At 44.0% G+C, this 268,733-nt stretch overlaps 3 protein-coding genes, 1 long non-coding RNA gene, 1 other non-coding gene and 1 pseudogene across 16 annotated transcripts; 3 read left to right on the top strand and 3 right to left on the bottom strand.

Annotated features, from left to right (window-relative positions):
* Window positions 1–46,195: 46,195 nt before the first annotated feature.
* RNF8 (ring finger protein 8) lies at window positions 46,196–84,280 on the bottom strand. 5 transcript variants are annotated; one of them, XR_645950.2, is made up of 8 exons: window positions 83,982–84,280; window positions 77,729–77,857; window positions 68,884–69,621; window positions 66,514–66,576; window positions 63,335–63,456; window positions 61,050–61,157; window positions 56,977–57,181; window positions 46,196–46,693 (listed from the first exon to the last, which is right to left on the bottom strand). XR_645950.2 is itself a non-coding variant. In XM_009205043.2 (8 exons), exons 1-8 carry the CDS (start codon window positions 84,090–84,092, stop codon window positions 46,677–46,679), a joined length of 1,482 nt encoding a protein of 493 aa, XP_009203307.1. In that variant the 5' UTR covers window positions 84,093–84,280; the 3' UTR covers window positions 46,196–46,676. The 5 variants fall into 5 exon arrangements, 4 of the variants coding, with proteins under 4 accessions (XP_009203307.1, XP_003897600.1, XP_021792895.1 ...); XM_009205043.2 differs by having other exon boundaries at window positions 61,050–61,178; window positions 63,367–63,456; XM_003897551.3 differs by having other exon boundaries at window positions 63,367–63,456.
* Window positions 84,227–105,815, top strand: LOC103883644. 2 transcript variants are annotated; one of them, XR_645947.4, is made up of 4 exons: window positions 84,227–84,313; window positions 97,967–98,147; window positions 103,885–104,002; window positions 105,529–105,815. It is a non-coding gene; the product is annotated as an uncharacterized LOC103883644 (long non-coding RNA). The 2 variants fall into 2 exon arrangements; XR_001901739.3 differs by having other exon boundaries at window positions 105,520–105,815.
* LOC101007890 lies at window positions 90,587–91,198 on the bottom strand (annotated as a pseudogene). The gene has a single exon (XR_645951.3). The product of XR_645951.3 is annotated as a 40S ribosomal protein S10 pseudogene (transcript).
* TBC1D22B (TBC1 domain family member 22B) lies at window positions 105,716–179,692 on the bottom strand. Of its 2 annotated transcripts, XM_003897550.4 has the most exons (13): window positions 179,497–179,692; window positions 166,940–166,996; window positions 158,322–158,629; window positions 155,818–155,997; window positions 155,233–155,303; window positions 153,717–153,845; window positions 151,422–151,487; window positions 146,528–146,642; window positions 125,883–125,989; window positions 125,011–125,086; window positions 122,029–122,156; window positions 121,653–121,748; window positions 105,716–107,614 (listed from the first exon to the last, which is right to left on the bottom strand). In XM_003897550.4, exons 1-13 carry the CDS (start codon window positions 179,550–179,552, stop codon window positions 107,486–107,488), a joined length of 1,518 nt encoding a protein of 505 aa, XP_003897599.1. In that variant the 5' UTR covers window positions 179,553–179,692; the 3' UTR covers window positions 105,716–107,485. The 2 variants fall into 2 exon arrangements, with proteins under 2 accessions (XP_003897599.1, XP_021792894.1); XM_021937202.2 differs by lacking the exons at window positions 121,653–121,748; window positions 122,029–122,156.
* TMEM217 (transmembrane protein 217) lies at window positions 179,315–225,437 on the top strand. 5 transcript variants are annotated; one of them, XR_001901738.3, is made up of 3 exons: window positions 179,797–179,903; window positions 196,099–196,195; window positions 212,325–212,354. XR_001901738.3 is itself a non-coding variant. In XM_021937205.2 (3 exons), exon 3 carries the CDS (start codon window positions 224,658–224,660, stop codon window positions 225,168–225,170), a length of 513 nt encoding a protein of 170 aa, XP_021792897.2. In that variant the 5' UTR covers window positions 179,798–179,903; window positions 196,099–196,195; window positions 224,631–224,657; the 3' UTR covers window positions 225,171–225,437. The 5 variants fall into 5 exon arrangements, 2 of the variants coding, with proteins under 2 accessions (XP_021792898.2, XP_021792897.2); XR_004184554.1 differs by lacking the exon at window positions 212,325–212,354 and adding an exon at window positions 199,987–202,039; XR_004184555.1 differs by lacking the exon at window positions 212,325–212,354 and adding an exon at window positions 199,952–202,039.
* LOC116275593 lies at window positions 187,230–187,333 on the top strand. Its single transcript, XR_004184708.1, has one exon. It is a non-coding gene; the product is annotated as a small nucleolar RNA U13 (small nucleolar RNA).
* Window positions 225,438–268,733: the final 43,296 nt, after the last annotated feature.

Raw genomic sequence — 268,733 nt, 5'->3', positions numbered from 1 at the left:
CCTCCCAAAGTGCTGGGATTACAGGCGTGAGCCACCGCTCCAGGCCCACTTTGATTCTTACTTTATGCTAAATGCAAATTAAGTTAAGATAGATCATAGCCCTAAACATAAAATCTAAAATGATAAAGCTTATAACAGAAAACATAGGAAAATATTTTTGCAGACTTCGGATAGACAAAGATTTTTTTTATATGGGACCCAGGGAACATTAATCAGAAAGAAGAATAATGATAAAATAGAGTTCATCAAAATAAAAGGCTTCTACTCAACAAAAGACACCATTAAGACATTGAATAATCAAACCATGGAATGAGAGGAAAACATTCACAATACATAAATCTGACAAACGACTTATCTCTAATATATATATATGTACATATATCATATGTATATATATAAAATACCCAAGAATAAAAAGAAAAACAGAAATTTCCAATTCCTGTCAAAATGGAAACAGCACATTTCATTCTGTTTCTCCCACTGAATGTAATTTAAAACCTTAGAATGCATGGAACAACCATCTGAGGATTCTGAAAAGTAAATGGTAAAGCATAAAGTAAATGGCCAGAGTATGGAGAAAGGAAACCAGAAGTCAAAGAACTGTCAAATCAAGAGCGAGTTTCTCAATTTTTCTTCCCTTCGTTTTCTCCCAGCTTGTACTAAAAGGCAACCTAACATGCACATATTTTGCACAACAATGTGAATATAGTTAACACTGCTGAACTACACTCTTAAATTACATTTGGCTTACATGTGCCTCCGTACATAATGTAATCTAACAATACGTAAACAAACTCTAACCTAACTTGAGAGTATATTCTTTTTTTTTTTTTTTTTTTGAGGCGGAGTCTTGATCTGTGGTCCAGGACAGAGTGCAGTGGCACAATCTCAGCTCACTGCAACCTCCACCTCCCGGGTTCAAGTGATTCCCCTGCCTCAGCCTCCTGAGTAGCTGGGACTACAGGCACATGCCACCACGCCCAGCTAATTTATGTATTTTTAGTAGAGACGGGGGTTTCACCATATTGACCAGGCTGGTCTCGAACTCCTGACCTCGTGATCCGCCTGCCTTGGCCTCCTGAGAGTATATTCTTGTAACAAGTAGCTGAGTCTGGGCTAATCATAGCAGGTAAACTTTCAGTCAGTCATGGGGAGGCAAACTGCCAAAATATATCCAAATAAGGCAAATGCCAAACTGTAACAATCAGGTTATTTTTGTATGTCACTTCCTTTTTCTGTCTATGAATACTGTGTGCCTCCACTGGTAGGTAAAGCTGTCGGAACTTTTACTGGTTTGGGATGCTTCTCAACTCATGAATTGTTTCTTTTCTCAAATAATCTCTGCTAAACTTTACTTATGTAAAGTTTTTCTTTCAACAACACTTAAAAATGGTTAAGATGGTAAATTTTATGTTGTGTTTTTCACCATAATTTAAAGAATAGCTATTATAACCATAACCTAAAACACAGGAGTGAAGTCTCTTAAAAAATGAATAGAAGAACCAAATGGAAATTTTAGAATTAAAAAGTACAGTAACAAAAACAAAAATTTCACTAGATGGGTTCAATAGCAGAATGATGATGCTGGGGGTGGGGGGAGTCACTAACTTGAAGACAGATCAATGAAAAGTATCAAATGTGAAAAACAAATTGAAAACAAAAAAGTGAATACACCCTCAGGGACCCAGGGAACAATACCAAATGATCCAATACTTATGTTATCAGAGTGCTACAAAGAAAAGGAGGTGGAAAAAAATTTGGCACTAAAAAATATTTGAAGAAATAATGGGGCTGGGCGCAGTGACTCACGCCTGTAATCCCAGCACTTTGGGAGGCCAAGGTGGGCGGATCACCTGAGTTCAAGACCAGCCTGACCAACATGGTGAAACCCTGTCTCTATTAAAAATATGAAAAATTAGCCAGGCATGGGGGGCGTGCACCTGTAATCCCAGCTACTCGGGAGGCTGAGGCAGGAGAATCACTTGAACCCAGGAGGCGGAGGTTGCAGTGAGCCAAGATCGCGCCATTGCACTCCAGATTGGGCAACAAAAGTGAAACTCTGTCTCAAAAAAAAAAAAAAAAAAAAAAGAAATAATGGTTAAACACTTCCAAACAATGGCAAAAGGCATAAATTTTCAGACTCAAAAAGCTCAGAATTTCCCAAACAGTAAATGCCCAAAGAAATCCACTCCCAAATGCATCATAACCAAACTGCTGGAAACTAAAGCCAAATAAAATATCTTAAAAACAGTCAGAGAAAGTTGTCAGAATCAAAATGGAGTCACTAATGTTTAAAACTCTGACAGGCCAGGCGCGGTGGCTCATGCCTGTAATCCCAGCACTTTGGGAGGCTGAGGCAGGTGGATTACCTGAGGTTAGGAGCTCAAGACATGCCTGGCCAATATGGTGAAACCCCATCTCTACTAAAAATACAAAAAATTAGCCAGGTGCAGTGGCACACATCTGTAATCCCAGCTACTCAGGAGGCTGAGGCAGGAGAATCACTTGAATCCGAGAGGTGGAGGTTGGAGTAAGCTGAGATCACACCACTGCACTCCAGTCTGGGTGACGGAGTGGGACTCCATCTCAAAAAAAACAAAACAAAACAGAAAAACAAAACTCTGACAAACAGAGCCAGGGAAGCCCACGAAGGGAGGGTTCTCATGCATAAATGTCTGAAAACAAGAACTATCACAAAAGACTCTGCAAAAATCACAATCTTCCACAAAAGTCATCACAACCTAACAACAACAACAACAACATACTTCTGCAAGGACATCTCCTAGCAACTGCCTGTCCAAACTTGCAGTGACACCACCCTTGCTATTAAGGATCCTTGTAGTGAAGGATCATTGTCTCGAAACATTTATGTGATCCTCCTCATTTTTCCTCAAAAATTTTTGATCTTCCCTTACCTGTCTGAATACACACATTATTTACTGTGGCATCTGCATTCCCGTTGCAATGCTTATTCCTGAATAAACATCAGCTTCTTTTTTAGAGAGTTTTTTTCTTTCTTTCTCTCTCTCTCTCTCTGTTATTTAAGTTGACAAAACTATGTATCCCACTTAGGGGAAAAACAATTAGAATGACTATGGATCTTACGTCAGAAAGCATGGAGGCCAAAAAAGTAGTGAGACAAAAAATTTCAAGTCCAGAAAGAAAAGAACAGTCAACCTGGAATTCTATATCCAGTAGAAATATCCTTCAAGAATGAAAGCAAACTAAAGTGATTCTCAGAGGAAGAAAAACTAAGAGAATTCATCACCAGCCACACTTTGTAAAATAAAGCCTAAAGGAAGTTATTCAGGCTGAAAACAAATGATAACAGAGTAAAACTAGAAATGTCAGGAATGAAGGAAAAGCAATAAAAATGATAAATAGCTAGGTAGATCTATAATAGGCTATTTTTCTCCTTTTAAGTTCTCACAAATATACCTGATGATTAAAAGCAAAACATGGCTGGGCACGGTGGCTCACACCTGTAATCCCAGCACTTGGGGGATTAGGTGGGCGGGGGGCCAAGGTGGGCGGATCACAAGGTCAGGAGATCAAGACCATCCTGGTTAACACGGTGAAAACCCGTCTCTACTGAAAATACAAAAAATTAGCTGGGCGTGGTGGCGAGCGCCTGTAGTCCCAACTACTTGGGAGGCTGAGGCAGGAGAATGGGGTGAACCCAGAAGGTGGAGCTGACAGTAAGCCGAGATCATGCCCCTACATTCCATCCAGCCTGGGCGACAGAGCAAGACTCCGTCTCAAAAAAAAAAAAAAAAAGCAAAACATATAACGTTGTCTGATAAAGTTGCCAATGTGTGTAAATGTAACAGGTATGATAACTACCACATAAACGGGGGAGGATGAAGGGATCTATAAAGCAGTAAGGTTTCTACATTCCACTGAAAGTGGTAAAATACTAATTCTAAATACACTGTGAAAGTTATTCTGGAGTTGCCCTTTTTGGAAAGGCGAAGTAAGGACCTCTGAAATATAATCTTCCATAAAAACAAAGAGAATATCAGCAAAATTGTCAAAATTGGGAGGAGAGGATTCTGGGAAGATGGCAGAGTAGGAAGCACCGGGAATACGGTTTCTCACCTAGACAAAAATTGTGCTGGCGGAATCTGTCTGATGTAACTATTATGGGACTCCGGAGTCTAATAAGGGCTTGCAATATCCAGAGGAAGGCAAGGATGGTAAATTGTGGTTAATTTTGGTTCATTTCAGCTCTTAGCACAGCAGCAGCCGCTCATCCACGACCACTCAGTCATATGGCAGACAGCTGTGCACATGTTCCTGGCACAGCTTACAAACAGCTTGTGGGAGCCAGGGTAGGCAAAGAGGACTTTGTCCTCTGATTATGGGGGATCCATGCCCTGATCTCTCATTGCTGCTTCCTATCACAGAGGTATAAACAAAGCAGGGAAAGCTATTGTTGTTGCAACTTCCCCTATTTGTTGCAGGCCTCTTGCCCTCTGGCTGAAGTGACTTCTGGAGATTTAAAGGGCTGGTGACTTCTATTTCCCCCTTTCATTTTTGCTTTTTCTCCTTTTGGGAGCCAGACATTAAAGACTAGGACATTAAAAAATGACTACATATATGGAGCAAATTAGAAAGTGACTGAGCCTGCCCAGGGAAAGTTTCCAAAAAGATCTGAGGAAAATTGGCCAGGTGTGGTGGTGCGCGCTTGTAATCCCAGCTACTTGGAAGGCTGAGGTGGGAGGATTGCTTGAACCTGAGAGACAGAGGTTGCAGTGAGCCAAGACTGTGCTACTGCACTCCAGCCTGGGTAACAGAATGAGACTGCATCTCAGGAAAAAAAAAAAAAAAAGACCTAAGAAGACCTTAACTCTATACCTCAGGCTCATCCTTGGCACAGAGACAACCTGCACTAATCAAAAAATAAAAATTGAAAAATAAAAACAAATACAAAAAAACAGCAAGTCCTGGGGAAGGTGAGGAACTGGCTTTCCGGAGTTACCATCTTATTAGATGCATATGTCCAATTTTCAACAAAAATTCACAAGGCATACAAAGAAAACAAAAAAGTGTGTCACATTCAAAAGAAAAAATAAATCAACAGAAAATGTCCCTGTGAAAGACCTGATGGCAGATCTACTAGACAAAGACTTTAAAAAAAAGTCTTAAGATGCTCAAAGAACTAAAGGAAGATGTGGAGAAAGTCAAGAAAACAATGTATAAGCAAATTGGAAATATCAACAAAGAAATGAAAACCCTAAAAAGAAACAAGAAAAATTTCTGGAACTGAAAAGTACAATAATCAAAATAAAATATACTCACTAGAAGGATTCAAAGTCAGATTTGAGCAGGTAGAAGAAAGAAGTAGTGGGCCGGGCGTGGTGGCTCATGCCTGTAATCCCAGCACTTTAGGAGGCCGAGGCAGGTGGATCACCTGAGGTCAGGAGTTCGAGACCAACCTGACCAACAAGGTAAAACTCCCGTTCTACTAAAAATACAAAAAATTATCTGGGCATGGTGGCAGGTGCCTGTATTCCCAGCTAGTTGGGAGGCTGAGACAGGAGAATTGCTTGAACCCAGGAGGCGGAGGTTGCGGTGAGCTGAGATCGTGCCACACTGCACTCCAGCCTGGGCGAAGGAGCGAGACTCCGTCTCGGAAAAAAAAAAGAAAAAAGAAAAAAAAAAAGAAAGAAGTAGTGAACCTGAAGATAGGACAATGTTAATTATTGAGTCTAAGGAACAAAAATAAAAAAGACAACAAAACAAACAGAGTCTAAGGGGCCTCTGGGACACCATGGAGCAGACCAACATATATGCATTGTGGAGTGTCAGAGGGGCAGAGAGAATATTTGAAGAAATAATGACTGAAGACTTCCCAAAATTGATGAATATAAAGATTCAAATTTGATGAATATATTCAAGAAGCTTAACAAACTCCAAATAAAATAAACTCAAAGATACGCATATTGAGACACATTACAATCAAGTTTAGAAAGACAAAGAGAGAATCTTGAAAGCAGCAAGGAAGAAGCAACTCTTCACATACAAATGATCACCAATAAATTAACAGCAGAGTTTTCATCAAAAACTCTGGAGGCCAGAAAGCAGTGGGCCAATATATTCAAGAATATATTGCTAAAACGTGGTGGCTCACACCTGTAATCCCAGCACTTTGGGAACCCAAGGCGGATCATGAAGTCAGGAGTTCAAGAACAGTCTGGCCAACATGGTACAACCCCGTCTCTACTAAAAATACAAAAAAATTAGCCAGGCGTGGTGGCACACGCCTATAATCCCAGCTACTCAGGAGGCTGAGGCACAAGAATTGCTTGAACTCGGGAGGTGGAGGTTACAGTGGGCTGAGATCGTACCACTGCACTCCAGCCTAGGTGACAGAGCAAAACTTGCTAAAAGAAAAAAAAAAATCAAGAATTCTATATCCAGAAAAACTGTCCCTCAAAAGTGAGGGAAAAATTTCCCAGCACTTTGGGAGGCCAAGGCGGGCGGATCACGAAGTCAGGAGTTCAAGACCAGCCTGGCCAACATGGTGAAACCCCATCTCTACTAAAAATACAAAAATTAGCTGGGCAGTTGGTGCCTGTAATCCCAGCTACTCTGGAAGCTGAGGCAGGATAATTGCTTGAACCTGGGAGGCAGAGGTTGCAGTGAGCTGAGATTGCACCACTGCACTCCAGCCTGGGCGACAAGAGCAAAACTCCATCTCAAAAAAAAAAAAAAAAAAAAAGTGAGGGAAAAATTAAGACATTCCTAGATAAACAAAAGCTGAGGGAGTTTTTGTTACCATTGAATCTGCCCTTCAAGAAATGCTCAAGGAAGTCCTACGGGGTGAAATGAAAGGACACCAGACAATAACTTGAAGCCATATGAAAAAAATAAAGATAACAATACAGGTAAATACATGGGTGATTATGAAAGCTAGCATTATTGCAACAAAGGTTTGTAATCCACTTTTTATTTTTTATATGATGTGAGAGATGAATACATTAAAAAACAGTTATTAGCCTAAAACCGAGTATTATTTTAACTTTGGTTTGCAACTCTATATTTTGTTTTCTGTATAATTTAGGAGACTAATGCATTTTTAAAATGTTAGTGATACAGGAAGAAAAAGGTACTTAGGCAGATACTGAGGGTAAGGGAGTCCTCAGTAAGGTTTTCCTTTTAATTAAAAGCAGCCCCCAAATCATTTTCTTTTCTAACAAAGAGTAGCCTGTAAAATCGAGCTGCAGACATAGACAACCAGGCTAGAAGCTTGCACGGGTGAATGCTGGCAGTTGTGCCAATTAAAAAAAGGCTACCTGTGACTAGGCATGATCAAAATGGTGGGTCCATCTTCTTTTCTCTTTGCCAGCAATGTAAGAACAGTGTACAGTAAGGAACAGACAAGATGGCACTGTCCAAGTGGAAAGTTCATTTACATAATAAGATTAGGGTGGGGCAACCAGCCTTCCCCATGTGCTATATAAATGTCACACTGGTTGAACCAATCTGTGAGCCCTATGTAAATCAGACACTGCCTCCTCAAGCGTGCCTATGAAATCTGCTGTAGTCTGCCGCAGGCCACCTTTTACCTTTTGGACACCTCTCTCTCACAAAAGACAGACCTGCTCTCCTTTCTCCTTTCTTCTGCCTATTAAACTTTCCACTCCTTAACCCACTCCATGAGTGTGTGACAGTGTTGTTAATCTTCTCAGCATAAGACGACGAACCCTACCCAGGTATTTACCCCAGACTACGAGGCCGTTTCGTTAGTCTATGTTTAGGGACACACAATGTATAAAGATACGTAATTTGGTGACATCTACATTGAAAAGAGGTGAATTCAGTGTTGTATGTAATGAAGCAGTTTTTGTATGTTATTGAAGTTACGCTGGTGTAAATTCAAATTACAGTACTAACACAGGATTATCATGTTAAATGTAATCCTAATGGTAACCATAAAGAAAATAGCTAGAGAATATACACAGAAAGAAATGAGAAAGGAATTTAAACATTTTACTACCCCAAAATCCATAAAGCATAAAAAAGGACAGTAATGCAAGAATGAGGGACAGAAAAGCTATAAGGCATATAAAAACATATAATGGGCTGGGCATGGTGGCTCATGCCTGTAATCCCGACATTTTGGGAGGCTGAAGTGAGTGGGTCACTTAAGATCAGGAGTTTGAGACCAGCTTGGCCAACATGGTGAAACTCTGTCTCTACTAAAAATATAAAAATTAGCCAGGCATGGTGGCATGTGCCTGTGGTCCCAGCTACTCAGGAGGCTGAGGTGGGAGGATTGCTTGAACCCAGGAGGTGGAAGTTGCAGTGAGCCCAGAGCATGCCACTGCATTCCAGCCTGCGTGACAGAGCAAGACTCTGTCTCAAAAAAAAAATTAATTAATTGAATTCAATTGAATAAAAATGAAAACATATAACAAAACAACAGAAGTAAGTCCCTCCTTATCAATAATTACTTTAAGTGTAAAGAAATTAAATTTCTCAATAAAAAGGTGAAGATTGGCAGAATGAAAAAAAAAAAAAACCACATGATCCTTTATATGCTGTCTACAAGCCACCCATTTTAGATCCAAAAACACAAATAGATTGAAAGTGAAAAGATGGAAAAAGATATTCCATGCAAATAATAACCAAAAAAGAGTAGAGTGGCTAGACTAATATCAGACAAAATAGATTTTAAATCAAAAAGGGTTATAAGAGACAAAGAATGATATTACATATTGAAGGTTCAATACAGCAAGAAGATAAAAGAATAGTAAACACTTACATGCCTAATGACAGGTCATCAAAATACATGATGCAGGCCAAGCACAGTGGCTCACACCTATAATCCCAGCACTTTGGGAGGCGGAGGTGGGCGGATCACCTGAGGTCAGGAGTTCAAGACCAGACTGGCCAACATGGTGAAACCCCATCTCCACTAAAAATACAATAGCTGGGTGTGGTGGCATGCGCCTGTAGTCCCAGCTACTCAGGAGGCTGAGGCAGGAGAATCACTTGAACGCATTGAACCCAGAAGGCAGAGGTTGCAAATGAACCAAGATTGCACCACTGCACTCCAGCCTGGGTGACAGAGCAAGACTCCATCTCAAAAAAATATATATACATATATAATATATATATGTATATACATATATATGATGCAAAAACGGACAGAATTGAAGGGAGAAATAGGCAGTTCTACAACTATAGTTGGAGGTCTCAATACCCCCACTTGCAATGATGGATGTAACAACCAGATGAAAGGTAAGAAAATGCAGGAATTAAACAGTATAATAAACCAATCAGGTCAAATAGACATGTTCAGAACACTGTACTCAACAATGACATAATGCACATTCTTCTCAAATGCACATGAAACTTTCTCCAGGATAGACCATATGTTAGGCCACAAATTAAGTACCAATAGATTTTAAAAGATAGAGATCACACAAAGTATCTTTTCCAGTCACAGTGGGATGGAGTCAGAAATCAATAACAGAAGTAAAACTGGAAATTTCACAAATTTGTGGATATTAAACAACAGACTCTTAAACAACTAATGGACGAAGAAGAAAACATAAATGAAATTAGAAAATACTTAGAAGTAAGGCCGGGCGCGGTGGCTCAAGCCTGTAATCCCAGCACTTTGGGAGGCCAAGACGGGCGGATCACGAGGTCAGCAGATCGAGACCATCCTGGCTGACACGGTGAAACCCCATCTCTATTAAAAAATACAAAAAATTAGCCGGGCGAGGTGGCGGGCGCCTGTAGTCCCAGCTACTCGGGAGGCTGAGCCAGGAGAATGGCGTGAACCCGGGAGACGGAGCTTGCAGTGAGCTGAGATCCGGTCACTGCACTACAGCCTGGGCGGCAGAGCCACACTCCGTCTCAAAACAAAACAAAACAAAACAAAACAAAAAAGAAAATACTTAGAAGTAAATGAAAATAAAAAACACAATACACCAAAACTTATGAGATGCAGCAAAAGCAGCGCTAAGGGAGAAGTTTATAGCTATAAAGGCTTATATTAAAACAATGAAAAAGATCTAAAACCAGCAACCTAACTTTACAGTTCAAGAAACTACAGGCCGAGCATGGTGGCTCACACCTGTAATCCTAGAACTTTTGGGAAGCCAAGGCAGGCGGATCACTTGAGGTCAGGAGTTTGCGACCAGCCTGGCCAACATGGTGAAACCCCATCTTTAATAAAATACAAAAATCAGCTGGGTGTGGTGGCATGTGCCTGTAATTCCAGCTACTCAGGAGGCTGAGGCAGAAGAATTGTTTGAAACTGGGAGGCGGAGGTTGCAGTGAGCCGAGGTCCCGCCACTGCACTCCAGCTTGGGGGAACGTGAAATTCGGTCTCTTAAAAAAAAAAAAAAAAAAGAAAAGAAAAAGAAAAAAAGAGAGAGAGAGAAAGAAGCTAAGGGAAAAAGAACAAACTAAACCCAAAGCTGGCCTAAGGGAGTAAACAATGAGATTAGAGCAGAGATAAGGGAGATAAGGAAAATACAGACCAGAAAAACAATAGAGAAAAATTGCCGAGCGAGTTGGTGCGAGCCTGTAATCCCAGCTACTTGGGAGGCTGAAGCAAGAGAATCACTTGATCCCAGGAGACAAAGGTTGCAGTGAGCCAGAATCGCGCCACTGCACTCTCACCTGGGTAACAGAGCAAAACTCTGTCTCAAAAGAAAAAAAAAAAAAGAAAGAAAGAAGGAGAAAAGAAAAAGAAAAACTATAGAGAAAATCAATGAAGTCAAAAGTTAGTTCTTTTAAAAGATTGACAAATCCTAGCACTTTGGGAGGCTGAGGTGGGTGGATTGCCTGAGCTCAGGAGTTTGAGACCAGCCTGGGCAACACGGTGAAACCCCATCTCTACTAAAATACAAAAAATTAGCCAGGCTTGGTGGCATGTGCCTGTAGTTTCAGCTATCTGGGAGGCTGAGGCAGAAGAATCACTTGAATCTGGGAGGCGGAGGTTGCAATGAGCCGACATCGCACCACTGCACTCTAGCCTGGACGACAGAGCAAGAATCCGTCTCCAAAAAAAAAAAAAATTGACAAAATTTATAAACCTTAAGCTAGATGAATGAAGAAAAAAACTAAAATTATTAAAATCAGAAATGAAAATGCAGACATTACTACCAATTCTAGAAAAATAAGGATTAGGCCGGGCGCGGTGGCTCAAGCCTGTAATCCCAGCACTTTGGGAGGCCGAGACGGGCGGATCACAAGGTCAGGAGATCGAGACCATCCTGGCGAACACGGTGAAACCCCGTCTCTACTAAAAATACATAAAAAACTAGCTGGGCGAGGTGGCGGGCTCCTATAGTCCCAGCTACTCGGGAGGCTGAGGCAAGAGAATGGCGTGAACCCAGGAGGCGGAGCTTGCAGTGAGCTGAGATCCGGCCACTGCACTCCAGCCTGGGCTACAGAGCGAGACTCCGTCTCAAAAAAAAAAAAAGAAAGAAAGAAAAAAGAAAAATAAGGATTATAAGAGAATATTATGAACAATTGTGTGCCAAGGAATTGGATAACCCAGATGAAATGAATAAATTTACGCCGGGCGCGATGGCTCACGCCTGTAATCCCAGCACTTTGGAAGGCCGAGGCGGGCGAATCACGAGGTCAGGAGATCGAGACCATCCTGGCTAACATGGTGAAACCCCGTCTCTACTAAAAATACAAAAATTAGCCGAGCTTGGTGGCGGGCGATTGTAGTCCCAGCTACTTGGGAGGCTGAGGCAGGAGAAGGGTGTGAACCCAGGAGGCAGAGGTTGTAGTGAGCTGAGATCCTGCCAGGCCACTGCACTCCAGCCTGGGCGACGGAGAGAGACTCAGTCTCAAAAAAAAAAAAAAAAAGAAAGAAAGAAAGAAAAGAAAAGAAAACCCATAGAATAGAAAAAAATTTCAAATTATAAATCTGACATGGGTTTAATAGCCAGAACATACAGATACTCTTAAAACTCAACAACAGAAAGACAGAATACCTGATTAACAAATGGGCAAAAGACCTGAATAGACATTTCTCCAAAGTGGATATACAGATAGCCAATAAGCACATGAAAAGATGTTCAGCATGGTTAAAGAAATTCAAATCAAAACTACAATGAGATACCACCTCACACCCAAAAGGATGACTACTATTAGAAAAAAAGAAAAAGTGTTAGCAAAGATGTGGAGAAATTGGAACCCTCATTTATGGCTGGTGGTAATGTAAAATGGCACAGCTGCTGTGGAAAACAGTATGGCAATTTCTCAAATACTTAAACATAGAATTGCCATATGATCCAGCAATTTCACTTCAGGGTATATACCCGAAAGAATTGAAAGTAGGGTCTTGAAGAGATATTTGTATATCCATGTTCAAAACAGCATTATTCACAATAGCTAAAATGTGGAAGCAACTAAATTATCTATTGGCAGATAAATGGATAAGCAAAATGTGATATAAAAATACATACAATAGAATTCATTCAGCCATAAAAAGGAAGGAAATTCTGCAATATGCTATAACATGGAGGAACCTTGAGGACATTATGCCAAGTGAAATAGACCAATCACAAAAAGATAAGTACTATATGATTCCACTTACATAAGATACTTGGAATAGTCAAAATCATAGAGACAGAAAGCATAATGGTGATTGCCAGAGGCTGCAGGGAGGAGAAATGGGGAGTTAGTGTTCAATGGGTGTAGAGTTTCAGTTTTACAAGATGAAAAGAGTTGTGAATGGCTGGGCGTGATGGCTCACACCTGTAATCCCAGCACTTTGGGAGGTCAAGGTGGGAGGATTGCTTGAGGCCAGGAGTTAAACACAGCGTAGGAGACCTCATCTCTACAAAAAATAAAAAATCAGGCCGGGCGCGGTGGCTCAAGCCTGTAATCCCAGCACTTTGGGAGGCCAAGACGGGCGGATCACGAGGCCAGGAGATCGAGACCATCCTGGCTAACACGGTGAAACCCCGTCTCTACTAAAAAATACAAAAAACTAGCCGGGCGTGGTGGCGGGCGCCTGTAGTCCCAGCTACTCGGGAGGCTGAGGCAGGAGAACTGCGTGAACCCGGGAGGCGGAGCTTGCAGTGAGCTGAGATCCAGCCACTGCACTCCAGCCTGGGCGACAGAGCCAGACTCCGTCTCAAAAAAAAAAATAATAATAATAAATAAAAAATCAGAGATTTGGTAATGCACACCTGTAGTCCTAGTCACGCAGGAGGCTGAAGTGGGAGAATCACTTGAACCTAGGAGGCCAAGACTGCAGTGAGCTATGATTACATCACTACCCTCCAGCTTGGGCAACAGAGTGAGAACCTGTCTCAAAAAAAAAAAAAAAAAAAGGCCGGGCACAGTGGCTCATGCCTCTAATCCCAGCACGTTGGGAGGCTGAGGCGGCAGGCAGATTGCCTGAGGTCAGGAGTTCCAGACCAGCCTGGCCAACATGGTGAAATCTCATCTCTACTGAAAATACAAAAATTAGCTGGGCATGGTGGTGTGTGCCTGTAGTCCCAGCTACTCCGGAGGCTAAGGGAGAAGAATTGCTCGAACTCGAGAGGTCAAGGTTGCAGTGAGCCGAGATCCCACCATTGTACTCCAGGCTGGGCGACTCTGTCTCAAAAAATAATAATAAAAAAATAAAATAAAGAAAGAAAAAAGAAAAGAGTTGCAGAGATGGATGGTGGTGATGTCCACCCAACATTATGAATGTATTTCATAACATTGAACTGTACACTTAAAAATGGTTAAGAGGACAGTTTCATGTTATGTGATTTTTGTTTTGCTTTGTTTTATTTTGTTTTTTTAAGACACATTTATCTATTGGCAGATAAATAGATAAGCAAAATGTGATATAAAAATACATACAATAGAATTCATTAAGCCATAAAAAGGAAGGAAATTCTGCAATATGCTATAACATGGAGGAACCTTGAGGACATTATGCCAAGTGAAATAGACCAATCACAAAAAGAAAACTGGCAACTCACTCTGTTGCCCAGGCTGGAGTGCAGTGACACAATCATGGCTCACTGCAGCCTTAACTTAATAGGCTCAAGAAATATTCCTGCCTTGGCCTCTCAAAGTGCTGGGATCACAGGCATGAGCCACCATATCTGGCCATGTTATGTGTATTTTACAGCAATAAAAAAAAAATGGAAAAAAAAATCTAGCCTCAAGCAATAATATCTGTGAAAAAAAAAAAAACTGTCAAAATCAACATTTTTTTTTTTTTTTTTTTTTTTTTTGAGATGGAGTTTTGCTCTTGTTGCCCAGGCTAGAGTGCAATGGCAAAATCTCGGCTCACCACAACCTCCACCTCCTGGGTTCAAGTGATTCTCCTGCCTCAGCCTCCTGAGTAGCCAGGATTACAGGTATGCACCACTACACCCCAGTTAATTTTGTATTTTTAGTAGAGATGGGGTTTCTCCATGTTGGTCAGGTTGGTCTCGAACTCCCGACCTCAGGTGATCCGCCCACCTCGGCCTCCCATAGTGCTGGGATTACAGGCACGAGCCACTGCACCCAGACCAAAATCAACTTTTTCAGAACTCTGGAAAATATCAAAAGCTTGCAAAATTCGAAGAGTGTTTATTCAACAATAATGGCTTAATCTCAGTAATACAGAGCTTTGTGGTATTTCAACTTGTTAGAGTTCCAACCCTTTTTGGCAGCGCCATGCTCACCTTCAAAAACAACAGCCTTGCAACTATGATAACTGTGAAAACCAGCAATGAAGCCACCACTAGAGAGGACAAAAATGGGTTTTAACTTCCCAAAAGCCCCACTCCCAGAGAAATTGTCAGTATTGCACCTGTCTGAAAACTCTCTGAGAAGCTCTATTCTTAGAGTTTGTCTTATTTTACCTAACTCAGGGCTCACTCTGTGCAAACAGTCCTGTCTGCAGAGCATTGTCAAAAATAATTAGCAGCAATTGTTTAACAGTGCAGTTGCCTGAGGCAGCATTACCAATTGGTGCTAACAAAAATATTCAAAAGAAAAACCTGGGGAATGAGATGCCCATAGAAGGCTCAGAAAAGCCCTGAATATTCCAAGAGAGCTAGAAGGCTGCATGCATGTGCAGGGCTACACAAATGCCCAGGAGAGATCTGAGAAGGCCCTAACCTCTCACCTTTGACTTTGAGGCTCTATACAATAAAAGCATAAAGTGAAGGTTAAGACACAGTTGTATACCGCCTGCCAGAGCATTGAAGCCATATACCAACACACACAGAGAGACCTTCAAAAAGGCTGGGAGATTTATTGGTTCATGGAATTTATGGAAATCTGTCCAGTCGTTAGGCAACCACTAAGCTTACCAAGTAGAGATTCAGTAGACAAGCATGAAAAAGTACATAGACTGCAGAATTAGTCCAGGAAAGTGATTTAAAAAAAAACAAAAACAAAAACCAGCAACAAAACAAACCTGGGTGATCTGATTTCCACAGGTGCCGCTTTATTTTAAATGTTGGGCTTTCAACAAAAACTTAAGAGACACACAAAGAAATGGTAAAGTCTGACCCATAGACGGGGGGAAAAGCAGTTAATAGAAAGTGTACCTGAAGAAGCACAGACATTGAACATATTAGACAAAGACTTTAAGTCAGCTATTATAATATGTTAAAAGAATTAAAGGAAACTATGTCTAAAGAATTAAAAGAAAGAATGAGGACAATGTCCCACTAAATAGAGAAAATAAAGAGATAAAAATTACTTTTTTTTTTTTTTGAGATGGAGTGTTGCTCTGTTGCCCAGGCTAGAGTGCAGTGGCACAATCTTGGCTCACTGCAAGCTCCACCTCCTGGGTTCATGCCATTCTCCTGCCTCAGCCTCCCAAGTAGCTGGGACTACAGGTGCCCACCACCACATCTGGCTAATTTTTTGTATTTTTTAGTAGAGACGGGGTTTCACCGTGTTAGCCAGGATGGTCTCGATCTCCTGACCTTGTGATCCACCCTCCTCGGCCTCCCAAAGTGCTGGGATTATAGGTGTGAGCCACCGTGCCTGGCCAAAAATTACTTTTTAAAAAAGAACCAAATAAGACTAAATTGTCTTCTCCAAAAATTTTTATGTTGAAGCCCTAACCTATATCATGACCATATTTGGAGATGGGGTTTTAGGAAGTATTTAAAGTTAAATGAGGTCCTAAGGATGGGCTCCTAATTTGATAGAATTGATCTACTTATGAGAAGAGGAAGATCACTCACTATCTCTCACTCCCCTTCCCATTCCTCCATCCCCTTCTTCCTCCATGTGTACACAACGAAGAAAGACCATAGCACACAGAGAGAAGGTAACCGTCTGTAAGCCAGGAAGAAAACTCCCACCAGAATCTGATCATGCTGGCTGCAGAACTGTGAGAAAATACATTTATTTTGTTTAAGCCACCCGGTCTATGGTATTTTGTTAGGACAGCCCTGACTGACTAAGACAGCACTCAACAGCAGAGTTGAATTGTCAAAAGAAAGGATCATAAAACTTGAAGTCAAATGAGATTATCCAGGCTAAGGCACAGAAAAAAACAATAGTAATGAAGAAAAATGAACAAAGTCTCAGACACCTATGGGATACCAGCAAGTGTACCAACAAACACATAATGGGAGCCTCAGACATAGAGGATAGAGGAGCAGAAATAATATTTGAAGAAATAATGGCCAAAAACTTCCCAAATTCACTGAGAAACATTAATCTGCACAACCAAGAAGTTCAATGACCTCCAAGTAGGATAAACTCAGAGATGCACACTACATTGTCAAAGTGGCAAAAAACAATGAGAGAATCTTGAAAGCAGCAAAAGAAGCAACTCATTACATATAAGGGATCCTCAATAAGATTAACAGCTGATTTCTCATTAGAAACCGTGGATGCCAGAAGGCATATTCAAAATGTTGAAAGAAAAAGACGCTCAACCAGGAATTTTTAAAATCACTCTCACTAAATTTGTCTAGCTTATTAATATTTTCAAAGAATTACTTTTTTTTTTTTTTTTTTTTTTGAGATGACATCTCACTGTTGTCAGGCTGAAGTGCAGTAGTGTGATCTTGGCTCACTGCAACCTCCACCTCTTGGGTTCAAGTGATTCTCCTTCCGCAGCCTCCCAAGTAGCTGGGACTACAGGCGCCTGCCACCATGCCCAGCTAATGTTTGTATTTTTAGTAGAGATGAGGTTTCACCATGTTGGCAAGGATGGTCTAGATCTCTTGACCTCATGATCCTCCTGCCTCAGCATCCCAAAGTGCTGGGATTACAGGTGTGAGCCACTGCGCCTGGCCACAGCTACCTATTTTTAAAGAGATGGTGTCTCACTGTGTTACTCAGGCTGGCCTTCATCTCCTGGGTTCAAGTGATCCTCCCACCTGAGCCTCCCAAGTAGCTGGGATTACAGGCATATGCCACTATGCCCAGGTTCAGCCAAGAATTCCATACCCAGCAAAACTATCTTGCAAATGTGACAGAGAGGCCAGGCGCCGTGGCTCATGCCTGTAATCCCAGCATCTTGGGAGGCCAAGGTGGGCGGATCATGAGATCAGGAGTTCAAGACCAGCCTGGATAACATGGTGAAACTCCATCTCTACTAAAAATACAAAAATTAGCCAGGTGTGATGGCTCATGCCTGTAGTCCCAGCTACTTAGGAGGCTAAGGCAGGAGAATCGCTTGAACCTGGAAGGCAGAGGTTGCAATGAGCTGAGATCATGCCATTGCACTCCAGCCTGGATAACAAGAGTGAAACTCCATCTCAAAAACAAAAACCAGAAAAAAGTGACAGATAAATGAAGACATTTCCAGATAAACAAAAACAAAAAAGAGAATTTGCTGTTAGCAGACCTGCCTTACAAAAAATATAGAAAAGAGTCCTTCATGCTAAAATGAAAGAATACCAGACAGTATATTGAATACATACACACACACACACACAAACAAACAGATGTTCCTCAACTCAATATGGGGTTAGACCCCAATAAACCCATCATAAGTTTAATTATCATAAGTCAAAAATGCATTTAATACCCCAATAAACCCATTGCAAAGTCAAAAAATTGTCCATCAAACCATTGTATGTTGTCAACTGGCTGCCTCAAATCTATTTTGGGAATAGGAACTGGAAAGAAATTATACTCAGAGTTCTCTGTTTCATATTCTCTTCCATTTTCACCCTTTCCTCCTAAGCAGAAAATCAAGTGAGAAGCAACTTGAGAAGTTGGATTTTTTTCTTCTTTTAAAAATAAATAAAATGAATAACAAAAATAGTCAAAATTCACTACAGCAATTAAAATTGAGTATTTAAAATTTTCAAATAATCCAAAAGAAGGCAAGAAAGGGAAAACAGATGTACAAAAAAACAGAAAACAAACAGTAAAATGGTAGACCTAAGTCCAAATATATCAATAGCTGCATTACACGTTGTTATGCCCAGACCGTTTATTCCCCGAAGAAGACCACCAGAGTCCAGAGTCAAAGCTAAGCAGCAAGGATCTTTATTACAGGTTCGAACCTGGAACTCTCCTTCGCTCGCGAAACGAGACGGGCAGGAGAGCTCCCCCACTGAGCTCCGAGCAGTGTTATATAGTCTAAGAAAAGTGGGCATAGAGTTATTATACAAATCAGATGTATGATTGGCTAGTGTTTGAACAAGGCGATTTGGCTAACTATGATTGGTTCCCGCCATTTCTGATATTTCGGTTCAACCTTTGAGGCGGGAGAGCAGGTTTATGGCAGCAAGAGTTTATCTTACTTAAACACGTCTTGTGACCTTGCCTCAGAACTTACAAAATCTCTGGTATGTGCAAAACAAAATCTCTGGTACGTGCAGAAAAACAGGTGCTCACAGAACTTACGAAATCTCTGGTATGTGCAAAGATTAGAGAGCAGAACAAAGGTGTAGCGGGGGGGCGGGTACACATCTATCTTTGTGTCCTTTCAACGTCAATAATCTTTTTAAAAAAACAATTAAAAGATATATTATAGAAGGACTTTTTAAAAATCAAGAGCCAATTTCATGCTGTGTACAAGAAACTCACTTTAAATATAAGGGTATAAGCTGGGTCTGGTGGCTCACCCCTGTAATCCTACCACTTTGGGAGGCCAAGGCAGGCAGATTGAGCTGAGTTTGAGAACAGCCTGGGCAAAATGGCGAAAACCCATCTCTACTAAAAATACAAAAAATTAGCCAAGCATGGTGATATGTGCCTGTAGTCCCAGCTATCTGGGAGGCTGAGGCATGAGAATCACTTGAACCCTGAAGACAGAGATTGCAGCGAGCCACGATCATGCCACTGCACTCCAGCCTAGGAGACAGAGAGAGACTCTATCTCAAAAAACAAACAAACAAACTATATATATATACACACATACACACACACGCGTGCACACACACACACACATACACATACATATATAATATTTATTTATATTATATATTATATATATGGGTATAGGTAGATAAAAGTTAGAAGGATATCAAATAATACAACATGCAAACACTGACCAAAAGAAAGCTAGGCTGGTCTTGGTGACTGAAACCTATAATCCCAGCACTTTGGGAGGTTGAGGCAGGCGGATCACCTAAGGTCAGGAGTTCAAGACCAGCCTGGCTAACATGGTGAAACCCCCATCTCTACTAAAAATACAAAAATTAGCCAGGCGTGGTGGCAGCTGCCTGTTATCCCAGCTACTCGAGAGGCTGAGGCAGGAAAATCACTTGAACCTGGGAGGCAGAGGTTGCAGTGAGCCAAGATCGTGCCACTGCACCCTAGTCTGGGTGACAGAGCAAGACTCGGCTTCAAAAAAAAAAAAAAAAAAGAAAGCTGACATGGTTATAATAATATTAATCAAAGTAGACTTCAGAGTGAGAAAAATTACCAGACATTAAAGAGAGGCATTGTATAATGATAAAAGTAAAATCATCAAGAAGGCATAACAATCCTAAATATGTATGCACATAACAATAGAGCTTCAAAATAAATGAAGCAGTCTGGGTGTGGTGGCTCACACCTATAATCCCAGAACTTTGTGAGGCCGAGGCAGGCGGATAGCTTGAGCTCAGGAGTTCAAGACCAGCCTGAGCAATATGGTGAAACCCTGTCTGAAGGGGTGGCCTGCCCCTCCACACCTGTAGGTGTTTCTCGTTAGGTGGAACGAGAGACTTGAGAAAAGAAATGAGACACAGAGACAAAATATAGAGAAAGAAAAAGTGAGCCCAGGGGACCGGCGCTCAGCATACCAAGGACCCATGCCGGCACGGGTCTCTGAGTTCCCTCAGTATTTATTGATAATTATCTTTACCATCTTAAAGAAAAGGAAGTGGCAGGATAATAGGATCATTGTAGGGAGAAAGTCAGCAGTAAGACATATGAATAAAGATCTCTGTGACGGCCGGGTGGGGTGGCTCAAGCCTGTAATCCCAGCACTTTGGGAGGCTGAGATGGGCGGATCATGAGGTCAGGAAATCGAGACCATCCTGGCTAACACGGTGAAACCCCGTCGAGGTGGCAGGTGCCTGTAGTCCCAGCTACTCGGGAGGCTGAGGCAGGAGAATGGCGTGAACCCAGGAGGTGGAGCTTGCAGTGAGCTGAGATCTGGCCACTGCACTCTAGCCTGGGCGACAGAACGAGACTCCGTCTCAAAAAAAAAAAAAAAATATCTCTGTGACGTGAATAAGTTTAAGGAAAAGTGCTGTGCCTTGATATGCATATGTGAACATTTCCATAAACATTTTCAGTGCATAAAGAGCAGCATTGCGCTAGCAAGTCCCGCCTTTCACCCGAAGGCGTTTTTCTCCTTTCTCAGTAAACAGAACATACAATGGGGTTTTATACCGAGATGTTCCATTGCCCAGGGATGGGCAGGACACAGATGCTTTTCTCTGTCTCAACTGCCAACAACCGCCAAGAGGCCTTCTTTTCTCTTGTACTAGTCCTCCTCAGCACAGACCCTTCACGGGTGACAGGCTAGGGGACGATCAGGTCTTTCCCTTCCCACGAGGCCATATTTCAGACCATCACATGGGGGAGAAACCTTGGACAATACAATATCTAGCTTTCCTAGGCAGAGGTCCCTGTGACCTTTGGCAATGTGTGTATCCCTAGGTACTTGAGATTAAGAGAATGGTGATGACTTTAACCAGCAAGCTGCCTTCAGGCACTTGTTTAAAAAGCACACCCTGCACAGCTCAAAATCCTTTAAACCTTGAGTCACCATAGCACATGTCTCTTGCAAGGACAAGATTGGGGGTAGGGTCACAGATTAACAGCATCTCAAATACAGAACAAAATGGAGTCTCTTATGTCTACTTCTTTCTATATAGACACAGTAACAGGCTGATCTTTCTTTCTTTTCCCCATACCTGTCTCTACAAAAGCTGGATGTGGTGGCATGTGTCCGTATTCCCAGCTACTTGGGAGGCTGAGATGGGAAGATCACTTGAGCCTGGGAAGTCAAGGATGCAGTGAGCCAAGATTGTGCCACTGCACTCCAGTGTGGGCAACAGAGCAGGACATTGTCTCAAAAATAAATAAATAAATAAATAAATAAATAAATAAAATTAATGAAGCAAAGACTGATAGAAATGAAAGGAAAAATTAACAATGTCTTAATTTAATTTAATTTGGGAGAGCTAAATAGTTAAACATGAGGCCAAAGTACATAAGAAAGCGGCAGCCTTTTATTGCAAATATGCACACACTCTCGGGCCAGGTTGTCCGGTCCTCAGGTATGGGGCCAGGGAAGTCGCGCCAGCGCTCTAGGTGAGGTTCTCCAGTCCACAAGTAGGAGGGGCCGAAGAAGTCACACTGGGTCCTGCCAGCGGCGGACTTTTATGCATTGGTACTGGAAGGGGGAGGGCAGTGGGCGGGATAGGGGCGTGATAGGGGCGTCTCCATAGGCGTGGCCGGGTAAGTTTTGATCTCTTTGGATTGAGGTCATCTGGCGCATGCTCAGTTGTCCTGCACTTTCCCAGGTGCGGGAAAGTTGGTGATGAAGAACCTGGAAGCAATCGGGACTGTGCCATCTTGTTCACCTTCCTCCATTTTGGTCCCTTCTCCCTCACCCAAACAACCAACTCCACAAATATTGTTGGAGAGTTCAATATTCATCTCTCAGTACTCAGTGGAATATTAGAGATAAATCAGCAAGGATTTATAAAAACTGAACAAAATCATCAACCAGCTGGATCTAATTGAGATTTATAGAACAATCCATCCAATAACAGCCACAGAATACACATTCTTTTCAAGTATGTGTGTGTACCGAGATAGACCATATCCTGATTCATAAAACAAATGTGAATAGATTTACAAGAACTGAAATCATACAAAGTAAGTTATCTGACTATAATGGCATTAAAGGAGAAATTAATGACACAAAGATAATGAAAAAATCTTCAAATACTTGGAAATTAAGTGATTTAATTTCATAATTAACTTAAATAGTTATTTAAAATACTTCATAGGTCATAAAGATATCTCAAGAAAAATCAGAAAATTAGAAAATGTTTTGGTCTGGGTGCGGTGGCTCACACCTGTAATTCCAGCACTTTGGGAGGCTGAGGTGGGCGGATCACCTGAGGTCAGGAGTTTGAGACCAGCCTGGCCAACATGAAGAAACCCTGTCTCTAATAAAAATACAAAAATTAGCTGGGCATGGTGGCACATGCCTGTAGTCCCAGCTACTCGGGAGGCTGAGGCATGAGAATCACTTGAACCTGGGAGGCGGAGGTTGCAGTGAGCTGCGATCAGGTCATTATTCCCGCCTGGGCAACAAAGTGAGACTCCTTCTTAAAAAAAGAAGAAAGTGTTTTGAAAAAAATGAAGGCCGGGCGTGGTGGCTCACGCCTGTAATCCCAGCACTTTGGGAGGCCGAGACGGGCGGATCACGAGGTCAGGAGATTGAGACCAGCCCGGCTAACATGGTGAAACCCCGTCTCTACTAAAAAAATGCAAAAAACTAGCCAGGCGAGGTGGCAGGCGCCTGTAGTCCCAGCTACTCGGGAGGCTGAGGCAGGAGAATGGCATAGACCCAGGAGGCGGAGCTTGCAGGGGGCGGAGATACGCCCACACGATCCACCCGCGGGGGCAAAAAAAGAAAACTTTTTCAAAAAAAAAAAAAAAAAAAGAAAAACAAAAAGAAAAAAACGAAAATAAAAAAACAACATATCAAAATTTGCAGGATGCAGCTAAATAATGCTTAGAGGAAAATTTTATAGTATTTAATTGTATTAAAGAAAAGAAGAGCCAGGCATGGTGGCTCATGCCTGTAATTCCAGCACTTTGGGAAGCTGAGGCAGGTGGATCACCTGAGATCAGGAGTTTGAGACCAGCCTGGCCAGCATGGTGAAATTCCATCTCTATTAAAAACACAAAAATTAGCTGGGTGGGTAATCTCCCCATCAGCTCCCCAGCTAATGGGGAGACTGAGGCAGGAGAACTGATTGAATCTGGGAGGTGGAGGTTGCAGTGAGCCGAGATCGTGCCACTGCACTCCAGCCTGGGCGACAGAGCAAGATTCCATCTCAAAAAAAAAAAAAATTAATTAAGAAAAGAAGAAAGGTCCCAATTCAACAATCAAAGTGTCTACCTTTAGAAATTAGAAAAACAAGAGCTAACAAGCCCAAAGCAAGGAGAGGAAGGAAATAACAAAAAGATAAAGATAAATTAATAAAATTCGAAACGGTAAAATGAGGGAAAAATAAACCAAAAATCTGGTTATTTGAAAAGATTAATAAGATTAATAAACTTCTTGTCAGACTGACAGAGGAGAATAAAAGAGGATACATATTGCCCGTATCAGGAATGAAAGAGGGGAATATCTCTACAGACATTACAGTCATTAGCAAGTTTGGCCGGGTGTGGTGGCTCATGCCTGTAATCCCAGAACTTTGGGAGGCCAAGGCGGGCAGATCACCTGAGGTCGGGAGTTCAAGACCAGCCTGACTAACATGGAGAAACCCCATTGTACTAAAAATACAGAATTAGCTGGGTGTGGTGGTACATGCCAGTAATCCCAGCTACTCGGGAGGCTGAGGCAGGAAAATCGCTTGAACCCAGGAGGCGGAGGTTGCGGTGAGCTGAGATCGTGCCACTGCACTCCAGCCTGGGCAACAAAAGCAAAACTCAAAGTAAAAAAAAATAAAATTAATGAGGAATACTGTGAACGTTTTTACACACATAAGTGGACCCATTGATAAGGGCCAACTTCTTAAAAACTGCAAACTACTAAAACTCATCCGAGAAGAAATAGATAACTTGAACAATCCTATATCTATTAAAGAAATTGAATTCATAATTTTTAATACTATCTTCAAAAACTGAGGTCCAGATAGCTTTGCTGGTGGAGTCCACCAAACATATAAAGAAGAAATAATACCAATTCTACACAATCTCTTCCAGAAAATAAATTAAGAAGGAACACTGTGGCCAGGCATGGTGGCTCATGCCTATAATTACAGCACTTTGGGAGGCTGAGGTAGGCGAATCACGAAGTCAGGAGTTCGAGGACAGCCTGGCCAACATAGTGTAACCCCGTCTCTGCTAAAAATACAAAAATTAGCCAGGCATGGTGGCACGTGCCTGTAGTCCCAGCTATTTGGGAGGCTGAGGCAGGAGAATTGCTTGAACCTTGAACCCGGGAGGTGGAGGTTGCACTGAGCCAAGAGAGCGCACCACTGCACTCTAGCCTGGGCAACAGAGTGAGACTTCGCCTCAAAAATAAAAAGAAAGAAAGAAAGAAACATTTTCCAACATCTCTTATGAGGCTCAGCATCACCTTGATACAAAAAGCAGATAAAGACAGTAGAGTGAAAGAAAATCACAGACCAATATCCTTCATGAATAAAACACAAATATCCTAAACAAAATACTAACAAATCAAACCCAGCAATATATAAAAATAATTACACACCATGGCCCACTTGCAAGACTGGTTAAATATTCAAAGATCAATCCATATAATCTATCATATTAACATACTTAAGTATCAAAACTTCATATTAATTGCTGCAGAAAAAGCACTTAACAAAATTCAACATCCACTAATTATTAAAAATTAGTAATAAAAGGGAACTTTTATAACCTGATACTGAAAGGTGTATGTGTATATTCATATTGGAGTGCATATATGTATATAGAGCTAACATCCTATTCAAATCCTCATGGATGTCCTAGACAGTGAAACAAAGGCAGGGGAAAAGGATATACAATTGGCAAGGAAAAAAGAGAAGTGCCCTGTTCAACACATTACATGATGAATTCACAGAAAAATGACAAAGAATCTACCAAAAAATCTCCTAGAATTAATGAGTGAGTTTTCAAAATTTGCAGAATCCAAAGTCAATAGATAAAGATAAATATTTCTATACGCGGCTGGGCGCGGTGGCTCACGCCTGTAATCCCAGCACTTTGGGAGACCGAGGCGGGCGGCTCACCTGAGGTCAGGAGCTTGAGACCAGCCTGGCCAACATGGTGAAAGCCTATCTCTACTAAAAATACAAAAATTTGCTGGGCATGGTGACGTACACCTGTAACCCCAGCTACTCAGAAGGGTGAGAAAGGAGAATCGCTTGAACCCAGGAGTCAGAGATTACAGTGAGCCAAGATGGCCCCACTGCACTCCAGCCTGGGTGACATAGCAAGACTACATCTCAAAAAATAAAATAATGTATATGTATATTATATATTATATATATTTATTATATATATTTATATATTTATGTATTTTAAATATACTTATATAATATATATGTTTCTATATGCTTGCAATTAACAATTGGAAATTAAACAAAATTTTAAATGATTTATAATAGCTTAAAGAAAATGAAATATTGTAACAGAACTTGAGCAGGATATGTCTGCTAAACAATATAAAATACCAATGAACTAAATCAAGGAAGACCTATAGAGAGAGATACAAAACATTCATGGATTAAAAGACTCAATATAGTTAAGATGTCAATTATCTCTAAGTGATCTATTGATTTAGTACAACTCTAGTAAAAATTCCAGCTGGAATTTTTGTAGAAATAGACACACGGATTTTAAAATTTATGTGGAAGGGCAAAGGAACGTGGATAGCCAGCAACAATTTTGAAAAAGAAGAATAAAGTTGGAGGATTCATACTACCCAATTTTAAGACTTGCTATAAAGCTACAGTAATCAAGGCAGTGTAGTGCTATAGAGTAATAGAAACACAATCAGTAGGACAGAGAACAGAGTTCAGAAATTGGCCACAAAAATACTGCCAGTTGCTTTTCCCACCCTGAGACACAAAAATACAAACCAATTGCTTTTTTAAAAACTTTTTACCAAAAATGGGTACATTTCTAATCAAACTAATTGCTTTTTGACAAAAGAGCAAAGGAATAGAATATTATTCAGCTGTAAAAAGAATGAAAGCCTCTCATTTGCAGTAACATGGATGAAACTGGAGGCCACTGTTCCAGGTTACTCTTTTTTTTTTTTTTTTTTTTTGAGATGCAGTCTTGCTCTGTTGCCCAGGCTGGAGTCTGGAGGGCAGTGGCGCGATCTCAGCTCACTGCAACCTCGGCCTCCCAAAGTTCTGGGATTACAGGCGTGAGCCACTGCTCCCTGTCACAAATAGAAGTCTTGTACATTACATAGGAATACAGAATGGTGCTGGCAGTCTGGCTAACAGTTTGGCAGTTTTTTATAATAAAACTTAAACACAGGCTTACGAAATGACTCAGCAGTTCCACTGAATTGTTTAATAGCTAGAATCTTATGCTTATAGATAAATGAAGCTTATGCTCACAGAACAACCACAAACAAAAGTTTTTAGCAGCTCTTTTCATAGTTGTCAAAATCTGGAAACCAAATGTTGTTCAACAGGAGAATAAATAAACTGTATATAACTATACAATGGAATACTATGCAAGCAATAAAAATGAACAAACTGTTGACATAAGCAATGACGTGAAAGAGTTTAAAATGCTGACTGGAAGAAGCCAGGCTCCAATTGTTATATACCGTATGATCCTATCTACATGACCCTCTGGAGAAAGCAAAACTACAGGACAAAGAATACGTCAGCGGTTGCTAGGGGTTAGAGATGCGGAGGGGGGGAATTAGACCACAAAACAAAGGGGAATCTATGAGGGATTTTTTAGGGTGATGAAACTGTTTTATATCTTGATTGTGGTGGTGGTTACACAGTTCTACATATGTATTAAAACTTATAGAACTGTTTACCAAAAAGCCAATTTAATTGTATTCTATTAGTTATCAAGAAAATGCAAATTAAAACCACCACAATGAAATACCACTTCCCACTCACTTGAATAGCTAAAATTAAACATACAGACAAAACCAAATGCTGACAGGGTATGGAGCAACCATAATTCTCACACATTACTGTGGGAGTGTAAAATGGCACAACTATTTTGGAAATCAGTGTGGCAGTTTCTCCTGAAGTTAAATATACACCTACTCTATGACCCAGCAATTTCACCTCTAGGTATTTACAATAGAATGAAAACACACAAAAAGGCTTGCACATGAATATTCACAGCAGTTTTATTCATAATCACCTCAAAAATAAAACACTATGCAAAAACACCATGCACAGAAGAGTATATATGCTATGATTTTATTTATATGAAGTTCAAGAAGAGTCAGAACAAATCTGTGGTGATATTTGAGCAGTAGTTGGCTCTGGGACAGAGGAATTAACTGAAAAGAAGTATGAGGGAACTTGGTGGGCTGCTGGAAATATTTTATACTTTTGATTGATGTGGTGGTTACACAGGTACATACATTGCCAACACTTATGGAACTGTTCACTTAAGATCTGTGAATTTGGGCGCAGTGGCTCACACCTGTAACCCCAGCACTTTGGGAGGCCGAGGCAGGTGGATCACGAGGTCAGAAGTTCGAGACCAGCCTGGTCAATATGGTGAAACCTCCTCTCTACTAAAAATACAAAAATTAGCCCAGTGTGGTGGCACATGCCTGTAGTCCCAGTTACTCAGGAGGCTGAAGCAGAAGAATCGCTTGAACCTGGGAGGCGGAGGTTGCAGTGAGCCAAGATCATGCCACTGTACTCCAGCCTGGGCGACAAAGTGAGACTCCATCTCAAAACAAACAAACAAACAAACAAAAACTGTGACTTCACAGTATGTAAAATTTAACTCAATAAAAACACTTAACATATGTATGTGTGTATGTATGTATGTATGGTAAAATTTATAAAGGAAAGAGCTTTAATCAACTCAGTTCCACGTTGCTGTGGAGGCCTCAGGGAACTTACAATCATGGCAGAAGGCAAAGGAGAAGCAGGCACCTTCTTCACAGGGTCACAAAACAGAGTGAGTACAAGCAAGGGAAACACCAGATGCTTAGAAAACCATCAGATCTCACGAGACTCGTTCATTTATCACGAGAACAGCATGGAGGAAACTGCTCCCATGATTCAATCACTTCCACCTGGTCTGGCCCTTGACATAAGGGGATTATGGGGATCATTATATGATTCAAAGTGAAATTTGAATAGAGACACAGAGCCAAACCATATCAGTATGTATGTGAGAAGGCTGTTACTTAGCTTAAGTAAGAAAATTTAAATTGTAAGATGATGTTTGACAATGAATGTTTTGTTACACATTAAATCAATCTTCAATGGTCATAAGTGTTGCAAAATCCCCATTTGTGGATTCAAAAACTATTGTTGCAAACAGAATGAAAGTTTCTGGACCTTGGTAAAAATCAAGGCAAAAATAATCCTTTATTAAGGAATTCAGTAATTTTTCAAGGATTTTTAAGTTAAACTTCAACTGTATTTTTTATCCTAAGGTATTAAATTAATTCATCTTCAGTTAGGTCAACATCTTAACATCTTTGATTCAGTTTGTGTAAGAAATAAATAGATTGCATGTCTCTGGGTCAACTTAGAAGCCATCAAGATAGAAATAGCCTTTGGAAGATTTCTGAAGTGCTCAAGAAATTTACAGATTTCTCTTTTCAAAGAAAACGACAGAGAATTGTGTGTTACAACTCCATCTTAGAACAGCATATCCTCCAGCTTCTTTCTTATTGGCCACTTAGCCAAGAATATTTTTAATTTTTTCAGTAGCATCTATAACGTTGATTTCATAACATTGAACTGAAGGTTCAGCTCATTCATATGGTTTAAAGTATCTGCCAAGTAAGCCAACACATTGATAAAATTCCTTTTCTCATAATGTCCCAAGAGTGGGTTTTCTTTTCTTTTGCTCCTGTTTTATTTCAGTTAAAGTAAAACTTCAGTCCTTAGTTTGAAAAAGTGCTTCAAGGCATATTCTCATAAGGGCAGCAAACTTCTGTGTGGAGAGAAGCAATTCATATTTTGCTCTCACCTCTTTTTTTTTTTTTTTTTTTTTGAGACAGAGTCTTGCTCTGCCGCCCAGGCTGGAGTGCAGTGGCGTGATCTTGGCTCACTGCAAGCTCCGCCTCCCGGGTTCATGCCATTCTCCTGCCTCAGCCTCCCGAGTAGCTGGGACTACAGGCGCCCGCCACCTCGCCCGGCTAGTTTTTTTGTATTTTTTAGTAGAGACGGGGTTTCACCGTGTCAGCCAGGATGGTCTCGATCTCCTGACCTCGTGATCCGCCCGTCTCGGCCTCCCAAAGTGCTGGGATTACAGGCTTGAGCCACCGCGCCCGGCCTGCTTTCACCTCTTAATGGAAAATTTTTAACGTGTTTGACTCAGAGACCTGCCTCTGATAAAGTCAATGACGTTTATGGCTGTTGACACACCTTATTTTTCAGGATTGTTGAAGGAATCTTTCTTGTCAGTACATGTCTCTGTAAAAAAAAAAAAAAAGATGATGTCTATGTGAAGAGTTTGCTTTCTCATTAAAGTAGGAAAACTAGATGCAATATCAGGCATTGCAGGAGCTCCATCTGTGCAGAGCATGAAAGTCTTCGTTCCAAAGTTTTATTTGGCAAAAGATCCTTTCACCATTTCCAAAATGAACAGGTTTTGTAGTTTCCAAAAGGACTCACAAAACAAGAATTCTCTTTGATGGTATCAGCATGCATACTGCATACAGAAACAAAAAGAGGGAGCTGGCTACATTGACAGACGTCTGCCAGGACACATGTCTTACTTAGATGCCCTTTCCAGCTGGGCAGATGTGATACACTCTTTCCATTTTTCTGATGTCATACTTCAATTCACATTAATTGTTATAGACACACACACCACTCTGCCCTTTGTGTCCCATAACGTTCAATAATAGAAGTTAAAAAATATAACATATGATTTTCATCATTTGTCATTTTCTGTGGCATTTCATTTTAAATTGGGTTTGTAAAAAATATGCAAAGTAGGCCAGGCGTGCTGGCTCACGCCTGTAATCCTGGCATTTTGGGAGGCCAAGGAGGGTGGATTGCTTGAACTCAGGAGTTTGAGACCAGCCTGGGCAACATGGTGAAGCCCCGTCTCTATCAAAATTTCAAAAAATTAGCCAGGGGCCAGGCACGGTGGCTCATGCCTGTAATCCTAGCACTTTGGGAGGCCAAGGCGGGTGGATCACCTGAGGTCAGGAGTTCAAGACCAGCCTCGTCAACATAGTGAAACCCCATCTCTACTAAAAATACAAAAATTAGCTGGGCATGGTGGCATATGCCTGTCATCTCAGCTACTTGAGAGGCTCAGGGAGGATAATCGCTTGAACGCGGAAAGTGGTGGTTGCAGTAAGCCAAGATTGTGCCACTGCACTCCAGACTGGACAACAGAGTGAGACTCTGTCTCAAAAAAAAAAAAAAAATTAGCCAGGCTTGGTGGCATGTGCTTGTGGTCCCAACTACTAGGGAGGCTGAGGCCAAAGGATCACTTGAACCTAGGAGACAGAGGTTGCAGTGAGCCAAGATCATACCACTGCACTCCAGCCTGGGCAAGCAGAGTTAGACTCTGTGAAAGAAAAGAAAAGAGAAAGAGAAAGAGAAAGAGAGAAAGAGAAACAGAAAGAGAAAGAGAACAGAAAGAGAAAGAGAAAGAGAAACAGAAAGAAAAGAGAAAGAGAGAAAGAGAAAAGAACAGAAGAGAAGACGAGAGGAGAAGAGAAGAGAAAAAGAGAGGGTGGGCAGGCAGGCAAACTAAAATAAAAATTTTGATCCAATTTACTTGTTTTAACTTTTTTATTTTGAAATAATTCCAGACTTACAGAAAATTTGCAAGAATAATACAAGGAATTTCCATATACCCTTGACTTAGATTCTCCAGTTGCTAACATTTTACCACATTTACTCTCATGTTCTCTCATATACATCTCTTTATGTATACATGGTTTTCTGTATTATTATTTTACATACACACATACTTATCTCTTTATATAAGTAAATATTGTTTTTGTGAACCACTGAAAGTAAATTGCAGGCATAATGCCTCATTATCCCTAAATGCTTCAGCGTTCATGTCATAGAAACAAGGATAGTCTGTTACTTAACTACAGTATAATTATAAAAATCAGGAGGTTAACACTGATATGACACTTGAGTCTATATTCATATTTCACCAGTCATCCCATAGTGTCCTTTGTAGTAAACAATAAATTTGGTTTTTTTGAGACAGAGTTTGGCTCTTGTTGCCCAGACTGGAGTGCAGTGGCATGACTCAGCTCACTGCAACCTCCGCCTCCCAGGTTCAAATGATTCTCCTGCTTCAGCCTCCCGAGTAGCTGGGATTACAGGAGCAAGCCACCACGCCTGGCTAAGTTTGTATTTTTAGTATAGATGGGGTTTCACCATGTTGGCCAGGCTGGTCTGGAACTCCCGACCTCAAGTGATCCGCCCGCCTCAGCCTCCCAAAGAGCTGAGATTACAGGTGTGAGCCACTGTGCCCAGCCGTAAATAAGATTTTTTTTTTTCCCAAGGACTGTTTCAGGATTATATATCAAATTATATGTAATGCCTCTTTAGTCCCCTTTAATCTGGAACAGTCCCTAAATTTATCTTTGTCTTTCATAATTTTGACATTTTAAAAAAGTTATCTAGTCAAAAGTCTCCACCAGGTGCAGTGGTTCATGCCTGTAATCCCAACACTGAGAGGCTGAGGTGGGAAGATTGCTTGAGACCAGGAGTCTGAGACCAGCCTAGGCAACATGGCAAGACTCCATCTCCACAAAAGAAAATAAAAAATTACCCAGGCATGGTGGCATGTGCCTGTAATCCCAGGTACTTGGGATGAGGCAGAAGGGTCGCTTGAGCCTGGGAGGCGGAGGCTGCAGTGAGCCTTGATTGCGCCACTACACTCCACCCTGGGTGACAGAGCAAGACCCTGTCACAACAACAACAACAACAACCATAAAAGGAAAGTCTCTCAACTGTATTTGTCTGAGTTTCCTCATGATTAAGTTGGAGTCATGCACTTTTGGCAATAATACATTGAAATGATAGTGTCCCTTCCATCAGGAAGGACATGATGTCAGTTTGCACCATTACTAGTGAAGTTAACTTTGATCACCTTGGCTAGGCGCAGTGGCTCACGCCTGTAATCCCAGCACTTTGGGAAGCCTAGGTGGGCGGATCATCTGAGATCAGGTGTGCGAGACCAGCTTGGCCGACACGGTGAAACCTCGTCTCTACTGAAAATACAAAACAATTAGCCAGGCATGGTGGCTTGCACCTGTAATCCCAGCTACTTGGGAGGCTGAGGCATGAGAATCGCTTGAACCCGGGAGGCGGAGGATGCAGTGAGCCGAGATCGCACCACTGCACTCCAGCCTGGGTGACAGAACAAGACTCCATCTTAAAAAACAACAACAACAGGCCGGGCGCAGTGGCTCAAGCCTGTAATCCCAGCACTTTGGGAGGCCGAGACGGGTGGATCACGAGGTCAGGAGATCGAGACCATCCTGGCTAACACGGTGAAACCCCGTCTCTACTAAAAAATACAAAAAGAAAAAACTAGCCAGGTGAGTTGGCGGGCACCTGTAGTCCCAGCTACTAGGGAGGCTGAGGCAGGAGAATGGCGTGAACCCGGGAGGCGGAGCTTGCAGTGAGCTGAGATCCGGCCACTGCACTCCAGCCTAGGTGACAGAGCGAGACTCCGTCTCAAAAACAACAACAAAAACAACAACAACAACAACAACAACAATCCTGCACTCATATGTTTATCACAGCACTATTTACAACAGCAAAGTTATAGAATCAATCTGAGTGTCCAACAGTGGATGATTGGATCAGGAAAATGTGGTATATACACACAATGGAATACTACTTAGTCATAAAAAATATCAAATCATGTCTTTTGTAGCAACGTGGATGGAACTGGAGGCCCTTATCTTAAGTGAAACAACTCAGAAGCAGAAAGTAAAATATTGCATGTTCTCACTTATAAGTGGAAGCTAAATAGTATGTGTACGTGGACATAGAGTGTGAAGGGACAGGCATTTAAGACTTGGAAGGGTAGGGAGCAGAAGGGGGATGGTGATGAGAAATTACCTAATGAGTACAAGGTACATTATTTGGGTGATGGATACTAAAAGTCAAGACTTCACCACTAGGCAATGCATCGTATAACAAAATTGCACTTGTGCCCCTTAAATTTATACAAGAGAAATTAGTTTAGGTGCTGTGCTGGGGGCCAAAAAGGACAAATATAGGTGAGATAGTTGCAGGAAAAGGGCAGAAATCAAAGAAGATTTTTGCAACATTTCATGACAATGTGAGGCGGGAAGTTAAAGAAAAATAAAATTAAAAAGAAAGAGAAATAAGCTTTCCTGTATTAGGCTGACCTGACCCAGAGGCAGCAACAAGCACAGGCCAGACCGAGGAAAAGTCTTAATAATATTATCTGATGTGCTCTGGAACTCTCCCAGCACTCCCTCAACATAGGGAGAAGAAAAACAAATTTTCTTTTGTTTTGTGGTATGAGTTTATAGATTCTTGTTCTCTGTAACTAGTAACTTCAAGTATCCTGTTTTATCTAATAAGTACAATGAAGGTCATGAGAAGCCGGAGCAGGCCTGAACTACAGCTGCCTGGGCACCGTAGTGAAGGTTATGAGATAAATCAGTGCGAGGCTCTTTAGCACAAAACCTAGATAACAGACATCTGGGTTGCATAGCAATGGTCACGTGCAATCCTCAGTTATGAACCTGTTACAACTTAATTAACTGTCTTTGTCCTGCCCCTGTATCCTTCTTTTACGCCACTGTAAGCTTGCCCACTCCCTTTTGTGAAGTGTGTATAGAAGTCAAGTGCTGTCTTTGTTCTGCGCCCAGTCTTTGGACGTTAAGTCTGCTGGGTCTGATCTCACTCAATAATAAAGATATCCTCCTGTATACACTCCAAGGTCTCTCTCTGGTCCTCCTAATTCCACAACAAATGCATAATTTGTTCCTGCTGTTGCAGCTGAAAATTAAAGAGAAAAGAGAGTGGGAAATTAAGAGATACAAGAAGAATACATTATTGAAAATGAAGAGTTCCTATGGACATTTTGTTTAATACTTATTCTTATTTTTAATATCTATAAGACAAAGATAGCCACAAGAGCAGTATATTGATGTATATACATATATATGTATGTGTCCACACACACACACACACACACACACACACACACACACAGTTGGTCCTCCATATCCATGGGTTCTGCATCCACAGATGCAACTGAGTGAGGAACAAAAATATTCAGGAAAAAAATTCTACAAAGTTCCAAAAAGTAAAACTTGAATATGCCATGTGCCAAGTACGATGTTGAATCCACACAAACGAAGTGATGTGTAGGCCTTGTTTAGGTATTATAAGTACTCTAGAGATTATTTAAAGTCTATAGGAGGATGTGCATAGGTCATATACAAACAGTATGTCACTTTATATCACGGACTTGAGCATCTGTGGATTCTGGAACCCATGGGGAGTCCTGAAACCAGCAATCCCCCACAGATACCAAAATATGACTCTGTGTGTGTGTGTGTGTGTGTGTGTGTGTGTGTTTACACCGTTCTTTGACCCTGCAGGAAGCTTCCCCAGACCCTGGACCTCGACCTGGATAGGTACTTTCTACTTATCAACTCCCTCCTGTTTTCATTTTCCACCTTAACCAGCCCTGAATCCAAGTTCCATCACTTCATTAACCTCTATTCATCTCCATAGTACCCCGTTACCAAAATCCCAACCCTGGGTCCATCCAGCTGCCTTTTCTCCAGATGTAGGGTCTGCCGGGGAAAAACCACACAAAAGTGCCTACTGGTGTCATAGACACCCATGGCCCCCTCATCACCATGCCCCCACACAGCCCAGCAATCCTTCTGTTTCCCTAGTGAGCACTCCCCTGTTCTCTGCAGTAGCTATTTTAGACCGTCTCCTCCTTCTTCCAACCTTCCATCCAAACACCTCTCTCCCTTCACACTTGTCAGAAGATCCCTTTTCAACAGCACAGCATAAATAGAAACCATCAGTAAGAAAATTCCTCAACTTCCCTCTTCCATATTTTCAGACTTTTCTCTCCATCTCTATTCTATTTTTTCTCTTCTCCTCCTGAAATATAGTAAGTGCTTATTTTTCACTCATTCCCTAATGCAGGGAAAATGGTTGTTTTGCCTCTACTATGCCACTAAAACTGCTCTTCCAACAGCCTCCTGGTTTCTAAACCTGTTGCTATGTTTTTAAGATCTTATCTTACTTGACCAAACAGCAACCTTTGACCCATTCGACCATTCTCTACTTCTGGAAACACTGCTTTGCTATATTGGTCAGGGTTCTCCAGAAAAACAGAACCAACAGGAGAAACAAGGAAGGCAGGCAGGCAGGCAGGAAGGAAGGAAGGAACGAAAGAAGGAAGGAAGGAAGGAAGGGGAGGAAGGGGAGGAAGGGGAGGAAGGAAGGAAGGAAGGGGAGGAAGGAAGGAAGGGGAGGAAGGAAGGAAGGAAGGAAAGGGAGGAAGGAAGGAACGGGAGGAAGGAAGGGGAGGAAGGAAGGAACGGGAGGAAGGAAGGGGAGGAAGGAAGGAAGGGGAGGAAGGAAGGAAAGGGAGGAAGGAAAGAAGGGGAGGAAGGAAGGAAGGGGAGGAAGGAAGGAAAGGGAGGAAAGAAAGAAGGTGAGGAAGGAAAGAAGGAAGGAAGGAAGGAAGGAAGGGATAATGAGGGAAGGAGGGAGGGAGGGAGGAAGGAAGATCCATTATATGGAATGAGCTCACACAATTATGGAGGCTGACAAATCCGAAGATCTTCAGTCAGCAAACTAGAGACCAGGAGAACTGACGGTGTATGTAGATCTAGTCCAAAGACCTGAGGCTTCAGACCCAGACAGAACTGATGTTTCAGTTCAAGTCAAAAGGCAGGAAAAAAACTGATGTCCCAGCTCAAGGCAGTCCGGCAGGAAGCAATTCTGTCTCACTTTCCAGAGGGCCAGCCATTTGGTTCTGCTCAGGCCTTCAGCTGTGGATGGGGCCCATCCACATTAGGGAGGGCAATCTGCTTTATTCGGTATAGATTCAAATATTAGTCCTATCCAGAAATACCCTCACATACCTAGAATAATGTTTGACCAAATGCCTGGACACTCCATGGCCCAATCATGTCTACACAGAAAGTTAATTATCACATTTGCCCTCTCAGCTATATCACCATTTTTATCTCCTACCTCTTGCCTCCTACCCTTTATCGGTTTCTGCAAGCTGCTCCCTTGAATATCTGTTATCCTCAATGTTCTGTCTTGGGTAGTTTTTCCCTTGCCCAGTCTCCCTAGGGATTTCACCCTCTCTCAGGACCGCAATGACCATCTATACATTTGTATGACCAGGCCAGCTCTCACCTCTGCACTCTCAACTCTTTTGAGAAGCCACAGAATCCTTATGATTGACACCTTCTCCTCTGCCCAAGGGCAGCAGCTGCTTTATGTCCTGATATGGGCAGTGATTTCATATGTTCACTTATTGGGGCATTTCTTTTTGTCAGCGTCAACCACAAGGGTTACTTGAGTACATTTCACATGTGAATTTTCCCACAACTGTGAGAGGAAGGTATTGAAGCAACAGCTCTCCTGCCCCAGCACTTATGCTCTCCCAGTTAGTGGATACTTATCTTGACAACCAATTACGTGGATGCTGGAATGGGTGTGGGTGTAATAGCATATGGCACACTTAACAACATGTGACGATTTTCTTTTGGGCGTTGTGAAAGAGTAAATTCTCAAATCTACACAACCTAGGACAGTTTTAATCATTTCCAGCCATGGCTATGAAAGTTGATGTCCAGAAGACTATGAGGAAAAATCTAAATTTGTGCGAATAGCAGAGGGGAGCATACAAGTCAGCATACATAGGGACTCTGTAGACATTCCACGAAATTTTCTCTTTTTTTGAGATGGAGTCTCGTTCTGTCACCCAGGCTGGAGTGCAGTAGCACAATCTCGGCTCACTGCAACCTCCACCTCCTGGGTTCAAGCGATTCTCCTGCCTCAGCCTCCCAAGTAGCTGGCACTACGGGCATGTGCCACCATGCCTGGCTAATTTTTTGTATTTTTAGTAGAGATGGGGCTTCACCATGTTGGCCAGGCTGGTCTCGAACTCCTGACTGTAAGTGATCTGCCTGCCTCAACCTCCCAAAGTGCTGGGATTACAGGCATGGGCCACTGTGCTGGGTGAAATTTTCTTTTTGACATCCCAAAACAGAACTCATGCTTGCTCACCATCTCCAGTGTCTTCCCCAGACGTGTTCCTCTCCCTGAGTTACTTCAGTGAACACTATTACTGAGATTATTGTCCAAGGCAGAAACCCATGGTCATCTTTCCCTCCAGGCTCTCCCTCACCCCCACATTCAATCAATCATAAATCTTGATCTCTCATTGCCTTCATTTCTCACCTATAAGATGTGAGACCCTGTCTCTACTTAAAAAAAAAAAGAGTTCCTCATCTAAAGTGATGGTAACAATGCTCAACCAAAGTTATTGTGCTGCTACTAGCTAACATGATTATTTATCTCCTCAAAGTCTGCAATCCAGTCACACAGAATGCCTTTCACTTCAAGGGGCCAGGCTGTCTCTCACCTCCACACCCTCCCACTTCCTTGCCTGCTCCCCAGCCCTATCCTCTCCCCACCCTTACTCTGCTGACTCCTAGTCATCCTTCAAGTCTTTACTAAGATGCCATATGCTCCCGGAAGCCTTCCATGTGCCTCAGTCTGGGTTAGTTGTCCCCTCTCAGTGCTTTCTTGGCTCCAAGACTATGCCTACAAACACTTGTTACTCTGTGTGTTCTCCACAGGACAAGCTCCAGAAGGTCACATATTGTGCCTGTCTTTTTTCAGGGTTGTAACCCTAGTAGCTAACACAGTGTCTGGCACGTTAGGTATTTGGTAACTATTTGTGCAACGAATGAATGTGAACACTTCTTCCCCAGGGGTTCAGGAGCTAAGTTCTCCTTAGAAGGGACTGGGCAACTCCAGAAGAGCAGGGAAAAGTGAGTAGTCTGGCCGGGCGCGGTCGCTCACGCCTGTAATCCCAGCACTTTGGGAGGTCTAGACGGGCGGATCACGAGGTCAGGAGAACGAGACCATCCTGGCTAACACAGTGAAACCCCGTCCCTACTAAAAATACAAAAAATTAGCCGGGCGTGGTGGCGGGTACCTGCAGTCCCAGCTACTCGAGAGGCTGAGGCAGGAGAATGACATGAACCCGGGAGGCGGAGCTTGTAGTGAGCTGAGATCGTGCCACTGCACTCCAGCCTGGGCAACAGAGCGAGACTCCATCTCAAAAAAAAGAAAGGAAGAAAAGAGAGTGAGTAGTCCTACCCTTCATATTCAGGTATGGGAAGAGAAGGTAGGGGAGACTCCTTTCGTCCCTTGAATTTCAGGACCTGACCTGTGGCAGAAGGGTAAGGAGATTTTCCAAATGGGAGGAGGATAGCCACAGCTGCTCTGTGAGGACTGCACACTTAGAAACAAATTACATGACCAGAGGCATTCACTGGGAAACTGGCCTGCTCTCCAGGTTAACCCTCAAGCCCCATACTATGATCTTTGAGTCAAGGGCAGCTGCCAGCTCCCAGGTCATAGCATGCTTGGGAGGGATTTTCCCAAAAATCAGGAAAGACGCTACCCATGACAGCCTGTGCCTTTGCTGGAAGAAGTCAGAGCTGCCTTGTGTGGCGGGAACCTCCTGGGTAGAAACCATGTATCCCAGGGGAGGAAGGGCTAATATCCAGACTCACATGGCTCAGGGTGAAATGTAGTTCACATCATTCAGCACTGTCTGCAGCCCTGGAGAAATGCCCAGTGCCCCAGCCACAATGCCTTTTTTCTTTGTTAAAAGAATTCTTGTAGGAGGTTGGAGGTGGTAGTTCATGCCTGTAATCCCAGCACTATGGGAGCTCAAAGTGGGAGGACTGCTTGAGGTCAGGAGTTCAAGACCAGCCTGGGCAGCATAGCAAGATTCTGTCTCCACAAAATATTTTTAAAATTAGCTGGACATGTTGACATGTGCATGTAGTCCTAGCTACTTGGAACGCTGAGGTGGGAGGCTCACTTGAGGCCCGGAGTTCAAGACCAGCTTGGGCAACGTAGTGAGATCTTGTCTCTACAAAAAATTTTAAAAATTAGCTGGGTGTGGTGGCACATGCCTTTTGTCCTAGCTGTTCAGGAAGCTGAGACGGGAGGATTGCGTGAGCCCAGGAGTTCGAGGCTGCAATAAGCCATGATAGTGCCACTATACTCCAGCCTGGGTCAGAGTGAGACTCTTGTCTCTTAAAGTAAAAAAGCTTGAGGCCGGGCACGGTGGCTCACGCCTGTAATCCCATCACTTTGGGAGGCTGAGGCAGGCGGATCATGAGGTCAGGAGTTCAAGACCAGCCTGGCCAATATTGTGAGACCTCATCTCTACTAAAAATACAAAAATCAGCCAGGTGTGGTGGCATGTGCCTGTAGTCCCAGCTACTCAGGAGGCTGAGGCAGAAGAATTGCTTGAACCCAGGAGGCAAAGGTTGCAGTGAGCTGAGATCGCGCCACTGCACTCCAGCCTGGGTGACAGAGCGAGACTCCGTCTCAAAAAAATAAATAAAATAAATAAATAAAATAAAAAAGCTTGTAGAAGGCAGGCTTGAGGAAGTACAATGGAGCACACTGATTGACTGGCTGTGCTGAGGACTGAGGCTACGCTGGTGGCAATGACATCCCTTGCCTCCACTCCTTCCACCAAGTGTCTATCTTATCTACACTGACAGCTATGAGGAAGGAAATGGGGGCTATTTACAGGGGGCGCCATGACATCTACTTTCTCCCTGGCCTCTGGGATAAGTTCTGGGTTCCAGTGGTTATGGTACTGATGGTCAGCGGCAACTTGGTTGAGAAACTGAGAATTCTAAAGGTGTTGGTGATACCAAAGGTGCCAAAATGTGGCCTCAAGTTTTGGGAAGAGCTGTTCTCCTGCCTCTGTAGTGACACTGCTACCATGCTGGGCAATTCCAGAGCACCAGGAAGGAGAAGCATTCTTAGACTGAATGGTGGCTTTCTCACAAGAACACGAAGACCTGGGGTGAGCAGGCTTCAGGAGTCAACCATGTGGGGAGACGCCAGCGATGCTCTGGTGAATGTTTAACCGCCTATCCAGGGGTGGGGAAAGCTCCAACTTACAGCATTTGCCAATTTCCATGGTGTGAATCCTCCCACCATGGCTCATTTCAAACTACCAACATGACGTCACTGAATGTAGAGTTGGGCACACCATTAGCTGCAGAGCCAGGGCGGCACTGGGAGAGGCCCAGGGAAGACGGGGAGGAATTGAGATTAGGAGAGCACTCTCACAGCCAGGCTGAAACTCACAAAGGCTCATGGTCCTGAAAACTTGTCCAGCCCTATCCACCACTAGGTTAAGTTTGGTGTCAATATTCGCATCAGAAACATTCAGCTGTGCTTACCTTGGCTGAAGTATCTGAGGCTTCCACAGAGCTCTTCTGGGTGCCTGCCTATACAGGACAGTGGTGTGTGGTGCTTCAGGGCCTATTCTCCATGCTAAGAGGCCAAACTTGCCCTGAAACCTGCCACGGATATACCCTTGAAGGCCCCTGGGTAGAGCTGGGTAGAGGACCAGGAGAGCTTGATCTCTAAGGAGCTGGTCCCTACATCCTGAGGGCCGGTGGGTCGTGGTAAAAGCAGCAGACTGCAAACGTTTGGGGCTACCCAGGTCCTAGAGATGTGACATGCCAGCTCTGGGTCTCAGGGTGGGCCAGCGTAGCCTGCTGGCTCTCCTGCGTGGAGGTTGAGGAATGTGAGGAAACACCCACTATTGCTAGCTCAGTAGGTAGCAGTGCGTAAACCCCTCTCACAGCATCTGATAAACCTTTGAAACGCTTTTGACACCTTACTAGAACATCAGCTCACAATGGTTGTGTTTTGCTCATTGCCATACCAAACACCTACAGCAGTACCTAGTAAGAAAATGGGCATTTGATAACTATTAATGAATTGAATTTATTGGATACATGCAGAGTATAAATAGCCCCAAATCACAGCAGGTTGAAGTATTCACAGAGCCTGAAGGAAAGTGGATGGCAGAGATAGTGGCTCTGGAAACTGAATGAGGTGGGCATCTGGAACGCAGTAAAGCAGCAGCAGGCAGGAGATACTGCTTGGCGACTAAATGAGCTCAGGCAGCCCATCACTGGTACATTGCTTGGGGATGCTGTAGACAAAGGAATGACGGCATTGGAGTATTTATTGAATACCTATCGCAGGCTCAGCCCTTTCCTGGGATTCATATACTTCTCTAAATGGAAGAATCAAGAAAATAGTTCATTATTTCTCCTTACTACAAGGCCCCATCGTCTTCCCAGGAACCCCACACTCCCACTGCCTCAACTCCCATTTGTGGGAGAAGCTGAAAAAGCTGACCAGGCAGGAAGTTTTTTTCTCTGAATGAGGCTAAGTAGGGTTCAGAACAAGCCCTTGGCCTATTGTGACCAATGGCAGATCCTGTTCCAATCAGACCCCACATTTATGAACAAGTCTGCGTCTTAGAGCAAGAGACAGATTCCAGGATTCTCCTCATCTTAGATTAGGACCACAATACAAAGTAGACATTCCTTCTCTTAATTTCTATGTCAAATTTAGCTAATCATTGGATTCATCAGAAGCCTAGGGGGTTGAATGTCGAGATAAACATACCTAGAGCACCCCACGTTTCTGGGTTATCCTTAGATACGATGAGGTGGAGAGATTGCAGCCATGGAGAAAGGCTGTAAAGAGCAAGCAGGCAGTTGGAGAGAGCTACCAATCCCAGACACTCCAGCAGTTACGGTGACTGCCTGGATGGTCACTCACAGAGGAGGAAAAAGTAGTGAGAGAACTGGAGATAAGGGGGAAATCCAGGTCTTTCTATACAACAGCAGCTTCCAATCAGAGAAAAAGATGATGGGTATCCAGCTATCCAATCCACAAAGCACAAAGTCCCCTGCTTTGGCACAGTCTGATTGTTGGGATGAAGCATGCCTAGAGGTAGAGTGAGCCCTTTCTAGGTTAACACAACCAGATATGGGACACCTGCCATTCACTGCAAAGTGCTTCACATAGCTGGCCGCATTCATCTGCTTAATAAAACCAGATAATGAAACAAACCCCCTTTTCCAGTTCCCCAGAGTACTGCTGTAAAGAATGTGCCTTTAATTAGAGCCAGACTGCACAGCACTGGGGCTCAGCTATACTATAGTTTGATGCTGCAAGGCAGAAAAGTTACCATGTATTTTCTAGGCAAGCAAAATGCAGATGATGTTTAATATCAGGTATCTCTCCAAGGAAAGAACATTCTGTAGCTGAGACAAATAATGCAAGTTTGTGTTAATTTTTGCTTTGTCTTTTAAACATAGTACATTCAGGCCTTTGTTTGTGATCAGTGCAATAATGACAGATAAAATTATTTAGAGATGAAGAAACCAAAACTAAGATACAAGGAGGTTGTGTAACTTGCCCGAGGCCCACACAGTTACTAACAGCAGGGCCAAGATTCAAATTCTGCTAGTCTGGCTTTTAATGTTGTTGTATTGATTTATTATTCTTTTTAGTCTATCTTTAAGAGCTCACTTTCCTAGATGTTGTGGAACATTTGAGAGGGATGTGGTATTCTGAAAGGAGGGGCTGCAAATCACTCTATGTCCAACAGCTGTGGGATGGAACGGTGGTCAGTCTGTGAGGTCAGTCTGTACATAGTCTTCAGGCTCAAGTCAAGATGATTCTTTGTGCAGTGGCTCATGCCTGTAATCTCAGCACTTTAGGAGGCCGACGTGGTAGGATTGCTTTAGCCCAGAATTTCAAGACCAGCCTAGGCAACATAGTCTCTATTAAAACATAATAAAATAATTTTTAAAAAGATATTTTCTTTTTAAAATATCTTTTCTCTAAAGATGTATGTACAAGGGTGTTATGCAGCATTGTTTTAAGAGTAAAAAGGTTTGAACCAACCTAGATTTCTATCAAAAATAAGCCGGAAAAGTAAATGATAGTGCAAATACACAATGAAATAACAGGCAGCTGTAACAAAGAAAGGAAACTACTGACATGGAACTGTTGACAACATATATCTGAAAATAGCAAGGTACAGAACAGTGTACAGTTTACCATTTGTGCAAAACAAGGAAAAAGACCACATGTGTATTTGCTTGTGTGGACAGGGAAGATCTCTGGAAGAATACACAAGGAACTGTAATACTTGTTGCCTCTGAGTGGGAAGTAGTCACTGTGGGGAGAGGGTGAGAGGCATTTCATTCTACGCCATTTTGTACCTTTTATTTCAAACTATGTGAACATATTGTCTACTCAAAAAGTGTACGTCTGTACTCTCCTAAAAACGAATTACAACATGTAAACTAAAGACAGAACATACAAAAATTGACATATACCCATGCAATCTATAAACAAAACACATGTATGGGAAACAAGAAGTTATTAAATCAAGGTGGTAACCATCTTTTCCTTTTGTTCTCTATTTTTCCAGAATTGTTATGATGTGGTTATAGTAAGTACTTTTAAAGCAATTTTTCCATGTTTAACTTGACTTCCTCCATGATTCTACCAGTATTTCGATCAGTAATCATGGGCAGAAGAATGGAAATGAAGACTAAGGACTCCAGAATCCTCAAATTCACAGTATATTCAACAAAGAAAAAATCCCTGCCATCCTTAAAAAGTTGGCAAGTCAATAGTTTCCAACCTTTTATGAAAATACATGGGGTATAGGCTGGGAGTGGTGGCTCACAGCTGTAATCCCAGCATTTTAGAGGCCGAGGCAGGTGGATCACCTGAGGTCAGGAGTTTGAGACCAGTCTGGCCAACATGGTGAAACCCCATCTCTACTAAAAATACAAAAATTAGCTGTGTTTGGTGGCACTTGCCTGTAATCCCAGCTACTCAGGAGGCTGAGTATTTCAATGTAATCACTTGATCCTGGGAGGCAGAGGTTGCAGTGAGCCAAGATCACACTACTGCACTCCAGCCTGGGAAACAAAGCGAGACTTCATCTCAAAAAAAAAAAAAAGAAAATACATGGAGTATAAAGAACTACAAAAGAACAGTTCTTGGCTGAGCATGGTAGCTCCTGCATGTAATCCCAGCATCTTGGGAGGCTGAGGCAGGAAGGTTGCTTGAGGTCAGGAGTTTGAGACCAGCATGGTCAACATAGCAAGATTCCATCTCTACAAAAAAAAAAAAAAAAAAAAGAAGTGGAAAAAGGAATGGTTCTCTAGATAGGCAGTAAGAAGGCAGAGGGAAGCAAATCATTAAATTATGTAATGCACAGTTTCACAACCCGAGTAGAGGGCTCCTAGTTTCAAATAACCATTCTTTAATTTCTCATTATTTTTTTCTCATTCTCATCACAGGAAACCAAGGAAGCCATAGGTTATCCCTAACCTTCTATCTCCTAAACATCAAAACTAGTTTCCTTTCTGTTTAAAAAGGGGAGGTTGGCCAGGCATAGTGGCTCACGCCTGTAATCCCAGCACTTTGAGAGGCTGAGGCAGACAGATCATTTGATGTCAGGAGTTTGAGACCAGCCTGGCCAACATGGTGAAACCCCTTCTCTACAAAAAATACAAAAATTGGCCGGGCGCGGTGGCTCAAGCCTGTAATCCCAGCACTTTGGGAGGCCGAGACGGGCGGATCACGAGGTCAGGAGATCGAGACCATCCTGGCTAACACGGTGAAACCCCGTCTCTATTAAGAAATACAAAAAACTAGCCGGGCGAGGTGGCAGGCGCCTGTAGTCCCAGCTACTCGGGAGGCTGAGGCCAGAGAATGGCATGAACCCGGGAGGCGGAGCTTGCAGTGAGCTGAGATCCGGCCACTGCACTCCAGCCTGGGCGACAGAGCGAGACTCCGTCGCAAAAAAAAAAAAAAAAAAAAATACAAAAATTAGCTGGGTGTGATGGCATATGCCTGTAGTCCCAGTTACACGGAAGGTTGAGGTGGGAGGATGGTTTGAGTCTGGGAGGTGGAGGTTGCAGTGAGCTGAGATTACACCACTGTACTCCAGCTTGGGCAACAGAGTCAGATCTTGTCTCAAAAATAAAAATAAAAATAAAAAATAAAGGAGAGGTAGAGCAAAGAGAGACTTTTAATTTAAAAGAAAAATAAAGAAAAAAGCACATCAAGGGCCGGGCGCGGTGGCTCAAGCCTGTAATCCCAGCACTTTGGGAGGCCGAGACGGGCGGATCACGAGGTCAGGAGATCGAGACCATCCTGGCTAACACGGTGAAACCCCGTCTCTACTAAAAATACAAAAACTTAGCCGGGCGTGGCGGCGGGCGCCTGTAGTCCCAGCTACTCGGGAGGCTGAGGCAGGAGAATGGCGTGAACCCGGGAGGCGGAGCTTGCAGTGAGCTGAGATCCGGCCACTGCACTCCAGCCTGGGTGACAGAGCGAGACTCCGTCTCAAAAAAAAAAAAAAAAAAAAAAAAAAAAAGCACATCAAGTTGTCATAAAATCATTGCCTGTGTGTTTATGACGCAGGATAAAATAGATTTGGAAACATTCAAATGCCAGCTGAAGGAAAGGAGTTCTTCCCACCCCGAAACAAGGTAAACAGTGACCCACCTCTGTAATAAAAAGGAAACACGACAATCAGGGGGTTAACAGAGCTCGTCTGGTGTGGCCATGATCTGCGGCTTGGCCTCTTAGGCTGACATTCACTTGAAGTCTATCATCTGATATAGTCACTTTCTTGGTTGTAATCTATGAGCTGCCAGTGTTTACTTGTGAGACTGTCTGGGAGCAGGAAGGGAAGGAAGGTAAATACACCAAAGCCCAGCTGAGCAACTGACAGGTTTTACATTTTATTTCCAGGAAATGAGATAGTATTTTCACAAAGAAGAGGTAAGCCATCCTCTCAAAATAGACACCGCCTTCAGAGGCAGCCACGGGGTACATCCAACCTATCCAAAACAATTGTCAACGGAGGTGTTTCTGAGGTATCAAAACAGTAACAACAACAACAAACTAAAAAAACAAAAGAGAACTCAAATAACTCATTCGACATGTAGTGAGGCAGAGTCTATGAAGTACCCTAAAGCAGTTGGGTGCCGGGAATCCTGGTGGTGCTTCAGCCAATGATGGCAGCAGGGCTGGCCACCGTGGAAGGCAAGTGACTGAGGGCTTCCTAACTCAGTCTCTGTCCCATAAGACTTCTCAGTTGACCTTCAGAGCAGCGGAGTCACGGCTAGAGAGAATGCTCCAGACCATCTCAGGCTCCCATTGCCTGGCAGTCTTTCAAAGGCCCTTAGAGCATGGTCTTCAGAACAATCTCTTTGCTTTGGAGAAAAAGAAGAGAAATAAATAAATGAGGAGCTGGCATTTCCCTTCCCTGGACTCCCTGCTTCCAGCCTTGCCACTCTGTCTCTTCCTCACACAGCAGCCATAGCAAACTGAGAAAACAGAAGTCAGATCATGTTACTCTCGCTCAAAGCCTGTTCCTCATTCCTCTCATAGTAACAGTTAAAGTCAAAGTCCTTTCAAAGGCCTACAAGGCCCTACACAATCTGCATCTTGCCCAAGCTTCCTCTCCTCATCTCCTACCCACTCCCCAGCGCTCACTCCACTCCCCAGCACTGGCCTCTTTGCTCCCCCTTACCATTCCCTCTTTCCCTACATGGCAGCATGGCCGCCTCCTTCAGAGCTTCCCTCCATAGTTCCTGCTCAGAAGTGCCTTCCTTGATTACCCTATTAAGCATTGCCAAGGCTTTCACCATCACCTCTTCTCCCCTTCTTGCTTGATTTTTCTCCATAGCATGAATCACATCTAACTTAGATTTTCACTTTTTACATCCTCAGCATCTAGAACAGTGCCTAGCACAAACCTGGCCCTCAATAAATCTGCTAAAGGATATTAAAGGAGGGAATGAGTTATATACAGGAATAGACAGGGAGAGGCGGGAGTTCTTCCTGTGTCCAAAGAGGAAGGGGACAAGAAAGGCTATTTACTTACTAGCCTCCAGGCTTTTCCAATAGCTTCTGCTTCCTTGATCCCAGAAAGGTGGGGATCCTGGCCTATGCCAAAGGCACAATAAAGTCACCGAGCACATTTTCCCCTTTCTCTGGGACTGAATTCTGGAATGCTTTGGTAGGGGATTGAAAGGACTGGCCGGGCGCGGTGGCTCAAGCCTGTAATCCCAGCACTTTGGGAGGCCGAGACGGGCGGATCACGAGGTCAGGAGATCGAGACCATCCTGGCTAATGCGGTGAAACCCCGTCTCTACTAAAAAATACAAAAAAACTAGCCGGGCGAGGTGGCGGGCGCCTGTAGTCCCAGCTACTTGGGAGGCTGAGGCAGGAGAATGGCGTAAACCCGGGAGGCGGAGCTTGCAGTGAGCTGAGATCCGGCCACTGCACTCTAGCCTGGGCGACAGAGCGAGACTCCGTCTCAAAAAAAAAAAAAAAAAAAAGAAAGGACTACAGAAGTTATTTGTCTCCCACTTCTGGGTAGCCTTTGAGGTGGTGGGCCTTGGGGCTGGGCATGCCTTCAGCCTTGGAGAGAGAGAACCAAGAGGGGTTCCCTCCCTCTTAGCTAATGGTCTCAACTATTAGCTCACAGAAGAATACAGAAGCCACAAGAAAGAAATTATCTCGACGCCCCCAAGCAAACTTCCTTGCCCCAGCTCCCACATGAAACTCTTCCTTCTGTAAAACAAAGAATGTACCCTTCTACTCTTTTTTTTTTTTTGAGACTGAGTCTGGCTCTGTCGCCCAGGCTGGAGTGCAATGGCCGGATCTCAGCTCACTGCAAGCTCCGCCTCCCGGGTTTACGCCATTCTCCTGCCTCAGCCTCCTGAGTAGCTGGGACTACAGGCGCCCGCCACCTCGCCCGGCTAGTTTTTTGTATTTTTTAGTAGAGACAGGGTTTCACCGTGTTAGCCAGGATGGTCTCGATCTCCTGACCTTGTGATCTGCCCGTCTCAGCCTCCCAAAGTGCTGGGATTACAGGCTTGAGCCACCACGCCCGGCTACCCTTCTACTCTTAAAGACTAATTCCTTTCTGAGCTCTGCACTCCCTGTCTTCCTCTGCCTTCCAAAGAATCATACCCTATCCGCTATCTTGGTTTTCCAGCATGCCCTTCTCTACAGGCTCCTTTCAATCAGCAATTGAACATGCTTGAATCACGTCTTTAAAAAACAACAAAAACTCCGTTTCACCCTACTTCCTCCTCCAAATACAGCCTTCTTTTGGTGGTGGTCCTCACCATCTTAGTCACAGCCAAATGTTGTGAAGAAGTTGTGTATTCTTTCTGTACTCCCTCATCTCATACTCACTCCCCAATCACTGTAAACTGACTTCTGACTCCACCATCCCCCACGACTTATGCTAGATAAAGTCACTGATATCCCACATGCCTGCATACTCAATGGGCAATTTTTCTTCCTTATCTTGTTTAATGTCTCGGCAGCATTTCATATATGGACTTCTCACTTTATAACTCTTCATAAACACGTATTTACTGAAGAGCTACCATGTGCCAAACACTCTTCAATGCCCTGAGAATACTACAAGGAGTAAGATAAAATTCCTGCCCTCAAGGAGTTTAGAAATCTAGAGGCAAGAGTACATTAACAAATATTATTTCAATCTGGTAAATGCTTCCAAAGAAATAATAGGGCAATGTCTAGAATGTAATGACGGGGGTCTACCATAGACAACAGTGTGGCCAGGAAGGCTCAAAGGACACCATGTAATGTCTTTTTTTTTTTTTAAAGAGATGGGGTCTGGCTCTTTTGCCCAGGCTGGAGTACAATGGCACAGTCGCAGCTTACTGGAGACTTAAACTCCTGGGTTCAAGGGATGCTCCAGCCTCAGCCTCCTGAGTAGGCAGGACCACAGGCATGTGCCACCATGCCTAATTTTTTTTTTTTTTTTTTTGAGATGGGGGTTGCCCAGGCTGGTCTTGAACTCCTGGCATCAAGTGATCCTCTCACCTCCGTCTCCCAAGTAGCTGTGAGGACAGCCGTGTACCAGCTCTAGTGTCATTTGTTGCCTGCCCCACATACCTCTTTTTCCATCTCTCTCTTTTTGACCATTCATCAGACTGTCCTGTAGGCCCCTCTTCTACTACTCATCCCCTAATGTTGGTGTTTCTCATGGCTAAGAACTTGCCTTTTGGCTCTTAATACCACAGAGAGGGTAACAGTGGTTCATCCACTTCCATGGCTCATGAACCCCAAACCTAGGATCTCAACTTGGCCTGTCCTTCAGGCTCCAGATCCACACATTCATATACCCACTGAACAGCTCCATTGATGTCCTCAGGTGCCTTAAACTTTTCAGTTGAGAACTAAATTTGTCTGCCCCAACTGCTCCTATTTTAGTAAATGCATCATCATCAACTCAGGTGCCCCTAATAGAAAGAAACCTGGACATGATCTGAGCTCCCCTGTACTCCCCACAGCACATCAGTCCCACAGACCTGTGAATTCTTTTTTTTTTTTTTTTTTGAGACGGAGTCTCGCTCTGTCGCCTAGGCTGGAGTGCAGTGGCCGGATCTCAGCTCACTGCAAGCTCCGCCTCCCGGGTTCACGCCATTCTCCTGCCTCAGCCTCCCAAGTAGCTGGGACTACAGGCGCCCGTCACCTCGCCCGGCTAGTTTTTTGTATTTTTTAGTAGAGAAGGGGTTTCACCGTGTTAGCCAGGATGGTCTCGATCTCCTGACCTCGTGATCTGCCCATCTCGGCCTCCCAAAGTGCTGGGATTACAGGCTTGAGCCACCGCGCCTGGCCGAGACCTATGGATTCTACCTCCTTAACTACCTCTTGAATCTATCCACTCTGGCCATCCCTGCTGCTACTTCTCTAGCCTAGCCACCATCATCGCTGGCCATGATTACTGCCTTTATTCTTGTTTCCAGAACCATGTAGTCTCTTCACTACAGCCAGACTAACCTATCCAGAAAAACACAAACATCAACAGTCAGATCTCCACTTAATATCTTCTGATAGTTTCCCCCTGCCCCTAGACTAACTCTGCAACATGTCTGTAACACCCTTCATGACCCAGTCCTGCCTACTTTTCCAGGCTGAATGCTCAATATTCTCTCCAGCACTCTGTACTTCTCTCAGCCCCTAAAAACCCCTTGCTTTTGCTTCTTGTCCTTCCACCTAAAAGATACACTCCATGTCCTTCACTGACTCAGGGAAGACTTTCCTTGACTCAGCACCCTTTATTTCTCATATTGTAGGATTTTACTATAAGGAGCCTAGGGCCTGCACTTAGAGCAAAAGTTCCATGAGGGGAGAGGTTGCACATGCCCTCTTTGCTTTTATCCCCAAGCACTTAGCATTTAGTAGGAGCTAAGAAAAAGGAAAGACCCAGGACTGGGCATGGTGGCTCATGCCTATAACCCCAGCACTGTGGGAAGCTGAGGGCTGATTCAATGAGCGCAGGAGTTCCAGACCAGCCCAGGCGACATAGTGAAACCCCATCTCTACAGAAAATACAAAAAAATTAGCCAGGCATGGTAGTGCACATCTGTAGTCCCAGCTACTAGGGAGGCTGAGGTAGGAGGATGCTTGAGCCCAGGAGGTGGAGGTTTGCAGTAAGTAAGCTGAGATCATGCCACTGCACTCAGCCTGAGCGACAGGAAAAAAAAGGAAAGACCCAGAAGAAAGGAAGCAAGGAAGAGATTTTCTTTGGGGTTGGTTCTGGTTCAAGTTTAATGAGACAAAGGTAAAAGCAGTCCAAACTCTCCAGGGTACAGAAAGTAATTGAAGTAGAAGCCCTAGCCAGGAAAAGGAGCATGTCTGGTTATATCAAGAACCATAGCAGTAGGCAGTTGGACAGAATATATATCCAGCTGATGAGGTATAATCAGACACTCTCTATGATTAGTTCATAGAATATCAACTTATTTGAGGTTGCTGTAAAAATACTCAGTGTTCATCTAGGGTTAACCAAGAAACTCAAAGAAAAGTTGCTTTGGTTAATGATGCTACTCTATATTTGCACAGGTAGTCTCCTACAATAGACATTCCTGGAAGTAGGTATGAAAAATCATAAAATTACATGTTAGGAGGGAAAGAGGATCCATTTTTTAGAGGGCCAAAATAACTGTATTATCACTAAAAATCAAAGAAGGGCAGGAGAAAATTTTACTGTGGGAAATAGCAATGAACAATCTGAAGTGTCTCCTGCTAAACACCAGAGATGGCCAGAACTGCTCATGTTCCATCTCCAGGCCCTTTTCCCAGCCCTAGGCTGGTGGGCTGACAGCTGGGCTGCAGCCTCCAGCAGCAATGGGATCCCACCATGGCCAGCAAGCACTGATTTTCACTTTCAGTACAACATGGTGCAGGGCTCACTGGAGTCACTGACTCTCCTGCACTGGACTCTTCAGGGTGTATTTAAAGCTATCATAGCCCAGCAGTCAAAGTCAGCCCTGGATCTCTCAACCGGGGCATGCATGGTTCCCTCAAACTCAATCTTCCATACATTTAGGGTGCACTGAAAGATGATTAATAGCATCTAGGAAGGCCACTCTCCTAAACTGTGAAAACTTTTCTGGGTGCTCGCAAGACAGTAGTAGCTTTTGGTGAAAGGGAGAAGACACTCTACCACAGAGCACGAAGTCAGAGAACAGCCTTCTGACCTCCAGATGGAAGGACCATTTGGCAATCACAAGGATTACAGAGAAAAATAAGAATTCAAGGTTCTAGGACTTCCTGGGTTGCTACTCCATAAGGTCCAATTAATCCCACAGCAGACCTCTACTAAGTTTCATTAGGTGAATAGTTCCTATGATGCCCTTGTCATTTCAAACTGTGTATTCTGAGGTGTCAATAAGAGTGACAGGGGGAAAAAAAATTAGACCAGGCGCAGTGGCTCACACCTGTAATCCTGGCACTTTGGGAGGCTGAGGCAGGTGGATTGCTCGAGCTCAGGAGTTCGAGATCAGTCTGGGCAACATGGTGAAACCCTATCTCTACAAAAAATACAAAAAATTAGCTGGGTGTGGTGGCACGCACCTGTGGTCCCAGCTACTTGGGAGGCTGAGGTAAGAGGATTACCTGAGCCCGAAGGCCAAGGCTACAGTGAGCTGTGATCATGCCACTGCACGCCAGCCTTTTTCAAGAAAAACAAAACAAAAGGATGACAAAGGAAAGAAATTCAACAGAGGAAAAACCACACCTTGATGACAAGGAAGGATACTAGGACACAAAAGAAGAAGAGAAGGAAAAAAGAAGGGGGATGAATAGGGAAGTGGTGAGAGAGAAATTAAAAAGCTTATAGTATCAAGTCTGATAATGTTCCATCCCATTACAATTTTGCAAAGCATACTTTTTCTTTTTTTTTTTTTTTTTTTTTTGAGATGAAGTCTCACTCTGTTGCCCAGGCTGGAGTGCAGTAGCGTGATTTTGGCTCACTGCAACCTCCGCCTCCCAGGTTCAAGCAATTCTCCTGCCTCAGCCTCCTGAGTAGCTGGGATTACAGGTGTGGACCACCACGCCCAGCTAATTTTTGTATTTTTAGTAGAGATGGGGTTTCACCATATTGGTCAGGCTGGTCTCAAACTCCTGACCTTGTGATCTGGCTCCCTTCAGCCTCCCAAAGTGCTGGGATTACAGCCGTGAGCCACAGTGCCCAGCCTGCATACATTGTTTAAAGTAAAAAAATCTTAAGAGCCGGACGCGGTGGCTCACGCCTGTAATCCCAGCACTTTGAGAGGCAGAGGTGGGCGGATCACCTGAGGTCGGGAGTTCGAGACCAGCCTGACTAACATGGAGAAGCCCTATCTCTACTAAAAATACAAAATTAGCCAGGCGTGGTGGCGCATGTTTGTAATCCCAGCTACTTGGGAGGCTAAGGCAGAAGAACCACTTGAACCCGGAAGGCGGAGGTTGTGGTGAGCTGAGATCGCGCCATTGCACTCCAGCCTGGGCAACAAGAGCGAAACTCCATCTCAAAAAAGAAAAAAAAAATCTTAAGAATACAGTGTTATATACTATTTGAGTACAAGCATGTGGACACTTCTGCCTCATCCTGACCTTGCCACAATCCATTTTCTCTTAGACAAACACTGTCTTATACAAGGCAGGCAGAAATGCTGACTTCATGCAAATGACCCTGATTCTCCAGGGACAGAACAGGTTACAACTACCTGCTAACAAGTACTCTCTCTGCAAGAGAGAGGATTACTGCTGCCACTCCCTCAAAAATCCCTTTAAAAGGCTGTCTTTCAGCAAAGGAGGATGGGCAATATCAGGGAAAGCCTTACAGGTGGGCTGACAGATACTCTTCAGAGCCTGGGTTTTGCCAGTTTCTCCTGTCCTATGTTGGGACCACCCCCTACTTAGCCTACAGGAAGCTGGCAAGAGATACAGACACCCCCAACCTCTGGAGGGGACTTTGTGTCACAGATTTACACAATAGTTCACAAACGACTCTCCCCACCTCAGCACATGTGAAGGCCATGGCACACTCTCACTAGTAGCCGCAATTCACTATTATAGTAGCAAGGGGCCAGGCGCAGTGGCTCACGCCTGTAATCCCAGCACTTTGAGAGGATGAGTGGGGCACATCACCTGAGGTCAGGAGTTGGAGACCAGCCTGACCAACATAGTAAAACCCCGTCTCTACCAAAAATGCAAAAATTAGCTGGCTATGGTGGTGTGCACCTGTAATCCCAGCTACCCAGGAGGCTGAGGGAGGAGAATCACTTAAACCCGGAAGGGGGAGGTTGCAGTAAGCCAAAATCGTGCCATTAAACTTCAGCCTTTCAGCCTGGGCAACAAGGCAAGACTCCATCTCAAAAAAAAAAAAAAAAAAAAGAATAGTAGCAAGGCAGCTAAGGAATGTAGTTTGAAAAAGCCCCTTGGTTGAAAATCACTGTTCTAAAGCACCAAGGAGATTTTATTTCTACATCGCTTGTTATTTTCTGAGTACAACCCAAAGAAACTGCTAGGAAAAGCAAAACATAAGAGTTTTAACACTCTTGTCAACCAACTAACATTGAATGAGAACGAAAGAAACGGGAGGGGAGCAGCTGACATAAGACTGCTCTCTCACCTCACCAGCTCCAGAGGGAGATCATCTATAGGGGATTTCAAAAAAACTTTTCCATTCAGAAAAAGTCTCATGTCAATATCCCAGAGAGCCACAGTGACTCATGATACAGGACAGTCTGTTATCTGTCCTAGCTCCAGAGCATCCACCTCCAACTCAGGATCCAGCATCCTAACATTCCCATCCTCTTCCTCTCCTCTGGTCTCACACAAGAGATCAATGGCTAATCAGTCATGAGACGCTACTCCTCCCACTGACATATGAAACTTCAATAACCAGCCCAGGAGGCCTAGAAGTGAGGCTGCTCTTGGTGAAATCAGAATACAGGCATGTCTGCATGGGCAACCCTCTGCTGCCACAGGCAGGCAGGTCTCCTCTGAATTGATAAGAGCAATTCCTGCTCCAGGGCCTGCAGTGTTAGGACTCTGACAATTATAAGCTTACCAATCCTAGTTCCCAGATCCTAAATTTGGTCCTTTTTAAAAATTCCCATGCAACAGGGATTAAACCAGCTTTCAATTGGCCCTGGAATATGGAAGGAAGGTTGGTATTTAAACCGAGAATTTTCTCTAAACCCAGTGAAGCTGTTGATAGCTCTGGCATGTCTTTCCCCAAATCAGGTCTCAGAAAACCTGTCTGTCTCTAGAGAAAACTTCAAAGCTGCATTCGGTGCGATAACTACAGAAACCAAGATGGGTGCCAGAACTGCTCCCAGCCAATGCATTTAACAGGGAAGCTGACTCATTTTACTGTGTAGCCCCCTAGTGTTACCAAAAAAAGTGAGAGACACCCTCTTTAGCCTTTGGAGAGAAAAAGGGTATCTGTTATTACTCTGCAGAATTAACTCTGTTTAACAGAAGTCAGACGTAAACTTAGGACACAGGGCCCAAGGCCCTTCTTTCCTTTTTTTTTTTTTTTTGAGATAGAATCTTGCTCTGTCATCCAGGCTGGAGTGCAGTGGTGCAATCTCGGCTCACTGCAACCTCTGCCTCCCAGGTTCAAACGATTCTCTTGCCTCAGCCTCCCACGTAGCTGCGACTACTGGTGTGTGCCACCACACCCAGCTACTTTTTGTATTTTTAGTGGAGATGCGCTTCCACCATGTTGACCAGGCTGGTCTCGAACTCCTGATCTCATGATTCGCCCACCTTGGCCGCCCAAAGTGCTGGGATTAGAGGTGTGAGCCACCGTGCCCAGCCTTTTCTTTCCCTGATGTTTTGTGAAGCCATTTACCATGCTTAGATTGCAGGGAAGGAACTCAGGTGGTAGACTGTGCGAAGAAAGCCCACGGATGTCCCTAGGTCTGCCTCCAACCCCATCCCCCGACTCAGCAGACTTCAGTTCCAAGGCCACAACCTGATCTTGGCCAGATCTGGGTTCCCAGATCACTGCTCCTCTCAAAAAGGGAAAGAGGGAAGAAAAAACATTCGCAAAGCCTCCATAGATACTTTCTAAGCCTTGGCATGTGAATATTATGTCTCGTATGGGCCACACTGGGAACTGGGGCAGGGCAGGTCACTGCTTCTCATGCCTCTGTGTTTTGCTTGTGCTACTGTCTCCGCTTAGAAAGCTAACTGCCTAGGGAACCTTTAAGGCTCATTCAAATGTCATTTCCTTGATGAAGCTTTCTCCCATACCTGCACCTCCCCAGGCCAAATCAGATGTGTCTCCTCCTTTGAAGTTTCATAGAACCCTGATAAGGAACTCATCACACTATCTATTTGCCTTTCTATCTCCTCCGCCAGACTGTTCATGCTGTAAGGGATGAGATAATGTCTTATTTATCTTTTTCTCTTGAGGCCTAGTGTAGTATTCCTATAAATGCTTATGGAGTGATGGGAGGTGAAAAGGAAGAACAATGGGATTCTGCCAGAATCAAGTAGCTCTTGGAGGTGAAATTCTGTGGGGGCTTACATTTAGGCACAAAATCCAGTAGCATACAGCTGTTAGTAAAGTGGTAAAACTTCAGTTCCAAAGAGCCAACTTTCAAAGGCCGCTCTGCCCTCCCACAGGTCAGAATGTATTCCTTGGGCATTACAGGCACAGACACATGTCCTGCTCCGTCTCTGTGACAAGCCTGCGGCCTCCATTCTGGCTGACGAACCGAGGGCCAGTTTCAAACCACAGCTGCTTGCAAGTCAGCATCAGATTCCTGGCCCTACTATCCTATTTATAACTCACTGTATACTCAAGGTTTTTTCAACACCTGGACAGCAACGGAAGTGTCTTGACAACAGCACCATCTAGTGATTGGTACAGCAAAACGTCTGACTGTGTGTGTTTTTTAAAATCACATCTTTATTTTACCCCCACAACCAAGGCACACATGCTTAGCCTCCCACTTCCCTGCTGCTCAAATAACAGTTGAGGTTAATTCTATCTCAACTCTTCCTCTCACACATTCTCTTTAACTCCTTTTACTCCTCCCCATTTATTCCACCTCTTCCCTAGTTCAAGAATTGTTTATCTGACTCTTTCCAAAAAAATTTGTTGAAGTTTGGAAGTAAATAAGTCCTTTCTTGAGGGGTAGGGATTCTCACACCCACTCACCTTTTCGTTCCCTAATGAGAACAATTCGTCGTTCTTTCACTTCTGAGCTCAGATTATTTACCATCTTATTAATGCAATTGTCCAGAACCAAAGAGTACGTTTTGGACTCAATGTCCTTCCGACAAATGGGGCATTCTATCTTCCGCTTCATCCATTCATTGATACAGTAGGAGCAGAAACTGTGGGCACAGTTCAAGGTGACAGCCTACAACAGGAATGTGAACACACATATCAGAACTTTCATGCTTACTTTCTCAGGATGCTTCTGATCTCAAAGTTAGGTCAGGAGTGAATTTCAAAGGCCAAATGGAAAATCAACCAGAATCCCATCTTGAGGGCTTACAAAGAGTATCAGAATCTTGGGGTTGGGCCAGGCGTGATGGCTCATGCCTATAATCCTGGCACTCTGCAAGGCCGAGGTGGTTGGGTCACCTGAGGTCAGGAGTTCGAGACCAGCCTGGACAACATGGTAAAACCTCGTCTCTACTAAAAATATGAAAATTAGCCAGTCATGGTGGTACACACCTCTAATTCCAGCTACTCGGGTGGCTGAGGCACGAGAATTTCTTGAACCCAGGAGGTGGAGGTTGCAGTGAGACAAAAATCACGCCACTGCAGTATGGCCTGAGTGACAGAGGGAGACTCTGTCTTTAAAAAAAAAAAAAAATCGTTCTTAGGGTTGGGAAATTTTAAGCTTTATGTTAGACAATTCTTTTATTTTCTCAAAGTTAAGGGATTTGTCTGTTTCAGTCCACCAACTCAGACCACGCTCCCAGTGTGGGCTGGCCACCTTGCAAACAAAATGTTACTGGATATGAGTAGGACTAATAAGTGTGTGAATGCTTACACCTGTAATCCTAGCACTTGGGGAGCTGAAGAAGGTGGACTGCTTGAGCCAGGAATTCAAGACCAGCCTGAGACATGGTGAAATCCCATCTCTACCAAAAAAAAAAAAAAAAATAGCCGGGCATGGTGGCACAGTCTGTAGCCCCAGCTACTCAGGAGGCTGGGGTGGGAGGATCACTTCAGCCCGGGAGCTAGAAACTGCAGTGAGCCATGACGGCATCATTGCACTCTAGCGTGGGCGACAGAGTGAGACACTGCCTGGAAAAAACTAACAAACAAACAAAAACAAACAATAAATATTATTAGTTTCCACCAATCTGATGCTTTTGTAAAACAAATTTTTCAAAAAGAAAAACAAATTTATGTCTTGCTAATTAACATATGAAAGGGAACATATACTAAATTTTAAGTATAGAGAATTATATGACATCATCTCTAAAACTGAAAAAGTAAAATAATATAGAAGGCAACTAAAAATGCTGGGCAAAAAAAAGAAACTAAAAAAGTAAAAATATAATGGGTTTATTGACAATGCCTGAATATCTAAGTAAATGTGCCAATGAAGAGAGAAAGCAAAAGGAAGCCTGTATTTGTGGGGCTCCTCTGAGTAATTCCTCTGGTCAATTTCTGCCAGAGCCCTTTTCACTCTGGAGAATACAAACCTTTCTCTTTGTTACTTTTGTTTATGTACATCTCCTAAGATACAAGGCTCTTGTATCTTATGCTCAAAAGTGCTCATTCCTGCTCTTAGGATAACAGTGCAAAATAACACTGATTGAGCACAGAAGCTAGGAAACATTGTGTTTATTACATAAGACAAGCTCTCATAAACAGTACTGAAAACCTATGTGATAAAAATGAAACATCTGAGGCTTACTGTATCCCAGCACTTTGGGAGGCTGAGGTGGGCAGATCACCTGAGGTCAGAGTTCGAGACCAGCCTGGCCAACATGATGAAATCCCATCTCTACTAAAAATATAAAAAAATTAGCCGGGCATGGTGGTGGGTGCCTGTAGTCCCAGCTACTCGGGAGGCTGAGGCAGGATCACTTGAATCCAGGAGATGGAGGTTGCAGTGAGCCAAGATCACACCACTGCAACCCAGCCTGGGTGACACAGTGAGACTCTGTCTCAAAAATAAACAAATAAATTAAATAAAACATATTTCTGAGACTGATTTTAAGAGGTAACCAGTAAAGTAGATAAGAAGGCATTCTGTAAACAAAACACAGGTCAAGTTGTTTATGTCTTATATGTCTCTGCGGATGCTCCAGGTTGGCTAACTCATCATTTATTTCAACCCGTTTCTTGTCTTCCTCTTCTAGAGTCCATAAGCCTTGTCAAAACAACACAGAGCTTCTCCAAAGTAGAGAATCAGATGACTAGAAATTATGGGGGAAGTTACGATCTGAAGTCTAAGTGGACCCACAGCAAAAGAAAAAGGTCTGCCTAGGAGAGATTTTTCAAGAGGCTAACAGACCCAACCTCCCTAAAGATCACCTGAGTAAAGAAAGCTGTGCATATATGCGCTATCCCTTTTTTTTTTTTTTTTTTTTTGAGACGGAGTCTCACTCTGTCACCCAGGCTAGAGTGCAGTGGTGCGATATCACTTCACTGCAACCTCCGCCCCCTGGGTTCAAGCAATTCTCCTGCCTCAGCCTCCTGAGTAGCTGGGATTACAGGTACACATCACCATGCCCAGCTAATTTTTCTATTATTAATAGAGATGGGGTTTTGCCATGTTGATCAGGCTGATCTTGAATTCTTGACCTCAGGTGATCCGCCCACCTTGGCCTCCCAAAGTGCTCGGATTATAGGCATGAGCCATTGCAACTGGCCTACATTTTTTTTTTTCTTTTTTGAGACGGAGTCTCGCTCTGTCGCCCAGGCTGGAGTGCAGAGGCGCGATCTCGGCTCACTGCAAGCTCCACTTCCCAGGTTCATGCCATTCTCCTGCCTCAGCCTTCTTTTTCTTCTGCCTTGCTCTGTTGCCCAGACTGGAGTACAATGGTGTGATCTTGGCTCACTGTAGCCTCCGCCTCCCAAATTGAAGTGATTCTCCTGCCTCAGCCTCCCGACTAGCTGGGACTACATGCACACACCACCACCCCTGGCTGATTTTTATATTTTTAGTAGAGATGGGGTTTCACCATGTTGGCCAGTCTGGTCTCGAACTCCTTACCTCAAGTAATCCTCCTGCACTCGGCCTCCCAAAATGCTGGGATTACAGGTATGAGCCACTGCGCCTGGCCTTCTTTTTAAAGGAGTCTGAAAAGCACTGTCATTTAGTAACTTGAGTTTAACACTTGTGGTCTAAGGTGAACTGGTCACAAATGGCAGAATTTGTTAAATAAATAAATAAGCCAGGGCAAAAATATGATAGGCTAACAAATGGTAGAGGTTTCAAGTTTCCATAAGGAGCCTCAGAGTCCCTGAAATATACTCAGCGTGGGCCCTGAATTCCCAAAGTGACCACATTTTAATGGCGTTTACCCCCTCGTTTAAAAGGCTGCACTATAAGCATATTCTCAGCATTGGGCCCATTCAGAGTAAAGAAAGAATAGCTTTTACTGAGCAGCTTTATTCTGATACTTCCAAAATCTAATTTGGCCCTATTTTCCCCTCAACAACAAAGAGATAAAGGCTTCACTGCAGCTAAAAATGTTAATCATACCAAATAAACATTTAAGAACAGATGAAATGCCAAAAAAGGACAGTGAAGGGAAAGAAGATTATAAAAACAAATGAGAAATGGTCATCTCTAGGGGTCACTTTGAAATCAAATAGTTGTAAGTTCCTGGAAGAAAATCTCTTCAGAATGTTCCCCTATAGTAGAAGCAGCCTATATAGCCCAGCCTCCATTCAGGGTTGGGAGAATAAGAAGGGGTCGGCCAGGTGCAGTGACTCACACCTGTAATCCCAGCACTTTGGGAGGCCGAGGTGGGCAGATCACCTGAGGTCAGGAATTCGAGACCAGCCTGGCCAACATGGCAAAACCCCATGTCTACTAAAAATACTAAAACTTAGCCAGGCGTGGTGGCATGTGCCTGTAATCCCAGCTACTCAGGAGGCTGAGGCACAAGAACTGCTTGAGCCCGGGAAGTGGGGGTTGCAGTGAGCCAAGATCACAGCACTGCACTCCAGCCTGGGTGACAGAGTGAGACTCTCTCAAAAAAAAAAAAAAAAAAGAAGGGGTGAGCAAAAGAAGGGGTGAGCAACTTCATTACCTCAATGAAGTATTCTGAACAAATAATACATTGGAGCTCATTCTCTAGTACATCATTCATGTGGCTGAGAACTTCTTCCTTCTGTGCTTGCACCTTCTCCTTCTCTTCCTGCAAGACACACAATCCTACCTGTCATTCAGAGAACCAACAAAAATGCAAAAGGGGACAGGGAGCAGGGTTAATTATTTAGAAGAGGATTCAGTCTTAGTGAATGATTCATTCTGGTGTAGCAACATTAAGAATAGAACACTTTCCCTAAGGGTTATTGTTAATAATTGTTTTCTAATACAGAGCACTAACCTCCTTTCTTTCCTCTCCCTACTTGCTATGGTGTGAATGTTTGTGCTTCCTCCCAAATTCCCATGTTGACACTTATTTTCAAATGTGATGGTATTAAGAGGTGGGGCCTTTGGGAGGTGACTAGGTCATGAGGGCTCCATGCTCATAAATCGGGTTAGTGGCCTTTATAAAAGGGGCCCAAGGAGAGCTCGTGTGCCCCTTCCACCATGTAGGGACACAGCAAGACTCTATCTATGAAACAGAAGATAGCCCTCACCAGACACCAAATATGCCAGTATCTTGATCTTGGATTTCCCAACCTCCAGTACTGTGAGAAATAAATTTCTGTTGTTTGTAAGCTACGCAGTTTATGGGTCTTTTTTGTAGTAGCCTGAATGGACTAAAACACCACTTTTTCAGTATTTGCATTGCAGTTTCTGTCTCCTTCCCCAAAATTAGTCAAATGAGAAAAATGCAGGTGGTATACTAACCACACCAACCACCCAAGACCAGATGGGACATTAAGTAGTTTATAGCAAGCCGTAGTTCAGACGTTACATAAGATCATCCCAAATAATTAAAAACTCACTGGACAAGAAAAGAGGCATGAATAGTCCAGAGAGGCAGGAAACTTGAATTAGTTATAAAGTTAAAGTGTTCTTTGCAGCTGCCTTTTCTATAAAGTAAGGCACACCTCTGGAGGCAGAAGGCTGGAGAAAGGCCTCTTGAATTACCTTCAGGCTCCATGCTCTATGATACCTGCCACTTCCCACTCCTGCAGAGGCCTGCAGTACCATCTCCCCGGCTTTCCCCAAGAGGTCAGACTGTGGGTGAACACACTTTTTAAGGAGGATCCTAGGTATGCTCTCTTGAAGCAGACATTTATTTTAGCACTTCACCCCTAAAACAGAAAGCATTAAGAGCCCCTGAGGGGGACAGGATAGGCCATTTGAGGTGTATTTGAGTGGCTGGCTAATTTTTCATCTTTTTGTTTTCTTTTCCACTCAAAGCAAAGACTGGCAGACTGCTCAGGGCAGTGAAGAAAGTCTGGACCCCCTTAACTATAGTCAAATTCCGAGAACTTATGAATCACTGGGTTTAAAAAGATGTGGTAGTTTCTTGGAGGTTGGAGAGGAAGGTATTATGTGATTTAAACAGGAAATCAAACTAACTAAAGTCCCTCCTTCAGCTCTAGGTCTGTACATGGAGGGGGTGGGATGAGAGATGCAGTCAGACTCAGGTATTAATTTCAGGTCAGAGGTTGCAAATTGGTGGCCTGTGGACTGGATCCACCCTGCAGACTTGTTTAATTTGGCCTTCACATTAAAGAAAACACACACAAAAAGCTGAAGTTGTTGCCATATTTTAAATTTGGGATATTTCACTTAAACATTTGGACTTTCATCTGCTGTGGAAAAATCAGAAGATCTGACAACACTGGGCCTGCACTTCTGGATGGCAACAATTGGCTGAGCAGAGAAGAGTTGCCTCTTGGGATGGGGGTGTGGGCAAATACCCCATCCAATGAACCATAGCCCACACAGCTCCCTACTGTGTTCTCACATTCAGGCCACTTCACTCACTTGGATTACCAGTCTGGCCCTGGTGGGCATTTAAGTTTATAACCCCTAATTCAAGAGTTCTCCTGATTTGACATAGGAAGGAATTGCATTAAGTAATTCACTTTACTTTATGTAATTCAAATTACCTAGTTCAGGAGGAACTATTTCTTGACTACAATATTCCTCAGTCTGTATCAGTGACACACCCTGAAGGAGTACCCACCATAGACAAAGGACTAGAATGCAGGATGCAAGTGCCTTATTCCCAGCATTTTGCTTCTGAACAAGGGAAGGAAATAGATGTTGTCTGACAGGCAGAATCTTCTATAGACCTCTTTAATCTTATAGATTATTTCCCCAGAGGCAAGGAGCAGCCATGATTTCTCTCTTCATTCTCCATAGCAACCCTTACACTGTTGAAAATGCTGAGTTGCATGCACTAACCAAATTCTAAACTTCCATCTTCTTTCCAGTACCTTGGTCTGCTCTAATTCTTTGTTCTTGGCTTGAATGATTGCTTCAAAGTCCTTCTTGCTGCGATTTAGCTCTTCCATTAGAGCCCAATGCTGCAAAAACATAGCAGATACATACTCAGGATGAACTACAATGCATCCTTCCTTTTAGCCACAAACATGCCTGTTCTCTCCCTCTAGTTAGTGACTTTGGTTCAGGGATCGATAAAATGGCAATTTCAAAATAATACCTTTATTCCACTGGGCTATGTTACCCACCTGCTGCTTTTTTCAGGGGAGAGGGCAGTTAGGGAAGGAGGCCACCGAATGTACTGGGGCCTCTAAAACTAACCCATCATTGGTGGACATCCATGTCAACTGAAGAACTTTCACTGCGTCCCAGAGTCTGCTTCTATAGGTTTGGCTTAGAGCCCAGAAATGTGCTTTTTTTTTTTTTTTTTTTAGCCACCCAAGTGATTCTGGGAACAGTATTTAAGAACTAGTAAGTAATTACAAGCTATTCAGAACTGGAAGCTGCTTTTATGAAATAATCAGGAGGAAATGGGAATCAGCGGAATTAAATAGTCATTTTTATTGAAATAAAAAAGATCTTTAACCTATTTATTCTACAAATCACACACTACATGCTCATAAGATAATGCTGCCTGAACCCTGCCAGTGTCTTCTGGAAGAAGGCACACCCAGGAACTAACAGCTCATTCACTGTGACTAAATGCCTATGCTGAATGTCAAGAGGTTCCACATACATGAAACATAATTTATGAGCACTCTCATGCTTAAGTATAGCTTATACTTTAGAATCTCACCTCAAATCCTCAAATTCTTTTTAAAAAGAAGGTGGAGTAAAGGTAAGTATTTTTGAAAAGATATTATTCAAGAACCAAATTTTAAAATGTGTGATCTCCTGACAAAAAAAAAAAGCAGTTATATCAGAAGCCCTGGGTCTTCAACTTGACTCACTAATTCGAGATGTGCATTTTAACCTTCTCATCTATAAAATGGGAAAATACGGCCGGGCGTGGTGGCTCATAATACCTGTAATCCCAGCACTTTGGGAGGCTATGCTGAGTGGATCACTTGAGCTCAGGAGTTTGAGACCAGCCTGGGCAATATTGTGAAACCCCATGTCTACCAAAAACACAAAAAATTTGTTGGGAATGCTGGCACGTGCCTATGGTTCCAGTTACTCAGGAGGCTGCAGTGGGAGGATCACTTGAGCCCAGGAGGTGGAGACTGTAGTGAGCTGAGATTGCACTGCTGCACTCCAGCCTGGGTGACAGAACAAGACACTGTCTCAAAATAAAAATAAAAATAAAAGGAAATGGGAAAATAGGTGCTCCCTCCTACCTCAGTGTTAAGAAAATAAAATAATAGGTATGAAAAGCAGTCAGAGAAGTTTTTTGAGCTGTATATAAATGCATCTTTTTATTTTCTTTTCCACTCAAAGCAAAGACTGGCAGACTGCTTAGGGCAGTGAAGAAGGTCTGGACCCATTTCTAACTATAGTCAAATTCCCTGAGAACTTATGAATCACTGGGTTTAAAAAGATGTGGTCGTTTTTTGGAGATTGGAGAGGAAGGTATTATGTGATTTAAATAGGAAATCAGTTATAAAACACCATTATAAAAGCAGTTTTTAAATAAACTATAAAGAACAGCTTTCAAAAGGATCACCATGGTGGAACAAAAAACTGCCACTGCATGAGTGGCATGTCCCCCAGGCATGATGGTGTAGAACCATGACCTAAAAGTATCGCTTTTTTTTTTTTATTGAGATGGAGTCTTGTTGCCCAGGCTGGAGTGCAATGGCACCATCTCGGCTCACTACAACCTCCACCTCCTGGGTTCAAGCGATTCTCCTGCCTCAGCCTCCTGAGTAGCTGGGATTACAGACATGCATCACCACGCCCGGCTAATTTTGTATTTTTAGTAGAGACAGGGTTTCTCCATGTTGGTCAGGCTGGTCTTCAACTCCCTACCTCTGGTGATCCACCCGCCTTGGCCTCCCAAAGTGCTAGGATTACAGGCTTGAGCCACCGCGCCTGGTCGAAAAGTATCACATTTTAAGCTAATAAATGTATGGCCAAGTATCCCACGCAAAATGATAGTGTGCTTTCCTGTCTCAGGAGAGGGTGCAGGGTACTCAGTGATCCCTCAGGGATTTCCAACTAGCAGAACCACATTCTTTTTCAATTTCAAAACAATGTCTGAATATTAACTTAATAATGCTCCAAATGGGAAACATGCCTACTCTCCCACCCTAGAAAATAAACAAGCTCAAAAAATAAAATTCTAAAAAGATTGAATTAATTTTCATCTAATTCTTTCCAAAGCTGTTTGTGAAACCCTCAACGAGATCAAGGTAGGCACCCTGTCGTGCTTACAATACAATATGACTGTTAGCACTGTAAGGTTGGGCAGTAGGTTTATGATAAAAGGATAAATTCCCCTGAACAAATTCCTATGCGATTTGCTCACTCTCTCCAATGAGATCTGAACCATCCTGACTAAATGGAACTACTAATCATAATACATAAAAGGTAGAAGACAAAGTAGGTTTTAAAGATGCAAAGGAGCACACACAAAAAATAAATAAGAGTAGTTAGGTTAAATTAAATAAATTACAGGTAATCTTTTAGGAGAATTTTAGTCCTGTTGAGCTTTACTTTTTCAATAAATTGATATGTTTTGTTGATTGTTAAACTGCACATTCTCAACCTGGCCTAAAATGCTTAACTGGAACATTCTTGAATTGTTTCTGGTTGGCTACAGCTCAGGGACATTGTGGTAACAGAGGCCTTCACGGGCCTGGTGGCCAAGTCATATCTCACATTTTCCCTCTGCTGCCCTCACCTTTCTGGAAGTGGAGCCACTTCCCCAGAGAGCCTCTTAACTGCTAACGCTCCATTCCATCTTCACCAGAGCAACTTCAGATCAGATGAAAATCTAAGTTTCCATGCTGAGGTCTGGCATGTTTGTAAGGCTCCAAATCTCTGATCTGATGGTGTGAGCAGCTGCAACCTGCTCTGTTTACAGACTGGAGATACCACAGAGGTATGCACTAAGCAGCAGAGGCAGTCAATGGTCATGTGATACCTGGTTGCTCCCCACTCCACAGCCCACTATAATCTTAGTACTATGGCAAAGTTACCTCCTGCAGAGCCTGGGCCAGCTGTTGCTTCAGGTCCTCTTCTCCTTGTGCTGTCTCCAAACCCTGCAAAGCCAAAACAAAATGGAAGGTTTCTCTGCAGGGAAAAGAAAAAAGGAACACAATCCAGCAACAAGCAGAGCAGACCAGCTAGTGTGAGCATCTGGAAACAACAGGAGTGAGGGAGCAGGTGGAAAATCTCCTGTTTTACTTCAAGCTGTTGGCAGTAAAGAATTTGAGCAGAGTTATCTGCTCAAATACTGCACACTTCAGGACTGTAAGCTTTAAGACACCAATTGGATTGTTCTGGAAATACTATGGCCTAACAGTCCAAGCCTCCTTCACGGACTAATGCCATGATTCCCAAAAGGATGTAAACTGAGAACTTCTGAGCCCCCAAATAACTATAAACTCAGATGTAATACCCAATGCTGGCACTCACGACATCTAGCATGCTTCTTTTCCCTCTACTCTGGCCACCTTGTCTCTCATTCTGAGTCTTGACCACTTCAGTTTATATACTGCTCTTCCTCTCTCCTTGCCTGAGCTTGTATTTCCTCATCGGCCCCCTCCAATGTGGAAGCTTTCCAGGTTATCATTAACCTATTTTATCCAGCACCTTCCAAAAGAACTTCTGGGCCCTTCTGTCCTTAAGAATTACCTACCCATTTAATATGCCAACTGAAAATTGTTCTCTAATTTACTATATTGATTGAAAACTATTCTCTGATTATATCATGTGTATGATACATCTTGCCTCCTTAACAAGATAAATTCCTTAATGGTAAAAACCATTTGTTAAGCATCTTTATAACTGCCAGAATTCCCTAGTACCAGGCAATTTGAGTACTTAAAAAAAAAAAAAAAAAAAAAAAAAAAAGGTGTGAAGCAGCAAGGGTTTAATGAGCCTCTAAAAAAAGGGGGGGGGGCGGGGGGGTAGGATAAATCCCTAGGGCTTGGTGGGCAGAGGGAGATGCAGCTGATAAACAAGGGACTAGATACACTTTACTATGAGCAATATGTACACGACCTACTCATACCCAGAAAAATTATCCAAACTGATCCTTTTGCCTTTAACATTTTGGTTCAAAAAAAAGATTTTGCAGCTATACCTTGAGGCATGTCCGGAGCAGCCACAAATATTAATCAACAGTAACCTGTTCGTGAACATATTAGCCTTTACAGAGAGTTCTGTCCTAGTGAAGGTGTGATATACTAAACACGTAGACATAAACCACCCTCTACTAATTTCAAGAACTAGTCTAGGCTGGATAAGGGAAGCAAAAAGGTACATGTAAGGAAGCAGTGTATACTCTCAAAAGACCTATTTAATCCATGGCTTTTGCTAATACTACCAGTTCAAGGGGATGGCAGAGATCAGAATGAAATTTATAAATTGCTCAGAAATAAGCCAACACTACCTCTGGTTGTTCCTTACCCTGGGCAACCCAAACAAAAAAGTTTATTCACTTTAGTTGTGACTGGCCGTGTGAGTTCTAAGTCAACAATAGGGAATTCTTGACATTCAATATTATCTGAGCAACTGGGTGGGAGTAAAATGTGTGGTTCCTGCCAGATAGGAAATGACATTTTGAGCAAGGACAGGATCTGCTCTAGCCTAAAGCTTTGTGCAAGAGTTTGTCATTGAAGCAAATGACTCAGGGATGGAAACACATTTGGTCTTACCTTTACAAAGCTAAGATAGTCATTATTTTACCTTCCTACTATAAGCACTGTGGAAGGTGGTTTATCATTCAACCCAACAATGCAGTCATGGTGCATCTGTCCCATCACATGCTGGCTGCTCAAAACAGAAACAAAAACATTTTCTGCCTTTTTAGCCTCTCACCTCCTGGGTTAGCTACAGAGTTAACTAACCTTTATAGCTAACAAACTGTCAGGTACAAGGGCAGAGGAACCAGCTGACCTGTACCTGCCCTGGGACTAAGTGATTTGGCCTTGGCCACAGAGCAAAGATACGTAAGTCTTGAAGACAACTAATGATTTAATTGGACTATACTGTGGTTTTGCGGCATCTTGACCTTCACCTAACTTCCCCCTGAATTCATGTTGGTTGTGAGTTGCCTCAGCTTTGCATCCTGAGATGAGTTGTGTCCTGGCTGGCTCTGCTGGTCACTTTACCCTATCTTGGCACCCCATCTCTGGCTCTTGATCTCATCAGCATGCTGAAGCCTTAACCCTCTACTCAGTCCCCTTCCCTGATCTCAAAAGTTTACTGTTCCCATTCCATTTCTTGTCTTTGGTGCTCAGAATTTGGTACCTGGCCCAGAAACTGAGAACTCTGGCCAGAGGCCCATGAAGTGCCTGCCCCACTCCTGAAGACCAGTCTTGCCCTTCCCTTCTGTGTGGTACCTGAAGATGCTGTTCCTCTTCCTGGAAAGTCTTCTCTAGTTGCTCCACTCTTGCCTGCTGCTGCGCCTGCTCTGCACACAGCTGGGACTGTAAGTCCTGCAGTTCCTGCTCCATTCGCACAATTTTCTTTGAGTTCCCCTTTTGGGTCTGCTTTTTCACATTCATAACGGCTTCATGTTTTTCTTGCATCTGTATTTTCAGCCTCAGAATCCTGGACATGGTCACCTTAAACATCTGTAAGCTTCTCTGAGATGCTGAAGAGTTTGAGGCTTTCTGCTCATGATGAACCTCTGTGACTATGGGGAAGCCAGGGTAAATGGGAGCCCCTGTGGTCTTCTTACTTGGCTCAAGGGCAGTCAACTTAGGATCCAAATTTTCAGAGGGTGTACTGGCCACTTCACCTTTCCCCTGTGATTTCACTGACTGACTAGATTCACAAGACACTTTATTTATTTTGGATTTCAAATTTGAGGGGCCTTCAGCTCCAGGACCTCCTAATTGATCCAAACTGAATTTCCTTTTAGTTCTCAATTCCTTATTTTTTTCTATCATCTGGTCATTCTTTGGGGAAAGACAAGGATATATTGTCTCCCAGTCTTCTTCAGTAACTTCATATTCATACTCTGCATTCTCCTTATTTTCCAGAGGCACTCCAAGTTGGATGTAGTCTCCCTGATGAATGGAATAGACCCTTAAAGGTTCCAGACGTGCTCTGTTCAGCCAAACACCATTTAGACTCTGGGGAAAGTGAAAGACAGAAGAAATAAGCTTCGTGATTTTCGTCTTCTTAATGGAATCTCTCTCCTGCTGCTGTAAAACCTTCTGCCTTTTCAGAAGGAAAACTCTTGATAACAAATAGAAAAGAAAGATTCATAAACTACCATCCCTAGAAACAGCATTCGTTAAGCAGTGCTTTGGCTTTTTACCTATATTTCACATTCATGCGTCCACAGAGAACTGCCATATTAACAGGCAGGAATCACCTTATTATTGGTGGATAATTTACTCAAACACATGGAATAGCATTAAAGGAAACTGAAATTGGCTAGCTCCTATTGACCTAAACTGGAGCAATGTCCCAAAACTAGAAAAAATATTATTAGTGAAGAAAGCAGTAGTTAAGGATGAGGTCCATGAAGTAGGTTCAAATGCTATCTCTGGATGTGGTTCGTTAACACACTGGTAAACAAGCACGCACACATAAATAAAAAAAAAAGAGAGTACTAAATCCGGTACTGGGGTCAAATGGCAGATAGGATCTGAGCCAATTAATGCCAACAGGGATATATGGGCAATACAGGATAATGGTTAAGAGCTGGAGCTCTGGACTCAGATGCGGGTTCATAGTCCGCATGGCATTTGACAATTCACTTAACCTCTCCATGCCTGTTTTGTCTGCAGAATAGGGATAGTACAGTACCTACCTCATACTGTTTCCGTGAGGAATGAATAAGATAATGCATGTGAATCACTTAGCACAATGACTCACACAGAATAAATGCTTAATAAATATTATACTGTCTGGGAGTGGTGGCTTACATCTGTAATCTCAGCACTTTGAGAGGCCGAGGTGTGTGGATTACTTGAGGCCAGGAGTTCAAGACCACCCTGGCCAACACAGTGAAACCCCCTCTCCACTAAAAATACAAAAATTAGCCAGGTATGGTGGTGGGTGCCCGTAATCCCAGCTACTTGGGAGGCCAAGGCATTAGAATTGCTAGAACCCAGGAGGCGGAGGTTGCTGTGAGCCGAGATTGTGTCACTGCACTCCAGTCTGGGTGACAGAGCGAGACTCTGTCTCCAAAATAAATAAAATAAAATAAACTTTTATGGTTTTAAAGAAGTCATAGTATCGAGGTTAAGAGCACAGATCCTGGAGTGAGACTGCCTGGGTTTGTAATGTGGCTCTATCACTTAGCAGCTGGGTGATTTTGGCCGGGTTTCTTGACCTCTTTATGGTCTAGTTACTGCATCAATAAAATGGAGGAAAATAAGTCTCCCCTTATGGTGTCTGTGCGGATTTAATGAGATAACATATGGCAATTATTTAGACAGTGCCTGGGCATCGTGTTACATAAGTGTTCACTACTATTACTATGCCTTGGTTCAACTGATTCATCAACAATCATTTCAATTCTATGCTCAACGTCATGCAAGGTAAATATATTGAGTGGAAAAGACATGAAAACTTTCAGCAGCTGACTGTGGAAAAGACAACACAAAGGCACAAATAAGTAAATGTGGGATTAAATGGCATAGCCTATAAATGCAAAGGAATATCATGTGCAGCTGGGATAGCTAAGGGATGCTAAATGGAGATGACAAGTCCTAAAATAGACTTGAAACAAAGGCAAGATTCAGAGTTGAAATATACTGGCGAGCATTTTAACCCATATCAAGGACTTAAGTTCAGGGGATAGGCCAGAGATGATGCTCACTTCTGAATTGGGACCAAGATTTATGTTTACACTGGCAACTATAGCTACCTACTTTCAGCTAGAAAAAATCCCCAGTCAACATAAATATGAGGGACAGGGGGCTTGACCACAAGGCACAGAGGGTAAAGGGCAAGTAGAGATCAGATCTCAGCTCTGGTTTGGCATTAGGCTCTTGTTTCCAGTTTTATCTTCTATTACTTGGTTTACACAGAAAGAAAAGACTGGCATAGATACATACAGAAAGATTAGTCTTAACCCACTGTGCATCGGGTCTAACCTGGTTCATCTAGGAAACCTCCTCACACCCTTTCTATACAGCCTGAGAAACTATGGGGAGTGATAAGTTTTACTGAATTTTGAAACAACATATGAGAAATAACAAATGAGAGGGATGGAGCCAGAACAATCTATCTGAGAACAATTTTAGAGCAGGACAGTCAATTTTAGATTATATGCAGGAAAAAGGTATCAGAAAAAGTAATAAGACACAGAAGGCCACCTAATGCCAAAGTACAGAAATTTAAGGAAAGTCTCCAAAGCTAAGATAAGGTAAAATAAATAAATAAGATTACAGAGGCAGCCCACAGCTAAAGAGAATAAGAATCCCTCAGAAGCTGGGGCAAATTTTCACAATATGTTGCAGCCCTCCATTAGATCCTCTACATTAACCCATTGCCTTCAGAGCCCTTTTAAAAGCTGGAAAGTAAACTCAAAATTCTTCCATCACGTTTTGTCCTTGAATCCTTGTATATTTACCCATTCATCACTTCTTGGTGACATCTAGTGGTATAATTTAAACCAAAGCCCTGAGTCAGCTCTGTTCATGTAAGGCGACTAGAAAAGGACAAACATCCCATGGCTGTACAAGAACAATCAAGTACTGCTAGAGATGATCTCAAATACAATGGTTTAAATAATCATGCTCTGTTCAAGGCTTTCTTGATGTTGGTTTTCATAACTACCCACTTGAACAATGCTAGCAGCAGAAAACGATACCTGGGTCTGCCTGATGTCTCTTAGCCACCAATGGGAAAAAGGTGGGATAATGCACATCCGCTTAGACAGGAATTACTTCACTAGATGCTCAATCTCTGCCCAGCTGCTTTTAAACAGTTTATTGAGGAAAGTGGAAACTCAAAACCAAAAGGCAATGTTTTCTTGGAGTGCTTTAGATAATTTATGTAGCTCAGTGGTTCTCAACCCTGGCTATACAGTAAAACCACCCGGGAAGGTTTAAAACAAAGAGCAGTGCCTGGGTTTCACCCTCAGAGTGAGTTAACTGGTCTGAGATAGGAACTAAGTATCAGTATTTTAAAAGTTAGTTATATACCAACACATACAGTTGTGTAACTATATCAAGATACAGTGCCCCTTGGTAGTCAACCTTTCCCACATTCCCAGGCAACTACTTATCTGTTCTCTTCCCTTTCCCAGAATGTAATACAAATGGAATCTTATTATCTACACTTTCGAGTCTTGCTTCTTTCACTTAGTGTAATGCCTCTGAGATTCATCTACCCTGTTGCATTATCAGCAGTTATATTTTATTGCTGAGTAATATTGAAGGTAGTATGGGTGGAGCACAGTTTATCCATTCCCTAGTTGTTTTTTTCCAGTTTTTGATGAATATTAATAAAGCCACTACAGGCAGGGCGTGGTGGCTCACGCCTGTAATCCTAGCACTTTGGGAAGCTGAGGCGGGTGGATCACCTAAGGTCAGGAGTTCAAGACCAGCCTGGTCAACATGGCGAAACCCCAACTCTACTAAAAATACAAAAATTAGCTGGGCGTGGTGCTGCACACCTGTAATCCAGCTACTCGGGAGGCTGAGGCAGGAGAATCGCTTGAACCCGGGAGGTGGAGGTTTTGGGGAGCCGAGATCGCGCCATTGCACTCCAGCCTGAGCGAAAAGAGCGAAACTCCATCTCAAAAAAATAAGTTAAAAAAAGAAAGCCACTAGAAACATTCACATACAAGTTTCTGTGAGAACATAAGCTTTCATTAATCTTGGGTAAATACCTAGAAATAGGATCATTGGACAAGTATATATTTGACTCTTAGAAACCACCAGTTTTTCAAAGTGGAGGTACCATTTTATATTCACACTTGAACGTTGAGGAGTTCCAGTTATTCTGCATGCTTGCCAGCACTTGATATCATCAAGTCTTATTTCAGCAATTGTATTATGCATCCTCAATATATTTTTTAAACTCTTTACTAAAGTAGAACATGCAAACATAAAAGTGCACGAACCATAAATGTACCAACTAGATGAACAGTCACAAAATGAACATCATAGCGTAACTACCACGAGGTCAAAAACAAAACAAACCCCACATTATCAGCATCCCAGAAACCCTGTGTGCCTCCTAGTCAGTAGCCACCCTGGCAATAAGGTGACTACTATCCAGATTTAATAGCACATGGTAATTTTGCCTGGTTTTAAACATTGTATAAATGGCATCATATAATATGTGTTCTTTGGGTCTGTCTTCTTTCACTCAATATTATGTGAGATTTATCCATGTTATTAGATATAGTAGTTCATTCATATACACTATAGTGTTTCAATATAAGATTATTCCACAATTTATCCATTCTACTGTTGATGGACATTTGGGCTGTTTCCCTGGGAGTGAAAATACTGTGTCAAAAGCTATATGTATGCTCAACTTTAATGAATAATGCCAAATAATCTCCCAAAGTAGCTGTACCAATTTACACTTCCAACAGAAGGGTAAGAGCATTCTATCGTTCCATATCCTTACCAATACCTGGCATCACTGGTCTTCAATTTTAGCCACTCTGGTGAATGTGTAGAGGTATTCCATTATGGTTTTATTTACTTTTTTTTGAGACGGAGTCTCGCTCTGTCCCCCAGGCTGGAGTGCAGTGGCCGGATCTCAGCTCACTGCAAACTCCACCTCCCGGGTTCACGCCATTCTCCTGCCTCAGCCTCCCGAGTAGCTGGGACTACAGGCGCCCGCCACCGCTCCCGGCTAATTTTTGTATTTTTTTAGTAGAGACGGGGTTTCACGTGTTAGCCAGGATGGTCTCGATCTCCTGACCTCGTGATCCGCCCGTCTCAGCCTCCCAAAGTGCTGGGATTACAGGCTTGAGCCACAGCGCCCGGCCTATGGTTTTAATTTAAATTCCTCAAATTATTAATGAGGTTGAACAACTTTTCATTGGATACAACCTTCTGTGAAGCGCTTGTCTCTTGCTCATTTTTAAATAGGGCATATCTGTCTTTTTCTTATTGGAGTTCTGCATATAACTCAGGATAAGCCCTTCATTGACTATAATATGTAGCAAACATCTTCCTCTGAGTGTGCCTTTTACTCTCTTAATGGTGTCTTCTGACGAATGAACGTTTTTATTGAACGATCATCAGTATTTTTAAAAAGTACCCCAGGTGAGAGCAAAAACTGGAAATGGGGTTGATAACCACTGCTCTAGTTGCTGAGGACCAGAAGCTGGACTGTCCCAAGCAGCAAAGATTGTTCACATAAGAGTACACTCACCAGAGACTTGAAATGCCAGATTCTGCAGAAGAACAATAGTAGGAATCACCAGGCAGCAGGTGAAAAGCAACAGGAGAGGAGGGTAAGAATGGGAAAGGCTCAAGTAAGACGTGACCGAACCTCTAAGGCATTTCATACTGTGACTTTAAAACAACCAATTTTCTGAAAGAGCTGGATACCAATACAAAGATGGCCATCTGAAGAGCTTACGAATTGACCAAAACCTACACAACTAGAACCATCCTCATACTGTGTGCAGAGTTAGCTGTCTTCCAAGGGTTTTTTTCCTATATTTTAAGCCAATTTTAAACCAAAATAACATTTCTTGCAATTTTTGTATCCATACTTAAGCTCTCACTTTCTGGCCATTCCAGCAGATAAGAGAATGCAGCTCTGAGTTTTAACTTATTAGAAACACCTATCTCTTGAAAGAGACTTGGCAAATGACTTCAAACACAACCACAGCAATAATATCCTACAGCTGAAATTCAGGTCCCTTATCAGCAGAAGAGGGTTGCCATGGCATCATGCCAGGAGGAAGCCAGAAAGGGGGCAACTGTAATCAAAAGAAAAGTGCAGAGGGGAGGGGGGATTTACTTGTAAGAATTGTTCCATCAAAACACCCCAGTCCTAGCTTCTCTTAAAAATCAGTTATCTCACAATCACAGCTAAAAAGTTTAAACAGGTTGTTAAGAAACCTTTCCTTTCTATTGCCTGACTGAGACCTCAGAAGAATCACATGATAACAGCAACTCTAGAAGGAAGGGTACAAAGCAAACATTGGAGAGCGAGCCCGGAGCACAGTCATGATCTGATCTTGCACAGGCTGCCTATGTATCCCTGTGGTTGACATTTAAATAACACTACAGTTGATCAGCTGTTGGCCTCCCAACCTATGAAAATCTGCTAATCCCATAAGTGGATCACACCTACACTGCACATAATTAAGAAAAGCAGCAGCAGAAAACTCACCTCTATAATACTGTAATCCCAACTCTCATACAGCCTACTCTGATGAGGAAAACATCTTTTCCTAAGCTGTTTTGATATACACTATTACAGAGGCTTTAAAACCTTGCAGCTATATTTTAAATATGCATAATTAATTGTTTGATGTCATAAAGCCAGTATAGCAAATTGCTTACGTACTTTACTGGTATTTGCACAGGGCATAGCAGAGAAACTTAAGTCCTGGCTCATTATAGAGAAGGCCTTGGGCAAGGCAGTTTATCTCTCTGGGCCTCAGATTCATCTGTCTACATAAGGGGTTAAAGTAGATAATGCCAGTGCCAATTTTTACCCTGCTCATGGTGCATTGCTGAAAGTGTTGAACTTATTTACTTAGCATTTGTGTACTGTCTCCTTCAATACAGTGCCAACTCAACTTAATTCTAGAGCAGGAAGATACTTTACAACAGCTTAAATCTAGCAGTTTTATGCATGCAAAATGAGGCTGCTGGGCAGACCTGTGGGATATCCTCCCTTCTAATGGTACTGTTAAAATCCTAACTGGGGCAGTGAAGCAATATGAAATGGTACTTAAAGACATGTTATACTTCCTAAACATGAACTGTTTATGTTAGAATTTCTCTCACCTCATAGTCTGTATTTTCATCATATATCCTGGGTGCTTGTATATCTGCATGTTAGGTATTTTCTTTTCTTTTTTTTTTTTTTGAGATGGAGTCTTGCTCTGTCGCCCAGGCTGGAGTGCAGTGGCTGGATCTCAGCTCACTGCAAGCTCCGCCTCCTGGGTTTATGCCATTCTCCTGCCTCAGCCTCCCAAGTAGCTGGGACTACAGGCGCCCGCCACCTCGCCCGGCTAGTTTTTTGCATTTTTTTTTAGTAGAGACGGGGTTTCACCGTGTTAGCCAGGATAGTCTCGATCTTCTGACCTCGTGATCCGCCCGTCTCGGCCTCCCAAAGTGCTGGGATTACAGGCTTGAGCCACCGCGCCCGGCCTTTTCTTTTTGATAGAGACAGGGCTTCACCATGTCAACCACACGGGAGTGCAGTGGCTACTCGCAGGTGCAATCCCATTGTTGATCAGCACAGCAGTTTTGACCTGCCCTTCTTCCAACCTGGGTCAGTTCACCTTCCTTAGACAAACAGGTGGACCCCTGCTCCCAGGAGGACACCATATTGATGCCGAACTTAATGCAGACACCAGAACAGCGTAGCACACTATAACCCAGAACTCATGGGCTCAAACAATCCTCTTGCCTCAGCTTCCCCAGTAGCTGGGACTACAGGCATGCACCACCACACTCAGCACATTAGGTACTTTCTAATTGCTGGGCTTTATATACTATTGCACCTCCCTCAACACATTTACCACTAAACTAGTGGTTTTCAAATGTGTCTAAAGGAGAAAAACCCATTATCCAAAGGAAATCTTCAGAACACCAACATTTAAAACATGTTTTAAAAGCCAGGGGAGGTTGCTCAGATTGAAAGGAATGAGGAAGGCAAGGAGCTAAGTGCAGTCAGATCAGTTTCTCCCTCCTCCCCCTGTTCACTGAGCCACAAGCGTACTCCAGAAGCGTTAGCGGATTCTGCAGATTCCCAGGGTCTCTGGGAGCTTCACCTCAAACAGGTTGATTTGCCCAGTAACTTAGTCTAGTTTCTGGAAGAGGACCTACTACCCCAATTCAGGTATTCTCTTTAAGGTAACAAACTTCGACCCAAATCAAGAGAAATTATTTTAGCATAATCTAATCTCTGGCAGCATATGGAAGTGGCTGCGCCTCTGGAAAAGGAAACTGGATGGCTAGGAAAGAAGTTATACTTTTGAATTTTATACCATGAATTACTTATGCAAAAAAAAAAAAAAAGTAATTTAAAAACAAATAAAAGTCATTAGGATTCTGTGAATTCCTGTACCTTGTTGTCCATAATTGTCCACTGGCCCTCAGGATTCTGCTTCAAAACACAGTGGTTTCGAGAAATCATCAGGGGGCAGATTTTTGATACCAATTGGTATGTGACACCAAATCCTCGTCCTACAGTCACCTGGGAAGACAACAACAATGTAAGAAATACAATCAGTCATTGTGCTGAAAAGGGAGGTCCTTTACAAATCTCGTCAACCAGCAGCATATGCAGGTCCTGACTTATGAAACCAGACACCTGTGGAACCAAAACAGTGCATCAGCTATCTCCCCTTCAGCTGCCATGAAAACCACCAAATAGAAAAAGGCAAATAGTTGTGACAAGAAGAGAAAGCTGAAAAAGAGTTATCCATGTATCTCAGGGTTGGCAAGATCTTGAAAGGTCATCTGGTTCAGTGACCATGAGATGGAGGAATTCTTTCTACACATCCCATCAACTCATAAATACTGCCAGTAACTTTATGTAAGGCAGGCCCTCCAATTTTTAAAATGTCTCTGACTTGGCATCTTTCTCCCTGTAAATTCCATCCATTGGCACTGGCTTTGCCCTGGCACCATCAGGAAATCTCCAATCCCCTTTCAATGTCACAGCTATAAAGTGAACCCTGAGTTTTCTTTTCCTGGCTCTGTATTCCCAGTTACTTCAACTTAACTCCCAGGGGATGGGCTTGAGTCTCTTTGCCATTCTAATGAGTCTGTGAAAGGACTGCTGGCTTATCTTTATTCTTGGAAGGCATATTAAGAAAAATAAACTTAATTTCTATTACACAGTCAAACACAAGTGTTACTTTCCCAGTTCTAGAAATTATCACTGGAGCATATAAATTGCATTAGCTTTCACAGCAGATCTAGTACACTGCCAGTGTATCCTCGAACTTAGGAATGATTAAATTTCTTGGTCTCCCCCTCCTCTAAGAAATGCTATGCTAAGTCATGTCTCTTCCGTTCTATACTTGATCGGATGGAAAACCTTGGATTCAAGCGCAGGACCTTAGATTGATTCCTACTAAATTTCATCTTGCTAGTTCAGCCTATCAAACCAACTTGTCAAGACCTTTCTGAATTTTTAATCTGCCATGAGATGAGACATACTTAATATCCCTTCCACCAAATTTATATGATATGATGCCTTCTATACCTTCTTTCAAGACACAGAATGGGATGCAGTCAAAGACAAAGTTTTCAGGAAAGCCTAGTAAACACTAATCCACACAGCCTGGATATACCTTTGGCCAGTTGTAATTCAACCAAAAGTCTTTGCATTGGAGTACATATTCTCTGTCTTATCCACAAGAACAGCTTGAGAGCTTCTGGAAAAGGTTGAAAAGAAGCACCAATTCACATCTATCATACTTTCCTGTTGGACCAGTCTAGTTCATAACAACCCTGTGAAGGAAGGAAATGAAATTCTTCTGAGATCCAGATCACAGAATTCCCTGCTTATTCTTCTTCTTTTTTTTTTTTTTGAGACGGAGTCTTGCTCTGTCACCCAGGCTGGAGTGCAGTGGTGCGATCTTGGCTCACTGTAACCTCCGCCTCCCGGATTCAAGCAATTCTCCTGCCTCAGACTCCCACGTAGCTGACATTACAGGCATGTACCACCACGCCTGGCTAATTTTTGTATTTTTAGTAGAGATGGGGTTTCACCATGTTGGTCAGGCATGTCTCCAACTCCTGACCTCAAGTGATCCGCCTGCCTCAGCCTCCCAAAGTGCTGGGATTACAGGTGTGAGCCACCACGCCCGGCTCCCTGTTTATTCTTTTTAGTGCACAAATGACCTCTTTAATGACCCATACCACAACCTTAACTGGGAACTTTAAAACAACATTAGCTAAAAACTGCCCTCTTCTCTTCGTCTGAAAATCTTTCAGAATCATGCGTGTCCTCCTCAGTCCCTCAAAGACCACCACGACTCACTGACCTAATCTATTCCTCCCCACAAACTCTCATCTCAGTATTGACAATACCATCCAACCAACTATTCAACCCACAACCCAGAAGTCATTTTTGATTCATCTCTGTCCCTCATCCCCACACTGAAATCACTGGTAAATTTAATGGGCTATAATTCAAATATGTCCTAAGTCTGTTCATTTCTATCTCTACAGCCACAACCTTAGTCCAAAACACCTGGCATCCTACTGTTTCTGTTCCCACTCTAGCCCCCATAAACTTTATATAGTAACTGGAATAGAAATGTAAACATTTTAAATCAGATCATTTTTCGTCTTTCCTTAAAACTGTCCAATCATTCAAACTTCCTTCCATGGCCTATAAGACCCTGAAAGTCCTGAGCCCCTCTACTCTTTAGTCTTAACTCATATCACGGTGCCAACACTAGCTGCTCCAGTCCCTCAAACATTTTTGTTGTTGTTCCTTAAGCCCCTCTCCCTGAAGTGCCAGCCTACCTGAGGGTCTTTTCACTTAGCCCCTCTGCTAAGAACACTCTTCTCTCAGATCTTGCATGGGCTCCTTATCTTTCATGTTTCAGCTACTCATAAGCCTACTCTGATCACCACTGTCTAAAGTTGGTTGTCTGCTTCCCATCATATTTCTTCAGTTATTAGGATGCTCTTATCACAAACCAAAATTATCTTGCTTATTTTACTTTTCCCCTCCGTGCCCTTAACAGAATATAAATTAGATAAGCAGGGACTTTATCTGCCTTGTTTACCACTGTGTCTCTATAGCCGGCATAGTGTTCAGTTAAGTATTTGAGAATGAATGAAAAAATAACGAGGTCTTGCATATGAGTCCTCAAGATTTTAGGGTGGGTGTTTTTATGTCAGAAGTTAGAGACTGTATTACCATTGGAAAATATGGAGCAGCAGTTGGAACTCATACGGTCTCCCTTGTTTCTCTTTAAAATGTTGTGGTGACCACTCCACCAATACTGAGCACAAAGTTTTTCAGTTCTTTCACACTCTGCCAGAATTATATTAATTATAGAAGTTCCTCTGAATACACATATCTGTTAAAATTGGAATGGTTAGGGATTTATCTGTCATCCATATTCAGTAAAATTTCTATTTAGGTAGCTTTATCTCTAAGAGAGGAAGCATCTCATATTACATGCTAACATTGGAGGGGAGACAGCCAGACTGCCATTGTGAGTAGCCTGGGGAAAACAGTACCAAAAAAGTGGAAGAGTGCCTTTTTCTGCAACTGCCTCCAACAGACTCTGAATCCAGAAAAAGGAATCATTATTTTATATCCTTTCCTGCACTGCCTGGTCTTAGAATTTACCTTAGTACTACTGATATTTCTCCTATACTATAGTTAAAGAGTGCAGTGAGGTTAACTGGAAATCTCAGGACCACTCAATGGAACACTAAATTTCCCATGGGAACTGACTGCTGACCCATATGTGAGGGGCTGTTTTCATTTACAATAGTTTTGCAAGCATTTGAGCTTACACACATTATTGATCTAAAAGATCATCTTGTCTTTGCCCACCTTCACAAGACTATCTCTTTCCTCCTGGGCACAATTCCTACTGTTTCTCAAATAACAAGTAAATATGGCCAGGTATGGTGGCTCACACCTGTAAGCCCAGGCAGGCGGATCACATGAGGCCAGAAGTTCGAGACCAGCCTGGCTAACATGGCGAAACCCTGTCTCTACTGAAAATACAAAAATTAACTGGGCATAGTGGTGCACATCTGTAATCCCAGCTACTTCGGAGGCTGAGGCAGAAGAACCCCTTGAACCGGGGAGGTGGAGGTGTGATCATACCACTGCACTCCAGCCTGGGTGACAGAGGGAGTACTCTGTCTCAAAACAAAACAAAACAAAACACCCCACAACAAAAGCCCCCAAACCAGTAAATATAACCAACCTTTCCCTTTTTTCCCTTGGGGCAGAAAATTTAATGAAAACTAAATACAAGAGAAGAAAAGGGAAGAGAAGATTCTGTTGTTTTCCCCAAAGGCCTAGATACTTTATAGTACCTGAGAACTAGCTAATTTGCAATAAATCTCTACTTGTTTTTCCACCAAACTCTACGCATTGCTTTAACAAGCTTAAAGCCACTTATTTAGACAATTTACTACAGTATTCCCATCAATGAAATGAAAGGAACTCTGTTTTATTATTTTATCCACAACATCTGAGACTAAGAACGGGAAAGGCAGGGAGCTGACCTACCTTTGCTGTTATAATATTAGCATACCTCTTAAAATCTTATGCAAAACAGCTTGTGCTACGATGTGGGGACCATTAAAATAAGTACAACTTCTTCTCTTGCCTTCGATTCAGACTTCTTTTCAGGCTATGCTACGACCTGACCTTGCAGGCAGCCAAGCCTGGCAGGCTTCTCCTACACACAGGTCCCTGAGGCCAGCCACAGTCTTACCACTGTGTCTTTACCATTCACTCGGTTTGTACAGGTCCCTCCCCATAGAAGTGGCCCCACAAAGAACTATCAAATGGTTTAGAATATGTCTAAGAGTGCTTTGGAGTCTTCTTGCCCTTCCTATAAGTGCTTTAATTCTTCCTCCCCAACCCACCTACCCAAGACTGCAGTACTACCAAGCTGTTCAGAAGAGTCATAAATTAATCCACAACAATCGAATCTAAAGGAATAACACTTGCCCACTAAGTTACCTTAGAAAGTTGTGTGTATGCAGGGATCACACTAAGTAATGTATGTGAAATTAACTAATAGTTATGCACAAAAATAATTTATTTTTGTGTGTAGTATTCAGGTTATTATTCAGGTGTTCGTGTTTTAATTTGTTAAACTTCTCACAAACATATGCTGTTGGAAAGGGCCAGGCAGGGAAAGTTCAGTGCTCAAGCTAAAAGACTGAATGCTTAACGTGGACTTTTAGGCACTAATACCTGGATAGAAGAGGTATTTGGGGGCAGAGATGCTTTCTTGGTGTTCCTCAAATCACAGCACACAAGTAACCCTTTATAACACCCCCTAATCGAGCAAAATTTGAGCCTGGACATGAATTCCTCCTCTAACTTGAAGAACTACTGCTCTGGGATGGAATTAAATAATCCACATCTTGGCACTTGATCATACAGCCCATATGGATGTTCTTAGACTGCTTCATTGTATAAATCCCCTCTCTCCACTCAAGCCTTAAACTCTTCGAGCGCAGAAATTTTATTTGTCCTCATTGTACACCAAACAATGTTAAATACTCAGTAAATACCTGGCAGACTGAATTGAGGCGGTACGGCTTATAGGAAAAATCTACCCGAACATACATTAAGACTTAAAAGACTTACTGAATTTACAACATCATGACCAACCATCCACTTTTACTGCAAAGAGAACTTTTCATACAGATTATTTCCAAAACCCAGGTGGTTCCCAGTCATGACAAGCTTGTCCCTGACCCAGTTCTCCTCCTCAACCTGATTGCAATCTAACTCCCTCCTCCCCTCCCTCGCCCTTTCAAGATGCACGCTGGTGCATCTTTCCCCTTAAAAATGTTTTCATTTGCAACTGCATTAGTAAAGACGAGAGGCAGCCTCTGGAGAGAACTCTGAATCCCTGCCCGACCCACCTCAGGGAGTGCCACTCGGCCGTACCGAGCCTCACGGGAGAAATGTGGCCCAGCCCAAGTCGCCCATGTTCCTCAGAGTTGGGAAGGAGGAAGACATTTCTACGTGAAAGTTTGTTTTAAGGGACAAAGCCCAGAACTTGAATCGTTTTCAAAACAAACTCGAGAAAGTTCACGCGCCGGGCCCCGCCTCGGCTTCCCTGCGGCTCGCGGCCCCCGCCACCGTTCCCCGACCTGGGCACCGCGGGGCTCCGTGCGCCCTAAACGAGATCTGGCCAGCCCCCGCCCTCCCCTCCTCGACACCCCCGCGTCTCCTCACATTCTCTGCGCGTCCCTCTCCTTCCCGGCCCCGCTACCCGCTGGCCCAGGCCTCTCTGGACGGGGCCAGCTTCTCGCCCCACAGGCCGCGGGCCAGGGCCTCCGTCCTCACCCCAGCCCTTGTGGCCCCCCAGGGCTCCCCAGAGCCGAACTCTCTTTTCTTTCTCTCATTCGGCCCCCATTTCTCCCCCAAACACCTCCCACCGCAGACCCTTCAGTCGCTCGCGCCAGAACCGCTTTCTCCCTTCTCTCCCCAGGAATCCACCCCCCACAGACACTTCGCTCCTCTTCCTGGTGCCCGCCTCCTCTCTGCCATTCATTCAGCGCAGCAAGACACCTTCCTCCCTCCCAGAGCCCCGCTCCCTCCAGCCCCTGCCCTCCGCCCCACAGGACCCCTCCCCCCGTACCTCGCGCCCATCTTCCAGCAGCAGCCACCCGGCGCTCATCCCCACCCGCCGCAGGCACCAGCTCCGGCCACCGGCGCGGTCTCCTGTGACGAAGAAGCCGGGCTCCCCCATCGCCTACTCGACCCCGGGGGCGGTCAGCACTGAGCGAGACCCCGACCCAGGCTCCGGCTGCCTTTGTGCATCCTCTCAGCTTCCATATCTAAACAACAGACAGAAGCAATCACCACACGCTAGCGATCGCTGCGAATGCAGGCTCCGCTCGCCCGCCCTCGGCCAGGAAGCAGGAGCACTGCGCCTGCGCAAGAGACGGCGGCCGCCCTGGGGCAAAGAGGGTGAGTCAGGAGCCAATCCGGCCCTGGGCTGGGCGGGCGTGACGCGCGGGCTCTCCTCCGCTCACAACTTCGCTCGCCTCCTCCAGAATCATCACCTCAGTCCTAGTCGCCCCAAAGTGGAACCTCTCCTCACCTTTCCTCTTTTTAAAAAAATCATGTAAAACTATAGCCCACTTTTAAACAACTTTAAACTTTCCATCAGATTTAAGTCTGCCTAGTCTGTTTCTAAATAGTCTCTATTTTGCACGACCTCCTTATATTACCGAAGTAAAAAATAGATTACACTAGGCAAATCTACAAAGACACAGAGCACAGTTACCTGGGGCGAGGTGTGGGAGCGGGGATTGAATGCAGGTGGGCTTGAAAAAATTGGAGGAAAGTAGAAATGTTCTAAAAGTGGATTGTGGTGACAATTGCACAACTGTGTAAGTTTATTAAAAAGTCATGGAAGTATGGCTGGACGCAGTGGCTCACGCCTGTAATCCCAGCATTTTGGGAGGTCGAGGCGGGCAGATAGCTTGAGTTCAGGAGTTGTGACCAACCTGGCCACAAGGGGAGACACCGTCTCTACAAAAAAAAAAAAAAGAAAGAAAAATTAGCTGAGTGTGGTGGTGCACACCTGTAGGCTCGCTACTCGGGAGGCTGAGGTGGGAGGATCTCCTGACCCCGGGAGGCAGAGGTTGCAGTGAGCTAATATGGCGCCACTGCATCGCAGCCTGGGCAACAGAGTGAGACCCTGTAAGGTGAAGTGAAGGAAGTGTACACTTTCAGTGGGTGAATTTTATGGCATGTAAATTATACTCAATAAAACTGTTAATTTTATTATTATTATTATTGATTAGAGACTGGGTCTCGCCTTGTCACCCAGGCTGGAGTGCAGTGGCGCGATCTCGGCTCACTGCAACCTCCGCCTCTGTGTTCAAGTGATTCTCCTGCCTCAGCCTCCAGAGTAGCTGGGATTACAGGCATGTGCCACCAAGCCCAGCTAATTTTGGTATTTTTTGGTAGATATCGGGTTTTGCCATGTCTTCTGGATTCAAACGATCCAACCGCCTCTACCTTCCAAAGTGCTGAGATTACAAGCATGAGCCACCAAGCCCGGCCAACTAAAAAACTGTTTTTAAACTCAGCCTCTCATTTGGATTTTCCATACAGTGTGATAGCTGCTGCCTGTAGTGAGTACCTCCAATGGTTGAGCCCCTTTTGTCTTTTCAGTTTTCCAACACCTAGTTAACAATTTCTCTTTTTCCTTCTTCCTTCCTTTCTTTCTTTCTTTCTTCTTTCTTTCTCTTTCTTTCTTTTTTTTCTTTTTTTTTTTTGAGACGGGGTCTCGCGCTGTGTCACCCAGGCTGGAGTGCAGTGGCGCGATCTCGGCTCACTGCAAGCTCCGCCTCCCAGGTTCACGTCATTCTCCTGCCTCAGCCTCCGAGTAGCTGGGACTACAGGCGCCCGCCACCACGCCCGGCTAGTTTTTTGTATTTTTAGTAGAGACGGGGTTTCACCATGTTAGCCAGGATGGTCTCGATCTCCTGACCTCGTGATCCACCCGCCTCGGCTTCCCAAAGTGCTGGGATTACAGGCTTGAGCCACCGCGCCCGGCCCTCTTTCTTTCTTTCTTTCTTTCTTTCTTTCTTTCTTTCTTTCTTTCTTTCTTTCTTTCTTTCCTTTCTTTCCTTTCTTTCCTTTCTTTCCTTTCTTTCCTTTCTTTCCTTTCTTTCCTTTCTTTCTTTCTCTCTTTCTCTCTTTCTCTCTTTCTCTCTTTCTTTCTCTCTTTCTCTCTTTCTCTTTCTTTCTTGCTCTTTCTTTCTTTCTCTCTTTCTTTTTCTTTTTTTCTCTTTCTTTTCTTTCTCTTTTCCTTTCTTCCTTCCTTCTTTCTTCCTCTTTCTTTTTCTTTTTCTTTTGCACCAGGGGAATGAAGGAAAACAATTTTCCTAAATAAAATTCTGTCAAAAAAACAGCCAGGTCTGGGCATGGTGGCTCATGCCTGTAATCCCAGCACTTTGAGAGGCCGAGGTGGGCGGATCACCTGAGGTTGGGAGTTCAAGACCAGCCTGACCAACATGGAGAAACCCTGTCTGTACTAAATATACAAAGTTAGCCCAGCGTGGTGGCACATGCCTGTAATCCCAGCTACTTGGGAGGCTGAGCCAGGAGACTTGCTTGAACCCAGGAGGCGGAGGTTGCGGTGAGCTGAGATCTTGCCATTGCACTCCAGCCTGGGCAACAAGAGTGAAACTCCATCAAAAACAACAACAACAACAACGATAACAACAACAACACAGCCAGGCATGGTGGCTCACGCCTGTAATCCCAGCACTTCGAGAGGCCGAGGCAGGTGGATCACCTGAGGTCAGGAGTTCCAGACCAGCCTGGCCAACGTGGTGAAACCCTGTCTCTAGTAAAAATACAAAAATGATCCAGACATGGTGGTGAGCACCTGTTATCCCAGCTACTGGGGAGGCTGAGGTGGGAGGATCCCTTGAGCCTGGGAGGCAGAAGTTGCAGTGATCTGAGATTACACCACTGCACTCTAGCCTGGGCGACTGAGCAAGACTCTGTCTCAAAAACAAATACACAAACAAAAGAAAACAACAAGAAAAGAAAATACATACACTAAATGAATTACACAGTGTACAATAGTAAATGGCTAACATTTACTGAGTGCTAAGTGCCAGGTACTAGGCCAAGCACCCTACATACTTTATTTGTCCTTTACAAACAAAAAGAAAAAAGAAAAATTAGCCATTTATTAGTGGTTACAATTATAATCCCTACGTTAGAGATGATGAGAAAAGAGGCACAGAGAGGTTTTGGTAATCCTCCCAAAGTAACAAATGAAATGGCAGAGTAGGATGTCAATTCAAGTCTGTTTCAAAAGTCTAGTTTCCTAACCATGGGTGCAATCCCAACCTGGAACGTTTTATCTGTGTTGCGCAGTCAGATCAAGAAATGCAGGCCCTGACATCACAGAGGGCCAGGAACATTGGTGAGAGTCATAGCTGCACTCATGGAGATGCTTCCCTAAGTTGTGCATAGGTATCTGTTGGTGCCCCCACCCCACCTTAGCATTCTATCCCAGGAACAGCAAGCACACCTAGAAGCCGCCCTGACATTTAGTCTGTGTGTCTCCTTAGGCTTCTCTTGGCTGTGATAGATTCTCAGAGTTTCCTTGTTTTTGACGACCTCAACAATTTGAGGAGTACCAGACAGATATTTTGTAGAATGTCCCTCAATTGGGATTTGTCTGATGTTTTTCTCATGATTAGACTCAGGTTATGGATTTGGGGAAGGAAGACCACAGAGGTAAAGTGTCATTCTCATGGAATCATATCAAGGGTACATGTTATCAACTTGAGCTATCCCTGTTGGTGTTCATCTTGTTCACCTGGCGTTTCTTATTTCTTGATCTGACAGTGCCACACAGGTAAAACTTTCCACGTTGGGATTGCAACCATGGTTAGGAAATCAGGCTTTGGAAATCTAGGTAGTTTTTGTCAGGTTTCTCCATTGTAAACTTACTTTTTTTTTTTTTTGAGACAGAGTCTCGCTCAGCGGCCCAGGCTAGAGTGCAGTGGCGTGATCTCGGCTCACTGCAAGCTCTGCCTCCCGGGTTCACGCCATTTTCCTGCCTCAGCCTCCCGAGTAGCTGGGACTACAGGCGCCTGCCACTACGCCCGGCTAATTTTTTTTTTTTGTATTTTTAGTAGAGACGGGGTTTCACCATGTTAGCCAGGATGGTCTCGATCTCCTGACCTCGTGATCCGCCTGTCTCGGCCTCCCAAAGTGTTGGGATTACAGGCGTGAGCCACCGCACCTGGCTTTTTTTTTTTTTTGAGATAGAATTTCACTCTTGTTGTCCAGGTGGAGTGCAATGGCGCTATCTCGACTCACTGCAATCTCTGCCTCCCGGGTTCAAGCGATTCTTCTGCCTCAACCTCCCAAGTAGCTGGGATTACAGGCACACGCTACCACACCCGGCTAATTTTGTATTTTTAGTAGATATGGGGTTTCACCATGTTGGCCAGGTTGGTCTTGAACTCTTGACCTCAGATGATCCACCCTCCTCAGCCTCCCAAAGTGCTGAGATTACAGGCGTGAGCCACCACACCCAGCCTAAACTTACTCTTTTTTTCTCTCTCTTTCCACACTGTACTCTTTGGGATGAAGTCACTATTCCTAGGCCAAATTTAAGGAGTGAGGAATTCTGCTGCACTTCCTTGACTGCAGGGTCTCTACAGAAACTGTCTGGAATTCTGCACGGGAGTTTGCCTCCCCTCCCCTGTTATTTATTCAATCACTTATTTGTGTCAGGCCGGGTACGGTGGCTTATGTCTATAGTTCCAGCACAGCACTTTGGGAGGCCAAGATGAATGGATCACTTGAGCCCAGGAGTTCAAGATGGGCCTGGGCAACACAGCAGGACCCTCTATCTACAAATAATAAATTAAAAATTTAGCTGGGTGATGGTGGCGTGCACCTGTGGTCCCAGGTACTTGGGAGGCTGAGGCAGGAGGATTGCTTGAGCCCAAGAAGTCAAGGCTGCAGTGAGCCACTGCACCCCAGCCTGGGTGACAGAGCGAGACCTGTCTGAAAAACAAATAAATAAAATGAAAAATATGTCAGTGTGAACCCATGGATATTTATTTTATACTTTGGGTTATAATCTCATACTGCTTTGTTTCTCAGATTGTTCCTACTTCGGCCATTGAGAGCTCTTTTGGGTGGCTATAGTGTCCTTTTGACATACTCCCATTGCTGTGTTTTGCTAAGTACTTCCTTACTTTCTGTCACAAGATGCCCTAGACCTAGAATCAGCTATTTCTCCAAGGATCTCTGGTTCCTTTTTTGGAAAATGGTATTAGAAACCAAGAAACTCTCGGCACTAGGTGCAGTCATTGCTAGTGGGATGTCATCGTTTCTAGGCCTTCTCAGCTGACAGAGCAAATAAACATATGGGTGAATACTAACCTTCTATATACACATATTTATAAATGTTTAGTTTATGCATATATACACATTTGTGTTGTGTGTGTGTGTGTATCTGTAAGCTATGCATGAGTTCATTCTGATGTCTTACCACTCTCATCCATTCCCAGAATCATCCTAGTTATCTCCCCTTGTTTATCTGTAACCTTCTACTTCAAAAGTGAGAACCCAGAATCCCACCATCTGCCATCCCGTGACTTAATCTTCCATTTCCAGTATACATGTATAGTGATTTCAGAATTGTTAAGCCATACACTTGTGGAGACTACTTTTTTTTTTTTTTTTTTTTTTTTTTTGTGAGACGGAGTCTCGCTCTGTCGCCCGGGCTGGAGTGCAGTGGCCGGATCTCAGCTCACTGCAAGCTCCGCCTCCCGGGTTCACGCCATTTTCCTGCTTCAGGCTCCCAAGTAGCTGGGACTACAGGCACCCACCCCCACGCCTGGCTAATTTTTTTATTTTTAGTAGAGATGGGGTTTCACCATGTTAGCCAGGATAGTCTCGATCTCCTGATCCCGTGATCCGCCTGCCTAGGCTTCCCAAAATACTGGGATTACAGGTGTGAGCCACCATGCCCGGCCAGGTTGTTTTGTCATAGTCTATTCTATGTGGGATCCTCTGACCTGCTAAATGATTGCTTAGAATTTGTATACATTTTACATTAATGATTGACTTAGGTATACATTAAGGTTAATATATACGTTAAGGTTCACTCTTACTGCAAAGTTCTATGGGTTTTTTTTTTTTTTTTTTCTTCTATGGGTTTTTATAGATGCATAGTGTCATGTATCCACCATTATAACATCAGAGAAAATAGTTTATCGCCCAAAAAAAAATCCTTCGGGCTTCACCCATTCAGTCCCACTCCCACCCACTGTACCTCACCTCACTTGTTTTAACTAAGTATCCTGGAGATTACTCCATAACAATATATACATATATTCCTCCTTTCTCTCTCTCTCTCTTTTTTCTTTTTTTTTTTTTGAGATGGAGTCTCGCTCTGTCACCAGGCTGGAGTGCAGTGGCATGATCTCAGCTCACTGCAACCTCCGCCTCCCAGGTTCAAGCGATTCTCCTGCCTCAGCCTCCTGAGTAGCTGGGATTACAGGCACACGCCACCATGTCCAGCTAAATTTAGTGTTTTTAGTAGAGACAGGGTTTCACTGTGTTGGCCAGACTTGTTTCAAACTCCTGACCTCATGATCCACCTGCCTCGGGCTCCCAAAGTGCTAGGATTACAAGTGTGAGCCACCACGCCCAGCCTCTCTTTTTTATTTTATTTTATTTTATTTTTTTTGGCTGTAAATTTATTCAATGCAAAATAATCCTCTTCAATTTTACTGAGGTGGCTGACCACGTACACGACCAAATCCGCCTCTAAACTGGAATTCGGTTGCTGACCCAGCCCCAGCCTCGGCTTTCTTGTCGGCACCAGGTGGCACAGCACTCCGTCTGTAGGTATCTCTGTCAGCTTCCCCTCTTGTGAGTCTCGCAGGTTGCTCACCCTCCAGACCTTTAGGCCGAGGCCTGCCAGTCTCTGGGCGGCTACAGCATAGGGTGGCAGGCACAGTCTCCGGGGGCAGATGAAGGTAATCACGGAGATACCCTCATTGGTAAGGTACCAGTAGAAATGGCTCCAGCAAACTGTTGCTTCACATAGCCTCGGGACTTGAGAGACTGCATGGCTTTCATGACATGAAGATGAAGGTTGGGCACATCTTGTCTGCCAGCTCCAGGTGCTTAGGCATGTGGACATCCTTCTTGGCCACCATGACTCCCTCCTTAAAAAGGAGTTCGTAAATGGCAATCCGGTTCTTCTTAGGCATCAACATCTCGGCGGCTGCAGGGTCCGGGGCCGGGGCTGGAAAGGAAGCTCTCTTTTTTAAATTTAATAATAATTAAAAGAAAAAATCCCTCAGCCTCCCAAAGTGTTGGTGTGAACCACCGTGCCCAGTCCCTTCTTCTTCTTGACAGCTGTATATTGCTCTATTGTGTAGATGCTGATGGCTGTTGTGAGACCTTAGTTCTTGTCTTCTTAGTTTAAAAGAATTTAAACAAGAGACACACAGCAGGAGATGCAACATAGAACAATTTATTGCAAAGGAAAAAGAATATTTTGAAAGTTAAGTGCAGAAGAGGCAGTCCACCCTGAGAGAGGATTCAGGGTGGGGCAGCCAAGACTGGCACTAGGGAGACTCCCTTTACAGGAGACTTACATCCTTCTTAAAGGATTGGGAAGAGGTGTTACTAGGAAGCATGCTCCGGGCGGTCCTCTGGGTGCACATGCGCAGTAGCTGTGCCTGCCTATTCATTCCCCACATGTCTCATTAGCACCTTACATCTCTACCCAAGGGTGTGGTTTTTACTATTATGATGAGCAAAGGGTCAGTCTGAGGACAGGTAAAATCAAAATATGCATGCTCTCTATGGGGGAAATTCTCTACTAGAGACAACTTTGCTTGAATGAGCTTGACTACAATGTGAATGCTGGGGTTATGGTGTTGACTGTACAGTCACCACGGTCACCATGGTTGTTGCATCCTGAGGACATGGTTACTTCCTTGAGTACCTATCCTGCTTCATAGATATACCATTGTTTATTCAACCAGTCCTTTGTTGATATGCAGTAGGGCTCTTTCCCGTCTTTTGCTGTCACAAATAGCCCTGCCATGAATTCACAGGCACCACTTTTGAGTGCCTATTATATGCTTATCGTATATTGTCTTATTAATCCTCACTACCATCCTACAAGTTATCCTCATTTTGCCTATGAGGAGTTTCTTGAAGGTTCTTGTTTTCCATTGCATTCCTGACATTTTATTGAATGAATAAATGTAACTCAACTAGTAAATGGCAGTGCAGGAAACAGAAACCAGTGCTGTAAGCCTAGATCTGTCTAGCCCTAGAGGTTGCATTCATTATGGCCTAGCACTAGAAATGGCCATCCACAGGGAGTGACCAAGATGATTGTATCAGGATATCTAATTAGTTTTTTTTTTTGTCTTTTTTTTTTTTTTTTTTTTTTTTTTGAGACAGAGTCTTCCTCTGTTGCCCAGGCCTGAGTGCAGTGGCATGATCTCAGCTCACTGCAACCTCCGCCTCCCAGGTTCAAGCAATTTCTGGCTAATTTTTGTATTTTTAGTAGAGACGGGGTTTCACTATGTTGGTCAGGCTGGTCTTGAACTCCTAACCTCAAGTGATCTGCCTGCCTTGGCCTCCCAAAGTGCTAGGATTACAGGCATAAGCCACAGTGCCGGACAGTTTTGTTTGTTTGTTTGTTTTGTTTTTTTTCTTCTTCTTCTTCCTTTCTTCCTTTCTTCCTTGTTTTTTTTTTTTTGGTGGAGTCTCACTGTGTTGCCCAAGCTGGTACTGAACTCCCAGGTTAAAGTAATCCTACCTTGGCCTCCCAAAGTGCTGGGATTACAGGGGTAAGTTACCACACCTGGCCTCTAATTAGGTTTTTATCTAATCCTTTTAAAAATGCCTACTTTTGTGATTATTTTATAATTACAAAAAAGAACAACATAGAAGATATGTATAGACTTTATATGAATACAGAAACATGCACATATTGGGTTGTAGTCTCAGACACTGTTTTGTTTCTAAGGGTGCATGACCAAAACAGTTTGAAGACCACTGACTTCTGTCTATGGCCATACCACCCTGAACGTGCCCGATCTCGTCGAGACCACTGACTTCTAAGATTTGGGGATTTTATCAACTCTACCTCCCCTATATATTCCCTTTTAACAGCGGCTCTTAACTGGGGGTGATTTTGCAATGTCTGGGGACATTTTTGGTTGTCATGATGTGAGGAGAGGTGCCACTGGCATTTAATGACTAGAGGCCAGGGATGCTGCTGAACATCCTACAAATCACAAGATAGTCCCCACAATAAGAGTTATCCCATACAAAATGTCAACAATGCTGAGGCTGAGAAACCCTGTCTCATACCCACCTCAAGAGGGAAAACTGAAGTGGGAAAAGACAGCAGGATGTGGAAAAGTAAGTAGGGGGTTATCTACGTGAAACTGACAACTGTCACATTATATATGCTCAGTTAATGTCAATTAAACAGAACTGAGGAATGTTAGAGCTGACTGTGGACAGGCTTGGGGAGTGGGGAAGGAACATGACAAGAAGGAGAGAAAGTACAGGGCAAGAAGAAGAAAGGGAAAGGGATGAGAAAAGTATGGAAAAGCTGGGCACAGTGGCTCACACCTATAATCCCAGCACTTTGGGAGGCCGTGGTGAGAAGATTACTTGAGCCTAGGAGCTCAAGACCAGCCTGGGCAACATAGGAAGATTCTAGCTCTACAAAAAAAAAAAAAAAAAAAATAGTGTGCACCTGTGGTCCCAGCTACTTGGGAGACTGAGGTGGGAGGATCGCCTGAGCCTGGAAGGTCAAGACTGCATGATTGTGCCACTGCACTCCAGCCTTGGTAACACAGTGAAACCCCAAAACCCTGTCTCAAAAAAAGAAAAAGAGAAGAGAAAGAAGAGAAGAGAAGAGGAAGAAGAAGAAGAAGAGGAGAAGGAAGAGGAAGAGGAAGAAGAAGAAGAAAAGGAAGGAAGGAAAGAAGGAAGGAAGGAAGGAAAAATAAAAGAATTATGAAAAGGAAGTGTGGCATCTTTTAAAAGATGATTACAAGATCTCCCATCCCTCTTGCTCTTACCATGTGACACTGACATTCCTCACATTGCAAGGTGGAGTTTATATTTCCTCCTCTTGAATCTAGATGGGCATGGGACTCCAGCAGAAGTAATGCTATGTCATAAAAGGTGATATAGCTTCCACCTGGTCTTTTTGGGATGCTCACTGCTGGAAACTAGTCTACATAAGGAAGTGGAGAGATCACATGAAGAGGCCACATGTAGATGTCCTGCCTGACAACCCCAACTGAGGTCCCAATTGACATCCAGCATCAATGGCCAGTCATGGGAATGAAGGTTCCCCTGGATAACATCAGCCTGACCCTGAATCATCCCCAGTCCTCTGTGTCTTCCAGCTGAGGCTCCAGACATTGTGGAGGAGATCCAAGCTCTGTTGTACCCCACCTGAATTCCTGACCCACAGAGTCGGTGAGCATAATACGATGGTTGGGTTAAGACACTTAGTTTTGATGTGGTTATGCAGCAGTAAGGAACTAGAACAGAAAGGGCGCAGGGACATGCTGGGGGCTCTTTGACAGTCATTGGTTGTGTGCTTTATATATTAAGGTAATGCTAGCTGCGGTAACATACAAACCCCAAGTTTCAGTGGTTTAACACAACAGAAGGTTATTTCTTAGTCACGTATTTGTTCAGTGTCCCTAGACAGTGGACAGCCTTCCATTAAGTCATTCAAGTACTCAGACTACTTTCTTCCTGTAGCTTCTCTGTTCCCTAGGGCTTGGAGTCCTCTGCATCGAGAAGGCAAAACAGGGGAAGAGAGAATGGAGAAGGTACACTTGCTTCTTCATTGTCTTGTCCCCAAAGTGACATACACTCCTTTGGCTCACATTTTACTGGAGAGAACTGGTCCATGACCCCACCTAGATCTGAGGGAGGCTGGGAAATTCAGGCCCTGGTTGATTAGTCCTTCCCAGAAACAACTCTAAATTGTGGGAAGAGGAGCATGAATTCTGCCAGACTTTAGAACTCAAGTTAACAAATTAAAATGATGATAATAACATTATCTCTCCCATTTCCTTTGTTTTTATCTCTCTGGAATAGAAGTAAAAGGATGGAATTTTTGCTCACTCCATGGCTTTTGTGTAAGACCAGCTTTTAATTCAGTGGTAAACTAGAGGCTACTGTAGCATAGTAGTTACGCCCATGGACTCTGGAGCCCCACTGTTCAAATCCTAGCTCGGCTAGTTGCTACATGAGACCTTGGGCAAGCTTCTTGACCATTCCAAGCCTCAGTTTCCCCATTTGTAAGATGAAGGTGATGCTAAGTATAGCACCTAACTTATAGGATTGTTTTGTGGGTCAATTCTTGTAAGATACAGAGTAAGTACCAATAATGGTCAGCTACCGTTGTGGAAGAAGGGAGCGTTGGCTTCTGCAGATACAAACACTATCTCCCCATGCCTTTTCTACACTCTTTCATCCAAGACACATAAAAATAAAAGCTTCCTCCTCTTTAAATTGTTGATGTTATAAAGTAGAAATCTCTTCAATCAATGTTATACTTTTTAAAAACAACCCATGTCCAAGCAAGATGGGTTTTTAAAATGTCTAAAACACATAGTTCCCACTGTGAGCAAGGGTCGGTCCACTTTGGGGGCATAGCTCTGCCAGCTGAGGTGTGGTTTCCCTGTGTGTTTCAATAAAGGTGAGATGGAATTTTTCATTATGTTTTCAAAAGATTGAGCGGAGAAGAAAAGGGTCTTGATGTAGCATCTCAAGGAAAGTCCTGTGTTTCTCCGAGTACTTTCTATCTTGAGACCACAGGCCAACTTTTCAATAGATTGCTGCATGTAACCATCTTTGGGGTGGGGTGGGCAGTGAGTGCTCAGATTGGTACCATAGACTTGGAGGAATTCAGGGTGACTAGGGGAGATGAAATCACAGATGGGATGATGCAGCCTGAGTGTGTGGTAGGGAGAAGTAGGGAGGTGGGACTTAGGGCACTACATTCTTATTCATTCTACCTTTTCTCTCACTCCTTTATTCTACCACCTTCTCGTCTCCACCCATCCCCAAAATGTAAGACTCCACACTGAAGGAATCAGGAAAAGATGTCTTTCATCTTGGAAAAGGAAATGTTTTAGAAAACCAGAAGACGACGAGAAGGGGAAAAGTAACCACTTGCTTTGGTCGGCTTGTGTGTTCAGTGCTATTTTATGTAAACATAGGGTTTCAAGTATAGAGCTGTAAGATATTTCTGATACCTTCGATCAAGTTTATTATATTTCAGAAGTACTTGTAACAGGTAATCAAATTTACGATATTCTGGAGGTGTCTTTTTTTTTTTTGAGATGGAGTCTCGCTCTGTCGCCCAGGCTGGAGTGCAGTGGCGCAATCTTGGCTCACTGCAAGCTCCGCCTCCCAGGTTCAAGCAGTTCTCCTGCCTCAGCCTCCCGAGTAGCCGGGATTACAGGCGCCTGCCACCACACCCGGCTAATTTTTGTATTTTTAGTAGAGACAGTGTTTCACCATGTTAGCCAGGATGGTCTCGATCTCCTGACCTCCTAATCCACCCACTTCGACCTCCCAAAGTGCTGGGATTACAGGCGTGAGCCACTGCGCCCAGCCTGGAGGTGTCTTTAATCAGTAATTAAGGTGGATATTTTGGAGGTACTTAAAATTAGTAACCACCTTTTCGGTGGGGGCCCTGACTGTTTAAGCATCTACGTCCTTTAACTTGCCAAGGATCAGTATCCAGATAGAATATTTATTACCAGCCAGGCTGGTGGCTCATGCCTGTAATCCCAGCACTTTGAGAGGCAGAGGTGAGCAGATCACCTGAGGTCAGGAGTTCAAAACCAGCCTGGCCAACATGGCGAAATCCCGTCTCTACTAAAAATACAAAATTAGCCGGGCGTAGTGGTGGGCGCCTGTAATCCCAGCTACTCTGGAGGCTGAGGCAGGAGAATTGCTTGAATTCGGGAGGCAGAGGTTGCAGTGAGCCGAGATTGCGCCACTGCACTCCAGCCTGGGTGACAGAGAGAAACTCCATCTCGGAAAGAAAAAAAAAATTCATTACCCAGCTGATTTTATTCAGGAAGAGGGGAGGAAGGAAAGAAGGGAGGGGAGCTAAAGGGGGCAGCAGCAGCAGAAGGCAGTGAGAATCAGGCATCAATAATGACCACTTTGTTTTCCTCTGAGTTGGCTTCAGGCTGTTTATTTTGCAAGTAACATGTGTATCAGGCACCTAATATAAAATTTAGATTTTGGATGACTTACAGTTGCGTCATATCACTTTGAGTTGGCTATTTTTGGACTACAAAAGATTACAAAGATCCCTAACTCCGTTCACCTTTGTCAAGGGTTGAGGAAGGGGAGCAGAGAGTCAGGTGTTTCTCACATGGAGAACCTGGAGTTCTACAATTAAAGGTTATTATGCAATTCTCATCACATTTTTTGACTCGCAAGTTTATTGTATCATCAGTTGTGGTATATATTATTCAGGACTTGTTTAAATGTGCTTATTTCAGCTAGTAGAAGCCTTGCCTCTCCTGTTTCAGTGACAGTGTTTAGAGCTCTGTTTTTCAAACTTAGGTTAACGCCGAGTAATGAGTCTTAGCACTATTTATTTATTGACAAGGTCTCACTCTCTCACTACGGCTGGAGTGCAATGGCAGGATCATAGCTCACTGTAACCTCAAACCTCTGGGCTCAAGCAATGATCCTCTCGCCTCAGCAGCATCTCAGGTAGCTAGGACTACAAATGCGTGCCACCGTGCTGGGCTAATTTTGGCTTTTGTATAGATGAGGTCTCACTATGTTGCCCAGGCTGGTCTCAAACTCCTGGCCTCAAGCGATCCTCCCACATGAGCCATCACACTGGTCTCTTAGCACCATTAAGACACAGTAACAACAAAACCGAAAAGGAATACAATAGAATAAGTAAGAGGCCATCACACACAGCATTGTTTGTGAAACACTGATCTTCTGTGTGTGTGTGTGTGTGTGTGTGTGTGTGTACTGAGTCTCAATGTAAAATGTGTTTTTTCACTATAGGTCGTGGTCACAAAGAAGTTGGGAGGTTTCCAGTACCAGACAAAATGGAGTAAGGCACTGCAGTCTCTGCCACTGATCACAACTAAAAATTCTGGACAAAATGCAACTAAGGACTCTGAAAAGTAAACAAGCAGCCAAATTACAGAAAGGAATCAAAGCTTGAGGAAACTATCTGTATGGGGTGAGTTTCCCCCAATTTTCTTCTTTTCTATCACAGCTTTGAGATGAGAATAGGTCCAGTTGGGGAGCTGCATGGTAGCAGAGACAGCAGAAACTCTGAGAGAAACCCCATCTCTCTGACCAGAAGACTTAGGAGAAGGGTCCCTGAGAGCCAGAGAGTATAGAGTGAAATCCCCATTAAAACTATTTCATTTTCTCTCTCCTAGATCTGTCCCCAAGATGATGAGACAGAATTTGCAGTTTGAACCTCATTAGATTGATTGCCTGTGAAAACAAACAAAACAAAAACAAAGTCAACACTTTCTTTTTTTTTTTTTTAGATGGAGTCTTCACTCTGTCCCCCAGGCTGGAGTGCAGTGGCACAATCTCAGCTCACTGAAACCTGTGCCTCCCGGGTCCACGCCGTTCTCCTGCCTCAGCCTCCCGAGTAGCTGGGACTACAGGTGCCCACCACCACACCCAGTTAATTTTTTGTATTTTTAGTAGAGACGGGGTTTCACTGTGTTGGCCAGGATGATCTCGATCTCCTGACCTCATGATCCGCCTGCCTTGGCCTCCCACAGTGCTGGGATTACAGGCGTGAGCCACCACGCCTGACCCTACACTTTCTAAAGCTGAGGTGAGCAAACTTTTTCCACAAAAGGCCAGATAATAAATATTTTAAGCTTTGTGCCATACAGTCTTCCATCACAACTACTCAACTCTGCTATTGTAGTGCCAAAGCAGCACAGTATTTAAATGAATCAGCCAGGCTGTGTTCCAGTACAACTTTACGTATAAAAACAGGGGGAAGGCTAGATTTGGCCTGCAGGTCATAGTTTGCTGACTCTTGCTGTAGAAGAATTTTAACAAGATTCAGAGTCTCACAACATATTAATACTATTCAAAATATCCAGGATACAATCCAAAATTGCTCAACAAAGCTCTAGAAAATGTTACCAATTTTTATGGGAAAAGATGATCAAAAGATGCCAGCACCAGAGAGGATGTGGAGAAATAGGAATGCTTTTATACTGTTGGTGGGACTGTAAACTAGTTCAACCATTGTGGAAGATAGTGTGGCGATTCCTCAAGGATCTAGAACTAGAAATACCATTTGACCCGGCCATCCCATTACTGGGTATATATCCAAAGGATTATAAATCATGCTACTATAAAAACACATGCACACATATGTTTACTGCGGCACTATTCACAATAGCAAAGACTTGGAACCAACCCAAATGTCCATTAATGATAGACTGGATTAAGAAAATGTGGCACATATACACCATGGAATACTATGCAGCCATAAAAAAGGATGAGTTCATGTCCTTTGCAGGGACATGGATGCAGCTAGAAACCATCATTCTGAGCAAACTATCACAAGGACAGAAAACCAACCACCACATGTTCTCACTCATAGGTGGGAACTGAACAATGAGAATGAGAACACTTGGACACAGGGTGGGGAACATCACACTCCAGGGCCTGTCGTTGGGTGGGGAGTGGGAGAGGGATAGCATTAGGATAAATACCTAATGTAAATGATGCGTTAATGGGTGCAGCAAACCAACATGACACATGTATACCTATGTAACAAACCTGCACGTTGTGCACATGTACCCTAGAACTTAAAGTATAATAATAAAAAAAGCAAAAAAAAAAAAAAGATGCCAGCACCAATATGACCAAGAGGTTAGAATTATCAGATAAAGACTTAAAACATCTATTATAAGTATGCTGGATGAAATAATGGTAAACACAGTTGTAATAAAGGGAAAGACAGAAGCTTTCAGCAGAAAAATAGAAACTATAAAAAGAACCAAATGGGGATTTTAGAACCAAAAAACACAGTATCTGAAATAAAAATTAACTAGGTGGGCTTAATAGCAGAATGGAGACCACAGAAGAGGAAGTTAATGAACTTGAAGATAAATGAAGAGGAATTATCTATTCTGAAGAACAGAAAGAAAAAAAGATTGGAAAAATAATGAACAGTCTCAGGGTCTAATGTTCATATCACTGGAGTCCCAGGGGAGGAATAAAAGATTGGTGCAGAGGAACTACTTGAAGAAATATGCTCAAATTTGATGAAAGATATAAAATTACAGATTCAAGAAAATTAGTGAACCCCAAACAGGATGAATGCAAAAAATGAACAAACACCAGAAAACAAACACAAACAACTTATACTCAGACACATAATCAAACTCCAGAAACTTAAAAAAAAAAAAAAATCTCAAAAGCAGTCTGAGAAACAATACAGAAGTTCCTGAGAAAATTAAAAAAATAGAATTATCAGCAATTCCACTTCTGAGTATATACCCAAATAATTGGAAGCTGGGTCTTGAAAAGATGTTTGCACACCCATGTTCATAGCAGCATTATTCACAAGTCAAAAGATGGAAGCAACACAAGTGCCCGTCAACAGATGAATGGATAAACAAAATGTGGTATATACACACAATCAAAATTTAACCTTAGAAAAGGAGGGAAATTCTGATGCATGCTAAAACGTGGATGAACCTTGAGGACATTGTGCTTAGTGAAAGAAGCCAGTCACAAAAAGACAAATACTATATGCTTCCACTTCTATGAGGTACCTAGAAAATTCAAATTCAAAAAGACAGAAAGTAGAGTGGTGGTTGCCAGGGGCTGGGGGCAGAAGAGAATGGGAGCTGTTGTTTAATGAGTATAGAGTGTCAATTTTGCAAGGTGAGAATTTTGGAGATTGACTGCACACAATGTGAATGTGCCTAACACTACTGTACACTTATAAATGATTAAGATGGCAAGTTTTCTGATATGTACATTTTACCAGTTATTTGTTTTAAAAAAAAGTCAAAGAGGAAAATAATGAATTAAACACAGAAAATTATTCAATGACTGTGGATTTCTTTTTTTGTTTTTTGAGACGGAGTCTCGCTCTGTCACCCAGGCTGGAGTGCAGTGGTGCAATCTCAGCTCACTGCAACCTCCACTTCTTGGGTTCAAGTGATTCTGCTGCCTCAGTCTCCTGAGTAGCTGGGATTACAGGCATGGACCACCATGCCTGGCTAATTTTTGGTAGAGACAGGTTTCACCATATTGGCCAGGCTGGTCTTGAACTCCTGACCTTGTGATCCCCCCACCTCGGCCTCCGAAAGTGCTGCAATTACAGGCATGACTGCAGATTTCTTATCAGAAGCCATGGAAAAAAAGATGATGGAACGACGTGGGTAAAGTGCCAGAAAGTTTAAAAAAAAAAAAAAATCCATATCAAGAGAAAATAGATTCAGGATGAAGGCAAAATAAAGGCATTCTCAGATGAAAGACAACTAAGAGAACTGTTGGCAGATCTGTTCTAAGTGCTAAAGAAAGTTATTTAGGCTGAAGGCAAACAACTATACCAGAAAGAAACCTGGAACTTAAGGACTGAAGGAAAAACATGACAGGTAAAGTATCCTGTTCAGTTCCTTCAAATATGTATGACTGTTGAGAACAAAATGATAATAGTATCTGGTAAGGTTTTCAATGGATGTATATGTAATTCATGTAACAATTATAAAGGAAGGAGAGATTAAGGACCTAAATTGTTGTAATACTTCTGAATTTTAATTGAAGAGATAAAATATAAACTGTAAACAGACTGTGAACAACTTTAGGTATGTATACTGTAATCTTCAGAGCAATCTCTTAAAAATATATATATAGTCAAAAGCCAACAAATATGTTATTCAAATAATTCAAAAGGTGACAGGAAAGGGTGGGGGGAAGAAAGGGAACAAACAGAAAAAGAAATAAAATGGTAGACTAAATCCAACCATATTAATAATATTAATTGCAAATGGTTTAAATACACCAATTAAAAACAAGAGCTTGTCAGACTGGACTGGAGAACAAGACCCAACTACCTTGTCTTTAAGAAATCCACATTGAGGCTGGGCACAGTGGCTCATGCCTGTAATCCTAGCACTTTAAGAGGCTGAGGCGGGTGGATCACCTGAGGTCAGGAGTTGGAGACCAGCCTGGTTAACATGGTGAAACCCCATCTCTATTAAAAATACAAAAATTAGCAGAGTGTGGTGGCGGGCACCTGTAGTCCTAACTACTCAGGACGCTGAGGGAGGAGAATCGCTTGAACCCAGGGGGCAGAGGTTGCAGTGAGCTGAGATTGACCCACTGCACTCCAGCCTGGGCAGCAAAGCAAGACTCCATCTCAAAAAAATAAAAAATAAAATAAGAAATCCACATTGGACATAAACACACAGATAGGTTAAAAGTAAAGGCAGGAAATTAAGTTTGGAGACCAGTGGTTTGAAGAGGTTTGGGCTTTCCTTTCAGATAGCTGGGTTGGGTGGGGCAGGTTTAGTGGGGTCACTATTGAGACAAGCTTAGTATCCATACAAGCAAAAGTAGCCCAGGGTCTGGCTCCCAGATTCCCCACAATGGCTCTCACTTCAGGCAGGGACTGTCACACTCACCCTGCAGAAGCCACACCACCTGCAGAACCAAACTGAACAGGGATTCTCCTTGCTTCCAAGAATTCTAATTCAGCCTTTGCCAAAGCAAGTGGATGCCTTTCCTTGGGAGATGCCTTGGTTGGCCATAGTTGTGGGCATGTGGCACCTATCCTGGCAAGCTGGCACAGGCTCAGAAGACCCTGGTCTTGTGGTACTGCACTTTAGGCTGATTCTGTGGGAAGCTCATCCTTTTCATCAAGAATCTAAAATCATCACCTTGGCATCTATGGCAGCTTCCAAAACTGTCTCCAATGAGGAAATGAGTGTTGGACGTCCTGAGAGAGGTATGAAAGGCTCGGTTACAGGCGCTTAGTTTTTGCCTCCAATCCTCAAAGCTTTACATAACTGTTTTGAAATGCAAAGTCCAGTTCAAGGCAAGCCAAATGCTGTCAACAAGAGGCTCTTGCCTCTAGAAGCAAATAAAGTCACTGTTTGAGGAATCTGTGCCACTATCCCTTTGCAGATCAATACAAACAGAGGCAGGGCCTGTTTTAAGTAGAATCTTGTAGAGATTTAAATTGTAGAACTATTGGATAAACTGTAGGTTAGAGTATGCCAGGATTGGTTCGGAAGATTTCATCAATTTTCTAGTCATGATCAAACAAACCTGTCTTAGAAAATGCTTGACTTCCTGCATAAATGAAAAGCAGATGTTTGAATGAAGACTAGTTCAGGTTATTTTTAGCCTCAGGAACAATTAATAGCTTCAGTTCAAATAATATCAAGTAGAAAGTATTTGTGTTTTATGACAAAGGTTAAATTCCAAAGTTAATTGTGAAGAGTGACTTAGATTTTGAACACACATTCCCTTTCTGCATGCTTATGGGAAAGTCTGTCTCTATTGTCAACTTATTTTTATAAGTTCTTTTTTTTTTTTTTTTTTTTTTTTTTTTGTTTTTTTTTTGAGGCGGAGTCTTCACTCTGTCGCCCAGGCTGGAGTGCAGTGGCACCATCTCGGCTCACTGCAAGCTCCGTCTCCCGGGTTCGCGCCATTCTCCTGCCTCAGCCTCCCGAGTAGCTGGGACTACAGGCGCCCACCACCGCGCCCGGCTAATTTTTTTTTTTTGTATTTTAGTAGAGACGGGGTTTCACCGTGTTAGCCAGGATGGTCTCGATCTCCTGACCTCGTGATCCGCCCGCCTCGGCCTCCCAAAGTGCAGGGATTACAGGCGTGAGCCACCACGCCCGGCCATAAGTTCTTATTGTAGAGACTGTTACCTGAATCCTAACGTCTGTGTTCCCCTTCCTCCACAGTACCAGCATCCTTTTAGCCAGGCATATGGTTGCCTGCAATGGACTCATCCTCCCAACCTCTCCTGCAACTAGGTGCAACCTACCACGGACTAAGTTCTGCTGTGAGTTGGAGGAGGAGGTACGATGGGGCACCTTCCTGGAACCTTCCTTACAACACTGCTGGCACATTTCCTTTTTCTTCTTTGTCACCTCTTTAATTCATCCTGTGGCTTGGAAAGTTGGTGTAAAAATAGTTGGAGTGCTGGTTACCATCCTGACCATGAAGACATAGGGAGGGAGTCCAGGTTCCTAAGCACTTTGTGAAACAGTCATCTTACTAGCCCTGGATTGCCTACTTTTGGACATTTATGTGAGGGAGAAGTGAATTCTCATCCTGTACAAGTCACTGTTATTTATTTATTTATTTATTTATTTATTTATCTATCTATCTATCTATCTATCTATCTATAGATGGTGTCTACCGTTCTTATTTGCCCAGTCTATCTATAGATGGTGTCTCGTTCTTGTTGCCCAGTCAGGCTGGAGTGCAGTGGTGTGATCTCGGCTCACTGCAACCTCCACCTTCCCGGGTTCAAGCAATTCTCCTGCCTCATCCTCCTGAGTAGCTGGGATTACAGATGCCCACCACCACGCCTGGCTAATTTTTCTTGTATTTTTAGTAGAGACGGGGTTTCACTACGTTGGCTAGGCTGGTCTCAAACTCCTGACCTTGTGATCCGCCTGCCTCGGCCTCCCAAAGTGCTGGGATTACAGGCATGAGCCACCGCGCCTGCCCTATTTTTGTTTTTTGTTACACATAGCTGAATTTAATTTTTATATGGTTCCTAATGACTGAAACCAAGAAATACTCTCAAATAAATCCTAGGAAGGAATTCTGGGTGGGGAAACCATTCCAACCTGTCCTTTGTAGATGAAACGTAATCAGCTACCTTTCTTGAGATATTTTTTTTTTTTTTTTTTTTGAGACGGAGTCTCGCGCTGTTGCCCAGGCTGGAGTGCAGTGGCGCGATCTTGGCTCACTGCAAGCTCCGCCTCCCGGGTTCACGCCATTCTCCTGCCTCAGCCTCCCGAGTAGCTGGGACTACAGGCGCCTGCCACCGTGCCCGGCTAATTTTTTTTGTATTTTTAGTAGAGACGGGGTTTCACTGTGGTCTTGATCTCCTGACCTTGTGATCCGCCCGCCTCGGCCTCCCAAAGTGCTGGGATTACAGGCGTGAGCCACCGCGCCCGGCCTCTTGAGATATTTCACAGTAAGGTTACCAAGAAAAAAATCAACAGCTGACGACCAAAATGAGACTTAAAGACAACCTTACATGGCGGCCGTCTTAGTTCTTTCTGCTTTGGTGGAAACGCACTGAACAGGCAAGCCAGGACACCGGTCCTCTGGTTCTTACTCTGATGACTCTGATGCTGTCTTCCTTGGCCTTGGCTTGGATTTTCCTCTGTGAATGAGGGGGTTAAACTAGATATCTCCAGGTTTTCATCCAGCACAGAAATTCTAGTCTGTTTTCTACCCTCCATCAGATAACATACTCCTTTTGGATGAATCAAATAATCCATGTAAAGTGCTTATCAAAGTGGTTGGCAAGTAACTCCTTTTAGTAGTTTCATTTACCAAGTTACTCATTTGTGTAGTTTCCACAGTACCTTTCACAGATGGATGCCGGGTAAGTGTTTGCTGGCTGTCCTCTAAGAATGCTTTTTGATCCTCCGCTGATCCCCTGCTCACCTCACAGAAGGCCTGACCGCACACCTACTAGTATCAGCAAGAAAAACTCAGGAAGAGGAGACTCTTTAGGTTCCATGAACACACAGGAGAAAAACCAGCAGATGGAGGAGGAAATACACCATTTATTTACAATTCTTTTCACTTTATCCACAATTTCCCATACAAACATAAAAACTAAAAAAATAAAACCACCACTTGGGAACACAAGTGTCTTTCTTTAATTAGTCCGGTTGAGGGGACCACTGAGGCACACCGAAGGGGAAAAGGAAGAGGGTCGGGAAGAATGCCTGAGAAACAGCTCCAGATGAGAAACCTAACTCACACTGGTGTGGTGGGCCTCACTGGCAAAGAGACTCAAGGGTGTTACCCACCAGGGATGCTGCTCGGCTTCCCAGGAGGATGACAGCTGCTGGCCCCCATCCCCCCACCCTCCACTACCAAATACCAAAACTCAAACAAGGGGTCACACATCTCATGAGCTGTGTGGGGAGTGAAGGTGACAGTAAGGGACAAGGAGTGCTGCTCTCTGAGAAGAGCCCCAAACCCGAGGGACACACAGGAAGCCCCTTTCCTTGGCACAGTCTTCAGTCACAGCTTCTGTCCTGAATACAACGCTGAACTTGAAAATGTGAAAACAAAAGCCCTCCCCAGATTCCGGGGAAGGTGGGAATAAAAACACATAGAGAGGGCTTGCCCGCCTCTGCAGTCCCTTCTTGGGGAGGCTGCTAGGAGCAAAGCAAAGATGCTCCAGGAAAGTCTGGGGGTTGGAAGGCAGGGTGAAGAAAGGGGCAAGGAGGACTCTGAGACACTGATGCTTGAGATGGCTCCACCTGCTCAGCCACTCACTCCAGCAGCCTCCCGTTCTACCCCTCACAGCAGGACACCCAGAACCAACCTGGAGGCGCTGAAGCCACCTTCCTGGCAACTTCCTCTGTGCTAGTGACCTAGATTGCTTTCACATGTTGATGCACATTATAAATATAAAATCATATCTGCTACAAAGAGGACATATATTTGTACATCTTTACCCATATACATAATAACACAATTTACACATAATATCTTGGAGTGGGTCATCATGGAAAAGGAGTTTGGAGAGGTAAACAGCCCCTTCTGCCTCCCCTGCCCTGATCCCTCTTCAAGGGATGCTTATACACTTGGTCACTGGGGCCCTTCCCAACTAGTCTGATGGGGCTCATCTGGACACAGAAATTCAGACATGTGACTAAATGCTGATGGGTGTGTATACACATTCACACCCACACACACATGCAGACACCTGGTGAGAAAAGGAAAAATAAAATTCCTAGCTCTTGGGTGTAGGCCTCTTCCCAGAGTTACAAGCATCAGTGCCTCCTCCATCTAGAATAATGGTTTTAAAAAGCTACCCCTCACTGGCTCAGACTAGGGCAGACGGGGAAAGGCTAGGAAACCAGGGAGAGGGAAGAGGAGCCGGGAGTCTTTTGAAAATATAAGGCGTTTTTGACCTGTGATCAAATCAAACTATGTTCACACAAAAAAGCAACAGTTTTCAGTTGGGGCCTGTCCCTGTAGGGACAATGTGAGTTGAGACCCTGAGCCTTCCCCTTCTTTGTCCAGTTTCTTTTAAAGGGGCAGACAACCCTGTACCACCTTTTCTGTCCTCTCCCAGAACTGGGCCCATCCACGTGGCATGGAATACTGACAGTGGTCCAAGTGACACATCCAGAGACATGGAGTGGTGGACGCCAGAAAGTTAAGACCTGGGCGGCGGGTGTGAGCTTTGTACAACAGGAGTGGTTCCTGGCCGGGGTCCACGGCTCGCACAGTGGCCACAGTGATCAGACTGCCATCAGAGATGAGGGCAGTCTGGGTCCCCGGAGGAGACAGCACCTATCGGCGGTAGTGATTCGGGGCATCGGCAAACATGTACTTGAGTCTGTATGCCTCGGCGAGAAGCAGCCCAATCTCTTCGTTGCCCCAGTGTATTGTAGGTAGGTTCTGCAGCAGCATGAGGAGACCCTGGAATGCAAGAAAGGGCTTTTTTATCATACCAGACTATAGACCAGCGGACCAGCAACCCCATTCTTAGAGACCAAGGCCTAGAATGGGGCCCCTTCCTCCTGGCTCACACATCCCAAAGAGTCCAGCCGCCTTCCTCCCAACAGCACACAGCTTTCAGTCCTAGTTCACCTCAGGAAGCCTTGCAAGCCTCTGCTGATTCTCTAGTCCGCTAACATCTGCCTCTTTAAAAACATAAAAACATAAATAGGGAATGACAACAATAAAGATTTTTAAGAGAGAAAAATAATCACATCCAAATATACCTCTCTTAATCTTAAAGTATTCATTTTCGGTCTTTTTTTCACATGCATATTTCTTTAAATAGTTGTAACAATAATTATGACCTTTTTTTTGAGACAGGTTCTTGCTCTGTCACCCAAGCTGGAGTGCAGTGGTGCAATCATAGCTCACTGCAGCCTCGAACTCCTGGGCTCAAGTGATCCTTTGACAAAGTTAAAATATAGCCCAGGCGCGGTGGCTCACGCCTGGAATCCCACACTTTGGGAAGCCGAGGAGGGCGGATCGCAAGGTCAGGAGATCGAGACCAGCCTGGCTAACACAGTGAGACCCCGTCTCTACCAAACATACAAAAAATTAGCCAGGCAAGGTGGCACATGCCTTTAGTCTCAGCTATTCGGGAAGCCGAGGCAGGAAAATCGCTTGAACCCGGGAGGCGGAGGTTGCAGTGAGCCCAGATAGCACCACTGCACTCCAGCCTGGGGACAGAGCGAGACTCCATCTCAAACAAACAAACAAAAAAGAAACGGACAAAATATTTATAACATTTATAGAAGATAAAAGGTTAATATATGCAATCTATAAGGAATGCCTACAAATCAGTAAGAAAGAAGGCGAACAGCCAAATGGGAAAACAGACTATCCATGTGAATAGCTAACCCACTAATGCCAGTGGCCACTCACACTGTGATGACTTACAAACCCTGCTCCTAGCTGATCTGAATACTCCAGCAGCGTCCTGCAGTGCTCAGTGGAAAGGTCTTGTGCATCCTTTACGAGATTTCCTCCTTTAGTACTAGAAGTGTAGCTGGGCATAAAGCTGCCCAAGGCACATCACTGCTATGTGTGGCCAACACAATTAGGTTCTGGCCAGTTCTGGATATGAACAAAAATGATAGGTGTAACTTCCAGGTTTTGCTCTAAACTTCTCTCCTTCCTAAAAAATGGATATGAATGGAGGAGTAGAAGTGATCATCTTAGACCATAAAATTAAAGCATGTGTTGAAGATGGCAGAGTAATAAGACAAAAGAAATCAGAGTCCCTAACACTCCAAAACCATAATGTTAGCCCTGGACTGCTTACACTTAGACTGTTAGTTGAAGGGAAATAAACAACCATCTTGTTTTAAGTCACTGTTATTTTGAGGTCGTGGTTACAGTAGACAAGTTTATATCATCTTAAATACATACCATATCTATCAAAATAAGAAATGCACACGGTCTTTGATCCAGCAACTCTCCTTCTAACTCTCTATCCTAGGGAAATAGTCACACTATTGTGTGTACAAAGGTATTCACTGCATCATTGCTTCAAAAAGTGAAAAAGGATACTAGAAAAGCGTCTGCCAGTGTGGAATGGTGAGATAAACCATGGATTATCCACATCATGAGATGCAAGACAGCACTTGAAACAAGTGAAGCCGGTCTACATGTATCAATATGGGAAGATATAGAAGACATTTTGGAAAGGATAAAAAAGGCAGTTGCAGAAAAATATTTACAGTATGATCCCACTTAGGTAAAAGAAAAAACACAACAATATATTTGTATAGGTACATGTACATATAAACATTTTAGAGAAGTGGGAAACCGTTCACAGTGTTACCCTTTGGGATGGAAGCCTTTCACTTTTCTCTCATTACACTTATGCATCTTATGAAATAAAATCTTTGTATATTATTGTGTTATAAAATAACTTTCTTTTGAGTCATAACTACTCTGGGCTGGGCGCAGTGGCTCATGCCTGTAATTCCAGCACTTTGGGAGGCCAAAGTGGGCCAATCACTTGAGGTCAGGAGTTTGAGACCAGGCTGGCCAACATGGTGAAACCCCATCTCTACTAAAAATACAAAAATTAGCCAGGCATTGTGGTGGCCGCCTATAATCCCAGCTACTTGGGAGGCTGAGGCAGGAGAACTGCTTCAATCTGGGAGGCAGAGGTTACAGTGAGCCGAGATCGCACCATTGCACTCCAGCCTGGGCAAAGCTACTCTGTGGAAATTTTGTTTACTGAAAAGTAAAAAAAACAGAAAATAAATTACCCATAACTTCACAATCAAGAGGAAGTCATTTTAAGACATTTTGGCATATTTCCTTCCAGTCCTTTTCCTACACATTTTACATGCTTGAAATAGTTTCTCTATATAATTTTGAATTTATTCAGCATTTACCATAAGCATTTCCTCTAATATTAAAAATTCCTCGTAGATATTTTCTATAACCAAAGAATTTTCCATGAGGTAAGATGTACCATAATTTACATCCTCCTCTTTTGAGCATTTAATTATTTCTGGTTTTTCACTATAAAAAATTATAATGAACATCTTTATGCACAAAGTCTTATCTTGGATTATTTCCCTAAGCCAAATTCCTAGAAATGAAATTACTATTTCAAAGGGCATAAACTTTATTTATTTATTTATTTATTTATTTATTTATTTAGAGTCAGAGTGTTGCTCTGTTGCCCAGGCTGGAACGCAGTGGCACGATCTCAGTTCACTGTAACCTCTCCCTCACAGGTTCAAGCGATTCTCCTGCCTCAGCCTCCCGAGTAACTGGGATTACAGGTGTGTGCTACCACACCTGGTTAATTTTTCTATTTTTAGTAGAGACGGGGTTTCACCATGTTGGCCAGGCTGGTCTCAAACTCCTGACCTCAGGTGATCCACCCACCTTGGCCTCCCAAAGTGCTGGGATTACAGGCATGAGCTACTGCGCCTGGCCTGCCACAAACATTTTAAAGGTCTTTAACATTCAACCAGAAAATACATTCCAGAAAAATGCCCATTTCCCTAGATCTCTACCAGCACTAAATACTCTCATTAAAAACCGCAAACTTTGCTAATGCTAATGTCTTCCCTTTGGTCTCCAAGCCAGAGAACAGTACTCAAAGCCATAAGTCACGATGGTAGTGAACCACCAGAAGACTGCACATCCTAAGGTCCCCACTCTCCCCTCCATGGTTGTTGGCATCTGCTTTCTCCAACCCTCCAGGCAAACCCCTCCAGTCACATGGTTACAGAAATTCACTCAACCAGACCAGTTATTCAACCAGTTACTGATATTCACTCAACCCAGCAGATGCTCTGCTTTTAAAAACTCTGCCTTCAGCTGATCGGAACATCTTTGGAATACTCCCTCTCACAGGAGTCATTCTCTCTTGGTTCTATCCTGGCCTCAGTCCGGTCTGCCTCAAAGCTTTTTTTGTTTGTTTTCTTTGAAAGAGAACCATCATTTCTATCTCAACTTATTTTTTAAAATGTTGACCTTGGACTATAATACATATCCCCACCCCCATGCCACCATGAATTCCCTGGCCTGTGGTCCCTTTGACTCATCTCTCCTGCTTCCTACCTCCTTCCTGCAACGTGCCCCTATCCCACAACAACTGGAAAAGGCGTTGCCTCTTTTTGCTAACATTCTCCTCAGGCAGGCAACTTCTAGCCTAAGTTAGGCAGACTCTCTTTGTAATAGTCTCAATCTTTTCTGTACCTTAGACTCTTGGGCTGTCTGGTAAACCCCATCCATCTCCTCAGAATAATGGTTTTAAATATTAATACATAAAATAAAATGCATATTAATCAAAAATTTTTTAAAGATTTGTGATATTCACCTCTGTGTGGTAAGATTTCTTTTTCTTATTTTTTGAGATGTAGTCTCGCTCTGTGGCCCAGGCTGGAGTGCAGTGGCACGATCTTGGCTCACCACCACCTCTGCCTCCCGGATTCAAGCAATTCTACTGCCTCAGCCTCCTGAGTAGCTGGGACTACAGGCACAAGCCACCACGCCCGGCTAATTTTTTTTTTAATTTTTAGTAGAGACAGGGTTTCACCGTGTTAGCCAGAATGGTCTCAATCTCCTGACCTCTTGATCTGCCCGCCTCGGCCTCCCAAAGTGCTAGGATTACAGGCGTGAGCCACTGTGACCAGCCTAAGATTTCTTACTGGAATTTTCTAAATTTTTCTATGATGGTTACATACACTTGCATAACTGATAACAAACAAGAACAGCCAACAAAGGACATAGCTCTCTAGAAGAGAATACTTTTTTTTTTTCTCTCTCTGAGGCAGAGTCTCGCTCTGTTGCCATGCTGGAGTGCAGTGGCAATCTTGGCTCACTGCAACCTCCAACTCCCAGGTTCAAGCGATTCTCCTGCCTCAGCCTCCCGAGTAGCTGAGATTACAGGTACGCACCACCGCATCTTGCTAATTTTTGCATTTTTAGTGAAGACGGAGTTTCACCGTGTTGGTCAGGATGGTCTCGATCTCCTGACCTCGTGATCTGCCCGCCTCAGCCTCCCAAAGTGCTGGGATTACAAGCGTGAGCCACCGTGCCCAGCCGAGAATATTCTTTGTTGAGATGAGATCTACCTATAATTTCCAATTCTTCCAGTCTTAACAGAAACCTCTCAAAAGCTTCCAAATAATTCCACCCCTGGACAAGTGAACGTCCCCACTTCCCCCAAGGGAAGTGACGCTTAGCCGTAAGGAACCACTCTACCACCTGGTGGCCATACCTAAAACTGCAACATCCCCACCTCTAGCCCCTACCCTAGTCTACCACCTGCTGCCCTCATGCTGCAACAATGGGAAATCCTGCCCAATGGATTAAAAAGTAGAAACTCACTTTGGGAGGCCGATTGCCTGAGCTTAGGAGTTCACGACCAGCCCGGGCAACACGGTGAAACCCTGTCTCTACTAAAATACACAAAATCAGCCAGGCGTCATGGCGTGCACCTGTAGTCCCAGCTACATGGGAGGCTGAGGCAGGAGAATTGCTTGAACCTGGGAGGCGGAGGTGGCAATAAGCCAAGATCGCGCCACTGCACTCCAGCCTAGGCGACACAGCGAGGCTCTGTCTCAAAAAAAAAAAAAAAAAAAAAGTATAAACAATAATTATGGCTGGGGGATGAAGGTGCTAATCACAAATCAGGAGCTTTTATCTAGGGGCAGAGAAGAGACACTACCAGGGCAGGGAACAACTGAAGATTTGTTACAACGCCAGTTAATGGAAGCACTTAAGTATGACATGCACTCAGATGAGATACTACAGTCAGCAGGAGAAGAAAGCTTGTAGGGCAAGCATCAGAAAGAGATTCCCAATTAATAGAAAGGGAGCAAACACCTTTTGTAGAAAACAGCTGGAAATGGCAGAAAAGGGCCAAGCATAGTTATCTGCTGAAAATCTACACAGGAAAAGGCAATATGGCAGAGAAGGACTTTGAGTCATATGTGACCGGTGGAAAAAAAACAATTAGATAAGAGGCCAAAGGTAAAGGGATAGTGGGTAATAAGCAGAGACTCTGAAAAGGGAAAGGTATAGGAAAAGTATAGGAAAATTCCACTAAAGACTGTCCAATAAAGGTGGGAGAATAATTGAGGAGGAAGAGGAAGAACACCAAAGATAATCCGTATAATGGCATTTATTGAGCACTTATTACATAACAGATGGGGCTCTAAATGTTTCACATGTACTTTGTACTAGTTTGTTTAATCCTATGAGATTAATCTCATAGGATTAATCTCATATGTATCTCTCTATGAGATACATATTATTACCTCCATTTTACAGATGAGGAAATTGAGGCACAGGGTTAAGGAACTTGCCTGGGGTCACAGGGTAGTGCTGGCCAGGCATTTGAGTCCAGACAATCTGGGCATGTGCTCACTATCACTAGACTATATACTGCCTGCCCTGGCATGAGAAGTAAGGCATAAAGTAGAAGGAACAAAAAGAAGAGAAGTCATAAAAGAGGCTGTTTGAAGGAAATCTAGAAGCATTCACTTTTTTTGTTGTTGTTCATTTTTACTTTTATTTAGTCATTAAGTCCTTGGACTCATAGTAAGGCTTGATGCCATATTGGTGTCACACTGCCAAGCAATCCAAAGCATATGTTAGCCTTCTATTTCAACTTCTTTGTTTACTAATGTATCACTGGACCCAGCAGGCAGCTCACCCAGACAATCTTAGTAAGGGATTTTGGTGCATAATAGGCCACAGTCCTTACAAAGTATCCAGTTTGTCTTACAGCTGAGAGGTGTGAACCGGCTGCAGATGTGTTACAGCTAAATTCTTGAATGGATTTTTATTATCAGTGCCACTTCTTCCTCTGCCTCTTCTTGGTCTTTCCCAGCCACCAGTGTGACCCAGCTGGTGACTAAGAGTTGACTAATTTTACTCTGCAATAAGGGCTGGCACAACCAAAGACAGGATGTATAATGATGAGCAACAAAAGAACATTAAATATGTGCTACTAAATAAGATACTGTATATAGAATCACTTTGCTGTACTGGAACATTCTTTGCAAATGTAAAGTGTATTCAAGCATGTAAAAATACCTTTCTAGTCAAATACTTTAAAACAAACCTCTTCTATTTTGAGAATCAGTGAGGAGGCAAAACATTTCCTCTGGTCCCAAGACAACTTTTCAAAAACACGTCCCTGCCATACAAGCTTGTTGAGAGTCAAACTTTTATTCAGTGGCTCTTCCTGAATCTAGGCATTTGACAAAGTTTCCTCTCAAAGAAAGCTGTGTAGTTTCCCTCAATGGCTTGTTTTTGTTCATCTGTCTAGGAATTGTGCCCTTTCTCACACCAGCTTATTTTGGGCAGAAGATCTTCAGTTCCCAGGGTTCCCTCCGAACCCTTGTGTGCAGGATTCAAACTGGCAATTCACCAAATGTCTGTAAAGACAGGGCCCCCATTTGGGCAATGTTCCACAATCGTACCCTTGAGTTCTTGCAGAAGTGGTGGGTGGATGCCATCTGGTTCAAGGGATTTATTTACATTTAGTTTATTATTGAGGTCTGGAACATCCTACGGGCTTAGCACTATTTAATAACCCTGACCTGTCTCCTACAAAAGAAACCTTCAGAGTGGGAATCTCTCCAATGGTTTCTTCCAGCTGACTCCCTTGTCATTTCACTCACTCACTCACTCAGTCACTCACTCACTTGAGATTCACTCTGTTGTCCACTGATGGCTCATTGCACCCTTGACCTCCCTGGCTCAGATGATCCTCCCACCCAACCTTCCTAAGTAGCTGGGACTACAGGTGTGTGCCACCATGCCTGACTAATTTTTAAATATTTTTTTGGAGACTGGGTCTCCCTATGCCCAGGGTGGTCTTGAACTCCTAGGCTCAAGTTATCCTCCTGCCTCAGTCTCCCAAAGTGCTGGGATTACAGGCATGAGCCACTGCACCTGGCCTCTTTTTATGTATTTAAAGAAATGTTGATTATTAGTCCTTAGAGTGCCCTGCATGGTGCTTCTCAAATTCCGTCCTGAGCCCTCTGAGGCCTTGCTGGCGCTGGCCGACATATTCCTGGGCTTCCATGTTCTGGGCTTTGCTGCTGCTGCTTTCCCGAGATGACTTTTTAGAATAGAGTGACCAGGTATTTGCTCAGGCACCTGTCCCCTCTGACTCAGGCAGACACTCTTCATAGAACTATTATCCTAGAGTTGGTTTTCAGGCCTCCTATGGGTCGCTTAATGCTGTACAGATTTTCTGCCTGCTGCTCATCTAAGTGCCCACAACTGGGCACAGCTTATGCTCGTCTACACGTGCAGTGAATTTTTGACTTTTGGAGGTGTTCCCCTGCTCCCTGTTGTAACCCCTTGGTTTTGGGTTGTAATTATGTGTGCTGCAGTGACCACAGGGGGCTTGTCATGCCTTTCCTCATCACGAACTCGCTCAACCAGTTCCTGTCCTGAGGTCTGACATTCATCTGCTTTGGGAAGTCTTCCCCAAGTCTGACATCTGCAACCTGCCTTGATGGCATATTCTGCCAATGGCTGTTGGGAATAAAAACATGTTTTTATTACAAACACCTGTGGGGATAGCAGGCCTCTCAGCACTCACAGGCTCCAGCTGTATTCCCTCAAAAGTTCCCTTTGCTTACTTCCTTTTTCTTTTTCTTTTTTTGAGACAGAGTCTCACTTTGCTGCCCTGGCTGGAGTGCACTGGTGCGATCTTGGCTCACTGCAATCTCCGCCTCCCAGGTTAAAGCGATTCTCCTGCCTCAGCCTCCCAAGTAGCTGGGATTACAGGTGTGTGCCATCATGCCTGGCTAATTTCGTATTTTTAGTAGAGATGGAGTTTCACCATGTTGGCCAGGCTGGTCTTGAACTCCTGACCTCAGGTGATCTGTCTGCCGTGGCCTCCCAAAGTGCTGGGATTACAGGCATGAGCCACCATGCCTGGCCTCTTACTTCCTTTTTCTAGGATCAGAGTGGAAACAGGAGGCCCTGACAGGTCTCTTATTGCTGGCCCAGATGGCCCTGTCCTCTGGGCAGATACAGTCCTCGTCAGGCTCCCCGTTGGGTAACAGAAGCTCCATTCACTTCCGTAGTAGTACATAACTTACATAACTGTACACTGTGGTAATGAATTGTGATTATGTAAAAACGACCCGCATCAAAATGGGTAGAAAACATCTATTTGTCTATTTGGTAGGTAGATTTGAGCACTCTTACATTGTCTCCACCATTTACTTTCCTTCCAACCTTTTGAGGGTGGACTCATGACATAAATCTTAAGCGTGCAGGTTGATGACTTTTTACATAAGTACACACCCAATTAACCACCACCCAGATGAAAACAGAGAACACTTCCTGTGTCTCAGAGACTCTTGCTCCTCCCCAGTCAACACGGCCTCCCCAGCCACTGATCTAACTGAAGCCTGAGAGCTCCACTAGGGCCCAGGCAGGGCTCTATGGCTCCACAGATAGGCCCAGAGCTGCTCTTCACCCATAACCTGCACCAGCCCTGTGGACTCCCTGCTGCAGTCCGCCCTGGAGCATTAGAGCCTCTGCTTCCCCCAGGGATGCGTGCGAGGTGATTTCAGGCCACTTGGAGGGAGAGCATGAAATGGCAGCAGGAGATCACGGATCTTTCTGGCAGTGGAAGGAGAAAAACCCAGGAGCCAGAATAGGAGGAGGTCACAAGGAAGACCCTGGGAGGAATTCTTTTTCAGTTTTTTTTTTTTTTTTTTTTTTTTTGAGACGGAGTCTCGCTCTGTCGCCCAGGCTGGAGTGCAGTGGCCGGATCTCAGCTCACTGCAAGCTCCGCCTCCCGGGTTCATGCCATTCTCCGGCCTCAGCCGGGCGAGGTGGCTGGGACGCACTGTGCGTCCCAGCTACCTCGGGAGGCTAGTTTTTTGTATTTCTTAATAGAGACGGGGTTTCACCGTGTTAGCCAGGATGGTCTCGATCTCCTGACCTCGTGATCCGCCCGTCTCGGCCTCCCAAAGTGCTGGGATTACAGGCTTGAGCCACCGCGCCCGGCCTTCTTTTTCAGTTTTAAAACAAGTTTTTGTTGTTGTTGCTAAATGTTTCTTTGTGAGGAGAAAGCCTGCTAGCAATCTCCAATGTAGGGGGATACATGGGGAAGAAGAAATCTTGAGGTGGAAACATAAGCAGATCCTTGCCTGGGAACAGCCACCATGTTAGTTTAGCTCAAGAGCTCCAGGAAGCACCTGGCAGGCCTGGGACTGACAGGCAGCAAAGCATAGTGGTTCAGAGAGTGGATTCCAGGCCTCTACCACTCACTCGGGTGACCTCGGCCTAGTTACTTTAAAAAAAAAAAAAAAAAAAAAAAGGCCGGGCGCGGTGGCTCAGGCCTGTAATCCCAGCACTTTGGGAGGCCGAGACAGGCGGATCACGAGGTCAGGAGATCAAGACCATCCTGGCTAACCCAGTGAAACCCCGTCTCTACTAAAAAATACAAAAAACTAGCCGGGCGAGGTGGCGGGCGCCTGTAGTCCCAGCTCCTCGGGAGGCTGAGGCAGGAGAATGGCGTAAACCCGGGAGGCGGAGCTTGCAGTGAGCCGAGATCACACCACTGCACTCCAGCCTGGGCGACAGAGCGAGACTCCATCTCAAAAAAAGAAAAAAAGAAAAAAAAAAAAAGCGCTAAGATTTAGCTGCTATTAGATTGAGCCTCACAAAACTGCTAATATTCAATCATTCTGATCTACAAAAACAATTGCATATGATTCAACCTAACATTATTACTACGATTCTATTACACTAGCCCAGGCTGAGGGCAGGAATTGTCGAGAGTCCCCTCCTACCACGAGAGGCTTTGACCCAGCTCTGCTGACAGCTCTCATTTCAAGCCGCCCATGGGCCCCGGAGGATCCAGCCATTCTGCTCCCAGAGTCCTGTGTGCAAATGTGCCTCAGGCTTCTTTGTCCAGCGGTCTCAGGAAGGAAACCTCTCAGTGTGATCTCCTTTGTCAGTTTTTGGTCCCTCTGCCAGGCAGTGGCCCCAGACAACTGCTTGGCCAGGGAGAAGCACGCACCCTTGCTGCTGGGGGGTTTTGCCGCAGCTGGGACCCAGCCCTTTGCCCCTGTGTTCTCTGATGCCTCATCCCAGTTTCCTCATCCAGGTCAGCAGTTTCCCCCAGTATGAACCTTGTATGGTTTACTCATTATGTTAAAAACCACTTAATTAGAAAAGTGGGTTTTTAAAGCTTGCCTCATTGCTTCCAGGACTCATGAATACACTAAAGGTAGTATTAATATCAATGATAATAAAGCGCACTGTTTTGAGGACTATGTATCAAGTACACTATTCTTAAACTGCCTCACATGTATTTGTTACTTTAATCTCATCATAGCCCAAGGAGGTAGGTCCTATTGCCCCATTTATAGATAAGAAAATGGAGGCACAGAGAAACAAGTTACTTACTTACAGCTGCATGTTTAGGAAAGTGGGAGAGCTGGGATCTGACCCCAGGCAGTCTGGCTCCAAAGACCATGGTTTAACCACTGTACTATTGTGTACAGTCCCCAACCTTGACAGGAAGCTATCTGCTTCCTCTCTGGACCCCTTACTGGCTTCCCTTATATCTGGCTCTTTTTCCCTGTTCTTTAAGTGTAACCAGTTTGCTGGTCTGCTAAAACTGCTGCAACTACCACTTTTATTTCTGTAACCACTTCACCTGGTTTTTCTTTGAGTCACTTAAGGTGGCTTTTAGCCCTAAAACTTCTCTTCCAGGCTGGGCACGTTTGGTTTTTTACAATACCTGTATTCATCTACAGAGCTTCCTTCACAGTGATTTCACCACAAGCAGCCCTTCAGCAGTTAGGATACACCTGCCTACTTTCTCTGCGAAAGTCACACCCAACAGTTCAACCTTACACAATGCTCTGTGCCCTTGTTCCTCACAACTCTGCCATGATTCTGTCTCCTAAAGGGCACTGCCTGTCTAGCCTAACACCCAGGCACATTTTCTTATCATTCATAGAATTTTAGAACTATGGAGGTGGGAGGAACTTTTCACCTTATCCAGTTTAATCGCCCATTCTATTTTGTCTGAAAGAAAGACTTGAGACTCCTCCACAAACAGGATTAATCGAGGTGTTAATAGTGCAGCAGACAATAGTCCCAATGCTGTTCTGCTGGGTATTGCCAAAAGACCGCAGACCTACCAGATAATTGAAAATGCTACCCAGTAAAGAACATCTCCAGGATTAACATAGCTGTAAAGTCACAGAGTATTGTCCTCTGTTCTGCCGATATTGTGAACTGCTAAAGGCCGTTCCAGGAATCATCTGCACCTCCCTGAGCTGATCTGGGAAGCACTTTTATCACATACGGCAAAGCTCTGAGCCTCGCTCATGATAACTAAATTAAACTTCATGCTCTTATTATCCGGCTCCACCTCAACCACATTATCAAAATGGATAGCTCATCCCGGCATACAGCCATTCCAGCCCCTTGTCCTCATTTATCCTAGAATGCCACACATGCTGCTCACTGGCAGAAGCCATGGTTCTTAATCAGTAGCCTGAAGCCTCGGCACCATGGCTAGCATCTACTCAGAAATCAACGCATCCGCTCTCCTTTTTCTTCCACAGCCCTTACTTGGGCAAGCTGGGTCCTGTCTTTCCATCTATCTACTAAACAGTCTTCTGTTCTTTTGCCGCCTAACACCAATCACAGAGTGGTAATGCTCAGGGATCACATGAGACACTGCTGATCTTCAGAACATCTACGTTATAGTTAGAACTTATAAAAGCATTCAACTTTCTCTGGCTTTTCCCCCTGCTTTTAAAATAAGTATATACCTATTAAAAACAAACAAACCAAAAAAACTCTCAGTTCAGAAATGTGCAAAGCATAAAAGCAATACACTCCCCACCCCTAACCCCAATGATTCTCTCTGGAGAGCCTGACAATCTCTCTCCTCAATCCTTATTTCCCTGACCCTGGAACAGCTCCTAGCCCACCCACCACCTAACACAGGCCCTTCTTGAGTTTTCTACATAGGGACTCTGAAGTACCCCCACCCCAGGGATTCCTGGAGGCTGTACTCTCGCTGGTCATCCCCTCTCAGCCTCCTCTGCTCCCTGACCTCTTCATGTAGTCACATAAGAGTGTGTCAGGGCTGGGGCCCTGGTCCCCTTCTCTGCCCATCCTTCCTTCCTTAGGGATCTCATCCAGTGTGTTGGCTTTAAGTAGCGTCTAGGCAAAGGCTCCTAAATTTATAGGTCCAGTCCAGATCTCTCTTTCAAACTCCAAACTCAAGATATATTTGCCTAGTCTGCATCTCTATTTAGACGTCTAATGGTACTTCAAATCCAATATGCCCGAAGCTGGACTCTTGCTGTCCCCACTGTAGCCTTCTCCATAAACTATAAAGCCATCCAGACTCACCCCTTTCTGTTGTACTCTACACCCAATTCATCAGGAAATGTTGTTGGCTCTATTTACTAAATAGATCCAAAATCTGGCCACTTCTCACACCTCCACTGTCACCATCCAAGTCCCACCACCTTCATGTCTCATCTGGAGGACTACAGTAGCATCCTGGGTGGTCTCTATTTCCACTCTTGCCCACACCTACAGTCTACATAGAAGCCAGCGTGGCCCTATTGAAACATAAGTCAGATTGTGCCACTCTCTTCTGCTCATGGCTCTCTTAGAGCTCCTCTTCCACTCAGAGTAAAAGTCAAAGTTCTTACAGTGGCTACAAAGTCCTCTGTGATCTGGGTCCCTGTGACTCTTCTGACCTCACCTCTTCCTACTCTTCGCTTGGATCACTCGGCTCCAGGCCGCACCAGTGACCGCCATGATTCCTTCCATGGCTCAGGCATGCTGCTGCCTGAGGCCCTTGCACTGGCTGTTTCCTCTGCCTAGACACTCTTCCTGCAGATGTCCAGGTGGCTCGCTCCTTCACCTTCCCCAGGTCTTTCCTCAGACGTCACCTTCTCAGTGAACCTATCGAGACTTTATTTGAAATTGCAACCTGTCTCTTCTCTATCACCTAATAAAACCTTTACCCTGCTCTACTTTTTAAAAAAATATTATTTCTTAGCACCTTTACATTCTTTTTAATTTACCATTTACTATGATGTTTACTGTATGTCTCCCCACAACTATCAGAATATGTAAGCTTTATGAGAACAGTTTCTCTCTCTGTTTCACTTCCTAATATAGCCTTTGTCTTTGATAGTGCTGGCATGTGGCAAGCATTCAATAAATGCTTGTCAATGAATGACTGAAAGATCTCTCAGGCCTGCCCAGTCACTCTGCAGCCATTCTGGCACAAAGACCATTCTCACACTGAAGAACCCTGGGCTCCAGTGACTTCCTGCCAACTAAGAGGGATGACCCCTTCAGAGCACCCCTTCTCCCTTCCTACTCCCAGCCAGGTACCTGCTGTGGCACCTTCGGTCTGCGCTGCCCACTGAGGGGCTAACTCCCATTCTAATGTTCACTCCCTGACCACGCTAAGCTCTTGGCCACTCACCTGAAAGTCCTCCTCATCCAAGATCTCTTTCCTCCACTTGATCAAGAAGGCTGCACACACATAGAGATGAAAGTGGGAGAACCCTTCTGGTTCAGACTGGGAAGCAAAAAAATAGAGTTAGGTCTCCCAGCCCTGACAAGGATTCAGCTCTGGTCCTCTCAGTTCCATTCCTACTGGGAGGAGGGAAACTCTTTCACGGTTGGGGAGATGGAGTTGTGAAGAGACTTAGCAAAGGCCCTGCCCTGAAGCTAAAGCAGACATGGAAGTAGAAAAGGGGAGAAGGGGAAACTTCTAAGCAGCTACACTCCACAACTTGGCAGGGAGCTGGACACCTCAGGGACAGCCTGGCACAGAGAGGCCAGGGAATCCCTCCTACCTGATATGTGTCCCACAGGCGGATGGTGCAGCGAAGAGGAAGCTCCCGCATAAGCAGGTTGTTCATCCAGCGGAAGGCAAACTGCAGGTATTCTACCTCGTACCTCCTGAAGTGATTATGTACCTGCTCTGAAACAGGAAGCATCATTGGGGATCATCATCCTAGGGGACTGGACCCTGAAAGGGCCACAGGAACCAAAACAGCGGCCCCCACTTCTTACTGCCCCTCTCATGGGTAAGCAGACACAGAGGGGCAGACAGGCGTCTGACTGTCCTTTATGTTTGACTCCATCATCTCACGGCAACACTGCATGGTTAACTCAGCCCAGCAGACACAACTATTTTAACATCCCACAGCGATGTTCTAGGAGCCCCACTTCCTTCGCGGGGCCGCTCTGGCCACAAAGCAGAGGATGTGAAGTTCACTTGGCTGCTCCACCTTAGTACTCATCAGAGAAGGAGCCAGAATGGAAAAGAACCATGGAGGTCACCTTGGCCACCCTCCTACTGGCAAGGAACTCCTCTTCAGCATCCCCGCCAGATGGCTAGCCAGCAGGGATGTGAACACTGCCAGCGAAAGGGGCTCACAAACTCCACTCAAGGGCAGCCTCTTCCACTGACGTATGAAGTGATTCACCAGAAAGCGCTTCACCATACTCAACAAAACCAGCTGCCTCCTGACTACCAGCCCTTGGTGTTCGTGTGGTGTTCTCAGGTAAGCCCAAATAAACCTGACTGCTGTTCTACATGACAGCTCTCCAAATAATGCTTAGTGGGATTGTTTTCTAAATTACTGTCCTCAGTCTCCTAACCTATAAAACGGGAATAATCACTCACACCTCAGAGGGTTTCAGGGAAGATAAACGAGAAAACACAAGTAAAGTGTTTACAGTGGCACCTGGCACATGGTAAATATTTCAAACAATTCTTGAAAGAAGAACTATTAACAATGGCCAGGTGCCATGGCTCACGCCTGTAATCCCAGCACTTTGGGAGGCCAAGGTGGGCGGATTGCTGAGCCCAGGAGCTCAAGACCAGGTTGGGCAACGTGGCAAAAGCCTGTCTCTACTAAAAATACAAAAATTAGCCAGGCATCATGGTGCACACCTATAGTTCCAGCAACTCAGGAGGCTGAGGTGGGAAGATCCTTTGAGCCAGGAGGTCCAGGCTGTAACGAGCCAAGATTGCACCGCTGCACTCCAGCCTGGGCGACAGAGCAAGACTCCATCTCAAAAAACAACAGTTATTTCTGGGGAGAAGAATTTAAGGGGAAGAAGGATTCCTACCTTATCACCCTGGCTGGAGTACAGTGGTGCAACCTTGGCTCACTGTAGCCTCGACCTCCTGGGCTCGAGAGATCCTTCCATCTCAGCCTCCTGAGTAGCTGGGACTACAGTCGTGTGCCACCATGCCCAGCTACTTTTTAAATTTTTTGTAGAGATGTGGTCTCACCATGTTGCCCAGGCTGATCTTGAACTCCTGGGCTCAAGTGATCCTCCTGCCTCGGCCTCCCAAAGTGCTGGGATTACAGGTGTGAGTCACTGTCCCCAGCCTGTTTAAATTTTTTTAAATGAGGAAGTATTACTTCTACAATGCAAAGAAACATCCAAGATATATATACACTTAAAAATCCACTATTCCAAAGTACTATGCCTTTATGTATCATGTATTTGTAAGGGCGGAAAAAATAAAGATAGGGCAGACAGTGGCAGAAACCACAGCATCTGCTTGTTGGAACCTGATTATGACCAGCCTCTGGCAGCCAGCTTATCCCCCAGAAGAGGGCAGCATACACCCTGTGCTAGGATAGGCTCCAGTTGAGGGATGTCAGAGACCTGCCCGCGGGGGCCCCACCGTGAGGGCTAACAGCTGGGCCAGAGTGATAAGACACAGCGGAAAAAAACATTCCACATGCGGCATATGGGAAGTAACTGTGAATAAACAAATGGGTTCAGAAGATTGAAATGCTGAGTCATAAAACAGAGTGAGTGGAACAACTCAAGGAAGGTTTTCATGAAAAGAGAACCTGGGAAAGAAGAGAGAAAGATACACAATGCTGGGGGTGGGGGTGGGCAGCAGGTTAATGAAGAAAGGCTTTGCTTGGGTGAAGCAGAAAATCCAATGAGTAGGAAAGTCTGGGAATAACATTTGTTATTTATAAATGTTATAAACAAATAACATTTGTGTCAGGACAGGCAGAGTCCTACGGGAGCTACTACAACTTAACTAGTGTTAGAGATCCCACCGACTTCTCTCCCGGGGCCTCAGTTTCTTCATCAGTCAACAGCAGAGCTTCCTGAGTTGTCCTTTCGTTCTAACATTCTACAACTCTAGGCTAAAGCTGAGGAATTCCTGTAAGGCTGTTCCTCAAAGACATGTGCCTTAGGAAGAGCCACATCTCAATTTCCCCACTCCACACAAGTCCTGGGAAGCTGTGTAAAGTCCTGCTCGGGTATCAGCCAGGCCCGAAGACTCCATGTCAAGCCCAGGAGTTCTGAGTTACATCACAACATGAAGGACAAGGCCGGACGACAGGCTGGATGCTGAAGGCAATGGAGAGTCATGGGAGGCTTCAGAGCAGAAGAGGGATGTGGCCAGAACAGAGCTGCAGAAAGATGCAGTTGTGTGACAGATAGTTTGGAAGAGAAGAGTATGGAGGAGGCAAGTCCTCTGAGAAGGAAGCTGGACCAGAGCTGTGGCTGGGGAAATGGGGAAGGGGTGTACTGAGGAGAGCTGCTGAAGGAGAACCGATAGAGACTGGTGATAGGAAACCAAGGGGAAAGAAGAACTTGAGATAACAGCACAGTTCTCACTTTGCCTTCCTGCTGAGATATGGAAGGATACTGGTGCTGCCAGCAGCACTGAGTGCACTGGAAAGGGTCATGGCTAGGAAGACAGCTGAGGAGAGGACCCACAAGTACAACCGGCTCATATCAGAATCAACTGTGCTATTGCTAGAGAACTCTTCTCCCTCTGAACCTACCATCAATCCGGCTGACAAGCTCTTCCAGTGCCTTCACCTTCTTCTGGATCCCTGGTTGTGCAAAGGTGTAGTTATCCTGCAAATGACATAGAGCCCAGGATGAACATGGACTCTAACTTGTGCTATCACCTGACATTCACTGAAACACGTTTAAAAGTTCAGGCTGTTTTCCAAAGCTAGTACCAATGGCCAGTGACAGTGTTCTGGGAAACAAAGAAATCTACAGAACAACAGTGTAGGGGGAAAGCCCAATGGAGTCCTGCAGCGTGGAAGAAACCAACATGCTTGGGGTGCAGGGCAGAAAGGAGCAGTCTACTTCAATGACAAAGCCAAGGCAACATGGAGATTTCTGCAGACTCCAAGGGACATGACACCATCACTGTTTTGTTTTTGTTTTTGTTTTGAGATAGGGTCTCACTCTATCGCCCAGGCTGGAGTGCAGTGGTGTGATCATGGCTCACTACAGCTTTGACCTCCTAGGCTCAAGCGATCCTCCCACCTTAGCACACTGAGGACCTGGTACTACAGGCACATGCCACCACGCCTGGCTAATTTTAAAATATTTTGTAGAGATGGAGTCTCTCTATGTTGCCTAGGCTGGTCTTGAACTCCTGAGCTCAAGCGATCCTCCAGTCTTGGCCTCCCAAAGTGGTGGGATTATAGGCGTGAGCCACCGTGCCCAACCCACCATTGCTGTTTGAAAGCTGTAAAGCTAATGAAGAAGGACAGAGAGGGACCAAAAGGAGGAGGAGCCATAGTGGGTGGGTGGGTGGGGGGGTGGTCCTGCCTGATACAGAAGAGCAAGAATGAAACCAAAGGCCTGCTGGGAGCCCCTGGACCTAGATGCTCCCACAAGGGCAGAAGCAGCTCACCTGGATTCCATCCAACAGCTTGCTCATGCACCAAAAGCTGTCAGCCTCAATGCTTCGCAGCATGTCTTGGGACAAGTTGGTCACATCAAAGTTCTCCACATCCTCTTCTGTAAAACAAAAGGTGAAGAAAGTCCAGAGGTCTTATCTAAAAATAGAGAGAGAAAGATAGATTCGAGTGTCTTCAACGGGGTCTTTAGCGCCAAGTGAGGACCAGGCTAACCTGATGTTAAGAAACGAGGGCCTGCCCCTCAACTCTCTGTGTCAGGTGGACAAATGTGTCCCAGGGAAGTTCTTGAAGATCTCATTACAACACTGGACAGGCCATTTCTCACACTAGTCCCCATCAGGTTCAACATATCTTTCTCTTCCTTGGTATTTGTTCACTCAGTTTTAGAAAATGATACTTCAGGTCTCATGTTCAATGAATTATACTCAGCTCCCTGAAGATGGCCTGGAAAATGTCTTTGATTTCAGCTCAGTGAGCTGTCTAGCACACTCACACTCATATGTAGGGAGAACAGCTAGGATCAGAAAGCCCCCACAGTTTAAAGGTGGAATTCCCAAGTTCTGGCAAGGCAGACCCACAGTCTTGCCACTCAGAGGAGAAGGTATGCATGTGAAGGAAGGTGAGTCAAGCCTGTGAGTGCTTCTAGGACTTAATTCCAACAAGACGGTATTTCTCAAGATGGGTTCTGCAAAACATCAATCCTACAGGACACTCAAAAAAAGGGTGGGGGGTTGGGTTCCACAGACAAATATGGTTGGGAAATGATGCATCAGATATCCCCATCTTGGAGATTAGCGAAGATCACAGAACACAAAAGGGTTTGAGAAGTTAACAGAAATTCTGCATTAAGTAAGTCTGCTTAACTTTGTTTATCCAGCATTTCCCAAGTTTATCTAGCCGCGAGACCTCTTTGGAGAGGACTATCTGTTAGCTTCTCATGGAAACCTCCCACTGAGTAACAGGAATGAGAATCTGTCTCGTCTGAGATGCAAGTGAGGAAAACATAAGCAGCCTTCCAGAAACCCGAAGAAGGAAAAGGCTATGTGATGTGTCCTTCCTAGCCGGTGTTTAACTCCCCCTTCCTGTCACAGAGAGGTGAAGTAGTAAGAAGTGCTGTGTTTGCCCAACAAGAAAGGCCTCTGTGTATGTCTGCCAGAGGCCGCACACAGAAACAGTCAAGCCCTTGAGTTCTCCACCAGACAGCTTTTCTCCTCAGACCTACAACCCCTTTTCTGGAAAGAGATGTTCACTGCAATCCCTTGCGCTACAGAGACGCAGGCATCAGAAAAAATGTATTCAGAATCTAGCTTTTTTTTTTTCTTTCTTTTTTTTGAGACAGGATCTCACTCTGATGCCCAGGCTGGAGTGCAGTGGCATGATCTCGGCTCACTGCAGCCTTGACTTCCCAGGCTCAGATGATCCTCCCACTTCAGCCTCCCAAGTAGCTGGGGCTACAGGTGCACACAACCACGCCCAGCTAATTTTTTGTATTTTTTGTAGAGATGAGTTTTTGCCATGTTTCCCAGGCTGGTCTCAAACTCCTGGACTCAAGTGATCCTCACACCTCAGCCTCACAAAGTGCTAGGATTACAGGAGTGAGCCACTGTGCCTGACCCCAGCCTTTTCATTTCTAAGAATTGTTACTAAGACCTATAACTGAACCTCCTCAAGATAACAACTCTTGGATTCTCATCCTGTTTGAAGAGCCATTTTTAACATGAACATCGAGGCTGGGGCAAAAAAAAAACCCTCTTGAGAAGGGTGGGGTGCTTTATCAGAAAAGCCATGACTCTACGAATGACCTGAAAAAAAAAAAAAAAATCCAACTTGAAGGCCAACTGCAGTTAATATACATAAAGTGCTAAATACAGTGCCTGGCACACAGTAGGCACAATATAGCTATCTTAAATGAAATTTATTAGGAATTTGTAATGACATAAAAAAGCATGTCACAGTATTAAGGAGAAAAGGGGGGAAAAAGTATTTATGGCATACTTTCGTACTGTGCATACAATATTTATGTGTTTATATCAGCACAGAGGAAAGACAAAACATCACAAGGTTTACAGTATTTATTCCCCAGGTGGTACGAATGAAGGATTTTATTTCCTTAAAGCTTTATTGGACTTTTCAAAATTTCTATAATAAGCATAATTTTTATAGTCATTTTACATGCACAGTATCTTAGAAAAAAAAAGAGCCACAATTGACTACATCTGCCATTTATCACCAAAAAAGAATAAAGAAGATTTTGTAAAACAACACTAAACTTGCAGAAACTAAAAATCTAGATAGCATATAAAGATCAATTTGAGAAATCACATTTTATTTTTATTTTTGAGACAGAGTTTTGTTCTTGTCACCCAGGCTGGAGTGCAATGGCACGATCTCAGCTCACTGCAGCCTCTACCTTCCAGGTTCAAGCAATTCTCCTGCCTCAGCCTCCCAAGTAGCTGGGATCACAGGCATGAGCCACTATGCCTGGCTAATTTTGTATTTTCAGTAGAGACGGGGTTTCACCATGTTGGCCAGGCTGGTCTCAAACTCCTGACCTCAGGTGATCTGCCTGCCTCTGCCTCCCAAAGTGGTAGGATTACAGGTGTGAGCCACCATGCCCAACTGAGAAATCATATTAAAAAAAACTCTTCCAGGAAATATTTTTCTTTTATTCCTATTATTCCTTTTATTATTTTTCTTGCATTCCTATTATTCCTTTTATTCTTTTATTGTATCCTAACTTAAACATTTACTATGTAGTGGTTTTTTTTTAATGTATGTAAGTATATATACATATTTGTTTTCTTATATATGGAAGTATATATACACATTTTAAAATATATGTAAGTAAATTTTATATATAGATCTATGGATCTAGATAGCTATATACAGATATAGATTATATATCTATAGCAATCTATAGATCTCTGTAGATACCTATAGAGATATACTTACATCTATATAGACAAAGCTATATTAAAATATAATTATATTTTATATTTATATAATATTATCTATTATATAATAATATAAATATATAATATATATTTATATTTCATATATATGAAATATAATTAAAAATTATATTAAAATAATTACATATTTTATATATTTTATAATATATATTTACATATTACATTTAAGTTGTTTTATCTAATATTTTACATTATGTTTTATATTATATTTTAATATTATATAATTAATTAATTTAGTTAAATTATATTGGGCTGTAAAACCCAGCTCAGGATCTTCCTTTGACTTTCTGCTTCATGTTACATTTCTAAGGTCTGTGTTCCTGTACATGCCTCTAGTTCATTGCTGCATAGTGTGCTTCCATCACACTTTATCCATTCCCTCAGGGATGGATATACCCAGGTTGCCTCCAACTCTTATGACCATAAACAGTGCTCCAAGGAACTGTCTCCTTTGAGAACTGCTCTGGATCACAGGCTCAGGCAGACTCTTCTCCAGGACTAACCTCACAACAATGCACAAAGGAGGAGAGCCCTTTCCCTATTCATGAGCATGACTTCTAATCCATCCTAGGCAGCAGCTCCCTCTTTATGAGAATAGGGTTGTTGGAAAAAAGTGAAACCCACAAGGAAGGATCGAGACAAAAACAACCCCCACTCCTCATACACATTTCCCAAAGGAAGATCCAGAGCTCCAAAATAAATTGAAGGGTCTCTTCCAACTTGGGCATTTTAGGATTCCAGAACATTGCAATGTAAATACAAGCAGAATTGGAAACCGCACATAGCAGGGTAAAAAAAGAGCAAGAGCCCCAGTTCCTGGGGGCAACAGGATCATCGCTGTCACATCAGCCCTAGTGACCTGTGGCTTTTTTGTCAGACAAATAGCAAGCACGTGGCTAAGAGAAGACTCTGGAGCCAGACTGCAGACCTCAAGTCCTGGCTCTGTCACTCAGTAGCTATGTGACTTTGCACAAATGACTTTACTTTCTGTGTCTCAATCCTCATGTGTTAAAGTGGTAATATCGGTACCAATGTCATAGGATATCTTATGGATTAAATAAGTTAGTTAACATATGAAAAGTGCTAACAACAGTGCCTGGCATAAAATAAGCATTACATAAATGTTAGCTGGCATAATTATTATTGTTACCAAAGGAACAAATACACTTCTATCTTAGTTAAGCCACTTTTTTTTTTTTTTGAGATGGAGTCTTGCACTGTCGCCCAGGCTATAGTGCAGTGGCGCAATCTCGGCTCACTGGAAGCTCCGCCTCCCAGGTTCACGCCATTCTCCTGCCTCAGCCTCCTGAGTAACTGGGACTACAGGCGCCCGCCACCATGCCCGGCTAATTTTTTGTATTTTTAGTAGAGATGGGGTTTCACCATGTTAGCCGGGATGGTCTTGATCTCCTGACCTCGTGATCTGCCTGCCTCGGCCTCCCAAGTGCTAGGATTACAGGCGTGAGCCACCGCGCCTGGCACTTTTTTTTTTTTTTTAATTAAGAGACAGGATCTTACATTATTGCCCAGGCTGGTCTTGAACTCCTGGGCTTAAGTGATCCTCCCACCTCAGCCTCCCAAAGTGCTGAGATTACAGGTGTGAGCCATCATGCCCAGCCAGCACTGATATTCTGGATCTATATTATTCATAGCCAAACTTAATCCTGATATACCTGCCATCCCAAAACATACTTTAAAAATAAGTCAATTTTAAAAGTTCTCTACTTCTGCGTTTCATCTTAAGGAGGAAAACCTGACTAACAACATGAGGTCATAAGTTGGTAAGGTGCCATGCTCGGTAACTGTACCCACTCCAAACCTTTAGCCATCTAGGGAGCAAAGGGAATAACAGACAAGGCACTGAACCCTATTTTGGGGCCCTGAATTGGGGGCTGTTGTTTGCCCATTAGCCCTTTGTTTTCACAGCCAGTGAGATAGCTCCCCAGCACTTCAAGAGAGTGGGAGGGAGGGTTTAGTTCTATTTTTCTGCCTGCTGGGAGGATAAAATTCAAACATTTAGTCAAAAACTGTGAGCCGAGTACACCAGCAAAAAGCAACGGAGAAAAGGAGGAGCAAATGCTCTCTGAAGGGCTTCATTCAGCATAAACAATCTGTTCAGAAGGATCATTAAGCGTCCACTTGAGGAAATTCAACATATAATTGAAGCTGAAATGGGAAACCATGCCAGCAGTGTAGTCTCGAGTGAGGGCAGCGTCTTTGGTTGTCATGACAGAGCATACAGCAGCAGGACTCAGATGGGAGGAAACGAGATTTGAAGGGATATTTTATGGCTATTTTAAGAGGCAAGGCATCCAAAAGGAGGAAACCCAAAAGCTCTTCATAAAAATCAAATTGGCCACTCTGGGCCTGACAAAGAACATGCCCATTTATTAGCTGATGAAATATACTTGAGTGATGGCTCCAGTCAACTGTTTAGTTTTCTAAGAACTCTGAGCCCCAGTCCTAAAAAATCAGCTTAATATATGCCTGAAAAATTCCCTGACAGCTTTGGGAAGAACTGGTTTTGCCTATACTGACAAGAGTAACTTGTCTATTCACTGCTCTAGGCATTTCCCAGGAACCATCTGTGATCTCAGGGCAATTTTCTAGATGTGATCTGGTGGGCCAGCATGATTCAACCTGACCAGCCGGACCAAGAGGCTCCAGCGTCTCAGCTGCAGATAGCCTTTCTATTTTCCAAAGCCTCTGGTTTACCTGATCCGGGTCCTTGTTGTTGTTGTTGTTGAACTGGACTCATAAGAATACCTTGTGTAACATTTTCTGATAATAGGCCAGGTGCTATGACTCACGCCTGTAATCCCAGCACTTTGGGAGGTCCAGGCGGGTGGATCACAAGATCAGGAGTTCGAGACTAGCCTGGCCAATATGGTGAAACCCCGTCTCTACCAAAAATATAAAAATTAGCTGGGCATGGTGGCAGGCACCTGTAGTCCCAGTTTCTCAGGAGGCTGAGGCAGGAGAATTGCTTGAACCCGGAAGGCAGAGGTTGCAGTGAGCCGAGACTGCGCCACTGCACTCCAGCCTGGGCGACAGAGAGAGAAGACTCCGTCTCAAAAAAAAAAAAAAGAAAAAAAAATGTCTGATAACAAAAGTAAATTGAGAAAAATAGAAAATCCTTTTCAACCATACATCTAAAGAACCCCTTAAAACAGGAACAAATATTTCATCCAGAAAAAAATAGTTTTAAGAAAACCATCAAGAATTCATCTTATTCTATGTAATAATTTTAAACTGGTTCAAGCGCTATATATAAACGTATTGTTGGGTGTTATGCATCTGGCATTTTCAGGCAAGTACCTCATGGGAGCAGCTGAGACAATAACAGCACTGCAAACCTGTAAGTGTGGAGAGGGTGGAGAGGCCCCTCACTAAACCTGGGAAAGCCAAACCACCTGACAAAGACAGGGGAAGCTGGTCTCTGAGAGAGATGGCCACTCCAATGAGATGGTTGGAGGAAAGACTTATTCTGAGATTCCCACGGAGAAGAGACCCACTGGGAGGTAGTTCTGTTTCGCGAGGCCCATGTTTCTGACTGTCGGAGGAGATGTGCTATTTTGAAGATGCTGCTTAGCTGACCATATAGCATTCTGACACTGTGCCTGTCAATCAGGGTGGTGACTATTAACTTGGAATAATACATGAACTCTGGCTGCTCAGTATGAGATAGCACAGGTATACATGTATCATGATGCTCTGGTTAAAATTAATTTTAAAAACCAACGTACCACCAAGTTTTCACTGTTTTCCTTAAGTTGCTGTATTACTTTTACTTTCATTTGCAAACATTAGTTGCTGCTGGTTAAGTCAGCCTCCTGACATTGGCTATAGGATCCCAGATTATATGAGCCCAAACTCTGAGTATTCGGGCTATGGGGTAAAGGAAGAGGAAGCAAAGGAAAGGCAAGGTCCAGCACATACTTAACCTTCCAGGACCTGCCCAAAGACCATTCCCAGAGATGGGCAGCCTGTTACTAAGACGCTGTGGATGTGAACAGGCTCTGGGAGGCTCAGGACCCCCAGTGCCAATGTCAGCTATTCATACCTCAACTTCTCCTGTTACGATTTCTCACTTATCCCTGGGGTCAGATAAGGGACAGAGAGCAAATGCGTACCACACCCTGCTCAGCTCACTGCCAGGGTAGAGGACCAGGCTAAGTCTTATAGTCTCAGAAATGATAAGCCACAACTTGCCCTTGGAGAGCTCACCTCCTGCAATGATAGGAAATCCAGCACTGGACACCCCACCAAACGCACACACTGTCCTCAAATGTCACTAAAAGCAGCTCAGCATCCTGGCTGGGCTATCTCCACACACTGCTGGGAAGACCCTCAATATTTCTCAGCTGCCTATCACACAGGAGACTACTTCATCTATGAAGATGGGGCCAGGAGGCAGCTTGAGTCCCAAATAGGGTGGCTGCTAAAAATTCAGCATCAAGCCCACTCCCCACCAATTCCCTCCAAACCAACATTAAAGTGGAAAGTTCTTACTGTATGATTCAATTCAGATAAAGCTTAGAAATAGGCAAAACTAATCTAGGTGTTAGAAATCAGTAAAGTAGTTACCCTTGCAGGGGCAGGGGAGGAGAGGACGGGGTAGGGACTAGGAGGGAACACAAGGGGACTTCTGAAGTCCTAGAAACGTTCCATGTCTTGCTATGGGTGCTGGTTATTTTGGGGAAGTTCATCGAACTGGGCATGTATGATAGATGCACTTTTCTAAATGTACAATTTAATATAAAGTTCACATTTTAAAAAGCAGAAAAGGAATATCCTCTTGAGACAATAATAAAGTTTGTCCAGTTTCATCTTTGGCCTAGCCAGACAGGGAAGAACAGACTGGATGAGCTGATGTCATGTGCAAAGAGTCAGATGTAAGATGGAGGATGCCGCCTCCCAGGACTACAGCAGTGCCCTGCACGTGTGGGTGCTCATCAAAGACTTGTTGACTAAGTGGTGGTGCTCCACCTCCATCTCTTAGGGGAGAGAGAACTTCGGCTAATTTGGCACAGAATCAGAAAAGTGTAACTCACTGCCCTCCAGTGGCCAAGCCTGGTGAAGCTGTACTCATTTCTGAGTATTCTGCAGTTATCATGGAATTTTCATTCTCTCATTCATCTGGACATGTGTGGAATGCCTATTTTGGACGCCAAAATGAAGGTACTGGGGATATGAAGATGTTTAAAATACTCTTTGGTCTCAAAAGTGCCATGGGAGAAATCTACAGAGTGACAGAAATAGCAATACTGGATGCCGGGGGTCAGGGGGACCCCAGGGAAGGCTTCTAAGAGGAAGGGGAGTCTTAAAGGGTACACAAAAATTAGCTCAGGAGATAAAGAGGTGGTGCAGGACAAGGCTTTACATTTACAATGTCCATTTTGGATTGCTGAGTTTGAGGGGTGAAGCAGAGAGCAGGTCACAGGGCCTTTGCATGCCAAGTTAGAAAACCTGGACATTTAACCTATAGGTGATGGAAGGATTTTTGTCAGAGGAGTTGTATGGGTGAGTCTGTGTTTGAATGGTGTGGAAGATTGGTGTGAAGGAGATAAAACCGGGGGTGAGAAAACATGCTTGGCTGGTTCAGCAATCCAGGCCTGACCTGGGGCATGCATAGTGGGAATGAAGAAGCAGCATATCAAGAAACATTTAGGACGTAAAATCATCAGAGCTTTGTAAATGATTGGATATCAAAGAGCAAGGAAACAGAATCATGAAGAATTCTTAGCATTTCTGACTTAGGTGACAGGAAATGCTGCCAACTAAGAGAAAAGGGTGCCTGGGTAAGGGAAGGAGAAGAGCCAAATACAGAGTCTGAGGAGCCTAGGAATAGCAAAGATTGCCTAAAAATAACTGTTCCCTTCTTCCTCCTCGGTAACAGGACCCCTAAGGGTATTGGCCACCTAAGACAGACTGTTTCTCAGCCACACTTGCTGCTAGGTGTGTCCACAAGATTAAGTGCAGACAAAAGAGAATCAAGCCCCAGAGTCATGCACCGCTTTCAGAAATGTTCTTAAACAGAACAAGTATGCCTTGCTTCCTTTCCTTCTCTATACTGGTTGGAATATAGATGTGATGGCTGGAGCACAAACAGCTCTTGGATCATGAGAAAGAAACCACATGCTGAAGATTGCAGAATGAGAGAGAGGAACCTGGATCTCTGATATTTTGGAGCAGCAGATAAGCCCCAGATTACTTACCTCTGGACTTTTAATGTGAGAGAAATAAGCTTTTCCATCTTACTTAAGGAACTGTTACTTGGGTTCCCTGTTATGTGTAGCCTAGCTAATCCTAAGTGATCATCTATGACATAATCACGTGGAATGTCATGCAGGGAACTGGACACAAGTCAGAGGTCTGCGGAGGACTTCCTTTCTGAGAGTTCCACTGCCATCATGCTTCCAGGCAAAATCTACGGTGAAAATCCTATTGTGCTGTTTCATGCAGAGGAAAAGAGAAAAGGTTACTTGATAACTGGTGTTGCATTTTGTACCTAAAAATATCATCAGATATCACTCTTCTTTTGAAATAGGAAACATCATGAGTCCTGCTCTTCTACATGACTTCCTTATATGAATCACTTCTGTTGTTCCTGTTAAGCAGTTTATTTTGATGACGGCAACATGGTCAATTGGACCTTAGTAGTTCAGAGCTAGGCTAATATTGCCTAAGCCTAAAAGCTCTTGGAGGAAAGAGTTTAGAATTATACCAGTCTCAGAGATAAGATTCCAGAGACTTTATCTCCCCAGGGGTGACTCCGCACACCTGCAGCACTGTCACCACTAGACCCAGACACAGCTGGCTTATCTGCAGAGGACCCACTTTTACAGGAGCAGCTGGCTTCAGCAGATAAAGAAGCTGCTTGGCGGCAAGGCTAGAGCTATAGACAACTTCTCTATCAACTCACAGGGGAATCACTGGAACTCACTGTTTCCAACTACTTTACAACAAACATGGCATAAAGCATGAAGCAGGCTCAGGTACTAATTTTTAAAAGTGATAGAGGTGGTAGAGAATAGGTAGGGGAAGAGATATGACAGAAGCCAAATAACGTCCCAGTGGCGTGTGGACCCCATGACTCTACTAGGGCAGATCCCCCATGCTATGATTCAGTGAGATGGGGCAGTGGGGTAAGGCTGCCTGGAGAGACCTGCCCAGGACAATGAGGGCAACTGCTGGCCTGTTCCATGAGAAAGACACTTGAGGCTTCCTACAGTAGGGAGAGTCACACCAGGAGAACCATAGAAAAAACATTTGACAGCAGCTGCCTCATCCAGATATGCCACCATGAGAGAAGTACAGAGGAGAAGCATTATGGCCCAGACAAAAAAATGATGCTTGATGGCCACAATGTTGTATCTACGTCTGTTCAAGAAACGCGTGAGGGTGAGAAGTCTGTATTTCTCTGAAATTTAATTTATATCCAGCAAGTGACAGGTAAATAAGATGAAGTACATCCATATAATAGAATATTTGGCCATAGAAAAGAATGAAGTACTGACACGTGCTACAACATGAATGAATTTTGAAGATATTACGCTAAATAAAAGAAGCCAGACACAAAAGACTCCATATTGTGTGGTTCCATTTATATAAAATGTCCAGAATAGGGAAATCCCTAGATACAGATTAGTGGTTGCCCAGGGATACAGGGGCTGGGAGGCTTAGGGGTGATGGCTAAAGAGTACGAGTGTTCTTTTTGGGGTGATAAAAAATGTTTTAAAATTGATTGTGGTGATATACAACTCTGTAAATATACTAAAAATTATTCACTGTACCCTTTAAATGAGTAAACTGTTTGGCATATGAAGTCCATCCCAATAAAGCTGTTACCAAAACCCCCACAAAAATGGTAACTTATAAATTTATTGCAACTCCAATAAAAACTGTATTAATAAAAGGTTCCCCACTCCTAAATTTGATAAAAGTTGATTCTCAAGCTCAACTGGATGAACCTGGAAGACATTATGCAAAGTAAAAGTTGGTTTACAAAAGGACACATGCTGTACGAATCCACTTACATGAGGTATCTAAAATAGTCACAAACATAGAAACAGACAGAGTGGTGGCTGCCAGGGGCTGGGGGAAGGGGAAATAGAGGGCTGATGTTCAGAGGGTACAAATTTGATAACTGTGTGCAAAATGAGTATGTTCTAGAGATCTGCTGTACAACAATGTGCCCATAGCTAGTGATACTGTATTGTGCACTTCAAAATTTGTTAAGAGGGTAGACCTCGTGTTAAGTGCTCTTATCACTGTAAGAAAAAGATAAAAAATAAACAAAACTGAAAAATAAAGAAGTTCATCTGGAAGAACAACCAAGACAGTATTTTTTGAAAGGATAATGAAAGAGACTGGCACTGGGGTGGGCAGGGGGGCGGAATTAAAAGAAAAAAGCCACTAATAAAAAATAATTGGCCAGGTGCAGTGGCTCATACCTGTAATCCCAGCGCTTTGGGAGGTCGAGGTGGGTGAATCACTTGAGGCCGGGAGTTCCAGACCAGCCTGGCCAACAGGGTAAAACCCCGTCTCTACTCAAAAACACAAAAATTAGCCAGGCATAGTGGCGCATGCCTATAGTCCCAGCTACTAGGGAGGCTGAGGTGCGAGGATAGCCTGAATCCAGGAGATGAAAGTTGCAGTGAGCCGGGATTGCGCCATTGCACTTTAGTCTGGGCAACAGAGTAAGACTCCATCTCAAAATAAATAAATAAATAAAATATATAATAATAATAATTTAACAACTTTATAAACTCAAAAAATCTAAGCTGTGTGGTACTGGATAGAAATGGAGACAAATGAAATTAAACCAACAAAGCAGCAGAACCATGTAATTAAATGTATGTAATATTATGAAGAGAGATTTCACATCAGTGAAAAGATGGTGTATGATTTATAAATGGTGTCGAAATATTAGCTATGCAACTGGAATAGTAACTATAAATCTCAGTTCTCACCATACAAGAAAATAAATTAGTAATGGAATTTAGAAAGTTAAATGTTAAAACCACCAGAATATTAGAAGAAAACATGGGAGAGTATTTTTGTAATTTTTTTTTTTTTTTTTTTGACAGAGTCTCACTCTGTCACCCAGGTTAGAGTGCAGTGGCGTGATCTCGGCTCACTGCAACCTCTGCCTCCTGGATTCAAGCGATTTTCCTGCCTCAGCCTCCCGAGTAGCTGGGAAAACAGGCAGCCACCACCATGCCCAGCTAATTCGTGTATTTTTGGTAGAGACGGGGTTTTGCCATGTTGACCAGATTGGTCTCGAACTCCTGGTCTCAGGTAATCCACCTGCCTCAGCCTCCCAAAGTGCTGGGATTACAGGCGTGAGCCACCGCGCCCAGCCAGTATTTTTGTAATCTTGAGGTGGGGAAGGAAAGAGTTCCTAAGCAAGATACCAAATCCAAAAATCCTAAAGGAGAAGCTGCTTCCTTCAGAGGCTTCATCACAGTTTGCAATTATCTGGTGACTTGTTTGTGAGCCTCCCTACCAGACAGGAGTTGCCACAAGGGCAGGCCATGTCTATCTCCTTGTCTATCTCCTACACATAGTGACAGCTCAATAAATACTTGTTGGACAGATCTGACTGCATAAAAATTAGTAAGTTCTACATAAAGAGACATAATTAGCAAAGTTAAGAGATAAATAATGGTCTGGGGAAAATATTACGTTGGACTATATAAAATCCCCATGTTGGGGGGTAAAAAATGGTTGAGTATTGGCCGGGCGCGGTGGCTCAAGCCTGTAATCCCAGCACTTTGGGAGGCCGAGACGGGCGGATCACGAGTTCAGGAGATCGAGACCATCCTGGCTAACACGGTGAAACCCCGTCTCTACTAAAATACAAAAAAAATTAGCCGGGCGAGGTGGCGGGCACCTGTAGTCCCAGCTACTCGGGAGGCTGAGGCAGGAGAATGGCGTGAACCCGGGAGGCGGGGCTTGCAGTGAGCTGAGATCCGGCCACTGCACTCCAGCCTGGGCAACAGAGCCAGACTCCGTCTCAAAAAAAAAAAAAAAAAATGGTTGAGTATTAACAATGTATATGATTCAACCTAATATTTTTAACACATAGCAGATGAAGGACGAATTTATCTAATATACAAAAAGCTCTTACAAAACAAGACACGTCAATAATCCATTAGAAAAAACAGGTAAACGATTAAAGCAGCAGACCACAAAAGAAAATGATAATACAGATGAGAAAAGATACATAGTATCACTGACCAGAAAGTAGGAACAAAAACTGAAAGAAACCATGATTTATCTGCTAGACAGGTAAAATATACTAGACTTCATCCACACACAGGTTTTGCTAAGGAGGTGAGGAAAAGTGCATCCACACATTCGTGGCTGGAGTACAAACTGGTATAAACATTTTTGGATTATAATTTAGTAGTACCTATTTGGCATGCTTTTAGGATTAGTCATTTCACTTCTAGGACTCTTTCAGAGAAATACGTATTTTAACAAGTGCACAAGAAAATATGTACAAGGATATTCACTGGGATGTTACTTACAACAGCTAAAAAGTGTAGGCAACTTAGGCCGGGCACAGTGGCTCACGCCTGTAATCCCAGCACTTTGTGAGGCTGAGACGGGCAGATCACAAGGTCAGGAGATCGAGACCATCCAGGCTAACATGGTGAAATCCAATCTCTACTAAAAAATACAAAAAATTAGCTGTGCGTGGTGGTGGGCACCTGTAGTACCAGCTACTCGGGAGGCTGAGGCAGAATGGTGTGAACCTGGGAGGCAGAGCTTGCAGTGAGCCGAGATCGCGCCACTGCACTCCAGCCTGGCCAACAGAGCAAGACTCCATCTCAAAAAAAAAAAAAAACAAACTGTAGGCAACTTAAATGTCCTTCTAGAGAAGAAAACTTAAATAAACTGGTTAAGCCTTATTACAGAAATAATGGAATTGATGAAAATAATGAAGTGGATCTGTATGTTCAGGCTTGGAAAGCTTGCTGTATGACATTTTTAAATGAACACAAGCAAAATATAGAAAAGTGTGAATAGCTTGATTTCATTTTTCTGAACCCAGTAAAGAAAAACAATGCATGCAGCTCCATCCATACATAGGAAACGGTCTGGAAGAACACATAACAATAGGTTAGCAACTGTAGTTATCTTGGGGGTGTGTGCGTGTGTGTTGTAACACTTCTATATATATATTTTATTATACTTTAAGTTCTGGAATACATGTGTAGGACATGCAGGTTTGTTACACAGGTACACACATGCCATGGTGGTCTGCTGTACCCATAAACCTGTCATCTACATTATGTATTTCCCCTAATGCTATCTCTCCCCTAGGCCCCCAACCCCCAACAGGCCCCGATATGTTATGTTCCCCTCCCTGTGTCCATGTGTTCTCATTGTTCAACTCCCACCTATGAGTGAGAACATGCGGTGTTTAGTTTTCTGTTCCTGTGTTAGTTTGTTGAGAATGATGGTTTCCAGCTTCATCCATGTCCCTGCAAAGGACATGAACTCACTCTTTTTTATGGCTGCATAGTATTCCATGGTCTAAATGTGTCACATTTTCTTTATCCAGTCTATCATTGATGGGCATTTCGGTTGGTTCCAAGTCTTTGCTATTGTGAACAGTGTTGCAATAAACATACACGGGCATGTATCTTTATAGTAGAATGTTGTTTTGATATTTTAAATAAGCATACTTCTACTACAATTTTTTTTTTTAAAAAAGATGAGCAATAAGAAAGGTGCTGCCTGCTTTAGAGCATTGAATATAATCGGTGAAGCCATTAGAAGTCCAAGGACAAGGATTGAAGTTGAGATTCCACCAAGTCATATAAAGAGCACAGGTATTAAGACCAAAATACCTAGGTTTGAGTTTGAGAAGCTCATTAGACCCCTGAGTCTTGGATTTTTCACCTTATAAAATGGCTTGATACATCTACCTTAAACAGACATTGGGCCCTAGTAAAGGAAATCAGGTATGTCCAAGATCTTTGCAAATAGTGAAGTACTTTAAAAACCAGGGTAATGTTGCTTGTTGGCCAGAAAAACAAGGGCTACAACTACAAACTCCTAGGGAAAGAGAGATGGATGGGAGCTGGAGGATTAGGAGAGACAGCCAACTATAATATGCAGCTCTGATTTGGACCCTGATTCAAACTGTTAAATAGATTTATGAATACGACTGTATAGTAGATTACATAAAGGAGCTATTACTACTTTTTAGATGGGATAACTGCATTATGGCTTTGTGTTTTAAAAAATGTCTTTGGCCAGGTGCAGCGGCTCACACCTGTAATCCCAGCACTTTGGGAGGCTGAGGCGGACAAATGGCTTGAGTCCAGGAGTTCAGGACCAGCCTGGGCAACATGGCGAAACCCTGTCTCTACAAAAAATACAAAAATTAGTCAGGCATGGTGGTGCGAGCCTGTAGTCCCAGCTACTCCGGAGGCTGAAGTGGGAGGATTGTTTGAGCCCAGGAGACGGAGGTTGCAGTGAGCTGAGATTGTGTCACTGCACTCCAGTCTGGGCGACAGAGTGAGACTGTCTCAAAAAACAAACAAAAAATTATGTGTGTATGTGTGTGTACATACATATATACCTTTCAGAGATACATATAGAAACATTTATGCATAAAATGATATGATGTTTGACATTGAGATTTGCCTCAAAATAATTCACAATGGTGAGGGAGTAGAGAATGGATACAGGTTTAGATAAAACAAGACTGGGATCAGGCATGGTGGCTCACGCCTGTAATCCCAACACTTTGGGAGGCTGAGGCAGGAGGACACTTGAGCTCAGGGGTTCAAGACAAGCCTGGGCAACGTGGCAAAAACTTATCTCTACAAAAAATACAAAAAATTGGCCAAATGTGATGGCACTCCCCTGTAGTCCCAATTATTTGGGATGCTGAGGTGAAAGGATCACTTGAACCAGCAGGTTGAGGCTACAGTGAGCCATGATCATGCCACTGCACTCCAGCCTGGGTGACAGAGTAAGACCCTGTCTCAATCAATTAATCAACAAATAAATAATACTTTATTATTTATTATTATTTTTTGAGATGGAGTCTCCCTCTGTTGCTCAGGCAGGAGGACAATGGCGCGATCTCAGCTCACTGTGACCTCTGCCTCCTGGGTTCAAGCAATTCTCCCGCATCAGCCTCTCCAGTAGCTAGGATTACAGGTGCATGCCACCACACCCCGCTAATTAGTAAATAATACTTTATTATTAAAAAATGCTATTTACTGAATCATCTGAGCCTTCAGCAAGTCATAATCTTTTTGCTACTGGAGGATCTTGCCTCAATGTTGATGGCTGCTGACTGTCAGGGTGGTGGTTGCTAAAGGCTGGGCTGGCTGTGACAATTTCTTAAGACAGTAATGAAGTTGGCCACATTGATTGACTTTTCCTTTCACAAAAGATTTCTCTGTAGCATGTGATTCTGTTTGACAGCATTTTACCCACAGTAGAACTTCTTTCAAAATTAAATCAGTCTCTTGCCTGCCACCATGTAAGACATGACTCTGCTCCTCATTTGTCTTCTGCTATGATTGTGAGGCCTCCCCAGCCATGTGGAACTTTGGCTGGGGAACAGACCAGGGAATCAATGGCTTTGGAGAGGAGCCAAGAATTAAATCTCAGCTAACGAACCTTATTCAGTCTGTAAGAATTTCGATGAGAGTGCCATTAATAATAGTAAATTCAACTGCAATTGTGTTTCTCTTATTATTTGGATGAGTATCAGTGGAGGAAATGGCGACTCAGAAGACATGCCAGCAGAAGTTATTACCTCAGTCATTACTGGAAATCTTAGCTGGCTGACCTTGCACTTGACAAGAATGTAACGGTGAAAATAAAACCAGACTTTCTATTTATCTGAAAAAACAAAAAAAATTAAAAAATGAAGTCAATCTGGCCAGGTGTGGTAGCTCACTCCTATACTCTCAGGACTTTGGGAGGTCAAGGCAGGACTGCTTGAGGTCAGGAATTCAAGACCAGCCTGGGCAACACAATGAGAACCTCATCTCTACAAAAAATTTAAAAATTAGCTGGGTGTGGTGGTGCACAGCCGTAGTCCCAGCTACTCAGGAGGCTGAGGCAGGAGGATCACTTGAGCCCAGGAGTTTGAGATTGCAGTTTGAGCTATGATTACACCACTGCACTCCAGCCTGGGCAAAAGAGTGGGACCCTGTCTCCAAATAAATAAATAAATAAATAACATTTTTAAAAAAATTGGAGTCAACCCTCTCAAATCCTGCCACTGCTTTACTAATTGAGTTTACGTAATATTCTAAATCCTTTGTTGTCATTTCAAATGTTCATAGCATCTTCACCAGGAGTAGATTCCATCTCAAGAAAGTATGTCAGCTATAGCTTTACTAAATTACTAAATATAGCTCTTAAATAATAAGACTCAGAAGTTGAAATGACTCCTTGATCCACAGGCTGCAGAACAGACATTGTGTTAGCAGGTATGAAAACATTAATCTCCTTGTACATCTCCATCAGAGCTCTCAGGTGTCTAGGTTCATTGTCAATGGACAGTGCTATTTTGAAAGAAATCTTTTTTTGTGAGCAAGAGGTCTCAACAGTGGCCTTAAAATATTCAATAAACCATGCTATAAACAGATGTGCTGTCATCCAAGCTTTATTGTTCCACTTATAAAGCACAGGTAGAGTATATTTTGCATAATTCTTAAGGGCTCTAGGGTTTTTGGAATGGTAAGTGAGCACGGGCTTCAACTTAAAGTCACCAGCTGCCTTAGCCCCTAACAAGAGAGCCAGCCTGTCCTTCGAAGCCAGACTCTGACTACTCCTCTCTAGCTATGAAAGTCCTAGATAGCAGGCTGGTCATAGTGGTTACTACATACTTGTAATCCCAACTACTCAGGAGGCCAAGACGGGAGGATCACTTGAACCAGGAATTCAAGACCAGCCTGGGCAACATACTAAGACCCCCTCTCTACAAAAATTGTTTTTATAAAGTTAGCCAGGTGTGGTGGGTGTGCATCTGCAGTTCTAGCTACTCAGGGGGCAGGAGGATTGCTTTAGTCAGAGTATAACGTTACAGTGTGCTATGATCATGCTACTGTCTCTTAAAAAAATAATTAAATTTAAAAAAGAAAGTCCTGGATGGCATCTTTTTCCAATAGAAGGCTGTTTTGTCTATACTGAAAATCTGCTGTTTAGTGTACCGCCTTCATCAATGATCTTAGCTAGATCTTCCAGATAATTTGCTACAGCTTCTCCATCAGCACTTGTTGCTTCACCCTGCACTTTTTGTTATGGAGATGGCTTCTTTCCTTAAACTTCATGAAAACCAACTTTGCTAGCTTCAAACTTTTCTTCTGCAGCTTCCTCAGCTCTCTTAGCCTCTATGGAAGTGAAGAGAGTTAAGGCCTTGCTCTGGGTTAAGCTCAGGATTTAGGGAATGTTGTGGCTGGTTTGATCTTCTATCCAGAACACTAAAACTTTCTCCATATCAGCAATAAGGCTATTTTGCTCTCATATTATTTGTGTGTTCACTGGAGTAGCACTTTTAATTCCTTCAAGAACTTTTCCTTTGTTCACAATTTGGCATACTGGCACAAGAGGCATAGCTTTCAGCCTGGCTCAGCTTTTGACCTGCCTTCTTCATTAAGCTTAATCACTTATAGCTTTTGATTTAAAGCGAGAGACATGTAACTTCCTTTCCCTTGAACACTTACAAGCCATTGAAGAGTTATTAATTGACCTAATTTGAATATTGTTGTGTCTCAGGGAATAGGTAGGCCCAAGGAGAGGGAGATGAGGAAGGATCAGCTGGTGGAGCAAGCAATCAGAACACACACAACATTTATAAATTAAGTTCACTGTCTTATATGGAGGCAGTTCATGGCACCCTGAAATAATTACAACAATAACATCAAAGTTCACTGATCACAGATGACCATGACAGATATAATAATAATGAAAAGTTAAAAATACTGTGAGAATTACCAGAATGTGACACAGAGACACAAAGTGAACACATGCTTTTGAAAAGTGGCACTGATAGACTTGCTCAATGCAGGGTTGCCACAAATCTTCAATTTATAAAAATGCAATATCTACAAAGCTCAATAAAACAAGATATGCCTGTACCAAGATTAGAAAGCAGTCATATCTATCACAGAAAGGTACACTGCTTGATGGGGTTGAGGTAGTAATGGGATGGGCACCTAAAGAAAGTGAAGACAGGCTTGGAACAAAATATAAATACAAAAAACAAAGCTAACAAGATAATTAAATATCTAATCAGAACTACAGCTGCTGAGGATTATTTTTAACTGGCACAACACCGTTAGCAAGATTTCATGACAGCATTTAGACTTCAAATGTAAATTAATGAATGGGTTAATACCATCTTAGGCTCATTCTTCAATACTATTTTAGAAAATTATTACTGCAAGAAGCAACTAAAAAATTCCAACAGATCAGCTAAACTGCTCTCTTGATAAAATTATACAACACAGTAGAATTATGCTGCTTCCAAAAGTTGGTCTATTAAGGCGGGGGGGTGGGGGGAAGATGTAAAAAGTCCTCTAGAAAAAGCCTTCTTAGTCAGTTGCCTTAGTTTTCCAAGATTGCCTCATGAAAGACCTCATCATCCTTTTGAGCCCCATTGGAAAACCTGGATGGGATAGACCAAGTGAGACATTTCTTATGCTGTCCTCTTCAAAGGGCTCCACTCTCACCCATTTCTCATCACCCAACCCTCTAACCCCTCCAAATGGCTTCCTCCAAAAACCACAATCATCCACCACCCTCAGAGTCTAAAGAAAATGATTTTAGTCCTAGCTCTGCCTCTAATAAGGAGACAGAGAATCTCAAAACTTCTCAGTGAAATGAGGGATTACGTGAATGGCTTTCTAAGATCCCTTTCGATGTTCTTATTCCTACATGAGGTTCTCCTTACCTAAGGAAACAAAGCATCAGGCCGTGGCAGATGGGTTTTCCTGTGACTCTCTCAGCAGAAGTGATTAAGGAAACCAAAACAGAGACACAGGATCCTCAACTCCTTTAAGACTCTGCTTAACTTAGGCTGGCCGGCAGAGGCTGGGACTACAAGAAAACCTAACTGCTGCCATGAAATCAAATCTCTTTCTAAAGTGACAAGAACCCAGTGGGGTGAGAGGTGAAGAAGGAGTGGGGAGAAATCAAGGTCTGGGAGTTCTCCTTGGCCCATTCCATCACTTCCTGTATGTGCTGGGTTCTGGTGCCACAACCTTTTGTCCTCTGCATGTCCACATCCTGCTCCTAAGATATAGCAAGTGAACTGGAGTGTGCAGGCCTGATGTCCAATCTAAAATTCCAGTTTACATGGATGAGAGCCTGAGTCGGAAACAAGTTCAAAATAATCCTAAAATAATCTCAAATAAACCATAAAACTACAAAACATATCAATGTGGTCATTCTTGTGACAAAGCAGATCTTTTTAGGTGAGATCTGTGACCATCTTAAGAGATAAATTCCAGGCAGCAATTGCTGTTAAAAGTAGTTTTAGCTGTGTATTCCAAAGGCACTATCTATTTTCTAGCAAGACATACCCACTGGCTGGACTCTTGGGAAAAACAAACAGACAGACGGCAGATAAGAAAGAGCAATAGCTTGTTCAACTTGGTACTAATGCTTCTTACCCACATATTCTGAGAGGAAGACGACAAAGAATGGAGTGACCAGGTCATTAATTCCCTGGACATACCCACTGGCAGGGTGGCGGATGGCCCAAATAAATAGAATTCTTTCAAAGATCTAGGAAAATGAGAAAGAAAGACACGAGTGTTAAATCATGGGGACACACTCCCTCCCTCCGTTTACCTACTTCACTATTTACCTCTGGGTTAGTGTAGAATGTTTAGGAAAATTTTAAAATACTGTGGGATAAAGAAGTATATAAATGCAAAAAAGTTTCTAATACACTAATTGTTTTCAAGTAAGGGTAGATACTTCTTGCCCTTTATTCATTTTTTCATTATCTGGTCACCATAATACAAAATTGGGAAAAGGAAAGAATTGCAACCCAAATGACTTAGAAAACATTTGGGATGAATGCTGTTAATTCAGGCCACCACATTCTCATCTGTAGATACTGTTTTCTATTTCCAAGAGCAAGATATCAGAACATCCTAGTTCTGATGCTTTTTTCTAAATTTTTTTTTTTGTTAGGAAATACCTTCTCACTACCCTCCACTATCCCTGCTGAGAAGAAAGGAGGTCTAGATTTAATTCTAACCCAGGCTGACTAGGACCAAGCGACAGACTGCACATTGCAGGAAGTCACTTCACATATCAGGATACAACTCAGACATCTGCTAAGGATAGGAAGTTAAACAAAATCCTATGGACTCCTACAGCTGGGTATTTGAGAACAGAGAAACCAGCCAGGGCCCCCATGGGAAAGACCCTGGGGTTTAGCATATTAGCCACAAGAAGCCAGAGGCCTAGGCTGGGGACAAAGGAAAGATCTCTATGGTCCCTTTACAGAATCATGCCCTGTACCACTCAACTATACTCTCCTTGCTTTCATTAGGCCCTCTGAGTTTCTCCCCACCTTCTCTCAACCTGATGATACCCATTGCCTGGTTTCATTCTGTTGACCACAACTCCTGAGTCTGACACATTCTTGAGACTGGTTTTGACTGGGCTGCCTCATGTCTCTGTGAACCACACCAGAGAGATGACAGAGGTGATGGTGAATACATGCAGATGATAGGGTAGGAGATTAGAAAGCACGTGGACTCCGGAGAATCTCAGCCAATCACCTCAGCATCAGAATGAAGAGGCCCTCTCAAGCAGGTGCAAGGGAGAAAAACCTCCCAGGGAGACCAATAAACAGGAAATGGTTATATGGTTTTTGGAGATGGTTATCTAGTGTAGGAGGGACATAGAGAATCTAGAGACATATAAAGGATGCTTCCCAGCCCCTCTGTCATAGATAGTTGTGTCTACAGCTGGCAAACAGAGCTGAGAAACAGTTTCCTTCACTGTCAACACTGCTGCCTTCACAGGCAGTGAGAACAAAGCCCTCCCTCGAAGGGAGCTGGCCTCTCTGCCTTCACTAGACCTACCCATTTGCTTTGTGCGGTTGAGGAAAAGGCACAGCAACCTCAATTGCATTCAGCCCAACACTCTAATGGGAGCATTCTTTTTTTTTTTTTTTTTTTGAGACAGAGTCTTGCTCTGTCGCCCAGGCTGGAGTGCAGTGGCCGGATCTCAGCTCACTGCAAGCTCCACCTCCCGGGTTTACGCCATTCTCCTGCCTCAGCCTCCCGAGTAGCTGGGACTACAGGCGCCCGCCACCTCGCCGGGCTAAGTTTTCGTATTTTTTAGTAGAGACGGGGTTTCACCGTGTCAGCCAGGATGGTCTCGATATCCTGACCTCGTGATCCGCCCGTCTCGGCCTCCCAAAGTGCTGGGATTACAGGCTTGAGCCACCGCGCCCGGCCGGGAGCATTCTTATACTCTATTTCCTCTCTGTTGCTAAATGACCCCTCTATCTTGAAAACACAGCCAAAGCTAGAACCATCATTTTCAGGAAAATCTCAAGAATTCCCTGGCTCACTCTCTTTCTTTGTATTTCTTGTGACCTGGGTCTGTCTAGATGCCTCTGTTAAAAAGCTCCTCCAGGCCGGGCGCGGTGGCTCAAGCCTGTAATCCCAGCACTTTGGGAGGCCGAGACGGGCGGATCACGAGGTCAGAAGATCGAGACCATCCTGGCTAACACGGTGAAACCCCGTCTCTACTAAAAAATACAAAAAACTAGCCGGGCGAAGTGGCGGTTGCCTGTAGTCCCAGCTACTCGGGAGGCTGAGGCAGGAGAATGGCGTGAACCCGAGAGGAGGAGCTTGCAGTGAGCTGAGATCTGGCCACTGCACTCCAGCCTGGGTGACAGAGCGAGACTCCGTCTCAAAAAAAAAAAAAAAAAAAAAAAAAAAAGCTCCTCCAGGTTGGTCTTTCCAAAGGACTTAGAAGGGCTTCTACTCCATAGGATCAGCTCCTTGTAAATACTCATATCCTTGGTGCCTGGCTGTAACAATGGCCAAGTACATGGAAGCTAGCTGTTCAGAATCAGGAGACCTGCAATCATCCTCTCTAGTAAGGGTGGGACAACACAGACACACTCACACGGTCAAAGTGAAGTGGTCAAAGAGATGGAAACTGAAGAGCACCAAGCCTGGTAATCAGGGGAGACCATGGGATGCTCACTGTAGAAAAAGTCTGGGATAATCCTGCCTTATAGACAGGAGTGGATAGGAGAACCCCTGGAGGTTTTCCTATGTCTCTTCTACTAGTGTGGGTAATTTTTACATACTATAGTCAATTCTCAGGTATCTTTCAGGTTTTCAAAGCAAGCCTTTCCGTATTCAGTGTTACTTAGTTCTTTACTTCTTGGTTGGCATTTTTACTAGACTGGATGGTGGCTCACGCCTTGTAATTCCAGCATTTTGAGAGGAAAAGCAGTAAGAGTGCTTGAGGCCAGGGGTTCAAGACCAGTCCTGGGCAACAAAGCAAGACTCCATCTTTACAAAAAATTATGAGAAAAAAATTAGCCAGGTGTGGTGGTGCATGATTGTAGCCCCAGCTACTTGGGAGGCTGAGGCAGGAGGACTGCTTGAGCCCAGGAGGTAGAGGCTGCAGTGAGCTATGATCACACCATTGCACTCTAACCTGGGTGATAGAGTGAGACCCTGTCTCTTAAAAAGTTAAAATAAAAAAAAAATTAAAAAGATGACTGTAGCCTGCTAGATGAAATGGTAATTCAGGAAAAATTGGAAAGAATAAAGTTTGAGTTCCCATATTGTATTCAGGATGCACTACTAAGAGAAGCCACCAGCCCCCAACCTTTTTTTTTTTTTTTGAGATAGGATCTTGCTCTGTCACTCAGGCTAGAGTGCAGTGGCACGATCATGGCTTATTGCAGCTTTGACCACCTGGGCTCAAGAGATCCTCCCTCCTCAACCTCCCAAATAGCACAGGCACAGTAGCACAGGCACATACCACCATGCCTGGCTAATTCTGTAACTTTTTTGAGACAGAGTCTCGCTATGTTACCCAGACTGGTCTCAAACTCCTGGGCTCAGGCTGGTCTCAAACTCGTGGGCTCAAGCAATCCCTCTGGCCTTGGCCTCCCAAAGTGCTGGGATTATAGGAGTGAGTCACCATGCCTGGCTGAGAAGCCTTTTAAACTGACTACTTTCCCCATCTCCAAATTTAGAGTAAGCATGCACAGGTAAAAGAAAAGTCTCTGAACATCTCCAAGTTAAAATGAGGAATAAGCAGTGCTGAGCCATGGAAAACTGTATGGGAGGATAAAGGGATCGTGAATGGGTTTTTAGCTTCCTATGAGCTGAATCTTATAGTTAAAATAATGGTGTCACCTTCAAAATCTTATTTATGCTATGGGTAAGACATGAGGGACCCCACCAGTGGAGACATCTATATTTAAACAAAATTATAAATACAACCCAAAGTCAAATAGAAATTATTTTCAGCATTTTAACCACCATCCCTCTCTATTATGAGAATGGCAAGTTCTGTTAAAAGAGCACTAACACTTAGTGTCCTGGCTACTGTAAAGTTGCAAAGGAAATCCCTAATCTTAAGAAGTTTACAGTTACTGCTTGAGTCAAAACATAATAGTCCCACTGACACCTTCCATGTACTTCATTAACTTGTTAGGTCTCAAAACATAACTACTAATCCCACTTCTAAATATATACCCAAAAGAATTTAAAACAGAGACTCAAACAGATAGTCACATACCCATACTAGCAGTAGCATTACTCACAATAGCCAAAATGTGAAAGCAACCCATGTGTCCACTGACAGATGAAGAGCTCAACAGTATGTGTTACATATGCACAACGGAATATTATTCAGCCTTTAAAAAGGAAGGAAATTCACACATGCAACAACAGGCATGAATCTTGAAGATATTATGCTAAGTGAAATAAGCCAGTCACAAAAGGACAAATATTTTATGATTCCACTTATTTGAGCTACCTGGAGTAGTCAAATTCTTAGAGACAAATAGAATGGAGGCTGCTGGGGAAGGGAGTTAATATTTAAAGGGTACAGAGTTTCAGTTTGGGAAGATGAAAAATGTTCTGGAAGTGGATGGTGATGGTCACACAACAATGTGACTGTACTTAATGCCACCGAGCTGTACACTAAAAAATGGTTAACATAGCAAATTTTATATTATGTATATTTTACCACAATTTAAAAAATCACTACTTCCAGCTTGATAAAGTAGAGCAAATACAGGAATAGGAATTCTAAGATGTGGGTTCTTCATTCTGCCACCAGGTAGACTCGAAATTCTGAGCAGGTTCCTTAGCCTTTCAAAGTGTTATTCCGCTCACAGATTTGTTATGAAGATGAAATCAGAATGCATGAAACCGTGCTCTAAAGGAACCAAAGCTGCATATATGAACGTAAGGTACTATTATGATTAGCCGCAAACCTGTAAACAGGTGCCACAGAACTATGCAGGGAGAAGCGCCAAAGAACATTAAGTAATTCCCTCACCTCCTGTACAAGTGGTTGCTGGAACAACGGAATGAGAGGATTCGTCCTTGGAATGTCAATGTGAATCTGAAAAAGAGAAGGCATGTCCAAAAACACAAATGCCAGTTTGTTCTTTTTTTTTTTGTTGAGATGAAGTCTCACTCTTGTCCCCCAGGCTAGAGTGTAATTGGCACTATCTCGGCTCACCGCAACCTCCGCTTCCAGGGTTCAAGCGATTCTCCTGTCTCAGCCTCCCAAGTAGCTGGGATTACAGGTATCTGTCCCTATGCCTGGCTAATTTTTGTATTTTTAGTAGAGACGGGGTTTCACCATGTTGGCGTAGCTGGTCTCGAACTCCTGACCTCAGATGACCCACTCGCCTCGGCCTCCCAAAGTGCTGGGATTACACGTGTGAGCCACTGTGCTTGGTCCAGTTTGTTCTTTTGACAAGTTTTTTTTTTTTTTTTTTTAAAGAAATGGGAATCAAAGTAGTAAGAAAACACAGTTTATCTTCAGAAAGAAGTGACTGACACAGAAAAAAAATCTAGTTATACCTACCTGCCCATATGGAACATGTTTCCATGATAACAGTAGTTTATTAGGAAACCACCCAAAAGAAACCACTTAAGTCAAATGGCAATAGGCTTCACAGCCTGAGGGTTTTTTCTTATTGCTCTGAAGTCTGTTTCACTCTGGGCTGGCATGTATGTAGCAGGTATGATCCAAGTAGGTACCCCTCTTTCAGAATCTTACTCATCGACAGTTCCTAAGAACTAGAAGAGCTCAGAAAGCTGCATAAATGTCCTAAAATAGGGAACCAGAGATGAACTTGTTTATGAAGTCATGACGTGTAAGAAGTGGGGAAGGGCCAGGGGCAATGGCTCACGTCTGTAATCCCAGCACTTTGGGAGGCCGAGGCGGGTGGATCACTTGAGGTCAGGAGTTTGAGACCAGCCTGGCCAACATGATGAAACCCCATCTGCACTAAAAATACACAAATTAGGGCTGGGTGCGGTGGCTCACACCTGTAATCCCAGCACTTTGGGAGGCTGAGGTGGGTGGATCACCTGAGGTCAGGAGTTCGAGACCAGCCTGGCCAACATGGCAAAACCCTGTCTCTACTAAAATTACAAAAATTAGCTGGGTATGGTGGTGTGCGCCTGTAATCCCAGCTACCCAGGAGGCTGAGGCAGGAGAACTGGTGGAACCTGGGTGACAGAGACTGGTGTGAGCCGAGATTGCACCACTGCACTCCAGCCTAGGTGACAAAACAAGACTCCGTCTCAAAAAAAATAAACAAAATATTAGCCGGGCCTGGTGGCGCATGCCTATAATCCTAGCTACTCGGGAAGCTGAGAGGCAGGAGAATCACTTGAACCCAGGAGGCGGAGGCTGCAGTAAGCCAAGATCACGCCACTGCACTCCAGCCCGGACCACAGAGCAAGACTCCATCTCAAAAAAAAAAAAGTGGAGAAGGACCAAAAGCAGTTGGCCTTCAGTAACTGAAGCTGAAAGTTCTTACTTCTGTTACCTAAGACATCACTATGTCCATTTCAATTCGGGGATTTCCCAACGCCCAGTCTAGCTATGCAAAAGACTGTGTCAGCAGCAGCAGGAGAGGCTACTTCAGTTCTTGAGGCTTGTTGTAGATAGCTGCCCACCTTTCACTTTCTGCAACCCCTGGCCTACTCTTCTCCTCCCTCCATGTGTGATGTTGGGAGCAGACCTTTCTGCAGACCATGAGGACCATTATGGGCAGACGGAAGACTCCCTGACAAGACTACTGATAGCTACAGCTCCTACAGACAGTCACAGAGGCCGAAACAGCACTGCAGCTGCCAGGAAGACATACTGATGTCATAGTCCAGAGGGACTGGACCACTGCTAAGTGAGCTTGTCTTTCCGCTCCATACTCGGTAACTCTTACTACTCATAGCGTGGTTGGTGGACCAGCAGCAGCAGCATTGCAAGGAAGCACATTAGAACTTCAGGTTTTACCCGAGACCCGCTAAATCAGAATCTGCATTTTCTCATAATCTCTAGGTGAGATCGTATCAAAATCCTAGGTGATTTGTATGTACATTAAAGTTTGAGAAGCACCGCACTGACTAGTGCCAAAAAAGTCTGTCTATTTAAAATGGCTAAAATCAGAGCTGCTGAATGAAAAGAGGGGAAACAGTTTTGAGGATAAACTTAACTCCCAACCAATATACCACAGCCTGAGGACTTGGAAAGCCTGTACCCTGAGAGCACTATCATGAGACACACCTAAAGTGTATGACTGGTAAGCAAAGAGGCAGCAGGTGATGACTATACCTGTCTGTAGGTATCCTGGTGATGTTCCTCATTTCGAGAGTCATAATACTGTTCAATGAAGCCAAAATATTCCTCCCGCTTCCGCTGCAGGGTCAACTTCCTCCTCTCAGTGTTTGCTGGGAGATAGCCCTATAGACAAGACTGCTGGTCAGATAGGGAAAGACAATGGTTGGATAAATCCTTAATTTTTATTTTAGTCTATGCAGTGGTTTGGAAACTATCAAGAAGGAAAACTGCCAAGGGTAAATCCCTTCTTGGTTCTGGCCACCCATTTTTTGCCCTCTTCTCATTGAATGAGATCCACATGTGAGCAGATGAAGCAAGGCCAGCTTTCCCAGGATTATTTACTCCCTTGGCCCTGTACTGTGCTGAAGCTTGAGCCACTGGTGAGCACTCCTCAGCTCCCAGAGCTGGCACAGTACAGGAGTGAATATAGGTCAGTGGGAGGGAGCCGGACCCAAGTCATGGCCTTGGAGGGCTGCGTGTGTCCAGGGCCATACTTCTGAGAAATGCAGGGATATAGCAACCTCTACAGCACATCTCAGCAGTGTGCCAAGTAAGTTGGTGCCAGTTACATTCTTTTCCAGTGTAACTTTCAGAATTACCAGCTTAGGAAGCAGCTGAATGGAATCCGTGACATAACAGCTACAACACTCAGACAGAACTTCTGGCAGCAGCCCCCAGCCTAGCCAAAGCTCCAGGCCAACTTTCATTCTTATCCTTGGTCTAGATCCCACTCTCATTCTTATATTTTCTGTTCCCCTTCCGTTCTCACCAAATCTACTCTGAATAGCATTCAAACTGATTAGAAGTGGCAGAGGCAATGATTACATGGTTGCAAGAGTAGAGGTGGGGCGAGCAGTCAGGAGACAGACCCTTCTTCTTGAAAACATTTATGTAATGCATTCCACAGTGAGTGCCTGGAGAGCAGGGACTGTGGTTTATTCATTTTTGTATCTGCTCAGAGCATCTGGCACTATGCCTGGCAAACAGCAGGCCCTCAATCAATCCTCACTAGATGAATGAATGAATTTTACAGGCTCAGGAAACCCAAGTGTTCCTATCGTAGCGGCTGGCACAGTGCTCTGTACTTGGTGAAAGCAGGACTAGTAAGGCTTCCAAGGGAGGCCCATTTATCAACTCTTTACAGATCAAAGTGGGTTTCAACTTTTGGTTACTCCAACTGAAACAGGAGTAAAGCACAGGGAATGTTTGAGCTTGCTCAAAGCAAGTGCTGGGGTCACCCTATCTCACTCACTCTATTCTTCTTCCTCGCTGTTAATAACGTGAGACCATGACTATTGGTACAAGTCTGTGTACCTCTACATGTGTGTGAATAAACTCTCAAGAATGTGTTTCTTTATGCACAGAAACAGGACTACAGTCCCATAGTTCTGTCATATCCAGTAGGACTAGAGAAGTCTATGGAGTTAAGACCAATGTGTCCAGACTAACCTCATCAGGCAAGAAGGGCTGTGTGAGGCTCACACTTCTCTACACAGTAGGTAGAACTCACCGACAGGAGTCTCCAGGTTACAGGTCGAACCTCCCTGGGAACCCCTGGCCAGCTACACTTCCTCAGTTCATCTGTAAACAGAAAACAGCCTTGTTAGGTGAACTCTCCACAAATGCTCTAAAGCAAACCGCAACCAGCACTGCCTGATGTCTCCTTCCATTCATGTAAGACCACCACCACCACTTGCTACCCATAAGCACAGGGAAAAGCCCAAAACAGCCCTGAGCAGCCAAGTGCCAAGGACATGGCCTTGCAGTAGCAGTCCTGTCAGCTCAGAGATGAAAGTTAGAGGGGAAGAGAAAGACCAGTGGGTGTAGATTTCAGCAAGAGTCACCATGAGATAGAGATCAAAGTCAGAATAGTTGCACTAGGGTCTACAGGCCACAGAAACCAGTCCCACCTAATTTGGTCCATAATCTCTAGTAACATATGTCTGACTTAATACCTGCATGTCACTGCAATGGGCACCAGGTCAGGAGAAGCTAGAAAAGTAAAAGAAGGAAGAATAAAGAGCAGTAGCTTCCAGGTCTCTGAGAATTCCAGTCACCAAAAGCTCCTACCTTGCCTGGGCTCACAGGGACTCACCTAAGTCAGTGTTGTGGCTGGAGAGAAGCTGACGGAATTTTTCTAGGCGGGTTTTCTCCCGGACAGTCATTGGGGGGGCCCCAGAGGCGTTCTGATCCGAGATCCGGGCAACGAGGGGGATGATGGGCCGGAGAGGGAGTGACTGCTGTTTGTGGAGTGGGTTCCTCAGGCATGTATCACCTGAGATCATTTGAAAAAGAAACAGAACGGGCTGTGTGAGGAGCATGGATTCTGAGAAGCCTTAAACCTAATCGTTCAGCATCGTGTCTCCTCCCCAAGGCCGTGGCTGCCTGTGTGCACTGCCTGAGGTGCCCAGCTGAGGGGCAGCGAGGGGCCAGAACCCAGCCACGCTCCATTCACTGCCCAGAGAAAGGGCTGCATTTATATCAAACACACCAAGGCACCTTAGGTGCTAACAGAGACTCCAGAAGCTGCAGCAACTTTTGAGAACTTTTTTGGTGACTCTAAAGGAAAATCAAATGTTTTCTTTCTACCCCAACTTGGAACTTTTCTTGATGCCAAATAGTGAGTTTAGTTTAGTCTAAGGCAGAGTTTTCCTTCCCATTCCACATCCCAGAGCACATAAGGAATGATGACAAGGCAGATGACACCACAAAGCACAAGGCTGCAATAAATGAAGGTGGTTGCTCTCCACAAGCCCCGGAACCCCCGGCTGCTCCATGGACTAAGAGGATCAATATCTCCACACATCCTGTACCTGGTTCTTGGCCCATCAGTGTGCCCTGGTGAGAAGCTCTGGCCTAAGGCAATCCTGCCTTTGGTGGCTGCAGTTCCTTTGTGCGCCTACATTTCCCACCAAAATGAACCAGTTCTTAATTCTGCCAGGATATGACTGAAATAACAAAGACTCAAACTGAACTCTGTCTTGTTCTCGACATTTCTAGACTGGATGGTGGGTAGGGTGAATAAGCACTACAGGACTCACATATATTGAGTGTTTCCTATGTATAAGGCATATAGGTCACTTTTACATATGACCTCTCATTTGATCCTTAGAACACATGGTAGGAATGTATAACTATTTTACAGACAAGAAACTGCAGCTCAGGGAGGTTAAATTATTTGCAAGTGAGAGGTGAAAAACCACCTTAGGTAAGCCTGACTCTGAAACTCTTGTATTATCACAAGCAAAACTCAGTTTTTAATTCTAGTTGTGCTTACATGACTGCCTCATACTCTTTACACGGCTGGGCCTTAAAAAGTAGTAGTCATAACAAAAATTAAACAGTGAATATCAGCCAACCAGTACTACTAGAAGGCTTACAAAAACAACTTCCACGAGGCAGTTGGCTGGGATGCCTAGTGTAACGAGAGGACTAGAAAATGCAGACACACTGCAGAGCTGAGACAGATGTAAATCTCCGCTATTACCTATTTACAGACAGATGCCCGCAGGAGAAAACCTCCTCAGGGAGAATGCTCTGGGCTGGGCTGGGCTGGGGAGGTCCTGGCTGCACAGGGCAGCTCATTATGGATCACAGTAGGGGCCTTCCTCACACTGGGAATCTCTGGAGACCCTCCATCACCGTGTGTAGACACCTTCCACAGCCTGCAGCTGTGGCCACCTGGTCAGTAACACTGAATGCCTATCTGTGCATGGCACTTAAGGTTCACGCTAGAGCCCAAATCAGTGATGGAAAATAACTGTGGAATGATTGCAAAGACCTTACAGCCATGAAAAAAGTTCCCTCAGAACATGAGCCAGGGCTCTGATGTTCTTCTACTTCCTTTTCATCCTTTACCCGCTCACCGCTTTAACTCTCACTGCAATGACAAAGCTTCCCTCTCCAGTTCCCAACACACTTTCATAAAACCCATTAGGGCAACATTAAACACAACCATGAATATTTAAAGGAATACACTGAGAGTCCCCAAAGGTCTAATAAAACCACCATCGCATCAACCGTTACTCTGGCCAGTTTCCCGAAAAGAAACAGAGAGGCCTCTACTTCCATCCCACCCAACCTGATGGGACCTGCCTGATGGTCAGGAAGCCGAGACCTGGGGCCTTTAGGCACATTTGCTCCCTCCCTCAGGAACAGGAAGAGACAATTTTATGCTAGTAGCTGTTCCCCAGGGCTGAGAAAGTCAAACCACAGTGGCCAAACAATTGTGAAATTCAGCCGCTAACAGCTTTAAATTAGTTAATATTTCTAAACCTGACCAGGCCTAAAGCAATGTGAAGCAATCAAACCAGAAGTTTTGGACTCCACCACAGGGAAAGGAAGAAGAGAAGAGGAGAATGGCAAACAACACCTGGGTGTTAGAAAGTGAAGGCCCAGGTTACCAGACTGGGCAGCCACCACTGTGGGAGGGGTAAGTATAGCTTGTGACCACTCAGGCTTAATGATGCCATATCTCAGGCTTGAGTTTACCACCCCACTGAATATCTATCTGAGTGAGGCCACAAAGAAAAATCGCTTTTATTTAAAATGCACGCTGCTGAGAAGCCTGAGGCTATGAAGGGAGCAGGAAGGACTTACTAGAGTTTCTGGACAGCTGGGCATCACTGCTGGACTTTATGACCTTGTAGTTGGCAGGAACATCCGATGTCGTTGACTGTGACCGTTCTGGTTTTACCCTCAGCTTGCTGTGGTTTTCTAGAACTTGGGCTGCAGTTGCCAAAGCAACTTTTGAGTTCAGAGTTTGGAAAGAAGGTGAGGAAAAGTCCTCTTCCTCATCATCGCCAATGTCCCAAGCATCACTGGTATTCCGTGCAAACTCATGAAAACTGGAGGCCTTCTTATTCTTCAGAGGAACTGTGCTGACTTTTGATCGTTCTTTAATGAAACTTCAAGAAAGGAGACACAATTACCAAGGAATGGCCTGACACATCTGACCACCTGCATTTGCTTATTATTATAATGTTAATAAATTACAAACTACTCCATACATAATCATTAGTTTCTTCAAACAAAAACTGCCCACATCCATTCTTCATCTAGATACATCCAGACCAGCCTGAGATCGCAGAGACAGATGTAGCAGAGACAGCAATGGTCACCAAACATCCCATGTGCTCTTGTATACTTCCTGGCCCCCATGCACTTAGGTGAGGCCATATGACCAGTTCTGGCCAATGGACTAAGAAGAGAAATAAGGCGATTACTTCCAGGCAAAGTAGAGAATAGGTGTCAGTTCTGTATAACCTCTTTTTTTTTTTTTTTTTTTTTTTTTTGAGACAGAGTTTCTGTCACCCAGGCTGGAGTGCAGTGGTATGATCATGGCTCACTGCAGTCTTGACCTCCTGGGCTCAAGTGATCCTCCCACCACAGCCTCTTGAGTAGCTGGGACTACAGGTGTGCACCACCATGCCTGGCTAATTTTATTATTATTTTCTGTAGACACAAGGTTTCACTATGTTGCCCAGGCTGGTCTTGAACTCCTGGGCTCAAGTGATCCTCCCACCTCGGCCTCCCAAATTGTTGGGATTACAGGTGTGAGCAACCATGCCTGACCTATAGCTTCTCTTCTATCATGATGACTGGCAAGATGGTAGAGACTCCCTCAGCCTAGGTAACGGAGTGACTATGTGAAGCAGCAGTAACTATGTCGAGGAGCCTGCCCTCTGCCCTTACCCACCCCCATTTTAGACATGTAGCATGAGCAGGAAATAGACCTTTACTATGCTAATCCACTGAGATTTGAGAGTTGATCTGCTATCACTTAGAGTAGCACATAAACTACTGGCAGAAAACGAGATAATTTTAGGTAGTCCACATATGTAGCATTAAACCTTAAGTCCCAAAATAAAAAAGTTGTTCCACTTTTTGGTCTTCCACTAGCCTTGAGAAGAAAGTTGAAGTTTGGTGCTACTCTGTCTTTAAGACCATTTTCTAAGTAGGTGCCAAAGTGAGAGCAGCCTCAGAATCAATATATTTTCTAGCACAAGATCTGGCTCCAAATTTAATAAGACTGTTTGGTTTTTCACTGGATATTTATACGGTTCTTTTCTTTTAAGAGTCAGGGCCTTGCTCTGTCACCCAGGGTGGAGTGATGGAGTGCAGTAGAGAAATCTTGGCTCACTGCAGTCTTGAACTCCTGTGCTCAAGCAATCCTTCCACCTCAGCCTCCTGAGTAGCTGGACTACAGGCGCACACCACCATGCTTAGATTTTTTTTTTTTTTTTTTGAAGAAATAAGGGTCTCATTATGTTGCTCTCGCTAATCTCAAACTCCTGGCCTCAAGTGATCCTCTCACCTTAGCCTCCCAAATTGCTGGGATCACAAGTATGAGCCACCGCGCCCGGCCGGTTTTCATTACATTTTTGAAGCAGATGATGATTCAATATATTTGAACTAGATTAAGGATTGGAATTTATTCAAATGAAGACTTGCCAATAGAAACTGGGAGGACACTTTCCAACACAATGAAGAAGAAAGAAGGGAGAAAAGACTGTCATTCCCCATGACATAAAGACATGAGACTCAAGGCAGACCATTCTGAGGTTGCCAGAAATGATTTTAAGGACACCAGCCCACAAAACCCAAAATTCAACCAACCAATTTAAAAGGCAGCTCTACCCTAAGGAAAGAAGCTTTCCTGGAGGAAGGGGTTGGTTTCACCTAGAAAAGGGGAAGAGTCTGAGGACAAAACAAGGTTGGTGAGAACCACCCACAAGAATGAAAGAGAAGGCCGGGCACAGTGGCTCACACCTGTAATCCCAGAACTTTGGGAGGCCGAGGCAGGCAGATCACCTGAGGTCAGGAGTTCGAGACCAACCTGACCAACATGGTGAAACCTCGTCTCCACTAAAAATACAAAAATCAGCCAGGTGCAGTGGTGCACACCTGTAATCCCAGCTACTCGGGAGGCTGAGGCAGGAGAATCGCTTGAACCCAGGAGGCAGAGGTTACAGTGAGTCATAATTGTGCCACTGCACTCCAGTCTGGGTGACAGAGCAAGACTCCATCTCCAAAAAAGAGAGAAAAAAAAAGAACGAAACAGCAAAGCAAGAAGTGAAAGGTACTTTGGTTTACCACTGACAGAAGGCAGAGAATCCACAGACCAGGAACAATAAACAATAATGGGTAAATTTAAGGCTCTGAAGCTTTTCCATGTTTACTAGTTATACTCTCTCCAGAGGAGATACATAAATTCACACATAAATATTGGCTACTCACTGGCTACCAGACCCTATGCTAAATTTTATATATACCCATTTTCTCATCTAATGCCCATTAACAATCCTATGAGGTGGGTATTGAGCAGGCAGTGAGGTCTGGGCTCAAATCCAGGTCTACCTGACTCCTGAGCCAGCGTGTGCTGCTAACTACTTACTCTACCTAGAAAAAAGCAGCTAAAAAGAAGAAGGCCAGGGCCTAGAAGGATCTGTAGCCTAGGAAGAGAAGTCGCCAAGTAAACTGAGCCACACACCACCACAGCTGTAATTCTCCCCAACTATACACAGCCAATAAGCCCGACTCTCACACCCCGTAGGAAAAAAAAAAAATCTCACCTTGTAGGAAAAGACTTAGGTCTGACACACACAGCCTATTCTGAGTAGACAGGAAAGAAGCCACATCTAGGCATGGGCTCCTTGTACGAGAAATGTGGCCCCTTTCTGTTGACCCCAGTAGTTGCAGCAAAAAGTTAATCCAGGTAACTCCAGCTAGGGATGCCTTTGGTTTATACATTCCATTTAAACACAGTTCAAAGTAGTTTATACTTAACTCAAGGTAAAAGAATGCCACAGTGTGGCTTGAAGTCTAACCAAGATTATTTATTATAATTATTATGATTGAGATGGATTCTCGCTCTGTTGCCCAGGTTGGAGTGCAGTGGCGCAATCTTGGCTCACTGCAACCTCCGCCTCCCGGGTTCAAGTAATTCTCTTGCCTCAGAATCCCCAGTAGCTGACTAGGGACTACAGGCGCATGACACTAAGCCCGGCTAATTTTTGTATTTTTAGTAGAGACGGGGTTTCACCATGTTGACCAGGCTGGTCTCGAACTCCTGTCCTCAGGTGATCTGCCCACCTTGGCCTCCCAAAGCGTTGGGATTACAGGCATGAGCCACCATGCCCCACCTTAACCAAGATTATTGAAACACAACTCTATCAAAGTCACAATCAAACTGGCCTCTGATGAACACCTTCACCATACCTCCTTACAACTGTATGGCAAATCACAGTTTAGAAAGCACCTTTGCAGATACTTCACGCAATCCTCACAAATCTGTGAGGTAAGTCTTACTATCTACTTTATGAATGAAGAAACTAAGGCTCAGAAAGTTTCAGTAATTTGCCCAAGGTCATGGAGATGGTAAGTGGCAAAGAAAAAGGGATTCAAGAAGTGTAGGGAATCCTAAAAATTTCAAAAACCTAATAAATGGCACATTTGACTTGGTAAAGTACTTGGTGATGAGTACCTTAGTAACACAAACACCTAAGGGTATGTTGAAAAAGAGTGGCCACAGGTTACACTGGTTAGGAGTATAAAAGATCAAGCATTCTGTCATTTGATCATACTACACTGTCTTACTGACACAGATGTTCTACTTAACAGAATTTTCTAGAAAAATGTTTGACACTGGCAAGTGATATGAAGTAAGTGGAGAAATTTAGTAACAATAAAATAAATTCAGGTATCTTAGTAACTAGTGTGGCTTCATATGAACTAGTTTTATAACTCAGAATTAGGACCTAGCATACTTAAGCATCAATTCAGAAAACAATAAACTCAGAAGCTTGTTATACCATCAAGTGGCCAATGGAGCTGCTCAGCAATGAGACTAGTTTTATCTGAGCTATAAAAATTATTGCAGGCAATAGTATCACTAATAGTAATCATTTGGCAAATTAAAGTCAATATACATGGACAGGGAATGACTTCCTGTGCTTGTGCAGTTTAGATGATTGAAGACCCAATGTAAAGGCTTCTGCTGTGATGTGTATTAACCACAAAGTAATTAATGATGGGCTGAAGTGGAACGATAATCATGTAGCAGAGAAAGTCATAAAAATGTCCTAACAAAGGTACTAAAATAGAGGCGATAAATGTTTTATGGCAACAATCTGAAATTGTAAAATGGTCTGGTGCAGAGGTAGACGTGGTCCCATGTTGTCAAATATCAGTATCAAACCACCACATACATGAAAAAGGGAACCAATTAATCCAGTGACAATTAAATCCCTCCCAAACTGTAAAGCTAAATAATTACTCCTATTGAAAACATGACTGAAACTCTGCTGAGGGATCAGTGAAAATATTCATGATTTTATATCATTAACAGGTGAGAAAATAATAGTATATAAAGTTTGCCTTGGCAGTTTGAGATATGGAAATATTCCTGAAGATCTGTCCTAAATACAAAATTAGGAAAACCTCAGTTGATAACAGGTGCAGACAAGGTATGGTGATCTTGATCAAAACATAAAATGGACAGTACACTCAATGCCTTATATATGAATGGATGAACGGATTTATAGGTTAGCCACATGTTTGTCAAAGGTTGTGCTAGAACAGATCTATTAACAATCAATAACTCCTGACTGTGACCAAAATGGCTGTGGTTACATGTAACATAATACTCAACTATGATCCTTAAATCATAAGACCACAATGTAGGTCTAGGCCGTTGTCTTTGCTATTTTCGTTGTTTTTTTTTTTTTTTTGCCTCGGTGTTACAAGTTGGCTGCTATAGCTTTCAGAATCACACTCACACTACCACGTTCAAAAGCATGAAATGTGAGTGGCAGCCAAAAGAGGGTTTCTTCACAGAACTGTCTCCCATTCTGACCAAAAAAGAAAATCTTTCCAAGAACCCTCCCCCAGGAGACTTTCTTTGGCCAGAACCAATGAGATGAGACCACTCTATGCCAGTCACTGGGATTACTAAAGAATTATCATGAAAGGCTTAAACCAATCTTAATACCTCCCCTAAGTGCATTGTTGCTTACTCAATATCTGAACAAAATTATGGTTCTTGAGCATGAAAGAAGCAGGCACAGGGAAGACTATCAGGTAGGTAACCAGTAGTGCCTGCCTCACTGGCCAACAGACCAGAAAGTCAATTCTTGATAAAACCGAAGAATAGTAGAATTCATTCTATTTAATGTGACGATCACACAGATATCACAGAAAACATGCTCCCCTTAAGAGCTAACAGCCAGATACGGTGGCTCACCCCTGTAATCCCAGCACGCTGGGAGGCCAAAGCAGGCTGATCACTTGAGTCCAGGAGTTTGAGACCATCATGGGCAACATGGTGAAACCCCATCTACACTAAAAATACAAAAATTAGCCAGGCATGGTAGCCCACGCCTGTAGTCCCAGTTACTGTGGGTGGGGTTGGGGGTGAGGCATGTGGGAGCTGAGGCAGGAGGATGGCTTGAGTTCCGGAGGTCAAGGCTGCAGTGAGCCCTGATCGTGCCAGTGCACTCTAGCCTGGGCAACAGAGCAAGACTCTGTGGGAAAAAAAAAAAAAAAGGCCGGGCACAGTGGCTCATGCCTGTAATCCCAGCACTTTGGGAGGCCGAGGCAGGTGGATTACTTCAGTTCAGGGGTTCGAGACCAGCCTGGGCAACATGGCGAAACTGTGTCTCTACAAAAAATACAAAAATTAGCCAGTTGTGGTGGTGCACACCTGTAGTCCCAGCTACTAGGGAGGCTGAGATGGGAGGACTGCTTGAGCCCAGGAGGCGGAGACTGCAGTGAGCCAAGATGACACCACTGCACTCCAGCCAATAGAGTGACCCTATCTCAAAAGAAAAAAAAAGAAGACATAACGAAAGGTGCAAACCAAGGAACATTAAAGAAAAGCCTGCTGTTTAAGTAAATGAGATAGTTTCATTCCTTCATTCAATAAATATGTACTCAGTGCCTACTCTGTGCCACATGCTGTTCTAGAGGCTATGAGTGCAGTAATGAACAAAACAAAGTCCCTGCTCTCAAGAAATCTATACAATAGTGGTTTCTGATTTGAAAAAAAAAAAGTGTGCACCTTGCAGACAAGAACAGCAGTCATGCTTCCTCAGTAATTCAGAAGACTGTGCCTTATACATACACCAAATCGCAAAAAAAAAACAAGTTGGAAGAATTATAGAAAGTGCACCACATACTCAGCTAGGTTATTTTTAAAATTTTTAAATACTGATAATGCATATTTGATAGAGCATTCTTCTAGGTATTCAAAATACTTTAATGTATATAATCCTTTTTTTCTTTTCTTATTTTAAAAACCACTTTATTTATATATTTAGAACAGTTTTAGGTTCACAGCAAAATCCAGAGGCAGGTACAGAGATTTCCTATATACTCCCTTCTCCCACATAGGCACAGCCTCTCCATTATGAACATCCGCCACCACAGTGGTACATTTGTTACAACTGATGAACCTACACAGATACGTTGTAATCACTCGAAGTCAGTAGTTTGAATTAGGGTTCACTCTTGGTGTTGTACATTCTGTGGGTTTGAACAAATGCATAATGACATGTATCCACTGTTTTTTGTTTTGTTTTGCTTTGTTTTTTGAGACAGAGTCTTGCTCTGTCGCCCAGGGTGGAGTGCAGTGGCTTGATTTCAGCCCACTGCAACCCTCGGCTCCCAGGGTCAAGCAATTCTCCTGCCTCAGCCTCTGGGGTAGCTGAAATTACAGGCGCCCGCCACAAAGCCCGGCTAATTTTTGTATTTTTATTAGAGATGGGTTTTCACCATGTTGGCCAGGCTGGTTTCAAACTCCTGACCTCAGGTGATCCGCCCACCTCAGCCTCCCAAAGTGCTGGGATTACAGGGATGAGCCACTGCGCCCGGCAGTATCCGCCGTTTTTATACTATCATACAGAGTAGCTGCACTGCCCTAAAAATCCTCAGTGCTCCACTTATTCATATCTCCCCTCAACCCCACCCCTTGGCAACTGATCTTCTCACTGTCTCCCTGTTTTGCCTTTTCCAGAATGTCATATAGTTGGAACCATAATTGTACATTATCTTGACTTCCCTATTAAGACACAGGCCCCAGGAAAGTGAGAACCTACGTCTGTATCTCCCAAACCATTCAACTTTCATTACAAACAACAACTTTCCCAGAAACTAGTCTCTAAAATTAAGCATGCCCCCAAATAGAGGCCAAAGTTCTTAGAAAATCTCACAAGGTGACCTACCCCCTCATTTAAGTTCACTGTGGCTCAGTGATGGTGCATGAGAGACAGATGGGATAAAGGGATAACTGGGGGTATGGATACATAGCCACACATCTTGGATTTAACTAAAGTCTCTGTTGCATTTGAAAATAATTTATTAGAGTTCTAGAGATATAGCCTCCTAAATAGCTTTTATTTATTTATTTTTATTTTTTTGAGATGGCATCTCACTTTGTTGCCCAGGCTAGAGTGCAATGGCATGATCTCAGCTCACTGCAACCTCTGCCTCCTGGGTTCAAGTGATTCTCATGCTTCAGCCTCCCAAGTAGCTGGGATTACAGGTGCCTGCCACCACACCCAGCTAATTTTTGTATTTTTAGCAGAGACAGGGTTTCACCGTGTTGGCCAGGCTAGTCTTGAACTTCTGACCTCAAGTGATCCACTTGCCTCGGCCTCCCAAAGTGCTGGGATTACAGACATGAGCCACCATGCCCCGCCCTAAATAGCTTTTAACTCTTCTGTACATATGCCTAGGTCTCTTTGAGTGTGTCAAAGGGAAAGAGGAACTAAAGAATGTCAGCCTAAAGTTATACTCTGTTGCCCTAGTTCTCATAGTAAAAGTGAGGAAAAGGTGGCAGACCTACCTATATTCAGAAGCAGTGAGTCTCGGAAACCAGATCTCCTGCTAAAAGATCTGGAGGTCATCAATCTTCTGGTTTCAGGGACAGCATTTAATCAATAAAGACGTTTTGACCATTCTCTTTTGACCAAAGAATCGGATACCAAACCCTACATATACCAGTTCCCAATATAGGAAAACACAAAATCTCTAATGGATGTTAATTTCCCATTTAGCAACGGACCATTTGGAAGTAAGAAGATTGCTCATCTCCCGGTACAAAATAGGGCAGAAGAGAAGCTAAAAAAGGTCAAAGTGGAAACTGTCATTTCAACAAAATAGGGGAGCGCATAGGGGTGACAGAAGTAGATAGATAAAAGGAAAATGTCTTGACTTACTTTTTGGTGAGCCGAGGGTCAAGAGGAGGATGCTGTGCTCCATATACAGGCTGGATGCTAAAAGCAGAAAAAAGAAAAGGAAGAAATAAACTGTTAGTTTAGCTGGGAAACTAAATACGTTGGCTGAGTACCATCTGCATCACAAAATTGGATGGGACTTTGAGAAATAGGTTATCTCTAATAACTGTACTCAAGTCATCCCCCAAAGAGAGCAATCTTCCCTTTAAAAAATATATTTGATAATGTTCATTTTCCCTGGTGAAGTTTCAGTGCCTTACACACCTATGTGTAAAGAAGGCAAGATGGAAAGGTAACGGGCTTTAGAGCTGGAGAGAGCAGAATTCAAATGCCAGTGCTGGCACTCAGTACCACTATGAACTTCAGCAAGCTTTTTGACTCCTTTGAACCTGCTTTGCCATCTAAAGTGGGAATACTGCCTACTTGAAAGGCTCATCGGGCTAAAAGACAGTGAAGGGTGACCTAAGGAACTCACACACTGCAGGAGGGGTATAAAGTGACATAACCACTTCAAAAAACAGTTTGGCCATATCTAGGAAGAATGAAATATGCATACCCTAAGACCCAGTATTTTCACTCCCAAATAGGTACCTTAAGCTAAATACACACCTATATGTATTAGGAGACATATATAAGACTATTCAAACCACCATGGCTCCTCTTAGCCCCAAACTAGAAATAACCCAAATGTCCATCAGTAATAACAAGAGAAATCAATTTGCAACACATTTATACAGTACAACATTATACAGCAATGACAATATATGTGAAGTAGGGCTTCGAGTAACAATGTGGATGGATCTTACAAATGTCATGTTGAACAAATGAAGTATAAGAGAATAAATACTGTATGATTCTACTTATATAGACTTCAAAAACTGACAAAAGTAGTTTCTACTGTTTAGGGATGCATGCAGAGTAATATTATAAAGAAAGAAAGGGGCCGGGCGCGGTAGCTCACGCCTGTAATCCCAGCACCTTGGGAGACTGAAGCGGGCGGATCACGAGGTCAGGAGATCGAGACCATCCTGGCTAACACAGTGAAATCCAGTCTCTACTGAAAAAAAAAAAAAAAAAAAAAAAAAAAAAAAGAAAGCAGTAAATGACATAGTTCCCTCTGGGGGAAAGAAAGGAGGAGAGAGCAAATAGACACAGAAGTTTCTGGGGGTGTTCACTTTGTGATTATTCATTAAGCCATCATACCACACATTTGTGCTTCATGTACTTTTCTGTAACATATCACAATTAAAAGAAAATGAGCTGGATGGGGTGGCCCACACCTATAATCCCGGCACTTTGGGAGGCTGGGGCAAAAAGACTGCTTGAGCCCAGGAGTTCGAAACCAGCCTGGGCAACAAAGTGAGACCCTGTTTCTACAAGAAAATAAAAAATTAGCTGGGCATGGTGGTGCATGTCTGTAGTCTCAGCTACTCAGGAGGCTAAGACAGGGGGATCGCTTGACCCCAGGAGTGTCCAGACTGCAGTGAGCACACCACTGCACTCCAGCCTGGACCCTGTTGGAAAGGAAAGGGAAAGGGAAGGAAGAGAAGAAAGAAAATGAGAATAAATGACTTGAGAATAACTATATATCAAGCCAAACTATTGTTTAAGTATAAATGTAAAACAAAAACAAAACAAAACAAAACAAAAAAACAAAAAAAAACTACTTTCAATATATAAGAACTCAGGGAAAATGTGTTCCTTAACTCCTGCCTGAAGAAGCTGTGAGAGAACAAACTTTAATCATGAGATAGGGAAACCACGGCAAAAGGATTGGTGGAGAGCCCTGAATGAATCCAACCTTACAACTAGGTCTTACATTTGAGGCAAAGAGAATGTAAAAGTAATATAATTGACAAATGTTAAAAGGAGGAAAAAATGGACAAATGAAGTCCATTGACTTCTTCATCTTTTACTGACAGGGCTCAGAAGATATTTAAAGCAGATAGCTCAATGTGCAAATCTATGTCACTACCTGCTTAACATTAAATCCTAATGTAGATTTGCAAATGTGAATAGAGGAATATGTATGTTTTACGACAGAAAATAAAACCAAGAAAAATAATATAATCAACTAGAAGGAGGTGGAAAGAGAGGGGTGAGGAATATACTTACTAATTTCATCATTGCTCATGGTAGGGAGTCAACGGGTACTGTCTGAAGAAATATCGTATAAAGTTACACTTACAAACATAATCACTAGAATAAAAAGATAAATCTTCCAAATTATCAGAATATATATATATATATATGCCCTCCCCTCAAAAGCAAGCATAGTCCACATAGTGAAAGATTTTTTTAAGAAGAAAATATTTTTAAAAGGTCAAGCATGGTAGCTCACATCTGTAATCCCAGCACTTTGGGACGCTGAGGTGGGAGAACCGCTTGAGGCTAGAAGTTTGACGAGCCTGAGCAACACAGCAAGACCTTGTACCTACAAAAAATTTAAAAATTAGCCAACTGTGGTGGTGCATGCTTGTAGTTCTAGCTACTTGGGAAGCTGAGGTGGGAGGATTACTTGAGCCCAAGAGTTTGAGACTACAGTGACCTATCATGTCACTGTACTATAGCCTGGGCAACAGAGTAAGTCCTTATCTCAAAAAAAAAAAAAAAAAAAAAAAAAAGGCAAGGCACGGTGGCTCACACCTGTAATCCCAGCACTTTGGGTGGCCGAGGCAGGTGGATCACGAGGTCAGGAGATCGAGACCATCCTGGCTAACACGGTGAAACCCTGTCTCTACTAAAAATACAAAAAAAAAAATAAAAATTAGCCGGGCATGGTGGCAGGTGCCTGCAGTCCCAGTTACTCCGGAGGCTGAGGCAGGAGAATGGCATGAACCCGGGAGGTGGAGCTTGCAGTGAGCCAAGATCGCTCCACTGCACTCCAGCCTGGGCGACAGAGCGAGACTCCGTCTCAAAAACAAACAAACAAACAAACAAAAAAGATGAAGAAAATATTAAAAATTGAACTAAAACTAAATAAATATATCAGTTATTCCAATAAATATAAAGGAGCTAACTTACCTATTAAAAGAGAAAGGATAATTACCAACAGGAAAGTAGTTAAATAAATTACAGTACAACTTTTAAAAAGAATGGGGCAGTTCTGACCAGGTGCAGTGGCTTGCGTCTGTAATCCCAGCACTTTGGGAGGCCAAGGAGGGCAGATCACCTAAGGTCAGGAGTTCAAGACTAGCCTGGCCAACATGGCGAAACCCCATCTCTACTAAAAAATATAAAAATTAGCCGGGCATGGTGGCAGGCGCCTGTAATCCCAACTACTCAGGAGGCTGAGGCAGGAGAATCGCTTGAGCCCGGGTGGCGGAGGTTGCGATGAGCAGAGATCATGCCGCGGCACTCCAGCGTGGGTGACAGAGCAAGACTCCGTCCCAAAAAAAAAAAAAAAAAAAAAAAAGAATGAGGCAGTTCTATATTCACTGACATGAAATAAACTCAGACATTAACTGAAAAAAGATGCAGAACTATATGTATGACACCATTTTTGTAAAAATCTTTAAAATAGATATACGCATTTTATGTATGATTAGGTCTATGTATTCACAGAGTATCTGAAAAAATACAAAAGACACTGGTAGCAGCAGTTTGGAATAGGAACCAGATGACTGGAAGATGATGGGACACCAAAGAGACTCAGTTTTCACTGCAAACCCTTTCTGATTTAGTATCATGTACAAGTATCACCTTTATAAGAAATAAGCAATCTTGAGAAGGTTAGAAGGTTCAAGTGGGATGATATGTCAAAAGCCCTTCAGCACAATTCCTGGTGGGTGGTAATGCTCATTTAATGTTAAGCAAGAAGTGACGTAGATTTGCGAACGTTAGAACACTACCCAGCACACACTCAGTGCCCAAGAAACGTTGATTTTCTTCCTGCCTCCCATTTTTATAATTTAATCCATACCCAACATTTAGAAATTGAAACAAACTTACCAAATACTTGTTTCACATAACAGAGGTGATCCTAAAGGATGCTTTTAAATAAAAATATAGCCAATTCAATCACTTTCACATTAATTTCTATTAAGATTTCGGAGGAAATCTTATATATAATCTTTAATTTATGAATACAGTCCCTACCTCTTTAGCTATAAGAATCTTTACTCCCTAAACCTCTCTGGAAGATTAATATGTGTAAGCGAACTATTACCTATATTACTACAGAAATACAAACTCTGAAAACAATACTAATTGATGTGTTTAAAGGGTTTCCTAGGCAGAGAGAAAAAAAGAGGAATCAAAGAGTAAAGGGAAAGTTCTGCTGAGAGAGGAAAGGGGTATTAGACACGGACACCCCCACCTACTGCAAAAAAAAATCCCAAAGGGCTACTGATATGCACATTAACAGCTGCAAATAACCTAAGAGTATACCTGAATTATTCAAGTCCACAAGCCCTCCCCACAGTAAAATATAAAATCAGAGGATAAACTGCATGAAGATCTCAACAGGCTGGTTAGGTAAGGTGACTGGGTAGAAAAATAAGAGAGGGTCCTTAGATCCTCTCCTTAAAGGAGTATTACCATCTGCGAGTAACCCAGGTAGAAAAAAAGCAAACCTAATTTGTGTAGGCTGAAGGGCCAGAAGCCATCAGTTACCATCTAGGAAAGGAATCTTACAATCACAGTAGACTATTTTTTTAAAGCTGTCAGCCCAAGGTGCTGGCATAGCCAGCAAGGCTAAGATAAATGATGGACTTTATCAGCAAAGGCATCAGAGCCCAAATTGAATTTGTTAACATATTCTTGAACTAAACCATTATGTATCTAAACCTGGAACACTTTGTATAATAAATCAGTTTACTGCAGCTTAAAAAAGACAGGCAAGAAGTTAGAAAAGAAAAACCAAGATGATCACAGAGACTAAATGGAGATAGACCAGAAGAGCCCAATGATCAAGGTGCTCAATTTCCTGACATTTATAATTCACCTATCACTGTCTGTATCATCCCTACTCCTTCCAAACCCAAACTCAGCTCTAAGAAAGGCTGATCTCCACTCCACCTTCCAAACTTATTAAACCCATTATTAAATAAGGCTCTTTTCCCTACTTGGAATGCTTTTCTATTTTCTACATCTCTTTTCAAAACTGTATCCATCCTGCAACATTCTCTTCAAATTCTACACCCCTCATGAAACTTTCCATATCCCTACCCCCAGCATCTACTAACTCATGTCTTCTCTAGTTCCCTAACATACATAAATCAGGGCTGATATTACTTTTTTAAAACAAACTAGATTTAGGTCATAATATAAGACACAATCAGGGCTGGGCGTGGTGGCTCACACCTGTAATCCCTATACTTTGGGAGGCCGAGGCAGGCAGATCACTTGAGTTCAGCAGTTCGAGACTGGCCTGGCTAACATAGCGAAACCCCGTCTCTACTAAAAATAGAAAAATTAGCTGGGCTTGGTGGCACACACCTGTAATCCCAGCTACTCAGGACACTGAGGCACAAGAATTGCCTGACTCTGGGAGGCAGAGGTTGCAATGAGCTGAGATCATGCCACTGCACTCCAGCCTGGGCGACACAGTGAGACTGTCTCCAAAAAAAAAAGAAAAAAAAGAAAAAAAAAAAAGACACAATCAGATAAGCACTCAACATTCAGCCTAAGCAATAAGACATTATACAGTCAAAATCCCAGCCGGGCACGGTGGCTCACACCTGTAATCCTAGCACTTTGGGAAGCCGAGGTAGGGGAATCACCTGAGGTCAGTAATTTGAGACCAGCCTGACCAACATGGAGAAACCCTGTCTCTACTAAAAACACAAAATTAGCTGGGCGTGGTGGTACATGCCTGTAATCCCAGTTACACGGGAGGCTGAGGCAAGAGAATCGCTTGAACGTGAGAGGCAGAGGTTGCGGTGAGCCGAGATAGTGCCATTGCACTCCAGCCGGGGCAACAAGAGTGAAACCCCGTCTCAAACAAACAACAACAACAACAAAAAACACTCTGGCATACCCCTCCCTCCCTTCCTAGGAAGTTGCTCTATTGGATCTGGCATTTTTCACACTCATTTTTATATTTTCATTTTCTGTGTATGTATCCCTAAATAATGTATGATTTTGCATGTTTTTTAAACTTTATATAAATAATATCACACTGTAAATATGACTTATTTTGGCTCTAAATCATGTTACTTTAAATTTTACTTAATTCCATGGCTAACTGGCTGATTTCTCCAACACAAGTTAAAAAAATACAAAACATTAACTCTAACACAAGTGAAAAAGCATTTAATTGACATTTTCAAACACAAAGAAAAGTACAGAAAATGACATAATAAACATCCATGAACCCATCACTCTGATTTATAAATGTTAACATTTGTCACATTTCATTTAAGAAAAAAGGTGTTAGGCCGGTCATAGTAGCTCACGCCTGTAATCCCAGCACTTTGGGAGGCCGAGGCAGGTGGATCACAAGGTCAGGAGATCCAGACCATCCTGGCCAAAATGGTGAAACCCCATCTCTACTAAAAATACAAAAAAATTAGCTGGGCATGGTGGCGTGCACCTGTAGTTCCAGCTACTCAGGAGGCCAAGGCACGAGAATCGCTTGAACCTGGGAGGCGGAAGTTGCAGTGAGCGGAGAACAGGCCACTGCACTCCAGCCTGGCAACAGAGTGAGACTCTGTCTCAAAAAAAAAAAAAAAGAAAAGAAAAGAAAAAACAAAGTGTTAGACTACTGAAGCCCCAGATGCAGTCCCTAGTCCTGTTCCTTCACTTCCCAAGAGATAACAATTACTCTGAAATTGGAGGGAATTCCTCCCATCTGTTTTTATACCTCTACAGATATTCATACATCCATAAACAATACACAGTATTTTTTATGTTTTCAAACTTCACATAAAACACAGCACATTGTACATATCATTCGACATCTTGCTCTTTGCATTCAACAATGTGTTTTCACCCAATTCCACATTTAAGTTTGTCTGATTACAAATGTAACATATGTTTAGTGGAAAAACCAGAAAGTCAATCATACACAGCCTCTTCTCCAGCCATGATGCCAAGCAGATTTTTTAGTGGTGCCATATCTTTTTCTGTAGCCCCCTTGCCACCTGGCAGAGCATGACACATATCAGGAGGCACTTAACAATATTTAGTAAGTGAAGATTAGATCTCTACAAAACCTAGGCCTCTGCTTATGCTAGACCTAAAAACCAGAGGTTAACACACTGCATCTTGAAGAAAACACACCACATACGCAGAGAAAAGAATGCCATGGAATATGCTGCCACACAGACAAAATGGAACAAAAGTTCTGATTAACCTCCGTCACTCTCTTTAATAAAACCAACACCATACAATGTACTGACATAGCTGTTTTGACTAGTTGGAACAGTGCAAACATCTTGGTAGGAAAAATCAACAGGTGTCTGTTTAGCACTGATAAAACAGCTAGCACAAATATGGGAAAAAGACCTATCAAATTTAAATGCCAAATGTGTTGGCAACTGATCTAGGTTCACATACTCAATCCACATTAGTCTTCCAGAACAGGTGATCTATGCTGTTTCAATGATAATTTGGTATCTTCTAGTCACTCACTCTACCAGTAAAACATCTCTAAGCCAAGAACAGGTTGTAATGTACCTGCCCAGACAGGCTATGACTTTTACACTAAGTCTCCTGTCAGATTCATTATTACTTTAGGATTGGGTTCAAGTCCTTAACTTGGCCTCTCCTTCCAACAATGAAGGGCCTGGAAGACTCAGGTAATTTGGATTTTGGCCAGACGCAGAGGCTCACGCCTATAATCCCAACACTTTGGGAAGATGACGTGGGCAGATTGCTTGAGCCCAGGAGTTCATGACCAGCCTGGGCAACATGGCAAAACCTGGCTCTACGAAAAATACAAAAATTAGCCAGAGCTGGGCACGGTGGCTCACACCTGTAATCTCAGAACTTTGGGAGGCTGAGTAGGGGGCGGATCACTTGAGGTCAAGAGTTTAAGACCAGCCTGGCCAACATGGCAAAACCCCCTTCTCTAGTAAAAATACAAAAATTAGCTGGGCATGGTGGCATGTGCCTGTCATCCCAGCTACTTAGGAGGCTGAGGCAGGAGAATTGTCTAAACCTGGGAGGCAGAGGCTGCAGTGAGCCAAGACCATGCCACTGCACTCCAGCCAGGGCAACAGATGGAGACCCTGTCTCAAAAAAAAATAAATAAATAAAGTGATTTTTTTTTTCTCCTGTGCCCAGATTCTAGACACACACACACACACACACACACACACACACACCCCGATCAAAGCTTTTTTTCCCCCCACAGGTTTACGCCACCACGCTCAGCTAATTTTTTTGTGTGTTTTTAGTAGACACAGAGTTTCACCATGTTGGCCAGGCTGGTCTCGAACTCCTGACCTCAAATGATTTGCCCGTCTCAGCCTCCCAAAGTGCTGGGATTACAGGTATGAGCCACCACACTCAGCCAGATCAAAGCTTTTCAATTTCAGTTTCAAAAACTAAAACAAGGAGAGAAAACAAAAATGATAGCTACTATCATTGTAACTATCATTATTGTAATAGCTAATATTATTGTGTACCTCCTAACCAATTATTATGTATTATCTCATTTAATCCTCATAACAGCCCCATGGCGCAGATACTCTGTCCCTATTTTAGAGATGAGGAGACTGATGCACTGAGAAGTTAATTAAATCCCATAAGATCACATAGCTAGAAAGTAGAGCTGGGATTTGAACCTAGGCAGTTGGATTTCAGAGCCCGCATTTTTTTTTTTTTTTGAGACGGACCCTCGCTCTGTTGCCCAGGGCTGGAGCGTAGTGAGGCAATCTCAGTTCACTGCAACCTCCGCCTCCCAGGTTCAAGAGATTCTTGGGCATCAGTCTCCTGAGTAGCTGGGACTACAGGGGCACACCACCATGCCCAGCTAACTTGTATTTTCAGTAGAGATGGGAGTTTCACCACGTTGGCCAGGCTGGTCTTGAACTCCTGGCCTCAAGTGATCTACCCTCCTCAGCCTTCCAAAATTCTGGGATTACAGACCACCACACCCGCCAAAGCCTGCATTCTTAACAACAATGGTACAGATTGCCTCTTATCTTCTAGGCATCAACACAATGACCATTTGATGTGCTAAGTACACAGGGCTCATGTGAATAACTCAGAGAACTTAAAAAGATGTTTAGTTCCACCAAGTTACCACATGACCCAGCAATTCCACTCCTATTTATCATCAGAAGAATAGAAAATATATATCCAAACAAAAACCTGTGCATAAATGTTCATAAAAGCATTATTCACAATAGCCCAAAAGTGAAAACAATTCAAATGTCCATCAACCGATGAATGAACAAAATGTGATATATCTACACCATAGAACACTATTCAGCTATCAAATAAAATGAAGTACTGATACATACTACAGCGTGGACAAGCCTGAAATCACTGTGCTTAATAAAAGAAGCCACTCACAAAAGGCCTCATATCATATTACTCCATATATATAAAATGTCCAAAAGAGGTAAATCCACAGAAACAGAAAGTACATTAGTAGTTACCAGGGTCTGGAGTGGGGTGGATGGGGAGTGACTGTAAACAGGTATGTAGTTTCTTTTCGGGATGATGAAAATGTTTTGAAATTAGTGGCGATAGTTGCACAAAACCATCTGTACTACAAATGAATATACTAAATACCACTGAAATGTACACTTTAAAAGAATGAATTTCATGGTATATTAATATCTCAATAAAGCTGTTATTTTTAAAAAGAATGTTTCATTCATTTGTAACTTGTTATTTTATGTAATAAAATTTTTATTTGTTGTCACTAATGTTGTTGGATCATGATCAGACAGAAAGAATCTTGTCATCGCTTTGATTTTTCACCTTTCAATTTGCAATGAAGAGTAAAGCAGTTTCATTTCCAAGTTGCCATGCGTCTAGTACAGTCATTTGTGTCATTTCCCCACCCAGGAGAAAGTTTTTCTTCCCTAAGACCGAAAGAGTACAGATGCAAAAGTTCTATTCTTGAGAAAATGCTCTAATATTTTCTTTAAATCAAAGTACCTTTCTATCTAAAAGAACCTTAGTTTTCTCCCACGACCAGAGGCTTGTGGGCTTTACTGCTAAAAGCACACAGCTGAAAAATATTTCTCTTTACCAAGTAAGGTACTAAAAATTATTATTATTATCATTATTTTTTTTTTTTTTTTTTGAGACGGAGTCTCGCTCTGTCGCCCGGGCTGGAGTGCAGTGGCCGGATCTCAGCTCACTGCAAGCTCCGCCTCCCGGGTTTACGCCATTCTCCTGCCTCAGCCTCCCAAGTAACTGGGACTACAGGCGCCCGCCATCTCGCCCGGCTAGTTTTTTGTATTTTTTAGTAGAGACGGGGTTTCACCATGTTCGCCAGGATGGTCTCGATCTTCTGACCTCGTGATCCACCCGTCTCGGCCTCCCAAAGTGCTGGGATTACAGGCTTGAGCCACCGCGCCCGGCCTAAAAATTATTATGAATTGTGACAATATTTGAATACCTTAAAACAAACAAGGAAGACAATGAGCTGGGGTAAGGATCTGAGTAACATTCTTTTAAATGTTTACTTGCTCTAATAATGACAGTAATATTAATAACTACTGTCTTCTGAGCAACTATAATGTGCTAAATAAACACTGTCCTAGGTTCTTTACAAATAGGGTATTTCACTTAGTCCCCACAGTAACTCTGAGGAAGGTATTTTTATTTCTCATTTTCATAGATAAGGAAACTGAGGCCTAGATAGATTATTTGTCTTGGTCACACACACAGGAGAGCCCAAATAGTAACCCAAGTCTTTCTGAACTCAAGTCCTCTATTTCTCTATATTCTTCGAAATGAAAAGGGAATCCAGAAGCTTGAAGAAACTGAAAAGACTTCTCTTCCTATCTCAGAAAAGTAGTGCTTTAAAAAAGTTGACTGTTCTTATAGTCAAATACAGGAAATACAGGAAAAAAAGATTGTTAATAGCAACCACCAGTCAGAAGGCACAGAAGCCCATGCCATGTCCCACATCTCTTGCACTGCTTCCTGATACAACTGTCTTCCTATTGATTCTGATTATAATATTAGGATGTCAAAATTTAATGATCTCACTATGGAAAACCCCGGAGAATAGCAGTTAGCACAACTAGAGAGCTCACTAAACCAGGAAGGAAAAGGAATCAGTTGGCAGGAAGTGGTGCTTACCTAAAAACACAGAACATCTTTAACAGTTATATCAACACCGCAAGTCCGCACACTTTAATCTGAAGTTACCTTTCTATTATTTAATAAGTATTACTAAAAGCTGATTTCTACCTATTTTCCATATGTCTACTAGGATCCTTAATAAAACAAGGCTCTTGGTGGGGCATGGTGGCTAACGCCCACAATCCCAACACTTTGGGAGGCCAAGGCAAGAGGATCACTTGAGGCGAGGAGTTACAGACCAGCCCAAACATAGTCAGACCTTATTTCTATTTCATTGGGGGGAAAAAAAAAAAAGTAAGGCTCTAACTTAGCCACTATTGACCCTCATCTCCCTCTTGCTTAAAAAAAAAAAAAAAAAAAGTCACGAGTTCAAAAGATCATCCCAGAAAGAAAAAACCTGAATCCATTAGAAAAGGTAGCACGTGGGGCACAACCAAACATGAATTTCATCACCAAGTAGACTGTGGCTGGCAGAAATCTTAGATTCACGACTGAAATACACACTCTTCCTTATACTTCTCAGGACTTTGCCCAAAATAAACTGAAACAGTAAACCAACAGTAGACTGATGAATGGATAATTTGCCAAAAGTCTCAACATACACCACAAAGAGGGTGGGAGTAGTCTTAGGAGGTCTGCTCTCCAGCTAAACAACTGAAGAATGAAAGAATTTAGTGCATTTGCACAAGAAGTGCATTACAATACAGGGGAGGAAGAAGTCACTTGGGGTTAGAAAATGCCAAAGGAATAACCTGATTCTGTGGTCGCCTTGTAATAATTCCCAGTGGGAAAGGCCAACTCAAGATAAAGTAAGGTCGGAGTTGAGAATTGTCCTCACTTTTCCTGCCTAACCCTCTCGGCAGGCGACCCCAAACTCCCACAAGAACCCTTCGGGTAAGTGCCGAGCTGGAGGAGCAAGCCATCCTCGAGCGACCAACCACCTGTGCGTGGTGGAGACCCCTGAGAGGGAGTCCTAATTAGAGTGGGAAGCAGCTCTGGGGAGGAACCCCCGAGACCAGGGCCGACACTGACTACTCACCCAACTCCACTCCCCTTTACGCCCAATCTTCGGCCACCTTCTCGCTGAGGTCACCCCTCCAGAAACCTCCGCCCCCAGACCCCGGTCTACACCCACATCCAGCCGTCCCCAAAGCTCGCTGTTCGCTCCTCTGCCTGACAGCTGCCCTGCCGCCACCAGGCAGCCCCAGCTTCCCCAAACCAGTCTTCCGGCCTCGGCAGCGCCCCAGGGCCGCTGGATTTAGGGATTAGGATCTGGAAGGGTTTGGTCCAATCCCCTCTCCCTCTCAGCGTCCTGGGCTCACCTCCCCGGCAGCTTAGCGCTCCTCTTCCAAAACTGCTTGCTGTTCTCAGCGGCCATTGCTCTGGCAGGGGGAAGGCCTTGTAGGCGGGCCAAGGGGTTGCCTGGCGAGATGCCCCCAGACCCCGCAATCTGAGGGCCAACCCAGGCCGCTTCCCCGCCGCCGGTCACCCGCTCCCAGCTCCTGGGGACGCCATCTTGGATGTGGGCACCCCTCCACCCAGCACCGCTGCCATTGGTGAGCTGCGCAAGCCGTGGACGGGCCGACCAATCGGGAGCCGGAATCCTGCAGGCCGCTGAAGCCAACGGGTAACGTCAGGGTCTGGGCACACAGGTGGACGGGGAAGGCGGAGCTTGGACGAGCAGAGAGGCGGGGCTCAAAGTTCCTAACCCGCAAGAGGGAAGAAGCAGGTAAAGTAAGGGACCTATGGGAAGGAAGAGAGGGGATTATCTTCTTCGTGAGGAATGAAGTTCCTGAGTCTAATATTTTTTGGCAAGAGAGAGCATACTATGTATTTATATATAGGAATCTTTGACCTAAAAGTAAAGGCCCATGTGTTTGTTGTGGCCCATTTTTAACATCTCTCAACTCAATGACACTCTGGTTATTACCCTCCCTTCCTCGTTCCGTTTAGATGTCCATTCGTTTTTCTGAAGGTCAGCAGGGACCCGATAGCCCGGGATTGCTAACTGCTCAACACGTGAGCAACGGTTCATCAGAGTCTCCCTCTCCCTCTGTTTATTGAAAACCATTGAAGGACTTGTGCTGTGGGTGAAAAATTCAAATGATCTAATCCCTATGTCAATCCATAACTCTCACTTTCTGACTATGCTAACGGTGTATAGGAAATGGTTTATCATAGCTGTCCAACTCAGATTACCAAATATGATTTCTTTGAAGGACACAGTATAGCTCCATCGTGTGAATCACAAAGTTAAGGATGTATCTCCTCCCGGCCCCACCAACATCCTTAATTTCCCTTGTTAATCTGTTATAAATCTTGCACCCTTGAATTTATTTTCAATCTAATTTTCCCAGACAATGAGATTTAATATTAGCATTTTGAATCCTTTGAATGTCTTGTCGGTGTTTTTTGCTGTTTTTGAGTTTCTGTGGTTGTATTCCGTGGTGATTTGGGGAGAGAGGGAAAGCGGGCACCAGTCCAGAGTGGTTTTTGTCCCATCGAAGGACTGTTGAGGTGGGCTGCGTGTCCCCCACTCCCCCCCCCACCCTCCATTTACAGCTACCACATGTACTTCCACATATTGGAGAATACATAAAGACCCGACCCCCGACGGGTATGTCCTCCAACGACGGTTTCTACATTACTCCCATTTTCAAGCTTCTTTTGTCCCCTAATTTTAGAATTATAGGATTGGATGACAAGGGCTATTTTTACTTCTTCTGAATCTTTCATGCTTTTATACACTTTCATCTTATTTTCTTCATGGGCATTTAACCCAGGAAAAAAAGAAAGAAAAAGTCCCTGTATTCTTTTAATCATTTTACCTGCCATTCTCTGGCACTTCTTTTTCTTAGGATGCAGTGACCAGCACTGCACACTAAGCCCAAAGAGGGATGTACTGAGGCTTTGTTAAGGTTGATGTTTTGTCTTTATTCTGAACAGCCAGAACTTTTGCTGGCTGTTTGGGCTTTAGAAGAGTTGATGTCTTGAAGGAGTAATCTAAAACAACTTCTAGATTCCTTACCTGGGTGGCAACCAGCAGTTCAGAGTTCACTGTCTTAAAGGTATCCTCTGGATTGTCTTCCCCTATGTGAGCTGCCATACACTCATCCATGTGACAAGATACCTGCCACTTTCCAGCTTACACACATGGTTTTAGAGATGTTCCAGAAACTGTTCCCTATTGATTTGACATTTTACTATGTAGAAAGCAAAGTATAATTTGTGTACCTAGAAATATCTCAAAATACTCCTTTTTCTTAATATTTTATGAAATGTTAAATAACACTGATTCCCAGGGGATGTTGTTAACAGTGCTCAACCCAGAGAAGCCCTATTATCTCTACACTTTGTTTTCTATATCAGTTTCCCCTCCAAGAGTTTTTAAAAATTCACACCAGTTACCTGGTGATGACTTTTTAAATAGTATTTGGTAGGGAAATTGAGATCATTGGAACCTTTTTCACCACTACCAGTTGGTCACCCTAATCTTCACCAACCACACACCCGCTTACAGCAGACTGCTATTCAGCTCCCTGCTTCCACTCTTACCCCGTTACAGTACATTCCCCATATAGCAGCCAGAGAGACCTTTTTTTTTTTGAGACCAGGTCTTGCCCTGTCACGCAAGCTACAGTCCAGTGACATGATCTCAGCACACTACAACCTCCACCTCCCAGGCTCAACCAATCCTCCCACATCAGCCTCCTGAGTAACTGGGACTACAGGCACATACCACCATGGCCAGCAAATTTTTTGTATTTTTGTAAAGATTGAGGTTTCACCATGTTGCCCAGGCTGGTCTCGTACCCCTGAACTCAAGCAATCCATCAGCTTTGGCCTCCCAGAGTGCTAGTATTACAGGTGGGAGTCATCACACCCAGCCCAGAGACACTCTGTTAAAATGTAGACCATATCATGTCACTCCTCTGCTCAAAACCTTGCAATGGCCCCCACTGTACTTGGCATAAAATCCAAGCTCCTTAAAGACCCTACATGACTTGGCTCCACTCACCTCTCCAGCCTCATCTCATTACACTTTCTGTCTTGCTTAATCTGCTCCAACCATGCCCATTGGTCTTATTGCTGTTCCTTGAACACTCTAAACATGTTCCTACTTCAAGGCCTTTGCATTAGCCATTTCCTCTGCTTGGACTTCTCTTCCCCTAAATGCCTTGCTTCCTCATTTCATGCAGGTATATACCCAACTGTCTTTACCTTGTAGAGACCCTCCCTAACCACCCATCTTAAATACTGGCTACACTGGTCTATTTTTCTTTTTCTTTCTTTCTTTAGTTTTTTGACACAAGGTCTCACTCTGTTGCCCAGGAGTGCAGTGGCATGACCACAGCTCACTGAAGCCTTGACCTCCTGAGCTCAAGCAGTCCTCCTATGTCAGCCTCCCAAGTAGCTGGGACCACAGTGCATGCTACCACACCCAGCTAATCTTTTTATTATTTGTAGAGACAGTCTCCCTATATTGCCCAGGCTGGTCCCAAACTCCTGGGTTCAAATGATTCTTCCTCTTCAGTCTCCCAAAATGCTGGGATTACAGGCATGGGCCACTGTGCCTGGCTCTATTTTTCTTTGAAGCGCTATCACTACAGGCCATATTATGTACTTGTTTGCTGTCCATCTCTATGCGCTAGAATAGAGGCCCCCTGTCTGTGTCCTGTTAGGAACCAGGCCACATAGCAGGAGGTGAGCGGCGGGTGGCATGCAATCATTACCGCCAGAGCTCCGCCTCCTGTCAGATCAGCAGCAGCATCAGGTTCTCATAGGAGTGTGAACCCTATTGTGAACTGCTCATACAAGGGATCTAGGTTGCACATTCCTTATGAGAATCTAATGCCTTGTGATTTGAAGTGGAAAAGTTTCATCCTGAAACCCCCCTCCCGCAAAATTTTGGTGGAAAAGTTGGCTTCCATGAAACTGGTCCCGGATGCCAAAAAGCTTGGGGACTGCTGCCCTAGAATGTGAACCCCACTAAGACTGGGACTTTGTTTTGTTTCCTGCTGTATCCCCAGCACCTAGAATAGTGTTTGGCACATAGCGAGTGCTTAGTAAACGTTTACTGAGTGAAAGAAGGAAGAATATAAATATTTCTTGTCTTTGAATTCTATGTTGTTCACATATTTTTTTGTTAGGAAAGATGATAGAAACAGTGTTTCCTAACCCCTAGTAGGATATGTCCACTTCACCAATGATTCTACATCCTTGCCTACACTCTTGGTTGAGGAACAGTCTTCTCTGAGAAAGATTGTATTCTTCAAACTCTTTTGCAGCTTTAAAGGAATGTGCCTGTACCTGGAATGATGAGGGAGGGAGCCACCCACCTGGTCAGGAGATCAGTTGGTAGCTGTCATCAAAGGGCTGATAGCTATGATAGCCACTCTTGTCCAGCAAGAGGTGTAAACCATTGGTTTGAAGTTCCCGAGAGGTCCTTAGAGGCCTTCTGATGGAGATCCTTCTTGGCAGACATTCACTGGTCCACTAGACCAGTGCTTCCTATACAATATTGCACATGTGAATCACTGAGGATTATATTAAAAACCTAGATTCTGATTCAGCAGGTCTGAGGTGAAGCCTACAACTCAGAATTTCTTTCTTTTTTTTTTTTTTTTTGAGACGGAGTCTGGCTCTGCCACCCAGGCTGGAGTGCAGTGGCCTGATCTCAGCTCACTGCAAGCTCCGCCTCCCAGGTTTACACCATTCTCCTGCCTCAGCCTCCCGAGTAGCTGGGACTGCACGCACCCGCCACCACTCCCGGCTAGTTTTTTGTATTTTTTAGTAGAGACGGGGTTTCACCATGTTAGCCAGGATGGTCTCGATCTCCTGACCTAGTGATCCGCCCGTCTCGGCCTCCCAAAGTGCTGGGATTACAGGCTTGAGCCACCACGCCCGGCCACAACTCAGAATTTCTAACAAGCTCCCAGGTGACACTGATGCTGCTGATCTATGGACCTCACTTTGTAGCTCTTCTGTTACTAATATAGTATGGCCTGTGATTGTTGAATTTATCTCAAGAGTTTATTCTGAAACTATAAGTAGAGGCTTCTCAATATTGTTTACCTGCAACTTTTTACTTTTCCCCCTTCAAATTCATCTTCATTCAAAAGAGGGTTAAACAACTTAAAATGGGGCAAACTATAGTTAAGGGATGAGATATGCCTGGGTTGACTGTGGACTCAAAAGAGGTAGACATATCCCAACCCTTAGAGAAAGTTTTATGAGAGATAATCCTTGAGTAGGGACAGAAAAGGAAGGAGAAAGGCCTGAAGAAAGTGACTATAGGAGGAAAGTCACTTCAGGACAGGAGCTCCAATGGGAAGATAAAAATAGAGAAAAAAACCTTTGGACTTACAGAGAGATCACTGGCAGACTTTAACCTTAGCAAAGGAGTGAAGTGGAATGAAGGAAGTGGACACTGTGATGAGGGGAAGGGTTAAGAAATGAGAGCAAGAAGCAGCCCTCACAATGCACTGTGCAATGTTGGGCCACCTAAGAGATAGTGAGGTCAAGCTGGGATTTAACAGCAAGAGAGCTTTACAGTATCTTAACGACCACTGTAAGAGCCAATGCAGAGATCAGTTATATTAGAGAAGGCAAGGGGATAAGCAAAAAGACTGAAAAAGCAAGAGGTTATAGGAATAAAGAGAGGAAGAGAGAGTTTTCAGAATTTGGGGGTGAAGGGAAAAGTAGGTATTTCATTCCTAAGAATTTATTCTAAGAAAAGAAGTTGGCCGGGCGCGGTGGCTCACGCCTGTAATGCCAGCACTTTGGAAGGCCGAGACAGGCGAATCACGAGGTCAGGAGATGGAGACCATCCTGGCTAACACAGTGAAACCCCTTCTCTACTAAAAATACAAACAAATTAGCCAGGCGTGGTGGCGGGCGCCTGTAGTCCTAGCTACTCGGGAGGCTGAGGCAGGAGAATGGCGTAAACCCGGGAGGCGGAGCTTGCAGTGAGCCGAGATTGCGCCACTGCACTCCAGCCTGTGCGACAGAGAGAAACTCCGTCTTAAAAAAAAAAAGAAAAAGAAAGAAAAGAAGTTACCGTACCTGGCAAGAAGAAAGGGGAAAATCTCTGTGTACAAATATATTATTTGCCTTGCAACCAATAATAAACAGGGAAAAATGAAAAGAATATGAAGATTTAAACATGAAAAGGCAGTTACGTAAATTATGGTGTGCAGTTTATAAACTTGAACCATGTTGTACCATTAAAGAGGGCGAATTTGAATGCTACATAGCACATCAAAAAGGTGTATGAAATGATGTACGGCAGGGAAAAGGTAGAATATAAAATATCTTCGCATGCTTTCAGTAAGAATATATGGGTTTTGCCAAAGATTAGAAGCAAACGTGGAAAAAATAAGCAAATTTTGGTAGAGGGTAGAATTATACATCTTGGTACTTCTGGAACTTTTCTTTAATGTTACCATTTCATTTATTTATTTATTTATTTATTTAGAGATGAGATGTTTTTGAGATGGAGCTCTGTTGCCCAGGCTGGAGTGCAGTTGTGCGATCTTGGCTCACTGCAAGCTCCGCCTCCCGGGTTCGCGCCATTCTCCTGCCTCAGCCTCCCTGTAGCTGGGACTACAGGCGCCCGCCACCGCGCCTGGCTAATTTTTTTTGTATTTTTGGTAGAGACGGGGTTTCACCGTGTTAGCCAGGATGGTCTCGGCCTCCTGACCTAGTAATCCGCCCGCCTCGGCCTCTCAAAGTGCTGGGATTACAGGCGTGAGTCACCGCGGCCGGCCACCATATTTTAATATTATAAAATATACATCGCCTGGGTACAGTGGCTCACACCTGCAATCCCAGCACTTTGGGAGGCTGAGGCAGGTGGATCACTTGAGCTCAGGAGTTCGAGACCAGCCTGGGCAACATGACAAAACCCCGTCTCTATCAAAAATACAAAAAAATTAGAGAAGTGTAGTGGCACACACCTGTGGTCCCAGCTACTCAGAGGCTGAGGGGGAGGATCACTTGAGCCCAGGAGGCGGGGGTTGCAGTGAGCCGAGATCGTGCCATTGCACTTCAGCCTGAGTGAGACCGTATCAAAAAATACACATATATATATATATACACACACACACACACACACCCCTCACGCCCCTCACTACATATACATGTTGACATATCTGTGTGTATGCATATATATGTGCATACAGGTATATGTATGTTATGTATGTATACATATATGTATATATGTCAACCAGGGGTTGACAAACTTCTTATAGCAAGGGCTGAATTGTAGATATTTTTAGACTTTGCCAGCTATATGGTCTCTGTTGCAGCTATTCATCTCTGCCATTGTCGTGTGAAAGCAACCATAGACAATAAATCAGCTCTCGGAGCTGTGTTCTAATAAAACTTATTTTATCCACATAGAAATTTGCACTTTGTTACATGTCATGAAATATTCTTCTTCTTTCAAGTTTTTCAACAATTAAAAAATGTAAAATCCATTTTTATCTCCTAGATCATATAAAAATAGCTTACCAGATTTGGCCCATCATTGGTAATTTGCCATCTCCTGCAATAAATAATAAAGAACAAATAAGAAAAAGATTAATAAACAAAAAATCTCAAAATATAATTAAAGTTCCATTTTGTTCCTCTCTGATCTCATTCCCCTCCCTCTCTCCAGTGGAAACCACGATCCTGAGTTACAAGTTCAGCATTCCCATGCGTGTTTTAGAGTTTTATTACATATGTGTGTATCCATAAACAACATGTTTTTCATGTTTTGAAACTTTATAAATAACATCATACTGTACATATGCTTCAGCAACTGGCTTTTTCACTCAACATTCTGTTAATACGTTGAGCTCTAGTTTACTCATCTTAACTGCAATATATCATTCCATTATGTGAATATTCCTCAATTCTCATTTCCAGTTATTTTTATTTTGAGCATTGCTCATTCAACACTTTTATACATTATCTCATGGAAATTTTTCTCTAGTGCAGTTTTTTTCAAATTATGGTTTCTCAACTGTCTTAGTCCATTCAGGCTGCTATAACAAAATATCATAGATCAGTCTTTTTGCAGTTCATAAGCAAGATGAGTGGGTGTTCATGCCCGTGTGTGAGATGTGCCTCCCTCAAACCTTGTTAAGATGTCAGCACATTAGCTGTCTGACATGAAAAAATAAAAAACAAAATATCATAGATTGGGTAGCTTGTAAACAGCAGAAATTTATTTCTCACAGTTCTGGAGGCTAGGAAATACAAGATCAAGATGCCAGCAGATTTGGTGTCTGGTGAGGGCCCATTTCCTGGTTCATAGGTAACACCTGCTGGCTGTGTCCCCACATGGTGGAAAGGGCCAGGCAGCTCTTTGGAGCCCCTCTTAAAAGGGCAGTAATCTACCTTCATCACCTCCCAAATACCCCACCACCTAATGCCATCATATTGGTGATTAGTTTCAACATATGCATCTAAATCCAATTTTGAGGGGACACAAACATTCCATAGCATCAACTACTAGTGAGTTAAAGTGAACTTAAAGGTTAGGACCTTTAATGAAATAGAATAGACAGAAATAGAAAAGATCAGAATGTGTTGCATGTAATATGGGCATTGTTTTGCAAAATTTTTTCCCAGCTTTTTTACGCTTACACATACATACGTGTGTGTGTGTGCATGCACGCCTGAGAGCGAGAGATACTTGGTTTGATGTAAAATGTACTTCTCAGTAAGAGGCTGTGATCAGCATGTTTGAAAAGCAGTGCTTTAAGGTACAGTACTAGGAATATCTAGGAAAGGCACTGCTGGATCACAGAACATGTACAACTTCCACTTTACTAGATGGTGCCAAATGTTCTCCAAAATGGCTTTTCCAGCTTATCCTCACAGCAATGAGTGTGAGTTTCCATTGCTCCACGTCCTCACCTGTAGTAGAATTTTTTCATGGGATGTTAAATATATCATACACACAAAAGAATTTATAAAACTGATGTGCACAGTTTGATTAATAACATTTGCATTCATGTACCCACTCCCCATGCTATACAACAGGATATCACCAATACCTTAGAAGCCTCTTAGGGGTCCCTTCCTATGGGCATTCCTCTTTTCTCTCTCTTTCAGATGTAACCACTCTGCAGAATTTTATATTAATAATTCCCTTGTTTTCATATTTTCTACCTATGTTTGTAACCTTAAGTAACATACTGTTAATATTGTATATATCTATTCTTCTGTTGCCTGCTTCTTTTAGACAATAGTATGATTTTGATATATACCTATGTTGATGAGTGCAGCTATAGTCCACTCATTTTCACTGTTGTAGTAGACCATTTTATAATATCATTTTATCTATGCTGCTACTGATGGACATTTGGTTGTTTCACATTCTGTGCCACTATGAACTCTGCTGCTACAAACTTTCTTATATGTGTCTTCTGGATAAGTGAACAACTAGAAAGATTTCTCTAGGATGTTGACGTGGAAGTGGAATTGGTGGTCTGGAGTGTATGCATAAGTTCACCTTTGCAAAATACAACCCAACTGTTTTTCAAAGTGGTCATTCTACTTTACACTTCCAACCACATGGGATGAGAGTTCCATTTTTATTTCCTGTAACATGGTTTCAACAGTAAATAAAATTTGGAGGGAAAAGGTAGTTCAAAGTCAGATCCTGAGGGAAGGACAAAATGTAGTTGAACAGGAAGCAGAAAAGTAGAAATCTTAGTCTCTGTACCGTCACATAGAAATCTTCCTTCCACTGGGTGTGGTGGCTCATGCCTGTAATCCCAACACTTTGGGAGGCTGAGGCAGGTGGATCACTTGAGGTCAGGAGTTCGAGACCATCCTGGCCAACATGGTGAAACCCTGTCCTCACTGAAATACAAAAAAATTAGCTGGGCATGGTGGCACGTATCTGTAGTCCCAGCTACTTGGGAGGCTAAGGCAGGAGAATTGCTTGAACCTGGGAAGTGGAGGTTGTAGTGAGCCAAGATAGCACCACTGCACTCCAACCTAGGGGACAGAGTGAGACTCTGTCTCCAAAAAAGAAAAAAAAAAAAAAACAGGAGAAGAAGAAGAAGAGGAAGAAGAGGAAGAGGAAGAGAAAGAGGAAGAGGAAGAGGAAGAAGAAGAAGAAGAAGAAGAAGAAGAAGAAATTCCTTTCTTCCTTTCTATTATCATAAATTTCTACATGGCACAAATTCAAAATCTAAAAATGGATATGCTTAATTGTGGCCACAAAAAAGGTATGTCTACATTAAAATCCCTGGAACCTGTGGATGTTATGTTATTCAGAAAAAGGGTCTTTAACAGATATTAAGTTAAAGATTTTGAGATGAGATCATCTTGGACTGCTTGGCTAGGTCTCAAATCCAATGACAAGTGTTCTTTTATGAGAGAAGATACAGACAGAAGAGAGGGAGGCAGTATGACGGCAGAAGCAGATTGGCATGATGCAGCCACAAGCCAAGGAATACATGAAGCCACCAGAATCCAGAAGGGGCAGGATTCTCTGCTAGAGCCTTTGAAGCATAAGTTTACTTGATTTGGGACTTCCAGCCTCCAGAACCTTAAGATAACAAATTTCTATTGTTTTATGCCACTATGTTTGTTGTGTTTGTTGCAGAGAAGTCCTAGGAAGCTCACGCCGGATATAAAGAAAAACTTGATCTCCCTCACAACTTTTTGCCCATTGCCACCTATTTCTGCTCCCCAGAAGCAACCACTGTTACCAGTTCCTTGTACACCATCCTTATAGAGATATTCTTAAAGAGACCCCTAGTAATTGGCAGGAACATTGAAAATCATTTTACAGATGAGAAGACTGAAGCTCAAAGAGAGGAAGAGGCTTGCCCAAGGACCCTAGGGCTAGCCAGCGGCAGATGAATAGCAACCCAGGTTTCCTATTTCTTGTGCTCCTTTAATGTAAGAGAAGTATCTAGAAGCAGATTTTGATATTAGGCCAGAGAGAAAGACGAGCAACGTATTGGGTGAGTGAAGGGAAGGGAATGCTGTGAAGGTGAGAATGGGGGAAAAAATTATGATTTTACCTTAGGTTGACCTCAATTCAATGCAGCACTGCACCAAATCATTGCCACACACTGTAGATAGAAATCAGTTCTTCTAACTAACTTTTATTGAGCATCTACTATATTCCTGGCACTAAACTATATTAAGAACTATAAACATACAGCTCCTGTCCTCAACAAGTGTATAATCTAGTAGAGGAGTCTGGTTAGTAAGTAAAGCAGCATGACAAGTGATAAAAATGGAGGTGTATACTATAATATGTCCTAAGAAAACACAGAGTGGAGCATGGTCCTCTCTGATTGGGAAGCTAAGGAAGGCCTTGAAAGATGAGTGTGATTTTACTAGGTAGAGAGGGAGGGAAAAGCATCCTAGGCAGAAGGATGAAACATACATGGAACTATGGATGTCTACAAGGAGAAATTACGTATGAGAAACTGTAGGAGATGCTGTCAGTACCTCACCCACATCCCTCATCCTCTTCGTGTGCTAAGTGCATCTCTTTGCCTGAAGGCTCTTCCCCCAGCTCCCAAGAACTATAGAAAACCATGCTGTTCACACTCATGACATACTGGAAATGTCTAAGAGTTAACTCCTGGGAGCAGCCCTCAACTAGTGACTGACTCTCAGGAGTTTGTAGATAAACACCCAAGTTCCTTCAACACTTAGAGGGGATAATTCTGAGGTGTGTGTTTCTCACAGTTTCTTTACAGAATTAAGCTCCTGTTGTCCATCGTGGTAGATGGCTTAATAGTTTGTTCTTGCCGGGTTCACACCTGTAATCCCAGCACTTTGGGAGGCCGAGGTGGGTGGATCACGAGGTCAGGAGATTGAGACCATCCTGGCCAACATGGTGAAACCCTGCCTCTACTAAAAATACAAAAATTAGCTGGTTGTGGTGGCACGTGCCTGTAGTCCCAGCTGCTTGGGAGGCTGAGGCAGTAGAATTGCTTGAACCCGAGAGGCGGAGGTTGCAGTGAGCCGAGATTGCACCACTGCACTCCAGCCTGGCGACAGAGCGAGACTCCATCTCAAAAAGAAAAAAAAAACAAACAAACTTCGCCCTTTATTGACTGCCTTCCTTCCCCTATATCACTCCTACCTCTTTCCCCACTCATGTTTCTGTCACCTCCGAATAAACTACTTGCTCTCAAATCCTTGTCTCAGGATCAGCTTCTTGGAGAATCCAAACTAAAATTAACCATAAGTAACTCTACATGGTAAGACCAAAGAGTACAAGGAATGGTGTGCAGGGACAAAAGACACTGCAGCAGGGGTCTATCATAGTAGACTTCTAAGGCCATGTAAGTCTTATGTTACCTTTTCCTCTAGGCAATGGGACATTCGTTGCCAGTTTAAGCAGGGACATGACATGAACAGATCTGCATTGTAGAAGGACCACTCTAGTCACATAGTTAACTATTGAATGGCTTCTGCTACACTTAGAATGAAATCCAAACTCCTAACCATGCCTGATAGGTACTGCATGACCCGGCACCTGGCTGTTTCCCCATCTTCTGATAATTTTTTTTTTTTTTTGAGACAGAGTCTTGCTCTGTTGCCCAGGCTAGAGTGCAGTGGCACAATCATGGCTCACTGCAGCCTCGACCTCCCATGATCAAGTGATCCTTCCACCTGAACCTCCTGAATAGCTGGGATCACAGCATGTGCCACCACATCGGCTAATTTTTAAAATTATTTTGTGGAGATAGGGTCTCACTATGTTGCCCAGGCTAGTCTCAAACTCCTGATCTCAAGTGATCCTCCCACCTCAGCCTCCCAAAGTGCCGGGGTTACAGATGTGAACCACCACGCCCAGCCTGAGAAATGTCTATTCATTTGGCACTTGTGGGTTGACCCTAATGGCACAGCAGTGTCAGAAGCCAGATGAAAAGTAGAAGTAGACTAGATTATTGTTCTCAGTTTCACTCCCTCTTGCAGTGCATAAGAGTAGATGGAGTATATTTCCCTGCAAGACTTCTGGCCGAAGGAATGTGAGCAAAAGTAACAGTTTGCCTCAAGAAGTATTACGTGTTTCCACTCCCATGCCTGCAGTATGAGACAAGCATGCCCTGGGGAGCTACTGGCCCAAGGAAGATAACAGACATGTGGGAGCAGTCAAAAATCCAGACTGAAGCCTGGAACCTACTCCAGGCAACCTTCAGCCTGAAGCTTGAATAAGAAAAAGAGATGCTTGTGGTTTTAAGCCACTGAATTTTGCATCATTATTGTGGCAAGAGCTAATTACTACAGGAGAGAATTAGAGGAGAAGTAGAAGAGAAAAGTGAGCTAATAATACGCTTTCAAGAAGCTTAGCTGTCAAGAAAATGAGAGCCTGTTGGCCGGGCGCAGTGGCTCACACCTGTAATCCCAGCACTTTGGGAGGCCGAGGCGGGTGGATCACCTGAGGTCAGGAGTTCGAGACCAGCCTGACCAACATGAAGAAACCCCTTCTCTACTAAAAAAAATAACAAAATTAGCCGGGCTTGGTGGTGCATGCCTGTGATTACAGCTACTCGGGAGGCTGAGGCAGGAGAGTCGCTTGAACCCGGGAGGCGGAGGTTGTGGTGAGCCGAGATCATGCCACTGCACTCCAGCCGGGGCAACAAGAGCAAAACTCTGTCTCATAAAAAAAAAAAAAGAAAAAAAAGTAAAGAAAAGAAAATGAGAGGCTAGTCGATATCTTCCTCCTCCTCCTTATGCTCCTCCTCTTCCTTATTGTCATTATTGTTCTGTTTTGGTGTTTTTGCTGCCCATGATATAAATCCCTTTCCCACATATGGAGAATTTCCCACTCTATGAAACTGTGGGAAGCAGAGCCCACCTCCTAGTATTATAGCTGAAAACGCCAGCTACTTATTTTCCCAACCTTCCTGTGCTCTAAGTCATGGCACATGTTGTAGGCTCTGCTAATAAAATGCACCCACTCTAGACTTTGAATCAGGAGGAGTTTGTGATGCAAAGAAGCAGAAGTAGCACAGAATCCATTCCACTGATGGGCAATGCCAGCATGGCAGCAACCCCCAGTTTGGGAGAATAGCTGGGGCAGCAGCAACATTCAGGATCTGGTGCTGGGCCTCTCAGTGTAACTATGGAGTCAAATACTCATTAGCAGCAGTGGCAGTGTCTTCAGTGACCCAGCTCTGTGGTGTGATGTTGGGGCTATCTACCACCCTGTAAGGAAAAACCTCTGAACATAGTGTGGTAGATTTGTTACATTAACGATCTTAATTCTTCACTGGAGGATCTCATCTTGTTGGACTTCCTCATTCTCACTAGGCTTACCCTTTTGACTTACTATGGTCAATGGGATGTTAGTAAACACTACCCAAGCCAAGGCTTGCAAAGCACTTGTGTGGCTGGCTTGCTCTCACTGTTTCTCTCTGCCATTGCCATGAGAACATGTCTAGGCTAGCCTGCTAGATGATGAAAAACATGTGGAACTAGGCCAAGTCTCCCTAAGTTATCCCAGCTGAGGCCATCCTAGTTCAGCCAACAGCCAGTTGAGCCTCAGACATAGGAATCAGCTGAGCCAAAATCAACAGAATTGCCTGGCCAGCCAACAGTTGACCCCAGACACTTGAGTGAGTCCAGCTGAGATCAGCTCAGCTCAGCTCAGCCCAGCCCCAGATAAACTGAACCTCACAAACTTGTGTACTAAATACATGTCCATTGTTACATGCCACTGTGGTTTTATGGTTGTTTATGTGATGTTATTTTGACAATATACAGCCAACACACATAGGATTCTCCAGATTTCTCCACAAGTCTATGAGCTATGGTTTTTCTGCTTAAATCAGCCAAGAGATGGCACTTGTTGCTTGCTCTGACTTACACAGAGAAAGACTGAAAGTAAATTAGAGAGAAACATGGGGTCAAGAGAAAAGTTGAAGTAGGCGAGACTTCAGCATGTTTATGGGCCAAAGATTGGAGGCAGTTGTATTTGTTAGGCTATAAGTGTAGCTGGAAAATAATAGTGCTTTAGACACGATAGAAGTTTACAGTTTTTCTCCCTCATGTGAAAGAAGTTTACAGTTTTTCTCCCAAAGGGGTTTCAGCCTCTGGTGAAACCACCTTTGCAAAATTATGACAGTAAGAGAAATCTGACACAGTTGACTCCTTCTTACTTCTAACCTCCAAGTTCTCCTTGTTCATTCCTGTGCATAAGCCAGACTTTGGAAAGAATTTAGTTTACAGTTTAACCTTAAAGCAAGGATGAAAATAGCCCTTTCCAAAACTAAACCACCTTTGTAAAACTAATAAAAGGCCACAAGTTTAGGATTATGAGAGGGCCTGAGTAGGTGGAGTTAAATGATAACCAGCCATTGTTCCAGAGGTCACAAAATTTGTAACTTCCACAGTTCCCCTGTAGATAACATCACTACTGTAGAACCTAAAATTGGCCTTTTGAGATGCCTTTTCAGACTTGCATTTCTGAGGACTGGCTGACTCCATCTGGGCTCCTGACTCCTGACTGAACCGGTCCTGTGCACCCCCCACCCAGAGGCAGACTCAGCACACAAGGACGGTTTTCCGCATCCCTATGATGGCATCCCCCACCAGTCAGCACCACCCATTCCCTAGTCCTCTGCCCACCAAACTATCCTTGAAAAACCCTAGCCAGGCATGGTGGCGCATGCCTGTAATCCCAGCTACTTGGGAGGCTGAGGCAGGAGAATCGCTTGAAACCAGGAGGCGGAGGTTGCGGTGAGCCAAGATCACACCATTGCACTCCAGCCTGAGCAACAAGAGCGAAACTCTGTCTTAAAAAAAAAAACAAAAAAAAAACCCAAAAAACCAACCCTACCCTCTGAGCCTTTGGGGAGATTGATTTGAGTAATAACTCCATATCCTGTGTGATATAGCCAGCCTCCTGTCAATTAAACTCTTTCTTTACTGCAATGCCATGGTCTCAACGAATTGGTTTTGTCTGTGTAGCAGGCAGGAAAAACTCCGTCTCATAAAAAAAAGAAAAGAAAAGAAAAGAAATTGCCACCGGGCAATTACACTGGGATGAAGGACAGGGAGAACATGACCTTTCTCTTCAATACCTGGTGGTTTCCTCCATTTTTCCCCCTTTCAACCCATTCTCAGAACTTGGTCACATGACCACACTCAGCTGCACAGAAGGCTGGAAAATGTAAACCTTATTCTGGCCAACCGAATTTATAACTAAACGCTCTGTTTCAGAGTGGAAGAAGGGGCAAACAGAGAGTAGTAGCCCTTGCCAAAGTAAAGAAGATGGAATAATTAATGGGACAACAGCTCTACGGTAGACTTTATTAGTTATTTCCTTCCATATTCTTTGTTAAGGGGGCTCTTTTTTGTGTAGGAGGCAGGGCGACTGTGTTCACAGTGTGGGTATAAATCATAATTTGCCTAAACGAGTTATGGCAATCCCATTCAACTTTGCCAGGAACTTGCTTTCCCAGACTCTCCTGCAGCTACATGTGCCATGTGACCCAGTTCTGACCAATAAGCCATAAAAAGAAGACTGCTAGGGGTTTTCTGGAAAATGTTTTACTTCCTATGAGAGAGACAAACATGGAGGAGAGCTTACTGGCACACTCCTGCCTAGGATACTGGGGCAGTCAGCTTATGACCACAAAAGTAAGGCCAAAAGAATTACAGATGCCAACCTAGAGCCCTGACACCTTTTTGAGGATCTGAATACCTTGAGAGATGAGCAGGTGGAGAAGGAGAGACAGAATATTTGAGAAAGTAGGAGTATTCGATGCATGAGAAGGAATGCTTAGCAATACCCCTGGAAAGTTGGGTCCCAGTCAGATCTTGAGGGCTTTGTATGAAGTAGTGTGATTTATTGTCAGAATTACCTCTTTCCAAGCTGGGACTGGTTTCCCTGTTTGTCCGCTGATTCACCACCAAAGCATGACAGGCTTTTCTCTTTGTAGGTTTAAGAGGACTGCCCATCTCTCCCCGCTCAGAGAATTGAAGAACTTTTGTTTTGGAAAATCTAGGCTCTTGAAGGCAAAGATCTAGATGATATGGGTGAGTAGGGAGTGCTGATTTGAAAAGTTGAGGGTGAGTAGAATGGTTCCCAACTTCCTACAGCAAGTGGAATTTCCTTCCCATGGGGGGTATAGAGAGGTACAGGTTCTGCCCACCGTGGGGGCCTGTGTTTGACTCCCTCCCAGACCCCATAGTGTCTGATGGGTTAGCTGAGTGAACACTTGCCTGGGGACCGAGCCCTAAGCCATTGTCTCCAGGGCTATGAGCAGTGGGACCACTGAAGTGTGGACATCAAGCCCTTCACAGTGACCACACTGTCTTGAAGTCTAGAACTTTTCCCTCAGATTCCAAGATTGGGTGAACTCAGGGGGTTCTGTGTGACTCCATCAAGGGGCAGGGAAAGAGCAGGCAAAAAAAAAAGAAAAATTGAGATCAAATTTTTCCCTAACTCCTTGAGGAAGCAGGCCAAAACAGACTTCATATTACTTTTTGAAAATAAAGACAACATGATAAAGCCATCTTTTGTATTAGCGTTCAGTTACAGTGCAAATGTACACTGTTACATACAAAGCCAAGGGAAATCACTGAGAAGAGGTCATAAATTATCTCAATGACTTTTTTAAAAAGTTGATGAAGTTTTAAGTAAGAAAATATAGAATGTATGCCTGTAAGAATTCAAGCTTATATATACACAAAGTGTCCGTTTGTTTTTTAAAAAATATAATTTAATTGGCCTGGATATTACCAGACTAGAAAAAAAATTCAATCTCTCTTATCACCGGGGATCCCTCTTGCTCCCAGGGATGCCCCAGAATCCAGATGTAGAACCTGGAACAGAAAACCTGTAGCATCATTGGGGGTGCTGACAGCTGCCTCATGCCAGCCCAAGAATGGGGACCTTGGAGCCCGCCAGCACCTGCTTCTAGCGCCACATGAGTTGTAGGAATCCTTACTGAGGTTGGAGGATGGAAGTTGGAATCCCTAGTACTCAGGGTCCATTCCCCTCTCCAGGTAAAATGCTGAGGTGTCCCTTTTGAGGTCCTGCTCCCTCCTTGGAGCTCTGAAGCTAAGGAGTGAAGGGTCTCCATATTCCCCACCACGTAGACAGCCACCTTTTTTTTTCTTTGACAAAGAGTAATACCTTTAGCCTGGGCAACATAGTGAGACCCCATTTCTAAAAAAAAAAAAAAAAAATTAACCAGGCATGGTGGCATACAGCTGTAGTTCCAACTACTTGGGAGACTGAGGCAGGAGGATCAGTGGGGCCCAGGAGGTCAAAGGTGCAGTGAGCCAAGATTGTGCCACTACACTTCAGCCTGGGAGATAGAGCAAGACCCTGCCTCAAAAAAAAAAAAAAAAAAAAAAAAAAAAAAAGTAATACTTTTATTATATATAGAACTCATGAACATTGAAAAAATGCTAATATCCTCATACATTAATATATTAAGTAAAGACATAACTTGCGAAAAGGTCAATAAAACTGGTTAACTCGTCATAAATGTTCAACCTTAGGAATAATCAATAAGATACAAAAATTAAAATATTACTTTTCACCTACTACTAGGTTAAATGAAGAGAATAAATCAAAATAGAATCTTAAAATAGTAATACCAAATGATAGCAAATATATGCTAAGACAGATATGCACATATATTTTTGATGGAAGAGTGAATTAGTAACAACCATGTGGTGTTTTGTTTTAATGTCTTTTTTAAAATTTATTTTTCTGTTTTACATTAATCATGTTTCTCAAATACACACACATACATGTATACATACATAGAGGTGTGATAGCCGGCCTCAAGCTTGCCTCAATAATCCCTGCCTCCTGGAATTTACACCCCTATGTTGTCCTCTCCCCATAGTCCCCTGCAGAGTCAGTGAGTGTGACCCATTAAATACAGCTGAAGTGATGGATATCACTTCTGAGATTACTAAGACAGTGCAGCTTCCATTTTGCTCTCTCTCTCTCTCTCTCTCTCTCTCTCTTTCTCATCACTTACTCTGGGGGAAGCCAGTGGCCACGTTATGAGGAAATTCAAGTGGCCTATAGAAAGGCCCAGGAGGTGAGGAACTGAATTCTCCGGCCAACAGCCAAGAAAGAACCCAGGCTTCTTGCCAACAGTCAGAGAGAGAGAGAGCTTGAATGAAGCTTCCCTCCCACAAGTAGAGCCTTTAGATAGCCCCCCGCCCCGGCCAACAGCTTGACAGCAGCCCTGTGAGGGACCTTGAGCCAGAACCACCTACCTATGCTACTCGTGGATTCCTGACTCATGGAAACTATGAGATAGTAAATGTTTTATATCAGAAGTGTCTAAGGTTTGAGGTAATTTGTTACAGAGCAATAATGACTAATACAAGAGTTCAGAGGGCAAAATAGTCACACATACTTAAAGGCTTTAAAAAGTCCCAGCAGTTTTCTGTCTCACCTCTTCTTAGCCACCCAGACACACTCCCCAGAGGCTACTGCCCAAGTGCTAGGCTGCCACTGCCAGATTTCCTGTTAGGAGAAGAAAATAAATCCCTAGTTGTTTAAACTACTATTGTTTGAATCTCTGTTCCTTGCAGCCAAACGCTTTTTTTTTTTTTTTTTTTTTTTTTTTTTTTATGAGCTAGGGTCTCACCATGTTGCCCTGGCTGGTCTCAAACCCCTGGGCTTAAGTGATCCTCCCACCTTGGCTTCTCATAGTGTTGAGGTTACAGGTGTGATCCCACAGTGCCCAGCCCCAAATGCATTCTCAACCAATGTAAATGAATCAGGCTCTAAAGCATTATAATGTGTTCGTCGTCATTGTTATTTTCCTCCCTAACCCAGTGTTGCAAGAGATCCATCTGAAATGAGCTGGCAGCAACATATTCTACTGAGATCACAAGTCAACTTGTGAGAGCAATTTAAAATGTAAAGTTCTTACCATGATTGAGTAAATCTAAGATGCCAGCAACTGCAAAATGCATCATTATCTTAGGTACCACTGAAATACAAGTATCATTAATTACATTATGCTTCAATGCTTTCGCATATCTTAGAATTTTATTTATTTATTTATTTATTTATTTTTGAGACAGAGTCTTGCTCTGTCACCCAGACTGGAGTTCAGTGGCAAGATCATGACTCACTGCAGCCTCAGCCTCCTGGGCTCAAGCAGTCCTCCCAAGTAGCTGGGACTACAGGCATGGCCACAAAGCCCAGCTAATTTTTGTATGTTTTGTAGAGATGGGTTTTTGCCATGTTGCCCAGGCTAGTCTCAAACTCCTGGGCTCAAGTGATATGCCCACCTTGGCCTCCCAAAATGCTGGAATTACAGGCATGAGCCACTATGCCCAGCCCATGACTGAATTTTTATTGTATGCCTATCAAAATAATTTTTAATACTTATTTAGACATAGGGCTTTTGTTTTTGTTTTGGAGACAGAGTCTCTGTCAACCAGGCTGGAGTGCAGTGGTATGATCTCGGCTCACTGCAACCTCCACCTCTTGGGTTCAAGTGATTCTCATGCCTCAGCCTCTCTAGTAGCTGGGATTACAGGCGTGCACCACCATGCCTGGCTAATTTTTGTATTTTTAGTAGAGACAGGGTTTCACCCTGTTGGCCGACTGGTCTTGAACTCCTGATCTCAGGTGATCTGCCTGCCTTGGCCTCCTAAACTGCTGGGATTACAGGCATGAGCCACCATACCCAGCCTAGACCTAGATTTTTTAAAATCACGTATCAATACTTAGAAGAATACTCAACCTCAAGAGTAATCAATAAAATGTAAAAATTAAGTCTCCCCCTTTCATGTTGGCATCCATAGCCTACTTGTTTTTGTCTTCATGCTTGTTACTTCAGTAACAAAATAGCTGCTGAGGCTCCAGGCATCACACCACGTTCAAGGCAAGAAAAAGGAAGAAGTGAGAATGGTGCCAGCCACATCATCTTCTCTTACCGGGAAAGGCAAAAGTCTTCCTAGATCTCCCAGCAGGTTTCTGCTTATATGTCATTTGCTAGAACTGTGTGCCATGAACACCCTGGATACAAGCAAAAACCTGGAAAAGCACATATTTTGCCTGGGTCTGGGCTCATTGCCATCCTGAAAAAAAGCAGACTTGTGGTAGCAAAGAAGGTAGAAATAGGTATTGGGAAGGAAGCTAACGTTGTCTGCTACAACACAGCTTAATAAATAGTAGTTTTATATGCATAATAAATAGTAGCTACTCCTTGGCATAAAGTAAGAATAATGATAACAAAAATACTTACATAATTATATTGTGTAAGTGCTTACTATGTGCCAAGAACTGTTCTGAATGTTTTAAATATGTTAACTCATTTAATCTTCACAGCAATTTTGTGAGGTAAATGTTACTATCCTTGGTTTTTGGGGGTTTTTTTTAGTATTTTTAATTCTACTTTATATACATACAATTAGATTGATCATAATCCCTGGTTCATGACATACCCTCATTGATCCATGCTTGGCTCTCTTTTGTTTACTTTTTAAATATTAGTTATTTTAAATAATATATAGGTACCTTCAAATTCCCTATCCCAAATAAAATTAGGGTCTGGTCAGCAATTTGCATCTGGCTGTATGGTACCCCCAACATATTTTACTTTCTCCCCTGGACAAGGTGATCATCATCCAGAATTCTGAGCTCATTATCCTTCACTTTGCTTTTCATACAGTTTTATGGTTTTCTTGTGTCTATATAAAGTCCTAAAAATATGTGTGTGTAGTGTGTGTATATATATATATAGAGAGAGAGGATTGTTTTTAACTGTATGTCTTTAGTACTTTTTTCACTTTATATTACATTGTTAAGAGTGTACCATATTGTTGTATGTTGCTACAGTTGTTCCTTTTGACACCTGTTTAACACTCCCATTGTGCAAATATGTAGCAGTTTATTCATCCTGAAACCATTCTTTATTGAAGTGCCTATAACATTCTTATTGATTTTCTCTTTTCTGGTTATTAACTGGTCTAATTCTGTTACATTCAAGCTTTGCCATTTGATTCTAACAGTTTTCCAACATCCTTTTTCATGGCTGCATGAGGTCCTGAATCTTCTGCAAGACTTGCGATAATTTCTTGCAAATGACTTGCCTTGTGTTGTGTGTTGTCAGATATTTACGTCGGGCTACTAGGGAGAGGCTGACCAATAAAGATTTTGACTTGATGGGGCTTAGTGCACACAGAGAGCCCTCCGTTTCAGCAAGGGGAACATTGGGGGCCTGAGAGAGGCAGGCAATGTCAATTCACTTGTGAATATTTTCTTGTCATGATGACTTGTTTCCCTGGGCAACCTGGCAAATGTGGGAGAACTTTGATTATGAACACTCAGATACACAGAAGTCCCTACATCGTGGCAAATTCTTTAACACTTCTCCCACAAAAGGTAGAATCTGATTCCTCTCCCCTTGAATATGGCCTTGGTGACTCACTTCTAAAGAATAGCGTCCAGGAAAAGTGTTGCTATGGGACTTCTGAGGCTAGAATAAGAAAAGGTGATACAGCTTCCATCTGGCTTGCTCTTTTTGGGACACTCATTCTGGAGAAGCCAGTCATCAGACTGTGAAGGTGCCCAAAGGAGCCCACACAGAGAGGTCATGGAGAAGCCCACGTGGATGGGAACTGAGGCCTCCAACTGACAGCCAGCAGCAATCGCCAGGCATGTGAATGGGTCTTCTAGGAGAGGCTACAAAGTTTGAGGAGCAGTAGCAAGTCATCCTGGACATGCCCTGTCTAAATTCCCCACAATGTACAGAATTAAGCTAACTGTGCTCTGTCTAAAGTCCTCACCCATCAAATCAATGGTTATCTTATGCTACTAAGTTTTGGGGTAATTTGTTATACAAACTAATAAAATTAGTTAAAAAAAAAAAAAGTAACTGGCACATCCAATTTAAAGATGAGCAAGCTGAATCTTGGAGAGAATAAATTCAGATTACATTTACTGTGAAGCCAAGATTGAAGCCTGGCCATTTGACTTGAAAATTTGCTGATCTCAACCTTGACTCCCTTCCTATAATGGTCTATTATTCCCTTTCATTTTCAGGATATCCTTGGTTACTCAGAACACAACTAATTAGCTTACTCTCCCACCCCAGGACTGAACCTAGGAGGTCAATGCTACCACCAAAAAAATACACATGCTCATACTCTAAAAATAACCCACTCAGAAAGGGTTAAACTGAGCTGCAGATTGGCCAATGATAAATGCTTAGTTCTGGGCCTAAAAAACAAAGAGTAATTAAAAATAAATGGCCGGGCACAGTGGCTCATGCCTGTAATCCTAGCACTTTGGGAGGCAGAGGTGGAAGAATCACTTGAGCCCGGGAGTTCAAGACCAGCCTGGGCAACATAGTGAGACCCTGTCTCTGGTTTTTATTAATTGTTTTTAAATTAAAAATAAAATAAACATTACACACTTTTTTGAGTTCAAACATGATGTTAAAGTGGGATGAAAGGATAAAAATCAGTTTTCTTTTACAATGTTTTGTTATGTTAAACATTTTTTATCTATTTAGCTTTATTTTTCTAGTATGAATATTTTTTTAAACTCTACACAAAGATATTGCTATGGTTTGAATGTGTTTGATCCCTCCAAAATTCATGTGTTGAAACTTAATCCCCATAGTGGTGGTATTAAGAGATAGGGACTTTGGGGCAGGGATTAAGTCACATGAGGGTTCCTTCAAAAATGGGTTAGTGCTTTATAAAAGGACTAGAGGGAGCTAGTTTAGGTCCCCTTGCCCTTCTACTTTCCTCCCTGTGAGGACACAGCAACAAGGCATCATCTTGAAAGCAGAGAGCAGTCCTGACTAGACACAAATGCCAGTGCCTTGATCTTGGACTTCCCAGCCTCCAGAACCATGAGAAATACATTTGCGTTCTTTATATATTACCCAGTCTGTGGTCTTCTGTTACAGCAGCATAAATGGTCTAAGACAGATATCTTTAATTTAAAATAATTTAAAATGTTGCCAGCATTCCAAGATGGAATTGGAATCACTTCCAATTGTGTAGTATTTGAAGTAATATATCGTTTCCAGAAATTTTCACAAATAAAAAAAGCTTTGTTCTATCCCCAGCTACTTCTCATGATAATATTTTTAGCTCTTGGTTTAGACTATGATAGAGTTATCCAGCTGTCCTTCCACATTGCCAGCTTTAACCATTTTTGCAGTTAAGAAGATACTGTATTTTTTTAAAAAGCCCACACCAGCATAAGGGTAGACAGTGGGATTTATTTAATGATCTGGGTTTATTAGGAATTCATGAAATAATTATATTTTCATAAATTCATTTTTATTAAGATTGTGCATGTGTGCATAATATTAATATGTAAACCTTATAATAAAACCAGCATTTCTCTTTTCTTTCTACCCTATCCCTATTCATAGTTTTCATAGGTAACCACTTTCAATTCTTCTATTTCCCCTCCTATTTACCTCTTTATCTCAAAATTATATGTGTATACCGATATTTCTTTTCTTTTCTTTTTTTTGAGATGGAGTCTCACTCTGTCGCCTAGGCTGGAGTGCAGTGGCACCATCTCGGCTCACTGCAACCTCTCCCTCCTGGGTTCAAGTAATTCTCCTGCCTCAGACTCCTGAGTAGCTGGGACTACAGGCACAAGCCACTACATCCAGCCAGATGTGGACTTCTTATCCTCTACACACACACTCACTGCCTTTCCTCCCAAACTCTTAACTGTATCATCACTAGTGGCTATCTCAAGATTACAACTTCATAAGCACAGGTACTCCTCAACTTACGATGAGGTTATGTCCCAAGAAACCCATCATAAGTTGAAAATATTGTTAAGTCAAAAATGCATTTCAGTGGCCAGGCGCGGTGGCTCACGCCTGTAATTTCAGCACTTTGGGAGGCCAAAGTAGGCGGGCCATCTGAGGTCAGGAGTTTGAGACCAGCCTGGCCAACATGGAGAAACCCCACCTCTATTAAAAATACAAAAAATAGCTAGGTGGTGCATGCCTGTAATCCCAGCTACTGGGGAAGCTGAGGCAGGAGAATCGCTCAAATCTGGGAGGCAGAGGTTGCAGTGATCCAAGATCACGCCACTGCACTCCGTCCTGGGTGACAGAGTGAGACTATCTCAAAAAAAAAAAAAAAAAAAGAAAGAAAGAAAAGAAAAAAATGCATTTAATACACCTAACCTATCAAACATCATCACTTAGCCTAGCCTACCTTAAATGTACTAAGAACACTTACATTAGCCTACTCTTGGGCAAAATCATCTAATACAGAGACTATTTTATAATAAAGTGTTGAATATCTCATGTAATTTGTTGAATTACTATACTGAAAGTGAAAATCAGAATGGCGGTATGGGTACTCCAAGTATTGTTTTTACTGAATGCGTATCACTTTTGCACCATTGTAAAGTAGAAAAGTTTTAAGTCAAACCATTGTAAGTCAGGGACCATCTGTATTGTTTATTGTCCAAAGGAAATCTGATGGTTTTTGGACTATGATGAGAGCAGTGGAGATGGTGCTACGGTTTGAACGTATATGGCCCTCCAAAATTCATATGTTGGAACTTAAATCCCAGTGTGATGGTAGTAAGAGGTGGAGCCTTTGGGAAAATGATTAAGTCATGAGGGGCATACTTTGTAGAGATGATAAAGTTAATGCCCATAGGTAGAGGTTCAGAGAGCTGCCTCTTGCCCTTCCACCTTCTCCCATGTGAGCATGCAGCAGCAAGATGCCACCTGAAAGCAGGGAAAGCCAGCCCTGCCGGTGCCTTAATCTTGGACTTCTCAGCCTCCAAAACTGAGAAATAAATTTCCGTTGTTTATAAATTACAGTCCTGTAGTATGCTGTCATATTTGGAATGGGGACTAAGATGAGTCAGAAGAAAAATAATGATTCAAGAGATTGGTGGGAAGGAGAGTTGATGGAACTTGGTGAGTTCTTTTTTTTTGAGACTAGGAGTCTGGCTCTGGCCCAGGCTGGAGTGCAGTGGCGGATCTCAGCTCACTGCAAGCTCCGCCTCCCGAGGTTTCGCCATTCTCCTGCCTCAGCCTCGGAGTAGCTGGGACCACAGGCGCCCTTCCACCTCGCCAGCCTAGTTTTTGTATTTTTAGTAGAGGCAGGGGTTTCACCCGTGTTAGCCAGGATGGTCCTGATCTTCTGACCTTGTGATCCATGCGTCCTCCAGCCTCCCAAAGTGCTGGGATTACAGGCTTGAGCCACCGCGCCCGGCCAACTTGGTGAGTTCTTTGGAATGTTGAGGATAGGCAAAGGAAGGTACAGCCACGATGGTGGACATATGTTTGTAAAGAAAGACCAGAGAAACAGCAGGTGGGGGCGGGAGTTTGGCACATGCTAAGTTTGAGCAGCCCCAAAAGAGTTCCCAAATGGAGGCATTCTAGTTGAATATGTCAACTGAAGCTCCAAACTGAAGACCAGATTGGATTGGGAGTCACCAGTGCAGTGGACATCGCATTTGTTCTCGGTGTAGATGTCAGCCGAACCACAGTGAGGTTACCAAAGAAGAGAGCATAAAGTGAGAACAGTGTCTTGGTTTGTGCACTGAGGGAGACTAGCCTTTAGGAATAAACAGAAGGAAGCTAATAAAGGAGGCTGAGAAAGAGTTGCCAGACAGGTGAGAGAAAAACAAGGTGAGTTTGGTGTCAGAAGTCAAGAGAAGATGTTTGAAGAGATAAGGAGTGGTCAACTGAAATGATAAATGGAAGGTTCCGGGGAGGGCAGGAGCATGGGCTCTGGAACAGAGATAACAACATGGTAGAGGAGGAAAGAGACTTCCTCTTTGTAACAAAGGAAGGGAGTGTGTATGTGGAAATGGGGTTTGTGGATTCTGAGACCAAAGGTTCGGACTAGCTGTTGCAGAGAACAGGAGAGGAAGTTAAACAGAGAAGGGTAGTAGGATTTCCCAGCAGTGTTTAGGGCCAGTTAAACTGGTGACCATTAATAGGGTATAAAACTATTGTCAGGAGGCTGAGACAGGAGAATGGCGTGAACCCAGGAGGCAGAGCTTGCAGTGAGCTGAGATTGCGCCACTGCACTGCAGCGTGGACGACAGAGCGAGACTCCGTCTCAAAAAACAAAACAAAACTGTTACATAGGACCCTTAGTCTAGATTATCCTTGAAAGTTTGGAAAAAGTATATAGAAAATCCATTATGGGCAGGAGCCTTGTGGTAGAAAGTTCTCCTGACTTTCACTATTTCAGCATGTTATTCTGTTTGTGATCTCTAATTCTATTTGCATCAACTTGGGAAAATTATATTTTTTGGAACGAGGCATCCTTTTGTGCCCATTAATCAAATCTATTAGCCCAGATTTAAGAATAAATTCCATTTCACCCCTCTCCCCCCGCCCCCACGAAAGACTTACACAAGCAAAAAAGAAAATACCTCATAAGGTGACTTATCCTTCAGCTGCCCAGTTTCAGGGAAGGAGAAAGCAGATAATTCGGTTCATGCAAGCTTGAGATTTTTGCCTGGGTCCCACCTCCAGAGATTCTGATTTCAGTAAGTGTGGGCTAGGGACTGAGATTCTGTAATTTTTTTTTTTTTAGACATACGGTAAGAAAGACCTAGGAAGCAGGGGTCTGAGGAAGAATAATGGTCTGAAAGTGGGGAGAAAATCCAGAAGCAGAGTAGCCCCATTTCCTGAAAGAAAAAAAAAATTGTAAATTTCTCTCCGCATTGAAAATATAAATATGTATATATATTATATATAAAAGATAAAAGAGGCAGCATGAGCTTTCTGGTGATTTTTTTTTTTGAGACAGAGTCTCGCTCTGTTGTTTAAGTTAGGCTGTGGGATTAAACCAAATCAATTCAAGAACCTAGTTAAATCACTGTCACTAAATTCCATTTAATTTAGTTTAACTTAATTTTTATTTATTTGCTTTTTGAGATGGAGTCTCACTCCATCTCGTCACCCAGGCCGGAGTACAGTGGCATCATCTCGGCTCACCGCAACCCCACCTCCCAGGTTCATGCCATTCTCTTGCCTCAGCCTCCTGAGTAGCTGGGACTATAGGCACACGTTACCACGCCTGGCTAATTTTTGTATTTTTAGTAAAGATGAGTTTTCACCATGTTGGCCAGGATAGTCTCGATCTCCTGACCTCATTATCCTCCTGCCTCGGCCTGCCAAAGTGCTGGGATTAGAGGCGTGAGCCACCGTGCCCAGCCTGATTTCTCAAAAATTAAATGGAGGCCAGGTGTGATCGCTCACGCCTGTAATCCCAGCACTTTGGGAGGCTGAGGCAGGTGGATCACATGAGGTCAGGAGTTCAAGACCAGACTGGCCAACATGGTGAAAGCCCATCTCTACAAAAAAAAAAAAAAAAAAAAAAAAAGAGCTGGGCATGGTTGCTTGCACCTGTCATCCCAGCTACTTGCAAGGCTGAGGCAGGAGAATCACTTGAACCCAGGAGGTGGAGGTTGCAGTGAGCAGAGATCATGCCACTGCACACTTCAGCCTGGGTGATGAGATGGAGTGAGACTCCATCTCAAAAAGAAAATAAATAAAAATTAAGTTAAACTAAATTAGATGGAATTTAGTGACAGTGATTTAACTAGGTTCTTGAATTGATTTGGTTTACTCCCACAGCCTAACTTAAACAACAACGACAAAAAAAAAAAAAAAAACCTTTGTGTTGTTATTTGGTTTCACTGAAAAGAAAACTCATCATTAAAACCCTTTTCAAAAAAATTAACTTAATTTTTACAAGACAACTGCCCAGCTGTAGAGAGGCAATTTACCCAGGTCCAAAGAAAAATTCAAAGGCTGTTCTGCTTAACTGTGTTAAGCAGAATTTTGGCCCCTTTATTGGTTTGCTAGGGCTGCTATAACTACATATCATAGAGTGGCTTAAACAACATAAATTAATTTTCTCACAATTCTTGAATTCTGCGATCAAGGTGTCAGTAGGGTTGGGTTTTTTTGAGGCTTTTCTCCTTAGTTTGTAGATAGCCACCCTCACCACCCCCGCGCCATGTTTTCACATGGTCATCCCTCTCTGTGTGTCTGTGTCCTAATCTTCTCTTCTTGTAAGAAATGTCAGATTAGGTCTGACACTAATGATGTAATTTTAACTTAATTACCTCTTTAAAGACCCTACTTCTAAATTCAGTCACATTCTGCAGTGCTGGGGGTTAGGATTTCAACATAGAATTGAAATCCCTGGTGAGGAGGGGCACAATTCAGCCCATAACAGCCCTTATGGCCTTTGCCCCCTCGTATCACACCTGTGAGTATGCAAAATGGACTTTGCAGATGCAATTAAGGTTAAGGACCTGAAGGTAAAGAGATTATCTTGGATTATACAAGTGGGTCCAGTCTAACCACACAAACCGGTACATGGAGAGAATTTCTCCAGTTAGAGTTTCTTTTGTGACAGAAGAAGTCAGAGAGATTCCAAGCGTGAGAAGGACTTGCTGTACCACTGCTGGCTCCGAGAGTCCAGGAGCAAGGCCTGGAAGGAGGCCTCTAAAAGTCAGGGGTGGCCCTCAGCTAACAGCCAGTAAGGAAATAGGGATCTTCATTCTACAAATGCAAGGAACTGAATTCAGCCAATAAACTGAAGGAGGCTGGAAGGGGATTCTTCCCTAGAATTTCCCAAGAAGCATCCCGCTAGCCCAGGATACCTCCATTTCTACCTTGTAAAACCTGCAGCAGAGAAACCACCAGTTGAGTATTGAGGCAACTGGGACTAGTGACCCGCAGAACTGAGATACTATTATAACTTTGTGTTGTTTTAAGCCACTCAGTTTGTGGTAATTTGTTATGGCAGCAATAGAAAGCAAATCAACAACCAACTGCTGCAGAGTCAGCACATTAAGGAGAAGTACTAGAAATTAAATCTATAGATGACTGTAACTTAGAATGAGCCAAATAATAAAATGAATCTAATGAAGTTACTAGTAAAACTGAAAGTTGCTAGGGATCCACTCACCTTGGTCTCCCAAAGTGCTGAGATTACAAATGTGAGCCACTGGCCTTATTATTATTTTTTGAGATGGAGTTTCACTCTTGTGAAAATTGCAACATGGCCCTCAAATATGTTTTGTCTGAACAGCACAATCTATTAAGGAAATTTGAATTCAAATACTTTCAGGCAGGTGGACACTGTCCTAATTGCTACAATCTCTACCACTCCCTAGTAACTTTTTCTTTCTTTGTTTTTTCTTTTTTGAAATGGAGTCTTGCTATGTTGCCCAGGCTGGCCTCAAACTCCTGGGTTCAAGTGATGCTCCTGCCTTAGCCTCTCAAGTAGCTGGGACTATAGGTGCAAGCCACCACACTCAGCCCTAGTATCTTCACACCCCTCAACCTCACCCATTTATTTGACTTGCCTAGCTCTGGAAGGCCTTAGAGTTTGAGACTCTTGCTTTAGAAGTCTCTTTATCTCACTTGATAGAGCAAATGTGAAATTTTCCATAACATGGAAACATTAACTTTTTTTTCTATGTTCCTATTTGTGACTTTTTAAATCTCAGTATTGGATCATTTTTTTCCCTACAAACTTTTTTCCTATATATATATCTCAAGATACATACAAAGTCAATATTAAATTATGTTTTAATTTTGCAAATTAAAATATTTACTTCATATAAGCATATCAGTCAAATGAGATTGTGTAATAATGATAAAGATAATGATAATAATAAACATTTAGGCTGAGCGCAATGGCTCACGCCTGTAATCCCAGCAGCATTTTGGGAGGTCGAGCCAGGTGGATCATGAAGTCAGGAGTTTGAGACCAGCCTGGCCAGCATGGTGAAACCCCATCACTACTAAAAATACAAAATTAGCCGGGCATGGTGGTATGCGCCTGTAGTCCCAGCTACTTGGGAGGCTGAGGCAGGAGAATTGCTTGAACCTGGGAGGCAGAGGTTGCAGTGAACTGAGATCGCGCCACTACACTCCAGCCTTGGTGACAGAGCGAGACTCTGTCTAAAAAAAAAAAATTGTCTTAGCTTAGAGCAATCAAGAGTACACACTTAGAAGTTCTGCAGTATAGATGGGAAAAAGAATGGGAGGGAAGGGAAGGAAGGAGAACTAAGAAAGAGAGAAAGAAGTAGGCCGGGCGCGGTGGCTCAAGCCTGTAATCCCAGCACTTTGGGAGGCCGAGACGGGCGGATCACGAGGTCAGGAGATCGAGACCATCCTGGCGAACACGGTGAAACCCCTTCTCTACTAAAAAATACAAAAAACTAGCCGGGCGAGGTGACGGGCGCCTGTAGTCCCAGCTGCATGGGAGGCTGAGGCAGGAGAATGGCGTAAACCTGGGAGGCGGAGCTTGCAGTGAGCTGAGATCCGGCCACTGCACTCCAGCCCGGGCGACAGAGCAAGACTCCGTCTCAAAAAAGAAAAAAAAAAAAAAAAAAAGAGAGAGAAAGAAGAAAGGAGAAAGGAACATAATGGCCCTGAGAGTTAGTGAGGAAGATGACTCAGATGAGAGACAACGGAGGAAGAATTGCCAACATTGACCAAAGGCCTACTCTAATCAAGGCCTTACTCTAGCCAAGGCCCTCCTTAGGAGCTAGGGGATGGATGGAGTCTCTGGGTTCAGTGAATTCAAAAAATACCTGAAACACACAAAGCACAAGTAGGTTGAGTATGAAGGCAAGTGATTTGGTTTGGAGGCAGAAAGTTGTGAATTCAAATCCTAATTTTGCTGCTGAGCAGATATACAGACCTGGACAAAATTAATTAGCTTCTGTAACACTCAATATCCTTACTGGTAGCCATGAAAATGATTATTATAAGTATAAAATATTTAAATAACACTTTAAGACAATATATAATAAAATATATCATAAGACAATACATGAGTTATTACCAAGTTAATTGTAAGGAAATGGTGATCTTGGGCCGGTGCCGTTGCTCACGCCTGTAATCCCAGCACTTTGGGAGGCCGAGGTGGGTGGATCACGAGGTCAGGAGTTCGAGCAGCCTGACCAACATGGTGAAACCCATCTCTACTAAAAATACAAAAAAATTAGCCGGGTGTGGTTGCCTGCTCCTGTAATCTCAGCCACTCAGGAGGCTGAGGCAAGAGAATCGATTGAACTCGGGAGGCGAGATCGTGCCACTGCACTCCAGCCTGGGCGACAGAGCAAGACTCTGTCTCAAAAAAAAAAAAAGAGAATGGTGATCTTGAGATAAAGGGGAGATATCTCTTTATGAGGAGATGGTGAAGAAGCATAGACTCAGTGAAATAAGCATGTAGACAGGAGGAATCTGCTGGATTCTTCAAAAGAGCAAAGTCAAGGGAGGTGCTAGATCCCAGTGGATCACTAGTTCTCGTTACACTTCTTCAATAAAGAAGTTTAGGAAGTATAACATGGTACAAGCTACGCCACTGCAACAAAGAAACCCCAAAAGACAATGGCTTATTTATGATGGGAGTTTATTTCTCTCTCAAGTAGCAATGACCCACGGCTGATAGGGTAGGTCATAGATCAGTTCCAATCATGGCTAAAAAACAGGAAGGGAGAAAGGGAGAGGGTGAGAGCACTCCTAATTCTTTTATGAGCAAGACTGTAAAGTGGCACACATCACTTCCATTAGCATCCCATTGGTCACGGGGCCACATACATCAGCAAGCGAAGCTGGGAAATGTAGTCATTAGCTGGGTGGCCATGTGTCTAGCTAAAGGTAAAAGTGAAAAGGGAGAAATGAATGTTGGGAGACAATTATCAGTCTTTGCTAGAGATAGACCAATGGGAACCCAAAATTTTAATGAGATTTTTAAGAAGTACAAAGAGGACGTTTGCTGTATGTGTTAGTTGGATGGGAGCCAATGAACAACACAGGAAGGCCAATTACGCCACAGTATGCCACAGGTATGAGATTAGATTACATGTCTTTTTCCACTCTTTTTATTTTTTCCTTAGGGAACTCAGGTATACAGAATTGAATTATTCATAATCCTAGGTCATAGAAAACAGTCATCATTAGTACATGCACTTTTGTTCTTTTATTTACTAATTTGTTTTTTAAACTATGATGAACGCTTGTGAATTTCTCATTCAATCCAAGAAACAGAATAATACCTCACAATGATCTATGTGCCCCTGCCCCTGTCCCTGCCCTTTGCACTTCAGAAATAACCACAATCCCAAATTTTGTATCTATTATTCCCTTACTTTTGGTAATCTTTTTTTTCTTTTTTTTAGTCAGAGTCTTGCTCTGTCACTGAGGCTGGAGTGCAGTGGCACAGTCTTGGCTCACTGCAACCTCCGCCTCTCAGGCTCAAGTGATTCTCATGCCTCAGCCTCCTGAGTAGCTGGAATTACAGGGATGTGCCACCACCACACCTAGGTAATTTTTGGATTTTGTTTTTGTTTTTGTTTTTGTTTTTTTTTGTAGAGATGGGCCATGTTGGGCAGGTTGGTCTTGAACTCCTGTACTCAAGCGATTCACCTGCCTCAGCCTCCCAAAGTGCTGGGATTACAGGCGTGAGCCACCATGCCTGGTCTTCCCTTACTTTTATATTAAAGTTTTATTCACATATATATGTATGGCCAAAAAATATATTCTTAAATTTTACTTAGTTTTGATTTTTATGAAAATGTTATCATCATACTATGTGCTCTCAATCTTGAAAAATATTTTAGAAAAATATTTACAGTGGTTCATGCTTGTAATCCCAACTGCTCAGAAGGCTGAGGTGGGAGGATGACTTCAGGCCAGGAATTTGAGACCAGCCTGGGCAACATGGCGAGATGCTGTCACCCAGGCTGGAGTGCAGTGGCGTGATCTCGGCTCACTGCAAGCTCTGCCTCCTGGGTTCATGCCATTCTCCTGCCTCAGCCTCCAGAGTAGCTGGGACCACAGGCACCTGCCACCACATCTGGCTAATTTTTTATATTTTTAGTAGAGACAGGGTTTCACTGTGTTAGCCAGGGTGGTCTCAATCTCCTGACCTCGTGATCCACCCGCCTCGGCCTCCCAAAGTGCTGGAATTACAGGCATGAATTACAGGCATGAACCACCGCACCTAGCCAAAAAAAAATTTGTTTTTAATGAGCTGCATGTGGTAGTGTGCACCTGTGGTCCCAGCTAGTTAAAAGGCTGAGGCAGGAGGCTCTGCTGAGATCAGGAGTTTGAGGCTGCAGTGAGCTATGATTGCATTACTCCACTCTGGCCTGGGCAACACAGCAAGACTCCATTTCTATAAATATCTATATCTATCTATCTATCTATCTATCTATCTATCTATCTATCTATCTATATATGAAAAATAGGCTAGGCGCAGTGGCTCACACCTGTAATCCCAGCACTTTGGGAGGCTGAGGCGGCAGATCACCTGAGGTCAGGAGTTTGAGACCAGCCTGACCAACATGGTGAAACCCCGTCTCTACTAAAAATGCAAAAATTAGCTGGGCATGGTAGCACACGCCTGTAATCCCAGCTACTTGAGAGGCTGAGGCAGGATAATTGCTTGAACCCGGGAGGCAGAGGTTGTGGTGAGCCAAGATCACGCCACTGTACTGCAACCTGGGCAAAATTCTGTCTCAAAAAAAAAGAAAAATATTTTAGTTGAGTATAGAATCCTAGGTTGGCAGGGTTTTTTGTTTGTTTGTTTTGCTTTGTTTAGCACAATTAAAATATTATTCCATGGGACTTTTGTTTCTTGTAGAAGTCTGTAACTGTTGGTCTTTTAAATAAAAAGTCCATTGGCTGCTTTTGAGATTTTCTTTTTGTGTGTGGTGTTCGATAGTTTGAGTACCATATGTTTTGTGTAGATTTTCTTTCATTTATCCTTCTAGCAATCAGGTTTCTTGAATCTGTGCATTGGTGTTTTTTTTTTTCAGTTGTGCAAATCCTCAGCTATTTTCTCTGTAAATAGCTACCCCCATTTTGTCTCATCTCTCTTTATCAGAACATCTTATTATATCTTTCATGTTTCTTAACTTCTCATTCATATTTTACATCTTTTTGTCTCCCTGTGCTACATTCTGGATAATTTCTCGTGATTTATCTTCTGTTTCCTGGTTAACTAATTATTCCTTAATCTGTGTCCAACCTGCTACCATTTATGTCCACTGAATTTTTAATTTCAGATACTGAGTTTTTCTTCTCTAGAAATTCTATTTGGTTGTTTTTCAAATCAGCTAGTGATGGCAGAGGCTGCTTCCACCACTCCGGCTGTCACTCCAACTGCAGCAAAGAGGCGCGGCTGGGGCTGCACACTCCATAGACCCGGTGGAAGCCCGGCCCCTTCTGAGTTAAGGCGGGAGCTCTTCGGGTGCTACTGCAGCCGCCCACACCACAGCCGTAGACCCCGCCTCCGGCTGTACGCAGCAGGCAGGAGCCCCGCCCTCTTTGGCGGGCCGCAGCTGCCCAAACTGTGGCTGTGGATCCAAGCTTCCCTGTGCTCTTGGAGGAGGGCCGGGAATAGGCAGGATCTACCCTCCCAGGTGCAGCTGCAGCTGCCAGGACCCACGGCTGCAGACCTGGGCCTCCCACTTCACTGAGCAGGCAGGAGCCGAGGACTAATAGGAGCTCCCAGGTGCAGCTGCGGCTGCCCTCCCAGGTGCAAGACCCGGGCGTCTCTGCAGCCTGCACCCTCGGGGGCCCCAGAAGGACCCGCTCCCCGGCCTCCTCCCATCCCTGCAGGCTCCGGAATGTCTGCTCCCGCTGCCTGGTCTCTCTCCAATCCCGGCACCTGTTCAAATCTCGGAGCCGGATTGGGGCAGACCCTTGAGGGGCCACGAATGGCAGCGGAAGGCATACTGATTCCTGGGTGGAAGAGGGCGGGTCCTTAGTAAGGCCCCACTGCAGGCCAGGGAGAGCCTGAAGGCTGGGGCCAGGCCGCCAGTCCTGCAGACCTGAGTGGGAACTCGTGGTGCCTCTTCCAGCCTGCCCATGGCTGCCCATGGACCAATCTGCATGCACTTCCTCCCCTCTGAGATCCATGAAAGACCTGGGCTTAGCCAGAGCAGGGCAGAGGATGGCTAGAGGATGAAGAGGGCAGAGAGATGATAGGACGACCAGCTGCAAAGAGGAGCTATCCTCTCTGCTGATAGCAGGAGACAATGGGAGGACCAGCTACAGAGAGGAACTACCCTCTCTTCTGAGAGCATCAGAGACCTGCAGAGACGTCAGGACTATCAGCTGCATAGAGGAGCAGCCCTCTCCAGGGCCTTCTCCCTGCTGAGAGCAGCAGATAGTGGCATGACTTGCCTACAGAGAGGAGCTACCCACTGCGAGTCTTCTTTGAGCTGATGAGCACTTAAAGCTCATCTTCATCTTGTTTACCCTTCTCTTGTCTGTGTACCTCATCTTGGACACAGAACAAGAACTCAGGCAAAGGTGCCTCTGGCCACAGAGGTTTCTAGCCTTTTTGAGGGACTTCTCAAAAAAAAAAAAAAAATTCCACTTACATGATATAACCAGAGTAGTCAAATTAATAGAAACAGAAAGTAGAATGATAGTTTCCAGGAGCTGGGGCAGGGGGAAATGGGAATTTGTTGCTTAATGGGTGTACAGTTTCAGTTTTGCAAGATGAAAGAGTTCTAGAGATTGTTTGTACAACAAAATGAATATACTTAACACTACTAAACTGTCTACTTAAAAATGGTTAAGACATAAAATTTTATCTTGTGTATATTATATATCTGTGTATTATATGTGCATGAATTACACTACAATAAAAGTAAAACAAAAATTTTAAATAATGCAAAAAATAGTAACCATAGTTGTTTTATGATCAGATACTACTGCAGTTCCGTTTTGCTATCTGTTGTTTCAGCTGGTTCTCACAATGCCTTGTTCCTTACGTGCTTGGTTATTTTTCACTATATACTTGTCCTTGTCCCTGAAAAACTGCTGATGAAAATTCATGGAGAATGAAGACCAGCATAAAAGTACAATCCTCCAGAGACGGTTTGAATTTGCTTCTGCCAGACACTTAGACACACTTTCAGTTTAGGACTACTTTAAACTAGATTTATAACTTAAAGTTAAAAAAAAAATACTTCATGTAATATGGACTATAAATCTACCAAAAAAAAAAAAAGGCCAGTTATGATTACAATGTCTCAAGGAGAGTTTTCTCCCTACCTGCTCAGTGTAGTTAACAAGCCAACTTTTCTTGGAGTTTCCTGGCAGAAAGATGTAGGGGAGGTTTACTTCTGATTCACCTTTCCCCAAATCGTAGGCCTCTGGGGATGCTCACAACTAATACAGGAAAGACTCCTCACCTTGGTGGACCCTGAGCTTTGATTTCATTCTTCTTTACCCTGCATTGCTGTCATAATGAAATCCAAGTTTGCCTAGATTGGCAAATAACCTCAGAGCAAAATTTACTTCCTTCCACTTGGGCAGCACTTCTATACTTTATATTTTTAAACTATTTTATGCAGCATTTTAAGTTGCTTTTTAGCAACATGTCAGCCCAAATAACCTAACCAGTCAGAAGTCCCTCTACTTTATTTCCTGTTTCATTGACTTATGCTTTTCTATTTATTTTCTTCCTCCTACTTTTGTATTGTTGTTATTTTCCCTCTAACTTCTTGAGTTGAATACTTAGCTCATTATTGCCTTTTCTTTTCTATTATAAGGCTAGTCTACCTTAAGGCTCTAAATTTCCTTTACAGTATACATCTTTCATTGTAATCCATATTTTGATATGTAGTAGAGAAGCGATTGCCCGAAGCCAGTTGGCGTCCACCTGTTTTTATCATCTCCACCCAACAGGGTTCTTGTGCTGCCCTGGTTATATTCTGAAACATCTGCACTCAGGTCTGAACGAGTACAGGCAATTTTCACCATCTGGGCAGCAATGGTAGCCCAAGGCAATGCTAGGAGAATTAACAGCATAATTTTTTTTCTTTTTTCTTTTTTTTATTTTTTTTTGAGACGGAGTCTCGCTCTGTGGCCCAGGCTGAAGTGCAGTGGCGCGATTTCAGCTCACTGCAAGCTCCGCCTCCTGGGTTCATGCCATTCTCCTGCCTCAGCCTCCGAGTAACTGGGACTACAGGCGCGCACCACCACGCCCAGCTAATTTTTTGCATTTTTAGTAGAGATGGGGTTTCACTGTGTTAGCCAGGATGGTCTCAATCTCCTGACCTCGTGATCTGCCCCCCTCGGCCTCCCAAAGTGCTGGGATTACAGGCGTAAGCCACCACACCCGGCTTCTTTTTTTGATACAGGGTCTTGCTCTGTCACCCAGGCTGGAGTGCAGTGGCACGATCTCAGCTCACTGCAGCCTTGACTTCCTGGGCTCAAGTGATCCTCCTACCTCAGCCTCCCAAGTAGCTAAAACTATAGGCATGCACCATCACACCTGACTAATTTTTGTAGAGATGGGGTTTTACCATGCTTCTCAGGCTGGTCTTGAACTGCTGGACTCAAGCAGTCTTCACACCTCAGCCTCCCAAAGTGCTGGGATTACAGGCATGAGCCACCGTGCCCAGCTAAGAGCATAATTTAAGCCATCTTTTTCTAACTCAGCTTTTTCCAACACTGGCTACCTATGAAAATTAGTAGGAAGTTTTGAAAAATACTGCTGCCTGGGTCCCAACCAGAGAATGTTGTGATTGGTCTGGGGTGGGGCCTGGACTTGAGTACTTTTGGTGATTCTAAGGTGAATCCAGGGTTGAGAACCACTGCTGTAATTTTTTTTTTTTTTTTTTTTTTTTTTGAGACAGAGTCTTGCTCTGTCGCCCAAGCTGGAGTGCAGTGGCGCGATCTCGGCTCACTGCAAGTCCGCCTCCCTGGTTCACGCCATTCTCTTGCCTCAGCCTCCTGAGTAGCTGGAACTACAGGCGCCCGCCACCGCGCCCAGCTAATTTTTTGTATTTTTAGTAGAGACGGGGTTTCATCGTGTTAGCCAGCATGGTCTCGATCTCCTGACCTCGTGACCCGCCCGTCTCGGCCTCCCAAAGTGCTGGGATTACAGGCGTGAGCCACCGCGCCCGGCCCCACTGCTGTAATTTCATTTGGTCATTGCCACCGACTTGACTGAATCCTCTCTCTTCCCCACCCCCAATCCATTTTAAACAGCCTCTGTCTTCCCAAGACTATAGTTTCTTGGTTTTCATATTGCTGTCTATGTTTCTCCAAGGTGGACTGGGAAAGGAGGCAGAACCCTGGTAATTTACCATGTTGGCAGGAACTAGAATTCCCCCTCATGTTGTCTGTCTTCACAGGAGGTCTCGGCGTGAAACAGCAGCAGTGGTGTGGGATGACTGCCAAAATGGGCACCGTGTTGGCAGGGGTCTTCACCATCATGGCCGTACACATGTATCTCATCTTTGAACATAATCACCTAGGGCATGGCAATTGCAGTGAGATCGCACTAAAGTACGAGAGTGCAAGTGGCATCATAAATGACTTCATCATCTGCTGGAGTTTTAAAATCGTCCTCTTCCTCTCTTTCATCACCATCGTCATCAGCTGCTTCCTCCTGTACTCAGTGTATGCCCAGATCTTCAGGGGCCTGGTCATCTACGTTGCCTGGATTCTTTTCTATGAAACCGTAAACGTCGTAATACAAATCCTCACCAATGACGACTTCAGCGTTACAGAGGTCAGAATCATGCGCTGGTTTGGCTTGGTGTCTCGTACCATCATGCACTGTTTCTGGATGTTCTTTGTCATCACCTATGCCCACATAACCTACAAAAACCAGAGCCAGGGCAATATAATTTCCTACAAGAGACGAATTTCTACAGCGGAGGCTCTCCACAGCAGAAATAAAGATTACTCTAGCTGTGGGTGGGCCCAGTGGCCTGCCATACCCGAACTCCAAAGCCTGGAAGGCAGAAAGAGGCAGTGTGGATCACTGAGGTCAGGAGTTCAAGACCAACCACCCACAGGCAAAACCCCGCCTCTACTTTAAAAGTAGAAAATCATCCAGGTGGGAAGAGACATCACTGTAATCCCAGCTACTTGGGAGGTGTGCTGAGACTGGAGAATCACTTCTGACCTGGGAGTGGAGGCCAGGAAGTGAGCCGAGATCACACCACTGCACTTTCAGCCTGCGATGAGCAAGACTCTGTCTTAAAAAGGCCGGCTGCTGGGTGGCTCAAGCCTGTAGTCCACTTTTGGGAGGCTTCATCATGGGATCACGCAGGTCAGGAGATCGAGACCATCCCATGCACGGTGAAACCTCAGCTCTACTAAAATACGGTAGTAAGAGGCGTAAGGGCGCTTCGTAGTCCCAGCTACCGAGGCTGGAGGTGGGTGAGAGTGGCGAGACTCGGGGCGAGCTATGGGTGAGCTGAGATCCGCCACTGCACTTCCAGTCCGGCGCACAGAGCCGACTGCCTCAAAAATTAGTAGCTTTATTCACCACCATAAGCAATCATGTTGGCCCTTTTCTTTTCTTTCCCTGACATAGCATTCAAATCATGGTTCTATTCTTTCTTCCTACTTTTGGAAAGCCAAGCGTTGTTCTGTCGCCGGGTGAAAACCCTACTAATTTTTCTAGGAGAACATGGAGAGAAAATGTGATTATAATCACAACTGGAACATCCTGCTCATTGAGGGTATTTAGTTAAAGGATATTGTGATTTATCAAACCTTCTGTGAACTCCACCTTTCTACCACCTGATGGGTCAAAATGAACGGAGTAAGATGAAGCTGAATTGCAGTATGGCAATCCTTTTTTCTTGGCATCTTCATTAGCCTTCAACCCACAGCTCTTTAACCCTGGGATAAGCAAATCTGTATTTATACCTCAGATTTTTGTAGCACAAAGGATGTTGTTGGTCCTGGGGTGGGTTTGTGCTATGATTTCCCCACTATTCTTCTGTTTTTTTCCAGATAAGAAAAATAATAAAAATAGAGAAAATTCGTCTGTCTTGAATTTCCCCACCCTTCCCAAATTTGTCAAGGAGTGTGAAAGGCACTTCCTTAATCAAAAGATATATGTTAAACATATTTCTGTATCTGTCGCTGTGCTGTACTCTGTAGTGTGAACACTGTACTGAACATTGTGTATACACCATATACAAAAATGTATAAGATATGAATGACTATGAGAATTTTGTAGTTTAGTGGAAGAAAGTAAATTATTGTTTATGAATCAATTAGCCAATCATATAAGACAGTATATGATTACATACTATCACAAATAAACAGATATCACTTTGCATTCAGGTTCAGAGACTGTCCAAAGCACGTTTTTTATTTTTGAGACCGAGTCTCGCTCTGTAGCCCAGGCTGGAGTGCAATGGTGCGACCTCGGCTCAGTGCAACCCCTGCCTCCTGGGTTTAAGCGATTCTCCAGCTTCAGCCTCCCGAGTAGCTGGGATTACTGGCACAGGCCACTACGCCCAGCTAATTTTTGTATTTTTAGTAGAGGCGGGGTTTCACCATGTTGGTCAGGCTGGTCTTGAACTCCTGACCTTAGATGATCCACCTGCCTCAGCCTCCCAAAGTGCTGGGAGTACAGGCGTGAGTCACCCACTGCTGCTATAGTAACTGAGTAATTTATAAAGAGCTGAGATTTATTTTCTCACACTTTTGGAGGCTAGAAGTTCAATACCAAGGTGCCAATAGGTTTGGTGTCTGGTAAGGGCCTGCTCTCTCTGCTTCCAAATGGTGCCTTGTTTCTGTGTCCTCCAGAGGGCACAAACACTGTCCTTACATGGCAGAAGGGATGGAGAGGCAAAATAAACTAGCTAGTTCCCTCCTGCCCCTTTATAAGGTCACTTATTCCATTCATGAGAGCTCTGCCCTTATGATTTAATCATCTCCTAAAGGCCCCATCTTTTAATGCTGTTGCATTAGGGAATAAGTTTCAACATGAATTGTGGAAGGCACAAACAGTCAAACCATAGTACTCACCATTTGCCAAGCTGTACTCATCATTGTCTTCCCCGCTCCCATCCTAAGTGCTCTCCTGCCCCTGTGCTCCTCATCTCAGAGGATGGGCTGTCCTCCATCCAGGTGCTCATCCCAGACTCCTTTTCCCAGCCCCAGGCCCCAAATCTGTGCCCCAACATCCATCTGCTGCCTTACTTCACCTTATTTCCTTCCATGGCCTCTCAACTACTCTGTCTACCTCCACCTTTGATCCCTTTCTGACCCATGGCCCTCATAGCACCAAGAAAGGTTTTTCTGAAATGCAAATAGGGCCAGGCGCAGGGGCTCACGTCTGTAATCCCAATACTTTTGGAGGCCAAAGCGGGTGGATCTCTTGAGGTCAGGACTTCAAGACCAAGCTGGCCAACATGATGAGACTCCTTCTCTACTAAAACTACCAAAATTAGGCGGGTACGGTGACGGGCACCTGTAATCCCAGCTACTCGGGAGGCTGAGGCAGGAGAATCGCTTGAACTTGGGAGATGGAGGTTGCAGTGAGCCATAATTGTGCCACTACACTCCAGCCTGGGCAACAGAGTGAGACTTTGTTTCAAAAATAAATAAATAAATAAAATGCAAATCTGATTATGTCTGTCTGTCTCTCTCTCTCTCTCTCTCACACACACACACACACCCCCATACCCACACGCCTACACACCCTGAAGAACCTCTCCTTTACCTTTCAGAGAAACATCCACACGGCTGGTAGCAGGTAAGGATCATTCCTGATCTGGCCCCTGCCAACCTACACAGCCTTCCCCTCTGCTCAAGCTAAGCCAAACTTGCTGTTTCCAAAATGGCTTTTGCCCGTCCCTGTGCCTACCCCTTTGTGTTGTCCCCTTTGCTTGGGGTGAAGTCCCTCCTTTTTCTGCCTAGTTAATGCCCGTGTCTTTTAAGACCCAAGCTCAGCTATTGCCTACTCCAGAAAGCCTCCCCGATTTTCATCCAATGATTTTCATCTCTCTCATTGTTACATCTTGACAACACTGAGCCATCTCTTCCTCTATCACATTTATCACATTGCACTATAAGTTTTCTTTTTTCTTTTTTCTTTTTTTAGATGGAGTCTCGCTCTGTAGCTCAGGCTGGAGTGCAGTGGTGTGATATCAGCTCCCTGCAACTTCTGCCTCCCGGGTCCTGGTTAAGGAATTATTCTGCCTCAGCTTCCCAAGTAGTTGGCGCGTGCCACCATGCCCAGCTAATTTTGGTATTTTTAGTACAGATGAGGTTTCACCATGTTGGCTAGGCTGGTCTTGAACTCCTGACCTCGTGATCCGCCTGCCTCATGTTTTCTTTTTTATTAATTAAAAGCAATTTTTAGTCATTTGTTTTTTTATTTGTCTAACTTCCACACTAGCATATTTACCTGCTTATCTCCAGTGCCAAGCTCATCCCCCAGCACCTAGTAGATACACAATAGATGTTTGCTGAGTGAGTGTTGAATGAATAGAAGGTACCAGAAGACCTTGGCCAGTGGCAGAAAGAGAAGTTAGGCCATTATTATAGTGACTCAGGAGAGAGGTGCCAAGGGTGGAGACCAAGGCTGGGACAGCAGAGCTGTGGAACCAGTGGGGTTTATATAGACATTTCCTTGAAACTTGCAACATAGACATAAAGCAAACGAGTAAAACTGTGTGGTTCAGGGCCGTATTTTTAGATGATTCAGGTGAGTACCCCATGGGTAGTGGCTGCTCTGAAGGCTGCCCTGTGAACTGAGCAGAGGTGAGGTTTCATTGGTGCAGACGGGGAAGTATGAGTGCAGCCATCCACCAGACAACACATTGCCTCCCTCCTGGACCCTCCAGCCAGGTTCTAGGGTGCACTGAGAGTTTTGTGTATCAGGAGTCACACAGGGTTGGGAGAATGGTGGGGAATAAAATATAAGGATATTTGGGATGAATCTGGAAAACCTGATGCTAAGTGAAGTAAGCCAGATACCAAAGGACAAATGCTGTATGATTCCGTTTATATGAGACACCTAGAGCAGGCATATTCATAGAGACAGCAAGAAAAATGGTTAGTAGGGACTGGGGGAAGAGGGGAACGGGGAGTTGATGTTTATAATGGGTACATAGTTTTTGGTGGGGATGATGAAAAAGTTCTGGAGATGGCCGGGCATGGTGGCTCATGCCTGCAATCCCAGCACTTTGGGAGGCTGAGGCAGGAGGATCACTTGTGGTCAGGGGTTCAAGACCAGCCTGGCCAACATGGTGAAACCCTGTCTCTACTAAAAATACAAAAATTAGCTGGGCATGCTGGTGCATGCTTGTAATCCCAGCTACTTGGGAGGCTAAGGCAGGAGAATCGCTTGATCCTGGGAGGCAGAGGTTGCAGTGATCCAAGATCGTGCCACTGCACTCCAGCCTGGGGGACAGAGCAAGACTCTGTCGAGAGAGGGAGAGAGAGAGAGAGAGAGAAAGGAAGTTCTGGAGATGAATAGCGATATGCTTGCACGACAACGTAGTGAATGTACTTAATGTCACTGAATTGCACCTTCAAAAAGGGCTAAAGTGGTGAATTTCACATTCTGTATGTTTTACTGTATTTGGAGTTGATCCAGTGAGTGAAGAGGAGAGGACAGGAGAGAGGCCAGTGGCAGTCTGTCTGTGCTCTGCCTGGCTGGACAGGACCCGTTCTGGTCACCTCAGAGAGAGGCCAGGTCAGGCTTCCAACAAGTTATCCCCCATTGGACATTCATCGGCCAGAGGACAGCCCTGTGTTCTCCTCATGTGTGACTGTGCCCCTTCCTTTGCCCCACAACAGAGGTAGCTAGCCAGTGTAGTGAATGAACAGGAGAGAGGTTTGCTCAGGAGTCCTCTGAATTGGGCGCCAGTAAGAAGGAGATACAGGCTGTGGAGGAACATTTGCACTGGGGCCCAGCCTACCCCAGCCTTGGGTCCTCCATTATCAACATGCCCTCAAGGGATCAGCTTGGGCACCAGCTTCCTGCTGCCTGCCATGAGTTGACCTCTAGAGCTCAGGTGTAACCTAGGTTGCAGCTGGAGGTCTGCCCACTGGACCTTCACCTGCACAATGGTCGCTTATTATTAAGGCATTTTGGCCTTGGGCAGAGAAGACAGTAAGTCTTGCCTGGCTCCATAAACCTCTACCCATTCCATGCCTGCTGGCCAAACCCTGTGACTTGGGACAAGGCTAGGCCATACCTAGGGAGCAAATCAGGGAAATTTCTAAGGGCTTGGAAGGAAAGAGTCGGGGGGCAGGGGATGTCAGGGTTGATTCCAAGCCCTTGAGGAGCCATGAGAGTTTTCTGACTTCAGAGAAGCAGATTCCCCAGATGGGAGCCTCATTCACACCATCATTATTCCCAATACATACAGGAGCCTCTGAATTCCCACAAACTTACATCAACAGGAGCACTCTTTTTGCCACTTTAAAACAAAGCTGAAACTGGAATAGCAGAATTGGAAGCTACTGAGGAGAGTCCCAGGCCAGTGATACATTCATTTCCCAATGAGGTGGTCATGTCTAGCTAGTTAGGTCAGAGCAGGGACTAGACCCCATGTCTCTTAACTTCCAGCCTATTGCCTGTCCACACACCATCATTGCTCTTAACTCTCCTATTTATATATAGTGGCTTGGGGGATCTGTCTAAGGCTACCTCTGCCATCTTGTCATGTGTCTTCATGATTTTCTTCCTGCAGGAGGTGCTCTGGTAAAACAAGTATAAAATGAACGTCAGGATGTTGTCCTTCATGGTGGGCATCTTCTCTGTCCTCAATACCATCCAGTTCTTCATCTTTGACGTGAACCACATGACACACATTGGCTATGAGGCCAAGTTCCACATCTACATAGACTCAAAGTCAGAGCTAGTCACTTGGATCCTGTCCAACAGGGCTAACATCAGCACTGGCCTCTCCTTCACCACCATCATCATCAGCTGCTTCCTCCTTTATAGTATCCACAAGAATATCTACACGGGGCTGCTGATCTATGCCATGTGGATCATCACTTACGAGTGCATCAAATTCTCCATAGTCCTGGTCCTCAACAGGATCATTGAAGATTCCTTCAAGGAGCTGAGTTACTTGCACTGGATCTTCCAGATCTCGCACATGCTCCTGCACTTTTTCTGTCTGCCCTTCATCGTCAAGCATGCATACAACCTTTACAAGGAATCCCAGACTGTGAGCAGGAAACGCCGCCACATGCTCTCCTCCACCACTGCAGTGAACTCATGACCACCTGTCTGTCTGGGAATGTTGTACCGGAAATTAAACTGAACCATGCCAGGAAAGGTGGGAGGGAATGGTGCTCCTCAACAATGGAATCTCCCCACCCTGCCTGGCTTCTGTTGATGCTGCTTGGTTTGTCAGGGCTTTTGAGTTTTATGCACTGAGGAATGATTCTCGGGAGAGGGCAGGTTGTGCGGATCAATTATTTTACAGATGTGTTGTGTGACTTGTTTTAGCAGTTAATGATATGTGGCCTTGTGCTTACTTAACCATCTCACTGGTGTCTGTTTTTGCCTCTCACAGTCTCCTCTGCTCTGCATATCCTTAGTTTCTAGTTCTTCCTTTATGGATTGGCCCACAGATGCCGGTTCTGCTGAGTCCTTTGGAGCAGTGTTGTCCAATAGAGCTTCCTGTGCTGATGGGAATGTTCTCTATCTGTGCTGGCCACTAGCCATGTGTGGCAACTGAGCACTTGGAATGTGGCTATTACAACCCAGTAACCAAATTTTAAATTTTATTCTTTTTTAGCTAATTTCCATTTCAATAACTATGTATGGATGGCTCAAGACTAGCCTATCCTCCCAGCATGGTGGGTCACGCCTGTAATCCCAGCACTTTGGGAGGCCAAGGCAGGTGGATCACTTGAGGTCAGGAGTTCAAGACCAGACTGGCCAGCACGGTGAAACCCCGTCTCTACCAAAAATATAAAAATTAGCCGGGCGTGGTGGTGGGTGCCGGAAATCCCAGCTACTCAGGAGGCTGAGGCAGGAGAATCACTTGAACACAGGAGGCAGAGGTTGCAGTGAGCTGAGGCCACGCCATTGCAGTCCAGCCTGGGTAAGAAGAACGAAACTCCGTCTCAAAAGAGAAAAAAAAAAAAAAAAAAAAGGCTACCCTATTGGACAGCACAGCCTCTGGAGATTCACTTTACTCCTGCAGTAACCATAGAAAAGACCCCTTTCTAGAATCATGTCTTACCCTGCTTCCCTCATACTTTTCAGAAAGCGATTTCTCATGTTGGTTCATAATAACATGGCAAGAAGGATCCCCATTTAAGATAGTGCCAGGATTTTTCAACTGAAGCACTACTGACATTCTGGACTGGATAATTCTGTCCTGCAGGGGCTGTCCTTTGCACTGTAGAATGTTTAGCAGCATCCTTGGCCTCTACCCACTATTTTCCAGTAGCATCCACCTGTTCCTCATGCTGTCATGACCAAAAATATCTCCAAGGGATTGAGCCCACCCATCCCCTCCTGGGCTGGTGGATTATGTAGTTTTCAAGTCAGATAATAAAACAGGATCGGTTGGGCAAGGTGGCTCATGCCTATAATCCCAGCACTTTGGAGGCCGAGGTGGGTGGATCATTTGAGGTCAGGAGTTCAAGACTAGCCTGGACAACATGGTAAAACCCCGTCTCTACTAAAAATACAAAAATTAGCTGGATTTGGTAGTGCTTATAATCCCAGCTACTCGGGAGGCTGAGGCAGGAGAATGGCTTGAACCCAGGAGGCGGAGGTTGCAGTGAGCTGAGATGGCGCCACTGTACTCCAGCCTGGGTGACAGAGTGAGACTCTATCTCAAAAAACAAAAAACAAAAACAGGGTCGGGCGCGGTGGCTCACGCCTGTAATCCCAGCACTTTGGGAGGCCAAGGCGGGCAGATCACGAAGTCAGGAGATCAAGACTATCCTGGCTAACATGGTGAAATCCCATCTCTATTAAAAATACAAAAAAAGGCCGGGCGCGGTGGCTCACGCCTGTAGTCCCTGCACTTTGGGAGGCCGAGGCGGGCGGATCACGAGGTCAGGAGATCCAGACCATCCTGGCTAACACGGTGAAACCCCGTCTCTACTAAAATACAAAAAATTAGCCGGGCGCGGTGGCGGGCGCCTGTAGTCCCAGCTACTCGGGAGGCTGAGGCAGGAGAATGGCGCGAACCCGGGAGGCGGAGCTTGCAGTGAGCCAAGATGGTGCCACTGCACTCCAGCCTGGGGGACAGAGTGAAGACTCTGCCTCTAAAAAAAAAAAAAATACAAAAAAAAAATTAGCCAGGCGTGGTTGCGGGCACCTGTAGCCCCAGCTACTTGGGAGGCTGAGGGAGGAGAATCGTTTGAACCCAGGAGGTGGAGGCTGCAGTGAGCTGAGATGGTGCCACTGCACTCCAGCCTGGGCATCAGAGTGAGACTCCATCTCAAAAAACAAACAAACCAAAAAAACAGGGCTGGGCGCGGCAGCTCATGCCTGTAATCCCAGCACTTTGAGAGGCCAAGGTGGGCGGATCACGAGGTCAGGAGATCGAGATCATCCTGGCTAACACGATGAAACCCCGTTTCTACTAAAAATACAAAAAAATTAGCTGGGCGTGGTGGCAGGCGCCTGTAGTCCCAGCTTGTTGGGAGGTTGGGGCAGGAGAATGGCGTGAACCTGGGAGGCGGAGCTTGCAGTGAGTGAAGATCACACCACTGCACTCCAGCCTGGGCAACAGAGCGAGACTCCTTGTCAAAAACAAACAAACAAAACAAAAACACAGGACCAACCCTTTGAAAAACAAAAAGAACCCCCAAAAACATCTCCAGGCATTGTCAAACATCCCCTGGGGTGAGGGGGGTCAAAGCTACCCCTAGTTGAGAGACACTATTGTAAAGCAACAGGCCCCCCGTGTTGAGAGCTGGCCGGCCCCCACCTTGAACTAGGAGCGCCGCTTTTCCTGAGAGCTCTTCACATTCACCAGTTGTGTAGTCTTCATCCTAAAGCTCCTGTTTTATGGTTTGACGAAACTGAAGCTCACTGGGCTTCAGTGATGAGATCAAGGTCATATGGTAGCAAAAGCAGGACTTGCATCTCATCATCTGACTTCATACAGGAAAGTTGGCTCCCTGATTCATTCTTACTTTTACCAAGATAAAAAGGAAGCACCTCCTTTTAGGGTAGTTCCTTTTCCCTTGAAAAATGTTGGGAGTAAAGTCAAGAGACATGTTTGTTTTGGCCATACTATTCCAAATCATGAGCATAAGAGTGACAGTAGCTGGCTTTTACTGAACACTCAGAGCCAGGTACCATCCTATAACCTATAATTCACTGAACTCTTCCCAACATCAGTTTGAACCTGGGCCAGTTCCCCAAATGACCACAAGATGGCAGTCAGTAATAAGCTTTTGCTTAGAGCTGTTGGCCCCTAAACCAAATCCTCTAAGGGTGGCTGTTCAGGATTTAGGGAGCTTCCAGCTGATGACTGGGAGCTAATGTGTGTGTCTCTGCCCCAGTCTCACAAGGCATGCCTTGTCTGATTGTGACTTGCTAGTACCAGAAACACAAAATATAAAACATGGGCCAACTTCTTCTGGATTCTGATTCCCCATCCTGGTTGAGGTCGCTAGGGTGGGAGGTGAACCTGGGCAACATTGGGGAACTGGAGACCTGTGTGTTGAAGAAGCGTAGGGAGAAGCAGAGTTCCAGGAATCAGCTCAACTGAGAGTTACTTTAGTTAAGAAAGTTTAAGACACTCAAACGCAAGGTTGTGCTATCCTCTATACCAAGACTCCTCAAAAGCATGGTTGCCTCTGCCTTCACTTCCTGGTCTCCTGTGCTTTCTAGAACCCATCCAGTTAGATTTCTCCCCCACCGCCCCACTGGGACTGCTCTTTTCAAGGCGATATCCTCACTGCTCAAGCCAGTGGTCAGTTCTCCACCTTTGCTGACCTGTCCTGCAGTGGCTTTTGACTGCTGATCCCTCTCTCCTGCCAACAGGTTTCTCTGGCGGCTCCTCTGCCTCCATCTCCATCCCTTCCCTGCCGCACTGGCTCCTTCTCCTCAGTCTCCTTTGCTGGCCTCTCCTCATCTTCCCGACCTCCAAACACTGGAGTGCCCCCAGCTCAGTCCTTGGTCTCGTTCTCTGTCTCACTCGCTCCCAGCTCACCTGGTCCAGACCCATCACTGATAAGCCCCATATACATCTTCAGCCTGGACCTCTCCCCTAAACCCTGGCTTTGTTTATGTAGTGGCTTTCTGGATGTGGCAGCCAGCTCTAACATGGTTCCCAGAGATCCCTGCCAACTGATATTCACATTCATCACCTCTTCTTAGATGTGGGCGGGACCCAGTGATCCTCTTCTAGCAAAGAGAACATAGCAAAAGCGATGGGGTGTCCTTTCCAAGGTTAGGTTACAGAAAGATGATGACGTCAGTGCTGCCCGCTCCCTGAGGGAAGCTGGCTGTCATGTTGAGAGTATCTTTATGGAAAGGCTCACACCGCCAGGAGCAGAGGTCGCCAGCCAAGAGCCTGTGAGTAACAGAATCCTACCAACAGCCCCATGAGAGAGCTTGGAAGCAGATCCTCCCCTACACAACTCTTTTTTTTTTTTTTAAATACAATATGGGGTCTCCCTATATTGCCCAGGCTGGTCTTGAACTCCTGGCCTCAGGCAATCCTCCCACCTTGGCTTTCCAGAGTGCTGAGATTATAGACATGAGCCAGCATACCCAGTCAGGATACGTTTTGGGGTGGCTACTGTCGTAGAGACATTTTTGTAGAGATGTGACATGTACTAGCTATCAAATTACCCCAAAATTAGCAGCTTAAGACAGCACATTTATTCTGTCTTAGTTTCTGCGGACAGGAGTCCAGACACAGCTTGCCTGGTTCTCTGACTCAGATTCTTTCAGGGTCTCACTCAGGCTGTCTCTACTTTTATTTGCTTTTTAGAGATAGGGTTGCACTCTGTCACCCAGGCTGGAGTGCAGTGGTGCAATCATAGCTCACTGCAGCCTTGAACTTCTGGGCTCAAGTGATCCTCCCACCTCAGCCTCCTGAGTAGCTGGGAATACAGGTATGCCACCACATCCAACTAATGTAAAAACAATTATTTTTGGCCAGGCGCGGTGGCTCCTGCCTGTAATCCCAGCACTTTGGGAGGCTGAGGCGGGTGGATCACGAGGTCAGGAGATCGAGACCATCCTGGCTAACATGGTGAAACCCCATCTCTACTAAAAATACAAAAAAAAATTAGCCAGGCGTGGTGGCAGCGCCTGTAGTCCCAGCTCCTTGGGAGGCTGAGGCAGGAGAATGGCGGGAACCTGGGAGGCGGAGCTTGCAGTGAGCCGAGATGGCGCCACTCACTCCAGCCTGGGTGACAGAGCGAGATTCCGTCTCAAAAAAAAAAAAAAAATTTTTTTTTTTAACTTTCTTAAAATGTGGGAGTGTAGCCCGGCATGTTCATGTCTGTAATCTCAGCACTTTGGGAGGCTGAGGCGGGTGGATCACCTGAGGTTGGGAGTTCAAGACCAGCCTGGCCAACATGGTGAAATCCTCTCTACTAAAAATACAAAAATTAGCCGGGCATGGTAGCGGGTGCCTGTAATCCCAGTTACTCAGGAGGCTGAGGCAGGAGAATCGCTTGAACCCAGGAGGTGGAGGTTGCAGGGAGCCGAGATCGCGCCACTGCACTCCAGCCTGGGCAACAAGAGCGAAACTCTGTCTCAAAATAAATAAATAAATAAACAAACAAATAAATAAATAAATAAAAATTGGGGAGTGTATCCCAATCCACACTCCTGATTTTCTCCCATATACCTGCCCTAACCTCCAGTCTTTGGCACCTCTACCCTTCCATTGCTCAAGTTAAAGACCCAGGAGGCATCCTTGAGTCCTCTCTTTCTCTCAGCCTGTATCTAACCCCTCAACACTCCCCATCAGCCCACCCTTCAATACAGATCCATATCCAACCACTTCATATCACCTCCCCTGCTACCTCCCTGGCCCAGGCCATCACCATCTCTTGCCCAGGCTATTGCAGTAGCAGCTCCTGACTGGCCTCCCCACGCCGCCGCTGTGTTCCCTTTACGGTCATACAGAGATTCTTCTCCGCCCAGCCACCAGAGGGCTCCTATTGAAACCTGAGTCAGATCATGTCTCTACTCCGCTCCTGTAGCCTGCCAGGGCTCCCCACCACACTCAGGGTAGAAATCCCAAGTCCTTACCATGGCATGCCAGCTGCTAAATAACCCAGTCCCCTGTCACCGTCTGATGTCCTTTCTAACCACGTTGTCCGCCCCGCCTCCCTCTGCTGCAGCCATGCTGTCTTCCTTTCGGTCCCCCTAACACAGCCAGCACACTCCAGCCTCGGGGCCTTTGTACTCGCTGTGCCTTCCGCCTGGAATATTCTTACTCCAGCTATTCACCAGCTTCCTCTCTTGCTCAAAAGGCATCAGAAAGGCCTTCTCTACCAACCAGTGTGAAACAGCCCCTCCTTACCCCACCCATGTGTCTCTTTCCCACTTATTCTGCTACATTTTTTCATAACATGTACTATCACCTGACTTACTCTATACAGTTGCCTCTCCCACCACCCCCCAAAAATGTGAGCACCATATTTACTTCACTGATGTTTACCCAGCACCTAGTTCAATACCCAGCATGTAGCAGGTGCTTGATAAAGATTCATGGAATGAATGGACATAGACTCTCAGTTTTGTTTTTGTTTTTGTTTTGGAGACAGAGTCTCTGTCACCCAGGCTGGAGTGCAGTGGCACCATTGCGGCTCAGTGCAACCTCCGCCTCCCAAAGTGCTGAGATTACAGGCATAAGTCACCATGCCCGGCCTATGAGGGGCAAATTATTACTGCTCTTTCAGCCTCCTGTTCCTGCTCCTTTCTTCTCTCAGTCAATTCTGCAGATTCTGGTGAAGAATCTAAACACAGGTAGGAAAATGCCCACAAACGACACGATTTCAGCCCCTTATTCCTTTCCTCCTTTCCCAGTCCTGTTCCCTTGTACCAACTGCTACCACTAGAAGCACCACCTCATCTCCATCTCACCAGTGGAAAACAAGTCTTTCTAACAGTGCAGGTGTCCCCGGGAAGAGCAGCACTCTAAGAGCTGTTACCCATCCCTGACACTTTCAGTCCATGAAGATCCCCCAGCCTTCCATCCTACTTTTCTTCGTACAGTTTATTACTGTGTGGCAGACCCTGAATTAGGAATTGAGGAATACCCGGGGAAGCAAGACACAGCCCACATTCCAAGGGGCTCCCAGCCTAGTGAAGGGCCAAGCCACTTGGGCTATTTGGACCCAGGACGATGGGTGCTAGAGAAAGCACTGGGGGCTGCAGGAGGAGGCCTTGGAGGTGGAAAGTCAGGGAAGTCTTCCTGGAGGAGAAAACCTGTAAGCCGAGTCCTGGAAGATAGTATGATTTAGCCCTTAGGAAGGAGGGGAAGAAGGCTGGGTGCAGTGGCTCCCGCCTGTAATCCTAGCACTTTAGGAAGCTGAGGCGGGAGGATGGCTTGAGCCAGGGGTTCAAGACCAGCCTGGGCAATATAGTAAGACTTCATCTCTACAAAAAAAATTTAAAAATTAGGCCGGGCACAGTGTCTCATGCCATGCCTGTAATCCCAGCACTTTGAGTTGGGGCAGATCATTTGAGTTCAGGAGTTTGAGACCAACATGGCCAACATGGCGAAACCCCATCTATACCAAAAAATATAAAAATTAGCTGGGCATGGTGCCAGGTGCCTGTAGCCCCGGCTACTCGGGAGCCTGAGGCAGGAAAATCGTTGGAAGCCGGGAGGTGGAGGTTGCAGTGAGCCGAGATCGCTCCACTGCACTCCAGCCTGGGTGACAGGGCAAGACTTCGTCTCAAAAAAAAAAAAATTAAAAAAATTAAAATTAGCCAAACATGGTGGTGTGCGCCTGTATCCCAACTACTTGGAAGTCTGAAGTGGGCGGATCTCTTGAACCTGGGAGGCAGAGGTTGCATTGAGCCAAGATTACACCACTCCCACCAGCCTGGATGACAATGAGACCCTGTCTCAAAAAAAACAAAAAAGAAAGAAAAGAAAAAGAAAAAAGAAGGGAGGGAGGAAAAGGAAAGGTGGGAGCCTGAGAAGGTGCACGTACGCCTGGGATAGCAGATCTGTAAGCTCTTTTCAGTCATTTCCACCTAGGGTTACCGGAGGGGCTGTGTGCAGCGGATGATAGTGTCAAGAGGAAGCACGCAGGCATGGAACTTCCCCAGAGAGAAGAGGGTCTCCGCTTTCCCACGGCCTCTGCTCTTAGGTGTCTAACCACCAAGTATTTCTTCAGCAACTTTCCCACCTGACTGTGGCTGCCTTTAACTCCAAGTCATTTCTAGCAATAGTGTCCCACGGAGGACAAACTTCGTTCTCTGTCAGTTTCCCCCCACTGGTTCAAGATGCGTCAATGTTTCCATGAGGTTTACTTCTTTTCACCTCGCAGCCTTCACTCTCCATTTCCCTGGCCTCCTTTCCCCTAGTCCTCCCCACAGGACTTGCTACCTTTCTTCAGTCTCTCTTTTTTTTTTTTTTTTTTTAATGTTTTTGCTGTGTCACCCAGGCTGCAGTGCAGTGGCGCCAGGCTCAAGTGATCCCGCTTCAGCCACCTGAGTAGCTGGGACTACAGGCACATGCCACCACACCTGGCTAATTTTTGTATTTTTTTGTAGAGACAGGGTTTCGCTATGTTGCCTGGGCTTGTCTTGAACTTCTGGGCTCATGTGATCCTCCGGGCTCTGCCTTCCGAAGTGTTGGGATTACAGGAGTGTACCACTGTGCCTGACCTCAGTGACTTCTGACTGTTGGTCTGTACACATGGACTAAAGCTTTGCCTGCCCCCCACCCCCACTGCATCACTGTCTCCACCCAGCTAGTGTTTTATGAAGGGCCCTGGAGGAGGCTGCCTGGAGACAAGGACTGAGCCCCTGACTCCCAGACACACAGGGAAGATGCGCAGGGAAGCGCTCTCAGCCTCCCTCCCATGTCATCCTCTCACCAGCTATTAGGAAAACAGGGACTCCTTTAAATGCTTACTTTTTTCCCACAAATAAATTATGATTTTATTCCCTGGGAAATAATTTTTACAAATGCCTCTGATCATATTTTGTTTCATTAACAAAGGATTTTTTTGTTTTGTTTTACACCTATTTTGTTATTATTATTTTTTTAAATTTTATTTTAGGTTCACAAGCACGTGTGCAGATTTCTTTTCTTTTCTTTTTCTTTTTTTTGAGATGGAGTCTCACTCTGTAGCCCAGGTTGGATTGCAGTGGCATGATCTCGACTCACTGCAACCTCCGTCTCCCGGGTTCAAGCGATTCTCCTGCCTCAGCCTCCCGAGTAGCTGGGATTACAGGCACTCACCACCACGCCTGGCTAATTTTTGTATTTTTAGTAGAGAAGGAGTTTCACCGTGTTGGCCAGGATGGTCTCAATCTCTTGACCTTGTGATCTGCCCGCTTCAGCCTCCCAAAGTGCTGGGATTCCGCAGTTTTGTTGTTGTCGTTTTGTTGTTTTGAGACAGAGTCTGCCTCTGTCACCCAGGCTGAAGTGCAATGGCGTGATCTCGGCTCACTGCAACCTCTGCCCCGTGGGCTCAAGCAGTTCTCCTGCCTCAGTGTCCCGAGTAACTGGAATTACAGGCGCCCACCAACATGCCCGGCTAATTTTTGTATTTTTAGTAGAGTTGGGGTTTCACCACATTGGCCAGGCTGGTCTCGGACTCCTGACCTCAGTGATCTGCTAGCCTCAGCCTCTCAAACTGCTGGGATTACAGGTGTGAGTCACTGCACTTGGCTGGATTCCACAGTTTTGTGATCCTCACCCTTCTCCAAACTTCCACCCTCTAGTAGGCTCCGATGTCTGTTGTTCCCTTCTTTGTTTCCATACGTACTCAGTGTTCAGCTCCCACATGTAAGGGAGAACATGCAGTATTTTTTTTTTCTGTTCCTGTGTTAGTTTGCTTAGGAAACAAGGGTTTTATGCATGTGTGTTTGGTGTATGATGTGTGTGTCTGTGCATCTGTGTTGTGTATATGAATGTATGCATTTGTGTGTGTGTGTATGTTCGTAATCTGGGTTTGTGCATGTGCATGTTTGTATTTGTGTCTGTTGTATCTATGTGTGTATGTTTGTGCATCTGTGTTTGTGTATGTGAATATAAGTGTGTATTTGTGTATGTTGTGTCTGTGTGTATGTGTGTTTGTATGTCTATGCTTGTATATGTGTGTGTGTGTGCTTGTGTATATGTAAAAGACTGAGTTAAATAATTACTTGGTAGCTTCTGTACTGGAAGGGATTAAAAAGAAATAATTACCTGGTGATTATTAGAAATAACTTTCATATTAAAGATACATAAAACTCGGCCGGGCGCGGTGGCTCAAGCCTGTAATCCCTGCACTTTGGGAGGCCGAGACGGGCGGATCACGAGGTCAGGAGATCGAGACCATCCTGGCTAACATGGTGAAACCCCGTCTCCACTAAAAAAATACAAAAAACTAGCCGGGCGCGGTGGCGGGCGCCTGTAGTTCCGGCTACTCGGGAGCCTGAGGCAGGAGAATGGCGTAAACCCGGGAGGCGGAGCTTGCAGTGAGCTGAGATCCGGCCACTGCACTCCAGCCTGGGCGACAGAGCGAGACTCCGTCTCAAAAAAAAAAAAAAAAAAAGATACATAAAACTCAAAATTTTTTTCAGACTTTACATGTTTTTAAAATCTCCTTCTGCCTCCTACCAAGGATACAGAAATGTATCCTGTGAGGGACATCTTATTTAAAATGTATGTTTGGTTTCTCTCCCCCTGACAGTGTGGCGCTGACAAGATGTCTTTTGTGAATGATGTGATGGAGAATGGATTTGAAGTCAGCCTGCTTCTCAAACGGAGTTTTGGGGGAAATAAAGGATTCCTTTCAGAGGCATTGGGAGAAAGTACTTGTAAAAGTGTCCCAGTGGCTGGGCACAGTGGCTCATGTCTGTAATCCCAACATTTTGGGGGGCCGAGGCAGGAGGATCGCTTGAGCCCAGGAGCTCAAGACCAGCCTGAGCTGGTCACTACAAGGCAAAATAGTGAGACCCAGTCTCTAAAAAATAAAAAAAATAAAAAATTTTTAAATGAAAAAACACGAAAAATAAAAAGTGCCCAAGCAATTAGGAGTCCTGTCAATTCAACAAATAAACATTTTGCAGCTCCTTTTCAAGCATTTCCCAGCTCCCAGCATCTTCCTCTCCAGCCTCCTCCCTGCTACCCGGACCTCAGCCTGGCCCCACCTGCCCCACCCTTTGATCTGAGGAACTCTTGCATTTTTTGGCCTGATTGGGATTATTTTATTTAGCATTTGATCACCTGTGTACAATAACCATCCACCTTCTCCACCTTCTGACATCCTGGAGCACACCTATGTTTCCCAAACATATGCATTCACACCTTCTTTCATTCATCAAAGTTTATTCATTCATCAAAACGTATGGCTTGTCAACTATATGCCTTGTGCTAAGTGAGGCAAAAATAAAAAGCAAAATGCAGTCTTGGCCCTGAATCAAGTAGAGAGCGTGTCAGGAAGTCATTACAGTACTATGTGATAAATCAGGTAAGAGAGGAAGTCCAAAGTGCTATGTTATCTCTATTTGTCAGTGATTCATTCAACGAATCTTTATTGAGTTCATACTAAATATATCAGGCCCAGTTCTAGATATTGGAGTGACAAAGGTGAAGAAAACAGATAAATTCCGGCTCTCACGAAACTTACATTCTGAGGGGGAAGACAGATGGTAAGCAACGAAACATGCACATCTATATAATCATTTCAGCTATGATAGGTGCTGGGAAGAGAATAAAACAAGGTAGTATAATTGAGAGTTTGGTCCCAAATAACAAGACGTTGCCAGTCCTAGTAGTTCTGTCCTCTCATGATTGACTGGCTCAGGAATACGCTCTTGACTCACTGGAGACGGGCAGCCAGGAGGCCTTTGGACACAGGATGTCTCTCTGGGGGAGGTGATGCTTAACACGACTGAGAAGGTCTGTGGGAAGGACATTTGAAGCAAAGAGCAAGTGCAAAGTTCCAAGCAGGAGGAGCAAGTCTAGGGTGTTCAAAGAACAGTCAGGAAGCCAGTGACTGGGCTGGGCGCGGTGTTTCACACCTATAATCCCAGCACTCTGGGAGGCCGAGGCAGGCAGATCATCTGAGGTCAGGAGTTCAAAACCAGCCTTGGCCAACATGGTGAAACCCCATCTCTACTAAAAATACAAAAATTAGCCAGGCATGGTGGCAGGCGCCTATAATCCCAGCTACTCAGGAGGCTGAGGCAGGAGAGTCTTTGAATCTGGGGCATGGAAGTTGCAGGGAGCCAAGATCGCGCCATTGCACTCCAGCTTGGGTGACAAGAGTGAAACTCCGTCTCAAAAAAAAAAAAAAAAAGCCAGTAACTGGAGCACGGTGAGGAGGGCATGGAAGACAAGGTGGACCAGTATGCCTTCCAATCCCTCTAATGTACCTTCCTGGGCCTCAGAGCAGAAAGCTAAAACCAACATTCCGGATGCCTTGGCAGATACAGTCTTGGAGGCTGTACCTGGAGAGTGAACTTGGGAAGGTGGAAGTGAGGCAGAGCCCATCTTCCTGCTGCCTTTGACTTTGCTGCTGGCAAGTAAGGTCATGGAGACTCCCTGGATCTCCACAGCAACGTTCCAGTGTTTGATCGCTAGCTTAGTGAGCAGCTGTAGCTTCCTGATCCCTGTCTTCCTGTCGGGAGCAGTGGCAGCGGCTCTCCTGGGGGGCCAGTTCAGTGGTGTTCCTTCAGGAGTTACTCCCAAAGGCCAAGCATGAAGCCTCCTATACCCCTCCTTCCAAGGATGTTGAAGGAAGCAAGTCCCTATATTAAATCCCTTTCTGCTGCAAATACCTGGAGTGGTCTCTGGTTCTCTGCAACTGGGCCTGGGGGATGCAGAGGTTTGGGGAACCCAGCTCTCATCCTCCAGGAGACCCCACCATTAAGCAGAGAAGAACCCACTAATCCTACTCTCTGTTTCCCACAACAGTCAAGTCCTTTTTCATAATGAAACATTTCTTCTAACTGCAGGGTAGTTCAAATTTGGTCAAAGAATTGTGGGCAGTCTTAATAAACATAAATCCACAAGTTTCTCTTTGCCACGTTTGTTGAATTGCTCAAATAATTTTTATTTTATTTTACATACTTTTTTAAAGAGACAGAGTCTCTCTCTGTTATCCAGGCTGGAGTGCAGTGGTGTGGTCACAGCTCATTGCAGCCTCACACTCCTGGGCTCAAGTAGTCCTCCTGCCTCAGCCTCCCAAGTTGCTGGAACTACAGGCACATACCACCTTGCCTGGCTAATTGTTATTTTTTGTATAAAAATACAAAAAAATAAGGTGTCCCTGCGGAAGAGGTCTCACTTTGTTGCCCAGGCTGGCCTTGAACTCTTGGCCTTAAGTGATCCTCCCCACTCAGCCTCCCAAAGTGCTGGGATCACAGGTGTGAGCTACTGTGCCTGGCCTCAAGTAGAGGTGGCAGGCTTGATTTCCCTGGGCCATCTATTTCTGAGTAGGTTACACTTGGCTAGATGTTCAGTGACCTGCTCATCATTACAATTTTATAGACTGGCCAGGTATGGCGGCGATACTGGTCTGCATTTCCAGGTGACTTACCAATGAAAGTCAACACTTATGGAGTGCTACTGTGAGCCAGACCTGGACAAAAAGCCCTGAGGGAGATTTTCCCTCCAGGTGCTTACCGTTTAGTGGAGAGAAATACGCAAATAAGCCATCAGAACTAACACTGATTGAGTGTTTACCAGGTACTGCTCCAAATGCTTTACACGAATGAACCAATTTATTTTTCAAGACAGTAAAATAAATCATATTGTTTTTCCTATTTTACATATAAGGAAACTGAGGCCCTGTGTTCCTGCCCTCGCGGTGTTCACAAGGTAGGAGGGAAAGCTGACAGCTAAGTACATCAGTTGTGATACAGAATAATAAAGGGTTTGGGGGTACCAAGGAGTAGGTTAACTCTTTGTAGGTGACTTACTGGTAAGAAAGCCTTCTTTGGAGAGGTGACACACAAGCTGGGTTTTGAAAAATGAAAAGTGAAGACAGTCTGCAAGGCCAGTGGTTGTGGGGTGGAAGGTAGGTCAAGGGTCAGGGTTAGGGCAGAAGGCATTCCAGATGGAGGGCATGGCAAGTGCAAAGACAAGGTGGTGTGGAACAGGATGGTGTGTTGCAGGAAGCGGGAGCTCAGTTGGGTTGCAGCAGTGCTAGTGGGTAGCAGCTGGAGGGGAGGCTGGAGAGTGAGCAGCTGCCATGTCTTGAAGGGGACTCCCGTCTGCCGCCCACCACCTCTCATCACCCTCAGCCCCCACTGCTGTGCTGAGTTTACATTTTTCTCTGGGGCAGTGGTAAGGGTTGTAATTCATCCATTAGAGTATTGTGAAATCAGTTAAGCAGGTCAAAAAGGAATAGAATGGAACAGACTAGACTGGAATAAAATAAAGATGCAATATTCTCGTATTAAGAGTAAATGCCATTCTGAAAAATGCTTCCATTTTATATATTGTGATAGAGGCTGCAAGTTTTCCATGAATCCATTCTCCTCTCTGTATCTTAATAATCAAATCCCTGGCTGGGGGCGGTGGCTCACACCTGTAATCCCAGCACTTTGGGAGGCTGAGGCGGCACATCACCTGAGGTCAGGAGTTCAAGACCAGCCTGACCAACATGGTGAAACCCCATCTCTACTAAAATTACAAAAATTAGCCGGGCATGGTGGCAGACACCTGTAATCCCAGCTACTTGGGAGACTGAGGCAGGAGAATCACTTGAACCCGGGAGGCAGAGGTTGCAGTGAGCTGAGATAGCGCCACTGTACTGCACTCCAACCTGGGCGAGAGAGCGAGACCATCTAAAAAATAAATAAATAATTAAATAAATAATCAAATCCCTGAGTCTTGGCACTTTGGCTTCCCAGCTAGAGACTACACTCTCCAGCTTCCTCTGCAGTCAGGTGTAGAAATGTGACTAAGTCCTGACCAATAGGATGTGAGCAGAAGTGGTGTGTGTCACTTCTAGGTCACATTCCTAAAACAAATAGGTATGCACTTCTTTGTGTCTTTGTGTCTTTCTGTCCTTCCGGGGGCTGGGATGCAGACATGCTAGTAGGAACTGGAGCAGCCACCTCGGGCCTGGAGTTGGAAGCTGTGTATTGAGAGTTAACACCCTGAGCCCTGAAAAGCCCAGCCCTAGGCTGTAAAAGAGAAGTCAAATTATGTGAAAGAGAAGTGAATTTCCACCTTATTTAAGGCACTGTTACATATCTGTTACATTATCTCAAAACAATCCCTAATACACATACGCACATACATGCACGTGTGTATGTGTTCATATATGTATATATGTATGTGTTTACACACACATACGACAAACTATACTGTAAATTATATTTATTACTATGGCTTTGTGGGGGAAAAATAAAAACTACCTGCCTTTAAAAGATATTTTGGCCGGGCACAGCGGCTCATGCTTGTAATCCCAGCATTTTAGGAGGCCAAGGCACGCGGATCACTTGAGGACAGGAGTTCAAGACCAGCCTGGCCAACATGGTGAAACCCCATCTCTACTAAAACTACAAAAAAAATTAGCCAGGCATGGTGGCGGATGCCTGTAATCCCAGCTACTCGGAAGGCTGGGCTTTGAACCCGGGCATCAGAGGTTGCATGAGCCAAGATCCTGCCATTGCGCTCTAGCCTGGGTGACACAGTAAGACTCAGTCAAAAAAAAAAAAAAAAAAAAAGGTGTTTTAAGCAAGTGAGCAAATGCAATCAGATTCATGTTCCCAAGCTGAAAGGAATCTTAAGGATCACTTAGCCCAGTTATTCCTTCTTATAGATGGAAAATCTGAGCCCATTGAGGTTAAGCAAATTATTCAAGGTGCTGAGGCTCAGTGGCAAGAGCTAGTTTGCGAACCCTGATTTCTGAATCCAAGACCAGATGTCTTCAGTGTCACCAGCTGACAAAGATTCATTTATCTTGCTCTGTCTTCCAATCCTCAAATACATTTCAACATCACTTTATTCCTCTAATTTTCTAATTAATTTAATTCAATTCAACAAATATTTATGTATAACCCTATTATATACTAGGTTATAAAGACAGAGGAACAACTTTCATAAAATTCTCCTTAGCTAGTATCAAAAATAGATACAGAAGTAAATATTGGGTTTATGCATGGATTCATACATGTACGTATCTTTCCTAGTTCTGACCACTGAGAGGGCATAGAAGCAATGATATCCTTGTAGCAACTGAGCACATCTAGAGCTCAGATTTTTTAAAAAAATAGATTTAGGGGGTACAAGCTCATATTTGTTACAGGGATATATTGAACAGCTGGGCTTTAAGCATGACCATTGCCCAAATAGTATGCATTGTACCCATTAAGTAACTTCTCATCCCTCACCCTCTTCCCATCCTCCTACCTTTCCAAGTCTCCAGCGTCTATTATTCCACCCTCTGTGTCCATGTGTACACATTATTTAGATCCCACTTATAAATGAGAACATGTGGTATTTGACATTCTGTTTCTTCTTTTTTGAGACAGAGTCTCTCTGTTGCCCAGGCTGGAGTGCAGTGGCGCAATCTCGGCTCACTGCAGCCTCCACCTCCCGGGTTCAAGTCATTCTCCTGCCTCAGCCTCCCAAGTAGCCTGTCACCACACCCCTCTAATTTTTGTATTTTTAGTAGAGATGGGGTTTTGTCATGTCAGTCAGGCTGGTCTCGAACTCCTGACCTCAAGTGATCTGCCTGCTTTGGCCTCCCAAAGTGCTAAACCACCATGCCCAGCAGGACTTTTTGTTTCTGAGTACTCCACTTCAGATAATGGCCTCCAGTTCCATCCATGTTGCTGCAAAAGACATAATTTCATTTTTTAATAGCTGAGTAGTATTCCATAGTATGTACATTTTATTTATATATATTATAAATATAATATGCATAATAGCCATTTTGACTAGTATAAGGTGATACCTCATTATGGTTTTAATTTGCATCTCTCTGATGATTAGTGATGCTGAGCATTTTTCATATGCTTGTTGGTCATTTGTATGTCTTCTTTGAAAAGTGTCTGTTCATGTCATTTGCCCACATTTAAATGGGGTTATTTGTTTTTTTCTTGTTGTATTGTTTGAGTTCCTTGTAGAGTCTTCATATTAGTCCTTTGTTGGATGCATACTTTGCGAACATTTCCTTCCTTCCTTCCTTCCTTTTTTTTTTTTTTTTTCCCAGGATCTCACTCTGTCACCCAGGCTGGAATGCATGGAGTGTAGTGGCATGATCATAGCTCACTGTAGCCTCAAACTCAAAGACTCAAATTATCCTCCCACCTCAGCTTCCAGAGTAACTGGGACCACCAGTGTATGCTACCATGCCTGGCTAAGTTTTTCATTTTACTGTTTTATAGAAATGGGGTCTCACCATGTTGGCCAGGCCAGCCTTGAACTCCTGGGCTCAAGCAATCATCCCACCTCAGCCTCCCAAAGTTCTGGGATTATAGGCATAAGCCACTACACTTGGCCTGCAAATATTTTCTTACATTCTGTAGGTTGTATGTTCACTCTGTTGATTATATCTTTTGCTATGCAGAAGCTTTTTCATTTAATAAAGTCTCGTTTGTCTATTTTTGCATTTTCTTTTGAGTTCTTACTCATGAATTATTTGCTTAGGCCAATGTCTAGAATTTTCCTAGATTTTCTTCTAGAGTTTTTGCAGTTTCAGGTCTTACGTTTAAGTTTTTAATCCATCTTGAGTTAATTTTGTATATGGTAAGAGGTATGGGTCCAGTTTCATTCTTCGGCATATGGCTATCCAATTTTCCCAGCACCATGTATTGAGTAGGGTGTCCTTTCCCTAGGATAAATTTTTGTCAGCTTTGCAAAGACCAGTTGACTGTAAGTATGTGGCTTTTTTTCTGGATTATTTATTCTGTTCCATTGATCTATGTGCCTATTTCTATACCAGCACCATGCTGTTTTGGTTACTATAGCCTTGTAGTATAATTTGAAGTCAAATAATATGATACTTCCAGCTTTGTTCTTTTTGCTTAGGATTACTTTGGCTATTTGGGCTTAAGCCCAGGAGGTTGAGGCTGCAGTGAGCCAAGAATGTGCCACTGCACTCTAGCCAGGACAACAAGCAAGACCCTATCTCTTAAAAAAAAAAAAAAAATAGCCTGGGTGCAGTGGCTCATACCCGCAATCCCAGCACTTTGGGAGGCCGAGGCGGGTGGATCTCGAGGTCAGGAGTTCAAGGCCAGCCTAACCAAGATGGTGAAACCCCATCTCTACTAAAAATTTAAAAAAATTAGCCGGGCGTGGTGATGGGCACCTGTAATCCCAGCTACTTGGGAGGCTGAGATAGGAGAATTGCTTGAACCCGGTAGGTAGAGGTTGCAGTGAGCTGAGATCATACCACTGCAGTCCAGCCTGGGTGAGAGAGCGAGACTCCATCTAAAAAATAAAAAAAATAAATAAATAAATAAATAAATAAATAAATAATTTAAAAATAAAAATGAATTTATTGAGACCTGTTTTGTGGCCCAATGTAAGGTCTACCTTGGAGAATGTTCTGTGTGCTGATGAGAAGAATGTATATTCTATTGTTGTTGGGTAGAATGTTCTGTAAATGTCTGTTAGGTCCATTTGGTCTAAAGTCCAATTTAAATCCAGTGCTTCTTTGTAGATTTTCTTTCTCGATGATCTATCTAGTGTGTCAGTGGGGGTGCTGAAGTCCCCCACTATTATTGCATTCCTGTCTATCTCTTTTCTTAGGTCAAGTAGTATTTGTTTGATGAATCTTGGTGCTCCAATGTTGGGTTTGTATGTATTTAGGATTGTTGTATCGTCTTGTTGAATTGATCCTTTTATCATTATATAATGACCTTCTTTATCATTTTTTTTTTTTTTTTTTGAGATGGAGTCTCACTCTGTTGCCCAGGCTGGAGTGCAGTGGTGCAATCTCGGCTCACTGCAACCTCCGCCTCCCAGGTTAAAGTGATTCTCCCTCCTCAGCTTCCCGAGCAGCTAGGACTACAGGCATGCACCACCACGCCCAGCTAATTTTTTATTTTCAGTAGAGACAGGGTTTCACCATGTTGGCCAGGCTGGTCTCGAACTCCTGACCTCAGGTGATCCACCCGCCTCAGCCTCCCAAAGTGCTGAGATTACAGGAGTGAGCCACCGTGCCTGGCCTATCTTTCTTTCTTTCTTTCTTTCTTTCTTTTTTTTTTTTTTTTTTACTGTTGTTGATTTAAAGCCTGCTTTGTCTAAGTATAGCTACTCCTGCTCACTTTTGGTTTCCATTTGCATAGAATATCTTTTTCCACCCCTTTACTACCTTCAGTCTATAAGTGTCTTTACCAGTTAGATGGATTTCTTGTATATATAATTGGATTATTTTTTCTTATCCACTCCACTACGGATTTGGCTTTTAAATAGCATTCTTCAATCAAAGGAACTAAAGTTTCTTGGAGAAGTAGTTGATTTCAGTGCTGGGAAGGGAAAACACACGAGGAACCCGGAGTAGTTTATGGTGGCAGAGAGAAAGTGCTCAAAAAAGGATGGGAGCTCATTGAAAGGACTCAGGAACCAACCTGAAAGAGCTCCCAATGGCTAAAGCTGAAGCAGTTTGAGCAACCAAATAATTAACAATAGTAATGGATTCTATAACCCATAGAATAGAATACATATCCATGAGTCCATACTGATATGAATAACTGAATAAACAAAATGACCTTCTTTACTTATCTAGATGACTGGAAATGTGAGAATTTCAATACTCATAGCTGTGGGTAGGCTTGAGTAATTATACTTTGTAGTATCTGGAATTAAAACCACTTGTAGGCCAGGCGCAGTGGGTCACGCCTATAATCCCAGCACTTTGGGAGGCCAAAGCTGGCAGATCACCTGAGGTCGGGAGTTCGAGACGAGCCTGACAAACACATGGAGACACGCCGTCTCTACTAAAAATACAAAAATTAGCTGGGTGTGGTGGTGCATACCTGTAATCCCAGCTACTAGGGAGGCTGAGGCAGGAGAATCGTTTGAACCCAGGAGGCAGAGGTTGCAGTGAGCTGAGATCATGCCATTGCACTCCAGCCTGGGCAACAAGAGCAAAACTCTGTCTCAAAAGAAAAAGAAAAAAAAAACCCGCTTGTAGTAGACAAGTGGTTTTGTCCACCACAAGTGGCTTATCTCTGCCACTCAACAGTCTTGTCATCCTCACCATCTATAAAATGGGAATAAGATCATCTATCTTGCTTACCCCATGATTCTCCAAAGAAATAAAGTGTATAAAAGGAAGTGGCTGGGTGAGGTGGCTCACACCTCTAATCCCAGCACTTTGGGAGGCCAAGGTAGGCAGATCACTTGAGCTCAGGAGTTTGAGACCAGCCTAAGCAGTGTGGCAAAACCCTGTTTCTACAAAAAATACAAAAATTAGCCGGGAGTGGTGGTGTGTGCCTGTAGTCCCAGCTATTCAGGAGGCTGAGGCAGAAGGATCGCTTGAACCTCAGAGACAGAGGTTGCAGTGAGCTGAGATTGTGCCACTGCACTCCAGCCTGGGAGACAGAGCCAAACCCTGTCTCAGAAAAAAAAAAAGAAAGGAAAAAAAGAAAAAAAGTAAAGGGGGAAAAATCTCCTTAATCATCAAGTACTCCAATCACCTATGTCATAACATAGTTGATACTCCTTATTTGTGGATTGTGTATTTATGAATTTGCCTACATGCCAAAATGTATTTGTGACCCCAAAATCAAAACTCATAGTGCTTTCACAGTCATTGCAAATATGTGCAAAGTGGTGAAAAATTTGAATCATCCAGCCGGGAACAGTGGCTCATGCCTGTAATCCCAACAATTTGGGAGGCTGAAGCAAGAGGATCACTTGCACCCAGGAGTTCAAGATCAGCCTGGGCAACACGGCAAGACCCCATCTCTACACACACACACAGAAAATACAAAAATTCGAGTCACCCAACGTGCATGAGTTGCTCAGTGATCCCCCTGAGGTGGAACAAAGCAATGCTCTGCCTCCTTGTTTGCGCTCTCAGACTGTCAACAATTGTCCTTTTGGTGGTATATTTAGTGCCACAGTTTTTGCATTTTTGTGCTCTTTGTTGGTGGTTTTACTGTTTAAAACAGGCCTTGCTCTTGCCCTTCCTCTTTCTGCTATGTGAAGACACAGTGTTCCTCCCGTCTCCTCTCTGGATGATACAGCAACAAGGTGCCATATTGGAAGGAAGCAGAGAACATCCCTCGCCAAATAATCAATCCTGCTGGTGCCTTAATCATGAACTTCTCAGCCTACTCAAGAAGGTCATCACCGTATGTGAGCTGATCCATCTTGGACTTCCAAGCCTCCAGAACTATGCTGCTCATTTGAAAGTATGATTACTGCTGTTCCAAAACAACAAAAGCTTTGCAGGGAATTCATCCGTGAACAGTAGCAGAAACTTTCATTGCTGTATTAATTATCCCATGCAGAACTTCCGGATTCAACAAATCTTTTTACCCTGTTCTTAAAAGCACCATATTACTAAGAATAGGAGTGTTCCACCTCTTTAAAGACATGCGTCTGTACATATCTTTTATATATTGCTTCTCACTTTATGTCATCTTCAGAGATTTATTTTAAATATTACATGTCTCTTAACCAATGTAGAATAAAAACCAGTAACCCATTTAACAATTAAAAATAAATTTAAAAATAATAATAATAATAAAATAGCCCTCAAGGGCAGTGCTGAGGTGCTGTCTTATCTTTCTATGCACAAGAAGCTATAATGTGCCTTACAGAGAAATATATGTGTCAGATAAACTTTATTAAAGCATGAGTTATAGCACTGTTTTTTATATATATATACACACACACATATATATACACATATATACACACATATACATATATATGTGTATATATATACATACACATACATTGGAGACAGGGTTTCACTGTGTCACTCTGTCTGGAGTACAGTGATGCAATCACGGCTCATTACAGCCTCAATCTTCCTACCTCAGGCTATCCTCCCACCTCGGCCTCCCAAGTACCTGGGACTACAGGTGTGCACCACTACACCCAGCTAATTTTTTTTTTAGTCTTTTTGTTGATATGGGGGTCTCACTATGTTGCCCAGGCTGATCTTGAACTCCTGAGTTCAAGCAATCCTCCGACCTTGGCCTCCAAAAGTGCTGGGATTACAGGTGTGAGCCACCACACCCAGCCAACAATTTATATTACATAAATGTCTTTAAACAGAAACACTCATATTATAACATAAGGTTATGTATAGATTAGTTGATGAAAATGTTGTGACCAGAGGCTTGCAGAACCTAACCCTGTATTTCCCCCAGGCGTAATGGTTCAGTAATCACTAATTCAGTGTTCATGGCAACTTTATAGAATATAACTACTTCAAGTAATAAGAGTCAACTGCATTTTGTAAAACGTTCCATGTCCCTGGTCCACCTGTACTTGTTTTAACATAGTCTCAAGTATTCCTTACAGCATAGTAGGAAAATGTATTTATCTAAGGCTCCTACCAGTCATCTAAGCATTGAAGTTTGCTGGTTTGTCTGCCACTTTCTAACCCCTGACAGATATCTGATTAGCTGGGCACTTTGGGGTCCTAATTTTTCTCAAGTAGGTTGATAGTTTTTCCTGATTTCTATATTCAGTTTTTGCCAATTTCAGAGAGAAAATACTTACCCCGGTGACAGACACTTGATTTTTTTTCAAAAATTTCCTGCCAGTCAGGTGTGGGTCACACCTGTAATCCCAGCACTTTGTGGGGCTGAGGTGAGAGAATCGCTTGAGGCCAGGAGTTTGAGACCATCCTGGGCAATGTAGCGAGATCCTGTCTCTGCAAACAAGATTTTTTAATTGGCCAGACATGGTTGGTGTGCACCTGTTGTCCTAGCTACTTGGGAGGCTGAGGTGAGAGGATCGCTTGAGCCCAGGAGGTTGAGGTTACAGTGAACTAAGATTGTGCCACTGCACTCCAGCCTCGGTGTCAGAGCAAGACCCCACCTCTTAAAAAAAAACACACAGAAAAGTGAAAGCCAGATGGTGGTGGCTCATGCCTATAATCCCAGCACTTTGGGAGACCAAGGTGGGATGATCACTTGAGGCCAGGAGTTTGAGACCAGCCTGACCAACATGGCAAGATCCCATCTCTACAAGAAATACAGAAATTAGCTGGGTGTGGTGGTGGGTGCCTGTAGTCCTAGCAACTCAGGAAGCTGAGGTTCGAGGATCACCTAACCCCGGGAGGTCGAGGCTGTGGTAAGCCATGATTGTGCCACTGCACTCCAGCCTGGGTGACAGAGTAAGACCCTGTGTCAAGAAAAGTAAAAAAAAAAAAAATTAAATTAAAAGTTAAAAAGAAGAAAAGTTGAAAAAATAGTAAGATGAGTAAGATATACCCTCCACTCCAGTTAGATACTTAGATGCCATGATTGCTATCATTTTGTCAGTTTGCCATGCTCTCTCTCTCCACACACACTTTTCTTTTTCTTTTGCTTACTTCTTACATTTGAAATTAAGTTTTGATTTAAAAAAATGAAATCAAGATACTTCACGTCAAAATATGTCATGCATCTCCTAAAAATAAGGACATGCTCTTATACAATGACAATATCCTTAACACACCTAAGAAAAAGAGCAATAATTTTCTTTTTTCTTTTTTTTTTTTTTTTTGAGACGGAGTCTCGCTCTGTCGCCCAGGCTGGAGTGCAGTGGCCAGATCTCAGCTCGCTGCAAGCTCCGCCTACTGGGTTCACGCCATTCTCCTGCCTCATCCTCCGGAGTAGCTGAGACTACAGGCGCCCGCCACCTCGCCCGGCTAGTTTTTTGTATTTTTTAGTAGAGACGGGGTTTCACCGTGTTAGCCAGGATGGTCTCGATCTCCTGATCTCGTGATCCGCCCGTCTCGGCCTCCCAAAGTGCTGGGATTACAGGCTTGAGCCACCGCACCCGGCCAAGAGCAATAATTTTCTAATATCTTCTAATATCCAGTGAACATTCAAATTTCCCCAGTTATGCCAAGAATGACAGAAACATGACATTGAATATTCCCAACTGTATAGTAGCCATATATTCAAACCAAAAGGCTGGGCGCGGTGCTTCATGCTTGTAATTCCAACACTTTGGGAGGTGGAGACGGGTGGATCACCTGAGGTTAGGGGTTCGAGACCAGCCTGACCAACATGGTGAAACTCTGTCTCTACAAAATACAAAAAAAATTAGAAGGGCGTGGTGGAGCATGCCTGTAATCCCAGCTACTCGGGAGGCTGAGGCAGGAGAATTGCTTGATCCCAGGAGGCGGAGGTTGCAGTGAGCCAACATCGCACCATTGTGGTTCAGCCTGGGCAACAGAGAGAAACTCCAGCTCAAAAAAATATATATCAGGGTGTATGGCCAGTCAATGGATTTATTGGACAACAAGCCAGAGGATCCCTTTGATTTATCTAAGGCCTCCAAGAGCAACCGTCCACACCCTGCTTCCTCCTCCCCTCACACAGGGGCTCCTGCCCCTCCAGAGAGCAATGCCCCGGCCACCGTGCCGCCCCAGGAATGTCCCGAGTACAGCTTCCCCTTGCCCAGGAGAACACACAGGGGCTTCCCCAGGATTCTTCTTTGTCTCATTTTTATGATCCTCATTCAGTTAATTCCATTTCGGGAAATCCCAAACACAAATTTTCTCTTCTTTTTTATTCCTTTTGTAAACCCAAAGACACCCTAATTATGACTTGTCCAAGAGGATTACTAGTAGCATACATTTATTAAGGAAGAGAGAATCCATACAGCCAAGCTTTCAGGATAAAATAGGTATAATAAGCATCTGGAGGTTCTATCTGATAATTTTAAAGTACTTTAAGCCCCTTTTAGCATCTACCTCTGTCACACCCATTCTCCACCAATTAAACTTGCTGTGCTACAAAAGCATCAGTCTTCAAGATACGGCCGGGCGCGGTGGCTCAAGCCTGTAATCCCAGCACTTTGGGAGGCCAAGGTGGGTGGATCACGAGGTCAGGAGATCGAGACTATCCTGGCTAACATGGTGAAACCCCGTCTCTACTAAAAATACAAAAAAAACTAGCCGGGCGTGGTGGCGGGCGCCTGTAGTCTCAGCTACTTGGGAGGCTGAGGTGGGAGAATGGCGTGAACCCGGGAGGCGGAGCTTGCAGTGAGCCGAGATCACGCCACTGCACTCCAGCCTGGGAGCACAGCGAGACTCCGTCTCAAAAAAAAAAAAAAAAAGATACAACAGAAGCTACTTCTTATTATTTGATTATTATTTTAGAATTATTTTTATTTTTAATTGACACATAATCATTGTATATATTTATGGGGTACAATGTAATGTTTTTGTACATGTATACATTGTGTAGAAATCAAATCCAGGAGAAGGAGGGAAACATCTTCTGATTTCCATGGTACAAATACTCCTGCCATGGCTACCAATGTGATGTCCATTGGCTCATGAAACTCCTGAACATTTTTCACAGTCAGTTTTCCCAAGCTGTCACAAGCCAGCTCCAGCACAACACAGGGCAAGAGGGTCTAGAAACCAGGTCATCTATCAAATAGTCAGAGGACCGACATCCCTTGATTGGGAATGAAGAGATTTCAGGGGAACAAGTCAGGAGTTCTTAACTATTTGAAGACCTGTCGTAGGGGAGAGTTATCAGATTCATGTAGTCAGACAGTGGAGCTAGGACCAAAATACGAGGTAGGCCCGGCGCAGTGGCTCACATCTGTAATCCCAGCACTTTGGGAGGCTGAGGCAGGCAGATCTCTTGAGGCCAGGAGTTTAAGATCAGCCTGGCCAACATGGTGAAACCCTGTCTCTACTAAAATACAATAATCAGCCCCGAGTGGTGGCACATGCCTGTAGTCTCAGCTACTCGGGAGGCTGAGCCAGGAGAATCACTTGAACCCGAGAGGTGAAGGTTGCAGTGAGCCGATATCGCACCATTGCACTCCAGCCTGGGGGACAGAACCAGGCTCCCACTCAAAAAAAAAAGAGAGAGGGTCGGGCGCAATGGCTCATGCCTATAATCCCAGCACTTTGGGAGGCCAAGGCTGGTAGATCAGGAGTTTGCGACTAGCCTGGCCAATGTGGTGAAACCCCATCTAGACTAAAAATTCAAAAATTAGCTGGCCGTGGTGGCAGGCGCCTGTAATCCCAGCCACTCGGAAGGCTGAGGCAGGAGAATCGCTTGAACCCAGGAGGCGGAGCTTGCAGTGAGCTGAGATCCGGCCACTGCACTCCAACCTGGGTGACAGAGCGAGACTCCGTCTCAAAAAGAAAAAAAAAAAAAAAAAGAGAGAGAGAAAGAAGGTAGCAGAAGACAAATAACAACTTGAAACAAGGAAGACTTTTCTAACTGTCTTGGGAGGGGAATGCACTCAGCTAAGGGAGAATGCCTATCTATATGGTGGTGCTGATTCCTGCACTGAGGAGGGAGCTCTAGACAACAAGATGGACCAAGATGTAAGGCGGGAGGGGATGGGGAGATTGACTGGAAAGAGCAAACTCAAATGTCTGAGTCCACAATCCACTGTTTTGTCTGAGCTCTAGAATTCCCAAAGTATTGTTTTCATAGCAATTGTATAGTATTTCAGCCACCTCATGTGTTAACTCAGCATTTGAGGGCAGAGCTGAGAGCTCAACCTCCATTTGTAATGCGGTTTCTATAGGAAGATGTGCTGGATTTCAAGCAAATGATACACAAACAAATTTTTGAAACATGACCCTTCAGGAGCAGAGAACTGCCTGCTCTTCTTTTCACTGGTTCTTAAACTCCTTAACACATCCAGCTGTCCTCACGCTACTGTTCCTGGGTTTGGGGATTAAGTCTATGTTTGTCTTACTAAATTATCATTTTCTAAACTTCAAATTCCAGGATGAGTTTGACCAGACAGGAAAGAAGGAAACCCAAGACCTGGCGCCTTCTGAGTCAGATTTTTCCAACCTAGGCCGAGGCGGGCGGATCACTTGAGGTCAGGAGTTCGAGACCAGCGTGGCCAACGTGATGAAACCCTGTCTCTACTAAAAATACAAAAATTAGCCGGGAGGCCAGGCACGGTGGCTCACACCTGTAATCCCAACACTTTGGGAGGCCGAGGCGGGTAGATCATGAGGTCAGGAGTTCGAGACCAGCCTGGGCAATATGGTGAAACCCTATCTCTACTAAAAATACAAAAAAACTAGCCAGGCATGGTGGCACATGCTGGCAGTTCCAGCTACTCAGGAGGCTGAGGCAGGAGAATCACTTGAACCCAGGAGGCAGAGGTTGCCGTGAGCCAAGATTGTGCCACTACACTCCAGCCTGGGCAATAGAGGTAGACTCCGTCTCAAAAAAACAAACAAACAAAACAAAATTAGCCTAGCATGGTGGTGCACATCTGTAGTTCCAGCTACCTGGGGGGCTAAGGCAGGAGAATCACTTGAACCCGGGAGGCAGAGGTTGCAGTGGACCGAGATCGCACCGTTGCACTCCAACCTGGGTGACAGAGGGAGACTCCGTCTCAAGGAAAAAAAAAAAAAAGAAGATTTTTACAACCTAGCTTTATTAGTTTGTCTGAAGTAAATGCCTAGGTTGATAGATAATCCTGCCCCCTCCCTGCTTCCCAAGAAACCTGCTGTGACACCTGCAGCCAACATTCTCTTCTGAGGCCCCCAGTAGTGATTTGTATCTCTATAAAGCAGACAACATGTTTTGGTGCTGGGTTACCATTTACTTTATCATGTTATTATGTATCCTCTCGTCTGCTCTCTAGTTGTTCCGTGTACCCTACACCTGCCTTCCCATAAAACTGTATGCTTTGACCTTACATTAACCTATAACATATTCATCTGTTAGAGCCTCCAAAAAGCCAAGACAGCAGCAACACAGTGTGGGTTTTTTTGTTTTTTGTTTTTTTGTTTTTTTGAGACGAGGCCTTGCTCTGTCGCCCAGGCTGGAATGCAGTGACGTGATCTCTGCTAACTGCAGCCTCCACCTCCTGGGTTCAAGTGATTCTCCTGCCTCAGCCTCCTGAGTAGCTGGGGTTACAGGTGTGTGCCACCACGCCCTGCTGATTTTTAGTAGAGACGGGTTTCACCATGTTGGCCAGGCTGATCTTGAACTTCTAACCTCAGGTGATACTCCTGCCTCAGCCTCCCAAAGTGCCGGGATTACAGGTGTGAACCACTGCGCCTGTCCAGCAATGCAGCGTGTAAGGAAAGACTCTAAAGGTGGCGACACGCAAACTTAGAATTCTACTCTGCCATTTACTAGCCATGTGACCTTGGTAAATTATTCCATTTTGGAGTCTTGATTTACTAGTCTCTAAAAGGGAAATGACTGTACACTTATAAAGTGTCTGTCACATGCTAGGCACCCAATAAATCATCATTCCCATAAATAAGCACATGATGTATGACACCACTTAAATAAAATCCTACAATAGGCAAACCTAATCTACAGTGACAGAAAGCAGATCTGTGGTTGCCTGGGGCCAGTGAGGGTGGGATGGGGAGATTGACTGCAAAGGGCCCAGGGAACTTTTGCGGGAGGTGGAAACGTTCTATATTCTGGTTGTGGTCATGGTTACAGGGGCCTGTACGTTTGTCAAAACACATCAAACTGTGTGCTTAAAATGAGTGCTATTTAGTGTATGTAAATTACCCCTCAATAAAGTTTTTTTAAAAAAAATATGTATTATCTTTTTTTTTTTTTCTTGAGAGGGAGTCTTGCTCTGTCACCCAGGCTGGAGTGCAGAAGCACAACCTTGGCTCACTGCAACCTCCACCTCCTGGGTTCAAGCGATTTTCCTGCCTCAGCCTTCCAAGTAGTTGGCATTAGAGGTACCCGCCACCACGTCCAGCTAATTTTTGTATTTTAGTAGAGATGAGGTTTCACTGTGTAGGTCAAGCTGGTTTCAAACTCCTGACCTCAAATGATCCACCCGCCTCGGCCTCCCAAAGTGCTGGGGTTACAGGTGTGAGCAACCGCACCTGGCCATATTCCCTTTCTTTCTCCATCAATTAAAATATGTTGGATTTGGCTGGGCACAGTAGCTCACGCCTGTAATCCCAGCACTTTGGGAGGCCGAGGTGGGTGGATTACCTGAGGTCAGGAGATTGAGACTAGCCTGGCCAACATGACGAAACCCTGTTTCTACAAAAAATATAAAAATTAGCCGGGCGTGGTGGTGCGTGCGTGTCTGTAACCATAGCTACTTGGGAGGCTGAGACAGAATTGCTTGGAACCTGGGAGGAGGCTGCAGTGAGCCAAGATAATGCTACAGAACTCCAGCCTGGGCAACAGAGCAAGACTCTGTCTCAAAAACAAAAACAATAAAATAAAATAAAATATGTTGGATTTAGGAACACATTCTAGTACCAAATATACATTTTAAGTTATCTTTCATTTTAGATTATTCATACTATCATATACTTTCCCCATGGATTGATGTAAATAAATGAGAATCAACTTGATAGCCAAGCTCACTTTCTTTTTATTTTTTATTTTTTTTTTATTTATTTTTTATTTTTATTTTATTTTATTTTTTTTTTTTTGAGACGGAGTCTCGCTCTGTCGCCCGGGCTGGAGTGCAGTGGCCGGATCTCAGCTCACTGCAAGCTCCGCCTCCCGGGTTCCCGCCATTCTCCTGCCTCAGCCTCCCGAGTAGCTGGGACTACAGGCGCCCGCCACCTCGCCCGGCTAATTTTTTTTTATTTTTTAGTAGAGACGGGGTTTCACCGTGTTAGCCAGGATGGTCTCGATCTCCTGACCTCGTGATCCGCCCGTCTCGGCCTCCCAAAGTGCTGGGATTACAGGCTTAAGCCACCGCGCCCGGCCTATTTTTTGTTTTTTAGAGACAGGGTCTTACTCTGTCACCCAGGGTGCAATGCAGTTGCACTATCGTAGCTCAGTATCACCTCGAACTCCTGGGCTCGAGTGATCCTCCTGCTGAAGCCTCCCAAGTAGCTAGGATTACAGGTTCATGCCACCATGCCCAGTTTATTTTTATTTTTATTTTTTAATAGAGATGGGTTCTCACTACGTTGCCCAGGGGGTTCTTGAACTCCTGGCCTAAAGCTATCTGCCTGCCTTGACATCCCAGAGTGCTGGGACTACAGGCGTGAGCCACTGCACTCAGCCTCCAATCTCACTTTCTAACTGACTTGCAGTATAAAATTGGACAGATGTGTCAAGAGGAGTTGGAAGGAGCAGACACTGGGGCCATGAGAAAGTGAAAGTATAAAGATACTACACATTTTTTGAAAAATCACTAACTTAGAGGGGACAAGTATTTTTCTTGTGAAATACTAAAAGCTTGTCACAGGCCCAGACATAGTGGCCCATACCTGTAATCTCAGCACTTTGGGAGACTGAGGCAAGAGGATCACTTAAGTCCAGGAGTTCAAGACCAGCCTGGGCAATACAGCAAGACCCCACCTCTACAAAAAAAATTATAAAAATTAGTCAGGCGTGGTGTGCGTGACTGTAGTCCCAGCTATGGGGAAGCTGAGGCAGGAGGATTGCTTGAGACCAGGATGTTGAGGCTGGAATAAGACATGATTGCGCCACTGTACTCTAGCCTGGGTGACAGAGTGAGGCCTTGTGTCAAAAAAAAAAAAACAAAAAAAACCAGGTTGTCACAAAACAAGGTGATTGTGGTGACAGCTCAGATTAATGTTGTGGCCTGAGGGAGCCACTTTTTTTTTTCTTTTTTTTTCTTTTTCTTTTTTTTTTTTTTTGAGATGGAGTTTCACTCTCGTCACCTAGGCTACAGTGCAATGGCGCGAACTTGGCTCACTGCAACCTCCACCTCCCAGACTCAAGCAACTCTCCTGTCTCAGCTGCAGCCTCCCGACTGGCTGGGATTATAGGCACCTGCCGCCACGTCCAGCTAATTTTTGTATTTTTAGTAGAGATGGGATTTCACCATGTTAGTCAGGCTGGCCTCGAACTCCTGACCTCGGATGATCCGCCTGCCTAGGCCTCCCAAAGTGCTGGGATTACGGGTGTGAGCCACCATGCCTGGCTGGGAGCCACCTCTTTTCTACTCAGCAAGTTTTCTCCCCCACTCCCACTACTGCCTTCTCATAATAGCTCCTGTTTCCCTCTGTCTTGGAAGGAACTTCTCTGGAATCTGCACCAGAACATTTTCACTTTCATTTCATTGACCTTAACTTTGTCATGTGTCCAAAGTTGGTTGCAAGAGAATCTGAGGAATTTCCTGTTTATTCTTAAGGAAGGACTCACGACTTGCTAAAAATAAGTGGTTCTAAAGTAAATAAATAAATATATAAAAATAAAAATTTGGCTGGGTGCAGCAGCTGACACCTGTACTCCCAACATTTTAGGAGACCAAGGCAAGAGGACTGCCTAAGGTAAGGAGTTTGAGATCAGCCTGGGCAACATAGCAAGACCCCATCTCTACAAAAAAATTTAAAAAATTAGCTGGGCATAGTAGCATGTGCTTGAGGTCCCAGTTGCTCAGGAGGCTGAGTCGAAATGATCATTTGAACCCAGGAGTTCAAGGTTACAGTGAGCCATGAGATAAAGAGAGGTGAAAGAAGAAAATGGGGAGCGGAAAGGATTGGGACAGAGGCAGACAAGGAGACAAGGAGGGAGCCAGGCGCCAGAGGGAAGCATGTGGTGTTAGCTAGCTGAGGTAAGACAGATGGTAACTCCCGGAATGAGTATGTATGTACAGGGGCACACACGTACACAACACCCACACCCACTATATGTACACACACAGCCCCGCCACCACACACACATAGACACCACCTTCTTGCACCTCTCACATCACACACACCAAAGAGACACATTTGCACACGTACATACACCATACACGCCTAACCACACCAGAGTCCGCACCACGTACACAACACTCACTGCCAGATCTATCGATCTCACTGGGAGGACACTGACACCAGATCTTTGCTTTGCTGCAATGCTTGTCTATTTCCTGGCATCACTGGGAACCCTGAAGAGACAATGGGCAGACCTTGGTTCTGTCTACTCACACAGGAAAAGGAGTTCACAGGTGTTTACAGCATGGTGCCTGGTTCAGTGTGGGTGCTCCATGAATGGAAGGGCAACATGGTCCCTGCTTCTGGCTCCTGGTTATTTTACAAGGGCAAAACCTTTCTGTGTGTATTGATCTCCTAAGTGATTTAACCCAGGGGACATCTAAAGACTGGCTTCTAGCTGGGTGCGGTGACTCATGCCTGTAATCCCAGCACTTTATGAGGCCGAGGCGGTGGATCACCTGAGGTCAGGAGTTCGAGACCAGCCTGACCAACATGGAGAAACCCTGTCTCTACTAAAAATACAAAATTAGCTTGGTGTGGTGCCACATGCCTGTAATCCCAGCTACTAGGGAGGCTGAGGCAGGAGAATCGCTTGAACCTGGGAGGCAGAGGTTGCAGTGAGCCGAAATCATGCCATTGCACTCCAGCCTGGGCAACAAGAGCGAAACTCCGTCTCAAAAAAAAAAAAAACTCCTTAAAAAAAAAAAAAAAAAAAAAAGACTGGCTTCTGCTGGCCATAACCCAAATGCCTGTTCATGCAATGGAATATTCTAGAGTGAAAATGAATGACAGCTATGTTATAACATGCATGAGTCCTTATAACATAATGCAGAGTGGAAAGAACAAGTTCCAGATCACTACCTACATGCATGATACTATTTTTATAACTTTCAAGAATAATTGAAACTAAATAGGCTGGGTGTGGTGGCTCATGCTTGTAATCTCAATGATTTGGGAGGCCAAGGCAGGAGGCTCGCTTGAGCTGAGGAGTTCAAGACCAGCCTGGGCAATGTAGTGAGACCCCCATCTCTACAAAAACATTTTTTACGGCCGGGCGCGGTGGCTCAAGCCTGTAATCCCAGCACTTTGGGAGGCCGAGACGGGCGGATCACGAGGTCAGGAGATCGAGACCATCCTGGCTAACACAGTGAAACCCCGTCTCTACTAAAAATACAAAAACTTAGCCGGGCGAGGTGGCGGGCGCCTGTAGCCCCAGCTACTCGGGAGGCTGAGGCAGGAGAATGGCGTGAACCCGGGAGGTGGAGCTTGCAGTGAGCTGAGATCCGGCCACTGCACTCCAGCCTGGGTGACAGAGCGAGACTCCGTCTCAAAAAAAAAAAAAAAAAAAAAAAAAAAAACATTTTTTAAAAAGTTAGTTGAGCATGGTGGTGCACACCTGTGCTCCCAGCTACTCGGGATGCTGAGGTGGAAGGATCACTTGAGCCCGGAGAGGTCAAGACTGCAGTGAGCCTTGATTTGCCACTGCAACTCCAGTCTGGGTGACAGAGCAAGACCTTGTCTCAAAAAAGCCCCAAAAGGGCCAGGTGTGGTAGCTCGCCTATAAGCCCAGCAGGTTGGGAGGCCAAGGTAGGTGGATTATTTAAACCCATGAGTTTGAGAGAAGCCTGGGCAAGATGACGAAGCCCTGTCTCTACGAAAAATACAAAAATTAGCTGGATGTGGTGGTACAGACCTGTAGTCTCAGCTACTGGGAGGCTGAAGTGGGAGGATCGCCTGAGCTCAGGAGCGGGAGGTTGAAGTGAGTCAAGATTGTGCCATGGAACTCCAGCCTCAAGGACAGTGTGAGATACTGTGTCAAAAACCACCAGTAGCCGGGCGCGGTGGCTCACGCCTGTAATCCCAGCACTTTGGGAGGCCGAGACGGGCGGATCACGAGGTCAGGAGATCGAGACCATCCTGGCTAACACGGTGAAACCCCGTCTCTATTAAGAAATACAAAAAACTAGCCGGGCGAGGTGGCGGGCGCCTGTAGTCCCAGCTACTCGGGAGGCTGAGGCTGGAGAATGGCGTGAACCCGGGAGGCGGAGCTTGCAGTGAGCTGAGATCCGGCCACTGCACTCCACACTGGGCGACAGAGCGAGACTCCGTCTCAAAAAAAAAAAAAAAAAAAAAAAAAAAAAAAAAAAAAAAAAAAAAAACCACCAGTAACAATAACAAACTAAATACAGCTAGAGCAATCACATAAGAGAAAGAAATAAAGGGCATCCAAATTGGAAAGAATGTTTGCAGATGATATGGATCTTATATTTGGAAAAACCTAAAGACTCCACACACACACACACACACACACACACACAAAACTATTAGAACTGATAAACAAAATGTGCACACTTGCAGGATACAAAATCAACATACGAAAATCAGTAGCGTAGGCTGGGCATGGTGGCTCATGCCTACAATCCCAGCACTTCGGGAGGCCAAGACAGGCAGATCATCTGAGGTCAGGAGTTCAAGACCAGCCTGGCCAACATGGCAAAACCCCATCTCTACTAAACATACAAAAATTAGCCAGGTGTGGTAGCACACACTTGTAGTCTCAACTACTTGGGAGGCAGGAGAATTGCTTGAACCCAGGAGATGGAGGTTGCAGTGAGCCGAGATTGCACCACTGCACTCCAGCCTGGGCAACAGAGCAAAACTCCATCTCAAAAAAAAAAAAAAAAAAAAAAAAGCCAGGTGTGGTGGTTAATGCCTGTAATCTCTGCACTTTGGAAGGCCGAGGCGGGCAGATCACCTGAGGTCGGGAGTTCGAGACTAGCCTGACCAACATGGAGTAAACCCGTCTCTACTAAAAATACAAAATTAGCCGGGTGTGGTGGCACATGCCTGTAATCCCAGCTACTCAGGAGACTGAGGCAGGAGAATCACTTGAACCTGGGAGGCGGAGGTTGCGGTGAGCCAAGATTGCACCATTGCACTCCAACCTGGGCAACAAGAGCGAAACTCTGTCTCAAAACAAACAAAAAAAGTAGCATTTTATATGCCAACTGTGACCAATCTGAAAAAGAAATTTAAAAGTAATCTCATTTATAATAGTCACAAATAAAATTAAATACCTAGGAATTAACCAAAGAAATGAAAAATCTTTATTATAAAATACTGATGAAAGAAATTGAAGAGGACACCAAAAAATGGAAAGATACTTTATGTTCATGCATTAGAAGAATTAATATTGTTAAAATGTCCATACTACCCAAAGCAGTCTACAGATTCACTGAAATCCTTATCAGAATACCAATGACATTCTTCACAGAAACAGAAAAAATAATCCTAAAATTTTTTTTTTTTTTTTTTTTTTTTGAGACGGAGTCTCGCTGTGTCGCCCAGGCTGGAGTGCAGTGGCCGGATCTCAGCTCACTGCAAGCTCCGCCTCCCGGGTTTTTACACCATTCTCCTGCCTCAGCCTCCCGAGTAGCCGGGACTACAGGCGCCTGCCACCTCGCCCGGCTAGTTTTTCGTATTTTTTAGTAGAGACGGGGTTTCACTGTGTTAGCCAGGATGGTCTCGAACTCCTGACCTCGTGATCCGCCCGTCTCGGCCTCCCAAAGTGCTGGGATTACAGGCTTGAGCCACCGCGCCCGGCCATAATCCTAAAATTTATATGGAACCACAAAAGACCCGAAATAGCCAGAGCTATCCTAAGCAGAAAGAACAAAACTGGAGAAATCCCATTAGCTAACTTCAAATTATACTACAGAGACAAACCTGCGCATCCTGCACACGTATCCCGAACTTAAAATAAAAGTTGAGGCGGGGTGTGGTGGCTCACGCCTGTAATCCCAGCACTTTGGGAGGTCGAGGCAGGCGGATCATGAGGTCAGGAGATCAAGACCATCCTGGCTAACACGGTGAAACTCCATTTCTACTAAAAATACAAAAAATTAACCAGGCGTGGTGGCGGGCACCTGTAGTCCCAGCTACTCGGGAGGCCGAAGCAGAAGAATGGCGTGAACCCGGGAGGCAGAGCTTGCAGTGAGCGGAGATCGCGCCACTGCACTCTAGCCTGGGCAACAGAGTGAGACTCTGTCTCAAAAAATAAATAAAAATAAATAAAAGTTGGAAATTAAAAAAAATATATATTACACGGCCAGGCGCAGTAGCTCAAGCCTGTAATCCCAGGACTTTGGGAAGGCAAGGCGGGCGGATCACCTGGGGTCAGGAGTTCAAGACCAGCCTGACCAACATGGTGAAACCCCATCTCTACTAAAAATACAAAAATTAGCCGGGCATGGTGGCGGGTGCCTGTAATCCCACCTACTCGGGAGGCTGAGGCAGCAGAACTGCTTGAACCCAGGAGGTGGAGGTCACAGGGAGCGGAGATTGCGCCATTGCACTCCAGCCTGGACAACAGAGTGAGACTTCATCTCAAAAAAAAAAAAAAAAAAAAATTGGCAGGGCTCACACCTGTAATCCTACCACTTTGGGAGGCTGAGGTAGGAGGATCACCTGAGATCAGGAGTTCGAGACTAGCCTAGCCAATATGGCAAAACCTAGTCTCTACTAAAAATACAAAAGTTAGCCAGGCGTGGTGGTGGGCGCCTATAATCCCAGCTACTCGGGAGGCTGAGGCAGGAGAATCACTTGAACCTGGGAGGTGGAGGTTGCAGTGAGCCAAAACTGTGCCACTGCACTCCAGCCTGGGTGACAGAGAGACTCCATCTCAAAAAAAAAAAAAATTATACTACAGAGTTATAGTAACCAAAACAGCATAATACTGGCATAAAAATAGACACATACCAGCCTGGCCAACATGGTGAAACCCCATCTCTACTAAAAATACCAAAATTAGTCAGACATGATGGTATATGCCTATAATCCCAGCTACCCGGCAGGATGAGGCACGAGAATTGCTTTAATCCAGGAGGTGGAGGTTGCAGTGAGCTGAGATTGCATCACTGCTCTCTTGCCTGGGAGAAAGAGTGAGACTCTGTCTCAAAAACAACAACAAACAACATTTAAAAAAACTAGACACATAGACCAGTGGAACAGAATAGAGAACCCACAGAACTCAGAAACAAATCCAGACACCTACAGTGAACTCATTTTCAACAAAGGTGCCAAGAACATACGCTGAGGAAAAGACAGTCTCTTCAATAAATGGTGCTGGGAAAACTGGATATCCATACACAAAAGAATGAAACTAGACCCCTATCTCTCACCATATACAAAAATCAAAATGGATAAAAGACTTAAATCTAAGACTTCAAACTATGAAACTCTACAGGAAAACTTTGGAGAAACTCTCCAGGACATTGGTCTGGGTAAAGATTTATTGAGAATACCCCAAAGGCACAGGCAACCATAACAAAAAGGGACAAATGGGATCACATCATGTTAAAAAGCTTCTGCACATGATTGGGCACAGTGGCCTCACGCCTGTAATCCCAGCACTTTGGAAGGCTGAGGAAGGCAGATCATCTGAGGTCAGGAGTTCGAGACCAGCCTGACCAACATGGAGAAACCCCCTCTCTACTAAAAATATAAAATTAGCCCGGCCTGGTGGCGCATGCCTGGAATCCCAGCTATTTGGGAGGCTGAAGCAGGAGAATCGCTTGAACCCGAACCCAGGAGACGGAGGTTGCAGTGAGCCGAGATCACGCCATTGCACTCCAATCTGGGCAATAAGAGCTAAACTCCATCTCAAAAAAAAAAAAAAAAAAAAAAAAGCTTGTGTAGTGGGGGTTGGTGGCTCACACCTGTAACTCCAGCACTTTAGGAGGCCACAGTGAGAGGATCATTTGATGTCAGGAGTTCGAGACCAGTCCGACCAACATAGTGAAACACCATCTCTACTAAAAATACAAAAATTAGCCAGGCATGGTGGCGGGCACCGGTAATACCAGCTACTAGGGAGGCTGAGACAGGAGAATCATTTGATCCTGGGAGGTGGAGGTTGCAGTGAGCCTAAATCAAGCCATTGTACTCCAGCCTGGGTGACACAGTAAGACTCCGACTCAATTAAAAAAAAAAAAAAAAAAAAGCTTCTGCACAGCAAAGGAAACAATCAACAAAGTAACAAAGGGAAGAGACAACCCAGAGAACAGGAGAAAATATTTACCGACTACCCACCTGACAAAGGATTAAAAACCAGAATATATAAGAAGCCAAACAACACTATAGGGAAAAAATCCAATAATCTGATTAAAAATGAGCAAAAAAAAAAAAAAAGAGCAAAAGGGCCGGGCGCGGGGGCTCACGCCTGTAATCCCAACACTTTGGGAGGCCGAGGCGGGAGGATCACGAGGTCAGGAGATCGAGACCATCCTGGCTAACTGCAGTAAAACCCCTTCTCTAATAAAATACAAAACGGCCAGCTGGCGTGGTGGTGGTAGCCTGTAGTCAGCTACTCAGGAGGCTGAGGCAGGAGAATGCGTGGGGAACCGGGAGGCCGGAGCTTACCTTGAGCAGTTGCACTACTGCACTCCAGCCTGGGTGGCAGAGCTGAACTCTGTCTCAAAAAAAAAAAAAAAGAGCAAAGGGCCAGGCGCAGTGGCTCACACCTATAATCCCAGCACTTCGGGAGGCCGAGGCAGGCAGATCACGAGGTCAGGAGATCGAGACCATCCTGGCTAACATGGTGAAACCCAGTCTCTACTAAAAATACAAAAAAATTAGCCGGCCGTGGTGGCGGGCGCCTGTAGTCCCAGCTACTCGGGAGGCTGAGGCAGGAGAATGGCGGGAACCTGGCAGGCGGAGCTTGCAGTGAGCCGAGATTGCGCCACTGCAGTCCGGCCTGGACGACAGAACAAGACTCCGTCTCAAAAAAAATAACGAATAAAAAAATAAAAATGGGCAAAAGATTTGAATAGACATTTCTCAAGAGAAGACATACAAAGGGCAAATGGGCATATGAAAAGGTGCTCAATATCACTGATCATCAGAAAAATGCAAATCAAAACTATAATGCGGTATCTTCGCACCCCAGTTAAAGTGGCTTTTATCCAAAAGACAGGCAATAGTGAATGCTGGTGAGGATGTGGAGAAAAGGGAAGGAACCCTCCTACACTGTTGGTAGAAATGTAAATTAGTACAGCCACTATGGAGAACAGTTTGGAAGTTCCTCAAAAAACCAAAAATAGAACTATCATATGATCCAGCAATCTGACTGCTGGGTATATACCCCAAAGAAAGGAAATCAGTGTGTTGAAGAGATATCCGCACTTTCATGTTTGTTGCAGCACTGTGCACAATAGCCAAGATTTGGAAGCAACCTAAGTGTCCATCAACAGATGAATGGATGAAGAAAATGTGGTACATACACACAATGGAGTACTATGCAGCCATAAAAAAGAATGAGATCCTGTCATTTGCAACAACATGGGTAGGATTGGAGGTCATTATGTTAAGTGAAATAAACCAGGCACAGAAAGACAAACATTGCACGTTCTCATTTATTTGGGAAATCTAAAAATCAAAACAATTGACCTCATGGACAGAGAGTAGAAGAATGGTAACCAGAGGCTGGGAAATGTAGTGGGACCCTGGTAGGGAAGAGGGGATGGTTGACGGCTACAAAAAATAATAGAAACAATGAATGTGACTATAGTCAGTAATAATTTAAGAGTATGTTTTAAAATAACTACAAGAGCATAATTGGATTGTTTGTAACACAAAGGATAAATGCTTGAGGAGGTGGATATCCCATCTTCATGATGTGATTATCACACATTGCATGCCTGTGTCAAAACATCTCCTGTACCCCATAAATATATACACCTAGTATGTACCCCCAAAATTACAAATTAAAAAACAATTGGCCGGGCACAAATGGTTCACACCTATAATCCCAGCATTTTGGGAGGCCAAGGCTGGTGGATCACTTAAGATCAGGAGTTTGAGACCAGCCTGGCTAACATGGTGAAACCACATCTCTACTAAAAATGCAAAAATTAGCAGGGCGTTGTGGTGCACGCCTATAATCCCAGCTACTCGGGAGGCTGAGGCAGGAGAATCGCTTGAACCCGGGAGGCAGAGGTTGCAGTGAGCTGAGATTGCGCCACTCCACTCCAGCCTGGCCGACAGAACAAGACTCCATCTAAAAATGAAATGAAATAAAATAAGATAAAATAAAAAATACTAAATACTACGTCATCTAGGGATACATACCTATAAAATAAAATTTTATTTTAAAGTAAGAGAATGCTGCTATGCTGTTAGCCGGGTGCGGTGGCTCACATCTGCATTCCCAACACTTTGGGAGGCCAAGGCTGGTGAATCCCTTGAGCTGAGAAATTTGAGACCAGCCCAGGCAACATGGTGAAATCCTGTTTCTATAAAAAATTTTAGGCCGGGCGCGGTGGCTCAAGCCATAATCCCAGCACTTTGGGAGGCCGAGGCAGGCGGATCATGAGTCCAGGAGATGAGACCATCCTAGCGAACAGGGTGAAACCCAAATCTCTACTAAAAATACAAAAAAAACTAGCGGAAGTGAGGAGTGTGCGAGCCTGTAGTCCCAGCCTACTCGGGAGGGCTGAGGCAGGAATAGAACCGGGAAGTGGGCTGCAGTGAGCGAGATCCGGCCCACTGCACTCCAGCCTGGGTGACAGGGGCAAGACTCCGTCTCAAAAAAAAAAAAAAAAAAAAATTTTAAAAGTTAGCCAGGCACAGTGGTCACGCCTGTAATCCCAGCACTTTGGGAGGCTGAGGTTGGAGGATTGCTTGAGGCCAGGAATTCAAGACCAACTTATTCAACATAGTGAGATACCCATCTCTACAAAAAATTTAAAAATTAGCAAGGTGTGGTGGCAACATGTCTGTGTCTCAGCTTCTTGGGAGGCTGAGGCAGGAGGATCACTTGAGCCCAGGAATTTGAGGTTGCAGTGAGCCTCGATTGTACCACGGTACCTCAGCCTGGGTGACACACTCAAAATAAATACATAAATAAGCCAGGAGTGGTGGCTTATACCTGTAATCCTAGCGCTTTGGGAGGCCGAGGCAGGCAGATCACCTGAGGACAGGAGTTCGAGACCAGCCTGGCCAACATAGTGAAACCCTGTCTCTACTAAAAATACAAAAATCATGGTGTCACATGCCTATAATCCCAGCTACTTCGGAAACCGAGGCAGGAAAATTGCTTGAACCCAGGAAGCAGAGGGTGCAGTGAGCCAAGATCATGCCACTGCACTCTAGCCTGGGCAACAGAGTGCGACTCTGTCTCAAAATAAATAAATAAAATATAAAGTAAGAGAATGCCAAACACAAAATTTAAAACAGTGGATTGTATCTGAGGGAGGTAAGAAATGGACTAAGAGAGCATCATATAGATAGATGAATGTCATTGTTAATATTCTGTTTCTTGAGCTGGGTGGTAGGTTCACTACCCAATACGATAAAATGTAATAACAACGGGCCGGATGCGGTGGCTCATGCCTGTAATCCCAGCACTTTGGGAGGCTAAGGCGGGTGGATCGCCTGAGGTCAGGAGTTCGAGATCAGCCTGGCCAACATGGTGAAACCCTATCTCTACTAAAAGTACGAAAAGTTAGCCGGGCGTGGTGGCGGGTGCCTGTAATCCCGGTTACTTGGGAGGCTGAGCCAGGAGAATTACTTGAACCTGGGAGGCGGAGGTTACAGTGAGCTGAGATCGTGTCATTGCATACCAGCCTGGGTGACAAGACTCTGCCTAAAAAAAAAAAAAAGAAAATATATATATATATATATATATATATATATATGATTTCATATATATATATATATAAAACAAAATACCATTCTTGGACCAAGGATGAGAATATATGATGAGCCAAGGATTATGATGAATCCACTTCTGTACATCGGATGTCCTGTTACAATAAATAAAAATAAAGACAGTCCTCTGGGCTTGCCCCTAGTTCTGCTTATTTTTATTTTTGCACTTCCTCCCACAGCACTGCTGAGGGGACACTGCAACCTTGCTCTTGGCAATCGGGGTTAGTAGCGCAAGGCTGGGCAGGAAATGAACTGGGGGATGAGGCCATATCTTTTCTAACACTGTTCTCGATAGGTCTTTTGTGGTGAAGGTTTCCAAGAACCAGCACAGCAGTTGAAGGAGCTGAGCAACATTTACAAGAAATGTGCCCCTGCCCCACCCCAACCCCCCTTGGGTCCCCTTTCTTCTCCCTTTTCAGCCTCCAACTCTTCCTCCCCAGCCAGGCCCAAGTGAAAGATAGTTTACAGGAGTTCATAATGACTATTTCCACAGAACAGAACGGCTTACCCAACTCTGGAGTCTGGGGAAGAACTGCTCTCACCTCCAGATCCTGGGCCCTGAAGGGGCCTTCAGGTGGCTAATCCACACAAATGTTTGCAGTGAGCCAAGATCGCGGAGTCCGGATGACCATAGAACACAGATGGACTGGGTCCAAATTCTGACCTGACTGCTACCTAATATGTGGCCTTTGACATGATACTTTACTACTCTGCACGTCCGTTATCCGTATCTGTGAAATGGGGATACGTAACTGCATCAAGCCAGGGTGGGTGGCATGTACCTGTACAGCCAGCTACACAGGAGGCTCAGGCAGGAGTATTGCTTGATCCCAAGAGTTTGAGGCCAGCCTGGGCAACATAGCAAGATCCTTGTCTCTAAAAAATAAAATAGGCTGAGTGCAGTGGCTCAGGTCTATAATCCTAGCACTTTGGGAGGCCAACGCGGGTGGATCACCCAAGGTCAGGAGTTTGAGACAAGCCTGGCAAACATGGCGAAATCCAGTTTCTACTAAAAAAAATACAAAAATTAGCTGGGCATGATGGCACATACCTGTAATCCCAGCCACTCAGAAGGCTGAGGCAGGAGAAACGCTTGAACCCCGGAGGCAGAGATTGCAGTGAGCCAAGATCGCGCCATTGCACTCCAGCCTAGGCGATACAGCGAGACTCTATCTCAAAATAAATAAATAAATACATACATAAATACATAAATAAAATAAAACAAATAACAGTGTCTCCCCCTCTACTCTCCAATAGTGTCATAGAGAGTTGTTGTAAGGATAAATAAGTTAGATGCATGCAAAGCATGCAGAATAGTGCTGGGCACATAGTAGGTACTGAATGTTAGCAATTATCACTAAGGAACTACTACATGCCTGGCACTAGGTTAAGAGTTATCAGGCTGGGCACCACGGTGGCTCACGCCTGTAATCCCAGCACTTTGGGAGGCCTAGGTGGGCAGATCACAAGATCAAGAGATCGAGATCATTCTGGCCAACATGGTGAAACTCCATCTCTAATAAAAATACAAAAATTAACCAGGCGTGGTGGTGGGCGCCTGTAATCCCAGCTACTCGGGAGGCTGAGGCAGGAGAATGTTTGAATCAGGAGGCAGAGGTTACAGTGAGCTGAGATCACGCCACTGCACTCCAACCTGGCAACAGAGCCAGACACTGTCTCAAAAAAAAAAGGAGTTATCAAAGATGTAGTTGAGACCAGGCCCAATGGCTCATGCCTGTAATCCCAGCATTTTGGGAGGCAGTGGCAGGAGGATCACTCGAGCTCAGGAGGTTGAGGTTGCAGTGTGTCATGATCACACCACTGCACTCCAGCCTGGGCAACATTGCAAGACCCTCAAAACAAGCAAACGGCCTATAATCCCAGCACTTTGGGAGGCTGAGGCGGGTGGATCATGAGGTCAGGAGATCGAGACCATCCTGGCTAACATGGTGAAACCCCGTCTCTACTAAAAGATACAAAAAATTAGCCGGGTGTAGTGGCAGGTACCTGTAGTCCCAGCTACTTGGGAGGCTGAGGCAGGAGAATGGCGTGAACCCGGGAGGCAGAGCTTGCAGTGAGCCGAGATGGCGCCACTGCACTCCAGCCTGGGCGACAGAGCGAGACTCTGTCTCAAAAACAAACAAACAAACGAATTAGCTGGGCACAGTGGCGCCCACCTGTAGTCACAGCTCCTCAGG

The sequence above is a fragment of the Papio anubis genome, chromosome 6 (assembly GCF_008728515.1).
Source record: "Papio anubis isolate 15944 chromosome 6, Panubis1.0, whole genome shotgun sequence".
Classification (NCBI taxonomy): domain Eukaryota; kingdom Metazoa; phylum Chordata; class Mammalia; order Primates; family Cercopithecidae; genus Papio; species Papio anubis.
This window is presented reverse-complemented; position numbering and strand designations above follow the sequence as displayed.

What these genes read in the sequence shown, in the direction of transcription:
- RNF8 (XM_009205043.2), bottom strand. Translation starts at nt 84,092, where the DNA reads ATGGGGGAGCCCGGCTTCTTCGTCACAGGAGACCGCGCCGGTGGCCGG. An exon ending in AAGAGGAACAGCATCTTCAG is followed by an intron (nt 66,577 to 68,883) that starts GTACCACACAGA and finishes TTGGCTTTGCAG; the next exon opens with GGTTTGGAGACAGCACAAGG. An exon ending in AAGAATTAGAGCAGACCAAG is followed by an intron (nt 61,179 to 63,366) that starts GTACTGGAAAGA and finishes TCTGAATGACAG; the next exon opens with GTAGGATTGTGTGTCTTGCA.
- TBC1D22B (XM_003897550.4), bottom strand. Translation starts at nt 179,552, where the DNA reads ATGGCCGCTGAGAACAGCAAGCAGTTTTGGAAGAGGAGCGCTAAGCTG. An exon ending in CTTCCTCTCAGAATATGTGG is followed by an intron (nt 125,990 to 146,527) that starts GTAAGAAGCATT and finishes TTTGTTTTACAG; the next exon opens with AAGAGGATGTGGAGAACTTT. An exon ending in AGCTGTTGGATGGAATCCAG is followed by an intron (nt 125,087 to 125,882) that starts GTGAGCTGCTTC and finishes TGTCATTTGCAG; the next exon opens with GATAACTACACCTTTGCACA.
- TMEM217 (XM_021937206.2), top strand. Translation starts at nt 224,658, where the DNA reads ATGAACGTCAGGATGTTGTCCTTCATGGTGGGCATCTTCTCTGTCCTC.